We start from the raw sequence: 233,101 nt of genomic DNA on the forward strand, positions 1-233,101 counted from the left end.
AATATTCATGATGTTAATCTACCTAGTCTTAATTATGAACTAGTTCAATATCATCTTCCACCTCGATCTAACCGTGGCCAACCACCAATTAAATATGAACCTCATCCTAAAGTTAAAGTGAAATATCCCATAAGCAATCATGTGTCATCTTCAAGTTGTCCAAGTCATATGCATCTTATGTATTCCAGTTATCATCTGTCTCTATTCCTAGTAAAATGCAAGAAACTTTAGCAAATTCTAGATGGACCAAAGCTATGGCAGAAGAAATAGCATCACTGAAAAAGAATGTCACTTGGGAACTTGTAATCTTACCAAAAGGAAAGAAGACAGTGGGGTGCAGATGAGTATTTACAATCAAGCTCAAAGCAGATGTGGCTATTGAGAGATACAAAGCTCGGCTGGTTGCGAAAGGGTATACACAATCTTATGGTGTAGATTATCAAGAAACTTTTGCACCGGTTGCTAAAGTCAATACTGTGAGAGTACTTTTGTTATTAGCAGCTAATAAAGATTGGCATCTTCTTCAGTTTGATGTAAAAAATGCTTTTTTACATGGAGATCTTACTGAAGAAGTATATATGGATCCTCCCCCAGGTATACCAGAATACTCAGATACAACAATGGTCTGTAAACTAAAGAAGGCATTGTATGGGTTAAAACAGTCCCCAAGAGCTTGGTTTGGCAGGTTCACCAAGTCTATGAAGAAGTTCAGTTACGAACAAAGCAACTTGGATCACACTTTATTTTTAAACCACAGAAGAGGTAAAATCACTACTTTGATTATCTATGTTGATGATATGGTGGTGACAGGTGATGATCATGAGGAGATTTCTAGTTTACAACAGTATCTGGCTTCTGAATTTGAAATGAAACAGCTCGGAGACCTTAAATATTTCCTTGGGATTGAGGTAGCCCAATAAAAAAATGGTATTTTCTTATCCCAGCGAAAATATATTATTGATTTATTATCTGAGATGGGAATGCTCGGATGTAAGCCAGTTGATACTCACATTGAGCAGAACCACAAGTTGTTTCCGTGTTTGAATGCAACTCCAACCGATAAGGGGAGATATTAGAAGCTTATAGAGAAACTGATCTATTTATTGCATACCATGCCAGATATTGCGTATGCAGTTAGTGTCGTGAGTCAATTCATGCATGACCCATGTAAACCTCATATGGATGTTGTAGAGCGCATATTGAGATATTTGAAATCTGCTCCAGGTAAAGGCTTATTGTTCTCGAATCATGATCACCTAAAAGTAGAAGGCTACACTTATGCAGATTGGGCAGGTTCAGCCGACAACAGAAGGTCAACCTCAGGATACTTCACTTTTGTAGGTGGAAACCTTGTGACTTGGAAAAGTAAAAAACAGCCAGTAGTATCGAGATCAAGTGCTGAAGCTGAATATAGAGGTATGACATATGGGGTATATGAGTTGCTGTGGTTGAGAAATTTGTTGGAGGACTTAGGTTTTAAACCAAAAGTGAAATGAATCTGTATTGTGACAAATCGGTCACAACCTATAGAGATAGCTCATAATCCTATTCAACATGATCGGGCGAAGCATGTGGAGATTGATAGACATTTTATCAAAGAGAAACTTGAAGCTGGAATTATTACTTTTCCATTTGTAAAATTTGAAGACCAACTAGGGGATGATGTCTTTACTAAAGCGTGGCTAGCAAAGGTGTTTGTTGACTCTCTTGTCAAGTTGGGCATAATGCGATATCCACGCACCAACTTGAGGGAGGGTGTTGGAATATTTGTTACTTTATTTAGTATTAGTAAGTGTATTTTCCTTTCCTAGATATGTGGATCTAGGAGATCTTCTGTATTCATGGAGCTCCTTCTTGTATATATATCTACTGGTTATATCAATAAAGACTATCATAAATATTCACTAAACATCTTTGACATCAATAACATTACAATATAGCCACTAGCCATAGCCCATAGCATAGGGAAAATGTAAAATGTTGTATTGTTTGAATTGTCACTATACAATTTTCCAGAAGATAATAAAATTAAGGGCTAGTTAGCTTTTGGGCCACTTTTTAATTAGATAATTTGGCAATTGGTCACCAATTGATCGTTTATTTGCATTTAGACCAAAAGTGACGATTACCCATCCATATTTTATATATTGACACATTTACCCTTAAGACCAAACTCTAATTTACAGTTAAAGTTTGGGGCCAAACCTGAGATAAGACTTTGGCATTTAATAAAAGGCCTAAATTTGTTATAATTCCGATTGTATGCTCTAATTATGATGCATCTTTCATGTAATTGATAATTGACCCTAAATACAATAACCAACTCTAAATTTATATAAAATTAGCTGCTAATTGGGGTGTACAATTTTATATTTTTTGTACCATTAAACAATAATTTTAGAGTGTTAATATTCTCTCATTGTTACGTCTATAAATTTACCCTTAAAAAAATTATATTATCTATTATACTCCTCTATTCTTCCACTTCTACTATTAGCATAAGTTCACCACCGCCTCTTTGAAAGTTAAAACTCTCTAATTTGATAAACTGGCCACTCAAATATTCACTCGATCTCTTTTACAAACATTTATTATATTCCACCTAATGATAACAATTGAATCAACAATAGATTGTTCAACCCCATGACTAACACTGGTAATAAATCGTACGAAGTGTTCTACAATCGGTCATTTTTATATAGATGTAAGAATCTTGTTCAAATTTAGGCTTGAGATAGTCCAATTTGAACAATATCTTACAATTATTTTAGTATAAAAGCTAATAAAAAGCAAACACTTTCTAACCTCTAAGTATAGCAATTGAATTATGACAATCCCAAATTTGTTCATAATAATATTCGTGAAGTTTCGTTTTGCTCCTACTACAAAAAAATTTGTGTAATGATCGAGACTATTTAATTCGTACAATTATACAAAAATTAATAATATACATTTTGTTTTGTTTCAACCCATCACTTTTGGGTCGTATTTGCGTGTGTATGTTAATTATTATTATTATTATTATTTTGTAACTTGGCTTAGATGCATGATGTAAGTTGGTTAAGTTGTGGTCACAAAAAGATTCTTATATATATAACCATTGAATCAAATCTTAGATTTTGTGTGTTTGACTATTATTTAGAATTTTTAGTATTTGATCATACTATTAATAGTAATATTTGCGTTTGGTTCACAAGTCAGTCACATGTATGGTATGTGCAGGGCATTTTAGCTATTTTTAGAAAATTATAGATAAAACAAGACGGTCAACTCAAAGTCAACACAAACCGTCAATTTTGGCCCAAACGCAAATAAACGATCAATTGGTGACCAATTGTAAATTATCCAATTAAAAAGTGGCCCAAAAACTAAATAGCCCTAAAATTAATAACTCGAGATACATTATTTTCAACATAATGAGTCTAATTGACCATAAAAGTAGTATGTGGCTATGTGCATCCGTTTACAGCAGTCGAGCCGGATTGCAGGATCATGGACGAGAATTGAGATGTACAAGAAAAGGCATATAGACTTTACGTAGCAAAAAAAAAGCCGACACAATTTGATGACCAATGCTACAAGAGGTATGGGTCAATCACTCAATCCCAGTAAAGCTGCAAACGCAAATTAACCAAGGCCCAAAATATCGATATCGATCAATATATCGGTGTACCCAAAAACCGATATATATCGGATATATCTATTTTTTTGGTAACCAGTCCAAACTATTTAAAATATCGGAAATATCGGATATATCGGAAATATAATATCGGAAATATCGGATATATATCGGAAATATATTGGAAATATCGGATTTATATTTTAAAATGGTCAAAAGTCAACCGATATATATCGATTATATCGAAATATCGATTATATCGGGCGATATAAAGTTTCATATCGGAAATTCGATATATATCGGAAAAAAAAGAGTTCTATATTCGGTGGATATATGTCGGAAATATCGATGTCGGTGTACCAAAATACCGATATATATCGCCGATATATCGGATATATCGGCGATATTTTGGTCCATGAAATTAACTAGTTAATAACTCTTTAGAACTCCGTACAAGGAAAAACCTTCTTTGTAGTTTCTACAAGTACAGTCTACAATTCCACTACTCCAGTTGGGCCCGTGGACACAACTTTGTCAGATTTCAGCATAGAGTTTTCTTCCATTAAACTTAAATTATCTGAGGTTAGAGTTTTGGAATGTTGGATCAGTACTTAATCCCTCCTCTACAAAAAGAGATCATAATATGTAAACAATTCAAATTCAATCATCGATATTAAAAGGGATTAAAAATATATAGTGTTTTCTCATACCTTAGGTTTTAGAACTTTTGGTTTGAGGCCCGTGAATATAGGCAGGCACCACATGGAGGTGGGAATTGGGCTTATCTAACAGGCTTGGACCGGTTGAATGTTTTTAGAACTTTTTGTGTGCCCCATGGCCAAGCTGATCTGATTTGGTGTACAACACAGTCACAAAAAATTTCGATTTTAAAAAAAAAAAACTTAAAAAGTTTTCGAATCCTAGTTACCGAATTTTTAAACGAATAAACAATGAAAATAGTAAAAGTCTCTTAATTCTCAATGGTTACTGACTTTTTAGAGATTTTTTTTCGATATATAATGATGATATATAAATTTCTATACATTTATTTTAATATTTTGATATATATATATATATATATATATATATATATACGGGCCGGCTACGTCGACATACTATTCTAACATACTATCTTGACATATCCAGCCGACTCTCAGATCAAACAAAATCTAATGGCCTAATCTACTTCTAGAAAACCAAGCAAATAAAAGAAAATGGGCCACAAATAATAGGGGCAAAAATATCATTTTCTTTTAGAAAAAAAAAGAAAACCCCTTTCTTCTTCTTCATTCACGTTGCTTTTTCACAAAAAACAATGGGTCTTCTTCTTCAAAACTTACAACGGTTCATTGACACCCTAGTTGACTTAGAAGCATATTTATCATTATCATGATTAGCCTATGGTCTCTATGAGGATCCTTTGATATTTTGTATAAGTGATGGTAGTATGTTGTCCAAAGCATATCACTTTTTTCATTTCTTAGAGTGCCCAAACATTTTGTTGATTCTTTTAGGGCGATATATACGGTTAAAAATGAAACCGGATACTTGGAGCTAATGTGGGGTTGACACCGGACTATATGTTGGTTTTGTAAAGACAGATTTGCCTAATGGCTATTTCAATGTTAGATCTTAATATCTTACTATCGTTTCTAGCTACTTGAATATCCGGTATTGGCTATCTTGCTTTTAGTTGAAAATATCAAAATCACGATATGTATATCGGCATTGTTTAATCACCGCCTTCTTGCCCTCTTGCCTATAGATCCAACTTATGGTTACATTTTGTATTAAAAACAAAACATTCTATTAGAAACAAAGTTTGAAATTGCTAGGCTTAACGAAAGTATCATTGAAGACTTGAAGTGTATTATATGATGGTAGGAACTTCAGAGCTGCTTTCTTATCACGAATTCCATCTTCTGAGCTCCAGTATCAAAGTTTTTACAAAGCAAATATTGTGATATTCAGGGTTGGACTAATTTTGTGTGTTTAAACTTAAGTTTGGAATTACAGATGGGTGCTCGGTCGGGCCACTCACCCAACCCATAACGTGGAATAACAAGACCAAAAGAATTTTCTCTCGGTTGTCATGCACGAGTCCATGACCCATTCACCTGGCTAATAAACTCTGACATCTTTTCCAGTGAATTACCTAAAAGTGGAGGGCAATGGGAAAAAGCAGTGGTTTTGAAGCAGTGGTTATGATAATTATAATATGCTTCTAAGTCAACTAGGGTGTCAATGAACCGTTGTAAGTTTTGAAGAAGAAGACCCATTGGTTTTTGTGAAAAACGCAACGTGAATGAAGAAGAAGAAAGGGTTTTTCTTTTTCTTTTTTCTAAAAGAAAATGACATTTTTGCCCCCATTATTTGTGGCCCATTTTCTTTTATTTGCTTGGTTTTCTAGAAGTAGATCTGGCCATTAGATTTTGTTTGATATGAGGGTCGGCTGAGTATGTCAAGATAGTATGTTAGAATAGTATGTCGACATGATGCACAATCACACACTGCATACTATTTTATGTTTTAATTATTTATGGTTTTTCTGATTTTTTCTGATTTTTTTTACGAATTTGTACGAATTAAAGATTTCATCTTTGTCGAATTCCGAATTCGTGACTATGGTATACAGTCTATAGTTATTATTCATAATAGCATTATTTCATAGTCACTTCATTGTACATACATAGTTACCAATAATTCCAAATAGATATATAAAACGGGACTAGGTGATAAGTGCTCAAAAAGTGCAATTTAACCCTCGATTATGTCTCTTGTTTAGCCACCTTAGTGGACTAATAGTATTTGTAAGTTATGTTTTAAGATTCTACAGGTGAAAGAGAGAGTTTTGTAGAATATTAGAGAAAAAAGGGTAAAACGGAGCAATTCGGAGCATTAAAGATCACATGGGAAGCTCGTGGACAATTATGGAGAAGGCCAAGGAATTGAAGCTATTAAAGATGCGACTTGGACCTATTTTAAAGCCTATTTGGAAGCCCAAGGGGAAAGGATTCGTTGCTTGGACCAAAGCCCGCAAAAGAGGATAAAAGGATAGAGCAGAAGAGACAAAATAGACTTCCGCGTGGGGGACATTATCTGGTCGATGTCGAGACACATGGATCAGGCCCGGATGCATGAAAGCGATTAATCAGAATTCTTTCTCAGTTTTAGAGATGAAGTTGGACTCTGAAAGAAGTCTATTTGTATTAGGAAACAAATGGCGGTTTGGAATGCTTCTAGAACTCATTGTAACCTCTATAAATAGAGGACCTAAGTGCCTTATGTAATTGACCAATTCACTTATATACTCTTGTCTCCAGAACTTGAGGTAGAGAGAGATTAATAATAAAAGATTCGGTTTTAATTAGCCGAGTTTTAATAAGTTAGTCTTTCTAGTCTTATGTTCTTAGACTTTTCTTCTTCTCGTTCTTCGTGTTCTTCCTTCTTTATGGAAGGCTAATCTTCTCCTTCAAGGGAGGAGATGAAGCCGATACTTAAGGTTTAATGATTCTTCTAGTTCATGGTGTTCTTCAATCAGGTTAGTTCTTTATGTTTTTAGTTATTAGTTCCATTGCCCACTTTGAGGGGATGAAAGTATAGAATAGGGTTTATGTTTTGCAATATTAATATCATGCTAGTGTTCTTTACTTTTCTTCTAGTAGTATAGTTCTTTAGAGTTAGGGAAGTATTCTTTGTATTGCCTTAGAAGGGGTAGCTCAGGGAGTGGCTGCCTAGGGGAAGTATTCTTTGTGTTTACCTTAAGTAATGATTCATTGAATGGCCGTCCTATTAGGAAGTACTCCTTGATGTTGCTCTCGGTAATACATTGAATGGTTGCCCGAGCTTATATAAAAGGAAAAAAGATATTAATAGCATAAATATAGGAACAACCTTAAGTAAAGTTAATTGCTAACGATGTTTCGTCCAAGAGGGTATCGGTACTCGCTCGATTGCCTAATTGTAGTATACTTGTAAGAACAACCATGAAGCAGAAGGTCATAGATTAAAAGTATTGGTGGATTCTAATCTCTTGAATTTCCTCTCTTATAAATTCCCAATAGTTTAGTTAATTTAGTTTAGTTTAGCATTAGAATCTAAAATCTCTACAATCATAGTTTTTAATCCCTTAAACCCCCTTTCCAGTCCTGTCATTCACATAACGTACACTTAAAAGTGGAACGATACCCTACTCATCTTTTACTTATTGAGGGATAATTAGGTTTTTATTGAGGGATAATTAGGTTTTTATACGCTTCTATTTTGTTCAACGACCATCATCCATCTACATCATCTATTTATATTATCCATATACCATCTCATCTACACACAAAAAGAGGCAAGGTCAAATGGCACCGCTGCCGTTTTAAGTTGTTTATGTTTAATGTTTTCTTTCAAGATTAGAAGTTTGGATCTTGAGGTAATTTTAGCCGCATCATCCATCCTTTTGAGAAAGAGAGAAGCTTGAAGGACATCTCGAAGACAAGATCTACCATCCAGGTTAGTTGAATCTTCATTCTTTTTATTTCATTCTTAGTATAGTTGTATCATAGTTTAGTTTTATTGCTTTATAGTATAATTGCATTTAAGACCTTTTCAACAATTGAAGTTGTAAGCCAACACAGTGAAACATTAAACTCTAGTGTTTCTTGTCTAAATCTTGACAAACGGACTATCGTCTGTGGGCCGTGGTACTTAAGCAATCCAAGTGATTCACCATAACCCTAGAAGAGACAGCTTTAGACAATGGGCAAGATACTAGCTGCAAAGCCCAACCAGTTGAAGGAAAGTAGTTTTACATTTTAGTATAATTTAGAATAGTCAGATATTATTCAAGCATTGTAGGATAGTTTTCGTCATTTTAAAGATAGCATTTTCTAGTGTATGCCCCGTCGTCCATATCATCGTCCGGTAAGAATACAACAATGGACAAGGTTCAACAACCGACTCACAAGAATACTAGACGAGATTGAAACAATGGCTACACGCAATGATGGAGGTGTTTTGGACACCAATAATCCTGAAGCTATCCCACCCATGCAAGCACAACAGAGGAAGAAGCTAAGTGATTTCTATTCACCAATCATTGGAGACCCACCCAGCAGTATTGTTTTTCCAGAGACAGAAGCTAACCAGTTTGAACTTAGAGCATCAGTAATCTCTATGCTTCTAAAGTTCAATGGTTCAGACAATGTTTAGCCTTATGTTCACATGAACAAATTTCTATCAGTCCTCAGAACTTTCAAGAACCAGAATATTAGGGATGAGAGTATCAAGTTAATTCTTTTTCCACTCTCACTCGAAGGTAAAACATCTGAATGGTTAACTGCACAGCCGATCAATTCAATCAACAACTGGGATAAGTTGAGAACAAAGTTTATGAACAAGTTCTACCCTTTGAAAATAGATGCCATGCAGCAAGCCATCAACAATTTCAAAGGGAAGGTGACTGAAGAATTTCATCAAAGCTGGGAGAAATTCAATAATCTGCTAGTTTCATATCCACATCATGGTTATGATAAGAGCACACTGGCTCATTTTTTCTTTCGAGGACTTTCTACTATGGACAAGCAGATGATACAGTCAATGCATCAAGGTAAGTTTACATCATTGGATGGAGAGGAAGCCTACAAATTTCTCTAGAATTTAGCTGAAGAAACTCAACAATGGACTACTAGCAACGAGGACGTAGTTAGAGTAGAGGGGGTGCCGAAGAAATTTGGCAACCAAATTCAAGAAGACCTAAATCAAGCGATGATATCAATTATGGCAAGCCTATCAACAAGACTTGAAACTCTGAACAAGAAGTTTGATCAATTCTCTATGAATCCTCCAAAAGCAAACAATTTCCAAGCTAAACCTCAGCCAACCAAGCCTTGTTATGCCATTTGTGAGTTATGTTCACGATGCCACACCACCAAGAAGAATGTTCAGACTATATCGGATACTAATGCAAAGGCATGTAGTATCAACTCTTTGGGAAGAAATAACCAGTTCAATCAGGGACAGAATTATTAGAAGCCACAAAATACAAATCAGAGGAATTTTCCTCAAGGATTCCAAAATCAGTCAAATCAGTTCCAGAATAACCAGTATCAGTTCCAAAACCGCCAGCAACCATACAGAAATCAATAGTCATACCAGAACCAACAATACCTAACCAACACAAACAGAGAGTTAGTACCAGATCTTATGAGTGGATATATTGCCCTTACGCCTCAGTCGAGCAATGCAGTTATCCCACATTTGGAAGAAGCTATCATCACCATTGTCAATGAGTTGAAACAGACAAATCAAAGAACCCAGAAGTTGGAGAGTAACTTTAGTGTCATTCAAGGCCAGATAGGGCAAATCGTTGCCGCCTTGACAACAAGATCGAAAGGAGCATTACCAAGCCAGTCGGAGCCAAATCTGAAAGGAAGAGGTGTCCTGCAAGTGGATAACCTGGAGATTACTTAGTCGAATGACCAAGTTAATGCTGTCACCACTCTGAGGTCAGGCAAGAAAGTTGATAAGAAGATTGTCTATGAACCAGGAAAAGATTCATGGAGCCTAAGGTAACTTATGTCCCCACCATCCCACTGAGTTCTAACACTCGGATATATCTGTCAGGCCACCCACCTCAAGAAACCGCTGCAAAAGAAGTTGAAGAAACTACGTGGAAGTAAGTAAGAAGAAGCCATCACGAGTGACTCCACTTGTCATCACTCCACTATTTGTTACCAAGCCAACCGTTTCGAAAGAAGAGAACCGATATTGAAGAATCCGCCAGACCGTTTCCTTGAAACTAGTGAATACCGAAGCGATGACCAAAGACAAAGGAGATTTGCGATGTATTTCAAAATTTGCATATTAATATTCCATTTCTGACCGCCATCAAGCAAGTTCCCTCGTATGCCAAGTTCATGAAAGATCTAGTGAAGAAGAAGACCAACATTCCAAAAGAAGCTTTTATCGCTCAAAGATGTTCATCGTACCTACAGAATCTAGCAGTTGTGAAACTGAAAGATCCTAGAAGTCCAACTGTTACATGCAGAATTGGAGATTCTTTGGAGGAGCAAGTTTTATTAGATTTGGGTGCCAGTGTGAATCTTCTACCATATTTCGTCTACGAGAAGTTAGGCTTGAAGGATCTAAAACCGACTGATGTTACTTTACAGTTGATAGATAGATTAGTGAAGATACCTAGAGGAATCATTGAAGACGTCATACTCAAAATCGAAGATTTCTATTATCCGGTTGATTTCATAGTACTCGACACAAAACCTACATCTGGTAGGCAGATACCAATCATTCTAGGCAGACCATTCTTGGCCACTGCAAATGCACTCATCAACTGTCGAAACAGTAATATGACGTTATCCTTTGGTAATATGAGAGTTGAGACCAATATTTTTCATATGTTACAGCAACCACATGAGGTGTGTGCTGTGAACGAGGTATGCATGATTGAAGCGTTAGCACAGGATTATCTGACTCATTCATTTCCTGCTGACGAGTTCTTGAAAGCTCTGATAGACTTAGATTGTGAGAAACTTAGTGTCGAGGCAATCAATGCGATTTTGGATTCATCACCCGTCATGGATGACAGTAAGTTCAAAGAAAAGTTTGAATCGCCTATGCCTGATGGACCATCTAAAAAGCTTAAGAAGGAGCCGCCTAAGCTTGAATTGAAACCTTTGTCATCTACACTCAAGTATGTTTTCTTGGGAGATTTGGGAACCTACCCAGTAGTCATTGCATCGATTTGGCGAGGAGAAGGAATCAAAAGGTTAGTAGCACTTTTAAAGGAACACAAGTCACTATAGGTTGGACAATTGATGATATCAAGGGGATCAGCCCTATGATAATTCAACATAGGATTCATTTGGAAGAGGATTCCAAGATTTCTAAGCAACCACAGAGGAGGCTTAATCCGAAGATGAAGGAAGTAGTTCGAGAAGAGGTCGTCAAACTCCTTGACGCCGACATTATCTACCCTATTTTTGATAGTCAATAGGTTAGTTCAGTTCAAGTTGTGCCGAAGAAGTCCGGAACCACAGTGATCGAGAATGAGAACAATGAGTCGATTCCAACCAGGATTCAGACTGGATGAAGAGTTTGCATCGATTACAGGAAGCTGAATAGCGTATCAAGGAAAGACCATTTTCCATTGCCATTCATCGATCAGATGTTAGAAAGATTAGCTGGACAAGCTTACTACTGCTTTCTTGATGGTTACTCAAGATATTTTCAAATCCATATTACATTCACATGTCCGTTCGGAACATTCGCCTACCGTCGTATACCTTTTGGTCTATACAATGCACCGACCACTTTTCAACGATGCATGATGAGTATTTTTGACGACATGGTGGAGAAATACATGGAAGTTTTTATGGATGATTTTTCAGTTTTTGGATCATCTTTCGAGGATTGCCTACACCATCTCTCCTTAGTCCTTAAACGTTGTTGTGATACCAACTTAGTTCTGAACTGGGAAAAGTGTCAATTCATGGTAAAGGAAGGGATAGTGCTGGGTCACCAAGTTTTAAAGGAAGGAATTCTAGTGGATCGAGCGAAGATTGATATTATAAAGGATCTACCCAAATCGAGAACTGTAAAAGATATCCGTGCCTTCCTAGGTCACGCAGAATTCTACCGTCGATTTATCAAGGACTTCAGCAGAATTGCAAGACCACTGTCACATATGTTAGGGAAAGATATTGTCTTTGATTTTGATACCTCATGTGTCGAAGCTTTTATGAAGTTAAAGGAAGCACTCACTTTAACACTAATCATTCGCGGTTTCTCGACCATTTGGATCATGTGTGATGCATCCGATTATGCCATTTAGGAGATCATGTGTTGTACACAATCTATTATGCTAGCAAGACTCTAAATGGAGCTCAGATGAATTATTCTACCACTAAGAAGGAACTCTTAGCCAAAATATCTATTCTCTTGACAAATTCTGACAATATCTGATAGGTTCAAAGGTGATTGTCTATACTGACCATGCTGCCTTGCGTCATTTACTCGCTAAGCAGGATGCCAAGCCTAGGTTGATCCGATGGATACTACTTTTACAAGAATTTGATTTGGAGATACGTGTTAAGAAAGGAAGAGAGAATGTCGTTGTTGATCACCTTTCTAGATTACTAGTGGAGAATGCGGAAGACAACTTACAAATCTGTGAGACTTTTTCTGATGAACAATTGTTCAGTATATCAGAAGTACCATGGTATGGCCACATCGCAAATTATCTTGTGACTGACAAGGTACCATCGCATTGGAGCAAGCATGGAAAAGATTTATTCTACTCAAAGGCCAGATATTATTTTTGGGATGATCCATACTTATTCAAGAAGTGTTAAGATCAGATTATTCGAAGATGCATCCCAGAATGGGAACAGGAATCCATTTTATCATTCTGTCACGATCAACCTTGCGGAGGACACTTTAGCCCACAATGTACTGCAGACAAGGTATTACAAGCTGAATTCTATTGGCTTACTCTTTTTAAAGATGCAAATGTTTATTGCAAAGCATGTCCGAGATGCCAATGTTTGGGTAAGACCTCGAAAAGGTTCGAGTAGCCTCAACAACCGATCCTTATCTCAGAAATCTTTGATGTATGGGATATAGATTTTATGGGACCATTTCCGCCTTCTTTTTTGTTACACCTACATTCTATTGGCTGTGGACTATGTTTCAAAGTGGATTGAAGCAGTTCTTACAAATACCGTCGATCATAAAGTTGTCGTGGACTTTCTGAAGAAGAACATTCTACCAAGATTTGGAACACCGAGAGCCATCATCAGTGATAACAGTTCTCACTTCTGTAACTGTGTATTTGAGAATCTTATGGCAAAGTATGGAATAATTCACAAGCTAGCTTTACCATATCATCCTCAGACTAATGGTCAAGCAGAAGTTTCAAATAGGGAAATCAAGAGTATTCTGGAGAAGACAGTTAATCCTTCTAGGAAAGACTGGTCTCTTAGACTCCAAGATGTACTATGGGCATACAGAACATCATTCAAAATACCCATAGGAATGTCGCCCTATAAGCTTGGTATATGGAAAGGTGTGTCATCTACTGTTGAGTTAGAACATAAAGCCTATTGGGCAGTGAAAGAGATGAATTTAAGCCTAGATCAAGCAGGAGAAAGGAGGAAGCTTCAAATCAGTGAATTAGAGGAATTGAGAAGTGATGCTTATGATAAGTTAAGGATTTACAAGGATAAGACTAAAGCATTACATGACAAAAGAATTTTGAAGAGAGAATTTGAACCTGGACAGAAGGTTCTGGTCCACAACTCTCGTATAGAAATTTTCCCTGGAAAGTTGAGATCTAGATGGACAGGACCGTTTGTAGTAAGACATGCCACACCTTTTGGAGCTATTGAAGTAGAAGACATAAAGAAAAGGACTCGTTTCAAAGTCAATGCTCATCAACTGAAGCCTTTTCTAGAGTTACCTACTGGAGACGTGGAGGTCGTTTTTCTCAAGGATCCGGTTTATCAGACCACTGTTGAAGCAGAAAATTGGGGTAAGTTACCTACACACCTTAAAGATTACATTCTATGTCTTGCTGAACCTGTTACTCTGTCTAGTTTAAGTTTTTTGCATGAGGAAGCCAAGCGTCGTAAGCTTGACTCTTTAGGATCTCATTAGTATAAGTCCCACCGATAGTCGGGCCCTCAAATTTTCATAACTTTATCCTTTATTGAGAGAGTTGCAAGCGCCGGAGTCAAAGTCTCATAACTCTAGTAGACCGAGTATAAAATGTCTACAGGAAGTAAGCATGTTGTTGAGAGATCAGTTTTGAGGTGGGAATACTAGTCTTGAGGATCTGACTATAAAAGACTCAAAAGTCTTAAGAATCTGACTTTAAAAGACTTACATTACGTCTTGAGGATCTGACATAAAAAAAAAAAAAAAAAAAAAATGTTTATATGGGTTTGGGCCGAATCAGTTTCACATTTCAGCCCAACTCATTCTCTTCCCCACACCACCTCAAAACCTTAAACTAGAATAGCTACCACCACCACCACCCATTGCCGAAAATCAGTTGAGGAATCATCCCCCAAGAATTCCAAACCCCACCACTCAATTGTGCGTCTGGGACACATCAATTTTACCTACCCCTTGCGTTCAGATGCAACCAAACCAATTTTTTTTTTATTTTTTACATTTTGGCACCACCACTTCATCCCATTTTCATATATATCGTTCACAACACAGCATAAGCTACCCACCATTGCCATTTTCCAAAGATACCATCAAATTTCACACCCCGCCAAAATCAAAATTTTGAACTTGACGTGCGTCACGGGGATAGGATTTGACTTGAGATTTCGTCCAACACATCATTTCGACCAGTGAACAGTAATTACAGTTTTTCCATTTTGGTTATCATTGTTCATTTTCGTTTGTTTGATTATTATGGAAGCCTTAAAAGAGATACATCCGGAGTTGAAGTTTGGGAATTTGTTCGAGAAAGAGGGTCTCTTGACACACTTTGGAAATGCTATCTCAACGCTGAGTTGGGATGTGTTTTTATGACGAGAGCGACTCGTATGATGAAGGTCTGGTTAGACAGTTTTTCGGTGCTATAGACCATTTCATACCAGAGACGAGTGAGTTGTGTTGAAATTTGAGACAGACGAGTTTAAGTTGACGAGGGAGATGCTCCAGGAGTTCACCCAGATTTCGATGTACGAGGGGGATGAGACACCTGTACTAGGAGGATTGAAGGATTGCCATGGACGTCTTGGCCCACATGCAAAGGTTAATCAGGCAGGCCAGACGAAGACCACGTCACTATAGAATAGCCAACAGCTAGCATACAAATGGCTTTGTCACAACGTAGTAGGCACGGTGAGTGAGAACATTTTATACCAGCCGGTCTACACTTTCTTTGGATGTTGATGACTAGGGACGTTAGAATCTGTATGTGTAGATTTATTCTTAGAAAGCTGGGGAATATGAAGACAAAGAAGGTGGAGCATTCTAAGATAGCGCTCCCGGTCATAGCCACAAAGACCGTGGAAGGCTTAGGATTTAGATCAGCTGTTCGGATGAGACTCGAGAGCTATGATCCTAAGAGTATTTTGGCTTCGAGGACCGCAGGAGAATGGAGCTCCGAGTACTTAGATGTGCAGGGATAGCCGACGTACCCTGTAGCTGCACCACACCCTGCTGAGTATGATTTTGGAAGCATAACACCCTATCAAGCTATAGAGGATCATAACATGAGGGCTACTATGATACATATGCAGAGGGGGATGCAGGCGTTGTTTGAACATCAAAGAACTACCAAAGCAAAGACCACCCATACACTTTCGGGACTGACGAGGTTAGTAAATACCTTGGCTGGTAGTGTTGACGAGATTAAAGAGCGGGTAGTTAAATTTTGGAGAGTCGAACCGAGAGGCGGACGGATAGATAGGGCGTCGTAACGTCGAGGAGGCATACAGTAGTTTTGAGCACTGTTTGCTCAGTAGGATTAGTTACTTTAATAATCCTGTATTTGTTTTGTTTCTTGAACTAATTATATTTGATTTTCTCTATTTTGTGAGCTTAACCTTTATATGACAGAGAAAGATCAAAATATTAATATTCGACATCAATGGTAATATCCTACATTTTTCTCATCCATTTTATTTACTTCTTTATACATTGAGGTCAATGCATGCATAAGTAAGGGGAGGGTGTACTTGATAAATGAATTTCGAAAATTAGTTTTCAAAAACAAAAATATTTTTGTTTCTATTAGCATGAGAAAAATGAATTTTAATGATGAGTCTGGGATATATATTCTATACTGCTGAGTATTGAGTTTGATAGATAGTTGATATTATTGATTTCATTACCGCTTAGACTATTTATTATGCTCGGACATAGTTCTTGTTGATAGAATTCTTTATCAAGGCACCACCATAATACTTAGTCAGTTTTGTGTACTTTTACTAGAAGAGAGATTTAAACCCCCTAGTAAACTGGAAGTAGAATTTTTAAACTTAGCCCGTGAGACTTGAGCTTTATACCCATTTTTTGGAGAGTTCTTATGAAAAATCCGAGTCTTAGTGACTCAACATCTTTCAGTTCTTTATGTCGTTGTAATATAGTCTCATTATTTGTTGATTTGGTTAATCACGAAGTGACATCAACTGGGGAGATAGCTATTAGGTCTTGTAGTCTATTCGAAATAGAGTATCATACTGATAAGTCAAGTAGTGAACCCATTCAACCTTTATCCCACCTAGTAGGACCATCATGTTAAATCCTTTTGAGCCTTACAATAAGCCATTTTCTTTCAGAACCTTTCATCTTTTATCCAACTCCAGACAAGGAGTATAACCAAAATCTTTATCAGCCATACCCATATGTTTCTGAGAATACGAGGGGAACAGTAGGAATAAAGAGCACAAAAGGAAGATTACAAGGAAACATCATAAAGATACAATGAAAACCATTATTCTATTCTAAGTGAAATAAGCTAGTAGAAAACAAACATATCCAGTACTAATCAAGGATATACCACTGAGTTAAAAAAAAAAAAAAACAGAATGGATGGAAAAACTAAGACAAAGGAAGAATTTTCTCTGCAATACAGAATTTTTAGAAATCTTCCAAAGAAAGAAGCAAAACCCTTAGTGTTTTCAGAAACAACCTTAGAATCCTTTTTACCTTTCCTTCATAAACCAATACACAAGCCAAGTTACAACCCATGACTTATCACTACAGTATGGTACGAAGTCTAGAATAGGTGAGAGGGTGCTAAAGTAAAGAACTCGACACTTCATATGTGATTAACATTCTTTCCATGAGACTACTGTCATCTAGAAGTCTGTTTTTCAAGGTAGTATGTGGGATGTTCATATTCATTATTCTTTTCCCCACATACATGAGGTAAAATAGTATACCATTTTCTGAGAGATTCTTTTCTGAGAGTATGATCGGTGAGGATTGAAAGTCAAGATTATCTATCTAAAGGTAAACTAGGGATTCTATTTCTTAGATAGAAGAGTATAGGAGATTGACTAAGTACACACATAAGCCTTGATTGAGAATTTTGTCAATTTTTACTATCTTCCATCATAATCTATGAGTCTTTGCAGCAATGTAGTTAGCAATGGAGACCGTCTGTTGGAGTAAGCACTAAGTGGGTAAGGAATTTCTCTCTCTGAAAAATACTATCATTCTTGAACATGCTATTGATTGATTTTGTGGGTATATCACCTGAAAACCCTCACGAGACTATAACTCGTCCTTTTTGGGGAACTTAAAGGTTTAAAGTCTTGTTGCATATGGTAAATGCAATCATGATGCCTGCGAAAATGAGTTATAGGATTTTATTTTTGTTATTAGGATGTGATTTTGATCACTTATCTATTTTTTATCTTATTTGCTAAGAGACTAGCAAAAAGCTAGTTGGGAGTTGTGATAAGTGCTCAAAAAGTGCAATTTAACCCTCAATTATGCCTCTTGTTTAGCCATCTTAGTGGACTAATAGTGTTTGTAAGTTATGTTTTATGATTTCTACGTAAAAAAGAGAGTTTTGTGGAATATTAGAGAAAAAGGGGTAAAAGCGGAGACAATTGGACATTAAGGATCACATGGGAAGCCCGTGGACAATCATGGAAGGCCAAAGGAATTGAAGCTATTAAAGATGCGACTTGGACCTATTTTAAAACCTATTTGGACTTCCATACGCCAAATGAACTTGGACCAAAGCCATAAAAGATGATAGAAAGATAGAGCAGAAGAGACAAAATAGACTTCCGCGTTTGGGACGTATGGATCGCGCGTCTAGACGCATTGCTTGTGTTTGAGATGCATGGATTGTGCGTCTAGACGCATGAAACGACACTGTAGCCAATTCCTTCTCAATTTTGGAGACGAAGTTGGACTATGAAAGAAGTTTATTTGTATTAGGAAACAAATGGCGGTTTGGAATTCTTCTAGAACTCATTGTAACCCCTATAAATAGAGGACCTAAATGCCTCATGTAATTGGCCAATTCACTTATATACTCTTGTCTCCAGAACTTGAGGCAAAGAGAGATTAATAATAAAAGATTCGGTTTTAACTAACCGAGTCTTAATAAGTTAGTCTTTCTAGTGTTATGTTCTTCGACTCTTCTTCTTCTCGTTCTTCGTGTTCTTCCTTCTTTATGGAAGGATAATCTTCTCTTTCAAGGGAGGAGATGAAGCCGATGCTTAAGGTTTAATGATTCTTCTGGTTCATGGTGTTCTTCAATCAGGTTAGTTCTTTATGTTTTTAGTTATTAGTTCCATTGCCCACACCAGAGGATAGAAGTATAGAATAGGGTTTATGTTTTGCAATATTAATATCATGCTAGTGTTCTTTACTTTTCTTCTAGTAGTATAGTTTTTTAGAGTTAGAGAAGTATTCTTTGTGTTGCCTTAGAAGGGGTAGCTTTAGGGGGTGTTAGATTCGGTTAGATCGGTTTTGGGCTAAAACCGACTACCGAACCGACCAATCGGTTTATCACAATTGACCCGACCCTATAGACTCAACCGACCGAGAATATCTGACCGACCCGAAGGTTTGTTTTGCCCGACCAAAACCGACTATTGGTCGGTTTACCCGATTATAACCGACCCGACTCAATAACTTTGAGGGTTCTTATTTGAATTTTTTTATGGGAAATGGTTCTGGGCGATTGATGGTGATTACAAGCCATGAACTGTTCTCGATTCTCACTTGAGAAGGAATCACGAACAAAACTGGAAAGAACATTGATTTAGCCGTTTCTACGAGAAAGTTTTAATTTTATGGGCCTGATTTTTATTGATCATGCGAGAAGACCTTCCGGGGCCGATAGTTTGAGAAGCGATACTTAAATAAAGAACGGTGATTTCCTTTGATGTGAGACTTTGAGTTTGGAGATGCACTTGTCATTCATATTTGCCTCTCCAAATTGCATTTTCCCCTCCAAATTGCATTAGTTTTTCGCACACAAGAAAAACTGTACATAGCCTAACCCATTCAATACAACATTATATAAATAAGAAGTGTTCTTAAGGTACGGAAGACTTAACTATGGCGTAGGGAAGCAAAGGGATTTCCACACTCGTGAGGATTTTGAAGGAAAAAGAAAAAGAAAATTCCTGCAAGACTATTATGGATTAATTGAATTGTTTAACTTGAATCCGAACACAATTTCTCGAAAAGCAAAGGGAAAAAGCAAATAGCGAGAAATTCTTCCATCATATAACCAAAACCAATAGCATCGACAAAGGCCAAAACTATCCACACAAAGCCACGACTATCAAAACAAAAGCTATCCACATGATCTACATCCGCCTATCCACATCATCAAGTTCTAAGCACAACTGCATTTCATAACAAACAAAAATAATCCAACTTAGTCAAGTTCACAAAAGACATAGTGAATGAACTTCACAAAAAATAAACTTAAAACCTGATTACCAATCAATTCTTAACATTAGCGGCATTATCGGAAGAAGGATCCAAAATTCTGCAAAAAAAAAAGAACACAAGCATATTACGTAATCGAACTACATAAGTACATATTTTAACATAAGAAAATAACGATAGACTAAACATTCCAAATTATTACCTCCATCTAGTTTATCATATCATCGATATCATCCATTGATGTCGAAGATTAATTGGAATTGATGGAGAACGGCCAATCTTGTGCACAAATAAGGGCTTCCACCGTGTTTAGGAGCTAACAAATTAAGAAGGGTCAAATGCTTCCATAATTACGGAAGAATTTGCCAAAACATTGCAACAAGAGAAAGGATCGAAACCTAGAAGCATTGATCTTCCACCAACCCAAAATGTCAAACTTATCCCCACCAACTTCATTAGTTTCAGCCAAAACCTCTCAACCCGGACTTATTCGTAAGTTATCTTCCCTCTAGCAAGTGTTGCTGAAATTGGACTAGTATAGTAGGATCTTGCTCATCATCATCAACATCCATTCGACTTTGCTGTTGTTTGGCTCCGCGTTCATATCAATAGGTGGCTGATTTGAAGAAGAATAGTGCCCAACATACCACTCATACAATGCAACCAAAGCATCTTTCACTTTCTTTGCTTCATCATTAGCTTTAGTTTCTTCATACAACTGTTTTGAAGGCGACACATACTTCATCTTGATGGGGATCAAGCACAACACCAACATATAACAAAATGTTAATCTTATCCATATCCCAATACTTATCAAATTTAGTTTGGTGGGGCCATTGATCTCAAGCGTGCATCCTCACTTCCATTTGAATCAATTTCTTCGAACAATTAGAATTTCACTAAAGAAATTATTCGAGGTAACATAACGAGAATGAAAATCGCAATGTTGCCTTATAGAAAACTCTTAGAAATTTCACAAATAATCTGGACTATTCCAATCGGGTTAAGGTTGGAGGCCCCTTGATCTTGTCATCATCAAAGTAAAAGGGTGTATTGTGGGTCTTCAAGCTCAATATCTCAAAGGCACTTTGGAACTTTGACAACTTCTAACATCATGAATGTATTCCATCTAGTTGCCACATCTAAGCATAAAAGTTTGGTGCACTCTATTTGTTCTTCCTTCACACACTCCTTGAATCGGCCAACCTAGATGGAGATGACCTCACATACCTCACTCTTGAAAAATTACTTGGGAAAATAGCATCATTAACATCTTTGGGCCATCACAAACAATAAGATTCAGGATGTGAGCACAACATCTCATATGTAAATACTTATGTTCCATAACGGTGTCTTTCCCAATTTTTTTGCTTTTCTTCAAGTAATCAATGGCAACAGAATTAGAACTTGCATTATCAACAGTTACAGTAAAAAGACTATGGACACCCCAATTAAGAAGACACTTTTCTACCATCTTTCCAATGGTCTCACCTTTGTGATTTGGAACTAGACAAAAATTCAGAATCCTTTTTTGTAAGTTCCAATCACTATCGATGAAATGAGCAGTCAAAACCATGTAATTTAAGTTTTGAATAGATGTCCAAGTGTCAGTTGTTATACATATTCTATTACCATGCAGAAAACTCTTTAACTTTCTTCTCTCCCCCATGTAAAGTTCAATGCAATCCCTACCAACTTGAGTCCGATGAACAAATTTGTGAACTTGGGCTGTATAACCTTCACAAAATGTCGAAACCCTTCACCCTCCACAAAACTAAGCGGCAACTCATCAATAATAATCATTCTAAGAGCATCTCTACAAGCTTTTAAGCTTAAAGAACAAGCTCTTTATCTTTGAAACAATATTTGTTGTGATTTATCACCACCACCTTATTGTTAGGATTCTTCTTACATACTTTCATATGACTCAACATATTAGAAGTTCCACTACTTTTGAAGCACAAGCATAACTAACGGGGCAATAATTACATTTGGCTCTTGGATTTTTGGGATCACAACTCTCTATCTTATGAAAATGATCCCAAAGCAGGGGGAAGATAATGATTTTCTTTTATTACCGCCATAGTAGGATCGACCGTATAGTAGGATTTTCGACGATTGATTTGTAGAGATGGACCATCACTAGGAACCTCGGTAGAAGCCATCTAATAAAAATGACACATATTAGCAATCGAGATAAAACAAAAGCCTGTGATAGATCGATAAATTTAGCAAGTGTGGGAAAGTGCATTCATTTATATTTAATTGTGGAAAGTGGGGAACCATGCGACAAATAAATTGAATCGAGATATGTAGTCAATGAGAAAGTGGTCACCATTTCATGAGCTTGAGAAGCTTTTCGTCAATGTTCTATTTACTATGTGTTGTATAGATTATAGAACACCATTTTGTAATTCATGGAGTGGAAATAGTTTTGTTTCAAACACCTTGAGTATAATTTGCACATCATTACACGGAGTTAAATATCATGTATATGATTATACATTTATCTTTGGATTCTCTCTTTCTTGATAGATCATTGATTTCATAAAAGGTATTTTGGTCTTTTTAGTGTTAGTAAGTAATCAAGCAAAAGAAGTTAGCATGGTAACACATTCATCTTGCATTTTCGAAAGTACATATATATATTGTCTGATTCACATAATTTGCCTATTGAGGTATTGTATACGATGGGAGTGTAGGGATAATCACCAAATTCCTATGCTTGTGGGGCAACAATCTATCGCTATAGCCTATTTATCAAACACTCTTCTTTTCCATTTTTTGTGTCTAATGCCTAGAGCTCTTAGGAACTCTACACTAGCGATCTACCAAGTGGCAAATTACCATGTAAGTCCCCGCCAATATACTTTGCAACCCATACGTCGACAATATCGATTGCTAGAGAATCGGCTACATGTTGTTGAACACCCGGTCGTATCCCCCAATGATCAACCTTTCTCCCCATGTAGAATTCATAGCTGCGGCTAATATTCTTTGTTGCCATTGGAAAATTTATCTCAAACCGGAGTTCCTTGGAACACTATCCTTTCTCTATTGGCCACCATTTCATGATCAAAACCCATGTACATTTGAACTATTTTGTAATAAGTTTTAATTGATGGCTCGTATTAAGATAGCGATGGACGAAGAGATGAATACTACGAGGCAAACAGAAGATCATATTTTGGATCTCAGTTTTGAGAGAAACACGAAACAAAAACAAAAAAAAAAAAAAAGAAAGAAAGAAACCAAATAATTAGTTATTACCTTTGTTGAGGATTGGCGGACCGATGGAAAGTGGTGGAGGAATGGTGGGCATAGTGGTGGGGATGCAGCTCATTACCCTAGTTAATGGGTTTTACTTTTTACTAATTGGTAATTTGGTACGATACATTTCTAATTTTTACTAATCTAGTGAATTAAGATATTTGCGGATCGGATTGGTTATTTTCGGGCATACCAAATCCAAACCGAGCATAGAACCGACTAGCTGTCGGTTTTGCCATTTAACAAACCGACCGAACCGTCTTAAATGGATAACTGACCCGTGTAGCTCGGGTCGGGTCGGATCGGTCGGTTTAGTCGGGTACACCAGTTTTATGCACACCCCTAGGTAGCTTAGGGAGTGGCTGCCTAAGGGAAGTATTTTTTGTGTTTGTTTTAAGTGGTGATTTATTGAATGACCGTCCTATTAGGAAGTACTCCTTGATGTTGCTCTCGGTAATACATTGAATGACTGCCCGAGCTTACATAAAAGGAAAGAAGATATTAATAGCATAAATATAGGAACAACTTTAAGTAGAGTTAATTGTTAACGATGTTTCGTCCAAGAGGGCATCGACACTCGCTCGATTGCCTAATTGTAGTCTACTTGTAAGAACAACCATGAAGCAGAAAGTCATAGATTAAAAGTATTGGTGGATTTTAATCTCTTGAATTCTTTCTCTTATAAATTCTTAATAGTTTAGTTAATTTAGTTTAGTTTAGCATTAGAATCTAAAATCTCTATAATCATAGTTTTTAATCCCTTAAACCCCCTTTCCAGTCTTGTCCTTCACATATCATACACTTAAAAGTGGAACGATACCCTACTCATCATTTACTTATTGAGGGATAATTAGGTTTTGATACGCTTCTATTTTGTGCAACGACCATCATCCATATACATCATCTATCTATATCATCCATATACCATCTCATCTACACACAAAAAAAGGCAAGGTCACTAGGTGCACCAAATGTGAACAAATTATAGTTAATGGTTCCATAATTATAATTTAGATTTGTCAAAAGATCTTGTTAGCTTGTATCTTCACTATAGTTGCTGGTTCCATAATCGAAAACGGTGGAATGGGTCCTCTACTCCTACATATCTTATCTCTTGGTGTATGGCATGATGCCTTGAGCGTTCTTGTTGGGTCATTCCTTCGCCGTTGTTGTACATCTGGTGGGGCACTTTTCTATGGAGGTGCTAATCCGACACATGTTCCAGTAATGAGACTTCTCGGTGCTGGGTTGATATTCGGATTTTTTTCGTTGGAGTTGGATGATTGTATTTCACATATGGAAAGGTTTGTTTCTACAACGAAAGTGAAGAAATGGACTTGTTGGTTGATGGTTGATGGTGGATCTCAGTGGTTATCAATTCAAGATTACATAGTTGTTGTCTTGGTTTTGTTTTTAATTGCTTTAATATTCCATATATATTTTGGTCTTGATAATTGTTTGTACAACTATAATATTCTCTATCAATGAAAAACAAATGTTTATTGAAAAAAATAAAAAACGTGAACAAATTAATTGGATAATGATTTGCAAAGGGTCCTATTATAACATGAGCTAGTATGAACTAATTCTATTGGTCGATTGACTTTGTAACATGAATATGAAACTATGAACAGATAATTTGTCAAGTACGTGCCATCTCAGATTTTACATAGATCTGTACGTTGTGATACTGCGGGCAATTGTAACATGTCTGGTCCATCATTTCCCTATACCGTGGGAGCTCCGAGTCTAAGCTTTCCTCAATCCATGATTTTGTTGTATATATAGTGTGTATATATATAGTGAGGCACTGAGGCCCTTCTGAGATTGGAATTTCTTTAGGATACTACAAGGCAGATTTGTGTATCAGAAACAAAAGAAAATTCGATCAATACCTTCCCATGTAAGTATGCAAGAGGGCAGACTTTCTACTAATATGGCCATTTAATGACCGGTCTCTAAATCACCGACCATGGTGTATATTTCGGCCAAATGGCTTTATTATTGGGGCGCGACTGTCACACATGGCCTACGTAAAAAAAAAAAAACTTCAGAAATCAGTTGTGATTGGCTGGTGAGAGAGAGAAGAGAGAGAATTTAACTCATTATTTTAATACAATACACCAATCAGAATTGACTTAGGAAGTTTTTTCTGTGCTGGTCCATGTGGATTAGTTCTATCCTTATTATTGCTCGTTCTCCCACTTCGCAGCAATTCTGCCCAAGAATGCAAAGGGAAGTTAAATCGTAATAGAGGACATTGCTTATGTCAGCCAGATACTTTGCACGTTTAGCTTCACTGTTCAAAACTTCAAACATGGTAATCATATTTGCGGCTGATCGACCAGAAGAAAGATGGAAAGAATTGAGGATTGTACGTATAATTAAGCTAGACGTCGGAAAATATTATCTATCTCATGTTCTCATCAATTTACCAATGCTTTGAGCTACTCGCGCACGGCTTGGGCTCGATATTTTCGTGCTCATGTTACTATAGAATACAAGCCAAGCATGAACACGTGAATACCACCACCCTAGCTACAATAGCATACCAATGGAGCAACAACTATAACTGCCTAGGACTCAGCTCGGTTAATTTCTAACTAGCTCAAGCCAGCTCGCTCACATCAAGGACTCAATTTAAAAGACAAGCCATGTTTGGACATAATAAAATTCGACTTGAATACTAGCTCTAGTACTATTTTGCAAGTTTTAAATGAAACACATAGTTGAGAAAAGATCAAGGGGTGTTTTACCAATAAACGCACTCTAGTCTTTGTTTTAACTTTTGTAACATATATATCAGAACTGGATTGGAAGGGTGCATTATGAAAGGATTCAAGAATTGAAAGTGGTGATGGCTTCAGACTCTTTAATTATATGCAGTCAAGTGCATTAACAAGATTGAAGCCCCCAAGATTGAAGCCCCCCCTTGGTACTGTAGACTCTTTAATTATATGCAGTCAAGTGCATTAACAAGATTGAAGCCCCCCTTGGTACTGTCTCAACGTAGTTTTGAGCATTCAATGCTTGTGTTCTTGTTTTGAGATTGTCTCTTTTATACATGTTTATAGGGAGACTAATAGACTTGCAGATCATTTAGTTGCATTAGATAAGTGTTTAGATGAGAATGTAGTACGTGTATTTTGTACCTCCTCTTGATCTTGAAAGTGATAGATATTATTGTAAAAGAGGAGGTAGCCAATAAATTGTACATGAGGTTGATATGAAAACTGAGGAGGACAAAGGGACTTAAATGGAAGAAATGAAATGTACGGTGGATCTTGAAGGTGGATAATAATGATCTCCCCTAATGCATAGAGACATAGAGTACAGTTCTCGTAGGGATTTCCACATTTTGTATAAATGAAAATCATGAAAGTGAGATATAAATCTCAGTATTCACCGCATCTCATATTGTATGCAAGCCTTTCCAGATAAAACCTCACCCTTTGGTTACCCGGCTAACAGGGAGTGAACGTCTGAACCGAACATCTCCGTCTACGTGCAAATAGATATCTATGGGAACATAATTGGTACACAAGCCACCATAACTCCTAGTTCTGATTCTTTTATGAGAATGTAAAAAAAATTATATACGAAGATGCAATAGAAAATAAATATGTAAAAATGTAACAAACTGTTTTGATTATTAATTGGTAGGTCTAGGGTTGGAGCATTTGCCCTAAACATTCTTCAAATATTAACCCTAAATTGTCTCTTTAAAAGTTTTTTACCCTAAGTCCTTTTAAAGACTTTGCAGATCTTTAGTTGCATTTACAAGGTTTAAAACTCATTTATATTACAATTTGTATAATGACAAACTCAAAGTCCAACCAATCTATTTAGCCAATAATTATAAATATGAAAAAATTTAAAATCACAAAATAATGAATCAAGTCTACATCGAGAGTTGAATTTGTTCTTTTTACTCATTAAAATTACATTTTAAATTGAAATACAAAAATGAATAATTATATTATCATTTTAAAGGAAGAACAATTGATATAAAGAAGAAATGAAATTATAGTGAGATATAAGTTGTTAAACTATTTGTAATATCATAAATTATTTTTATAATAGATTCAAACAAATATAATATTACATTTCTTTAATTTAAAAACCTGGTACCCGGAATTACAAATGTCATTTTTCCGACAAAAGGTTGTTTTTTGGTTTGAACCGAAAATGTCCGTCTACGTGCATTCGTATTTTGAGCATTCATCAATGCTTGTAGTTCTTCATTCTTTTTTGAGATTGTAAAAATATTTTAATTATTTAACAAAAGATGCAATAGAAAATGTTTATTCTCTAAAACTATAAAAAAAAAAAAAAAAATGCGCAAGTTTTTTGCGTCCTTGAGAAGGGTCTTTCAAATAAAATTCCACACCTTGTTCACGCCAATACAGTGAATACACTATGGTCGTTACTGGTTAAATGGCCCAATATCAGAGATCATGGGCCCTACGTTGAATGTTTACGTCAGAAAGTGTATTCTGGTTCCAAACACAGGCCATGGATTCAACAAGTTTACCACCTCACCTGGGGCCAACAAAATAGGCCACCTCCGATCCCCTCAAGCACACTCCAATCCAAATCAATGAGAAAAGAAATTGAAATCATATATCAATTACTCTTGATTAATTCATCTATAATTATAAAGAAGACGAAAAGTCAGTGGCCAACATTATGAAGATAGGTACATATTAAGTGACCAATTGCTGAAGAGATTGATCATCTTAATCAAATATCTACCCTGTTCAGCATGCATTTTATGGTTGCATTTCTTCAATGCTTTTATCTTGCATTCTCCGTATATTGAAAATGACTGGAGCCAGGCTAGTAAATACTATCATGTCATGTAATGTATGTATGGCTTCAAATGTCCAAAATGAGACTATACTGCATATCTCAATATTTGGGTCATGGTTATAAGCACATAAAGTGGAGAATGTACGTTTTTTTTTGTGGCTTAACAGATTGATTCAAAATTTTCCAGTAGAACATAGATATGTAACCTGAACATTATTTTTTCCTAAGCCTGAACTAACTAATTGAAGGTTGAAATTAAAGTATAATTGTAGAAGAGAAAGAACTCTATTCTTTATGAATGACTCTGTTCCTGGGCGTAGACGACCTCAATTTTTTATGAAGCAGGAGTAACAATTCGTGACATTTAATGTAGTGTGTATAAGGTCGCAAGTGATTGATTGAAGTTTCCGAAAGATCAGAAGAAGGGGTTAATGAAGTGGGAAGAGAGTGGGTTGAAAGCATTTAACCGAAACAGATGGTGGGAATGATGAAGAAACTGTTGAAGAAAGTAAGGAGTGTCAACAATACTCATCCTTCAATTCCGCATTTATTCTTATTCATGTCGAGTTAATGAAGGCAGGTAGACAGTAGACTTGAACCTTAATAAGTTCAATGACAATTCCTTCCCTCAAAGCCTTCAATTGCTTTAGATTTTTCCTTTTCTATTTTTTCGTTTTGTCTTTTTACAATTTTCATTTTTATTTTTAGAATCTCCATATCTAACTATTTTAAAGAGAATTGTTTGGTGAACAGTGATTTCCCCAATCATTGTTAAAATAGAGGGTGTAATAACATACATGAGGGAAAGGTAAAATTGACATTTGACTAATAAAATTCAAGCTCTTGATTTAGCATATTGCCCCTATATTATCAATAAATTACAAAACTGGCATCTAACTATTTTAAATTACGAAACTATCTTTATATTTTTCATAAATTATAAAACAGTCCCTAATTTTTATATTAATTATTGAACAATTCCTATATTTTGTGATAAATTATAGGGTTAATGAGCCAATTAGGATTCCCTTCATAAATGGAAAATTAGGGTCTCTCTCTCTAAAAAAAACACACAAATAAAAAGTTGTGTATTTGGAGGGGGATTCTAATTGGCTCATTAAATTAGAAACTGCCTCCAAATATTTATTTATTTATGATTTATGATTATTATTATTTTATATTGAGAACCAACTAAGAATGTAACATGCGCATCGTGCAATGCTAGAATACTAGTACTCTTAATAACTTTCTTACCAAAGTAAAGAATTAAAGATAGTATAGGAGAATGTTTTGTTTTTTGACGATTAAGTTGGATTACAACATCCTTAGCTTTCATTAATCTTTATATATATATTATAGCTCTACCCTCTTCAATTGAGGAAGCGTTTCAAGGGTGTCCACGTGTCATGACTAATTAAGAAAAAGTAGGAGATAAAATAGGAAACAAATATTTATCTTTATCCTTAGATATATATTATAGTTATATCTTCACTGATCTATTTTTTTGGCAAAGACTCCAGTTTTTTCTAAACTCTATTATTAATTATAAAAAAGTAGGATATAAATAAGGAAACAATCCCAAGAGTTTCACAGAGTCTCTAACTTTTCCTAAACACTATAGCTAATTACGAAAAAACAACCCCATCTAGAGTTTCAAAGAGTCTCTAACTTTTTCTAAACAAGAGTCTCTAACTTTTTCTAAACAATATAGCTAATTAAGGGGGAAAAAATGAGACAAAAAACTAAATTGCTAAAAACAATAGTTTTCACCGAATACGATTTTCCTAAAACCCTTTCGATTTGATGCGCCATCCACTGTGGGATTTAGACATTTATTCATTGTTAAGGATTCCAAAAATCACAATTCTGGGACATATTCCAATTTCTTAGATATATATTATTGTTACACCCTCACCAATCTATTTTTTGGAGCACTCGGAGAGACTCCAATTTTTTCTTAATTTTATTACTAATTATAAAAAAGGTATGATATAAATAAGGAAACAATCCCATTTAGAGTTTCACAGAGTCTCTAACTTTTCCTAAACACTATAGCTAAATCTTAAAAAAAAAAAAAATCTCATCTAGAGTTTCACAAAGTCTCCAAATTTTCCTAAACAATATAGCTAATTACGAAAAAAAAAATGAGACAAACAATTAAATTGTTAAAAACAATAGTTTCCTAAAACGATTTTCCTAAAAGCCTTTTTTGATTTGACATATTAAGTGACTTTGTGGGATTTAGACATTTATTCATAGTTAAGGATTCCAAAATCACAATCTTACAATAATTATGACTTATTCCAATTAAATTTATGAATTTATAATTTTTCAACACTATAATATAATTTTTTCAACTCTATAATTTAGACATTTATTCATAGTTAAGGATTTCAAAATCACAATTCTGGCCACAATAATTATGACATATTCCAATTAAATTTATGAATTTATAATTTTTCAACTCTTAAATGTTATATATTCGGCGGAATAACGAGATTAAGTTAAAGTGGACATTGGATTTAAATAAATTATATACCAAATCAAAACAAATTACATGTGAAAAATTAAATTATACAAAAAATAACATCACAAAATATATAATAGAAAATGAAAAAAAAAATAACGGCAAAACAATAATGACAAATATTTTAAAATATATATAATACTGAATGAAAATAACGTCAAAAAACAATTAATGGGGAACCGAAAACTGGATACAAATACATCGAACTAAACCTCAAATAATATTTAACGTGAAATCGGAAACTGGATGCAAATACAAGTATTAAACTAATCTTAAAAAGTAGTTAATAGAAAATTGGAATATGGATACAACTGCATTAAACTAACCTCAAAGAATAATTATCGGAAAATCAAAACTTGGATGCAAATACATCAAACTAACATAAAAAAATAATTGTCGGAAAATCAGAAATTGTATGTAAATACATTGAATTACCCTCAAAGATTTAATTAATTGGAAATCGGAAATTAGATGCAACTCCATTGAACTAACCTCAAAGAAAAATTAATTGTAAATTGGAAACATGATGCAAATGAGTATAACTAATCTTAAAGAATAATTAAGATTAATCGGAAAATCGGAAACCGGATGCAACTGCACTGAACTAATTTCAAAAAATAAACTGGATGCAAATACATTGAACTAATCTCAAGGAAAAATCGGAAACTGGATGCAAATTCATTGAACTAACTTCAAACAATAGTTAACAGGAAATCGGAAACTAGATGTAAATGCAACCTTATCAAATAATAAACGAGAAATCGAAAATCGGAAACTGGATGCAAATGCATTAAACTAATCTCACATAATAATTAACGGAAAATCAGAAACTGGATGCAAATGCATTGAACTGACTTCAAAGAAAGAATTAACAGGAAATTGGAAACTAGATGTAGCTGTATTGAACTAACCTCAAAAACTAAATAACGAGAATCAGAAATTGGATGCACTTGCATTGAACTAGCCTCAAAATATAAATAATGGAAAATCAGAAACTGGATGCAAATGCATTGAACTAACCTCAAAATATAGTTGGGTTATATGTTGTGGGAATGTCTCGATAAGTACAGTTTTGCATTTAAAATGGTGTTTATCTTATCTCTTTCCATATGATTGAGAACTCCTTGCTATTCAAGTAGCTTCAATATATATGAACATCCTTTATTAGACAATTCCAAAACTTCAATCAAACTTCTATTATTAAACAACAAAATGAAGTTGAATTGAAGGGTTTTATCAAAAGTGAGTTTTTTTTTTTAATGGAGAGTGAGGTTTTCACATTATAAGAAATTTGGATGAGTGATCAATATAATATTAATATATAATACCAGTATATTTGCAAATATTTTTCAGAATAATTAATATAACAACACCCATTAAGTAGATAATCTTTGAAGATTCTACATAGTGAGTCATGCATATAATTTAAAGAATAATTGACGAGAAATCGAATTTGGATAATCTTCGATGATCCCACATAGTAAATCAAGCATAATTTAATTTTTATGTCATGTTTGCAATGACACTACTCATTTGGATTTTAGAAGTTTGGTATTAGACTATATTGGATAATTAAAAGAAAATCGAAACTGGATTCAAATACATAATGCTGAGCTCAAAAAGTGATTAATTAATAGGAAATTAGAAACTTTATGCAAATGCAATAAACTAAACTCGAAAAGTAATTAACTAGAAATCGAAACTGGATGCAATTGCATTAAACTAACGTCAAAAGAATAACTAACGGAAATTAGAAATTGGATACAAATCCTTGAGGGAAATTGGAAATAGTATGCAAATACATCAAACAAACCTCAAATAATAGCTAATGGGAAACTGGATGCAAATGCATTGAACTAAACTCAAAAATAATTAACAAAAATCAAAAACCGAATGTAATCAGATTGAACTAACCCCATAAAATAATTTGTGGGAAATCGAAACTAAATACAAATGCATTGAAATAACTTCAAAGAATCGGATGTAATTGCAAAGTGCACTAACTAACCTCAAAACATAAATAATCATAAACTAGATGCAGATGTATTGAACTAACCTTAAAGAGTTATTAACGGAAATTAAAAATTGGATGCAAATGCAATGAACTAATATCAAAGACTAATAATTTTAAACATTGAAAAATGGATGAAACTCAAGACTTGAACTAACCTAAATAAATAATTAACTAAAAAATTATAAATTTGATGTAATCGCATTGAACTAACCTCAAAAATGAACTAACCTAAAAAAATAATTAAAAAGAAAAATCGAAAACTTGATGCAAAAACATTGAACTAACATCAAATAACAATTAACATAAAAACGGAAATTAGATTTTGTATTGAACTAACCTCAAAGAATAATTAACTGAAAATCAAAAACTGGATGCATGCGCATTAAACTAAAATCGAGATTAACTAACGGAAATCAGAAATTGGATGCAAATGTATTAAAATAACCTTAAAGAAATAGTTAAGTGGAAATCGAAGCCGGATGTAATCAGTATCACATTGACCTCAAAGTATAAATAATTATAAATTGTAAACTATCGAACTAACCTAGAAAAATAATTAACGGAAATCAGAAATTGGTTGTGATGTATTGAACTAACCTCAAAAGAGTAATTAATAGGAGATTAGAACCCGGATGCAAATGCAATGAACTAATCTAAAAGACTAATTAACTAAACATCGAAAAACTGGATGCAATCAGATGAATTAACCTTAATGAATAACAAATGGGAAATCATAAAGGGGATGCAATTGCACTGAACTAACCTCAAATAATAATTAACGGGAAATCGGAAACTTGATGTAATTATTGCATTGAACTAACCTCAAAAAATAATTAATGAGAAATTGAAACTGGATGGAACTACATTGAACTAACCGTAAAGAATAATTAATGGAAAATCAGAAACTTGATGCATATGTATTGAACTAATAACCCTAAAACATGTTTGTATTACATGTAGGGGGAATGTCTCGACAAATATAGTTTTGTATTATAAGTAGTGTTTATCATAATTCTTTTATTATGATTGGAAATGTCTTACTCTTCAAGTAGCTTCAATATTATTTTCGCCACATTTGATATTCTCACAAAACTTCAATGAAACTTCTATTATTAAACCTAACAACAAAAAGAAGTCGATAGGTTTTATCAAGGTATGGTGCTTCCTTTTTATAGAGAGTGGTGCAATAAATTTGAATGCGTGATTAATATAATTTTCATATTTCATAGCTATACATAGCTAACTAACTATGCATATATGCATAGTTGCTAATATTTTTTTAGAATAATTTAATATAAGGGCACCCGTTTGTAGGACGGGTTCGAAAGCTAGTAAATCTCTTATACACAGTACCTAGTACCTAGTCCATTCTCCATTACAATTATGCTAAGTCTTTCATCAAAAGGAGGATAGAACATCAACACATGGCTAGAACTATTACATTCATTCATGTACAAGGAGACTAAGTAATCAACAACCTTATTAGTCTCCCTATAAACATGCTTAAATTCAACATAATCAAAAGCAGGAACCAAATAAAATATGGATTCTAGCACATTCATACAAAACCAGGGAGGTTCTTCCATTCTCTTGTTTGCTTGTACAACATGCAAAAAATCTAATATCACTTCCACTTTGTGCATAATTCATCATCTTGCACGCCTATAAACCCTTCTTAATGGCTAACAGTTCTTGGGAGAATGTTAATAAAGTCTATTATCGAAAAAAAAAATGTTAATAAAGTCAGCCCTATGGGAGGACATGGGATTAGAGGCATTGCCAATTTGAGATTTGAATGATTGATCACTATTTAAGGGGCCCCATCATTTAATTGTGGCAAAACAGTAAGACCATCTCTAGTTAGGTGGTAATATCAAGTGTTGGTTTGCTACCACCATTCAGAATTTCACCAAAATCCAATTCTAAGTGGTAGCAAATCCGGTCACATCAAGTGTTTGGGCGCATCCGTATTCGCAAATTTGCGGTTTCGTTTGAGGATGCAGCGCGACAATGTGAGTGTCGCCGCGACAATCCCAATGTTGCGAGGGGTTTTTTTTTTTTTTTTTTTTTTTTGACATTTTCAACTTGGGTGTGACAATCCTAGTTTCGCAAGGGGTTTTCTATTAACAAACCCTGGCCACTTTTTTAGACAAAATTTTTTAACTAATTAAAAACTTACGTGGGATTCATATTTAACAAAAAAAATATTTAAAATATTATAAAAATAAACGGGTCCCACTTTGAACAACATATACTTGAGTCCACCTAGAATTAATCATTGTTTGTGAATGTTTGTTCTCAAACTTGGCTTCAAACATGACACTTGATGCCTCCACTACCTAGGGATGTTCTAAGACATCATTTTTACAAATACTTTGTTTAAACTTACAATTCTTTATGTAAGATCCAAGGATTCAATGAAGGTAGGATCTGTAATGAAAATGGAGGCAAATTTAAATTGTCTCACAACTGTGCTTGTTTTACTAGTCCCTACTTATTCCGTGAGGTACTCATAATGGTATTGAAATGGAATGTTATTAAGTTACCCGAAAAAAAAAAATGGATTGTTACCAAATTTCCATATAGGCACTAGCATAATAATTTTGTGATTGCTCTTTTTCAATCAACAAGAAATTGAGCCATACTCATTTTTCGGGTTAAAATCACTATCTAGGACTACCCAATTTTGAAATAACCAATTAGAACAAATTCCAAATGAAATTAACCAAAAACCATATTTAATACTAGAATAACCCACTGCACAAAGACAAATAATATTGACTGGGTCATTAATTTTATAATTTTATCCTATTAGGTATGAACACTGATTGTGCTGATAAATCTTGATATGCAAAACCAACAAAATAGAATAAGCATAACAAAACATATGTGAATGTTAGGGGTGTTCATGGGTGAGTTCCGGTTCGGTTCTTACCAATTTAAGTTTTTTTTCTTATATTTAGTTAGTTCCAGTTCCGGTTCTTTATCGGATTATACATTATTATTCAGGTTTTGGGACAAATCACCCTCGGCTTGATTCAGTTACTTAAAACACTCTCGCTTGCGGACTAACCCACAAAACCTCCCTATTTTTTGAAATAAGAAAATAAAACTAATAATGACCTAAATACCCCCATCATTTCCACCAGTCCACCTTATTATGTTCTCTATTTAATTTCAGATCTAGAAATTTCTCATTTTTGAATTAGTGTAGAAACATCTCCTTGTTCAGATGTGAAATATCAATTTCTTTGTCATAAAACACTACCAAAATCAAAACAAACAAGTTTGGTTCTTTAAAAAACATATCTAAACCATAACCCATTGGAAAATCTCTTACTTTTTTGGGAAAACAATAATTTTGTTAACAAAAAAACACTGGCCAAGAGTCGCCTCTTGAAAAAAATGCATAGCTTGCATTTTTAATGCAAAAATAACTTTTCATTTTAGAATATTATGCAAAAGGAAATTTACACAGTAAAATTTGTATGCAAATATAAATTTACATAACATTTGTATGCAAAAATAAATTTACATATTAGAATTATTTCTATGCAAAAATAAATTTACATATTATAAATTCTATGATAAAATAAATTTGTATATTGTGTGAATTGTTATTTTCATATGTGAATTTGTATTTGCATATGCCAAGTTACTATGTAAACATATATTTACATATATTCTATCAAGGCATCGGACAATTTCAACTCCAATTTTGTCATTGCATTTGCTTTGGTTTATCTTTATCCATCACTTCTAAATAGATTAAAGTGATCGTTCTATCCAAGATCTCCAACTTCACTAACCTCTTCACATCAAGTAAACGTCCACTTATTTCCTACAAACATTTCATCAAACAAATTCCACTCAATCTACTTACCTACTAAACCTCAAAACTAAATTTGATTGAATGAGAAACGAAAGAAATCAAAATTGATTGAAGGAGAGAAACTAAGGAATGAAAATAGGTTTTTTTTTCTCTAAAGGGTAAAAGAGGAATAGAAAGAGATTGAGAGATAAGAAAGAGACCGCGATTTTTTTATAATATCAAAAATATGGAGCTTATGTCACGAGGCATCAAAAATAGGAAGGTTTTATGGTATGGGGCGAAGGGGAGGGGTTAACATGAATCGGATCTAAACCAGGGGGCGCGGCTGAGACCCATTTCTTGCATTATTATTGCTAAAATTATTTTTTTAATTATGTAACTGATATAAAAGTTGGTTTTTCATTACACTTGTCACCGACATTTTTATCCTCTCATAAAAAGTAATGGTCCTAAATTCAATAATATTTAGAAGTTATCTAAAAACTTTAAATACATCTCATGAGCATTTTAAATCGAACATGTGTACATTATACTATACACAAATGCATCCTATAAATATATATCATACTAAATTTTAACATGTAGAATAAGTACATGCATGTACCACAATTGTTAACATTGCACGTATTTATTATCATATATATACACGTATAATATATCAAGCATGTGCTCTCTCTCTCTCTCTCTCTCTCTCTCTCTCTCTCTCTCTCTCTCTCTCTATATATATATATATATATATATATATATATATATATATATATATATATATATATATATATATTATCTTGTACACGTGTATCAGTTAATGTATATACATTGTATTAGTTATTAATTCATAATATATGTGTACACGTAGACATTATTATTAACATATATAAAACACATATATATTTACACAGTGTAATATATTATAAAATATAAATTTAACAACATACATTCACTATATATATATATATTTAATAGACTTTTACACCAAAACAAATATTATACTATAATGTTTGAGTTCGTCTTTGTTAGCTGTAACATATTGATAAAATTTATATATCAAAATAATAATAATCGGTTATGGTTTTGGTTCGGGTAACCTCGGGTTTTAGCTACTCGGTTTTAACTGTTCCAATTCTTATCGGTTCGATTATTGAAGACCCACTTTTAATGGGTCTAACATTTCAGGATCCATAACCACTATAAACAATTTCGATTCCGATTCGATTTCGGATAATCAGATACCCATGCACACCCCCTAGTAGATGTTGTGCACACTAAATAAGTGTGCATCCACGCACACTAAACGTGCATACAAAACTAATAGGAAGAATAAACTAACATAACATGCAAGACATGTGCATGTTATGCACACTGACTGTGCATACCTCAAAAAGTAAGCACACCAATTGTGGATACCTATTTTAGGTATGCAAATTGATTGTTGTGCATATTACAATATGTATGCACACTAAATGTGCATTACCCGTTAGGTAATAATGCACATGGATTGTTGTGTATATGCACACACACACTGAATGTGCATACAAAATTAGTTAGATCGTTTTGGTCAAGGCTTCGTCTTGTTTTGTATTTTCCTGTAAACTTGACCTTTTATCTAAAGGGAGGGATTCTAGGGACATATTTTATCTTAACACGTAAACAAACTCAAAATCGTTAAGACATTTATAAGTTTTGGATTAGGTTAATTTTTTATAGATATGATCTCTAACTATTTTAAACATTGTCACAAATAATCAAAAAAATAAAAATAAAAATCCAAACCTGCCAAATGTAGTTAACAATTTATAAAATTTGACTAATTGTAGACCATTCATTTTCACCATTTTTGATACTATATTTGGCAAGTTTAGAAATTTTTAGGTTTTTTTATTATTTGTGACAATGTTTAAAATAGTTATGATATTATATCTACAAAAAATTAGCTTAATCTAAAACTTATAAATATTATAACGATTTTGAGTTTATTTATGTGTCAAGATAAAATATGTCCCTAAACCCCTTCCTTATCTAAAGTCAAATAAGTCGGGTTGTTTTGGTCAGAATCAGGCCGTTTTTTATATTGTATAAGAGGTTAAACTTTACCTTTTACATTACGGTCCTTTTTTAAGAGGTTTTAAAAATACAGTTGGTTTTGCTGATTTGAAGGCGACATTTCAGACTTTTGTTCTCATTTTAATATTAGAGACAGTCAAATAGTGTCAATTTCGAGGGTTGGTATTTTAAACGCCCATACTTGTTATACTAAGGGCATCTCCAATGGAGAGTGTAAAGCGTATAATGTGTGAAATTTACACCCCTACTTTGAAAAAACCCTTTCCAATGGAGGGTGTAAACCGTATATAATAGCTATTAGTTGTTAAAATTTGGTGGAAATTCCCTTCCCAGATTATTAGTTAATAAGAAACACGGACGTAACTTTAAATGTCGTGGGTGGGTTTTAAAATTCAGATGTCACTTCAACAGGCGTGGGTACTTAAAATAGGCGACGCCCATGACATCTCGTTCAGATTTCTAGAATACGGACGTGAGTTAAAGTGACGTGCGTTCTCCTCTTAAAATTTTCTTTTTTGACGGTTAACATCTTTATTTCCACACCACCATTGGAAGAGCCATGAGGTGTATATTTATTACTTTAGAAATAAGAGTGTAAAATCCTAGTGGCGCTTACATAGAGCCTATGTGGAGGTGTAGATTTACACTCCATTGGAGATGCTCTAAAGAGTAAAGACTAACTCTAGTCTCATGCATTTAAATTTGAATTAGGACGTTAAAACTATATATACATATATGAATAATAGTTTGTTCACGTCAATGAATGGGCGTGCAACCTAATGCAGGTGCCAACTAGTAAAGTTTGTAAAATTTTTGGGTAATAGTACCATGTCCATGAGTTACTGATATCATTTAAAAAACAGACTTGCCAATCAGATAATGTGTGTTGTGCATAAGTGTACATGCAAAGAATACGATTTCCAAACCTGAGAAGAGGTTATTGAAAGGCTTAAAATTAAAATGACATAAATGTATCTTACGATTTATGACCCAGTTCCGATCCGTTGGGTCTTTTTGTACATGTCTTAAAGAGATCTCCTATCATTATTTTGTTGCCGCAATCCAAATTTCTAAGCTGATCCTTTGGATCAAAGACCATTGTGACATGAAGTTGTAACTGTTCAGTTCATGGATGTGGTATGTAATTTGAAGGACCATGCTATATTTGGGATTGTCCCCCTGTCCCGCAATCAAATAGCTTATAGGGTCATTCAGAAATTCGAAGGTAACATCATTATTAATTCATTTTAGCAACGTGATTTTAGCTCGGAATACTAAGTGGGGACATGAATACAGAGTGCTAGCTGAAATCAGGCCATAGTCCGGATTCCGGAAGCTAAGCATCCCCCCGTCTAGTGTGTGAGTGTGTCAGCTCCATGGATATTCGATCTTGTAACCTCGGTGTAATCCAAAATTTCGAACTAACCAGTTGTGCTAGTTGTCGGTTAGGGAGGTAGGATGATATAGTAATTAGCAATGGACGTATTTGATTCGCCATGGAGATTATTCACATCAAGGGATATAGTGGTTTTATGTTGATGATATTGTAGTTCGGTAGCAGCTTATAGTTCCGGCTAAAAGGTAAAAGTTATCCACTAGTATATAAATTTGCCTCTGAAATCTGAATCAAATACACCCTTTAATGAACTTGCTATGGTAAAGCAGTATTTATACAAGGCCACAGGCAATTAAAACAGAGGTACATGGTACGGATCCACGGCTTGGTGGTCAAGGAAAATAGTGAAGAGATACATTGATTGATTGGCAATAGCCCATACTTGAGGGTGTGACTGTTGGCTTGTTTATTTATTTATTTTGACTTGTTTTGATATATGATATATTTGGGTACATGGAGTTTTGGTTTAAGAGCTACCAAATTTATAGAGAGGAAGCGCACAAACTCAAAGAAAACAGACACGTAGATGAACTGATGAAGGGTTAAATGGTCCATTAAATGGCGGAGTCTGCATACAGTTGAAGAAAGATTGAATGCACATCGCTCTTCAATAACTACAACTTCCAAATTTGGGTCACCTAAAGAACTTTTAAAGCTCTCAACACCCTTAACTTCAATCCCATTAAATCCCACACCTTCATGATCCCATTGAATTCAATAACCCCCTTTCTCTCTCTCTTTAGATAAACGTCACCGCCTGCATTAACTACTCCCCCCTCCAACGTTGGCTTCCCTAACTATCTTGACCTTATTCGAATTTATTTGTTGATTTTCTATAGTGCTGCTTATATACAGGTGCCACGTATATGCTTAATTGGTAGTATCTGGCCATGTAATTTTGTTTCCTTTGTCATGGTACCCTGATGAATTACGCATTTTGACATAAAACGTGTATCTGACTTAGGGTATTAGGTGATTCGAATCATAATTAGACAAATTACAACATAAACAAGCTGGTCTATCGTCAATTAGAACTTTAGATGGGTCATGGTATAAGACCAGCTTGTTTGTGTATAAAGAAAATATGACATCTTGATTATATGCCCACGTAAAAACACAGAGACAAGGAGGTGCATGGCTAGCCAATATCTTGGGAGTATTGGATTTGAATGAATAATAACTCCACATTGGTTTTAGAGCGGCTCTAGCTGAAGCAATTAAGAACAAGTTAAAGAAAACGTCATGGTGAAGTGGGACCTTTTAATGTGCTTTTAAAGTTCATCCATTAGATTCTTACTTGCCCCGCAAATAGTGTGCAGATATAGCTATATAACCAGCACAAACTCACTATTTGATCAAATAAGAAAGAAAGAGAGAGACTCTTGACGACTTTAAGAGTGACATTCTGATTCGAATCCATGGTTTCAGTTCAAGAATCCATCTCTTCCAATCAAAGGAACATGATCCCAGAGATTGAAAATTCAGGAAATAAGAGAAAGTGGGAAGGAGGAGAGTGCTTCAATTTGCTATCAAAGATTTCCAAGGCTGAAACTACAAAATCCTTGTTTGAAATAGATTTTAATGTCAGATGCCCCGCCCCCCTACCCATGGATTGGAAACAATGTCTGGATGTTGAGGTAAGTTATTCAAAGAAACATTTCAAATTTCTTTTTTCTATAGCTTAAAATCGAACATTACTAGTCAATTAGATTCCAGAACTCCGATCTTATACCATCTTATTTTGGTGCAGTCAGGACAAATACACTTTTACAACACAAAGACCCGAAAGAAAAGTTGTAGAGATCCAAGGGAGAGTCCAGAAAGATTGAGATTGGCTCCTATGTGCTTAGACTTGGAGCTAAATCTTCCATGTGATTCACTTAGGAGACAAGAAGATGACAATTGGACAAAGCAGAATGAGCCTGACAGTCGCCTTACGATGAATTCAAGCACTTCACCAAAGAAATCCGATGCTTTGACGCGTTGTACATCATGGACGACTTTCGAAGAAGATCACAAAGAAATGGTTGCAGCAGTTTGCATGAGGTGTAACATGTTGGTAATGTTGTGCAAGTCTTCCCCTGCATGTCCTAATTGCAAATTCATGCACCCTCCTGAGCAAAGCCCCATAGGTCCTTTTACGCCAAGGTTAAGTCTCTTACCATGCAAGGACTAGTTAGTTAAATAAGGATAGAGATGATAGCAGTACTTGGTGCTATAAGTATTACACTTGAATTTTATAAACGTAGCTCGATCTTGGTATTGTGTTCCAAGTCTCAGTAGCCTCATATATGTCCATCTCTTGCATGTGTAGAAGGAAATAATTCCAGAGACTGAAATCGAGGATATTAATGTATATATACATGTGTGTTGTTCTGTAAAGAAGTAACCATCTCCCCTCTTGTGAAGTTAATGGAAACATGGGGTTTGCATATACATGAATATTTCTATATATACGATAAGAAGATCTAACTTGTCAGGTGATCATCAGTAACCATCATATTGGAATAAATCACCTTGGGCTCAGTGTAAAACTACTAGAACAAACCTCTGCACACATTTCAACAAATAATCTTGCCCAACAGAGGGCCACCTGACTTGGTTTTAGCTCTGGCATGGCTACCACGAGAATATCTTCATAGGGACGAGGGTGTTTAGACGGTTGGATGTGTGATCCAACGGTCCGAAACTCACATTCAACCGTTGGATCACACATCTCAGATCTCATCTCTATGAGAATATCCTCGGGTGATTGATAATTCATAAGTAAAACCTTGTGCATGGTGACTACTGGAATTTGTTCAAAATGTAGGCATGTGGCGCACTAGCAGTTCTTCTGGTGCGCTTTCTTGGGCTGAGAATCCTGAGATCATCAGATCAACGGGTTTAGAGCTTTTTTACGCTGGAAAAAACCAGAATATCTTCTTGCACATGCTACATGAGTACGTGGTGTCTAGGACTCTGAGTCGATCTAGATTCTAGAGTCAAATGTACTGTGTCAATTAGTAATTAATATGTTGAGTTGTAAATGTATTCCAACTACCAAAATATGATTACTTGTACAGTTGTACTTGTCGAAAATGGAATATGGTTTCGACTTTATTCACGATTGAATTATGTCATTTATTTAAGTGTGGGCTTGCAATGTCCTAATCCGTACAAATACATACAAAGGCTGGTCATGCTTGCGTGAAGTCATGCCCGCATTAGGATTTAGGACTAGCATTTAGTGTGTGCGTTCATAATAATTAGAAGATTGTTGTTTACCTATCTGCATAGCTAGTAAATTCGTGGAGGGCAAAAGTTCGATTCGGTAATTATTTGCTTAAGATTCGAAATTTTCAACAATAATACTTTTAAATATTCGGTTAAATAAAACGCTAACGGTAAAAATACGATATACGAGTTTTAAACAAGTATAATACGAATGCATTCTTTTAAAATTCGGCTATATATTTTACATTTAAAATTTTGATATATAAGTATATAACGTTTTTATTTTTATTTTTACAATTTTATTCATGAAAAAATAATACAAATGTCAAATTTTTGGTTCTACTTACTATTACTAACACATTTATTTTTGGTTCCAACTAAGGCCCGGTCCAACCAATTCGCAAATTAAACCGTATCATTAAAAAATTTGTCAAATTATTCATTTTATTCGCCAAACCTTATAATTCGTGAATAATTCAGCAATTATAAGCTTGGCCCAACCAATTCGCGAATAAAACCGTATCATTCAAAAATTCGCCGAATTATTCGTTTTATTTGCCAAACCTTATAATTCGCGAATAATTCGGCGAATTACTAGCTATGCCTATCTGTAGCTATAGGAAATAATTTCCCTTCTCTGTGAATCAATGCAGATGCACACAAACACACTTATGGTTGATCTACGGGTTGGACGTCTACCGTGGGTCTAAGACTTCATTTAGTATATTGATTGTGACTTAATATTTAAGAAAATGTAGCAGAAGCCGTAAACTTAAATCAATATAATCCAAGAGTTGGTGGCACCAACTATTGCTTTATTACCTACACATCGCTTAAATTCATCTGCAATTCTGCATATTGTTGCTTCAGACCAATATAATGAAGCCAGATTACTGCATACAGTACACACATTGTTTAATATCTAAATCAATACTTAAACTGTGTTACAGTTATAAAAACTGCTGTAAAAGGACACCAATGTTGACATTAGTAATTATCACTAAAACGGTTGTACCAAATACATCCACAAAATATCCCCAATCCATACTCATTTCCAAATGCCAATCACAATTTTTTTAACAACAAATAACCAAATCAACTGGAAGCAGAATACAGAGAATTAAAGTTTCTAACAACAGTATTGAAGTGGTATCATGCTCAATAACAAAGAGTACCTAATCAAGCAGATTCCAGTAAAAGAACCAAAATAGCAATTGCAAGAGAAAATATCACCGCAATACTCAAAACAAACTCGATCAGATTCCAACGCTTGAAAATCTTGTAATTGAAACGCTCTATAAGCAACTGTTTCTTCAGATCTGAAATAATCCTCAACCTCGCTTCTTTTTCCTGAAATGAACAAGGTGAAATTAACATTCAGATTCAACGAAATCTCTATTTACAACTTATCGATGTTGTGAAATTTAACATAAATGGAAAACTAACCTCGTCGTCTTCGTCATTTTCCCATTGGATGGGGTGATTTGCTGACGATTTGATAGAAGAAAGAAGGGATAATGAATTCAACAATAAAACCTCTCTTTCAAATTTCAGATCTCTTTGTTTGATTTCAATCTCTTCTTTCTCCATTCTCTCTTTTTCTCTCTCTCTGGTTTCACTCCTTTTCCCGCTCCCTTGTTTTCTTATTAGCGGTTATGAAATTTTGAAAATCAAATGAACTTTGATGCCTTATATGTAGGAACTGCACTGTTCAGACTTCAGACACGGATTGCTAGACAAGTCTAAACTTTAAACTGGACCGGACCTAAGTATTGGATTCTTAGACCAGTGGTTCGCCAAGGACTCCGCCAAGATTCCATGAGATATCACTAAGTTTCTAACTAAACAAGCATGGGATCCCAACAAGCATATAGCCAGATAATTACATTGGCAAAAGAGACACAATGTACTGAACTTTAAATTGACATTGGTTAGTATGATGATGCGAAAATCAGAGTTGTATCATATCATTAATCCTTGGGGTAAATTTTGAGGAAAAATTAACTCAGAAACCAACCATTTCAAAATTAGCAATTCTCAAGGACAAAATAAATTGGCCCCGCTTTTCTATATTTTTTAAAATGTCAATTATCTTCCGTGAAAATAATCCTCAAGAACAAATGATTCAGATTTAAAATAAATATTTTCCGATTTTACCCATTTTTATCATTTTACTATGAACAATGAGTGTTTATACCTTTTGCTGGTGTATGAACAATTATTATTTATATCCAAATAGGTGAATGTACCTTATACAATATATTGATGTATGAACATTGAATGTTCATATCCAATCAATGTTCATACTCAAAGACTATGAACATCGAATGTTCATACTCAGAGGATTATGAACATTGAATGTTTATGTATAGACATTGAATGTTCATACCTAAAGAACTATGAACATTGAATACTCAAGGACTATGAACATTGAATGTTTATACTAAATACACCGGGTCGTTTCGTCTGGGCCAGGACGTTAATTATTTTGCGTCAGGGGTATACTTGATATTTCATTTACCCAATCTATTTTTTATTTCGCATCAAGAATATACTGACCTTTCATCTATCCAGTTCTTGTGAGTTACAAAAATTAAAAAGTGTGTTTGAGAGTTACTTTTTCGGCATTTTTGTCCTTGAGAGCAAGGCCCAAAATATCGATATCGATCAATATATCGGTGTACCCAAAAACCGATATATATCGGATATATCCATTATTTTGGTGACTATTCCAAACTATTTTAAATATCGGATATATCAGACATATAATATAATATCGGAAATATATCATAAATATATTGGAAATATCGGATTTATATTAAAAAATAGTAAAAAATCAACCGATATATATCGTAAATATCGGATATATATCGATTATATCGGCGATATAAAGTTTTATATCGGAAATTCCGATATATATCGAAAAAAAAGAATTCTATATTCGGTGGATATATGTCGGAAATATCGATGTCGGTGTACCAATATACCGATATATATCGGCAATATTTTGGTCCATGCTTGAGAGTCACTCCCTGATTCACTATTCAACATGGGATTCAATAGGAATACTTTTCAAAGGTCAAAATTTTGGATTTAACTCTTCTGAGAAGTAAGGAATTTTTTACATTCTAGACCCAGTATATGAACCAGCGAGTGCAGTATCACTTCAGTATACAGCACGCACGATGATTACTAATCAATCAATCCGTCCAAGAGAAAATGTTTATACAAAACAGACAAATATTTACAAAAAAGGTTCACGTCCATGGAAGCGCCACATTTATTCAGAAAAGCACATCAACAAGACTGCAGCAGGGATCTCTAGTGGTGATATATGGACATGACCGCGGCAGAAATCTCCAGTGAAAACATATGGATGTCTGAACCCTATAACCACATGTGCCAGGCCCAAAATCCTGCATGCCTGCTTCTAAAGTACCTCTGAATGATGATTGCAACATGCCTTCCTTCTCTGAAATGGAACACCTTCAGAGACCAGATAAAAGTTTCAGACATTTCAAGAGAGTAGTTATTTGGCTACTGTGCACGATTAGAGATAAAGATAACTTGTTAATAAAAAGAAGCAGACTGGTAAAAAAACATACGAGTTACTTGACTACATTGAAGATCGATACCATCTTCAACTCCTCAAAAAAAACCTAGTACGAAATTAGCAGTAAGATAATAAAAAAGCATGGCAAGTGGAAGTCAGCTCGAATTAGCTGCATGTTCACATATCACCCTCATACAAACAAGATACCCACTTGGCTTATGGTATACAAATCAGTCTTCTAAGGTCATGCGTCATTTGAAGTTCAGCTTAATAATGACTTGCCAAAAAAGAATTTAAAAGGGAAAAAAAAATTAAGGTCGGGAAATCCCGGCATAAGCTTTGGAAATAGGAGCACCTTAACTGATCAACCTACAGAACAAATTCACGTTATTTGATCTCAGACACTCGTGTCAGTCTTTTTGTTCGCTGACAGGGGGACCTCATGGACTCAAGATCTAGTTTCAATGAACATATACAGATATATGCCTGTTGTAATTTCAATTGTACCAACACTAGTTTGATACCCAATTTAACAACAACAACAAAGACTGCATATAGTAGCAAATGTAACAGTTAGAATACTAGGTAAAGGTTTCAATGCAAATTTTTTTGAGGAGTTGCCTTGAAAGTTGAAACCTTATGTGTTTAAAAGATCTAACTCAAAGTGACCCACTGTAGAAGTATGCACATAAAGTTGAATTCACTGTACAAATTGATGGAATATATCTATCCAGAAGTGACCATTATCTGTCCTGGTTTTATCATCCATAAGATGGAGAGAGTAAGGAGTTGGCCACAATGAGCCTAATATAACATTCAAACCTTATAAAAGGAGCTGAAAAACACTGGATTTTGATGTTAATATTTTTATAGTGAACTGATTTTCTATGGATGATCTCCAAGGTTAAGAGATCATCTTCACAAAATATCAACCCTTCACACATTTGCTAGGTGTAGATGAATGTGAACCATTGTAGCAAACTGCTTGTCCAACATTCAGGTGCTTGTTTGTGCACCCAAGTCGTATGACAGAAAACAAGTATTTACAAATGAACAGTTTATCATGTTCACTTTGTCATGTAATTCTTATGATGCTTATCATGCTTTGAACACCAAGATAATAACAGATATCCAACATATTATGCGAATATAAAGCAATCCTAAAGGATGGCATCGACACAAATAAAGCAGCAAAGACTTCAGGTAAATGTAACAAATGCAGGGAAGTACATTCTACGAGAACTTAGAGAGTTTCAAGTATCATTTGGTATGATATCAGCCAAAAGTAATACAAGCAACAGTATAAATCTAAGAGTAAGAAGAACACAGATGAGTTACATGCTTAAAGAAGAAAAACATGAATGATCAGATTCCTAGGCAAAAAGAATGCTCATGGGAAACATGTAATTACCATTAATCAAATGCATAGGGATCATCTGCATAGGGATTCAATGACCCTTCACTAAACAAATCGCCTATGTTAGAGGGGCGTGAATGACGACCTCCTTTAGTTACCTGCCCAAGAATTAGCACATAATAAACAATAATATCAAAAGTTTTGCCAGAAATTAGCAAGCAGTACATAAGAAGCACATCAGCGTCGATGAGAGAGAGAGAGAGTATGGACCATCAACATTTCATTATAGCACAACCAATTGGTACAAGCAGGGGCCTGTTTTTCTCAAAAAAGTATATTCAAGTTTGTGTACATCCAAGAGCAAATATAACATACAAGAAGCAATTAATATCATCAACCAGGAAGTTGATACCAATGGTTAAGTCCATACTTAATATATCAGCACAGGTTCTTTTGTCAAATTATCACAAGCCATTTTGTCTAGAACATATCTACTGGGTGTACATGGAAAAAATAATAGACTTGCACAATGCGCAAGTATGCTTTCTAACTATCCAAAGAATATGAAAGTTCGTTTTTTTTTAACTGTTTCTTCTGTTCATGATCATGCCTTACAACTTCTCAAGTCTTCTACATAGTGCTCACAAATAAGTCTCGTGCTCATTATGTGCAAGAAAACCACTTTAAACAAAAGTTAGTCAACTAATTAGATGGGGCAATAGATGTTCGAGTTATTCCATAGTCCATACATAATTTCCACATTGTTACAAACAAAGTGTTATTCAATACACTGTCATATAAGAAGGTGACTTTTGATTCTAACATATACGTACCCACAAACAGCCGTGACTTGAACAGAAAATGACTAACCAAAAGTGAGAGTTTCACTTAAAAAGATAAAATAAATAAAGCACGCAGACATCTCAAGATATATAACAAAACTAATTTTCTTTTAATTCCTTGATTATAGAAACTCTTTTGAAGGATGAGAAATTTTGAAAGAGAAATCATTTTAAATCATTTTAAGAGAAACCGGCAAGCTGTGAAGTTTTCCCCTTTCTTACCTCCACAGCATCTTTGCTGGCCCTGGTTCTGGGTGTAGGTCTGGGTGCAGCTCTGGGTGCAGCTCTGGGTGTAGCTCTGGGTGCAGCTCTGGGTGTAGCTCTGGGTGTAGTCATCCTCTTTTGCTTTCTTGGTTCCTGATTACAAGAGACAGTGGCATTTACAAAATTTGTAACTGAATGATTACTGTTATTAAAACTGTTATATTAAGAGGTATGCTTTTGGCTGGTGAATACACACCCCAAACATGACTGTGCTTTTTGTTTTCCTACGCTTTGAAATTATTTCCCCGTTGGCGGTTTCAACTTCATATTCCTGGTGGGTTACCTAATATGAAGAGCAAGAACGAATCAGGAGTTTGACAAGTCTGAACCAAAAAAAATCTTTTTTAAGAAACAAAGAATGCAATTTAGATCACATAGTAATGACCAAAAATCTGGTTTTGATTCCAACTTGTTCAATGTGAACTAGTAGAAAGAACCAAACCTCACTTCAAAACCTGTTATTTAGCGATCCAGATTAAAAACAGGGTGACTACTCACCTTCCTACTATGCTTTATGCCTCCTGTGTCCACCTTCTCCACTTTCTTAAGTAGATTTGAAACTGGTGTTTGTGTTGCTCTTAGCAATGGTGAACTCTAAATGGATAAATAAAGAATCCAAGAAAATATATGAGATGACAATTTAACAATTTATCTATTAACAAGGAAAGGAAAAAAATTGTTGAGATGCAAAACCTCCAGAGTCTTATTTGTCATCTTCCCTTCCTTGTCAGATCTGATCACGGTAGACTGATTTCTGTTTTTACCATCACTGTCCCTCTTCTTGATTGATGAAATGGAGTATGCCTGCAAAAGAATTGAAGTAAAATAGATATGCAACTTTAAAATGCATATCCCACAGTAAAGGGTGATCAAGTTTAAAACACATCAAACTGAAAAACGCATGACTTATACATAGTTTCAGTCACTACATATTTCACCCATTTTAAGAACCCTTCACTAGTAAATATAACAAGAATGACATGTTGACGATTCACTGCATTGCCAGAGTACCAAGTACCCATAAGCATTACAAAAATTTCAATATGACGTCCTTGTACCAAAGTTCTGCAGTTATTTATAGTCATTATTTCGACAGAAAAAGAAAAAAACAAAACAAAAACCAAAATTCCCATGCAAATGAAGAACACTATGTGCTTTTAGTACAAACCTTCATGAAACAGCAACTTAACCATAGAAACAAAGTTTGGGAATCGGTGGTAGTTTAGTGAGTAACAATATGCTTTGGATGAAATAGGAAAAAAGTTATGAGAATTACGTATGAGTTTGGGAGATTCACAATACTTAAAAAAATCGACCAACACAAGTATACATATTGTTAACATGTTAAAAGATAATGATGGTGTTTTCCCCCAATAAAAGTCTGCACACAGCATCAGATGTACTTTCTACAAATAAGTGTCAAAATACTGTGGAACACATTGTTTGCCAATTCATTCTGCACACCTCTAGTTTAGTAAAACTTGGTAGTACTTTTTCATTAAAATAAATAAATAAAATGTAGATTAAACTCCACCACCAAGTTACCTATCACTGCTAGACACCTTATATCTTCAAGGACAGCAATCATCTTATCAAACTGTATTGGAAGGAAAAAAAAACCTTTTTGGAGTTCACTTCTTGATCTTCTGGTGGATTTCCATCCATTACTTTCCACTGCAATTGCAATAAAGCCCTTTGTCTTTCTTCCTGCATTACATTACCTTCAACATTAAATAAGGTGGAATAATCTTTTTTTCTGTAGCATCACATGTAGATATTACACCTTAGACTTCTGGAGTTCCAGTTCCTCTTGAAGTTTCTGACACTCGTCTTCATGTTGGCACCTCAAAGCTCTAATCTGACCTTCATGCTCTTTCCTCAGCAGCATGGATTTCTAGATATGGGATCAATTCACATACAATTAGCAACCGAATCAAGAAAAGGCTCCTTAACAACAAAACCTGGCACTTAATTTAGCATACCTCTCTTAATTCATCTTCAGCTTGAAGCCGAACTTGCCTTAGTTCTTCACTGTGGTCAGCTCTAAGATCCGACACTTTCTTATCATGTTCTTGCTTAATACGGCTGATCTGAAGAGGGTCAAAAGAGGCAAGATATTACTGAACTTATTCACATAAAAGAAAATAAAAGATGAGGAATGCTGAATAGAAATAAAACTCCATAGAGTGCAACTTAATACAAGAAGCTTTTAGGTGGGAAAAAAAAACATCAATCTGATGTCCAATCCAGCGGATTAAGTATATAAACTACCACAGGTAGTGCCAAGTCATGCAGACGTAACTGTATTTGCATTACTGGAAACTAGTTTCCATTAAGAGTTTTTGACGATTACAGTACAAATAATTGCTCGTACATAAATTTAATAGCAAGATACAAAGGCTAGCGTTTAATTTGACAAGAAAAAGACAGCACTCCATTCTACTGGAATTATCAACCCTCCCTATTGGAAATGTCACTCGCAAATCTGCTATATATATACCTAGGTTACATGGACACGCCATATTTTGAAAAGCAATCTGTGTTGGATATGTATCCACGTGTCCGACATGTCCATGTCAGACACATATCAGACACATATTGTACGTGATTTACCTCAAATTTTGATATTTCGCCATGTCAGACACTTCATATCCGTGTCAATGTAACTTAGATATATACATAAGCGCAATCTGAATCTTTAAAGAGACATAACTCAAATTACTTAATCTATATCATTAAACTTCTCACCCTCAAATCTCGTAATCACAGGCATCTTTTTAACAATCTTTCCTTCTTCATCTCTACAAGTGCAGTCTATGTCTTTAAAGACAGATATCTGCAATTGCTTTATTTATATTTATAAATTTTTGCCAATCAAATTTTATAATCAGGGGCATCAGTACCTATTTGACAAGGTTCCTCATGCCCGACAAAAAAAAAAAAATCGCACATTAAGAGTCCAATTTATTAGGTAACTGTAAATTTACAAACATATCTTACTATAAGAAACAGGAGATATACAATATGAACCTTTATCAATAAGAAAAACTAGATAAATGATTTGATGATACGTCCATAACGTAAGAAAATAATTTTTTTGATTTAAAATCTGTTGGGACTATTATATGTATCTAGCATTTGCTTTATCCACGAATATTATAAAAGCCATTATCATGACATTTTAAAGGTAAGTACAAAAGATCCTATAACATACTGTTTATATCAAGTGTCACACACTAAAATGAAGAGAGATGCGAGTTTCTCCCTAACACTTGAAATATCAATACTCATACAGTCATAACATACCAAAGAAGTGTGTTCCTCCTGAACATGGATCAAGTATTGCTTTGATTCTTCTCTGCTATCTACAAGTTTTTGTTCGCATTTTGTTTCCATCTCTTGAACAAGCTTATCTTTCTGAGGACAAAGCAGATAACAAATAAGAGGAAAATGATCAAATGTGTAATTTCATTATTCAACATTTAGAAAAGAACCGTATTGTGTGTACCTTTTCCTTCTCAACATTAACAATCTCCAGCTTCTCCAGCTCAAATTTTCTCCTTATGTCATTGATTGCCTGATTGAGCTCCGCTTAGTTTTACAGAATGGCATAAAGCATGATTAATTCACTAAATGTGAATTTCAAATGCTTATACCTGGTCATTTCTCTGAGATATTTCCTTTAAATGCTTTGTTAGCTCCATTTGTTTACTTTCCAGCATCAGATCATATTGTTTCTTTGCTTCTGTAAGAGTATTCTCAGATGCAGCTAAAGATGCCTGAGCCTGCAACAAGAAATATGGTTGCACTTAGAATACAAAGTAAGTGATCACAACACCATAAACATACTGTTAAGTCTTTGTCAAACCTCTAATTTTTCGTCTTCCAACTGTTTCTCCCGTTCCTTATATTGCAGATGAAGCTGTTCCTTCTCCTCTAGATTTTCCTGAAGCTGATTAACTTGTTTCCCAAGTGAATCTACAAGTTGCTCTTGCCTCAGAATCTCCTTTTGAAGTGCTTCTATCTCTTCGGATTTACCCTGTAGGTTCACCTGGAAGTGATCTTGAACATCCTGATTCTCAGATTCTAACACTGATATCTTCAGCAATAAATCTTGCTGCAAAGTCAAAAGTAAACACTCAGATAGCAGTATAAACATTCTACAATGTATTTGAGTGGAATGGGAGAGGCTGCACAAACCACTTTAGTTTCAGATAGGCTGGAAGTTTCTGATAACTGCTCAATGTTCTTCTCTAACTTGGCAACAACTGATTCTGCTGCTGCTTTCTTCGAGATCAACACTTGTATCTCAGACTCCAAATTCCTAATCCTTTCTTCCGTTAGGCGACATTCTTCGGCGTGTTGGACCATCAAAACTTCCTGACCTTTTTGCAGTTCGACAACTTTCTTCTTTACCTCTTCGTTCTCAGATCTGAATGCCCCATTTTCAGATGTAACTCGAGAAAAGCAGTCATGGAGTTGGTCAAACTGTCGTTGAGCATGCTTCAGAGTTAAGTCCTTCTCTTGTTGGACCAACTTGTACCAAGTCTCAGATGCAGAATTGAACTGAATAACATGGTTAGAGACCACCAAACTGTATTTATCTAGTTCGACTGATTTTTCCATCAAACGACGAACCGAATCTTCAAGACATTTTAAGTCTTGACCTGACTGTTCTAAGCTTGTCGCATAATCACTGTTGCTAGACTGAAGGGAATGTTTTTCTCTCTCCAAATTCTCCTGGGTGACTCTCAATTCTCTGCAGATGTCTTCTTTTAGGTTTAAATCATGTTGCACTTCTTCCAAATGAGAAGTTAAACTCTCCAAGCACAACTTCTTTTCTGCAATAGCTCCTTCTAAGTCTTGGATTAAAGAATCTATGACAGAAAAAGGTATATATCATTACACTGTTTCAATTCATTCTCTATAAGTCTACAATTCAAATAAAGAAGAATGACAGCTATAGTAACAAAGAACTAAATTAAAATGATGCAATTCTTGGAACAGACAAACTATTATTCAAGGCCGCAATCATTTAGATACAAGGGAATTAATAATCACAAAATATGGCATAGCAATCTATCCAAGCTTCTAGTTCCTATTTCAAAAGAAGGACCAATCAAGAAAGGTATTATATGCCGCAATCATATAGCCCAACTTGTAATACTATAATATCATTTTAAGGATTTGAATTTTACCGATCAAGAAGGACCCGTAAAAAAAGCATATCATCAGAACCAACTAACACATTACTAAATGAATGCAAACAAGTTAAAGTACCTCAAAAAATAGATAAAAGTGTTACCTTTCTCTTCTATACGGCTGGTGATCCTGCTGTATTCCTCCATATAAGCTTTTTCCTTTTCTTCTTTCTCCATTCTGAGTTCCACCAGCTGTTCTTCACCTGCCAAAATCAAAATCCAATTAAATAAGTGCTGAAGTTCGTATATTCTCTCTCTCTCTCTCATGGCATATAGTGATTTCCTATATATGACTAAGACATTTTAACGATGCAAGGATAGAGATGATAATAAATGACATTATTAAAAAACAAATTCCACAACAATAGACATATAAAATGCTCTTACTCTTTCTAATATTTTCTTCCCCTGCCTCAAGTTTCACCGATAGACCACTCAACTGAAGCTGCAAACTCTCAAATGCATTCGAGCTAGCAGATAGTTTGTCCTCGAAAACCTTCTTATCTTGCTCAGCTGCCAATACAAGTTTACAAACAATCAAGACCACAAATAGTGTTCAAGTGTAACAATAATAATTTCAGGAACAAGAAAATGGCCTACGAAGGAAGCTTACCATCTCTAACCTGACCAGCTAAGTACTGCAGAGTTTCAGTGAGTTGATCACATAATGCCTTAGTTGAAGAAAACTTCGATTCCAGTCCTTTCCAGAGTTTTGTATCTTCCTTCTGCTTTACTTTAAGCTTTGCATTTTCATTAATAGCATTCTGCAGTTTCTCCTCTAATGCATGAATATGCTCTAATGACTTCTTCACTTTTAAATTCTGCCTCAATCATTTCAAATATTCATTAAACAACAAAACAAATCATAATTTCAAGCAGTTCACTGTAAAATTTCAGAATCTATGAGATGACCTAGCAGATATTTCATACACACACACATAACATTCTCCACAGTGGATGTTGCTATTCAAATTATCCATAAACAACAACAACAACAACAACTAGGTCAAAAACTATCAAATTAAACTTAGAAATCAAGTAATTGAGTGAACATAACCATCCATGTAATCAATCAGATGTTCGATTCAGAAACAATAAAAAAAATCACATAACATGAACCAAAAAGCATCAATCACAAACATAATCATAAATACACACATTACATTATCCACAGTGAATGTTGTAATTCAAACTATCCATAAACAGTAGAAAAAATCCATAAACAATAACTGACAAGTAAAAAAACTATCAAACTTAATCAAAATTTGAAGTAGTTCACCGCAAAATTCTGAAATTACAATTACTTAACTGCAAACAAGAAAAAAACTACCAAATTAAGCATAGAAATCAAGTAATAGAGTGAACATAACCATTGTTGTACTCAATCAAAAGTTCAATTCAGAAAAAATAAAAAAATTACAGAACATAACCCAAAAAGCATCAATCACAAACATAATTCAACCAAAAACAAATAAACAGGACAGGATTTGAGTATTACCGCCATTTCTAGATCAGTTTTAACAGAAGCTTGTTCTTTAACAAGTTTCTCTGCAATAAAACAAACAAAACAACATATATCATTACAAATAATCCAACTTCCAACAAAAACTAACAAAACGAAGTTGAATTCACGATAATTACCAGCAGTTAACTTCAAATTGGCAAAACTTCCCATAGAAAAGGAATCAGATGAAGAAGGAGAAGGACGCGATGAAGTCATTTGATGATGATAATTCTTCGGTGATGATCCAGAAAGAGATCCTGATAATGATCGAAGTTGATGCTCGAATGTTTTCATTCCTGATTGAAACCCCAATTTGTTCATTTTAGAAGCTTTATTTTTTTATTAATTTGAAACCCTAGAAACGAATCGCTCTTTCTCTCAAAAAGAATTGCTCTGCAAACTTGAGGAGCGAAGTGAGAGAATGTGGAGAAAAAAAAATGAGAAAATAGTGACAGGGTCAGGTATTTATAGTGTGCTCAGTTCTCTTAAATCCCGCTCATTTCATTTTTTGAGGCGGTTGATGACGTGTCGCGTTTTAATTGCTTGGCGCAAAATTACCATAATGCCACCGTCGGGCTAGTGGGCCTGGACTCGTTGTTTTTTCTATGGTCTTCACTCTTCAAGAACAAAAAGTCAAGAAAACATATAAGTGGACCTTTCATGCAAGGGGTATAAAAAATGGGAATGAGGGAAGACGCTCTGAATTTAATTTAGAGCAAATGTATTGCATTTATTAGAGCATTGAATTCCCAATGCAAGGTAACTTTGGTCACAATGTTGCTGAAACCAAGGACTTCTCAATGGCAAGGTTAGCCTTTGTCAAAGGTAGCTTTGTAAGTTTTACTAACGTTACCACCACTGCATGGGGATGGTGCACCACGCCCATTAAAACGAAGTGACCCACTTGGTTGTCTTGGTCCCAAACCACACAGCTGGAACCATACTTAATCAAATCCATTCAACTGAAACAACTAGCTGGAAGAGTAGTTCAGCAGTCGCAGAAAGCAACGCCATCACACAATTTAGCAAAACTTCCCTTTCAAATGCATAGAAATTCAACTTTACAATGACACAACGACTTGCTCTTATGTGTCAAGCTCCACAACCCAAGCCATAATCACAAATTCAGAAGTCAAAAAGGAAAGGAGACTTGTACATTTAGGATCACATTGTAAAAGACCATAACTTCTGTACATGAAGATAGTCCAATAACATTACTCAGACATCTCACTAGAATTACAAGAATACATAGAACATGAGAGCTGATAGCAGAAAGAACATCCATAGGCCAGAAGCATTCTCATTCGGCACGACCGAGCTCATCATCCATTTGTTTGACTCGCAGAGTCAAGTATATCAAAACAAGAGTTCCTAAACTTGACCTGAAACATCAGATAAAGTAGAAGTTCAGAAAGACCATCATATCTTTTGGTACAACAGATGATGCTTGAGGCTTTTAAAGAACTAACCAATATATATAGGTATATATACACACACAAACATGCAGTGATGAGTATGAAGATGACAGGTATATAAACAAATACCAACAGTAAATCTCAACTCATATCTAATAAAACTCGTCATTAGTTTTATCCAATCACACCAGTGTGACTGCGAAAGTTGCCTGTAAAGCTCAAATATGTAGCACTAAAGCCTGCATATGAATTACTGAAAATTTCAATCATATACTTTATCTATTTTATTCCTTGTGAATTACACAAGAAGAAAATTCAATCATATACTTGATTGAAGCCTTGTAAGAGAAAATTCTCATGGAAATCTCTTGTACTTTTAACCACTGTATGGAAATTTTCCAGCCAGAAAAAGAAAATTGTTTGTTAGATAGAATTTTAGTTTAACAAGTGTATGCCTCACAGGTTCTAATCACAAAGCAATAATTACTCGATATTATATATAAAACTCATAATTTCCATTTTACTGAAAAAAAAAAAAGGGGCTTTTCAGGCCAATAATTGGTCTTGAGCTTACAAGATAGAGAAGAGGAGAACAACTTTTCTTGAATCCAATGATGCAGCACGTTTATACCTACGCCATCTGCTATTTGGCGTATCAGGAGCCCTCTCAGCAACAGGCTTGTCTGACAAGTATCAAAGAGCAGAAGTAATTAGTATAATAATAAGTGTCAGGCAGAACGAGTTTAATGCTTACGCTTAAGTGATGGATTTAGAACATTTGGCACTATAACAGAATGAAGGTTGTAGGAGTAGCAGCTTAAACCAGAAATGTACCAGTAAATCAGTATCCCACAATTCGTATTTGCTAACACCTTAAAATAAGTTTTTGTTTTATCTATATTTTTTTTTCGATAATGTTGTTTTATCTATATTGACAGCATTGTAAATAAGAATGCATAAAAATGTGATCAAAACAACAAAAGTACAAATTTGAGAAATTGACCATTGGGATTAAACAGTATAATAATAGTAATAATAATAATAATAATAATTTGGATAAAAAGAACTATAAGAAAACCAATAATTAAAAACAAACAAAGCAAAGGAATCTCATAAGTCAGAACAATGTAAATAGAGAGTACGCTAATCTACCTCCAGAAGTGCACTTCAGAAGCATAATGCTGTGATTCATTAATAGTTGCATAATCTTCTCCCCAATTAATAGACTCAACTTCCTATGAAACATCCTCTGCAAATAAGACGACTATTAGATGACATAAATAAGGTAATGGAGTTTCTACATGGAAAGTGTTAATTCATAAAGATGGGCAAATGGGTGGTATCCATATCTCATTTCCAGGCTATATACATGGTAAGTCAGGCTCAATGTCTTAATCCTTCACATCAAAGGTTATCAATAGGTACATTTACCACATTATAAGGACAAATTTTCACTGACATGATTAAGTGTCAGTAGATTTCCTTGCAGTTTACCTGACGTCGCCATTATCATCTCAAATAAAAAAGGTATAAATATTTCATGTGCACAAGAAAAAGTGGGAAGGTGATCGATGTCATACATATAGTGAACCCTCTACTCTTTTTAAGCTCCCAATACCATCATTGTCGGGTTCATCCAATGATTCTTTCTTGCTATCAGTATCCACATTGCATGGAGAATATCTGTCCACAACTCCTATTTGCAAAACAGTGCAGTTCTTGCAATCCCATTGAGGATCCTTGCATGTTGGGTTCTCAACTGGTTTAGGAGTTGCTTGGAAGTTTAAGTAGGCTGGATACAGAGGATCTGCAATCTCATTCTCAGATACAACTGAAATGTTGTAAGAATCTTGGCCTTGCAACTGCAACATTAATTGACAGAAACATGTCATTCCATGCTCAAACAGTAGGTTTAAATTCCAATTACATAATTCAGTTAACCATTTCGTTGACACTTGACACAAATTAGCTATGGTTCATTCAATAAAAAATGTAGAACCAGAGAAACAATAAGTTTCTATTCATCAGCATCACAATTAAATCATAACTTACTATTCACCACCCACAAAGTCAAAAACATGAAGAACTAACTGTAATTTTCCGTCTGCACACATGCTCAACAGATGCAGATTTTGTGCGGTGGTGTAGAACAAGTTGTATTGTTGGTTCACTAATTGTTTGGCTATGAGCATAAAACCATAAAGCAAATAGTATGACTACATGGTTTGGATTACAGGGAGAAAGATGAACGAGGGCTAGGGGAAATAGTTACAGCCTAACACTAACGGAATTGTAGATCAAATATGATCCGACGCACTATATACGCAGTTTAGTAGCATTATAACGATGATCCTCAACATCTGATAATCAAAGACATTGAATATAGGAAAACGATAAATGTTATCTTTGAATAAGTTATGGTGTGTCGCGCTTATGGTAGACTAATAAATAAAGAGCTTGAAACACGCACGCAGCACACTTTCAATGACAGTGTACTAGATACTACACTTGGAGTAAAACACATGTTCTACCAAATCTATTTCTGTACGAAATTTGAAACAAGAAACTTGTGCTCGTAACAGACTAGGATTTCAGCGAATAATCCAAGTCAACTAATACTGGATATCTGGATGTTTATTATTATTATTATTATTATTATTATTATTATTATTATTATTTAAAGAAAAAAAAAACCACCTTATAACTCCAAATTCATGAAATTGACTGAAGTGGAATATGCAAAATCACATGCATGCATGAACTGATAACAGAACAGCCAAGGGGGTGAAGAGGAGCATAGCTAGGTTCGACCAGGATAAAATATAACAGCACAGCCAGCAAAAGCTAGTTGGATAGGGGCGGAACTAGAGGAAGACTAGCTTAGGCTCCAGTCCTGGGTAGGTTCCCAAAAGAATGAAGACAAAGCCCAGCTCTTACAGGCAAGTGGAATATTGACTTAAGCATGGTAGATCATGGGGGTGAAAAACCATGTAAGGCCAAACTAAATTTCACGGGATGAGCCCAGATTTTATATGGCCTTGAAGTTATGGATTGATATTTCCAAAATCGACCTGGATTAAGCCAAATGTTTAACTTGCCTACAAGAGTTGTGATTACGTTCCTACTTTTTTATTTTTTTTTTTTTCAAAACGGCATCCCTATTTAGTTCTGTGGCTATGTAGAAATGTGAATTTAACTTTTTGGTATTGCCACCCAATCAGAAATTCCTGGCTCTGCCCTGCTCACCAATGCATGCGTAGCACCAAATTCACAGTGGATTTGCAACTTGAGGTAGAAAAAAAGGGGGGGGGAAGACGAAAAAAAGAAAGATTGGGGACAAAGAGATGGAAATTCGATTCTAGCCACCCTAAGCAAGGTCTGTCCCCCTTCCAATCCTCTTTTTTTCTTCTTCTTCTTCTTCTTCTCCCCCTCTTCTTCCTCCCTCAAGCTGCAAATCCACTATGAATCTGGTCAATGGAAAGTGAATGCTTTCCACCATTTTTACTAAAATACTAGCATTCCATTTTAAAAAAAAAATCAAAGTTGTTGCTTCTCTTTCCACCCAACCCATGTTACATGAACTTAGCATCAAAGATTATCTCTAAATAACACCTTGACACGATAATTCATAATAAATCTCAACCTCATACTAAACTTTCTATCAAAGATCAAAACAAAGCAGAAACATACATTAAATAAATAATTAAAACAACCCCTTCATACACCTCAAAAAAACCCAAGCTCCAAAAAACAAAAATTGAGCTGCATTCAAAGAAAAAAACTGACCTCGTCGCATGGAGTAGTAGTACTACTAACTGCCATTATGAAGACAATAACAAGAAAGAGAAAGATCTTGTAAAGATTATAATGAAAGGTTTAGACATGTGATGTGAGAAAAAAAAAAAATATATATTATTTAGAGTTTTTTATGTTTTTATAGGAAACAGAAGTTGGAAAGATCGGATCACTGAATTTTCGAACGTTAGTACGTTACGTCTTCTTTTTATTATCTTGGGCACTGGCGCGTGTGCCTATAAATTGTTTCTCGTGACGACATTTGTGGACAACGACTTTTCCATGATTTGACTTATTTGCCCCTCTGCCTAAAATAACATTCTGTAAGTCAACTCTAGCTGTAAAGCCTGTAATTAAATTAGAATTGGTTAGGAATTTTAGACATAATTATTGATGTGATATGAAAATTAAGAATCAGACATAATTGAATTGAATTGATCAATTTAGACGAGGCTTACAAATACATACGAAAATGACTGATTAATATTAGAGGATATAAATACGATATTATGACCATTAATCAATCAGTTTCATTGAACCGATATTAAAGTTGTGATTATGGCAGGGATCGAGTTCGGATATGGCTATATCCGACATATCTGAATTCAAATCCCAATAGTTTTACAATATCTGAGTCTGAAACCGATTATTAAATTCAAAATTTAATATCCGAACCCGACCAACCCGATCGGATAATACTAAAAAAATTAAAAAAAAAACTCAAAAATTATATCCGAATTTGAAATTGAATCCGACCGAATATATAAACGGATATGAAAATCGATTTGAACCCGGTGTATTCAGTAATCAGGTCGGATTAGATTTGAGTCTACCCGACCCGATTCCCTGCCCTAGTTGTTGTATCAGTTTATGTGAAATTGAGAGCAACACATGCAAAAGGATGGAAAATGATGAATGGGTTAGTTTATGTAATTATGTTGTCTGATTTTAATCATGTACATTAGGTCAGCAGAATAAATGAAAGAGGAAGGTTGTTTGGGGCAATAAGACGAATCTTTGGTGGGGGTGTGACATGTAGGAAGATTTGGATGGTTGCTGCAAACTTGCATGTGAAGCTTGAAAATGAAGGGGCCAGTGAATACATCTACCAAACAAAACAAAAGCACTCACGGGACTTTTTTAGAAACTTGAAAGTGAGACCCACTGAAGATCGAGCCTTCTGCTCCTGCTTCAGTGCCTCCTACTTCCTACTTCCTACTCTACTGAAGCACCAGTGATGATTCATGAATCATGTTTTTTATTTAACTAACATGGCCTAGCTAGCTAGATTTCTTTTTGGAAGAGAAAAAAAAATTTACCATGATAGAAATTAGAAATATAGTTTTGAATTTATTAAACAGAGGATGAAATGAGAAAATGAGATGGTACCATAAAGGACCATTTTTTAATGCAATAATAGTGGATATCGATTCCATACCAACTACTTCCTTAAACCTGGGATAAAATATTACGAGTTATTGCTCCACGATCATCCTATCAGAAACCATATACCTACACTATTAAACAAGTACGTGCTCTCCATGACTCCATGTTTGTTTTATTTTTATGCCTACAGTGCGACATATGTACATACGTATGTATATAACTTAAAGATATGATGTAGAAAACAATCGAGATCAATACATGTAGTCAAACCGAATTCTTAGAAGTTCTCTGATTCGATCTTAGCAATTATGTCTGTGTTCTTGTTCCAATTTGTATCCATGCCATTTGCAAAAAGCTAAAACAACATATATAATATTATGTAAATCATAGTGCCGATATGATGATTGTTTTCTTCGTGGAAATTGATATGATGTAAATCATAGTGCCGATATGATGGTTGTGATCAAAATGCACTGTCCGATGACTCAAATAATAAAACTTAATAGCATTTGTATATGGATATCAAGGCTACGTACATCAATATATGAAAATGACATGCCTACCTACACAATGAGCTAAATGTTGATTTTTCGATAGATGTAATCCCATTATCTCTAAAAAAATCAGTTCATTTGAACATATCTATAACTCTATCAAAAATTGAGTTCAAATTCAAAATTTATCTAATGATCTATAAATTTTAACTTTCTTTTAGCAATAATGCTATCCTACCTATATTAATATCCGTTTCTCCCAATATGTTTATAGAGAGCCACATCAGCAATATTTTTAAAAAAGTCCCTACTTTTAAAATAATTAATTGTTTGATTACTAAATTAGCCTTATTATTAGTATGTTTTGTAATTTATAAAAAACTATTTTGGTATTTTCACACGTCTAGAAATTAAAAAAATCAAATACACGCCAATTTGACAAAATTCAAATTATTCGTGAGTGGGTAATTTAGTAATTAAAAACCCCAAAATACAAAACAAAGTCCCAACCCCGTCAAACACCCCACTCTCTCTCTCTCAAAAAAGAAAACAAACTAAATCTAAAACCTTTTCTCAAACTCCAAAGAAAATATATTGCCTTCAAATTTGAATCTTCATAAAAAAAAGACTTTTCAGCAACAATTATATTCTCTCTCTTTTGAATAGGTACTGTCTAATGAAGAAACAAGAGCTCAGGATGATCATGCACTTAAGTTTCATGAAGAATCTAACAGGCCATTGAGGTTTCATGAAGAATCTAGCAAGCCATTGAGGCGAAACTGGACATATGATCCAAAATTAGATGAAGGTGTAAGAATTTACAAATGGGCAGAACTAAAATGGAAGATGCGAGGAGAGAAGTCATCCTCCTTTGTCAGTGAAACAGAGGAAGCTTATGAAGAAGAGATCTTAGACGAAGATAGAGGATCCTTCAGCGAAGTGCTCAAATTCGCTTTCTTCACTTTCTTCTCTATGCAGACCATTGGGATTCAATTTACTCAAACAAGCCTATGTTCTTCACAGGGATTTATTTCTTAAACCTATTCCTGTCTTAACTTTTATATAAGATATAGCCCACTGAGGTCTTGGGGTTGATTGTCACTTTTAACTGGGAATGGATTTAAGGGTGTAGGAGTTAGAATTTATAGAAGTTGTACTGCTAAGAGAGAGAGAGGTTGCTTGTTTATATCAAAAGAAATTGAACACATTAATTCATGATATAAGTGATTCAAGTTTTTTAGTTATAACTAATTTGTATGTGTTCACAGGCCAGGTAAAGGAAGATGTTCTTAGTGGTGTTTCTCTTGAAGATGATAAAAGGGAAAATTTTAACAAAATTCAACCGGTATGCCTCTGATACAAATGCATGGGTTTGTCAGTAGTTATCCTTTATGATTTTTGCACTTTTAGTCATGGATTTTGGGTGGGAGAGGAGGGATTTTACTCACTTTGTGCCTCTCATTTGCAAGTTGGCATCTCTAGACAATTCCGTCTTTTAAGAAGATGCCACGGTTGTTTTCTTCATGATAATAAATTTGGTGATGCTGCGCTTAAGTGGTTTGGAGCTGTTAGGGTTGTTTATATTAGAAGTCATTGTTTGGGTTGTTTTGGAACTGTTATGTTTGTTTTCATTTAAATATTTATGTTTATGTTGGAATTGGAATGGGTCTGATTTCTCGATCTATTCATTTGTTATTTTAGTTTCTCTGTCTCTGCAAAATTGTTTGATCTGTCTTCGATGTGCTATATTCTTTGGGTCTGTATTTCTCATGATTGACACAGGTTGTTGAATACTTGAATACTTGAATGCGTAGAAAAAGATTTATATGGTTTCTTCAGTCTGAACAACTTTCTTTGGCAATTAAGGTGAATTTTTGCTCAATAGGCACTCTACATTTTGCACCTTTATTATTATTTGTTTATGCTTAAAGTTGTACAAGAATGCTTTTTAGGTTGAGATTTTATCTGTAGCAAACAATATGTCAATGGCCTTTCATGTAGTTGTTTTTAGTGCTCCTTTTAGTATTTTGTAATAAAAAACGTAGTTTTATAGATGAACATTGGGGAATCAGGTAAAATCTTAACTCTTCATATTATTTCAGAATTGAGTTTTAAATCTATTCTCCTGTGTAATTTAATTTCTTAGTAATTATACTATCTTGCATAAACAATCTTGTTGAATTGCTCTGCCTTTTTTTCCCCCTTCAAAATTATATTAGTGTTTGGTACTGATTAAGAATGTCTTTGTATTTCAAGATTGGCTTGGTATTGGATCAGTTAAACGGTGATGAGAGGAAAGAGATTCCAAGATTGGATAATGAATTGGTAACTTTTTAAAGCAACATTCTCACAACACTGAATGTTGTGGAATCCATAGGAGTTCATAAAGTGTGAGTTGAGTGCCAGAGATGTGTAGAATTCACTTTGCCTCCATTCTCAATTAGATAGTTGTTGCTCTGTTTAATGTGCTGATTGAATCTTCTTCTTTGCAACTTCATCCGTGGAGATTCCCTCAATCCATCTATTCACTGCCCTCACAACTCGATCTTTCATTGAATTCAGGTATGCCTCATTGGTTGTTTTTTATTTAATTTGTACGTCTATGTCCCCGTCTCCGTCTTTGTAGATTGTACTACACTACTACTATCACAATTTTGTTTACGTGACATGTACAGTTCATTTACACTCCTACTTATTATTTTGTTAGTTACATTACATTCTACACTATTGGTATAAATCAATACTGTGACACATACCTTTTCCCATATGTATCTTCTTTTTTAATAGTGATTCGTTTCAAATATAGATTGAATTGATAGTTCCCTTATGACAGGCATGATTTGTTTTTCTTTATTTGAGTTTTCTACTGAGCATGAGCATGTTGGGGGAATTATTAGGGGCTATGGAGGACAGGTGGTTCTGCCTTTCACCCGAAGAACTAAGACTAAGCGAAGCAGGCTTTGGAGGTTCCTTGAAGTTGAGTTGCACTAACGTTGAGGTTAGTTGACATTTAGAAACTATATATATAGCTTCTAAATGTTTGTTGAATTGATTTGGGTTGAGTTTTATTTTACCAATTTGATATTTCTTTCAAAATTTCTCAAGGTCAAATGCTTAATGAATTGTGACGTGGTTTTTATCCTTGATCGTAAATACGAACAACTTCACCAGATGTCCCAGATGCTGTTAGGCAGGTTCGAGAGTATCCTTCAAGTTAATTTAACTACAGAAAACTGTTTTTGCTTGAAACTTATATTAAACACTTCTTCTGTATATAATAAAAAGTCCCATTTATAGTATGATTACATGATTAGTTATTAATCATGGTCACATAATCACATAATCACATTTTGTAATGAGAAGAGAAAGTGTGTTGGTATTATACGTTTGTGTCTTGAGGGTCATACACTCATACCTGCCATGCCTATACCAGCATCACTCCTTGCTACAAGGGAAAATCGTTATTCAGAGTTATTCTTTTTTGCTATTGTTTAGGTTGTATGACTAGAGTGGAACTCACTATATCTTACATTTATTTGACTTGAAAAGAAAGGATATTATGATGAATACTTCCAAGTGTTTATGGCGTGTGTGGTTTGTGTCATAGTTTGTTTCAGTAGCTCTATATTGGCAATATGATCCTTAACTGCCCTGTAGAATCCTGAGTAGGTACTAGTTGGCCGAATTCAAGGTAATGTTTAGTATGTATTGTTTGACGAAAAGAAAAACTTATTTGAGGATATTGATTTTAGTACTAGAACCTACCTAAGAACAAGTTTCAGCGCTTAACCAATGATTTTGACGATGCCAAGTTGAGAAATATATCATTCTATAAGACTAAGCCCAATACTTTATCATTGAACATAAGCTACCCACTCAATTTCAGTTTAGGATCCTAAGTGTTTTGAACATTAATCTAATAACGACAAATATTATTTTTTATTTCAGGTGTCTTAGGAATCATGTCAATCTAATTACCAACGACTTTTGATATGTGAGCATGGATAGGAGTTTGGTTTGGACAATACAATTCCATTCTCTGTCGACAATTATGAAAGTTTACGATAGGAGCGTCATGACGGTTGTTGTAAGTAATGATTTTGAAGGGGATATGACTGAAATCTTATTTGATAAGGCAAAAAGTTTAGATGAATTGTACTACTAGAGCTTGACTAAGTGGTGGGAAGGATTGATTTGTGGAGTACAAATCATACATGTACGAGGACTTCTCAATCCTGGAGCTAGATGGACATAAACATTCTCTATTAGTAAAGTAAAATAGAAAACAGTATTTACTGTGACTTCATTGAGGGAATCGGATTTGTGCTCGCTTATGGTTAGATCATTTGAACTTTGGAGGTAGTAACTTGAAGATGTGGCGATATATATTGAATTGTACATATCAGTTAGTATTTATAATTTCTCAGAGAATGATTGTTGTCGGTATATATATGTTCAAGTTCAAGAGCTGCATGTTAGCTTTGCGTAACGAATTATTGTCTAACAGGAAAATGCTTGCTCTTTCATTCGATATTAAACATCACAAGTCAAATTACCATGCCTAAAATTAACAGGCCCGGCCATAGGGCGGGCAGCGTGGCTAGTATACATAATAAAAATATAAAAATATGTCTTTAGTGCAATGTGCAGGTCACTTTTAGATTGTGTATGTCAACCTAGCATGTCATCTGTACTAAGAGCCAACCAAAAGGTAGCCTGAGATTAGTCCCACACTAGATTTTAGACCCGGGCATATGCCCCGGGATCTATTAAATATTTTGTGTGCTGAAAAGGCTTTATAAAATGTCTCACACAAATTTTCGAATCATAATATATTTTTATTGAAATTAAACCGAAATACGTTAATGACCAGCGATTATGGTGCATAAGTACTTGGAAACTAAGGGATCAAATTGAGAAGTCTTTTCACTTTGTGGTTTAGGATATTAATCCGTAATTTTCAAATATAATTATCGTAAACTCGGTCTAGTTTGTATAATAGTTTTCTTAGATTTATGGTGATTTAGCCGCAAATTTTCGAATCATAATATATTTTTATTGAAAATAAACCGAAATACATTAATGAGTAGCGATTATGGTGCATAAGTACTTGGAAACTAAGGGATCAAATTGAGATAGTCTATTCACTTTGTGGTTTAGGATATTAATTCATAATTTTCAAATAGAATTATCTTAAACTCGATCTAGCTTGTATAATAGTTTTCTTAGATTTATGGTGATTTAGAGGTAAATTTTCGAATCATAATATATTTTTATTGAAAATAAACCGAAATACATTAATGAGTAGCGATTATGGTGCATAAGTACTTGGAAACTAAGGGATCAAATTGAGATAGTCTATTCACTTTGTGGTTTAGGATATTAATCCATAATTTTCAAATGGAATTATCTTAAACTCAATCTAGCTTGTATAATAGTTTTATTAGATTTATGGTGATTTAACGGTAAATCATCACCGTTCAGCTTACGTACTAATGTGTACAAATCACTAAAACAGATTGATTGTTTCCATATCATCAAAGAATATACTACTCCTATTTGAAAAGATTTATCACATGAACGTGTCTTATGAACGGGTGCCATTATATTAAATTATTCTAAAAAATATTAGCAACTATGCATAGTTATGAAAAAATGAAAATTATATTAATTACTCATTTAAATTTCTAGCACCACTCTTTATAAAAAGGAAGCACCAAACCTTAATAAAACTCATCGACTTCTTTTTATTGTTAGATTTAATAATAGAAGTTTGATTAAAATTTTGTGAGAATGTCCAATGTGGCGAAGATAATATTGAAGCTGCTTGAATAACAAGACATTCTCAATCACAATAAAAGAATTATAATAAACACTATTTAAAATGCAAAACTATATTTGTCAAGACATTTATTCTCCCTACATATAATACAAATATGTTTTAGGGTTATTAGTTCAATACATTTGCATCAAGTTTCAGATTTTTCATTAATTATATATTCTTTGAGGTTAGTTTAATGTAGTACGTTGCATCCAGTTTATAATTTCTCATTAATTATTCTTTGAGGTTAGTTTAATGTAATTGCATCAAGTTTCTAATTTCCTATTAATTATTATTTGAGGTTAGTTCAGTGCAATTGTATCAACTTTATGATTTCCCGTTAGTTATTCATTAAGGTTAATTCAATATAGTTGCATCCATTTTTCAATGTTTTGTTAATTAGTCTTTGAGATTAGTTCATTGTATTTGCATCCATGTTCCAATCTCCTATTAATTACTCTTTGATGTTAGTTCAATATATCTGCATCCAATTTCTGATTTCCCGTTAATTATTTTTCTATGTTAGTTCGATAGTTTACAATTTCTATACAGTTTGCATACATGTAAGAGTCTGTTTTTATAAACTCACTTTCGTTTTGGGTTCCTAATTACTCGTAATTACTCATGTGAGAAGGCTAAAAAAGTTGACATTTATGCTTTGAGGTAAGTGCGATGCAGTTACATCCGACCTCTGATTTCTAGTTAACTATTTTTTTAAGTTATTTCAATGCATTTGCATTCTATTTTCGATTTCCTGTTAGTTAATCTCTTATTTTAGTTTAATGCAGTTGCATCCAGTTTTTGGTTTTTCGTTAATTATTCTTTGAGGTTAGTTCAATGCAGTTGCATCCGATTTTTTATTTTATGTTAATTGTTCTTTGAGGTTAGTTCAATACATTTGCATCAAGTTTCTAATTTCCCGTTAATTATTTTTTGAGGTTAATTCAATGCAATTACATCAAATTTATAATTTCTTGTTACTTATTCATTTAGGTTAGTTCAGTGCAGTTTCATCCATTTTTCAATGTTTCGTTAATTAGTATTTGAGATTACTTCATTGCATTTGGATCCAGTTTCCAATTTCCCGTTAATAAATTTTTAAGGTTAGTTCAATACACATCTGCATCTAGTTTCTGATTATTTATGCTTTGAGGTTAGTTCGATACAATTATATCTGATTTCTTATTTCCTGTTAACTATTCTTTGGAGTTATTTCAATGCATTTGCATTTAGTTTCCGATTTCCCACCAATTATTCTATGAGGTTAGTTCAATGTAGTTGCATTCGGTTTTAATTTTTTGTTTATTATTTTTTGAGTTAAGTTCAATGCATTTGAATTCAGTTTTTGGTTTCCCATTAATTATTATTTGAGGTTTGTTTGATGTATTTACATATTGTTTCCGATTTTCCGTTAAATATTTTTCAAAGATTTGCATCCAATTTCTAATTTCCCGTTAGTTATTCTCTGTCGTTAGTTTAATGCAATTTGCATAAAGTTTCGATTTCCTGTTAATTAGTCTTTGAGCTCAGTTATATATTTGATTCCAGTTTCCGATTTCCTTCTAATTATCAAATGTGGTGTGCAATACCAATTTCTACTGATCTATCTATAGTGTCCTTGCAAACATGACATAATAAGTAAATTATGCTTAATTTACTATGTGGGATCATTGAAGATTATCCAGTTCCCGATTTCCCATTAATTATTATTTAAATTATGCATGACTCGCTATATGGAATCTTCAAAGATTATCTACGAACGGGTGTTGTTATATTAATTATTTTGAAAAATATTTGTAAATATGTAGAACTATTATATATTAATATTATATTGATCACTCAACCAAATTTCTTATAATGTGAAAACCTCACTCTCCATTAAAAAAAAAGAACTCGCCTTTGATAAAACCCTTCAACTTCATTTTGTTATTTAAAAGAAGTTTGATTGAAGTTTTGTAAGATTGCCTAATAAGGCGAAGTTCATATATATTGAAGCTACTTGAATACAGAAATAGATAAGATAAACACCATTTTAAATGCAAAATTATACTTATCGAGACATTCCACAACATATAACTCAACTATGTTTTGAGGTTAGTTCAATGCATTTGCATCCAGTTTCTGATTTTTCGTTATTTATATTTTGAGGTTAGTTCAATACAGTTGCATCCAATTTACAATTCCCGTTATTTATTTTTTGAAATCAGTTCAATGCAGTTGCATCCAGTTTCTGATTTCTCGTTAATTATTCTTTTTGGTTAGTTCAATACATTTGCATCCAATTTCCAATTTTCTGTTAATTGTTTTTCGAGGTCAGTTCAATGCATTTGCATCCAAATTTTGATTTCCCGTTAATTATTCAGTGAGATTAGTTTAATGCATTTGCATCAAGTTTCCAATTTCCTATTTCTCGTTTATTATTTGATAAAGTTGCATTTGCATATAGTTTCCGATTTCCCGTTAATTATTGTTTGAGGTTAGTTCAATGAATTTGCAACCAGTTTCCGATTTCCTGTTAATTATTTCTTGAGGTTTTGTATCCAGTTTATTTTTTGAGATTAGTTCAGTGCAGTTGCATTTGGTTTCCAATTTCTCGTTAATTATTTTTTAAGATTAGTTCTACGCATTTGCATTATGTTTCCAATTTATAATTAATTTTTCTTTGAGGTTAGTTCAATGCAGTTGCATTCAGTTTCCGATTTTCTGTTAATTTAATCTTTGAGGGTTAGCTCAATGTATTTGCATCTAGTTTCCAATTTTCCGACAATTATTTTTTAATGTTAGTTTGATGTATTTGCATCCAAGTTTTGATTTTCCGTTAATTATTCTCCAAGGTTAGTTTAATGTAGTTGTATCCATATTCCGATTTTCTATTAATTACTTTTTAAGATTAGTTTAATGCTTGCATTTGCTTCAAGTTTTCGATTTCCCGTTAAATGTTATTTAAGGTTAGTTCAATACGTTTGCATCCAGTTTTCGATTCCCCATTAATTATTTTTTGACGTTAGTTTTATTCAGTATTATACATATTTTAAAATATTTGTCATTATTGCTTTGCCGTTATTTTTTTTTTAATTTTCTATTATATATTTTGTGATGTTATTTTTTGTATAATTGTTCCGTGTTAAAAATATATTTGAAATAAGTCGGTGTTTTATCATAAACACTAAAATTGTATGATTTGTAATAGAGAATTAGTTTCTACAAATCACCTATTTTTTAGCAATTTTTATTTATTTGATCAATATATAAGAATTGGAAATACACTCAAACTCTCCAAATATAAGAATTATAAATACACTCAAACTCTCCAAAGAAGTTCCATGTACATAAGATTGTAGGCTATTAGTAAATATTATTTTTTATATTAGAGTGTCACATAGGATAGAGAAAATGCTAACTCTTATATTAGAGTGCCACATAGGAGAGAGAAAATCCTCCTTTAAAAATCTCTGCTTTAGTATATAAATAGTAGATTGCAAGTGTCATACTGTAAATATAATATGAGTTAAATTGCAAAACCAACTTATCGAAAATGAGTCCCTTAGCCATGATCCATTTGAAGAATGTTTTCCACTTTCCTTGAACCAACTCTAATACGGATCTTTGTGTCAAAATCAAACTCGAGCATCCGTTTTATTTGTTATAAAATAAATTAAATGAGAATTTTAATCTGTGATAGTTTCCTAATTGAAATGAAACTGGTTTCAATAAAGTTATAGAAGGTAACTGAAAACAGGGGGCAGTCACGGGATTCCCATTTGAATTGAGTCAGAATTATGCTTGAGATACATGTGTACACAGATTTTGGTGTCCAGTCCAATACAAAATTTTACTTTGTCATAGCCCAAGGCACTTGAACATAAAATGGATAACCAAAATCCAACACCAATCAACAGTTGGGCCCAAACTACTTTAGGCTCTATTTGGCCATGTAAATTCGGTAGTACTCGACCATATTTAGGATATGGAAAACAAGTGGTGGATACTCCAAAAGTAATACTTTAGAAATTGTTTGGTCCCTTTTTCTTGATGGATTGTCTCGTATTGTTTTTCATTGTTTTTTTTTTCAACTCTCCCAATGGAATAAAAATCCAAACAAAAAAAACACAAATTAACCAAAGAAAACCCATATCAGTAACTTTAAAAAGAAAAACCAAACTTCAATTCAACATAATTTCATAGAATGATCAAAGTGGTGGTCGGTCGATGGGAATGGAGACGGTGAAGAAAAGAAGTCATAGACCGTTTTTTTTTTTTTTTTTTTTTTTTTTTGCTTGCTCCTCCTGTTTCTGATTTCTAATTTTAATTTGGAAAGATGAAGGGAGGAATTTGTGAGAGAAGAAAATGAGTGGGTGAAGAAGAATGCTCTATCTTTTGAGTGTATAACTCGAATGAATAATCAAAAAATATTTTCTCTCTCCTATATTTCTCTCATGTATTACGTTATCTCACCTAAACCCAAAGATCCACTATACATGTTTTTTCTGATTTCACAATCTACCCGGTTTATACCATACTCATTAGTTGTGGAATGGCCCCAATTCATAAAATGGACCGGACCAAACACTAAGACATGGTATATAAGGTTTTATTCATTCTACAGGTTGGGCAATTCATGCTGCCAAACGGGCCTTATGCTATGTTTGGTAACATGGATTAATAAGCCCATGATAACATGTCTATTTGTTTGGTCCGGTCAATTTTGGGAATAGGGGCCACAACTAATAAGTAACGAGTGAAACTGGTGACTTCCGAAACCACAAAAACGTGTATAACGGTATCGTGGGGTTTAGGAGAGATAACGTTATACAAAAGAAAACACAAAGAAAAAATAAAAATAAAAAGACTTTCTTTCATCGACTACTCCATTTTTAGATCTCCAACTCCCACAAACTTTTCTTCCATATTCTCTATAAATTTTATTTTGAATCCTTCTATCCCACCATATTCTCTTTAAACTCATCTCTCACTATCCATTACCTTATACCATCTTCTCCCAACACCTTTTTATTTAGAAGTTGTGAAGATGAATTATGAAGAGTTTGGGGTTGGTTTTTTGCCATTTTTGAAGGCAAAGAAATTGAGAAGGGGCGAGTTGATATTGGGGTATTATTGTGCTTGATTTTTTTAATTTTTTGTTTGTGGATTTTAATTTGTTGATTTAATTAGGATGAACTAGAGGATGGGTATTGGGTATTAATTTCGAATCTATCCCTTATGAAAATACAATAATAAATTTGGGTTTTTATTTATTTATTATTATTATTATTTATTTATTTTAATTGGCATGGGGCTTTGATCAGCTCCCAAATCCGTTTTATTACCCATATATTGCTGCATTACAGTCCCTCTTATGTTTAATGAAAAGACAACTCATAGCTTTTACTGTCTTTTTCAAGTTAAGGAGTCTTTCAGACCACTTATCATAAAAGTTGTGTCTTATCACCAAAAGGAGCATTAATCACGCTTATTATGAAGACCAGTAACTGCTATGGAAAAATGCTGAAAAAGTCAAAGTCAACAGTCAAAGTCCTCAAATCAGAAGACCAAAGATGGAGGCCCTTATTTCAAATTATGAAGACTTTCTCCCTAACCTACCTTGGTCAAGAAGGCACCAAAAAGTAAAAGCAAAAGTGAAAGAATGAGGTGTATAGTTTATAATGGATGAGGACAAATATGTAAAAGGCAAAAGTAGGGGTATATAATAAAAAAGCAGAGAAAAGATAACTCATCCATTGCCTTAGGATCCAAACCATTTGATTTGTTTATTTTTCTTGTCTTGTTTTTCAATTCATGTTTTTAATTTCTTGTCGTTTTATTTTATTTCAATCAACTTGTTATTTTTTTTTTTATTTAAATCAAACTTGTTATTTGTTATTTGTTTTAATATTTAATCTTATTTGTTGCTTTCATTTAAATGTTTTAATCAATCTTCCTTTAATGTTTTCAAGTCATTTCAATCAAATAATCAAAGCTTTCAAGTTCATTAGCTTAGAACCATTGTAATCCTACAAGAGTCTACCTTTCATCTTCATATCTCCCTCACTCAAACTCTAAACAATTTAGGATGAACCTCAACTCTTAATCTAAACTCTTTTGAAGTATACTCACTACAATATTAAAGCTTCAAATGGCGCCGCCATCATGGATTGAGGGAGTGAGAATGATTGGTTGAGAATCTAAGAAGGGAGCATCATTCTCATCTCTCCATTTCTATTTTATTTTTATTGTTTCTTAATACTGTCTACTTTTTTTTACAAATCAGGTTGTGGGACAACAAAGTTGGAGAGGAGATAAAGAAATAGACAAAAACGACGGCCGTTCACCGAAAACCGGCGGAAGACCGTGTGTGTGGTGAGGGCAACCGCCCAGCCACCTTAATAGAAATGTGTGCGATTTTTTTGTAATCCAGTTCATTTGTGACAATAAGTTGTACTCCGAGCCCGGATTTTGTAATAAAGTAGGAGAAAATAGTGGAACTTATTTGTAATAGTTAGTGATAAAATGAAAAATGAAAAAAAAAAAAATAAAAGAAAACTTAGTTTTTGATTGATTTCTTATGACGAACAGGAGTTAAACTTGGTTTAAGTTTAATACTTACCAAGGGATTAAAGTTTTAATTGCCTTGGGAAGTTCATATGTGTGAGGCAAGTTGTGGATCATAGTTCACACACTATGGATCAACTTGGTAATCAACACTCTAAGTCCATTTGACTCTAGTTAATCTAGGTGATTAATCTAAAACTAGTTAATTAGATTAGTATAATCTTAGTTTACTATTAAGTTTGAGTCCTTGAAGGCAAAGTTGTATAAATTGTCAAAAACCCAACTTGTGGCTTTTTAAGTGGGCCTTTATTTGTAATTTAAAACAGGGTAAAACTCGAAAGGTTGGGCCTGATTCTCAGATCAAGCACCAACCGACGTCGTCTTCTCCTCAAGCAATGTGTGGGTATAATGCTCACTCGAGCTCAGGGCTACTTAGCCTTAACACTTCTCGCTAGTTGAAGACCTATACTTCTAGGATCAACTAAGTGTAGAACGCTCTTTAAGAGCAAAACATTCATACGAACTCAAACGTTCTTCAAAGCTCAAACATTCTGAATGACTAAACGCTCACTTGAGCTCAGGGCTACATAGCCCACAGGTTACTTAGCCTTAACACTTCTCGCTAGTTGGAGATCTATACTTCTAGGATCAACTAAGTGCAGAACGCTCTCTAAGAGCAAAATATTCATACGAACTCAAACACTCTTTAAAGCTCAAACGTTCTAAATGACTAAAGGCTCACTCGAGCTCAAAGACTACATAGCCCATCAATTCTCGCTAATTGAGGACCTACACTTCTAGGATTAATTTAGTGCAGAACGCTTCCATAAGCACTAAAAGGTCTTTTGACCTACTGGAGCAGAACACTTACATAAGTGCTACAACAAGTCCCTCGACCTACGCTCACTCGAGCAAAACGTTTCCATAAGCACTAAAAGGTCCATTGACCTACTGGAACAGAACGCTTACATAAGCGTTAACAGGTCTCTCGACCTACGCTCACTCGAGCAGAATGCTTCTATAAGCACTAAAAGGTCCCTTGACTTACTGGAGCATAACGCTTACATAAGTGATAACAAGTCCCTCGACCTACGCTCACTCGAGCAGAACGCTTCCATAAGCACTAAAAGGTCCCTTGACCTACTGAAGCAGAACACTTAAATAAGTGCTAAAAGGTCCCTTGACCTGCGCTCACTCGAGCAGAACACTTACTTAAGCACTAAAGGTCCTAGACCTACGCTCACTAGAGCAGAACGCTCACACACCCTCCAACGTACACACTCACTGTTCCACTTGGACACGTGTCAAATTATTTCTCTCGTCAGATCGTTCTTAAGAAAACACAACCTAACGAGAGGGGGCTGTGTGGGGGACATATATTGTCATCAATATATTCGCAACACGTGTCATTGTCATTGATCATATCTTGAGACCAACTTATTAGATGATTACAATTAGTCATCTCAAGAGTCATGAGTTACCAAAAATGGTTACAAAATGAACATGAATACATGCATTAAAGATCATCAATGAATGGAGCACCAAAGGTGGATCTCATTCAATTCATGGAGCACCAAAAGGGGAGGGAATTCTATATATTTCCTCTCCACTCTCTAAATAGGGAGGAAGATCCCAAGCTTCTTCTCTGCTCTCCATCTTCTCCATTCACCATAGATTACCCTATCACTCTATCACTTGAATCTAAATAATGAACTACGTTCGACTTGATTTCAGTTCGTCAGCAAACTGGATACGTAGGCAGTTCGATCCGTCGAACTCAGTCACAATATCATTCTACCCAAATCAGCAACACCTGTAAGGTTAGACGAAATATAACCTTTACACATATAATATATGTCCCAATAGCCAGAGGCGCTGAAAAGGATCAAAAGTAAAAATGCAATAAATGTGTGTTTAGAGAATTTGAACACATGGATTCAAATCCTTTAACGTCATGTTTCCATGTCCCAAATTTTTCTGTGGAGAAATGATTGTTTTGTTTTGACCAAACACTATTAGAAGTCCTAACTATCATCTAGCACTAAAAAAAAATGGAAAATGGATCACCTGAGAATTAGAAGAAGAAGAAGAAGAAATCTTCACCTTCTGTAAGCAAGAAGTGTTTAGCGAACATAATCAGTATCGATTAGTTTAGAAGAATGTTTTTTTTCCTGCCTATTAGAGCATCTCTAGGTGGTAGCATCACCTCTCAAATTCTTCATACTTGCTTCCAAAACTCGAAAGAATTCAAACTTTAGGTGGAAGCAAATTCGATCACATCACCTGTCTAGCCGCATTCTTGTTCACAAATTTGGCAATTTGGATGAGGATGCAGATGCGGAGCGACATTGGTAATGTCGCGCGCCATTGTAAATGTTGTCGAAATATATTTTTTTTACTTTAACCAGCACCACGTGCCAATTGTACTGTCGCGTGCTTCAACGGGAAAAAAACGGGCAAAAAATAGTCAGAATTCTACATCCATATATCTACACTCATCTCCTTCTTCATTTTACATACACTCAACTCAAACATTCTTGTCGAACAACTCAACCATTTCACACACAACACTCTCAATTTCACAACCAAAACAATGCAGGGGTCTAAGTTGAACAAATGAAGAAAATATTGCTCTTATATTACTAGAGCGTGGATTGAGATTGGAGAAGATCTTATAGTAGGGAATGATCAATCGGGACAAGTTTATTGGGAACGAATTATGGCTAGGATGAATAAAATTCAAGGTTTTGACCGCAACCGTAAGTGGAAGGGAGTCTCACAATGTTGGGCGATTCTTTTACCGTTCTTCAACAAATATCATGCTATACTAAGAAAGCTTGAAGAACAACCTAGCTCCAAGCAGGTGGGGACGTGAAGATATTGTAAGATTCATTTATACTTCGTTTATATACTACTTGATATTTTTTTTTTTTTTTTTAATAAACGTAGATTAGGGGTGGGCAATGGGCCGAGTCGGGCTAGCCCGACCCAAAACATTTAAAGCCCTCCAGATATTAAGGTCGGGTCGGGTCAGGCTGGGTCACAAGTCTAAATCTCAAGCCCTTACCTACCCTAAGTCCTCTTTAAAGGCTTTAGGGCGGGGCCTATATATTTATTCTTTTTACTACATCAGTTTTAAAACTCATTTATATTACAAAAATGTACAAAGATCTACAAACTCAAAATCCCACCAATCTTGTAATAATCCTGGATAAGTCCAACAATTTAAAATGCACATCCACAATCTAATGAACTGAAGTACATCGAGAGTTCGGAATTTGTTCTTTCTTGTACTCAAACCTCACTAAAATTACATTTAACATTGAAAAGTACATAGACAAATAATTATATTATCATTTTAAAGGAAGAAGTTATAGATATAAAGAATAAACATAATAACTTTAGTTAAGGGTTAGGGAAGTTGTTAAACTGTTTCCAATATCATAAACTGTTTCCATAATAGATTCAAACGAATATAATATTACCTTTCTTCTAATTTAAAAGTGATTCAAGCTTTGTATGTGGAAATGAAAAGATTGGCTTTTGAACAAGTGATGGAGAAAGGTTTGAGATTACAAATGCCATTTTTCTGGCAAAGGTTGTTTTTTGGTTTCCGTGTTACAAATGTCTTTGCTCTGTATTTCGCTTTAATGGTGTGGAAGGAAACATTTAGTTCTAGACTTGGCTTGGATGTGTATAAAAATATAATTTATAAGAAGTAAGTGAGAAATTGAGAATAATAAGTTCTAGACTTTGATCTAATGATCAAAGGAATAAAGTCTTGTTTTTTATTAGGCTAGTGCTCATTGTTCTTCATAGTTGCTAAGTTGACAAATTTTTGTTATATAAGACAACTTATTGGAAGTACCCTTAGGTGTAAGTGATAAATTACAAAAGACAATGTTATTTTAATTGAAAATATTTAACAAAGAGTTGGACAAGGTATATGTATTTATAGTGAAAGTGTGAAACTATAACTAGGGCTTGGTTAGGGTTGGGCTAATGAGGGCTGAATTAGGGTCGGGCCTATGTTTTAGAACCTTAGCCCTAGCCCTGTCCTAAACTTTGTGAGGGCTTTAGTTGTGAGGGCTTTATAGGGCTTAGGGTCAGGTCGGGTTAGGGTCGTTAGGGCCAAATTCCCACCCCTAACGTAGCTTACAGACGCGACAACAACTTATGTGGCTACTACTGGAAAACCATGGATATGGCAAGATTGTTATAATCTAGTAAAAAATACGCCAAAGTGGCAAAGAACTCAATTATGCAACGAAACACTTGCTCCAAGACCAAAGAAGAAAGCAAGATCTGAAGATCTTGAAGGCTTTGATTCTTCACCCTCAACCCCAACCCATTCAACGTTTCACTCTAACCCTTCACCTTCACTGTACTCAAAATACGATCCTAGCAGTACCAAAGGTTTTTTGGAGAGGTCGATTGGTAGGAAGCAGAGCAAAGAAATTGCTTCTACTATTAAGGGTAATGTTGGATGATCCACTGCTAAAAATATTGATGAATTTCTTCAAGTTTTTAAAGAAAGCCGAAGAAATAAAGAAGAGATTCTAAATGGGCAATTTCAAACTATAATGAAATTGAAGCAAGAGAAGACAAAAAAAAATTTTGAAGCAAGAAAAACTCCGTGTTAGAGAGGAAGAAAATGAGACTAAGTTGTTGGCAATGTCACTCGACAAAGTCAATCCTCGTTTGCGAAGGGTTTTAGAGCTAAAAAGAATAAAACAAAAATAAATTAAATAGTTAAATAAAAAAAAAAAAAAAAAAAAAAAAAAACTGGATCAAGAAGTACAAATGAAGCTTCCGATGACGAAGGAGCTAATGATGAAGAAAATGATGACTGACTTAATAACTAGAGTAACTCTAGTAGTATGTAATAAGGGTGATATGTAATAGTTGTCTTTTATTTATTTATTTTTATTTTATGTTTTTACAATCATGTATTAGTTGTCGTTCTATTAATAAAAATTGCAATTAATTTGCTAAATCAAATTGATCAAATGAAGTAAATTATAACTTATCAAAATGGTCAAATGAACAATTCTAAATCACACAACATAATAATGATCGTTATACAACAAACTTAATATTATAAATCATCAAGTTCTCACTTCCTACATACGCCTCCTCTGCCGTGAACTCCTCCTTGACTGTCCTTGTGCTAAACTCTCCGTCTGTCCATATGATGAACTCACCCTTGTGCGATCAATTTGAGCATGTAACTCATCAACTTGGCGTTGCAAATCATCATAATTCACATGAGCCTGGGAAAGAAGTTTCTCTCTCAACACTGTAAGCGAATACCGATGAGCGCATGCCATCATTTACACGAATGCTTGTTTCATATCTCATGCGTAGCTCATCCTGAAATAATTATTCATTAATAATTTATGACATTTTCATAATAAATAAAAATAATAAACCAAAACCAATAAAAATAATTACCAAAGGTAGATGTCCAAGGTTAGACTCTAACTGTATGACAGAGTGTCATCAATAGAAGAAATGGGATGGTAAATCGTCTGGCCACTCGGATCACTCAAACTGAAAACCCAAGGCCACTCTGACTGAGGGGGATCTGGCGCTAGAATAAATGTGTGTACAAGTCCATGCTGAAACGTTGGCTGTGACGACTGGCCAATCTGAAATTCACGTCAGACACCCATTATGTTAACCGTATAAATGTTGCATGTACGACCCACAGCTGGGAGCAAATGACCAATAGATACATTAAACCAATAACGGTAATACTGCTCATAAGTCTGCAATGTGACTAGGTCATAAGCTACTAGCCAACTCCAAGCCACGTTTCTTTCGATGACTTGCTGTAAGGTCATGTCCTTAGCCTCTTATACATGGGTAGGTGGATCAGGGGGGATACCAAAGCATGGTGTGAGCTATCTGTAACATCTATCCCTTAAATACCACTCCATATCACTCCCACAAGTGAATACCATCCTCCTATGAGAAATGAACAATACGTATCTACAGTCATTCGCGCCGATGTGCACAGATGTCCGCCAAGGCCTCTAAACAATAGAAACTTGTGTGCTAAGCTCGATCTGGGTTCGGATAGAAGTTATGTTATGACTGATCTCACTGGTCAGACAAGCTCGACGAGGTCCGTGCCAAGCCCTAAGCATAGGCCTCTCATCGGTGTACTCTGTGATGATAGGATTTGTAGCACGAAAATACTCATAAAACCATACCTCTAAGAGAATGACAAACCCTCCCATCTGGGGACTACTGACAACACCAGTCTGCTGAAAAGCCCTATCTAAACAATGCAACAAATTAAATTACAGTATATGGCTCCACCAAAATCAATACCGCCCAACTCATGCAAGTACTCAAAGTTGGCTAGATACCCCAAGTTAATCGTGGAATGCCTAGAAGGAAGAAACAAGACATCCATCAAATATATACAGAAAGCTCTTACATACTCATCAACATGTGCTTGACCATCATCAGAATCAAGTGACAAATAATTTATTAAAAACTGCAATCCATCATCATTAGTCAACGGTGTAATGTATGCAGTCTTGATACCATAAATTCTAATACCAGCACTGTCATATGACTCTTCAGTCAGATAAGGGAAGAAAGTCATCATTTGGGCACAACTCTGGAATTCAATGCTACATCTCAACGGCTGACCTAATCTTATAGTAAAACCAGATATCATACAAAAATCTAGTGGAGTGAAGCCCAACTCTCCTTGAGGGAAGTGAAAAGTATGTGTACTATCCCACCATCTCTCAACTAAACCATTGATAACTCCCTGAATGTCAGTCTTATTATAAGGTATGTCAACTAGATGACCGAAGGGAGTCACTAGAATTGCATCTGTAACATGGTCAAGTGCACCGACTTTTTTAATATCATCCCACCACGTCTTAAGTGCACGTGGAGTGCACCGAACCCGATACATAACACATATCTGATGTACACAAAATGAAACTAAAATTAAAAAAATAAAAATAAAAATGTACGTATTTAACTACTACTACTGCTAATATATGAAATTAAAATACATACCTGTTGTTCAAGAACAACTCTTGAGACATGCTTATCATGAAACCTCCTAGACACCTGTCTAAGATGGCTGAAATTCATGGCCCCAGTAGGAAATTCAAAATCGACTTACTGATACTGAAGTAGCAATGGAGTGTCCGACTCAGCTCCCTGATTTCCATCTCCATAAGTGATTGGTTCATCATCTAGATCACCCATGGGATTGCTCTAAACCAGTGCACTATTACCACTGTTTTCATCTTCCTCACCGTCATCACTCCATCTTGTTTGGTTATTATAGACGTATTCGTCGTCGGAATCCATTTTTTTCGTTAGAACTAGAGAAACTAGGTTGAAAACAAATGTGTGAAATGACAAAAGTCCGACTGTCGCGCGACATTTAAACAGACATAGCACACGACATTAGTAATAGCGTGCGACAATACCAATGGTGCACAACAGTGGTACTGGCACGCGACATTGCAAATGGCGCGCATGGTGGGTCTACAATCAATTTTGCGGTCGATATTTGCGACCACTTAGAGTTGGTCAAAATTTACGTCTGAATTCTCCAAATTTAGTCTTCAAATTTGAAGAGTATACTACCACCACCTAGAGATGCTCTTAATTTATTGTGTTGGCTTTCTTTGTTTGTTCGAGCAAAATGAAAATAATGTGTGAAGTTTCACTTCAGTTTAATTATTGTTGCATTTGTATTTTGTTTGGGATTACAGATGCTAATAACTACAAAGGTAGCATCTACATGGTATTTAAATATATGGATCATGATTTTAAAGGTCTTTTTTTGCTAAACATTTTAAAGGTTTTTTGGATGTCCTGATATAAGGTTTACAATTAGGGTTGGAAATGGTACGGGATTCAACCCGAATCCGACCAAATCCGAATCCATTTTAACAGATATGGTTTCTATGTTTGTGACCAGAATCTGACCCGAATATCTGAAAACCCGAATCATTTTAACAAGATTTATATTTTTGATGTCTAAAAATTAATTTATATCTTACATTTATATATGAAAATCATTAAAATAGTGTATTTTTTGTGTTTTTTAATGGATATAGATATCAGAAATTCGACCCGAATCCGGATGGATCATAATATGGTAAAGAGTTTCGAGTGAAAATCCGACCCGAACCCGCTCCATTTCGAGCCCTATTTACAGTTCCCCGAATAAAGCTAGAACGACTATGTGAAGTGGAATATGGAGAAGTTTTGACCATTTGATGCGTGACTTTTTAGTTTTTATAAATTCTTTCATTTTCCAGTGCTATATGATGCAGCTGTTAATGGGAAAAAGAAGAGGCTTCGCAGCAGCTCGCACCAGGATTTGACCACACATCTCACAACCTGCAGCACCTGTTGGAATCTCTTGTGTATTTCTAAATACTAGTGTGTGTGTGCAAAGTGGAGGAGATGAACAAATGGTGTTCTCTCCACTTTAGTGTATAGTAGATAGTCCCACATTGGTTATCCACCACATCGGGTAGGGTTCGGGCCTGGGCCTGGGCTTGGGCTTACTGTTGTGGGTAATGGTTTGACCAATAGCCTAAACTTGTTTTTTTTTTTCTTGAAAGCGGCAAGTTTCAAAGTGTTCTATTAGGAGTTGGTCTCTCTTCCTCCTAACCTCTATAAATAGGACCGTGAGTCCATAGAGAGAATAGACTTGATCAGAAACTCAACTCAGAGAAACAGAAAACTCAACCAGTCTTTTTCTTCTTCTCTTCTTCCGCCACCGTAGAGAGTTATATTGTCGTTATAGAGGGTAGTCCGTTTCTAGTGCAAAGTCAGGCTGCTGTTAACCATTGAATCCTGTGGAGAAAGACGCCATGTTGTTGCCTTTCGCACCATTGGAAGGGCGAAATCTTTCCTTAAGGACGACTTTAATCCAGCGCCTTGGTTATTCCCGCCATCACGTCCTTGTTTCTTCATTGCTATTGTTCCTTCGTTTCTACTTTAGTTGTTGTGTTCATACAACTATTCTAACAATCTTAAGGAAAGAGTTTTGTAGTAGAACAAAGGAGAGTGCTTTAATACGACAATCAAAAGATAAGTCTTTTACTTTGAGTTATTGTTTGTGTTATTGGGTTATGACTTTAGAAATTTTCTAATAATTTTGTTTTTGGTAGAGAAACCAATTAAAGATTGAATATTTATTGATCTTTTGTGGTTTATCAAACCCTATATGGTTGTAGACCTTTCTCCTACATTTGTGGGAGTCAAATATGAGATTTCTATCAAGAAAAACGTCAAAGTTCGTCTTTTTGACAACTGCGTCACTCATTATGGAAACTGCTATAACTTTCAGCTCAGAGCTCGGTTTTGCAATCCAATTCTTGTGTTGGATAGCTGATTCAAAAAGCTTTCCAGTGGTATAAGGCTTGATACCCAATTCGTCCTGAGCTGGTTTAGAATTACAGTTCTTTTGAACTGTTTTTCTAGAAAGAGGAAAATATGGTAATCCGGTTTTTCAATCGGTTAGGTATCATATTCATTCACTCTTTGCAATTCTTTTGGTTTAATTATATGGTGATATTTTTGCCTTGAGTTGCATGCTAGTTTTCTTAGGAGGGAAATCCCTAAGCTTAAACTTCTTTAATAACCTAGTCAACAAATTATACGTGTTTATCACTAAGATATTAATTGGTTTGACTAGAAGTAGTTTGATATTATTTTCTTTGTACATATGTAGATGTATGTAGATGGTCTAAAAGAGACATTAAGATATTTAATATCAATCACACTCAAATTATGGATAGTAATTATAATATATTCAATACATAATTGCTTACCTCTATTGAGTGTATGTGTTGTTAAACGATGATTATAATTGTAATATTGTGAAAATACATGTTAGATGAAGTAACTTGTAGCTTATATCCAATATATCATATGTTAAAGTTGTATAGCATGCTAGTTTTGGACATTAATCATCGTGGATTTACTTTGAACTTGATGATAGATTATTGGTAAATTTTTCTAGTTGAAGACATTAATGGGTTGAGCCATTAGATGTTGTGGTAGTACTTGAGGTCTTGTTGATAGGGTATCATATCTTGCTTGAGCTCATGTAAAAAGAGGAGGTGAAGTCCTCAGTTGTTTTGCATATTCAGTGGCTAGATTTGCTTAAATATCGTATACTTTTTGTTGTGAGGGTACAGTTAAAGTTTACTTTTCCTTAACCTATGATATGATATTAACCATATTTGGCATGAATGCATTATTTAACATAGGCATGAAGTTTAACCATGTCATATATTATTAAGTAATGAGCATCGTTGTCTATGAGAAGAAACAATATGGAAAACAATCATATCCTCCTAAACCTAATTTAGTCAAGGAGATGTAAGGTTATGGATTGTCTTCTTAGACAATATCCTCCAGTGACTATTTTAGACAAGGAGATGTAACGCTTGTGGATTGTCTTATTAGGCATCATCCTCCTATGACTATGAATAAATAGCCAAGGCGATGTACAAGTGCGTTGATTGTCTCTCTATGTAAGTTGGAATGTTGAATGATGAAAAGAAGAATGATAATGATTTTATCTTGGGTAAAACCTTTTTCATCTAATTCTTCTATTCTTTAAAATTCATTTGAATCACTTGTGGATTTCCTTTCATATAGATAGCATGAATATAATATGACTATGTTTAATATGATCCATAATCATAGACTTGAGTAAAGTATATTCTTGTCATAAGAGTGCATATTATTGTTGGTGTTTCTTTTAATGTTTGTAGCGGTATAATGTGTTTTGCATATAAGTTTGATTAGGTTGAGTAACCATTGAACTGTGGGGGTTGGTGACCCATTTGCATAACACTGTTTTACCATAGTTCATTTCACAAGATAATTGGAAAGACACTGAACTACAAAGTATGGAAAGGTCTTGGGCCTATCCAAAAATGCTTCAAAATGTGGGGGGTGTCTTGCCAAGGCTATTGTGAATAAATCTAAAAGAAGTCTTTTTGAGACCTAGAATTATCTAGTAGATGTTCATTGGTGAAACTCATAATAGTGATGTTTGTTTTCAGTTGTCATGAGTGATAACAATTTTGTAGGTACCACACTATTATTAAATGTCTTATATGCTAATTTTATTTGAGGTTGTGCTTTCTGAGAAATTAGCATAGAGTGGTTGAATGTTCATAATGAACTACATAAGATAATCCCATTATTTCTACACAAGAAATTTGGAAGACTATCAATGAGTATTTCCATCATTCACGGTGATGATGTTTATATGTTTCTTGAGGAAGATTCATTAACCTATAAGGAAGTTGTCTGTCTATGAGAAGTGTCCTTTTTTTAAGGATCCAACTCCTTTAAACTGGACTCTTGATTTATTGGGGGATCTATAGGTTGAATTGGATCTTCAAGAGAAAACTAAAACGTGATAGTTGTATTGCAAAATACAATGCTAATAATAATAGCCAAGGGGTTTCAATCAGAGACAAGATTTATACTATTTTGAAACCTTGCTCATATAACTAGAATTTCTTCTACAGAATTCTAAAGACTCTAGTTGAGTAGTTGTGCGGAACTACAATACCAAGTAGTACCAGGTGATGAGCTGAAGGTATACAATTTAGTTAAATATTTGTATGAGTTGATTCAAGCGCCTATAAATGGCATGAACAATTCAACAACATATTAGTGTCATATGGATGTCAAAGTACCGTTGTTGATAAAAAAATATGTACTTTCTTTAGAGCAAAGCAAGACATATGTGTTAATCTCTTTTTGTTTAGATGATTTAATATCATGAGTGCTAGCATTGAGAATGTGTATGAGACAGAAAAATTCCTATTTGAAACACATCATAAACCGTCATTGAAAATGATAGTTTATTATGTTGTTAAACTCATTTCTCAGAATCGCTATATTCAGGTTGTCAAGATGTTGACGTTTGAATATGGTTGAAGGCCACAACGCATCTTTAAACCGGACCGGCGGATGGTATAGGGAATTTCGGGCACTACGAATTGAATGACCGGTGAATATAGGAATTAAAACTCATGTTGGTCTCATTATATTGTTATAGCACTTAGTAGAAATATTTTTCATTGAAAAGTATGGGTATTATGATAGTAAGCATGTGTTAACACCTTTTGTGGCAAATATCCATCTTATGAAAAATAATCTCCTTGTGTTTTCTCATACTAAATATGTCAATATCAATGGTAGCCAATTGTACTTGATGGATAATGTATGTGAGACAGGATATTGCCTACATTAATGGCATACTGAGCTGATAACCCATTGTGTCCTTATAAGGAACTTTGATGTATATTGTCAGATTATCCAAGTACTATAGCGAGCCATTGATTATGGATGATATTTAGTAGATTTACATCATTGTTAGAAGGGTAATATGTTGTAAACTGGATCCAGTAATGTTTATGTGTTTACCTTTGGTGAAAATTGAGTGTCTTGGATATCATCCAAGCTAATCGCCTTAGAAAAGGCATGTGATGATGCTGAGTGGCAAATCTTCCCATTGGCTCTAAACAGCCTCATGATGTGTATATGCTTTGCAATTGTCTCATTGCAATAGCTAAGACATGTTATCTTATGTGCAATGGGAAAAGAATACATGTAAGTTGAGATATAACTTAATCAAGCAGCTGCTAAAGATTATGTTAGGTTGGACTTAGTTTGGCCACATGTCTAACCGCACCACTTCTTTGGAGGCAAGTGGTTATACGTCGAGGGGGATGAGACTTTTGCCTTAGATAGAGGGCGACACTGACGGCAACCCCACCTATGTGATTGGAGATCCCATGAATTAGGTTCAAAGGGAAAACAAGTCACCTCGCCGCCTGGTATGCTATTGTCTTTCTTTGAGACGTCCCACCCTATGACTAGATAGCATTTTTTGTATACTTTGTATAACTTGAATTGCAATGAGAAAGGATGAGTTATTTTACTCTTATTGGAATCCATAGTCCATTTTTTTATAATGAGATAGTGTATTTTAACTGCAATGTACACTTGATGGATATCCACCTACGTGAATATAAAACTGGGTCGGTTCTTATGAGTATTCAAGCAAGTACTCTAAAGCATTCATGGAACACAGGCAGTGCAAGGGCCAAAAAGCACAACACCGCAGAACAGGCATACAATGAAAGAGGAATGTGGGTGCATGTCCTCTATTTTACTACAAGGGAATGTTGGTTCAAAGATTTTTTAATCCACCACTTTCACGTATTATAAGATATGTTACCCTATGACTGGTTCAAGCCCGTAAAGCACCAGTATCTTATGCATTATTTTTTCGATTCTCTCTGGCATTTCGTTAACCCATTTCTTTTGTAATATCCTATTCCAAAATAGTGGAGGACTATTAGTATTTTGAAATAGTGGGGGATTGTTGGAATCTCTTGTGTATTTCTAAATACTAGTGTGTGTGTGCAAAGTGGGAGGAGATGAACAAATGGTGTTCTCTCCACTTTAGTGCATAGTAGATAGTCCCACATTGGTTATCCACCACATCGGGTAGGGTTCGGGCCCGGGCTTGGGCTTCTTGTTGTGGGTAGTGGTTTGACCAATAGCCTAAACTTGTTTTGCCTTTTTTCTTGAAGCAAACAAGTTTCAAGGTGTTCTATTAGGAGTTGGTCTCTCTTCCTCTTAACCTCTATAAATAGGGACCGTGAGTCCATAGAGAGAATAGACTTGATCGAAACTCAACTTAGAGAAACGTAAAAACTCAACCCGGTCCTTTTCTTCTTCTCTTCTTCCGTCACCGCCGAGAAAATTATATTCCGCTTTTAGAGGGGTAGTCCGTTCTAGTGTAAAGTCAGTCTGCTGTTAACCATTGAATCACGTGGAGAAAGACGCCTTTGTTGCCTTTCTCGCACCATTGGAAGGGGCTTAAATCTTTCCTTAAGGACTGACCTAATCCGCCTTGGTTATTCCCGCCATCTTTGCCCTTGTTTCTTCATTGCTATTGTTCCTTCTGTTCTACTTTAGTTGCTGTGTTCATACAACTATTCTAACAGCACCTACCCACCATTGTGGGACGCAATTGGGACCTTCTGGAGTACAAAGCAGATATCCAGAGGGTCTGAGATTTTGGTGCGTGATACAACCCAACCTGGTGGAGTGGAAAGCGGATGTAATAGTAGCCAGTCGTACACCCCTACTGGGGGATTAACTCCATATGCTCCAAGTGGTATGCCTGCTCCAGGTCTCAGAGGTGATGGCCATGGTAATGGATTCGCGCAATACAGATTTTACTTCAAATAGGTGGCAGGCTGGACATGGATTCCATTTCATTTTGTGCTCTTCTAAAAATATAAAGAACAAGTCGTAGGTAAATTTTCTGGTTGATCAAGGTGTCTCACTTTGCTGTTCTATAGTAAACTTTCACACTAACTACCAACTCCTCTCAAATCCTCTCTATTCAGGCCAAATCTAAACTCATGCGATTCGATTATTGGAAAAAAGAGAAAAAGCACTCATGTGAATGAGTTCATTTGTTTTATTGCATATGAAAAACAATACTTGTCTACCACGCATGTACTACGCTAGTAAAATAATTTGCAAGCAACTGTCGTCCAAGCATAACATTCATACAAAGTACTTATCCATGGGATGTCGATGTTTCATTAGATTAAGATGAGATCAAGCTACAAGCAAAGAAAATTGCAAGTAGTGTTGTACGCTCTAAAACACGGTAGTTTTATCTCACATCACACAGTAAACAACCAAGTTGGTTTGTGACTAGTGACTACAAGCTCTTGGTTACAATAAGATGTGCAAAATAACATTGAAATCCTATGCCAATTATAACTTTTAAACAGAAAAGAACCTCCCGAAATGGTTCTATTAAACTAGAAGCAAATGATTACCAACCCTAATAACAATGGGACGATTAGGGGTGCCAGAATGGTATATGGGTTGACGTGATGCAACCTGCATCAGCTTGTTACAAAAAAAACAATTCATCTCTTTCTTCCACCACGTTCTCTCAGAGCAAGTGTGAGTGTTTCTTCATCTCCAATGTTGTAATATGCAAGTGACATATTGTCCTTGAGAAAACCAGCCCGTCCGCTGAGTTTCTGTTTGTTGGCAGGAAGCTGAACCTCTCCAGCAATCTTTTCCTTTAGGCTGCTAACTGTCTCAGACAAGTCATCTACAACAATCTCCAGATGTTGCCCTTTCAAGTTTCCTTCGTCTATGTTGGGAACATTTATAGTAATCCTAATACGTCCCTGATTCTGAGCCAAGAACTGTTCTTCTGACATAAGGGAAAAATCAATCCTCTGCCGCTTTGACTCTGGTTCATCTGGCAGTGGAGGAGGAGCTTCCTTGGGAGGCGGTGGAGGCATTCCTTGAGGCAAGGGAGGCGGTGGAATCACGTAGACATGTGGAGGGATAAGGAGAGGGGTGAAAGATCGAGAACCTCCAAGACGTGTGAAGTGGGATCCAGGTGAGGTTGGTAGAGGCCTATCTGGAAGATTCATAAAAGCTAATGGAGGGAGTGGTGGAGGCAGAGGGTGTACGGAAGCCAGATCAGGTCTTGGAGGGGCAGAAACCCAAGGTATAGTCCTCGTCTTACTATTAGCAGCATCAGTGTGCTCCTCCTCAGAAACATTCCGAAACATTGCCTGGTTTGCAGTTATGCGAGTGCTTCCTGTAGGACCGTCCCATATAACCTGCGTTGGGTGCTCATCTTTCTTCTTTTCAATCACTTCCTTGACAGCATTGGAAACTTCTTCTTCTGTAGTACCAAATATATCTGGACGTGTTCGAGCAAGCCCCACAATGTTACTAACCATCTCGTCATCATGGGCAAGTGTTGTTTCCCTAATCTCAGCCATCTTTCTGTCTTTTTGCTCTTTGAACTTAGGATCAATGAGAGAAATCCTCATGTGCTCTGCCATCTCGTTGATAGGAATCAGCTCCCCTGTAATTGGGGAGGCAACAAATTTTGTTGGATTTCTTTGTGCAGAGATCCTGTCTTCTGGCCTTTTCCAGCTCTTAACTATTCTCATTGGGGGTTCTGGCTGCCCGGGTGCTGCAGCCTTTCTCTCACTCATATTCCAAACGGTCTCTTCAAGACAGGCAGCTTTCATTCCCTCCTCAACAAGATGCACCTCTTCCTCATCTATCTCCATACCTGCTTCGTTTCCACGCTCAACAACCTCTGGCTGATCTTCCATAGCGGAGATGTTACTCCAACTCATAACCTCTGCCAACGTCATCGACGGTGGAAGCTCCGCGTCCTCATCATCTGTAAACTCTATTGTCTCCACCACATAAAAGTCATGCCAATCAATCAAAGCCATCTGCACTCGTTCCTGCTGAATTTCAACTTCAGCTTTCTGTTTATCCTGTTCTTGACATCGTTCCCAATCAAGACGGTGCAAGCAATGTTCAAGAACAGTTGCCAAATCAGCCACACTTCTCAACTTATCAATCAACCCCATGGGAGGCATCAAAACTTTCGAATACACATCAGAATATTTAGTAAAGGGCAAATACTTGCTATTGGTTGGCTTCAGAAATTGGAAGTGGGGTTTGTTAATCTCTCTAATTGCCAATCCTGTCAAGAAAGACTTCCCGTTTCGAGCTACAAATTGTGCAGTAAGCTTTATAATATCCAATTCTTCACCAGTGATACCTTCTGGATGCCGAACGGTATACTGTTCACACTCTGGAGGTTCAAGCGCTCTACGAACAAGTCCAAAACGTGCAGACGGGCCCGCCAAGGTTGCATCAACGTCTGCAACAGTTTCGTTGCCGTCGGTAGTGCATGAAGCAGCGGCACTGACTACTGACTCTTCCGGGTGCGAAGGAGAGGGATGCACAACCTCGAAACGCAGTTCAGTAAGGCGATGTTGGTAGTAGGCATGATATGGGTCCGACCATTTTAAGAAACTAAACTTGGGCTTCCCTTCATTATTAACCATAACTCTTTTCTCAAAGTCAGGGCCATGCGTCGCAACGAAGTGTGCTGTCTTGTCAACAATTGATCTCATGTCAAGAGGAGGGTGTATCATACCGATACTTCTCGTGTGTGTAGCAACGGTTGGAATAGGACCCTTTCCATGTGGTTTAGAGTTCCCGGTGACTCCGTGGGAGACAGCAAAAATTCCATCTAGTGGAGGTGCTGGAAGGGGAAATAGTTGCATTGTGGTTAACATTACTGCTGCTTCTACTGGACTAGCCTCAACAACAAATTGTTTGAGGTAAGTGAAGAAACGTAACCTTTTTCCTTCGTCGCCTCCCTTAGCTAATTGATTTGCGCGTAGAAATTGTTGTCCATGAGACCATGATATATATATAAACCTGATGCGCGAGAGAGTAATTTCCTTTTTCAGTAGAACTTGGGTACCAATTTAGAAACAGAACCGAATTAGAATGAGTTTCGGAAAAGGAAAGTGTGACAATCAGAATCTAGATACTAGGGTTAACAGGCCGGACTTGAACAAGACTCACTTATGTCCAACAGTCTAAGTCCCGGTGTAAGGTCCCGTTGGACATGATCGGATTCGGGTTCAATAAACCTAGTGTAAATGTGTGTGCTCCGTGCGCAATTTTCGGTCATTTATTTTCTATTTCTAAATGTTTAAGTAAAATACGCCATTGTGTAACTGTAATTCTGTTAGTTCTGTACTTATTCTTTATCCCACCTAATTATCAGTTCATTAGAGCACCATGCCAACTCTTATTACACATTTACACTAAATATAAAAGTAAAACTGTGAAAGAAGAAAATAAATAGCACTGCCAAGCCTACGTCTATCTTTAGTCACCAAATCGTTGAGTGGGAGCGAAAGCGCAGATCGTTGAGTGGGAGCGAAAGCGAGAGAGCTGAAAGCGTAAAACTCGAAAAGCTCCCACTTTGAGAATGTGTCTAGAGCGCCTCATATAATTAATTATTAAATAATTTAATATAATCATTAAATATATTACCTTATTAAATATTTGCATTAACGTATTGTTTCACAAATAAAACAAGGGAGAGGTTCTAGAGACATATTTTATCTTGACACGTAAACAAACTCAAAATCGTTAGGGCATTTATAAGTTTTGGATTAGGATAATTTTTTGAAGATATGATCTCATAACTATTCTAAACATTCACAAATAATAAAAAAATCAAAAAAAATCAAACTTGTCAAATGTAGTTAACAATTTACAAAATTTGGCTAATTGTAGACCGTTCATTTTCACCATTTTTGATATACTATATTTGGCAAGTTTATAAATTTTTTGATTTTTTTTATTATTTATGACAATGTTTAGAATAGTTAGGAGATCATATTTACAAAATATTAGCTTAATCCGAAACTTATAAATGCCCTAACGATTTTGAGTTTGTTTATGTGTCAAGATAAAATATGTCCCTAGAACCCCTCACATACAACAAATACTATTTTTGAGGTTACTGCAAAATTAGGAGTACTTGGTACTTGTCAGAAAATGAGATTGAGAGGAGGGGGCTATTTGTTTTTGCCTCTTATAAGACCTTGAGGTCTTATAACCTCTTATAAGATGTGGCCTAGTGATTTTAGACATTTTTTTGGTTTGTTTTTTGCCTCTTATAAGAGGCATTCTACTAGAAATGTCTTATAAGAGGCTCTAATTATATAAGTACCAAAATTGGATCTACTTAAATTATATAAGTCTTATAACTTGAAAAATGACTCAAACACCCCCATCCATATACCCCTAGCCTCATTTATCTCTTCTCCCTTTTCATTATCTTATTCTCCAAATAACTTAATTGCCCTAGCCACCACGAGCTACCACCACCACCACCAAACTATTAAAACCACTACCACCACCACTGCCGCCACTACCACCACCACCATCACCACCACCACTACCACCACCATCATCACCTCCACCACCACTACTATCGTACTATTAAGACTATCACCACCACCACCACCGTGCTATTAAAATCACCACCACTTCCACTACCACCACCACCACCACCACCACCATCACTACGACCGTGTTATTAAGACCAATATTATCACCTCCACTACCACTACCACCACCACCACCGTGCTATTAAGACATCCACCACTTCTACTACTACCACCACCGCGCTATTAAAACCAATATCATCACCTCCACTACTACCACCACCACCGCCAATTAAGATAGTTTTTTAAAATCGATATTCTAATTATCAAAATTGATTTGAAACCGAAAATCAAACTATACGTTTGTTTCAAATTAATCTATTCAAGTTAAATGTGATGTAAAGTAGGGTTATATTTGTCAAATAAACATCTATAAGATGTCATGTATTTGTTTTTTCTATTTTTACAAGTGCTTATAGGAAGAACTTAAAATGAAAAACAAATCACTTTATAAGACCATCTTATAAGACCCTCTTATAACACATGGTCTTATAAGACCCTATTATAACTTAACCCAAAAAAACAAATAGCCCCAAATGTGAGAGTTGCTTATAAAAGATGAGATGAGGAGTAGGTTATACAAGCTCAACTCAAAGTGATCTTCTTCTCCCTCTTTCTGTTACTTTGGAATCCACAGTAGCATCTCACCAATGGGAGATTGAAAAAAAAATCCGAGAAACTGATTTTTGGCGTCAATCTAATAATTATATCTTCTTTTTATATCTTCCAATTGAGGTATCCTTTCCTCAATTCATTTATTTGTGGGTTCAAAATTTGTGATTTTTTTTTTTAAAAAAAAAACAACTAAGATTGGATTTTATATCAGTAGCAATTTGATCTGGATGGTTAAGTTAGATATATCTTTGATCACTTGTTTTAGTTTAGCGAGCGTGGTTTGAAAAATCAAAAGCGTGGTTTTGGAAATTTGAAAGTACAGATTATAATAGCATAATGTAAGCACCAACTTGTTAGCTCTATATAGACACCACATAGGACTCTTTCCTCTCATAGGAAAGGCCAAATATTTTGATACAGGGCGATATATCGAACCCCCAAAACCGATATATATCATTTTGTTGATTGATTAAAATTTTGTTTTGTATGTTGATATATTGAAAAATATCAAAAATATCACCAATTATACTAGAAATATAGTTTATATATTAATAAAAATCGGTCAAAGATTGGTCAGAGTCAATAATAGTTGATATATATCGATATATCATATACAAAATGTGTCAATATATCCATCCAATGTATCACAATATATCCATATCGGGTATCTCAAAAATTGAGATATATCGGCGATATTTTGGTGGTTGTCAATGGATCGGTTTGATTATGAAAAATTATAATCCAAACCGATAAGAAAATTGGAAACCCAAAACCGAACCAATAATATTATATTTCATACAAAACTGAACCGAACCAAACCGATAAGATATATTGCAAACCGAAACCGTACTAACCTGAAAACTATAAAAATTAAAAAAAAAAAATGGGTGATGATATTTGGAGGTTTGGGGCTCGAACCCCGCCAAAGATGGGTTTATTTTTAATAAAAAAGAGAAAATTTTGCTAAATCTCATTTAAAACAAGCTTACCAAACCAAAAAAAAAAACTATAAAAATCATTTAAATCATTAATTAAATTGATTAATTTCAACCACACAATTGATAAACACATACAAAACTAATCATAAATATTACTAAAATCTCATCTTATCGGTTCGGTGGAGGGCAAACTAAATTACCAAAACCCAAACCGTTTCTTAACGGTTTGGTTCGGGTCAGTTATCGAAAACGTTTCGGACTTGCGGTAAAATTAAAAATTAAGGTGGACTTACGGTGAAATTATTATTGGGCCGCAATCACTGTTCAAATAAAGTATGTTGGATTGTAAGCCCAAATGAAATTCCCGCAATCCAATTTGACACCAACCAAAAAACAAAACGTGTCCATAGCACGCGCCATTTCTACAACTATCAAACAGAATTTGGTGACTCACTTACATATATTCGAAAATAAAGAAGAAAGTGGAGAAGTTAGGTTGATGGATACAAAGCAGAACATATTCATATTCCATTATTCTATTCCGATAAATCTTGTTATTATTCCGATATTCTCTCGTATTCTTCAATCTTCATTATTCCGATAAACTTCATTCTCATTCCCATTTTAAAACCCTAGAAATCCAATTTTTCAAATTTCACATTCATTCAAATTCTACAATGCCAGGTTTAGATGTATGGTTTAAAGACTCATCAATTGTTAATGAAACACATGAGAATCCTATTTTCAATACTGGTGGATTATTTTTAGAATCAAACTCTCCTTGTTCATTTCCTTCTCTAATTTTGCGTAGAAATAGTGAATTTTCATCTTGTTCTATTGACTTAAAGAAACTAGTTGTTTTTAGAGGGTTTAAGTATAAAGAAAAGGGTTTAAGAGTAATTAGTCATGGGTTTTTGTCGGTTAGTTTATCGATAAAGCGGGGTGAAGAACTAGTTCAGGAATCAAATGGAGAGAAGGGGTCGGAGGAGGAAGTGGTGGTGGGATTTGAAGAGAGGAAAGTGGAAAAGAAAGTTGGTTCTAGAAGACAAGGTGCAATGAACACTACTAAACATCTCTGGTCCGGCGCAGTTGCTGCTATGATTTCCAGGTTCATTTTTATGCCAACTATAGTTTATTTTTGTTCATGAATGTTTCCGTAGGTGTGCATTGTATGTATAATTTATGTGTTTTAGGAAGTGGAGATAAAATGCACTATGTGTAAACAAGTGTCAAAGTCCTTGGGGTATGTTTACAAGTGTTCATGTAATATTCACAATAGGCTTAGAAAGTTAGGATTGATAATCTTTGAGGTTGAAGGGGAAAAGAATGGATAATGATGATCCACGAAACTTTCACTATTAGGATGAAGACTTCTTAGCATTAAGAGCCGTTAAGTAGGCCAATTAAGATTCAGGGTGTTTTTTTTCTCCCTAGTACTTTGAATCCCCAAAAATAGTTTCTTCTTTTAACAAATGAGAAACTGAGAACTAGTGCAATTGATAAAATAGAGGAAAACTATACTGTTGGGATAAAATAGTGACCTTTTTTTTTTTGGTGTAGATGGTGTTCAGGTTTAGTCATTCTTGTAGTTTTCGGGAATAACTCCCTCTCAATCATCTTGTGCCATTATTATAGCATGTGACTTGTATTTTATTTTTCAAATTTCGTTCAGCCTTTAATACTTAAATTTGGATCTCTGCCTTACATCTTGTGTTAAAAATATATAATCAGAACTTGCGTTGCTCCACTTGAGAGACTAAAGCTGGAATATATAGTTCGTGGTGAACAGAGGAATTTGTTTGAGCTCGTGCAAAGTATCGCAACCACTCAAGGTTTGAAAGGTTTCTGGAAGGGAAATTTTTTGAACATTCTTCGTACAGCACCATTTAAGGCTGTGAATTTCTGTGCTTATGATACATATAGAAAACAGTTGCTCAAAATGTCAAGAGGTGAAGAAACAACAAATTTTGAGAGGTTTCTTGCCGGTGCTGCTGCTGGCATTACTGCTACTATACTATGCTTGCCAATGGATACGGTATGCAACCTCTTTCTCTCTCTGTGTATGTGTGTGTGCGTGTGTGTTTTCTGACTTAAGAGAATGGGATGAAAATGCGTTGGTGTATTGTGTTTAACAAGTTTGAAGCGTGATTGACCATTACCATTGTCAATATTTAGAACATTCTCTTCTTGTGTGTGTGTGTAGGTAGAAAGTTGTGCTACTAGGTTTTCATATTTTTATATGACCTATCTCCTTTTTAATTTTTTTTCTCTTCTTTGTGTTGCATGTAGACCTCCTTGCATAAAATGTTTTCTTGATTTTTTTAATTTCAGATATATGAGATTCTTGTTATTGACTGCCTGTATATGTGTGTGTCTTTGAGTTTGACTTTGGTGCTTATTAAGCTGAACATCTTTGTGTTACTGCTGAATATTCAGATCCGAACAAAGATTGTGGCACCTGGTGGGGAATCCCTAGGTGGTGTTATTGGTGCTTTTCGTCATATGATTCAAACTGAAGGATTCTTTTCACTTTACAAGGGTTTAGTACCCTCTATTATAAGCATGGCACCCTCAGGTGCAGTTTTTTATGGAGTGTATGATATACTGAAGTCAGCATATCTCCATTCACCAGAAGGGAAGAAAAGGATTAAGCACATGAGCCAACATGGAAAAGAACTGAATGCTCTGGACCAACTGGAACTGGGGCCCGTTAAAACCTTATTGTATGGGGCTATTGCTGGCGCCTGTGCAGAAGCTACCACCTACCCATTCGAGGTTGTGAGGAGAAGGCTTCAACTGCAAGACCCAGCCACAAAGTTGAGCGCCCTAGCGACTTTTGTCAAGATTGTAGAACAAGGGGGTGTGCCTGCGCTGTATGCAGGCCTCATTCCCAGTTTATTACAGGTATGTAAACATGATCTCAGGATTATTTATTATCTAATTGTTTTGTTGAAGGCTTCTTTAGAAAGTACGAACACATCTGAATTGACTGGTGATGGTGGTGTTCACTTTTCCTCTTAAGTTGGGTAGGAATACTTTCTAACGCTAATTTGATCAATTGCTAAGAGCCTAAGAGCCTAAGATATGATTTGTTGTGTTAGATAAAAGGAAAATCCTGTCTTTCGATGGTCTTGAACGTTTTACAAGGACACATTTTTATTTGATGCAAGATTCTTCTACATGTAGAGTGTAGACTGTTGAGTAACTAGTTAGAGTCCTTCAAGTGGTGTTAGAGCATTCTCTTCAATTGGTTAGATTCCTTCATGCCTCTTTATGGCAGTCCTTTTACGATTAAAATAAAGTAAACTTAATGCTGCAGAGAGGAATTCTCTGATAGAGGTTATGGATATGTTGGCCTTTGTGTAGTATTGTTTACACCATATGAAATTTAGGGGAATCTGGTCTAATGATTTTGTATATTATGAGAAGACTTATCTTATCTGTATTAGAGGTTTGTGGTGCCTGATAAATGCATGCCACAAAAGACAAGGAACTACCATTTATCACATCAACCAGGTTCCTAGTTTCAAGAACTCAATAAGATGTTCCTTTTTATGGTACTGCAGTGGCAAAGTTCCTGGGTTGACAGCATGTTCTTAAACTGTTTGGTATACAAATTTCATGCCCATGGGGTACTCATTGAGTTTGCGAGCAATACTTCCTTGCTATATCATTTTTTATTTGATTGGGAAATCTTCATCTGCTGTATAGTATTGCGAAATTTCGTGCCTTATGCAATCTGAGTTTGATGAGGTGAATTTTGGTCGTGTTTTAATCTTGTTTTCTTTCTCTTGGCTTTAACAGGTTCTGCCTTCTGCTGGTATAAGTTACTTTGTGTACGAGTTCATGAAGATAGTTTTTAAAGTCGAGTGAAAACATGATTAGGATCTTACTGACAAAGGAGCCTCTTTGAGATAAATTTTGGAGGATTTTGACTGTATTTTTGAGATTCGGTTTGAGTGTCTGTTACTTGGCTGTAAGTTGTCGCCCAGCCTTTTGTAAGGTATTTTACCAATGTATTCGGGATGCATAAAATTGATTCACTTGGATATCTTCCATATAGATCCATTAGTTCTGAACCGTGTCATACAGATGTCAGAAAAAAGAAAATGTCAGCAGTGAATGCTGAAGTTTGAGATTCAGCGATTTCTTTGAAGCAAAACAGTCGGGATGAGAAACAACCTGTGTTCATAGTGTTTTATATCAAATTGGTTATAATTCAGGCTAATTAATAATTCTAAACATTTGTCGGAGCTGATTCAACGCTGTATAGATGAATTCACGCTTTATTTGGCCTACTACTTCAAAAACACAAAAAAATATCGAAAATGATTTTTTTGACTTCAAAATTCCCTTTCTCGTCAGTTGAAGAGCATGTTAAATTCGGTTCGCAATTTGCAAATCCCTCTTTTGAAAATTATTTCATACTGATCGTATGATGTGGAAGGAAAGCTTAACTTCGAGATGTATACTACCAACAATAATCCTGCACAACTTTCAGTCCTTAAACATAATAACCTTTCGAAATCAAGCCAAAATGGACTTATATAGATTGACCAAAACAAATTCTTCTTCAAAATACATTACGAAGTGTATATCAGAATAAACGCGCATCTCCATTTTGGTACAAAAAGGACTAGTACAGTGTACATTGCGTAATAATAGAGACATTTACATACATAAATATTTATATCAGAATAAACGCGCATCTCCATTTCCGTAAAAAAAAGGACTAGTACACTGTACATTGCGTAATAATAGAGGCATTTACATACATAAATATTACTTTACACGGACACACCTTAATTACTTAAAATACAGTAGTTACAATGTAAACATAAAGCTCAAATCACAACCACGGAATTTGATCCATATTCTCAAGGATTTCTTACTATGAAGTTGGGTAGGATGCCATCATGGCAATACCGCAGATACCCTCTGCAGCGCCAATATCACGTTGCATTCTTATGTATCCATTCTCACCCCATGTAGTTCCCCAAGAGTTCTTCACCAACCAATATTTAGTACCATCGCTAGTGGTACCATAACCAACTGCGGTCACACCATGGTCCAGTTGGGTGCCACAATCTCCAGTGAATACACCACTTGAATAGAACTGGAAGGCTGAACCACTAGCATCAATAGCCACGGCAATAGGTTGGTTCGCAACTGCCTTTAACAGAGCTTTCTCGTCGTTGGCTGGCACATCTTCATGACCAGTGATATTGGCTGCATGGGAGGCTTCCTTCTTCTTATCGCAAGTTCCATCAATAGCTTTGTATGGGTAGGTACCTTCAGTAGCCAAACCATGATTTTTTACAATGAAATCAAAGGCGTCATCCATGAGACCACCTTCACAGCCTTGATCCTCACCGTTTACGTCGCAATCAACTAACTCTTGCTCAGACAGAGATATCAATTTACCTGTTGAGAGTTGGGTTATACCTTCCATAGAAGCTACAGTAGAGAATGCCCAACAACTTCCTGTATTTTGACAACCAAAAAAAACAATTAGCAAACAACAAATTGTGGGTGTCTTTTTAATAACCCAAGTATGCTAAAAATCAAGAGCAACTAAAATTAGACTATAGCTTCTTATCGGAATATGTTTCACTTACCGCATTGGCCTTGGTCCTTGATAGGTGTAACAGCGCCTTTCTTTCTCCAATCCATGCTAGATGGAACTGCTGTAACATTTTCGTACCTGAACGATGTCCCAAACTTTCGTTCAGGGGACTTCTTGTATCCATTTCGAGATGCTATAAATTCTTCATTGGTTTGGTCGGCGAAACCATTAACACTTAACACGTAAGGACGATTTCCAACCTTGTTGAAAGTATCAATGTACTCGACATTGGTTTTGAATATCTGGAAGCGCATCTCTTTCTCGACAGAGTCCTTGTACACTCTTCTGTAATTGGTCATCCATTGCTCATGCCTATCTTCCATAGATAGTTCTTGGAGGTTACGCGACATAGCTTGAGGTGTATAGAGAGCCAAAATGACCAGCACCAAACTCATGCATTGCCATTTGAGTGAAGATGCCATGACTAACTATTGGAAGATCTGGACTTATAGTTTTGAGAGTTATAAAATTCTAGGATTGAAGTAATTGAATGAGTATGCACATTCTTAGTCCTTGTTTATATAGACAAATTTCAAGTATGTGTTGTTAACTGAAATACAAAAATGAGACTTCCACACTTGAGTGTTGAGTGCCGGGGGAACCACATATGATTTGAATTGATAATAGACAATTTAGTACTTAAATTTTAGTATTGTATTATACAAAATTCATTAGTTTGTACTAAAATATTCTTGTTAGTTTTGTCTTATTTCGTGAAAATGAATTTATTGGGTAGATATATCAGTAAGGTCTCCTTATACACCTAATTTGTTTTCACTGTACATGGAATGGAATTTATACTGGGGACAGATTAGCTTTCTTCTGCCTCTGTCAACGTTTACTTCAAGGAAACGTTCTTTCTTATTAATTGGCATTGGTAAATGTACGTAGTCTACTGTTGCAGACTTGCAGGTTGTTACTCAATTTCTTTGCGTAAGCACGGAGCAGATTACAAAACGAACTGGTACATTGCAACAAAACAATAACAACTGATAGCCGATAGGTAAAACAACTATTAACGAATCTACAGTTCAGCCAATCCCAAAACAACTCGAGACAGTGTTCAGGAAAGAGTAAAAGTGTAAAACTAAACTTTCGGGTATATTTTAGAGCTTTGCATATTTGTTTGTTGCAGCCACAAGAATTAGAAACGCCGTCTGTGGGAATCGAACCCACGACCACATGGTTAAAAGCCATGCGCTCTGCCAGCTGAGCTAAGACGGCTGCTTTACCTGTAGAAACAGAAAGATTTTAGAAAATCAACAGAATCCAACGAGAGAATTCTTACAAAGAACTCAAAAGCACATGGTCAGTGAATCTTGATCACAATTTTCGTTTAAGTGCACAAAACGGTATTTACACAAACTCTCACACCACACCATTATTTCGGGCAAGAATATTCCATGTCTACTCATAGCAACAATAATCTGAGTCAAAAATTTATCCTTAAGGTAATAAATACCTCCCTAGCAAAGCCTTCTTTTTGAGAAACCACTTCCTCGTTACTTTAACACCAAAATTCACAAAGCCGTCATTCAAAATAATCAAAGTTTCAAACTGCTGGGACAATAAAAGCAGTAGACGACCAGAGAATCATTGTCTTACTTCTTGAATTATTCTCGTGAATGTCAAATAAAAAACCACTATAAAGCTAAAAAAACACTCTTCAATGAATACAAATACTAGTAAATACAAGTTGGCCAATGTGCATAAGTTATCAGTTACCACAGATGGATTTGCAGAATCAAAAACCAACTCAAAGCCATGGATTGATCAGGCTAACACGGCCTTAATCTATTGTTTGCATCTCAGAAGAGCATATCATCCAAAGCCATCCATGTTCACCCTGCCACACATTAACTTATCCATATAAAAGGGGATAGTTCCCCTTCCCCCAAAGTGTTTAACCTAAACTAACTTCCACACAAGCTTTGGCAAAATTTATGATTTTGTCAAGCTATAACACTTCCTTCTCAGCACATCAAGTAAGAGACGGCTGTTCTTTGAGTCTAGAAATTTTGTTTGTTGCAGTAGTTGTTCGTCTGAACCTATCTCTCAACCATTATTGTTGCCAGCTACTGTACTGCTGATTTCGATTACCACTTATCATGTTTGGACCTCGACCGCCATCTGAACCTCTGTATGGACCACCTTGAGGATAATTTGGACCACCGACTCCATAACCACTGCCACCACCTCTGGGACCTGGACCAGGCATACCACTTGCAGCATAAGGAGGTCCTCGCCCTGGGTATGGCCCGCTGCCGTAACCTCCGCCTTGACCTCCACGATTTGGGTTGTACCCTCCACCAGGATTCCCCCCCTGTGGGTATCTACTTGGCCCTCCAGATGGTCGAGGCTTTCCGTAGTGGTGGCTAGGTCCTGCAACCACTGGAGGCTGTGAGTGCATTGACTGGTTAGGTCCAGGTCGGAGCTGTGCGTGCGCTTGTCCAGCCTGTTGAATGGGAGGCAGGCGCGCATGTTGCTGTGGATGCTGTAGCTTCTGTCGCTTTGCAGCTTCTTCATGTTGACGCTGCTGTTGACGCTTCTTCTTTGTCTGGAACTCGTGAGACGATTCATACTTTGGTAAACTGCTCATATTGAATTGGTGATTGTCAATATATAAGAAGGGGTGGGGTTTGAGAGTACAAGGTCCTATTTTCCTAGCCTTCCATACAGGACCTTGAAGAAGCATAAATTGAAAACTCGTGAATATCAAACCTCTTGGGGTCGCAAGGCAAAGGGTCAGTCCAGAAATACTCCGCGTCAAGTGCATCCTTAGCAGATATCCTCTATAAAGCAAAGGTTAAAATTAATTAATATAACATCCATGACATAAAGAATAAATCTCCTGTGTAATCTTGTAAGTGTGGGATTGAGAAATCGAAATCGCAATAAACGATCCATAATAGTGGAGAAATCAATGAGTTATGGACTTGAAGAGACAGTTGAGTATCTAGGTATAACGATACAAAAGCTCACCTTAAACGAAAAGAATATTTGAAATGGCCTTCAGCATGACTACTGAAACCTTACATTAACTAATTAAATGCACCATTACTCAAAGTAAATGACAATTAAGTTACCAAGCAAGTAAGATGAACTCACAGATTTTGAATCAACTGTATGTCTAATTCCATGGTGTTTTTACACACTAACTACTCTTGACAGAAGCCTAACAGATGTAATCCGATAGTTTTAGTCACGCGGCAGCAGCACGTATGAGTATGGAACCAACTTTCTAAATTCATTATCCTCATTTCCCAAACCTTTAAAGCACATAATCAAGTGTGACGCCCTATTATTTATTTATTTTTTGCTCGGTAAAGTTGAAATCTCATTAAAAGTGAAAAGAAAATAAAGTAGGCAGAGAGAGCCTACTATTACAAAGAAACAAAATAAAACTAAAAACATAGCCACAGGAGGCTAACCCAAGAACTACAAATTATTCTACTTCTAAATACAAAAGCCTATCCCACCTCACCACAAAATACTCAAAAGGGATACTCCTAAACTCTTTAAAAATCTTAGACCACCGAAATAATAAAGCCTTAATAGATATGGTAAACTCTTGCTTAGATGCAGAAACACATTCAAAGTGTGACGCCCTATTATTAGTTTATTACATAATAGCCCACATAATAGCAAGTGTGACGCCCTATTATTAGTTTATTACATTACCTCTTTTTTTATTACTATTAGTTGTTCATGTACCATAACATAAATTCATAGTAGCATCTCATTAGTTTTCACTCGACATTTTGAATAACATAGCTTCGTACCCAAACAATAATAGGATCCACGCCTCACCGCCTCGCAATACTAAGTTAAAATACAAAAACGGTTGCACTATATTTCTCATGGTGTAATCGTACTTAAGCATTTACATTAAATCCAGCTTATTAACCAACACGATGTCTACAACAGAGCCATGCAGCATTTAATCTTGCAGTTAGTAAACAAAAGATGCACAAAACATTCGTCAATTCAAGGTGTTCACATTTGTAGTTCAATGTTTAAACGATGATGTGGGGAGATAAGGTCTGCATCTCTTTTATTTTATTCCATATTTCCTGATTACTGAGGTCTACACTTTTGATTTCAAGAAGGCGAAGAAAAATAGTAGCCAATTCAGAAGTTTTGGTTCATTGGCTTCATCTACCACGAAAGAAAATTTTGTAATACATAGCATATAAAATGATAGTCAAAACAGCTTGAAAAGGTTATCTTAAAGTTTTAATAAATAATGTTTGTTAAGTAGATCAGAATGTGCCAACAGTCTGCAGTAAGGGTCAATCGATGTGAACTGTTGGAAAAACAGGCTCTTAATACAATGAGGATCAATCTATGGATCAGGTATCTACTTAAGAATAAAGTACATTTGTAGTCAACCAAGTTAGCCGCATGGACAAAATAGCTAGTTTAAAAATGTGATACCTGTGATGGATCAAGAGTCAGCATTCTCTCCAGTAACTCCAAGGCATGGCGGTCAAAACTGCAAATGCATCGCAAGTGTGAGTAACTAACCCAGAGTCATATTCTTATCAGATATTCCGGATCATGCCTTATCCACAACCAATCCATTAGCTAACCTAGAGTAACTATGTATGAACTTGCACTAAAAAAGATTTTCCTATATATGATAGATGAAAATTGACTTTAATTCCTAAAAGTTACACCCCATGCCAAATTACACTTACTGTTTGTAGGTTTCCCTGACACGTCTCTTCATTGGTCTCGATGGCTTGAAATTGTTGTACCAAGGAATCTTTGAAACCCCAGGCCAATTAACCTCATCTGGGGCGCCACACAACTCAAAAATCTTGTTTAATTGCTCTGGCTGCAATAATCACAAGAATTATACATTTCATCCATGAGACTGTATATGCCACTGTTATAGTATTATACTATTATGTAATTACATATGAGCTGAAAAATGACTCCAACAATAACTAAAAATAAGAACAAATCCAGAGAAGAGATGGCATTGGCCCACCTAAAGGAAGAGAAATATAACAGAAAGAGAAGCTTACCTCATTTTTCCCAGGCAGGATTGGCTTTCCATGAAGAAGCTCCGCAAATATACAACCGACTGACCACATGTCAACTGCCGGACCATACTTTGTGGTTCCAAGCAACAGCTCCGGAGGCCTGTCAAAATCATAAAGAACCAAATCAACAAATAGTAAACGTAATTTTGAACTTAATTGATGATAGTTAACTTAAAATATTCATAATGCACCTGTCACGATAATATAAGTATGAGAATTACCTGTACCACAGGGTAATAACACGATTTGTTAGATTGCCATTGTGATCGTTGGAGAATGACCTAGCAAGGCCAAAATCAGCAAGTTTCAGGTTGCCCTCGTTATCTATGAGAAGATTAGAGCCTGCGAGTTCAAATGTAACATGTTTGTTACTCCAACTACAAAGACTAAAGGACAGAATAAGTAGAATATCTGGTACATTTGATAACGACCTTTGATGTCACGATGAAGAACTTGATTCACATGACAATAATGCAGCCCCGTCAGTAGTTGCCTCATATAGCACTGATTAGGGAAATGTTCCACAAAATGTCATGCAACAAATGGTTATAAAGCATGTGAATTTTATATTTTAATTTATATGTAGTGATACCTTGATTTGAGGAACCGTAAATCGCATCCCAGGACGATCAGAAAGGCCCGTCAGATCATGATCCATGTATTCAAATACCATGTAGATGCTACCCTTGTACTTATTGCCATCTGTAGTCCCATGGAAATATGGTTTCATCATTCATCAGACTTCTAACTTGATAAGTAAAACAGCATTCAACATTCAACTTTACAGAAAGAACAACCAACAAAGAAATGAGAGAACGAAGATTAGAAGGATCATGCACCCCTCAACTACTCACCTATCTTCCCATGGTCATCTCTTTCGGGACCTACAAGACAATCCCAAAATTTCATTAGGCATTTGAGTGTTTTCTTTAGCAAAAAGAAAAGGAAATGATAATCAAAACTAGAGATGTTTAAAAGAATATACCTGGAGATGTTACAATTTCTTTCAACTTTATCACATTGTCATGATGCAACTTTTTGAGAATTTTAATCTCACGTATAGCTGTTATGGGGAACTGCAGTGCAACAGAGCATCTATCACATAATTTCAAGAGAACGCACAGCTTATATGTCATCTAAATTTTAAGGGAATGCACAACTACTTACCCTTTTCATTGTTTTGGTGAATCGCAACTACTGCTACTACATATGTACTAAGACGATCAATAATTCCTAACTAGAATACAGTTGTCACACCTGAACAACTATTTCATTTTGTCAGCAGAAGTTGTAGTGATCATTTTCTTTGTATAAATACTATTTTACAGACCTACGAAAAGTTCCGTCCAATCTTATATTTCAGATGTTCTGATAGGGGAAGCTTCTCCCCAATACACACACACACCCCACCTGGCTTCACGACTGAGTGCGGTGTATTCCTCCACTGCTTGGGTTCAAATAAATAAATAAATAATTATACGGAAAAAATCCTTAGTTGCGAGTTAGAATGGCAATCATCTTGGGTGACTTGAATTCTGATAGTAGTAAAAAAATTATTATGAAAATGGTAGGAAATTACAGTGATGAAATACTGGTGTGGCACATATGAAGCTAGAGAATAAAGTGCATTTTGACACCTATAACAGTGTTCCAAACACACACACACACACACACACACACGCACAAAAAAAAATACATGTAGATCTTTTGCTTAATAGTCCAACCTTGCCAAGATACATAAGAAAAAGGCATTAGGAGCAGTAATAAGTTCTTAAACCATATTATCAGTATCCTGCATCAGATTTTTACTGTACATCTTCGGATAAAAGTCCAAGCTTGCACATGTAGTTAGAGAGTGATAATAAATGCTTAGGGCATACAAGAAGTATGCACATTTTCCAGCAGATTGTTTGTCTACCACAACATTAAAACAAATTCCTAGTAAAAGTACTATACTAATCACTACTTTTTTTTTAGTAGAATCAAAAGTCAATGTTCTTAGACTGTAAACTGCAGAAATCAATACATGGTGCAATGGTAGCATACCCCTTCTCTTTCGTTATCCATACGTATCTTCTTCAAAGCAACAATTTCTCCAGTTCTAATTTCTCTGGCCATGAACACTTGGCTGCAAAAACAAAGACACGAGAAAGTAAATATACATGTAGGTATGATGTAATTCTAGACTATCTGAATAACCTAAAACCTTGCACAAGCAAACGGCTTATGTACTAAATGTCTAAACCTCAGTGACTCGCCAAGGGCATAAATGCTTCTTATTACATCTTTGTCAAATCAATAGAATCTTGGTTAACATATATGTAATTCTGGTAGTGTGAATCTCTCACACTACATTTTCATTATTATTATTATAAAATATTGTTTTGCTGATAAAAAGAAAATAGAATCTTGGTCAACAGCAACATATTAGAAAAAGTAGAAAACGAAAAGAGGAAGGTGAGTGAAGAGCAAATAGGGAAGTATCATAAACTTCGTTCCCCCTGTTTTTCCAAATTACAGTATTATTTGACTGTCGAGAGAGAGAGTTCCTCCTACGTCTTTAGAATGTCATCAACAACTTAACTGTTTGGTGATACAGAGCCTAGATTTCAGTCTCTCCAGATTCTATAATTTCAATGATTCTTCTCACAGTGAAAGCTCAACAAATTAAACTCTCCCCACGTGTTTTCCTTCAATGTTACAAGTTTTCCACGTAAAAATCCATCAGTTTTGTGATCACTCTCTTTCCCTCTACATTCCTCTATCGTAAATGATCCAATCAACTACTAAAAAAACGGCAACGAATGCATCTATGTTGTTGAAAGCTCAATAAATTACAATCAATGTTGGAATTGTTTCTTTCTCTTTGTCAACTATTCTAACAAGAAACAATAATTATGATTAAAGATACAATATTTATACATACCCATAAGTCCCTTCACCAATCTGCTCCAATTTCTCGAAACAATCCACACTTCGAGATCCCCAAGCCGGTGATTCATCGAGATTGAGCTGCCCCGGAGCGGCAACAGCCATTATTATTGGTACTAATAGACTGGGCCTTATTTGTCTCTTGTCTAATAATTCGAATAATTCGAATAACAAAACAGATTAGTAATTAACTGACTAGATAAGTAGATTTAGAATTCGAAGAATTATGTGTAGACCTAAAATATCTAAAAAGATAATAAAATTTACGAGGAAAAACATGTTTTTTTTATTTCTAATGTGAATACAAGTGAGTTTTGACAGCTTACCTATTGGGAAGTCCGGAAGTGAAAGTTTTTTTTATTTTTCTTTTACTTTATTTCTTTTTAAAGGTTTTGATATTTATTTTCTGAGGAAAAGCTATTCCCAGAAAATGATTTCTAATGTTTTCCAGATGGGAATGATTTTCCAAGAAAGTTATTAATTAATTAGTTGAAGGCATGAGAATGTTTTTTTCTGTCTTCAATCTTAATGACTACAAATCACCAATTACTTTGATTTTCATATTACTTTAACAATTAAGTAAGGACGGGAGATTGTTGTTAGACATTTCAATAGTTCAATACAGACCAAGCCTTCAATATATTGTAGTTAGGCTAATTCCAATAGTACGCAAAACACCAAATATCATGTAAATTGTGATCTAATAGTGCGTGAAATCGCTAACCCGCTAACGCTATCGGTATAAGTTTCGCTATGTATACAGCCAAATTTAACGATATAGTGTATGCTTTGCATGCCAGAACAATGAATGGCAGTCATAGAAAAAATTCAAAATAAATCTACACACCTCCGCGGGTAGCGCTAGAATTCGATTTAATTTTGAAATAAATCTACACTCCTATCACCGTGGCGGTTAGAAGAGAGAGAGAGAGATGGGAGAAAGGGTAAAATGGGGAAGGCGTGAAAAAACAAATAGCCACACGCCAATGTGAATGGCGGTTACAAAAGAAATTTTTTCTCTCCTACACACCAGTGTAAGTGGCGGCTAGATGGGGTGACTGTGTTTGGTCTTTTGCTACACGCCTATGCCAATGGCGGGTAAAAGAAAAATCATTAGGTCGAACAACACTATCCCGCTAACCGCATATACTGTGCTATTGTGGTTTGCTATTTTAGCAGTCCAAACCATTGGACTCAGCCTTAGACATGTCAATGGTTCTTTTCATCACTGGTGTGTCTGAAATTCTGAAATCATTGCTTTAGCACATTTTATGCACATTTGCTTTAGGTCGTGTTGCTTGTATTGGACATAGAGGAATTTGGAAATCTAGATTTTGTACCGGCAAAATGCAGTATACACGTATTGCTGGCCCGAGGAAACCACCAAACCTGATAGCTTTACTCTTGGTAGGATTTTAATTTTGAAGTATAGGGCATGAACAAAGATTTTTGAAACGCAGTCGGAGCATATTCAAATTCAATGCAAGTATGCAGAGGCGAGTCATGACGAGTCCTAGAACAGGCCGGTCTGCCCTATCGGTAGTTTCCTACCCATTTATGGAATCACTCTGCCCCTTTTCTTGTCTTCATTAACATGGCAATCTTAAATTCCCATCTAATTAACCACACGGGATGGTCATAAAAATGCTATCTCAGGGATTAGAATGGATTTTGCATTGCAGCTGCTACCAAATATAATTGAGTTATGTCAAGAACTTAAACACATCTCTTAGCAGTTTAGTTTATTCTTTTAACTGAGCTGCTATATTAAAGTTAGAAAAGATGGCTCGAAGAAGAATTGGCGGGAAAAATAGGACTTCCGCCGTCCCAATTATCCGGACACCACAACTTCTCCGTCCCCAAGTAAGTTTTTACCAAAATATACATATATAACAACAACGCCAACAAAAAACCTTAAAATCGAGAACCCCTATGTAAGATTTGTAATAATGTTTAAAAGAAGTGAATTATTTGTTATAGTGAGCCTATTTGATTTTGTAGGTCAATTTAAATTGTTTCAAATTTTGATCGAGAAATATGAGTAAAATTTGGGAGCATTTTTATGTATGAGATTTTTCATAATTACAAAATCAATAATTTGTCGACTGTTTTCTTAATCCATAGTTTATTCAATAAGGAACCACTATAGGCCTCATTTGGAGAAGTGACATGTCACCAATCCATGACTAGAAATAAACATATAAACACTGTGCATGTTCCCCCAAAACACAACAAACTCAACTAGAACATGAAAAATTCCACACACTCCCTCCCTCTTTTGAAGAAATAAGTTGCGAAGGAAAGGATACTTTCAACCCTCCGTCAAAACCCTTAATTTTTATTGAGGTAAAAAAAATGACACATGAAAAAACTTGAATTTGTTTCAATTTTTGAATATTTTTTTATTGTTGTTTCCATTTCAGAGTAAATAAAGCTACGGATCTTGATTAGTCAAGGAGTCTCTTTAGTTTCCTCAAGGGTAAAGACGACCCCCCCCCCTACAAATTTCCGAATTACTGTATTTCTTAGCGTTAGGGGGTGTTTGGATCCTATTTATTTATTGCCAAAAAGTGTTTATTAGTGAAAAAATATTTTTTGAAAAAATAAATGTGTTTGGTTTCTATTTAAAAAAAAAATAGTTTTTCATCCAAAAAACACTTTTTGATCCCAAAAAGTTGTTTTATGATAATTAGGTCAAACTTGTTTTTCAAGTTAAAAAACTATTTTTCTTTGAAGGAAACACTTTGAGTGCTAAAGGCAAATGAGCTCCCCGGATGTTTTAGACTTTAGTGATTTATGCCACGATATGCCAAAATATATCGAGAAACATAGTGTGAAATCTATTTTCATAAAATAGCTTTTAAGAAAAATCACAACCAAACATGTTTATTGAAAAACTGTTTTTAAAATAAATACTTTTTCATAAAAATGTTTTTTAAGAAAAAATGATTTTTTGAAAAAATGAGAACCAAACACCCACTTAAGTTTTTTGTTTAAAATTGTTCAATAGTCACATGTTTGATCCAAGATTTGTTAATTAACAACTAATGTCTCAATGTTTAGTAGTGTTTGGAACTTGAAAAAAATTAAAAAATCTATGACTTGAAGAAATAAGTTGCGAAGGAAAGGAGAATTTCAACCCACCATCAAAACCCTAAATCTCATCGAGGTAAAAAAAAATGACACATGAAAAAACTTGAATATTTTGCGATTGTTGTTTCCATTTCAAAGTAAATAAAGTTACAGATCTTGATTAGTCAAGGAGTCTCCTTAGTTTCCTCAAGGAAAATACGACCCCTCCCCCCGCCCCATTTCTCGAATTATTGTATTTCTTAGCGTAAGTTTTTTGTTGAAATTGTTCAATAGCCACATGTTTGATCTAAGATTTGTTAATTAAAAATATCTCCTTGTTTTGTAGTGTTTGGAACCTGAAAAAGATTAAAAAATCCATGACTTGAAGAAATAAGTTGCAAAGGAAAAGAGAATTTCAACCCACCTCATCGAGGTAAAAAAAATGACACATGAAAAAATTTGAATTTGCTTCAATTCTTGAATAGTTTGTGATTGTTGTTTCCATTTCATAGTAAATAAACCTACGGATCTTGATTAGTCAAGGAGTCTCTCTAGTTTCCTCGAGGAAAATATGCCCCCATTTCTCGAATTATTGTATTTCTTAGCGTTAAGTTTTTTGTTGAAAATTGTTCAATAGTCATATGTTTGATCTAAGACATAACTAATAATCCGCCATTTAATTTGCGAATTATTCACGTATTATAAGGTTTTGTGAATAAAACGAATAAGTCGACGAAGTTTTGAAATATGCGGTTTAATTCGCAAATTTCTTGGGCTGGGCTTATTATTGCCGAATTATAATGTCTGGATTATTGAAATTCCAAAAAACGACCCTTTATATTAGAAGTTGGATTTTGAAAACTTGGAATTTGGAATTGGAAGGTCAGATTATTTAATACCTTAAAAAACTCAATCAACCTAAAGAACTTCTAAAGGGATAGACTTGATAATAAGAACAAAATACTTCTTGAAGCCATAGGTAGAAAACATATTCCACCATTTTTTAACTTTTTGAAAGTGCTCAAAATTAATGGTTAGAGGAAAAGATCCTCTTTGGCAATTAATATGGGGAGTATTTAAATAGTAAGTGGAACCAAAAATTTCAACTTAGTAATATTTTGTTCATGAATAAATTTTTTAAAAAGGACAAAAGAAAAAGAAAACCCACTATATATCAAATTTTAAATGAAAATATATATAGCCGAATTTCAAAGTAATGCATTCGTATTATACCCGTTTAAAACACACATATATCATATTTTTGATGTTAGCATTTTATTGGACCGAATATTTAAAAGTATTATTGTTAAACATTTTGAATCTTAGGTGAATAATTCCCATATTGAACTTTTGCCGTCTACGAATTTACTAGCTATGATCTAAGATTTGTTAATTAACAATGTCTCCGTGTTTAGTAGTGTTTGAAACCTGAAAAAGATTTAAAAAAAATCTATGACTTGAAGAAATAAGTTGTGAAGGAAAAGAGAATTTCAACCCACAGTCAAAACCCTAAATCTCATCGAGGTAAAAAAAAAATGACACATGAAAAAACTTGAATTTGCTTCAATTCTTGAATATTTTGTGATTGTTGTTTTTCCATTTCAAAGTAAATAAACCTACGGATCTTGATTAGTTAAGGAGTCTCTCTAGTTTCCTCAAGGAAAATACCCCCCTGACTCACATTTATCAAATTATTGTATTTCTCAACGTTTTTTGTGAAATTCAAATGTAGAAATTACTCCTTAATCAAAGAATAATGTAGAACTTCGATTAAGAATTGAATCTGCAATTTGATTAACCATGCACAAATTCCCTTTTCAGTAAAGAACTGGCCTGGTAAGTATACTGAATTGAATCAAGATTGCAAAACTTAATAACTATCAAACTTACTTCTTCTTCTTCTTTCTCTGCACTGAAACTAAAACTTGCACAAAGAACCTGCAAAATAGATTTCCAAGGACAACTAGTTAACTGACAACAACTTAAAAAGGGATATTGAATCTCTCTAACCTAAATGCATGTGGGAGGGCAGTATATTTATCATGTGCTCGGCCACACATAGAACAACAGCTTGATACAATTTCTAGGTCGATCAACAAGACCTCATTCAGTTCGTGGCCAAGACCTAAATCAGTTCGATATTAAAACTTGTGAAAGTATTACAATCTTCATTTTGTGACGTCTTCCTTGGAAAAAAAAGCTGAGGCTGCAATAAAGTTTCAATTGGAACACGACTCAACTTGTGTGCCCATATCCTCCTCCTGGATGGAACCCAATTTAGAGAATTCCAAGCCTAAGATTCTCATTCGACCATCAGTAGCATATGATATTGCTTCAATAGCTGCATTGTATCTCCATTCTCGTGCAAAGGATCTTCTTGCATTAGGTAACAAGGACGACCCTGAAGTAGACTCCCAAGCGGAACCACCACAGGAAAATAACATTGGAGAGAACATTGTGAAAAAGGATAGCAGCTCTATGAACAGGAGGCACTATGCGTATCCTTCTCGGATGTACAATTCTGAGGTAGCATCTTATGTTGCAGCCTCAGCAATGACAGCTGTTGTTGCTGCGGAGGAGGCTGTGAAACAAGAAGTTGCAAAAGAGCTTCGATCCCTTCACTCATCACCATGTGACTGGTTCATATGTGATGATCCAAGCACGTATACTCGTTGCTTTGTTATTCAGGTACATAGTCTACTTCCATGATTATTACACTGTGCACTAATGGAAAATTAGGCTTCACCAACAAACTAACTTGAATTGACTGTCCACTTTGATGGCAGGGCTCAGATACCTCATCATCTTGGCAGGCAAACCTCTTCTTTGAACCTGCCAAATTTGAGGTACTAATTAGCGTAATCTTTCATCATGTAGCCTAGATTTGGTCGTGGGACTGTAGAAAGGAACATGCTCTTCCTCCAAAACACACATGAAAATGGCCAAACCAAATGTCTTTTTAGCTGGTGTGGTATGTGTTTTGAAGGTGGTGTATATAATATTAATTTCTGGGTGATATGAGTCCTTGGATCAATTATGTTGTCTTGTTATTTTAGGTTGCATTCATGTGGTTTTAGTAGAGGCCTGCTCATATAGATGATATAGTCTTTTCAACTTATTTAATTTGTAGGATCTTTTTTAGATCATATTCTACCAGTGGACACCAACAATTTAAGGAGCAGTGTTGTAGAAACCGGTAAAAACCGCGAGTTGACTCGCGAGTTAACCCAAACCTCATATAAATCGAGTTCTTATTGGCAAAACTGAAAATTGTCAAACCCACATTAAATCGCATGTGATTTGTCTAAAAATAGCAAATCGCGAGTTAAATCTTAAATATTTCAGTTTATATACAAGAAATTTATTTGAAACTTCAACAAAAAAATAAATAAAGAGAATAAAATCCAAGCAGAGAATAAGATGCAAGAGATCTAATTTGTCGTTATTGGTTATGTAAATTTGTAAACCTTATGCAATGATTGATGGAGTCATGCAGTCTAGTATGTTCTTGTATTTAAATTTGGATTTGGAATCATTTTGTGTTATTTACTTAAGTAAATTTGGAAATCATTGAAAAATTCACATAAACTTCATGCATGTATAGGTTTATAATCATACATATATTGTTTGAAGTCTAAAATACTTGGGGAACAAAATCTTACGATTTACGATACGGTTTAAGATTTAATCTGACTCTTAACCTCTACGGTTTAAGATACGAGTTACAATTTTACAACATTATTAAGGAGTTTGTTGATTATGTTGCAAGGAACAGATGTTTTGGTTCACAGAGGTATCTACGAAGCTGCTAAGGGGATATATGAGCAATTTCTGCCAAAAATTCTAAATCATTTGAAAAAATATGGAGAGCGAGCAAAACTTCGTTTTATCGGGCATTCTTTAGGTAGGAGTCTCTCTCTTTTAGTCAACTTGATGCTCTTGTTGAGGGGGATTGTGAAACTCTCTACTCTACTACCAGTGGTAACATTTGGATCACCTTTTGTATTCTACGAAGGGCGTCATATTCTTGATATGTTGGGATTGGATGAAAGTCACATCCAATGCGTAATGATGCACAGAGATATTGTCCCGAGAGGCTTCGCCTACAACTATCCCAATCATATAGCATGAATACTCAAGGGTCTAAATGGTTAATTTCGATCCCATCCTTGCCTTAATAGAAATGTAAGTCTGTTCTTGACCATTTACAGATTTACTACAAGGATTGCAGCTGTTAGTTAAGTATTTAATCATGATTGAATTTATGGTTTCCTTCCATTCATTTTTATTAAGTGGGGAAAACGATGGAGTGTTTCTTTTGCTCACTTTGTAAATCATGTTAATTTGTGCATAAAATGTTGTATACGCCACTAGGATAGTTGTTCATTCTACATCCAGATGAGAAGTCATCTCCACATCACCCTTTACTCCCTATTGGAAGTGCCCTTTATGAGCTGGACAAGTCCCAATCTAGTTGTTACACAGGGGTAGCAAGTGCTCTTAGGGCCTTTTTCAATTCACCTCACCCACTAGAGACTCTAAGTGATCGAACCGCTTATGGTTCAGATTGAACAATCCTAAGAGACCATGATTCAAGCAACTACTTGAATGCTGTGAACGGCGTCTTAAGAGAACACACGAAATCTGTAGTACGAAGAACGAGGAGCTAAATAAAACATTTACAATACCATTGTTAAGCTTTAGTACCTTGGGCTAGAGCTGAAACCCTCTCGTTTCTCCATTTCTTAAAGAACAACAAAACAACGCTCCAAGTGTTTTTCTTGCTGTAGGCCCTTTTTTATACTCTCCAGTGTAATGCAAGAAGCGGAAGTTTTTTTTTTTTTGGTAATCAACGATATATATATATATATATACACGGTTTGTCTAGAGTGCCACTCTTATAGTGACACCCTTATCTTGGTCCGTCAGATCTGTTCTTTAGATTATCAGATCTAATTCACTAAAAAATCGCGAAATTTCAAAATTTCACACTATTTCAAAAACAAAAAAATGAAAAAACGCGAAATTCGTTTGCTTCTTCATCTCGGTCTTCTTCTTCTCCAAAACCAAAACCCTTCAAACAAATTTCATAAATTATTCAAACAAATCGGTTAAAAGAGGAAACCCAAAATTTCTTGATACAGTTGTTAAAAGAGGAAATGGATTTCTTAAGAAATCCAGGTTGTTTAGAGGAACGAATTGTCAGCGTGGGTGAAAAAGAGGTAAATCTTGGTCATCACTTCTCTTGAAATTATTTGTTCTCTCTTGAAATTATTTGTTCAAACTTGATTAAAGTGCAACTTTTGGTTGGGTCTTGAATTTAGAAATCCTTCCGGACAAGTGAAATTGTCCATTGTTTTCGTGTTACCCGTTAATACACCAAGTTCCCCATTCACACCAACTATCGCGATGTATTTCATTGAAGGATGAGGGCTTTCCAACCTTCCCTCCCGCGGAGGATTTGGATTCATTTATGTGAATCACTAAAAATTATTTTTTCTTTGAATTATTTGGCATATATGAAATGATTTGTGTCAAAATGCATCTAGAACCCTTCTTGTAGAATACTTAACTTGTAAACTTCAAATTTCATCCATATCAGAATCTCTATTTTGCCCAGCTAATCATGTATTATATGAAATGACTAAGTGAATAACACACTCTCTCCATATACTGGTCAAGACGTCAAGTAATGCTATGTCCTTAATCTCGTATAGTTCTCTTAATGGAATACTATATGTATAAGAAGGCTCACTATACTTTGAAATAGCAATTTCTTATGGATATTTCTCATTTATGTTGTGGTAATTTTGGCAAGCATTACTGCATTAGTTAAAAAGTTTATTTTACTGTCATCTTGCTCTGTTGTGAAAGCATATCCAATTTAACATGAGTAATAATTTCACTAATTTGATGAACTTGTGTAAATGAGGTTTTCATTTGGGTCGACATCACTAAGACATTTTACTCAAATTTCTGATTCAGTACGCAGGTGGGTTCGCAGCCAATCACATCCATTGCTTGGATTCCATACAAATCGAAACATTGCATACGAATTGATATCTAATGTCTAATGCTTAAAACTGAAATTTAAGGTGCATGGAGGGTGTGATATCGGTGTTTAGGAGCAGGACATTGCATTGCATACAACTTCGAGTTTGGGATTTTTAGGTCTTATATTGGAACATGGCAAAGTGACTTCAGTAGCCATGAAGACAAACAAAGCGTCTCCAATGCAGCTAGCTGAATTGCTGCAGGCCTTGTGAACTGCTGCAAGCCTTATTTGACACATGTCTTTCAGGTGATGAAATCAGTGTGGCTTGTTGAATTGCTGCAGTGCCTTGTGGATTTGAGTTACCGGGTGCTTGGACCACTTCGAGATTGGCTAGTAGCAACTGGCCTTGTACAAGTTGCAAAAACTCATTTGGCCTTGAGAAATGAATTCCTTTTCAATTGTAAATGAAATCCGCAATAGTATTGATAGAAGGACATCTGTGTCTGAGAATTTACTTGTAAAGAATTTGGGTGGTATAAGTTTCTCAATAACTTCCTCGGCGTTTTCGAAACAATGTCTATAATATTGACAATTCGCTAGTGATTTGATTTTGTGGAATTAGTAGGGATTTTATGAGTCCGCAGATACAAATAAAGGAAGAGGATGCCCGAAACTTCAAAACTTAGTAACAATAATTCATTAGAGTTTTCAAACTTATTACCGATGGAAAACTAATATTACGATGCCATTGATGGTGTGTTCAATCGTAATCAATGGAATGACCTTTAAACTTGTCGAGAGCTACTTATCGAGAAAGTTAGTATCCCGATGTAACAGCTTAGCCAATGCATATGAAATCAACAATCAACCTGTCATATTGATGACAAATGATGCAATTCAACAATACAATAGTAGTGTCTCTCAAGTTATCTGTCAACCCTCATAAAGTTATAGTTCTCATAATATAACATCAAGACAACAGTAAAAAAATATAACATCAAGACAACATAAATGGCCATGCCGTTTGGACTTTGAACTTGCAAAAAATGGCGCGGTCTGTTTGGACTTTGTCCCAACCGCATGGCCACACCGCTTGGCCTTAGTCCCAAACGGGCTAAACGGGGCGTGGCCATGCCGTTTGGGACTAAGTCCAAACAGACACACCATTTTTTGCAAGTTCAAAGTCCAAACGCATGGCCACACCGTTTGGCCTTTAGTTTCAAACTGCATGGCCACACCGCTTGAGACTAAGGCCAAACGGTGTGGCCATGCCGTTTGGGATTAAGGCCAAACGGTGTGGCCACACACCATTTTTGGGACTAAGCCCAAACGCATGGCCACACCGTTTGGGACTAAGGCCAAACGGTGTGGCCATGCCGTTTGGACTTTGAACTTGCAAAAAATGGTGTGTCTGCTTTGACTTAGTCCCAAACGGCATACACCGCTTAACCTTTAGTACCAAACGGTGGCCATGCCGTTTGGGACTAAGTCCAAACGTGTGGCCATGCCGTTTGGGACAAAGTCCAAACAGACACACCATTTTTTTATACGCAGCTAAAAGAATGGATAATTTGAATCTGTTTATCTCCTCATGGTCTTCTTGTCTGTGATCTTGTTGAGTGTACAGGTTTGGTTGAGCATATTAAGTTCTGAGTATCAATTAAATTTTTTGCTGTTGGTTAAACCATTTTCAGCGATGGCTTTGGTGGTATGGTTTCATAATGTGCTTTTCGAAGCGGCCTGAGATTTAGCTCGGCTTGATCCTTTGCATTTCCGAAGTTCTTAAATCATTGAATAATGCAGTACGTTATTGACAATTTGACGTGAGTAGGATTAAGCGTGTAGTGGGAAAAAAACAACTTCTCCTACTGTTGGAGAAATAGTTTGACTGCAAAATTACACAAAATTTGAAACAGAATAAGTTTGTGGAAATTCGGACTCAATTTCAAATACTCCAGTGAATGCAAATTTTGAATTTGTTTTAGTGGAAGGCAGCCTATTGAGTACTAATGGACAACTCCAGTGTAAGTTCAGACTACTATTTCCTAAGACTGCAAAGTTCGTCCTTTAGTGTCATCGCTTGCACTAAGCAAAGCACTCATTGCCTAGTTGCCACCCCCTCGAGATGTCTAATGAACACAATGGAAGAAGTTCGCTATGCAACTTTTCTAATATTACAAAAAAAAAACAAAAATATATCGTGAAAGTCTGATTTCCGATTGAGCCAAAGACAACAGAAGAGCTCATATCTTTACAAAGAAAAAATAGCAATACATACAGTTTGAAATGAACAGGTCGCGACAATTGCAGAAAAATGATATCCTTCAATTTCTTTGTGAGGTCGGACGAGTGGACGACAAACAGAGACTCGATATATAAGGGATGATTGTGATGGATTAGACTCCTCAAACACCAAAGCTCAGAGGGATGTGTGGCTCGTCTTCTCAGTGAGAACCAAGCTCGACCGATGGTTGTTGCTCAATTAACAAGATCAACCATCTAGGAGCTTCGTTTCACAAGACTCGACACCTCAATGTGTCAAACCATCAGGTCCGAGTAAATGGGACAAAGGCTCAAATCTGTAGGGAAAATAAACACCAAATCACATGATTCCATTCAAGCACCCCAAGACTTCCGGAAACTCGATCACTGGAAGTGAAAATGGTCCGCTTATTCCATAACCATCTAACATTCGATTTTGGCTTATGGACTAATCCTAACCGTAAACTTCCACTTCCTTCCCATGATCTTCTTCATGGAATCTTCTTCTCATTCTTTTCAACCATATCTCATAATCCATAGGATATGGTGTACCACGAGACTGCCAACCCCCTAATCAAAGCTTTAAGCTAATGTGGATTTCATTTACAATTGAAAAGGAATTCATTTCTCAAGGCCAAATGAGTTTTTGCAACTTGTACAAGGCCGGTTTGCTACTAGCCAATCTCCGGAAGTGGTCCAAGCACCAAGAACTCAAATCACAAGGCCTCGCAGCAATTCAACAAGCCACACCGATTTCATCACCGAAAGACTGCGTGTCAAATAAGGCTTGCGGTTAGGTTCATTTAGTCGCATTGGAGACGCTTTGTTTGTCTTCATGGCTACTTGAAGTCACTTTGCCCTGCTCCAATATAAGACCTAAAAATCCCAACTACGAAGTTGTATGCAATCGCAATGTCCCTGCTCCTAAACACCGATATCACACCCTCCATGCCTACCAAATTTCAGTTTTAACTCGTTAGACATTAGATATCAATTGTATGCAATGTTTCGATTTGTATGGAATCCAAGCAATGGATGTGATTGGTCTGCGAACCCACTGCGCATCTTGAATCAGAAATTTGAGTAAAATGTCTTAGTGATGTCGACCCAAATGAAAACCCTCATTTACACAAGTTCATCAAATTAGTGAAATTATTACTCATGTTAAATTGGATATGCTTTCACAACAGAGCAAGATGACAGTAAAATAAACTTTTTAACTAATGCAGTAATGCTTGCCAAAATTACCACAACATAAATGAGAAATATCCATAAGAAATTGCTATTTCAAAGTATAGTGAGCCTTCTTATACATATAGTATTCCATTAAGAGAACTATACGAGATTAAGGACATAGCATTACTTGACGCCTTGACCAAAGATATGGAGAGAGTGTGTTATTCACTTAGTCATTTCATATAATACATGATTAACTGGGCAAAATAGAGATTCTGATATGGATGAAATTTGAAGTTTACAAGTTAAGTATTCTACAAGAAGGGTTCTAGATGCATTTTGACACAAATCATTTCATATATGCCAAATAATTCAAAGAAGAAAATAATTTTTAGTGATTCACATAAATGAATCCAAATCCTCCGCGTGGAGGGAAGGTTGGAAAGCCCTCATCCTTCAATGAAATACATGCGATAGTTGGTGTGAATGGGGAACTTGGTGTATTAACAGGTAACACGAAGTAACAATGGACAATTTCACTTGTCCGTATGATTTCTAAATTCAAGACCCAACCAAAAGTTGCACTTTAATCAAGTTTGAACAAATAATTTCAAGAGAGAACAAATAATTTCAAGAGAGAAGTGATGACACAGTATTTACCTCTTTTTCACCCACGCTGACAATTCGTTCCTCTAAACAACCTGGATTTCTTAAGAAATCCATTTCCTCTTTTAACAACTGTATCAAGAAATTTTGGGTTTCCTCTTTTAACCGATTTGTTTGAATAATTTATGAAATTTGTTTGAAGGGTTTTGGTTTTGGAGAAGAAGAAGACCGAGATGAAGAAGCAAACAAATTTCGCGTTTTTTCATTTTTTTGTTTTTGAAATAGTGTGAAATTTTGAAATTTCGCGATTTTTAGTGAATTAGATCTCGATAATCTAAAGAACAGATCGACGGACCAAGAGAAGTGTGATAAGGGTGTCATTATAAGAGGGCACTTCTAGAGACAAACCATATATATATATATATATCGGTTTGTCTAGAGTGCCACTCATATAGTGACACTCTAATCTCACACTTTTCCTAGTCCCTCCGATTTCATCCTGATCTAACAGCTAAAATGATTTTGCCCAAATAAAAAACAAGTGGGGGTATAATCGTCATTTCTTACACAAATTAGATTTTGGAAGCAAAACCCACGCCTCTTTCTTCTTCCTCACTACCTCATTCTCTACTGACCTAACCCCCCTCTTCTTGCTATTCTCCTCAACAATGAACACGATCTGATGAAAAGAAATAGTCTTGTTGATGTTAAACCCACTACTATACTCACCTCTAAAATCTTATCCCCATTTTCCTACTACTTGGCCACAAAGATTATCGGTTTCTAATGGTGGAAGCCAAGCAGAGACATCCTCACATGTACGTAAGCTCAACTGAAATTTATGTAAAGCTCAATTCATGTCCACGAGACTTTTAAGCCTAAGTAAAACACTTTCTAAGCCTAAGTTCGAGACTTTTTTTAGCCTAGGTTCGATTTCTTTTTGACATCATTTTGAGTGAATTAGTTTGTACTATTTTTTTTTTTTTATGATTCTAGTTTGAATTGGGTGGTTAATCAGATCAACAGAATTGTGTCCGAACCACTAGGAGTCAGTATTGGTCATCTCGACATGGAACTATCCTATCTCAGATGTAGCAATCATTGAAATCTTACTTACGTGTGCTTCTATATGTATGACTGTATCCGACTTAAGTGCCTATCAATATTTAGCAATCCTTGAATGTATACAAATAATTATGTGCTAACGATTCAAGTTATTCGTGGTTTTATCTTTTAGTTCCTAATGATATTGTTCCAGATTTTTGTCACTTCATCGCTCATAAAAAACAGGGATTCATTTCCTTTATATGTTTATGAATAATCAATAAGTTCAAATAGAATGTATATGGTTAACTTTTTATCATTCCCTTTGCTTACCCTACAACGTGTTCTTTGAACTATCTAGGAATATCAGCAGCTCATTTGCCTCATCTTTCAACCAAAAGTTCCTTCATCTCCCTTTCTTTTGATTTTGTTCTTTACCCTGTTGGGAAAAATTATTTAACTCGTGGCTAAACCATTATATCCTAATTCTGATCAACTCTTCTTCATTTTTTCCCCTTATATTTGCCCGAATTTGAGTTTGTAGTTTTTTGCTAGATATTAAGGGTTCTTGCTCATTGCCGAACGTCTTTTCTAATTTGGAACTCATTCATTTCATTTTTTTCAGTTAGACATGAAAGTGTTTGGACGCTCGAAGTGGTCTACTAGCTTGTGCTCTTCCTGTCAAGTTGCAAACGGCGTGGGTAGCATTCGAACTGTTGCTTCCTTATTGGTCATAGGCTATTGATACTTCAGTTTTTTTGTTTGTTCTTGGTGAGGTGTTTAATAGCATTTTCTGATTTTACAACTTCCAGCAGGATCAAGGGCACCACCTCAGTTGAAATTGCGTCTGGTCTCAATTGGTATTTGAAGTATTGGTGCGGTGCTCATATTTCGTGGGACAAAACTGGTGGTGTTTAGTTGTCGTCCATTAATTCCAAGCCCTGGAGCACTACCAGTTGTAAAAGTTGATGTATCTAATGTTATTACTCATTAGCGAGTGCGTGTTTCTTATAATATTGTAGTGAATATGAAGTCCTTTTTTTGGTAAGCCATTTAAGCAGGCATGGATGTGCTTGAATTGAAGAATGTAGGATCTGTTCATGTAAAAGTAATTGATTATACTTTTATCAAATTTGTCTCTTTTATTTGCCTAGTATTTTTGTCTTTCATATTTCTAGTACAAGGAAACAATGTGAATTGAGAAACAAAGTTCATTGTACCGCTTTTTTACAGAGGCCAAAGATGCCAAAAAGAAGCCTATGCCCTAACAAGGCATCTTGTGATGTTCCTTAGCTTCCAAACAATATGACTATGTTAGAAGAATCTAGCTTTGTGGAATTTTTAAATTTGATGAGAAGTAGGCTTTTGGGATCGGGACGTGTGTACTAAAGAGGGGCAAGTAAATTAGGCTTTTGTGCTAGTGGGAAGTGTTGGAATAGCAAGCAAACGCTTTTTTTCTAACTTTTGAGAAGCCGTACATTGCAGCTATACATTGCTTAGTAATAGAAGTTTATGCAGTTCCTTAAAGCTCAGGGAATTGCACATCAAAATTCTAGAATGAGCAGGATAGACAAATTTAACTTGCTGGGTTCTCTGGCAAGTTCATCTAGCTAGAGCATCCCATCTTATAATTCGACTCGACAAAACACACTCCTGACATAACAAAACTCTGACATGCATACCAAACTTACACTAACACTATAACAAACTCTGACATGCAGGCCTAATGTATAAACTATAACTCCTGACATAGTTTATGACTATAACGTTGACTATTTCTTGCTAAATTTTGTTGTTATATCGAACCTTATGAACTTGCAAAAATGGCGCGGTCTGTTTGGACTTTGTCCCAAAACGCGGCATGGCCCGCTTGGACTTAGTCCCAAACGGCATGGCCACACCGTTTGTACTAAGGCCAAACGGTGTGGCCATGCCGTTTGGGGACAAAGTCCATATGGAACGCGCCATTTTTTTTTATCCAGTTCAAATCCAAACGATATGGCCACACCGTTTGGACTTAGTCCCAAACGGCATGGCCACACCGTTTGGGACTAAGTCCAAACGGTGTGGCCATATCGCTTGGATTTGAACTTGCAAAAAATGGCGCGGTTCTGTTTGGACTTTGTCCCAAACGGCATGGCCACACCGTTGGACTTAGTCCCAAACTGCATGGCCACACCGTTTGGTACTAAGGCCAAACGGCATGGCCATACCGCGTTGGACTTAGTCCCAAACTGCATGGCCACACCGTTTGGTACTAAGGCCAAATCTGATGGCCACACCGTTTGGTACTAAGGCCAAACGGCATGGCCACACCGTTTGGGGACAAAGTCCAAACAGTACACATTTGATTGTTGAAGGTGTTTGATAGTTTTGTAACATACATTGAGCAATCAAATTATTGGAATCCATTCCAAGGGGAAAATAAGTTATCCCCAAGGTCCATTAGTTTTTCGGTTTCTTCCATTTTGCAAAATATTTGACTTAGCTGTGATTGTTATTTGCATTTTGTTAGTTAAAATAGTTAAGAGAACTTTGTTTTTCTGATCATGTTGAACGATTTATTCCTGGGGGATGCCAAGTCTTGTGGAAGGGAGTGTAATTAATAGCGAGGGTAGGATTCAAGGTGCGATAGCAATAGCTAGAACCAATTTATACACTCTTTGATTCCTTTTGCCTCACAACTTTGCCTTAAAATTGAGTTGCCTCACAAATACCTGAAGACAAGCCAAAAGAGTGAAAATAACTAAATAAGCCACTTATAGTTCGGCACCGCTTATAGTTTTATAATGAAAGGCACGCAGTTGATGCATGAAATTCATAATATATGAAATTTCTATTTCTCTCCCTCGAAAGTATAAATAAGTACAGCCACAAGACAAATACATGAAAAACTTCAGCTCATCAACCTTATTTATAATCAAGCACAATTGGAATTGTACTTCAATGATCCCAAGTGACTATCCTTGTAGCAAAGAAGGTAGCTACTAGTTGTATCTACGAGGGGATCGACGTCATGCATGTTCTCGGTTTTCTTCTGTCTGTTGATTTGCTGAGGGCCACATCGAGTAGGACTTGCAATACCTCGTCATTGAAGGTCGCTTTGAAGGTAAAGCACAGGTACATATGATCCCTAGTCTGAAGACCAAACTCATTTCATGCAAATAACATGGATCCCTGATCTCCTCGTCCAGGGCATTAGTTATAGATTTTTCCTCATTAAAGTGACGCCATGCCCATTCGGCAAGACTTATGTGCTCATCTCCATCATTAGGTTCCTTTCACGTAGTCAATTCTAGGAGTACTACCCCAAAACTGTATACATCGATCTTTTCATTCACCTTGGTTGTGTAAGTGTACTCTGAAATTCAATCAACCAACTGCAGTTTAGCCGATTTTCCAACTTTAAGTATGTTATAAAATATAGAAATGTACTCAAATAAGACTCACCTCGGGCGAATGTGTATCCAGGAAGAGTCGCTACCGCAGACATTGTATCCGACTCCCCATGCTTAACCAACATCTTTGCCAATCCAAAGTCTGCAATCGTAGCATTAAAGTTGGCATCCAACAAGATATTGCTCGACTTCACATCACAATGAATGATGGACTGAGAGCATCCATGATGCATGTAGCAAAGACCTTGAGCAACCTTAACTGCGATATGCAACCTTGTAGGCCAATCCAAGAGAACATGGTTAATGAATCTGAAAATATTGATTCTCTCTTTCTTTTGTGTAACCATCGGTCTAAGCCGCTATTCACCATGTATTCATAAACAAGAAGTACCGAGCTCTCACAAGAAATACAAAGAAAACAGTTTTACTATGTTTGAGTGAAGAATTGTTCCCAATATCCGGACCCTCGCTTGAAATTCTTTTCGCCAAGATGTTGTCCAACTTCCCATTGTTCCATATCCTTTTACTGCAATGAATTCAGAATTAAGTAGATCTGGTTTTTTTTTTTCTTTTGTTTTTGAGAAGATGAAAAGAAAAAGACGTTTTACTTCCACTTTGTTGTTTGAAATTAGGAGTGTTAGATCTTTTGAGACTTAGATTAGATCCGACGGTTTGAGAGGAGTGTGTGAGATAAGAGTGTCACTATAAGAGTGGCACTCTAGACAAACCATATATATATATATATATATATATATATATATATATATATATATATATATATATATATATAAGCCTTTGTACATATGGGTATGGATGTCATATCTTTTTCCACGACATCCATTAGCCATTGAGGGAGGGGATCTTCCCGAAGGAATGATTCTCCTAAAGCTACTGCTTTCTTAGAAATTAAGTCTGCTATGCCATTTATGTTACGGCTACAAAAGATAATATCAAAATATACAAAATTAGATGCAAGAGATCTGATATCCCTGATGATGTCTTTAGATCGCCAAGACAGATTAGATGATCGGGTGGCCCATTCCACTGTAATTGCTTGAGCATCAATCTCCAACTCTAGGTGTGTGAGTTGTCGTTCTAAGGCCCATTGGGTGACCAAAAGAACCCCTCGGAATTCAGCCTCCTCTGCGGTGGTGGCATGTCCTGTCCAAGTACCTGCTGCTAAGACGTTTATGTTAGAGTTGCGCAAGATAAAGCCAATACCGAATGCAAGTGTTTGGAGAATGAAAGAAGTATCTATATTTATTTTAAGGATGGGTGGTTTCGGTGGTTGCCATAAAGGGATGGTAGTTTGCTGTTTAAGTGGTTGTGATTGAACAGGAAGGTTAATGGTATGATGGGTAGTTAGATTCTTTGAATTTTGACTTGATTTAGTTATCTGCATTATGTAGGCGATGTTTGGAATCTTTTTTTCAAATGCTGCTTTGCATCTTTCTTTCCATATAAGCCAGGTGATATCGACACAGAAGGTACTCCACGCATCAAGGTAAAAGCCCCAATTTTTTTTTTGGAGGGGGGGGGGGGGGAGCCACATCTTTATCCAAGTTTGAGGACTCAGATGTCGCACTCGATCAAGTTAGAAGCTCCACTTGGAGGCATACCAACATGCCCTTGTGAAGGGGCATTCAAGAAGCATATGATGAAGAGTCTCATTGTGGTAGTTACAGATGGGACAAGTTGTGGTCGGGATTGTTATGTGAGTTGCAATTTTTGCTCTTGTTGGTGCGAAATCGTGATAGCATTTCCATGTGAAGTTGAGAGCTCGTGGTGAGCTTTTCACGTGCCAAATCTTAGGCCCAATGGGTCGTGAACATGGATGGGAGGATCATAATTAGAGAGTTTTTTTTTATAAATAGAGTGAGTTGTAAAGACCCCCTTTTTGGTGAGAGACCATTATAGCTGATCAGTTAAGTCATTGTGACTTAGGTGAATTGTAGTGATTTGGCGAGTAGTGCGCGCATCGAAGAGAGTGTGAATGAGGGGGACATTCCAAGTTGTGGTGGATGGATGAATGAGGTCTTGAACGCAGGCGGTTAGGAGGTGGATGTTAGTAGCATCTGCCCTTCTGGTGGGAGGCAGACCTGGTATCCAGTTATCGTCCCAGATGGAGATATTGGAGCCATTACCAACTCTCCAGATGGAGTTTTTTTGAACAAGATTTAGACCAGTAGTGACACTTTTCCATAGCCAGGAAGATCCTTGTTTTGAATTAGAGTGCAATGCATCTATATTAGGGAAATACTTTGCTTTCAGAACCTTAGCCCAGAGGGAGTTGGGTTCTTTTATTAGACGCCAAGCTAACTTTGAGATCATCGCCAAGTTTGCATTTTCGAATTTTATAATGCCTAATCCCCCGTTACATTTAGATTTGCAAATAAATTTCCAGCTTTTAAGATATAGGCCATGGTTTTGATTGCTTGTATCCTCATTTTTCCCTTTCCCCCACCAAAAGTCTCTTTGTAGAGAATCACATTTTTTTGTAATGGTTTTTGGGATTAAGAAGCATGCCATTTGGTACGTAGGAATGGCTAAAGTGACAGAGTTAATTAAAACAGTTTTGCCTGCTTGAGAAAGAAGTTTACTTTTCCATCCATCAATCCTTGATTCAACCTTTGGAATAAGGGAATCAAACATTTGCACTTTGGTCTTACCCAAGAAAAGAGGGCAACCAAGATACTTATCAGAAGAGGATATGATGTTCATACCAAGGATACGTCGAATCAAATCTTTGTGGGCATGGTTGAGATTGGCACTAAAGTGGACACCCGATTTTTCATAATTTATTGTTTGCCCTGTGATTTTAGAAAACTCCTAAGGGGTGTCAATTAACTCAGTTGCCTCTTGATCTGTAGCCCGACAGAACAAGAAATTGTTATCTGCAAACAGAAGGTGAGATATTTCAGGGCTATGACGAGCTGCATGGATGCCATGCAACTTACCTTGTTCTTGTTTGACATTTAAGAGGCGCGTCAGAACCTCCATGCAGAGAATAAAGAATAGGGGTGACAAGGGGTCACCCTGTCTTAGTCCTCTGGAGGGTTTGAAAAAGCCGAATGGAGAGCCATTAAGAAGGATAGAATAATTTGTGGTTTTGATGCAATTAGAAATCAGAGATATCCATTTGCTATTAAACCCCAAGTTATTCATAATCTTAAGTAATGGATCCCATTCGATTCGATCAAAGGCTTTGGACATGTCCAATTTAATGGTCATGAGACCACTACGACCCTGTTTATGCTTCATGGTATGCCAGAGCTCGTGAGCAATGATGATATTATTAGTAATTTGACGTTGAGGGAGGAAAGCGCTCTGTAGAGGGGAGATGATGTTTTGAAGAATGGGTTTTAGTATGGCAGCCAAGATCTTGGTTATTATCTTGTAGGAAACATTACAGAGACTTATGGGATGGAAGTGAGAGGGGGTTGTTGGGTGCTGAATTTTGGGAATGAGGACAATGTTGGTGGAGTTAATGGATGCAAGAGAGATATTGTTGATGAAAAAATTCCTAACTAATTTACAAATGTCAGACTCTACGATGTCCCAAGAGTGTTGGTAGAAAAGGCTTGGGAAGCTGTCAGGACCAGGTGCTTTCATCGCCCCAATGTTGAAAACTGCCGCCCGTATCTCAGTGTCATCAGGGCAGTCGGTCAAAGACAAGTTGTCTTCATCAGTAACCGACTGATGGAACAAGTATGAGAGGTCAAGCTGTTCAGGGTGGACGGTTTCAAGAATATTTGAGAAGTGTTTCTCAAGAAGGTGTCCTAAATCAGTTCTACCCGACACCCAGGTGCCTGTTTCATCTTTTAGCCAGTCAATCCTATTACGTTTCCGCCTATAAACAATTTTCATATGAAAGTAACGAGTGTTACGGTCACCTTCTTTAACAAGTTGGTCACTAGATTTTTGTTTCCAATGAATTTCTTCCCGTTTATAGTTTTCATCTAGTTGTGAGTGGAGGCTTTTGAGATTAAGGATCGAAACAGAGTAGGGTCCAAGTTTTATGCATTCTGAATATCTTTTTTGAGAGTTTCTTTTATTGTGAAAATTACCAAAATGATTTTTATTCCATATTTTTAGAGCTTTTTTTGTTTTGTTGAGGTTGAACCCTAAGTGAGAGGCAGTGTTGGTGAAGTGGGATTGGCGCCACGTAGAAGTGATCACCTCAGGGTAGGTGTCATCATGAATCCACATTGCCTGAAAATGGAAGGGACGAGAAAGAGTATGAGTTTTGGGTAGTGTCTAGAAGGATGGTTGTATGATCAGATGAGATGGTAGGGATGTGGATGAGATTAGCTTCAGGGAAAATGAGTAGCCATTCAGCATTAGCAAGACTGTGATCCAAACGTTTTTTTACGGAACCTAGTCCTGCTTGTTTATTCCACCAAGTGAAAGGGTTACCAGAGAATCCTATGTCAATGAGACCAGCTTATTGGATGAGATTGTTAGCTATGACACTCTCATTTCGGGTGTAAGGATCACTCCCTTGTTTTTCAGATTTATCCAGAATCATGTTTAGATCTCTTATGATGACCCAAGGGAGGGTGTAGTCGTTTGAAAGAGTGTGAAGGAATTCCCAACTATGACGTTTAAGGTTTGGGTATGGACTTCCATAGAAACAAGAGAGAATCCAAGGGTGTCCATATGGATCAGAAGTGACCATCATAGCAATCATGTATTTACCTTTAAAAATGGGTCCGAGATGTATATTATCTTTCCAAAAAATGCATAAGCCTCCTGCTGTACCTATTGGGTCTACTATGTTTGAGTTAGGGTAGTTTAATTTGGATTTGAGTAAAAGTATGTGTGCCTGGGGGCATTTCATTTTTGATAGAAAAATAATGTCTGGGTTGTGGGTTGATACAAGGTCCAGTAGTAGTTTGTTAATTGTAGAGGTACCCCCGCTGCCTCTACAATTCCAGGAGATATTTTCATAATGATCTTGGGGGCTGTTTTGGTATAGCCGCCAAACCGCGAAAGTTGTGTAAATGCAAATAACGAGAATATGTACGAAATCTGGAAAAAGTTGGTTGTGAATGTACCTCAGCATTTCCTTGTCGAATAGCAGTGTTCATCCGCACAAGAAATTCTGAAGAAAGAGTCGTACTAACTTCTTCTAGACCAGTAAGAACATTGCTGATATCACTCTGGTTAAAGTGATCGTGCCTAAGAACCCGAGAGCCATGTTGGTAGTAGTTATTTGTTGCATGAGAATGTGTTGTAGTCTGTATACCTTGTGCCTCTTGTGCATTGACCTCATGAGCATTTCGGCCAGCAGTTTGCTGATAGTAGGGATTGCCAATTATATTTGGAGTTGTTCCCATAGTGTAGTTGTTTGGAATGATTGATGTATCTGCCCCCAAAAGCCCACAGTCCAGTGCTACTGTACTAGTGGTCATTCCAAGTAACCCATAATTGATATTGATGTTGGGTGATCCAGTAGGAGCAGAGCGGTCATGTTGCTGGATACTTGGTGTGGCAATGCTCATGTTAGTGGTTTGCAACATATTTTGTGCTGAGACATAATTGGCAACAAAAGGTGAATTGAGAAATTGGTTTAAACTTGCATTTGTGAAATTGTGCTCTTGCATGAAGGTATGAGGATTGGTATTGTTACTATTCAGTGGTTGCTCTGGTGGAGGTGGTTGATTGATGGAGGTGTGGCTGGATGATGATTCGATGAATCTTGCCTTTTTCCCCATTATGGCTCGGTCATGTGGTAACATTCGTTTCCCTGGTCGTTCATGAATGGTGATTAGATTAACGTGAAGCGGTGGTTGCGGCCTATTGTGAATTGGACAATGGATTGGGGTGTGTATTGCTTCTTGGGTAAGAGGACCATTAGTTTGGCTGTTTTTGGGGTGGACTAGGTTAGGTCCCAGTATAGATGATGATAGTGGAATAGTGGTTGGTGGATTGATGATGGCCAGTGGGTTTAGTGGAAAAGGATTGTTAATGTTTTCAATATTTGGAACGATTTGCGCTGGTGAGCTGAGGATAGCTATAAATGAAAAGGAGTTTGCATGGTTTGGTGTTTCAGCAGATTGAAGAGTGTCTTGAAGAGCTTCTGTGTTTGGTGAAGATTGGCCGGGGAGAGTGTAGGAACCGTTATGGTTTCGCCGAATGATTTACTACGAACCGCGAAACACCCACGCGCAGCGGAATAAGGGGTGTCACGGTTTGGTTAGAAATTTACCTTTTAGATCAGCTGTGATAACTCTGAGAATCCAATAGATATGAATCCGAATCAACCTCTTGATCTTCTGTTGTATTCTTATATTTAGATTGGACGTTGTGTGGTCAATGATCTACCAACCCCCTTCTTTCTCACAAAGCTAGAACCGATTTTGGATCTATCTTTCCTTGCCTTTCTTTTCAATCCAGAATGAATAGTTAAAAATGGCTAAGAGAGAAAAGTTTCTATTTATAAGCTACAACAGGGACCATGAGGAGAAATTAGGGTTGGGCCTCCTGACGGGCTTGGACTTCCCATGTTCACCCAGAACACACGACCCAAATCCGTCAACAAATGGCTTATTCCATTAAAGGCTATTGTTGCACTACCGCCCTAATCCCAAATTATGTGTTAGCGTTTATGGGATCCATATTATATGCTTGTTGATCTCCCCATGTTTAAGATATCGAATGCCCTTTGATTAAATCAAGTTATTGACAACTACATTAATCAACTTTTTATGTCCTTAAGTAGTACCACTCAACTTCAATGTCATGTCGGATCAAATCCACCTGCATGACAATCCTCATTAGCTCCTCAAGGGGACATCATCAGCTGACTTCTTGCGGGACACGGATTCCTTCTATAATCAACAACACACCTTACATACAATGTCATTACCCAATCCATCGAGTTTGTTGATTCACAAATGAATCTCACTCATTGATGATTTAAAGCAATGTACAATGCACGTAAGTGCCCGTTATTATATCCGGATTAAGAGGACAAACATCCATAATAACAGAGGTATTTGTTCTCTTATATAGTCAGTATAAAGAGAAACAATCTCACTTGGTCTTGTTCAATACACACAAAGTGTACTAGTGTAATCCTATAGTCAAGATAGACTAATACCAGATTATACTACAACCGTACCAATGGTTTGTCCAAATCCATTTAGGTTGTGAACGTTTACTTATACTTTATAAGGTACTGATGATATGATCTTCTGTGTGTCAACACACATCATATCATCTATAACATAAAGTATTAGACACATGCATATAAGTAATAACATATATAATATGCATAACATTTGCCCATATGATTCTCATTCAAAATATAAATAATTAGAGTTAATACAAAAATAATGCTTTTAGTATATAACCCTATCAGAGAGATGGGGATGAGTTGGAGTTATGTGGGTTAGGATTTGGGGAGTTAGTGTGTGGGATTTGAATTGGGCTTGGATTGGTTTGGGTTTGGAGTTGATGTGCAAGTGTATCTTGGGCTATAGGTGGTGTGTCCACCTCCATATTAGTAGCCAATAACCCAACCAGATTTGGGAGAGTGCTGCTGGATTCTTGTACACCAAGTGTTGCAGATATTTGTGATTTGGGGTTGGGAGTACTTGTTGCATGTATGGTGCTAAGTTGGTCCACGTTCACCTCATGTTCCTCAAGAGAATCTGGGGCACTCGTATTTTATGGGGTGTTGTGTTTGACCACGTCTACATCATCTTCCCTAATTTCTGTAAGGGTTGCAGTCGAAGCAGCTACTTGACGGTGGTTACCGGAAACAACAACCCTAATCATTTCAAAATCCCTGAAGTCCCCTTGATGAGTGGGGGTATTTACTGGTATTGGATTGGTGTTATGGTTGGATGTGGGTGGTGTGCTGGGGTTTGATATTACTGCTAGTGATGTGTTGGGTATTTGGAAAGGTTGGTTTTTGCAATTAATAACCCTATGCCCTATCCTTCTACACTTTGAACAAAAAGGATATGGCAAGTTTTCAGGAACCAATGTCACATAAACATATTCATCATGCAAGGTTGCAGCTTCTGTACCTGGTATGATGGGTTCATTAACATCAATTTCGATTTGCACTCTGTAACCTACTGTTTTGTAGGGGAAGCTGTCTTTGGGATCGATTTCGATAACAGTACCAGCATTTGATGCTATATCAGCCACCACTTGTTGGTCGTAATGATCGAAGTGCAGATTTTTGAAATGAAACCATAGTGGAACATTATTAAGAGCAACTTCCCTTGGAATTAGCTGAGCATGGAATTCTTTGATCAGGAATAGGTGACCAAGAACATGGATTGGTTGTGAGACCAAAATTCTTTGCCTCTCTGTATAGCTAGGAAAGCTTAAGACAAAGAGATTGTCTTCTATGACTAGGATATTCATGCCTCGGTGGCGTTTTAGTTGAGATCGGATCTTCATTAAAATCACTTACGTGTCTTGGGGAATTCAGTATTAATGCCTTGACAACAAGGTGAAGTTCCATTGTTGGTGGTTCTTTTTGTAATGTTTCTTTTCGGATCATGGTTTCTTTTTTTTTTTTTTTTTTATGCTAAAATCTTGTGCAAAAGAGTATGAAAGCTCTTCTATATTGTGATCCATCTTCGAGGTGACAACAATTAGGTATATGCAACTCTGAATTATCGGATAGGTCTATGCGGTAGAAGCTAGTATGCAGCTGATTTCTTGAGATCTTGTGTGGATGAACCTGCACAATAAACAAGTAAATAGAGGGTTAGATAAGAGAAATAGAAGTTATTGTAAGGTTTGTAGGGGACAACTTCCGATCCAAAGTCGATGGGGATATCGTTGCTCGACTAGTGAGTGGTGGTGAGTAGTGTAGGCTAGGTTGGATTTCGAGCTTGACCACCGAGGGCTGTAGTTGTCTCTTGAGAGGCGGAAACCCTTAATCCGAAAGTAGTAATCTCTTTGTTGGCCCTAGAGGCGGAAGTTAGTTAGTTAGTTTGTTAGAAAGAAGTGGCGATCGAATACAAACAAGAGGTAAAGCGAAATATCGTGACCGGGTCTCAAATCAAACTAAAGGCGCGAATTTGGTCTTTATATTGTTGAATTTATAATCTCCCCATTGTAAAGATCATCCGACCCTCGATTTTGAATTTTTGCCTTTTAGGGGCAAAACCGTAATTTTGCAATTTCAAAATTTGTTTTATATCAAAACGCGTCGCACGTGGTGGGCTCCAGTGTTAGGAAAAGTGGTTGCACATGGGGTAAAATAGTAAATTCACTTCTATTGTAAATTTAAAATAATAAAAGAAAAATAGTGGTGGGGCTCAACCACATTGAGATTGTTCTACATGCCTAGGCATGAGACTAATATCCTACATGGAAAAACTAGCATTCTGGCACACTCGATGAGCGTAAAATCCATTCTGGCACGCGCGAATGCGCGATGCGCATGTTGTCTTTCACACTTATTTTATGCTACTTATCCGAAATCGAAATCAATCGGGTTAATAAAAAAATCTGATTCCAAAATTCAAATTTGAATCGATCATTAAAAATTTAAATTCCCGACCCGATTTGTTGCTCTAGATGTAAAGAGGTCCCACTAACCATAATTAGCAATTCGGCGAATTATTCATGAATTATTCGTTTAATTCAAAAAATACTTAAAAATGTTGTATTTTTCAATTATACGGAATAATTCATTAATTCGTGAATTATTCGTATTGTTACTATATGCTTGTTGAGTATGTTGTCAAATTTTATTGTATTTTTTTATTTTTAGCTTCGTATTATACTCGAATTACTTACGAACCCGAACTTTTGCCATTTCTGTTTTTTTTAATCTGAATTGAAAAACAAATTCTTATTGAAGCTCGAATTTTATTCGAATATTTTTCATATCGAATTTTTACCGTATTATGAATTGCTAACTATGCCACTAACCCACTAATTTAGACTAAATATGTTAAATTTGTCGGGATTAAAATAATAATAAAAAAGGGTTTATTCGTGAAAATCCCCTATTTTATGGCATGCTTTTGTGTTTACCCCCCAAATTTTGAATCATCACAAAAGTCTTCCCACTCTGTCCTGGCCCCGTTCAGAAATCATCCATATTTACTCTATTGCCTAAAATACTCCTAAAAAAGAGCCGTTAGGTTAAGTTGACTCTAACAAGTTTAAATATATACGAAATACCAAATTTACCCTTTGTGATGTAACCACTATAAATTGGGTTCATTAGTCTCCAATTTTCTTGTTTTCACCTCCAATCTCGTTTCTTTTATGTTTTCAGAGAAGATGGGTGGTGGTGGTTATGGAAGTGCCTCATCAAGTTAGGTTAGTAATTTTTGAACTGGTTTTGCATCTGTTATAAGTTATAACAGACTTCCTCATCTCCTTTTGTGGATGAAGTTTGCCTCTGCTAAATTAGGAGTCAAAACAAATGAAAGTAAAAAACATGGGGGTTTATACAAATTAAAAGGGGTTTATACAAATTAAGTTTTTGTTTGTTTTTCTGCGTTAATATTAGGGAGGAATAGCAACAGGTGATGACAATAATGAATGTTTTGGAGGTTGTTTTAACTGTTGAGAATCGGATCATTGGAAGTACCAGTGCAAATGGCTAGATTATCCATGTGTCTACCCTGGTTGCAAGGAAGAGTGGCCAGGAACACAGCATGGGAAAAAGGTTTCTTAGGTGTAAGGGATCACCAATATGCAGTGGCTTTAAGTGGTTTGATAAACTGGAGAAGGAACTGGAGAAGCAAAAAGAAGAAAATGGTAAACTGAATAAGCCAATAGAAGAAGAGGGCAAATTGAAGAAGCCAACAGAAGAAGAGGGTAAATTGAAGAAGCCAACTGAAGAAGAGGGTAAATTGAAGATATGTATTGATGGTCTTGTTAAGATGCAAATAGAGGGCAATGTAACTGATGTAGCAGAACTTGTCAAGAAGCTGTCAGTTCCAAAATAATGTATCTGAATGTTCCCTAAATTAATGGATGACATTTCATATTTGGAGACATGTCTGCAACATTTTTAACCAAATTCAAAATCTAAGAAACACACAACACATTCATTACTGACAACATACATAAGTACATAAGTCTCCAAAATAACCATAGTACTGCAGACATAGCACTGCAACCATAACACTACAACGTAATTACTGACAACACTGCAACTATAGCACTACAACACATAGCACTACAACCATAACCAAACACCAATACGACAGCAATACACCAAACACCAATACATAGCACTGCAATCATAACACTACAACACAATTACTGACAGCATAACCAAACACCAATACCCTAACCAATATGACAATAACCAACTGTCTAACAAACAAAATAACATGTTTCCAAAATATTTTCAAAATACCAAGCATAATATTAGGTCATCCTTGTTGTGAAGCTGGCTGTGAAACACCTCCAGTGCAAGATGCTTGACTTGATATATCATTCAAGGAAGCTTCTTTCCTTATTCTTTTTGGTGGAGGCATGGGTGTTGTCACAGTTGTAGTTTGTGACTGAGTTGGTGGCTGAGTTTGTCCATCACCATAAGATGCTTCAGTTTGGTTTTCTGCATTTGCTCTACCCCTTCCTCTTCCCCTGCCACCCCTATTGCCCCTTCCTCTACCCCTCACAGGTACATCACCCTCATTGTCTGTGTTAAATTCAATCACTTGACCACTGACTTTTCTTTTTCCCTTCCCCTAGTGCCCCTTCCTTTTCCCTTTACTTTCATAGCCACAGCACCTTCAACACTTTCATTGACTTGATTAGTTTCATTGCCTCTCACATCTTGAGTAGCCTCCTCAGTACCTCCAGGAACTTGATTAGTTTGACTGCCTTGTGCTCCTATTCCTCTGCCCCTAGTGCCACTTCCTTTGCCTCTTACAGGTTCAGTACCTTCAGGAACTTGTAACCTAGTTGTAGGGTCAAGTGGTCTAGTCAAGTATGGGTTTGGAAGTGATCTAGTTCTAGGCCTCCCACCTCTTCCCCTTGGTTTTGAAGGTGGATTTGAACCCACCTCACCACCTTGTCACCCCCTTACATTATGCCCAATCACTCCACACCTTGAACACCTAGTTGAGTTCATATTTTCATCATCAGCTCTCCTTCTGTTGACTCTAGGCCTCCCTGGTTGTCTTTGTCTCAGTGGGGGTAAGTGTACTCAGCTGGTTGAGGCTATAAGTAAGTAACCAATAACAAGTAAGTATAAAACCAGCAACAAGTAAGTATAACAAATAAGCATATATAACCAACAACAAGTAAGTATAAAACAATTAGCCATAAACTAACCAACTCCCATTCATTTTCATGTAAGTAAGGTGTGATATGACCACTACATGCAGCTTTGTAAACTTTGGCAGTTAAGTAAGGGCTACAGTACCTTCAAAACCCCCAATAACAAATAAAACAATATGTAAATTAGTAAAAATGAGAAAAACACATTTAATAATTTTAAAAACAAAACAAAACTACTTACTCAACATATTGAAACCTCCTTGGTTTTAACACAACCACATCATGAATGCAAGGGGTCCCTGTAACTTGCCATTTATTGCACTCACATGTCATGTTCACCAAACTAATAACCCACAACTTTCCATAAGTATTTCTCACAAGAAAATTGTTGTCATCTGCTGGAGCAAAACTGAATTCCCCAATTGAATTTTCCTTTTTGCAGATTATCTCCTTAACCCTAGGCACCAACTCATCATCGGTCCAATCTTTACTTTTCTCCTTCCTATCATACAACAACTTCATCTGTAAAATCATGATACAGGACACCATCTGTAACGCCCGTATTTAAAATACGTATTTATCTATTTATTAATTAATTAATTAAATTATTTATTTAAAAATCGGATGGATTGGATTTGGGATAAGCGGGCCTGATTTTTGGGCCCGAGTCTGTGTTGGGCTTGGGTTTCAAACCCAAGTATATAATCACATTGTTATAGAGAATAGGGTTCCTGGAGAATAAAAAAATAATAAAATGGAGGCGAGAGATAAAAGCCGGATTCTTTGGAGGTGGAGCCTTGACGACTTCGGACTCGGAGGAATTCATCGAGCTGTTAATAAAGGTGAGTAGCTATTTTTGCTATTTCACCGAAGTTATAGTTTTCGTGTATCGGTGTATAGGTTTCTGTTTTTTTTATACTGCTCATTATCTTGTTTTTCGGCGTCGTGTTCGTCGGGTTGTTAAAACTCTAATGGAAATCAGATATTGAAATGGAACTGTCGATCGGTATACTGTGGTGGGGGCTATTTTATTTTGAACTGTGGAAGCTATGAACAGGCGTTCATGGAGGCGCTAGCCCATGAATCATACTCCCCTTAGATTATGTTGATCTGTTTTGATGTGGGTTTAGAATCGCCTGTTAAAGATCTGTTCAAGCTTTGAACAGGCGCTAATGGCGTCGCCCAGAACAGTTGAACGAAATCATATTGGCTTGTGTGAACTTTCTTTTTTGTTGTGGTATGGTTGGTTGTTGAGGTATGATGGAAATCTTTGGTGGTTGTGAAGAATTCGGAAGGGGCCGCCAAAGCTTGGAGGCGTTAATGGCTGCCCGGTGGTTGGGTTGTTTTGGGTTTAATTGGAGATTGGGGATGATGTTTGGTGGTTGAGGTTTGATGGAGGGATGAGGGTTGTCGGATGAGGGTAAGGGGAGCTTCAACAGCCCGGCAATGGCGGTCGAGATCTGTTGGAGAGTGATCTCGACCATTGCCAAAATCGGTGTTGGTAGGAGTTAAAGTCGTGGGGGTTTTCCAAGGATCAAAATCGATGGGGAATGAGTGGAGGAGGAGGAGAACCCGGTGGTGGTGGGGCGGGTGTCTTTGGAAGGCGGTGAAGAAGATGACTGACTTGGGCTTGGCTCGGCCGGGACCAAGTGGGTCGATTTTGTTTAGGCCCGATTCTATTTTAGTTGTTGGGCCCGATTTTATTTGGTTTAGTTTGGGCCAGTTTAGTTTAAGTTGGTTGGGCCGGTTTCAGTTCAAATTTTTGTGCCGAATCCAATTATGTTTTGGGCCAATTCAGTTTAAGTGTTTGGGGCCAAATTTCTAATATTGTTTTGGGGCGATCCTTAGGACTTAAAATAGATCCAAATGGGTCTTTCAACATTTAGACTTTTGGGTTCTAAGGTTTGGGGTTTGGGCTCGGCTAGTTGGGTCTTTAAATGTTTAAACTTTTGGGGCTGCGTTTTTAGGTTTGGGCTTGGCCAGTTGGGTCCGAACCATTACCTTGGTCATGAGCCCATGAGCCATTTATCTTTGACCTTAGCCATGAACCATGGTTATGACCATGAACCTGTTGAACATAGAAACGACAGTTTGACTTTGATAATTGACTTTGACTTTGACCATTGACCGTTGACTTTGACCATTGACTTTGACCGTTGACTTTGACCTTTGACCGTTGACTGTGGAATGTTGACTTTTTCCAGTTTTTCACATATTTAAGAATATGAACAAATGTAGAAATAAAATATTGTCGAACATTATATAACGTTGTTTGTCATTATCTAATTAAGATTTGACGTGAGTAGTGTGTAAAACATATATATATTGGGCTTTGATTGTGGATTTGGTGGATTTGAATTTTTTTAATTGTGCTTTACATTTTATGTTGTAAATTGTATGGACAAATCAAATGCTAAAATCTTTGTGGAAGCTTGTATAAATTTGGTGGTCATTATCTAATTAAGATTTGACGTTGATATTGTGACATTATATAATATGTTGGGATATATATATTAAATGCAATAGTTTTGGAGAAATAAATGTATAAACACTCTATTATTTTATATGTGAGATGCTACTATGAGGTAGTATAGTATGTGTGGATATTTTCCCACGGGATTATGGCTTAGTGCAATAATATATTGGCACGTGACAGAATGAAAGTAGTTATGAGATATAATTGAGATATTTTCTAAATATTGTGACATAGTGCAATAAGGTATTTGACCTGCACGTGATATAGTGGAATTATTATGAGTCATAGATGTATGACACCTGAATAAATTACGTAACGAAAATCCTAGAACCTAGCTACCACAACTTATGTGATTTGCCCTGTGTGGGCGTGTGTATTTGATTGGCCCTTCTGGCGTTTCAGTGAATCTAAATGGCCTTCGGGCGTAAGTAATGTGATTGGCCCTTCTGGCGTTTTAGTAAAGTTGAATGGCCCTTCTAGCGTAGCCGAATAGTGGCTTGATTATTCCGTTCATAAAATAGAACGAGACGCGCGATATTTTATGCCGGAATAGTGATGATACTTGCATAATGACTTCCGTGTGAGGTTACGGTGTCGCGGCATCCCGCTTCGGGAAGTTACGACACTACCAAAAAGTGACTTTTAGCCTCCGGACATATTGTCGCGGCTAGGGGGTTTGGTGGCTATATCTTACTTGTTGCCACGACAAACTAAATATGTGGCAAGAAGTACCTTTTTGCCTCGTGATTATCCTTTTGTTGCAAAAGGTGCATTTTTTGCAACCGTTTCAATGTGGTCGTGGCTTTAAGTCAGACCTTTTGTAGCGAACAAATTTTGCGCGTGGCTTTAATTAAGTGTTTGGTGTCGATGGCTGCAAAAAGGCTATTTAAAACATTAAATAATTATTTTCATTAAAAAAAATCAGAAAATAGAAAATAGATGTTAGCGTTCCCGCGGTTCTTTCGCTCGTTTATTTTGGTGAAAGTTGAATCTCAAATAACAAAAAGAAAAAGAAGAAACCGAAAACCCAAATATTTTTCACGGCTCGTTGCACCAGTGCCTTCTTCTTCACCGCCATTCTTTGCCTTCTTCTTCACGCCGATTCTTTGCCTTCTTCTTCACGGTTGCCTTCTTCTTCTTCACTACTTCTGCCTCCTTCTCCATTTCTTACTTTACCTTCAGGTAATCCATCATCTTCTTCCCCTACGTTTTATTTTAGAGATTTGTTTAAGAAATCGTATATTTTTTTGTGATTTGAAGCAGTTCATTATTTTATTTAAATCTATGTATCGTAAGAATATTTGATCAATTGATTCGACTTTTCTATTGTTAGAATATTGTATATATATATGAGGTTTTAATCCAATTTACGTTATTTTTGGATAAAAAGTTCGACTTTTCAAATTTAAAGCTTTAGCTTTCCTCGTATTGAGGTCTAGTTATGTTTTCATGGCTATTGCTTTCTTCCAATATGTGAGACCAATATTTGGTGGTAAATCCCACATTTGGACAGTTAATATGGCCTTGTCACAGTCTTTTTTTTATTGGTTCTCCTATGTTATGTTAGAATATGTTAGTGAATATATTAATTTTTGAACTTGATGTAGGATATGATATTCTTGTTGAACAAGATTGTCTTATTTTTTTTTATGTAGTTCTAGTTCAGTTTTTAAATGGATAAAAGTTGGATGGATCCGACTCTAGGAAGATGCAGTCGTAAGTATATACTTGGTTGTGAGAAATTTATCGAGTTTGCTTGGAATAATCGAATTAAGGAACTTGGTGGTGAGATTTACTGCCCATGTGTAGGATGCCTTAATCTAATGTTATTGCCTAAACATATAGTGGAACATCATATAAAGAATCATGGTATACTACGAAGTTATGTCCGTTGGACAAAGCATGGGGAGAGTGTGGAGGTAAATACCGAGTCTAATCGGGGTGATGATATGCATACAATGTTGCAAGATGCATTAGGATTTCAAAACATGGTTGGTATAGACAATGACATACCACCTAGTTGAATACAAATGAGTCTAGTCCCAGTGACACTTTCGAACGGATGAGCCAAATGAAGAAGCACATAAGTTTTACAAGTTGTTGAAGGAAGCGCAGACACACCCTTGTACCCCGGGCTGTACTAAGAGTTCAAAATTGTCTTTTCTAGTACGATTGCTTCATGTAAAGTGTCTTAACGGCTGGAGTAATCATTCGTTTGACATGTTGCTTGAGGTGTTAAATGATTCACTTCCAAATGACATCAATATGCCCAAGAATCATTATGAATCAAAAAAACAACTTCAGGATCTTAGGATGGAGTGCATTAAGATAGACGCATGTCCTAATGATTGTATGTTGTATTGGAAGGATAATAAACCAGTCATGGACAAGAATAACTGTGATGTATGTGGTGAGTCAAGATGGATAACGACTTCGGATTGTATAGAAAATAGATTTAGTTCATTTGCAAAACCTAAGAAAAAGGCTGCTAAGGTTTTGCGATACTTTCCTATAAAGCCAAGATTCCAAAGATTATTTATGTGCTCAAAAACTTCTAAAGATATGAGATGGCATGCTGATGATCGTACGAAAGATAGTGCTTTGAGGCATCCAGCTGACTCCAAGGAATGGAAAAGCTTAGACCAAAGATATCCTTCATTTGGTTTAGAATCTCGCAATGTCAGACTCGGAATGGCTAGTGATGGCTTCAATCCTTTTGGTAGTCTTAGTTCTATTCATAGCACTTGGCCCGTTATTCTAGTTCGTATAATTTGCTGCCTTGGATGTGTATGAAACAACCTTTTTCATCATGTCATTGCTAATTCCACGGCCCTAGCAAATCCCTGGAAATAACATTGACGTGTACTTTCGACCATTGATTGATGAGTTAAAGGAGTTGTGGGAGAAGGGAGTTGAAACGTATGATGCCTCTTCAAAACAGAATTTTAAAATGCATGCAGCTGTTTTGTGGACTATTAATGACTTCCCAGCATTTGCTAATTTGCCCGGATGGGGCACTAAAGGACAACTTGCCTGTCCCTCTTGCCATGAGAAGACTTGCTGAAAATGGTTGCAAAATGGGAAAAAGTTCTGTTATATGGGAAGTCGTAAATTCCTGCCACTTGATCATAGATATCGAAGGAATAAGAGTTCTTTTGATAACAAGACAGAAATGGGAGTTGCCCCAAGCCCCTTTACTGGAAGTGATGTACTTGCTCAATTAGATGGATTCGACCAAATCACATTTGGTAAGGTGAATAGTGATAAAGTTATTGGATAAAAGAGAAGTCGAGAGGATAATTCTTTGCCACACAATTGGAAGAAGATTAGTGTATTTTTTGAGCTCCCATATTGGAAATACCTTTGTTTACTCCATAATCTAGATGTCATGCACTCATGCACATTGAAAAGAACAACGGTGAAAGTTGGCTTGGGACACTGCTGAATTTAGAGAAGAAATCAAATGATAACCTGAAGTCAAGACAAGATTTGGTGTTAATGGGTATGCAAAAGTCACTTCATCCGATAGCTAAAGAGGGTAACAAATACTATATCCCCCCTGCTCCCTTTACCTTGTCCTTGACTGAGAAGAGGAAGCTTTGTCAATTCTTCAAATGTATGAAAGTTCCGGATAATTTTTCATCAAATATATCGCGTCATGTTCAGGTGAAAGAATGTAAAATACCTGGCCTAAAAAGCCATGATTGGCATGTTCTAGTGCAAAGAACCGCTTCCGGTTTGCAACACGTGGAATCTTACTTAAGGAAGTTACATTAGTTCTTGTTGACTCTCTAATTTCTACAAGCGGTTGTGTTCAAAAGTATTATGGGTTGCAGAGTTGGAACGTCTTGAGTACCAGATTGCTGTCACACTTATGCAAAATGGAAATGATATTTCCTCCATCATTTTTTGATGTTATGGTGCACTTGCCTATTCATTTAGCTGGTCAAGCTAAGCTCGGCTGGACCAGATTGTACTATCGATGGATGTACCCAATCGAAAAGGTCAAGTAAGTAAAGATAATAGTAATGGTTACTTTTGTTTGTATTTTGTTAAAATTTGAACTTAAATTTTGTCATCTTTTTATATTTATTCAGTACTTGTACACTTTGAAGAAGTATGTTCATAATAAGAGTAGAATAGAGGGATCCATTGCGAAGGGTATCTTGTCGATGAATGCTTGACTTTCGCTCAAGATACTTAGATGATGGGATGGAGACTAAGTTCAACCGACGGGGAGGAATGAAGAGTTCGAAGTTATCTTGTTGGATTGATGGACAGATTTTCTATTTTTTCGGGATCTGATCGTGCTTTAGGAAAGGAACGTTTAGGACTTTAACAGACGATGAGTGGGAACAAGCTCGTTTGTATGTGCTAATCAATTGTGAGGAAGTGGTACCATTTATTGAGTAAGTCCACTTTATTGAAATTGTGCCTTAGTTAAAAGAAATATTATTTATAAACCTATGTCAGAAATGCAATAATGTTTTGTACAGAAACACAAACAAGTGATTAGGGATGAGCTCGGGCGGGCAAGCAAAGTGCTAGGAATATGGACCGTATTCATAATGAACGGTTTGGTAAATGGTTTGAAAACCAAGTAAGTGTTAATTTTATGCAGTTAGATTATGTATATCAGTTTATGTACTCTATTTACTTTTTTCCAAAGTAGTTTTGTAGATAGCAATATGATTTCACAGTTTAGTAACATGCCTCAAGAAGGATTCTATTTGTTTTATTTATATTTATGTTTAGCTGATTTAGGGATATTTAGAGGATGTTTAGTACAGTTTAAATTTAGTTTCTTATTTAGGGATGTTTGTTCTACTTGGAATTTAGCTGCAGGTTCCTAGAGTATTGGTAATTAGTTTGTCCAACACAAAGAACAAGGAAAAAATAGGAAGATGTTAGTAAATCTCTCCCCCCCCTCCCTCCTGCATTAGTTGTTTCCTTTTCTTTTGGGTCCTGGAGAGTGGAAGACAAAGAATGTCTCTCTGCATTACCGAGTAATTAGTTGTAATAGCTCTTTTTCTTTGCTTCAAAATATATCTTGATCTAATGTCGACCTACTATAATGACTTTACTTTATCTAGTTGTGTTATCAATAGTGGTAAAGTTATTAGGGCTATTCATCAAACCTTATAATAATTACTCATGTACAACAATTTATATTCTGCTTCAGATAGAGTGTTCTGAGGTCTGAGCCTCAAACCTTGTAATAAAAGTCCAATATTCTGCCATGTTGTTTGTTGCAAAGAAGCCATTTTTTGTCTTCTTTCTTTTTGATTGGAGCTACTTGCACGATTACTTATGTTTCTTGAAGTTCAACATTATTTTTTCTCCTTATCCTGAATAGGTCCAAAGAAATGAAAAAGGATGGGGAGTTGGTCAATGAGCAACTTCGTGAGTTTAGCATATGGTCCTAGTCGATTTGCTTCTTGTTTCAAGGGCTGTATTGCAAATGGATACTGATTTCACACAAAAAGCTCGTGGAGTCCGCGAAGGAAAACTCAGAATAGTGGAGTTTTGTATCGGCCAGAAACGTCAAGCTTTATGAAAGCACGAAAAGACATGAACCCGGTGACGGTAGTGTGGGTTATTATGGTGTGTTGAATGACATAGTTGAGTTGCGTTATTGCAAGGAGAATAGAGTGTTTCTGTTCAAGTGTGATTGGTGGGATGTTATGACTCAGCACAGGAATGAAAATAGATGAATATGGGTTCACCATCGCGGAACTTTACACGAACCTCGCCACGAAAGTGAACCGTTTATTTTAGCATCTCAAGCTGAACAAGTTTTTATCTCCAAGATAATTTGGATGATAATTGGCGAGTTGTGTTAAAGACGCTTCCAAGGGACTTGTATGATATGGGTTGATAGTTGAGTCGACCGAAGATAACTACGCCTTGCATGCAGCAAGATGTGGATAACATAGTTAATGACACACCACGACATTAACGGTTGGACTAGGGTGAGATTGATGGAGTAGAAGTTGTTGCGGATACTATTGATGAAGATATCATTGACGATGTCGAATGTGATGAAGACTTCATCAATGATAGTGATTGTGATGAAGACATTGATAGTGATTGTGATGAAGACAATGACGGTGGACGATGATTATATGTAGTTTTTGTGCTATTTTTTTTTGGGAACAAACTCATTTTTGTCTGCTTTTTTTTTTTGTGGAACAAACTCGTTTTTTGTGCTATTTTTTTTTTTTATGTTTTGGGAGTGGTTATTATCTAGTGTCTTCCTTGATGGATTTACTTGATGAATTGCTTTATGTGACGATTTAGACAGTGCAATGGTCAAACGATTTCGAGAGGATCCTAATGGTGACGAGTGGTAAGTTTAACTAAACATTCTAGTTCATTATTGTCTTATGTTTAATTAATGAAGCTTTGGGCTTGTGTACAATTTGGAAAGTGGGTAAGGGGCACTTCTACCCTTCCTAAGGTATTTGACCAACCAAATGGCTCAAAGTTGGAATTGGTATGGAAAGGCGGACAACCCGGTGGGACCTCGGAAACATCCAAGCTTGTTCTCTGAATCTCTTGGAGTATTAATGGCAACGTCCACGTCGATTTGATTGGACAAAAATTGGGAGCTCCAAGATGTAGGCGACAAAGAGTGGTTATGGGATAACATTAAGGTATGGACATTTGATGGATCGCACACACTTGCACTAATTTAAAAACTGTCTATTTCATTTCTTAGTAGATCTTTTTTGTCTCGTTTTAGGATAAATGGGAACTTGATGAGACCGGAAGGAGCCCACTTTGGCTCGATTTCGGGGACGAATTCAGAAACAAAAAGAGTAAATGGAAAAGGAACTTTTATACCCGCTATGCCACATATGAAGAACGTATAAGCCATAGGCCAGAGCAACTATCGCAACAGGAGTGGGTTCAACTTATGGAGTTTTGGGATATGATACTCTGGAGCATCAAGTAGGAAAAAGTGTAATGTTTAGCTTAAGTATTTTTATAGGGTACAATACTAACTAGGAGATCTTTTTGTATAGGCAATTTCTAAACGTAATAGGGCTAACCGTGCTAAGCAAATAGCTTAAGCATCTTTGTTGGAAGAATAAGTTTTCCCCAATTTGAAGAGATAATGGTACATATGCTTATTATTTTTATTTTCCCATCTAGGCATTGAATTTGACTAGTGATTTACAATTAATAAATTTCTTTATATTTGGTTAGAGTCGGAGAGGTCGAGCACCCCTTCCCTAGGAGATCTTTTTGTGAGGACTCACACAAGTTCACAAGCATGACGGCTCTTGATGATCAATCAAGAGAATACATTGTATGTAACAATTTCATCTTAGTAATAGCTTCAGGTTTAAATATCATACTTTCTACTGTATTTAATATCCGTGTATAATTTTTTTTTGGAATACTGAAGCACAAAATGAAAGACCTAGCGGTATAGATGAACATGGGACACAACTACCCTCTCGGATGAGATCTATAGGGAAGTGATGCCTCCAGGCATGGGACATGGACGTGAGGTTGAAGGGACGAGGTGTAACCCCAATCAGCTACTTTGGCTCCCGACTATCTTCAGACAATCGTGTGAATGACCTGGAAAGCCAGTTGGCTGAAATGCAAATAGTAGCACAAGAGAAGGAGGAGGAAAGATGACTTAAGATTGAAGAGATTAAGAGGCAAGCACAAGAGAAAGCTGAGCAAAGGCGACATGAAATAGATGAGATGAAGAGGCAGTTGGATGCACGAGATGCGGACATGGAAACACGACTTATGCAAAAGGTGGCTAATTTTGCCCAAATGGTATCACATATATGCGTAAACATGCTTAGTTTCTTGTCTATGAATGTTCTTTTTCTTTATAACTGAAATGGGTCTCTTAGAGTCAGTAGTTATCTTCACCCGTTAAAAACCTTCCCGGATGCATATTGTTAAGCCATTGAGTCCAAATATTTGTTTAAGTAGTTAGCTTAGATTTCATGGCAACTTGGTTAGTTCTGGAAGTGGTTTTGAGCTTAATATCAAGTACTTCCAACTTTGAGTCCAAATAGTATTTAAGTAGTTGCTTAGAGTTCAAGTCAGGAACCCGATATACACTGGTTTCAATAAACTTCCCTTTTTGTACCCTAAAAATGTAATTCAGTAGATTGATCAAACTGTTTATATCAAATAGAAGTCAGAGTGGTAGACCACTTGACAATTGTGATGCCAACTAGATAAAATTTCCGATGTGAATACTAATAAAACCACATACTAAAACTTTTTTTTTCTAAAGGGTAATTTGTATAAATAGCAAACAAATGGGTTACAAGTTGTTACAGTACTAGTGAAGTAGCTCATGAGAATGGAGGCACCATCGCTAATATCCTCGGTATATTTCGTCATTGAATCTATAGTAGTTAAGATGCAATACTCGCTTGCCACATGTTCGATTTCCTTTGTTAAGAAAAATATCATGGTCCTAGAATCAATTTGCACCCCGATCTTTTGATGCCGCGCCCTTAGTGCCTTAGTGCCCATCGAGTCCCTCGCTCCAACTGCTTGCATCTCAATCAGCTCTATGGATTTCTTGTTGGCCTTTCCATGACTTGACTTGCTGCAGCCACTTCTTCTTCCTCATTCTTGAATGATCACGCCCATCCACCCAACATCCCTTGAAGAGGACCATCTGTGGTTGAGATTATTTTGACCACTTATGCTTTGTTCCAACTGCATAATTTCTGTTGCTTCCTCTCGATTTGATCATCAACATTCCAAGTATCCATGAACTGTTATGTTTCTGGTCCTCTCTCCATCTTGATGTCAAATGCCATCAGCTTAATCCTCGTATCCTCTATCACTGATTTCACCAATTTTGGAATATAAGTTACCTTATATTACTTATGCAAAAAGGAAAGTTGCATCACACGATATTAGTGTGGTTAAAAATCAAGTACAATAATGATAAGTATGTACGATGATCTAGACTAGTAAAGACTATGTATACCTATTCACATAAATAACTTATATCAGTTTTTATTATTAACCATGTGCCAGGTGGTGTCCAAGTCTAGAGCAAGCTAGAGTTCCTATTTGATCGTTACAAAGGTTGGTTATATTAGTGCTACTACTTAAACAACTGTTGTAAAAATTTCTACTGAATCTAACAGTTTCTTGTAGGAAACAAACCTATTATTGTTGGCTGTTGTTGTTTGTTTTTTCTTTCTACATACATTGTGGTTATTATGTTATAATAGTGTAACTACTTAAACATTCTATAATAGCTTGAGCTCAGGTTCTTACCATCCCACTAGAGTGTTGCACAAACTTGAACTATCGGAGTTGTTGAATATATATTAGGATTAAAAGAAAGTTACCCAAATCATTTTAAATGCTGATTGACCTTTTTTCTGTTCATTTTGATAGATTATTATGAGACAAGAAGGGAACTATGGAAGTGTTGTTCTGAATAATAGACCTTTAATTTCCTAAGCTTGATTGTATTCAACTGCGTGCTTCTTGTTTTGACTCTTGGTGCCTTTTTTGAGTGTTGTCCTATGTTTTGACTTTTGAGATATTGTCTACTCTGGTGTCTTTGTTGAAATGTGAAAATGAGGTTGTCACGCGTTTTAGTAGTAGGATGATCGATCCTCGCATTAAGCGTTAGATTCTAACCGTGATCCATGTAAGAAACCATTTAAGTAGGATATTTCACTTAAACTTGAGTTTAATCTTGGATGGCTAGTGAGATCTTCACGAGCCTCCCGATAAGCCCATTTTTGGATTGAAGTTTCGTTACTCCTACTCAATTGGGAAGAGGTGCTAGAGCAGGGTTATGCTTGAACTGCTATCGCTAGATCTCGTTTAAGCTTACTTGGTCGGCTTTCTTCATGAAGAAAAATGATGACCCAATTTCAATAACATCGGGGACCGGCGAGGATATGAACCGGGCATATCCGGGAACAAAAATTGGTCTTGTAAAACTCTCGTCGAGAGTCTTTGACTTCTAGATATTCTGTATACACATATCAGTCCGTTACCATGGTTCTGCTTTTTATTACGATGCCTATAAGAAATTGGGGACGGGTGTTCCTACACTCAACTTGTATTGATTTTCTCTCACTCTCATTCTCTTCTGGTAGTAGAAGAAAGAGCATATCGAAAACCCAACCATGGTGTTCATCAAACCCACAAAGTCGAGGGCTTACTTTAAAAGCGTTATCAAGTCAAGTTCGTGAGAAGGAGAGCTGGAAAGGCGGACATGTGGCTCGTGATCCGCCTTATCAACAGGACAAGAACAAGTCACGGGACACCCAAATATCGTTTTGTTATGCGGTTTACCAACAAAGATATAATTACTCAGATTGTATCTACTAGTATTGCTGGTGATATGATACTTACATCGGCTTATGCCCATGAACTGCCCGATATGGGCTTTGATGTTGGTCTCACCAATTACTCTGCAGCTTAATCGGCTTTTCTTGGCTCGCCGTGGTGTCCCAAAACTTTTCGAGACGGATGAGGAGTAGGAGGGAAATGTTGAGGCAACTGGGAAGATTTTTCTATTGAGCTCACTGATTCCGGAGGCCTTCCGTGCATTGCTTGATGTAGGCCTTATTAGAACAACAACCTGGTGCACTTAAGGGTGCATTGGATGGTGGGCTTGACATTCCTCACCTGACAAGAGATTTTGCTGGATTTAATAAAGAGAATAAGCGGTTGGATGCGGGGGGTTCACCAAAGTATGTCTATGGTGGCCATGTCGCTTTATATGATGACGCTTAATAGAGGATGAGCCGGAGAAGTACCGGACCCATTTCTCTGAGTACATTAAGAAAGGCATTGAAAGCCGATAGGGAGAAGAACCGCATGCGAGAAAGGTACATGCTGGTATTTCGTGGCCGATCCAACAAAGATAGAAATCAGAAGAAAGAGGCTCAAGGCACACAAGAGGTTCAACTTGAAGAAGTCGACATATGATGAGAGGAGACCTTCTGGATCGGGCCGCGGACCGATTGTCAAGCCCGGCTCTTCAAGAAGGAAGTGTTTTAATAATTTCTTTGCATTGCCTTCTTGTGAGATCGTAGGATCGAAGAAGCAAGAAGTTTATTCAACCCGAGACATCTACTTTCTTTGCTGAATGGACCGCTGTTTGAAAGCACCTATGTTTATCAAACCCATTTCATCATGCTATTATTATACCGCCGAGAGCACCCCCATTGGTGCAACATCGATCAATTTCATCACCGCCCTCCATTTCGAGCTACAAACAAAGATAACATAAAATTCAAATTTCAAATGCAAAATCATGATTTCTAAGATTTTCATATATATGCCATTGTCCAAAAATATCAAACTCATAGTTTGGGGAAATTACTGCCATGAGAAGTGGCGCTTCACATTGAGTAGACTAACTACACTCTAGACCCCCGTAAAATACATTAAGTAATTGTTTGCATCATGAGAAACACCAACTGCTACATGACCTAATCAAGACTTAACACTATCATATTTAAGGATTTGCAATGACAATTTGCCAAACTAGCTATGTTTTCTAAGACCCTAGCAAGTCCTCAAACTTTGTCGATATATGTCTACTAAGAAAAGATCCAACTAATGTGCGAAAGGTGCTGAAGTTCCTCCTTTTAAGCATAAAACACTATTGTTGATGCCATTGAACAGCCGGGTGTCTATTTCAAACTCAAAAGTGGTGGTGGACACACCAAAACAAGATATATGGCCACAAGCCGCAATCCTATGCTCAACACACCAAAACAAGATATATGGCCACTAAACCCTAAACCCTAAACTAACCAAACTCAACATACCTAAATCCTATGCTCCTTCACGATATCGTCCAAATGAACTTGCACCGGTCAAATTGTATGCCTCCATGAACTCGCTTTTGTGCATCCCTCCTCGAATCGCAGATCCCACCCAATTGCGGCCTTGATTGAGCAAGCGAAAATTTCATCGACGACGGGGTGCTGTCAAAATTAAAACACAAAACTACATTAGTATATACATTTACATTTATAAAATACCAAAACAAAACAAAACAAAACAAAAATTAACGTTGTAAGATATTAACTCACCAGATTATGATATGGAAGACTCATAGGAGTAAAGACTAAGATGATCGTGGTTTATCATTCTCATATGACTATTGTTTTCGCATTCAACTCATGTATCTACTAACACACTCCCATGGATAAGACGGAATGGGTCCGCGTTGTTCAAGTTGAATCAAGTGATTCTGCCAATTACTCCAGTAGGAAGACGCAATATTAAATTTTACATCATACCCGCGTCCGGAAGTAGTTCGCGTCGAGCTCTTTGGTTTTGGGGGATCTGAGGGTACAAACTGCATATGACCCAACTGACGCACAACCCTCGCAACATTGTACTGCTCGACATTATCAAGAAAGCATATAAATCCCTCGAAAAATGCTATTTCATCCACCGGCCGTGTAGCTCGGACTTCAACATAGGGATACCATTCAACCTGTCAAATAGCATATGATCGAGGAAATTAATCATTAATCACATACTAATAATATTAATTAATAAATAAAACTATTTACATACAAAAATACTTACATCGGGTACAAGTCATATTATCAATGGTGGCTCGGGTATACTTCAATGCAAATGTCTTAGCATAAAAAGATCGAGTAACCGAAAGTACTATTAGCACGGGACATGCTCAAATGATAGTCCCTCATTTGGGTATGGCCTGGCTAACACCGGAAGTACTCATAAATCCATGCCTACATTAATATAGACACCGAAGTTAATATTGTAATAGATAGATAAAATTGACATTGAAAAGAAAAACAAAAAACTAATACCGTGGGAGAGTGAAATAGCCCTGAACACCCTTCACCTTGGCACTTGTGGCAGTCCCAAGACTTCCCACATAAGTAAGCCGCAAGGTACGCACTTACCACGCCAGTAGTCTCTCGATCTCGCAAATTTCGAAAGCCTCAGATAACAAACGGAACTGCAGTTCCAGACGGTCGGTAAAGGCGTACATCCAAAGAAAAATAACAGATAAGCTCTCACAAAGAAATCGCACCTCTTTTGGGTTGACGCTTTCTTCACAACAACCCCATTTTCATCACGAATCTTCATCTCTTTACCTTCCCAAAAAACCGCTTCATCAAGAAATCCATCCTAACTTTGAAGTGAACTTATTGGATTTCATCTCCATATCTATCTTATCCATGGGTATGCCAAGATTTTTGTGGAGAAGTCTTTTTGTTCTGTTCCAAGGTCAAATCGTTGTCCCTACCACCGCTTTGCCTCTCCGATCGAACTCCTAAGAGTTGGGAAACATCGCCCAACGTGGATTGTCATCTCGCCCCACCCACGGCATATGAAACGGTTTGGTCTCCGATGCCACCTTCCACAAACGCAGAGACCAACACAGATCCCGATGCCTCAGATACACCTAAGACCGAAAGCACATAAGCCGGTCCTTTGAAGCTCCACGAAAAGTAGAACAGTCCAACACTCTCCTCCTCGATATCCCATTGTACTAACTTGTTGAGGTGCCCATGGCACTTCAACACCCCTCGCCCGGCCTAAAACAACAAAACTTAGTATTAATGTATGCACAAGTTTCAGAATACAAAATTTAAATACTAATAGACACTATATGATAATATTACCCCCCCCTCCCAAACATCGCGAGCTACGCAGTAATCGCGATAGTCATACAATAGATGTGACACACCCAGGCCACCTCCATAAACACCTCTCTCGAACTCCAAGTCATTGTTGACTTTCTCACAATATTCACCGGAGGTACAGTGCATGTGGACTTCAGTGGACTTCCTCGCCATCATCCTCCTCCTCCTCCCTCATCCTCCTCATCCTCCCTCATCCTCCGCATCCATCAACACCCTCTTCACACATCTTCTTCATCATCACCTACAGACTACACTCTTCCCACGATCCATATTTACATCATCTACATCTACATCTTCATCTTCATCTAAATCTAAATCTAAATCTACATCTACATCTACATCTAAATCTACATCACTCATAATTGTTTGCTTTCTTCTCTTTTTGATTTCCTAACTCTACACCACTTACTACATTACCGATCATCCGCTTTCCGATCCCCTCTACGGACCGATGCCGAGGTAGTTGTTGCCTCTCTCTTTTTTTCGTGCTCCTCATGACCCTAACTACTACTCCCCACCTAACAACTTCTTAGCACCCGTGAAAACACTTTTTGCTGCATTCTTCACATTCATTCTTTGTTCGAGGCATTGCTACAAAATAAATAGGAGTTAAAAATAAGACATTCAACTAATTCAAATTGTTGCAATACCAACGGAAAAAACAAATAACGAAATAAAGCGCGGTGTGCATGCCAATCTATATCTAAGGTGTGCATGTATTTCTAGGCCATTTACCCGAGCTTGCTTTTGCTTTCAAAATGGATTGAAGGGATAGACCTTCTTCCTCGTTAATCTTAGGTGTTTTTGTTTAGTCGAGGAGGACTATAATGCAAAAATGATCGTAAATGACTGGCCGGAAAGGGAGGAGAAAACAATTCAAATGGATAGCATGCCGAAAATGATCTACTATTATTATAAGAGGGGCCCCTCTTTCTTAAGTTATAGCATCGCTTCGAATGGACGTAACGACAAGAGCTTGATTCCGACTCACTTACGCTTCTGATATGTCGGCAAGTCCAATACGCACAAAAAGAAAGAAGTTGACCCCAAGACCACCACCGCTTGCATTTCATCTCAAGAAAGATGAAATAAGCATTTACCTTTTTGCTTTGGCAAAGACTACTCGCCAGCGTAGACTTTTCTAGCTTTATTGTCGGGCTCTAAGCCTACCACTTTGAAAACCTAACCTTCGCTCGACAGAGCTAACCCTTTGATATGAAAGTTTTCCAACCCACCCGAGAGGAGAGCTAGGAACCTAAGGAAATAAATTCAATTGGGCTCTACATCATCCGAACTAAATAAGCTTCGGTCTTAATTTCAATTCTAATCCGCATATAGAATTAGAACCGGCTATCCCATGATCGCGGATTTGATCATCATTATAGGGCGAGAAACCACGCTTATGACGAAAAAGGGGAGCATTATGTCCGATCAATACACCACCTGGCGCTCTAATTCTAATAAAGGGTGCTATGGAAGAAATTAGGCACTAAACCGAGGTTTAGCGGTGCTTATCACTCAAGACGCGCCGCATCGCCCGCCGGTTTATCGAAGATATTCTGAAAAGCTTAGTGCAAGTGTCGACTACACGAGCATTCCCTTTACTCGGCAGAGCTTTCAAGAAAAAGGAAATAACTACTGACGGATAATCTTCGCTCGACTACACGCCAGCCTTTTCACCAAGAGCTTGTTCCACACTTGGCGATAAGGGAAGTACTTTGGAATGATTTGATTGGGACGCTAGTGAAGTTAATGAAAGCACCGCTTGCATGGTTCCATCAACGCTTTTGTGTGTTCCTCAATCGAATTCATAATCTATAAAGCTATAAAGAAGAGATGCCCCGTAGAAGACTCCAGCCACCGGCTAACAAAAGGCTAAGGATACCCATTTAGTTGTTTGTTCTTATGCCGACTAAAGCTAGTCATTGCCACGCCTTGAATCTCCTAGAAATCCCCACTCGTAGCCCTCGACTCAGGTGTTAAGCATATTATCGGGTTTCTTACCAAAGCCTTGGTTGGCTCAACTTTTTCTATCTCTAATTGCTAGACCAAAATCCCCACTTTAAGCCCGCCTAGAATCTTGCTTCCGGCTCCCTCTGAGAAGTCGCTTTAAACCCCATCCCCCTATAAGAGGTCGAATTGCTTATACAAATAACCCGCTACCTCTCAAAGAAATCTGAGTACTTAACATTTTCGATCCCATATCGAGGAAGCGAGCCAAAATGAGCCATCAATACAAGATAGAATATATAGGACTCCCTTCTTTTTCAAATTTTAGCCACGCCGACCGGATCAATCCACTTTAGCTCAAAACTCTAATAGAGTTCAAAACTCTGACAGAGTTCACCGAATATGTTAATTCACCGAACTCTGACAGAGTTCAAAACTCTGACAGAATTCACCGAACTCTGACAGAATTTAAAACTCGACAGTTCAAAACTCGGCTGCATTTCACCGAACTCTAACAGAATTTAGAACTCTGACAGAGTTCAAAACTCTGACAGAGTTCAAAACTCTGACAGAATTCAAAACTCTGACAGAATTAAACTCTGACAGAATTTAGAACTCTGACAAAGTTCAAAACTCTGACAGAATTTAAAACTCTGACAGAGTTCACCAACTCGACAGCAATTTAGAACTCGGCCGTATTCAAAACTCGATGCAATTCACCGAACTCTGTATCTACTTGCATAAAGTGCTTAGTAGAGTCCTTGCCTTGCTTGCTTCGGGTATCCCTAAGAAAGACGATATCAACAAAGGTGAGACTGATTGATTGAATTAATCAAATAATTCAATTAATTAGGGCTTGCTTCTGAATGAGCTTATCGGGCCTTTATCGCTTGCTTGGTCCCCACGCCCGGTGGGAGGTAATGTCGAGCTCTGCTCCTAATCAAGGAGAAGCAGCCAGCGTCTATTTGCCGCGGTTTTACGATTGTAGGCCGGGTTGGGTTTTAGAATGAATAGCAAAGGGAATGAATCAAACAAATTTCCGCCGGCGAAGGCCTCGATCCGAGGTTGAGTTTGAAGTTCTGATTGATAAAACATACGGGCATAGGATGGATAGGCCTCAACCGAAGACAAAATGCAAAAGCCCAATTCTCAGACGTCAAGGTAGGGGTTCGATCTCATCATGCCTTGTTGCTTACTTTAACCGACCCCACTCACCGTTTCTGGCTTGTTGCTTGCCCACCACTTCTCTACCAGCGATTAGAAGCTATTCAAACTATTGAACTAGCTCCTCGCTTTAAGATCTCAAAGTAGCCTCACACATAGTAAGTCCTTTTGCCTATCCGGCTAAGCTAAAGGTCACCATCGCTTTCTTGCTAGCTAGACCTATCCTATAGCGAAAGCTTCAAATGTAGGTCCTTCCTTTTAGTACTCCAAAGCTTTGCAATTGAATTAGACACTTTGACTTGCGATTTGGGGAGTCGACTTGGCACTTTCAGATTCGGGTTGGGAACTAGACCCGCCTAAGGAAATGAAGTCCAAATTCAGTGATCGGCACTACATGGCGGAAGACTCGAAAGTGAGTACAATCGGATGCGGAAGCCCGCCCATGAGCTTCACAAGTCCTATGCTTCAGGTGCCAAGGTATCTCAAAACTAGAAGTAAAACTACTCCTCAAAACTAACGGATTGTGAGCAAGCCTAAGCCGATAGCTCTGTGGCTCATGCTTCTTTTCACCAAGTATCATTCCGCTTAAAAGATCCGTAGTTTCCTCCTCAGACTAAAGCTGTAGGGCCACTTCAAGCCTTCGAAATGGAAAGTGCACTACGAAGAAGCAATGGAAGGGACCCCGCCTTCCACTTCAAGCTCACACCAAGCTCACACCACTAGGCCCCTTCTCTAAAGTCGGGCTCAACGGAATCGATAGTCTAGTCCTCTACGGAATGAAATGCATATTCAACTAGAAAACATCCCGCATCAAAACACGATATCCTTCCTACCCCCTGACCCCTAAAGGTTCATTCCCTCTCAGACATGTGGATCGGTCAAGACTCAAAGCACCGCTTCCTTTAGCCCCCCTCTAGCCAGCTTTGTCGGGTGGCTCTTGGCCAACTATGGCTTTGAAGCCTACTTATTTATCTCCCTCGAACCTAGTAAACTCAAGACGCCATTAGCTTCTTAATAGGTTCCACACCGACTCGCTTTTTTGTAATGGCCCCTTACTCACCCCTATTGTTTTCTAAGCCTCGCTTTGTTTGGCTAGTGTAGTTTCTTTTCTCGAATCTATATTAGGTTGGTTTGCGAGACAATCCCATCCCATCCGTAGTTTTCTAGGTGTAGGATCGGCTTCAAAGCCTCCGCTTTGCTCCCTCTTATGCCTTTGCCTATTGCCGGCATCGAGTCCCTTCCCTCTTCCCAAGCTTTTTTATGCCACAAAGACTCCTAAAGTAGAAACAGATTCTTGTATAGCGATTGCTATTTTACTTGAGTCAATTCAAGTTTTTTAAACCCGGGGTGAGATACGCAAGATCATTATATCATAAGAGAAGAAAGAAAGGAGTAGGTTCTACCACCCTTAGTCTTCCCCGTTGCTATATTTACATACTATTTCCTCATCCCGCTATTCCCGACTTTAGGAAGGAATGGGCATCAAGGGGAAGGGTAAAGATCCTCCCTCCATTTGCATATATAGATAAATGACCCCAATTTACCACCGATCGAACCCGCGATGGTGGCAGATCTGAACACCTTTACCTTGGTGGATAAGATCTAGGAACCTTAGAAAGGTCTCCGCTTACATGATCGCAATATAATGAATGAATCATAGAAAAGATTAAAGAATGAATTATACTCTTCTCATTCAACAAAATAACCGGACGCTTAAAGGAAAGGCATTGAACTCGACTTAGAATTTAGAACTCGACAGAATTTAAAACTCGACAGAAGTTCAAAACTCGACAGAGTTCACCTAACTCCCATTTAAACCTCAACAAAGTCCTAAGAATTGTATTATTATTAATTGTATGGGCTTAAACATGCAGTTAAACTTATCCATCTACTTCTTTACCAAAAAAATATCAATCATCTTAATACCTTGATTTTAACTAATCATTGTTTCCTGCCGACTCCTTCCACCACGTAGGATTGTGTAGTTTGTTGAGTAGTACCAACTACTAACTGTAGGTCCTATGTATGGAATTCGATTGGAGGATGTATTCTTAATATTGAAACAGAAATGTCTGTTGGATGGCAGAGTTAAGGCTTAGCCATAATTATCAATTTATAATAGATAATGTGAAGATGAGTATAGCATTAGTGACGAGTGATGAAACGTATAAACCTTAACATTTTTTCTTTCTTTTCACCAACAAAACAAAAATCCAAAAGCAAAGGAAGAAAATAAAAATGCAAAAAATTGGTTAGCATTCATAATATACTTTCATTTTAAAATTTGTCTTAGTAGCCGAGGAGTTTACAATGCAAAATCCTCTCGCGATAACTTCTTCCGTTAAGCTTAAATTATTAATTCAAAATCAATAATGAAAATAACCATGATTTATTCTCTAATAGTAACTTAACTCAACATCTATTTTTAGCTAAACTGTGTTTTACTCTTTTGTATCTTGTCATGTAATTCATCAACAGGGAAAGTACAAAATGGGTGTCTAGAATTCAAAAGAATTGAATCAAACATAACATTATATATATATAAAAAAAGATAGAAAGATAGAACAGCTACCCTAAACAGAGCTATATATTTATTTTGAATCAATCAAGATCTAATGATATGGCCTCAAATAAAAATCTAGTGATATCAACAGAGAGACAATAAGTTCATAACTTCATTGTTTGATTTAATGATTTATTTATTTTGAACTTGGATAAACATAACATTGATGTCTATGTCTCCATTTCTATAAATCGAAAAATTAAAAAATATAAATAACTTAAACAAATCAAAATCCCAATGTACATAAACAGTGTAAATAACTTAAACATCGAAACTCTGACAGAGTTAACCAAATATGCTACTTCACCGAACTCTGTCAGAGTTCAAAACTCTGACAGAATTCAAAACTCTGACAGAATTCAGAACTCTGATAGAGTTCAAAACTCTGACATAATTCAAAACTCTGACAGAATTCACCGAACTCTGACAGAATTTAGAACTCTGACAGAATTCACCGAACTCTGACAGAGTTCAAAACTCTGACAGAATTCACTGAACTCTGACAGAATTTAGAACTCTGACAGAGTTCAAAACTCGACAGAGTTCAAAACTCTGACAGAGTTCACCTAACTCGACAGATTTAGAACTCGACAGAAGTTCAAAACTCGACAGAATTCAAAACTCTCGGCCGAATTCACGAACTCGACGACATTTAGAACTCGACAGATTCACCGAACTCGACAGAGTTCAAAACTCGACATTCACCACTCGAACTCGACGAATTTAGAACTCGACAGAGTTCAAAACTCGACAGAATTCAAAACTCGACAGAGTTCAAAACTCGACAAATTCACCGAACTCTGACAGAGTTCAAAACTCTGACAGAGTTCACCGAACTCTGACAGAATTTAGAACTCTGACAGAGTTCAAAACTCTGACAGAGTTCACCTAACTCGACAGTATTTAGAACTCGACAGAGTTCAAAACTCGACAATTCAAAACTCGACAGAATTCACCTAACTCGACGTAATTTAGAACTCGACAGAATTCACCTAACTCCTCGACGAGTTCATCAAATATGCTAACACCTAATTAAACACATTTAGCTCCTTGAACCGCTAAGATGAGAGTAGCTGCACAATGATTCTGTGCTTAAAACGACTCTAAAGCTAATACAAATAGGGGGTGGTGTCGAGTATTCAAGGATATTGATAGGTTAGTTGTTGCTTCTAGTCATATTGCATTTGGATCTTCCAAATAATACAAAGAAGCAAAATGCTCGAATCCAATATTTCTATCAGTTATTAGTTGTTGCTTCTAGTCATGTGACATAGATGCAAGTTAAATCACATCCACTTCATAAGTAAATTTACATTCTTAAAACAAAAAGAATATTACCGGGTTTAATTTTATTACTTAATAAGGTTCAGTTTAATATAAGTTAAAGATATATGAAATGCTATCGTAAAAAGGAAGTATCATGCCGCTTCTAACCTTTTTGATTTCAACGGCGAAAGCATCGAGCCACCAAATATACCGCTGCAACAAAAAATAACCTTTTTAGAACCTAACAACATAAACGGAAAACAGATCTAAATTAGATGTGGTGAATTAGACCAGTAAGTTCACATACCGCAGCAAAAGAAGAGATGGAAATCAAATCTGACAAAGCAATATATGGTTGTTTTGTAGATCGCCGATTAGTCGATCCCTCTCTTTTTTTGGTTAGATCGGTCTCTTGGTCTTAATTTTTGGTTAGATCGGTTTGAACTCTTTGGTAAAGATCGGTTTTTTTTTTTTTTTAGAGAAGAGGATGAAATATCGAAATATCGGTAAATATCGGTAAATTTGGTGAATTAGATCTTGAGATCTAGAGGGCTCGATCGGACGGCTCTAATGAAGAGTGAGATAAGGGTGGCACTCTAAGAGTGGCACCCTAGACAAACCGATATATATATATATATATATATATATATATATATATATATATTCATTCCCAATTATCCTGGACACCACAACTTCTCCGTCCCAAGTAAGTTTTACCAAAAAAAAAAAAAAAAAAAAAATATATATATATATATATATATATATATATATATATATATATATATATATATATATATATATATATATATATATATATATATAACAACAGCACCAACAAAAAACCTTAAAATCGAGAACCCCTATGTAAGATTTGTAATAATGTTTAAAATAAGTGAATTATTTGTTTTAGTGAGCCTATTTGATTTTGTAGGTCAATTTAAATTGTTTCAAATTTTGATCGAGAAATATGAGTAAAATTTGGGAGCATTTTTATGTATGAGATTTTTCGTAATTACAAAATCAATAATTTGTCAATTGTTTTCTCAATCCATAGTTTATTCAATAAGGAACCACTATAGGCCTCATTTGGAGAAGTGACGTGTCACCAATCCATGACTAGAAATAAACATATAAATACTGTGCATGTTCCCCCAAAACACAACAAACTCAACTAGAACATTAAAAATTCCACACACTCCCTCCCTCTTTTGAAGAAATAAGTTGCGAAGGAAAGGATACTTTCAACCCGCCGTCAAAACCCTCAACTTTTATCGAGGTAAAAAAAATGACACATGAAAAAACTTGAATTTGCTTCAATTTTTGAATATTTTGTGATTGTTGTTTCCATTTCAGAGTAAATAAAGCTACGGATCTTGATTAGTCAAGGAGTCTCTTTAGTTTCCTCAAGGGTAAAGACGACCCCCCCAAATTTCTCGAATTATTGTATTTCTTAGCGTTAAGTTTTTTGTTTAAAATTGTTCAATAGTCACATGTTTGATCTAAGATTTGTTAATTAACAATTAATGTCTCAATGTTTAGTAGTGTTTGGAACTTGAAAAAAATTAAAAAATCCATGACTTGAAGAAATAAGTTGCGAAGGAAAGGAGAATTTCAACCCACCATCAAAACCCTAAATCTCATCGAGGTAAAAAAAAATTACACATGAAAAAACTTGAATATTTTGCGATTGTTGTTTCCATTTCAGAGTAAATAAAGTTACAGATCTTGATTAGTCAAGGAGTCTCTTTAGTTTCCTCACGGAAAATACGACCCCCCCCCCTCCCCATTTCTCTAATTATTGTATTTCTTAGCGTTAAGTTTTTTGTTGAAAATAGTTCAATAGCCATATGTTTGATCTAAGATTTGTTAATTAAAAATATCTCCTTGTTTTGTAGTGTTTGGAACCTAAAAAAGATTAAAAAATCCATGACTTGAAGAAATAAGTTGCAAAGGAAAAGAGAATTTCAACCCACCTCATCGAGGTAAAAAAAATGACACATGAAAAAATTTGAATTTGCTTCAATTCTTGAATAGTTTGTGATTGTTGTTTCCATTTCATAGTAAATAAACCTACGGATCTTGATTAGTCAAGGAGTCTCTCTAGTTTCCTCGAGGAAAATACGACACCCCCCCCCCCGGTTTCTCGAATTATTGTATTTCTTAGCGTTAAGTTTTTTGTTGAAAATTGTTCAATAGTCATATGTTTGATCTAAGACATAACTAATAATTCACCATTTAATTTGTGAATTATTCACGTATTATAAGGTTTTGCGAATAAAACGAACAAAGTCGACGAAGTTTTGAAATATGCGGTTTAATTCGCAAATTTCTTGGGCTGGGCTTATTATTGCCGAATTATAATGTCTGGATTATTGAAATTCCAAAAAACGACCCTTTATATTAGAAGTTGGATTTTGAAAACTTGGAATTTGGAATTGGAAAGTCAGATTATTTAATACCTTAAAAAACTCAATCAACCTAAAGAACTTCTAAAGGAATAGACTTGATAATAAGAACAAAATACTTCTTGAAGCCATAGGTAGAAAACATATTCCACCATTTTTTAACTTTTTGAAAGTGCTCAAAATTAATGGTTAGAGGAAAAGATCCTCTTTGGCAATTAATATGGGGAGTATTTAAATAGTAAGTGGAACAAAAAATTTCAACTTAGTATTATTTTGTACATGAATAAATTTTTTAAAAAGGACAAAAGAAAAAGAAAACCCACTATATAACAAATTTTAAATGAAAATATATATAGCCGAATTTCAAAGTAATGCATTCGTATTATACCCGTTTAAAACACATATATCATATTTTTGATGTTAGCGTTTTATTGGACCTAATATTTAAAAGTATTATTGTTAAACATTTTGAATCTTAGGTGAATAATTCTCATATCGAACTTTTGCCGTCTACGAATTTACTAGCTATGATCTAAGATTTGTTAATTAACAATGTCTCCATGTTTAGTAGTGTTTGAAACGTGAAAAAGATTTAAAAAAAATCTATGACTTGAAGAAATAAGTTGTGAAGAAAAAGAGAATTTCAACCCACAGTCAAAACCCTAAATCTCATCGAGGTAAAAAAAAATGACACATGAAATTTTTTTAATTTGCTTCAATTCTTGAATATTTTGTGATGGTTGTTTTTCCATTTCAGAGTAAATAAACCTACGGATCTTGATTAGTCAAGGAGTCTCTCTAGTTTCCTCAAGGAAAATACCCCCCTAACCCACATTTATCGAATTATTGTATTTCTCAACGTTTTTTGTGAATTCAAATGTAGAAATTACTCCTTAATCAAAGAATAATGTAGAACTTCGATTAAGAATTGAATCTGCACTTTGATTAACCACGCACAAATTCCCTTTTCAGTAAAAAAACTGGCCTGGTAAGTATACTGAATTGAATCAAGATTGCAAAACTTAATAACTATCAAACTTACTTCTTCTTCTTCTTTTTCTGCACTGAAACTAAAACTTGCACAAAGAACCTGCAAAATAGATTTCCAAGGACAACTAGCTAGTTAACTGACAACAACTCAAAAGGGATATTGAATCTCTCTAACCTAAATGCATGTGGGAGGGCAGTATATTTATCATGTGCTCGGCCACACATAGAACAACAACTTGATACAATTTCTAGGTCGATCAACAAGACCTCATTCAGTTCGTGGCCAAGACCTAAATCAGTTCGATATTAAGACTTGTGAAAGTATTATGATCTTCATTTTGTGACGTCTTCCTTGGAAAAAAAAGCTGAGGCTGCAATAAAGTTTCAATTGGAACACGACTCAACTTGTGTGCCCATATCCTCCTCCTGGATGGAACCCAATTTAGAGAATTCCAAGCCTAAGATTATCATTCGACCATCAGTAGCATATGATATTGCTTCAATAGCTGCATTGTATCTCCATTCTCGTGCAAAGGATCTTCTCGCATTGGGTAACAAGGACGACCCTTAAGCAGACTCCCAAGCGGAACCACCACAGGAAAATAACATTGGAGAGAACACTGTGAAAAAGGATAGCAGCTCTGTGAACAGGAGGCACTATGCGTATCCTTCTCGGATGTACAATTCTGAGGTAGCAGCTTATGTTGCAGCCTCATCAATGACAGTTGTTGTTGCTGTGGAGGAGGCTGTGAAACAAGAAGCTGCAAAAGAGCTTCGATCCCTTCACTCATAACCATGTGACTGGTTCATATGTGATGATCCAAGCACGTATACTCGTTGCTTTGTTATTCAGGTACATAGTCTACTTCCATGATTATTACACTGTGCACTAATGGAAAATTGGGCTTCACCAACAAACTAACTTGAATTGACTGCCCACTTTGATGGCAGGGCTCAGATTCCTCATCATCTTGGCAGGCAAACCTCTTCTTTGAACCTGCCAAATTTGAGGTACTAATTAGCGTAATCTTTCATCCTGTAGCCTAGATTTGGTCGTGGGACTGTAGAAAGGAACATGCTCTTCCTCCAAAACACAAATGAAAATGGCCAAACCAAATGTCTTTTTAGCTGGTGTGGTCTGTGTTTTGAAGGTGGTGTATATAATATTAATTTCTGGGTGATATGAGTCCTGGGATCAATTATGTTGTCTTGTTATTTTAGGTTGCATTCATGTGGTTTTAGTAGAGGCCTGCTCATATAGATGATATAGTCTTTTCAACTTATTTAATTTGTAGGATCTTTTTTAGATCATATTCTACCAGTGGACACCAACAATTTAAGGAGCAGTGTTGTAGAAATCGGTAAAAACTGCGAGTTGACTTGCGAGTTAACCCAAACCTCATATAAATCAAGTTGACTTATTGGCAAAACCGGAAATTGTCAAACCCACATTAAATCGCATGTGATTTGTCTAAAAATAGCAAATTGCGAGTTAAATCTTAAATATTTTAGTTTATATACAAGAAATTTATTTGAAACTTCAACAAAAAAAAAATAAAGAGAATAAAATCCAAGCAGAGAATAAGATGCAAGAGATCTAATTTGTCGTTATTGGATATGTAAATTTGTAAACCTTATGCAATGATTGATGGAGTCATGCAGTCTAGTATGTCCTTGTATTTAAATTTGGATTTGGAATCATTTTGTGTTATTTACTTAAGTAAATTTGGAAATCATTGAAAAATTCACATAAACTTCATGCATGTATAGGTTTATAATCATACATATATTGTTTGAAGTCTAAAATACTTGGGGAACAAAATCTTACGATTTACGATACGGTTTAAGATTTAATCCGACTCTTAACCTCTACTTCGTTTAAGATACGAAGCCACGATTTTACAACATTATTAAGGAGTTTGTTGATTATGTTGCAAGGAACAGATGTTTTGGTTCACAGAGGTATCTACGGTAAGCGCTAAGGGATATATGAGCAATTTCGCCAAAAATTCTAAATCATTTGAAAAAATATGGAGAGCGAAAGCAAAACTTTGTTTTATCGGGCATTCTTTAGGCAGAGTCTCTCTCTTTTTAGTCAACTTGATGCTCTTGTTGAGGGGATTGTGAAACTCTCTACTCTACTACCAAAGGTAACATTTGGATCACCTTTTGTATTCTGCAGAGGGCGTCATATTCTTGATATGTTGGGATTGGATGAAAGTGACATCCAATGCGTAATGATGCACATAGATATTGTCCCGAGAGGCTTCGCCTGCAACTATCCCAATCATATAGCATGAATACTCAAGGGTCTAAATGGTTCATTTCTATCCCATCCTTGCCTTAATAGAAATGTAAGTCTGTTATTGACCATTTACAGATTTACTACAAGGATTGCAGCTATTAGTTAAGTATTTAATCATTATTGAATTTATGGTTTCCTTCCATTCCTTTTTATTAAGTGGGGAAAACGATGGAGTGTTTCTTTTGCTCACTTTGTAAATCATGTTAATTTGTGCATAAAATGTTGTATACGCCACTAGGATAGTTGTTCATTCTACATCCAGATGAGAAGTCATCTCCACATCACCCTTTACTCCCTATTGGAAGTGCCCTTTATGAGCTGGACAAGTCCCAATCTAGTTGTTACGCAGGGGTAGCAAGTGCTCTTAGGGCCTTTTTCAATTCACCTCACCCACTAGAGACTCTAAGTGATCGAACCGCTTATGGTTCAGAAGGAACAATCCTAAGAGACCATGATTCAAGCAACTACTTGAAGGTTGTGAATGGCGTCTTAAGAGAACACACGAAATCTGTAGTACGAAGAACGAGGAGCTAAATAAAACATTTACAGTGCCATTGTTAAGCTTTAGTACCTTGGGCTAGAGCTGAAACCCTCTCGTTTCTCCATTTCTTAAAGAACAACAAAACAACGCCCAAGTGTTTTTTCTTTGTCAGGCCCTTTTTATACTCTCCAGTGTAATGCAAGAAGCGGAAGTTTTTTTTTTTTTTGGTAATCAACGATATATATATATATATATATAAATATAAAGTCAGATGACTGAGCCTGTAGATATGGGTATGGATGTCATATTTTTTTCCACGACATCCATTAGCCATTGAGGGAGGGGATCTTCCCAAAGGAATGATTCTCCTAAAGCTACTGCTTTCTTAGAAATTAAGTCTGCTATGCCATTTATGTTACGACTACAAAAGATAATATCAAAATATACAAAATTTGATGTAAGAGATCTGATATCCCTGATGATGTCTTTAGATCGCCAAGACAGATTAGATGATCGGGTGGCCCATTCAACTATAATTGCTTGAGCATTGATCTCCAACTCTAGGTGTGTGAGTTGTCGTTCTAAGGCCCATTGGGTGCCAAGAACCCCCTCGATTCGATTCCTCTCATGTGGTGGCATGTCCTGTCCAAGTACCTGCTGCTAAGACGTTTATGTTAGAGTTGCGCAGGATAAAGCCAATACCGAATGCGAGTGTTTGGAGAATGAAATAAGCATCTATATTTATTTTAAGGATGGGTGGTTTCAGTGGTTGCCATAAATGGATGGTAGTTTGCTGTTTAAGTGGTTGTGATTGAACAGGAAGGTTAGTGGTATGATGGGTAGTTAGATTCTTTGAAGTTTGACTTGATTTACTTGTCTGCATTATGTAGGCGATGTTTGGAATCTTTTTTTCAAATGCTGCTTTGCATCTCTTTTTCCATATAAGCCAGGTGATATCGACACAGAAGGTATTCCACGCATCAAGGCAGAAGCCCCAATTTTTATTTTATTTTTTTTTTGGGGGTGGGTGGGAAGCCACATCTTTATCCAAGTTTGAGGACTCAGATGTCGCAATCGATCAAGTTGGAAGCTCCACTTGGAGGCATACCAACATGCCCTTGTGAAAGGGCATCAAGAAGCATATGATGAAGAGTCTCGTTGTGGTAGTTACAGATGGGACAAGTTGTGGTCGGGATTGTTATGCGAGTTGCAATTTTTGCTCTTGTTGGTGCGAAATCGTGATAGCATTTCCATGTGAAGTTGAAAGCTCATGGTGAGCTTTTCACGTGCCAAATCTTAGGCCCAATGGGGTCGTGAGAGAGTTTTTTTAATAAATAGAACGAGTTGTAAAGACCCCCTTTTTGGTGAGAGACCATTGTAGCTGATCAGTTAAGTCATTGTGACTTAGGTGAATTGTAGTGATTTGGCGAGTAGTGCACACATCGAAGAGAGTGTGAATGAGGGGGACATTGCAAGTTGTGGTGGATGGATGAATGAGGTCTTGAACGCAGGCGGTTGGGAGGTGGATGTTAGTAGCATCTGCCTTTCTGGTAGGAGGCAGACCTGGTATCCAGTTATCATCCTAGATGGAGATATTGGAGCCAGTACCAACTCTCCAGATGGAGTTTTTTTTAACAAGATTTAGACCAGTAGTGACACTTTTCCATAGCCAGGAAGATCCTTGTTTTGAATTAGAGTGCAATGCATCTATATTAGGGAAATACTTTGCTTTCAGAACCTTAGCCCAGAGGTAGTTGGGCTCTTTTATTAGATGCCAAGCTAACTTTGAGATCATGCCAAGTTTGCATTTTCGAATTTTCTAATGCCTAATCCCCCGTTACATTTAGATTTGCAAATAAATTTCCAGCTTTTAAGATATAGGCCATGGTTTTGATTGCTTGTATCCTCATTCTTCCCTTTCCCCTACCAAAAGTCTCTTTGTAGAGAATCACATTTTTTTGTAATGGTTTTTGGGATTAAGAAGCATGCCATTTGGTACGTAGGAATGGCTAAAGTGACAGATTTAATTAAAACAATTTTGCCTGCTTGAGAAAGAAGTTTACTTTTCCATCCATCAATCCTTGATTCAACCTTTGGAATAAGGGAATCAAACATTTGCACTTTGGTCTTACCCAAGAAAAGAGGGCAACCAAGATACTTATCAGAAGAGGATATGATGTTCATACCAAGGATACGTCGAATCAAATCTTTGTGGGCATGGTTGAGATTGGCACTAAAGTGGACACCCGATTTTTCATAATTTATTATTTGCCCTGTGATTTTAGAAAACTCCTCAGGGGTGTCAATTAACTCAGTTGCCTCTTGATCCGTGAGTCCTACGTAATCGAAATTGTTATCTGCAAACAAAAGGTGAGATATTTCAGGGCTATGACGAGCTGCATGGATGCCATGCAACTTACCTTGTTCTTGTTTGACATTTAAGAAGCGTCCGTAACCTCCATGCAGAGAATAAAGAATATGGGTGACAAGGGGTCACCCCTGCTTTAGTCCTCCTCGAGGGTTTGAAAAAAAGCGAATGGAGAGCCATTAAGAAGGATAAAATAATTTGTGGTTTTGATGCAATTAGAAATCGAGATATCCATTTGCTATTAAACCCCAAGTTATTCATAATCTTAAGTAATGGATCCCATTCGATTCGATCAAAGGCTTTGGACATGTCCAATTTAATGGTCATGAGACCACTACGACCCTGTTTATGCTTCATGGGTATGCAAGAGCTCGTGAGCAATGATGATATTATTAGTAATTTGACGCCGAGGGAGGAAAGCCCTGGTAGGGGGAGATGATGTTTTGAAGAATGGGTTTTAGTATGGCGCCAAGATCTTGGTTATTATCTTGTAGGAAACATTACAGAGACTTATGGGACGGAAGTGAGAGGGGGTTGTTGGGTGCTGAATTTTGGGAATGAGGACAATGTTGGTGGAGTTAATGGATGCAAGAGAGATATTGTTGATGAAAAAATTCCTAACTAATTTACAAATGTCAGACTCTACGATGTCCCAAGAGTGTTGGTAGAAAAGGCTTGGGAAGCCATCAAGACCAGGTGCTTTCATCGCCCCAATGTTGAAAACAGCAACCCGTATCTCAGTGTCATCAGGGCAGTCGGTCAAAGACAAGTTGTCTTCATCAGTAACCGACTGATGGAACAAGTATGAGAGGTCAAGTTGTTCAGGGTGGACGGTTTCAAGAATATTTGAGAAGTGTTTCTCAAGAAGGTGTCCTAAATCAGTTCTACCCGACACCCAGGTGCCTGTTTCATCTTTTAGCCAGTCAATCCTATTACGTTTCCGCCTATAAACAATTTTCATATGAAAGTAACGAGTGTTATGGTCACCTTCTTTAACAAGTTGGTCACTAGATTTTTGTTTCCAATGAATTTATTCTCGTTTATAGTTTTCATCTAGTTGTGAGTGGAGGCTTTTGAGATTAAGGATCGAAAACGTATAGGGTCCAAGTTTTGTGCATTCAATATCTTTTTTGAGTTTATTTTATTGTGAAAATTACCAAAATGATTTTTATTCCATATTTTTAGAGAGCTTTTTGTTTTGTTGAGGTTGAACCCTAAGTGAGAGGCGCGCTTGGTGAAGTGGGATTGGCCATGTAGAAGTGATCACCTCGTGGTAGGTGTCATCACGAATCCACATTGCCCGAAAATGGAAGCGGACGAAAAAGAGTATGAGTTTTGGGTAGAAAGTGTCTAGAAGGATGGTTGTATGATTAGATGAGATGGTAGGGATGTGGATGAGATTAGCTTCGTGGAAAATGAGTAGCCATTCAAAGATTAACAAGATCAGCGATCCAAACGCTTTTGATTTAACTTAGTCCCCGCTTTGTTTATTCCACCAAGTGAAAGGGTTACCAGAGAATCCTATGTCAATGAGACCAAACTTCTTGATGAGATTGTTAGCTATGACACTCTCATTTGGGTGTAAGGATCACTCCCTTGTTTTTCGATTTATCCGAATCATGTTTAGATCTCCTATGATGACCCGAGGGAGGGTGTAGTCGCTTAAAGAGTGTGAAGGAATTCCCACTATGATGTTTAAGGTTTGGGTATGGACTTCCATAGAAACAAGAGAGAATCCAGGGTGTCCATACGGGTCGGCGACCATCATAGCAATCATGTATTTACCTTTAAAATGGGTCTGAGATGTATATTATCTTTCCAAAAATGCATAAGCCTCCTCACATTACCTATCGGGTCTACTATGTTTGAAAGTTAGGGTAGTTTAATTTGGATTTGAGTAAGAGTATGTGTGTGCAGGGGCATTTCATTTTGATAGAAAAATGATGTCCGGGTTGTGGGTTGATACAAGGTCCAAGAGTTCGTTAATCGTAGAGGTACCCCCACGCCTCTACAATTCCGAGAGATAATTTTCATAATGATCTTGGGGTCGTTTTGGGGTACGTACCAAACCGCCAAAGTTGTAAATGCAAATAAAGAGAATATGTACGAAATCCGGAAAAGTTGGTTGTGAATGTACCTCAAGATTTCCTTGTCGAATAGCGGTGTTCATCCGCGACAAGAAATTCAAGAAAGAGTCATACTAACTTCTTCTGACCAAGAAGAACATTAATGATATCGCCTCGTTAAAGTGATCGTGCCTAAGAACTCGGTGAGCCATGTTGGTAGTAGTTATTTGTCGCATGAGAATGTGTCAGAGTCAGATACCTTGTGCCTCTTCAGGCATTAACCTCATGAGCATTTCGGCTAGCAGTTTGCTTATAGTAAGGATTACTAATTATATTTGGAGTTGTTCCCATAGTGTAGTTGTTTGGAATGATTGATGTATATTCCCCCAAAAGCCCACAATCCAGTGTTATTGTACCAGTGGTCATTCCAAGTAACCCAGAATTGATATTGATGTTGGGTGATCCAGTAGGAGCAGAGCGGTCATGCTGCTGGATACTTGGTGTGGCAATGATCATGTTAGTGGTTTGCAATATATTTTGTGCTGAGACATAATTGGTAACAAAAGGTGAATTGAGAAATTGGTTTATACTTACATTTGTGAAATTGTGCTCTTGCATGAAGGTATGAGGATTGGTATTGTTACTGTTCAGTGGTTGCTCTGGTGGAGGTGGTTGATTGATGGAGGTGTGGGTCGGATGATGATTCGATGAATCTTGCCTTTTTCCCCATTATGGCTCTACATGTGGTAACATTCGCTTCCCCGGTCGCTCATGAATGGTGATTAGATTAACGTGAAGCGGTGGTCAAGCGCCTATCGCGAATCGACAATGGATTGGGGCCGATTGCTTCGGGTAAGAGGACCATTAGTTTGGTTGTTTTTTTTGGGTGTACTAGGTTAGGTCCCAAAGATATAGATGATGATAGTGGAATAGTGGTTGGTGGATTGGTGATGGCCAAAAATTAGTGGAAAAGGATTGTTAATGTTTTCAATATTTGGAACAATTTACCGCGAAATGGGATAGCTATAAATGAAAAGGAGTTTGCATGGTTTGGTGTTTCAGCAGATTGAAGAGTGTCTTGAAGAGCTTTTGTGTTTGGTGAAGATTGGTCTGGAGAGAGTAGGAATCGTTATGGTTTCACTAATGATTTATTACTTAACCGCCGAAACACCCACGCCGCCGAATGAATAAGGGGTGTCACGGTTTGGTTAGAAATTTACCTTTTAGATCAGCTGTGATAACTCTGAGAATCCAATAGCTATGAATCCGAATCAACCTCTTGATCTTCTGTTGTATTCTTATCTTTAGATTGGACGTTGTGTGGGCAACGATCTACCAACCCCCTTCTTTCTCACAAAGCTAGAACTGATTTTGGATCTATCTTTCCTTGCCTCTCTTTTCAATCCAGAATGAATAGTTAAAAACGGCTAGGAGAGAAGGGTTTCTATTTATAGGCTATAACAGGGACCATGAGGAGAAATTAGGGTTGGGTCTCCTGACGGGCTTAGGCTTTCCATGTTCACCCAGAACACACAACCCAAATCCGTCAACAAATGGTTTATTCCACTAAAGGCTATTGTTGCAAGACTAATGCCTCTAATCCCAAATTATCGTCGCCACATGGGATCTATATTATATGCTTGTTGATCTCCCGTGTTTAAGATATCGAATGCCCGTTGATTAAATCAAGTTATTGACAACTACATTAATCAACTTCTTATGTCCTTAAGTAGTACCACTCAACTTCATTGTCATGTCGGATCAAATCCACCTGCAGGGTTTACATGACAATCCTTATGAGCTCTTCAAGGGGACATCATCAGCCGACTTCTTGCGGGACACAGATTCCTTCTATAATCAACAACACACCTTACATACAATGTCATTACCCAATTCATCGAGTTTGTTGATTCACAAATGAATCTCACTTAGTGATGATTTAAAGCAATGTACAATGCACGTAAGTGCCCGTTATTATATCCGGATTAAGAGGACAAACATCCATAATAACAGAGGTATTTGTTCTATTATATAGTCAGTATAAAGAGAAACAACCTCACTTGGTCCTGTTCAATACACACAAAGTGTACTAGTGTAATCCTATAGTCAAGATAGACTAATACCAGATTATACTACAACCGCACTCAATGGTTTGTCCAAATCCATTTAGGTTGTGAACGTTTACTTATACTTTATAAGGTACTGATGATATGATCTTCTGTGTGTCAACACACACCATATCATCTATAACATAAAGTATTAGACACATGCATATAACTAATAACATATATAATATGCATAACATTTGCCCATATGATTCTCATTCAAAATATAAAGAATTAGAGTTAATACAAAAATAATGCTTTTAGTATATAACCCTATCAAAGAGATGGGGATGAGTTGGAGTTATGTGGGTTAGGATTTGGGGAGTTAGTGTGTGGGATTTGAATTGGGCTTGGATTGGTTTGGGTTTGGAGTTGATGTGCAAGTGTATCTTAGGCTATAGGTGGTGTGTCCACCTCCATATTAGTAGCCAATAGCCCAACCGGATTTGGGAGAGTTTTGTTGGATTCTTATACACCAAGTGTTGCAGATATTTGTGATTTGGGGTTGGGAGTACATGTTGCATGTATGGTGCTAAGTTGGTCCACGTTCACCTCATGTTCCTCAGGAGAATCTGGGGCACTCGTATTTTATGGGGTGTTGTGTTTGACCACGTCTACATCATCTTCCCCAATTTTTGTAAGGGTTGCAGTCGGAGCAGCTACTTGATGGTGGTTACTGGAAACAACAACCCTAATCATTTCAAAATCCCTGAAGTTCCCTTGATGAGTGGGGGTATTTACTGGTATTGGATTGGTGTTATGGTTGGATGTGGGTGGTGTGCTGGGGTTTGATATTACTGTTAGTGATGTGTTGGGTATTTGGAAAGGTTGGTTTTTGTAATTAATAACCCTATGCCCTATCCTTCTACACTTTGAACAAAAAGGATATGGCAAGTTTTCAAGAACCAATGTGACATAAACATATTCATCATGCAAGGTTGCAACTTCTGTACCTGGTATGATGGGTTCATTAACATCAATTTCGATTTGCACTCTGTAACCTACTGTTTTGTAGGGGAAGCCGTCTTTGGGATCGATTTCGATAACAGTACCAGCATTCGATGTTATATCAGCCACCGCTTGTTGGTCGTAATGATCGAAGTGCAAATTTTTGAAATGAAACCATAGTGGAACAGTATTAAGAGCAACTTCCCTTGGAATTAGCTGAGCATGGAATTCTTTGATCAGGAATAGGTGACCAAGAACATGGATTGGTTGTGAGACCAGAATTCTTTGCCTCTTTGTATAGCTAGGAAAGCTTAAGACAGAGATTGTCTTCTATGACTAGGATATTCATGCCTCGGTGGCGTTTTAGTTGAGATCAGATTGCTGTTAAAATTACTTCTGTGTCTTGGGGAGTGTCTGTATTAATTCTGCCAACAAGGCTGAAGTTCCATTGTTGGTGGTTCTTTTGTAATGTTTCTTTCCGGATCGTGGTTTCTTTTTGGGGGGTTTTTTTTTTTTATGCTAAAATCTTGTGCAAAAGAGTCTAAAAGCTCTTCTATATTGTGATCCATCTTCAATGACAACAATTAGGTCTATGCAACTACGAATTATCAGATAGGTCTATGCAGTAGAAGCTAGTACAGCTAATTTCTTGAGATCTTGTGTGGATGAACCTGCACAATAAACAAGTAAATAGAGGGTTAGATAAGAGAAATATAAGTTATTGTAAGGTTTGTAGGGGACAACTTTTGATCCGAAGTCAGTAGGGGATATACGTTGCTCAGCTAGTGAGTGGTGGTGAGTAGTGTAGGCTAGGTTGGATTTCCCAGAGCTTGACCCCCGAGGCTGTAGCTGTCTCTTGAGAGACAGAAACCCTTAATCCGAGTAGTAATCTCTTTGTTGGCCCTAGGAAGCGGAAGTTAGTTAGTTTGTTAGAAAGAAGTAGCGATCGAATACAACAGAGGTAAACGAAATATCGTGACCCGGGTCTCAAATCAAACTAAAGGCACGAAATTTGGTCTTTATATTGTTCGGAATATATAATCTCCCACTGTAAAGATCATCAGACCTCGTTTTCGAATTTTTGTCTTTTTAGGGGCAAAACCGTAATTTTGCAATTTCAAAATTTGTTTTATATCAAAACGCGTCGCACGTGGTGGGCTCCAGTGTTAGGAAAAGTGGTTGCACATGGGGTAAAATAGTAAATTCACTTCTATTGTAAATTTAAAATAATAAAAGAAAAATAGTGGTGGGGCTCAACCACATTGAGATTGTTCTACATGCCTAAGCATGAGACTAATATCCTATATGGAAAAACTAGCATTCTGGGCACGCTCGATGAGCGTAAAATCTATTCTAGCACGCGCGAATGCGCGATGCGCATGTTGTTTTTCACACTTATTTTATGCTACCTATCCGAAATCGAAATCAATCGGGTTAATAAAAAAATCTGATTCCAAAATTCAAATTTGAATCGATCATTAAAAATTTAAATTCCCGACCCGATTTGTTGCTCTAGATGTAAGGAGGTCCCACTAAGCATAATTAGCAATTCGACGAATTATTCGTGAATTATTCGTTTAATTCGAAAAATACTTAAAAATGTCGTATTTTTCAATTATACGGAATAATTCATTAATTCGGCAAGAAATCATTAATTCGTGAATTATTCGTATTGTTACTATATGCTTGTTGAGTATGATGTCAAATTTTATCGTATTTTTTTATTTTTAGATTCGTATTATATTCGAATTACTTACGAACCCGAACTTTTGCCATTTCCGTTTTTTTTAATTTGAATTGAAAAAATGAATTCTTATTGAAGCTCGAATTTTATTCGAATATTTTTCGTATCGAATTTTTACCGTATTATGAATTGCTAACTATGCCACTAACCCATTAATTTAGACTAAATATGTTAAATTTGTCGGGATTAAAAAAAAAAAAAAAAAAAAAAAAAAAAAAAAGGGTTTATTCGTGAAAACCCCCCATTTTATGGTATGCTTTTGTGTTTACCCCCTAAATTTTGAATAATCACAAAAGTCTTCCCACTCTGTCCTGACCCCGTTCAGAAATCATCCATATTTGCTCTATTGCCTAAAATACTCCTAAAAAAAAGCCGTTAGGTTAAGTTGACTCTAACAAGTTTAACTATATACAAAATACCAATTTTACCCTTTGTGATGTAACCACTATAAATTGGGTTCATTAGTCTCCAATTTTCTTGTTTTCACCTCCAATCTCGTTTCTTTTATGTTTTCAGAGAAGATGGGTGGTGGTGGTTATGGAAGTGCCTCATCAAGTCAGGTTAGTAATTTTTGAACTGGTTTTGCATCCGTTATAAGTTATAAATGACTTCCTCATCTCCTTTTGGGATGAAGTTTGCCTCGCTAAATTAGGAGTCAAAAAATGAAAGTAAAAACATGGGGGTTTATACAAATTAAAAGGGGTTATACAAATTAAGTTTTTGTTTGTTTTTTTGCGTTAATATTTGGGAGGAATAGCAACAGGTGACAATCATGAATGTTTTGGAGGTTGTTTTAACTGTCGAGAATCGGATCATTGGAAGTACCAGTGCAAATGGCTAGATTATCCATGTGTCTACCCTGGTTGCAAGGAAGAGTGGCCAGGAACACAGCATGGGAAAAAGGTTTCTTAGGTGTAAGGGATCACCAATATGCAGTGGCTTTAAGTGGTTTGATGAACTGGAGAAGGAACAGGAGAAGCAAAAAGAAGAAAATGGTAAACTGAAAAGCCAACAGAAGAATAGGGCAAATTGAAGAAGCCAACAGAAGAAGAGGGTAAATTGAAGAAGCCAACTGAAGAAGAGGGTAAATTGAAGATATGTATTGATGGTCTTGTTAAGATGCAAATAGAGGGCAATGTAACTGATGTAGCAGAACTTGTCAAGAAGCTGTCAGTTCCAAAATAATGTATCTGAATGTTCCTTAAATTAATGGATGACATTTCATATTTGGAGACATGTCTGCAACATTTTTAACCAAATTCAAAATCTAAGAAACACACAACACATTCATTACTAACAACATACATAAGTACATAAGTCCCCAAAATAACCATAGTACTGCAGACATAGCACTGCAACCATAACACTACAACGTAATTACTGACAACACTGCAACCATAGCATTACAACACATAGCACTACAACCATAACCAAACACCAATTCGACAGCAATACACCAAACACCAATACATAGCACTGCAACCATAACACTACAACACAATTACTGACAGCATAACCAAACACCAATACCCTAACCAATATTACAATAACTAACTGTCTAACAAACAAAATAACATGTTTCCAAAATGTTTTCAAAATACCAAGCATAATATTAGGTCATCCTTGTTGTGAAGCTGGCTATGAAACACCTCCAGTGCAAGATGCTTGACTTGATATATCATTCAAGGAAGCTTCTTTCCTTATTCTTTTTGGTGGAGGCATGGGTGTTGTGGCGTTGTAGTTTGTGGACTCGAAGTTGGTGGTCGAGTTTGTCCATCACCATAAGATGCTTCAGTTTGGTTTTCTGCATTTGCCCTACCCCTTCCTCTTCCCCTGCCACCCCTATTGCCCCTTCCTCTACCCTTCACAGGTACATCACCCTCATTGCTTGTGTTAGATTCAATCACTTGACCACTGACTCTTCCGTTTCCCTTCCCCTAGTGCCCCTTCCTTTTCCCCTTACTCTCATAGCCACAACACCTTCAACACTTTCATTGACTTGATTAGTTTCATTGCCTCTCACATCTTGAGTGCCCTCCTCAGTACCTCCAGGAACTTGATTAGTTTGACTGCCTTGTGCTCCTCTTCCTCTACCCCTAGTGCCCCTTCCTCTGCCTCTTACAGGTTCAGTACCTTCAGGAACTTGTAACCTAGTTGTAGGGTCAAGTGGTCTAGTCAGGTATGGGTTTGGAAGTGATCTAGTTCTAGGCCTCCCACCTCTTCCCCTTGGTTTTGAAGGTGGATTTGAACCCACCTCACCACCTTGTCACCCCCTTACATTATGCCCAATCACTCCACACCTTGAGCACCTAGTTGAGTTCACATTTTCATCTTCAGCTCTCCTTCTGTTGACTCTAGGCTTCCCTGGTTGTCTTTGTCTTAGTGGGGGTAAGTGTACTCAGCTGGTTGAGGCTATAAGTAAGTAACCAACAACAAGTAAGTATAAAACCAGCAACAAGTAAGTATAACAAATAAGCATCTATAACCAACAACAAGTAAGTATAAAACAATTAGCCATAAACTAACCAACTCCCACTCATCTTCATGCAAGTAAGGTGTGATATGACTACTACATGCAGCTTTGTAAACTTTGGCAGTTAAGTAAGGGCTACAGTGCCTTCAAAACCCCCAATAACAAATAAAACAATATGTAAATCAGTAAAAATGAGAAAAACACTTTTAATAATTTTAAAAACAAAACAAAACTACTTACTCAACATATTAAAACCTCCTTGGTTTTAACACAGCCACATCATGAATGTAAGAGGTCCCTGTAACTTGTCATTTATTGCACTCACATGTCCTGTTCACCAAACTAATAACCCACCACTTTCCATAAGTATTTCTCACAAGAAAATTGTTGTCATTTGCTGGAGCAAAACTGAATTCCCCAATTTAATTTTCCTTTTTGCGGATTATCTCCTTAACCCTAGGCACCAACTCATCATCGGTCCAATCTTTACTTTTCTCCTTCCTATCATACAACTTCATCTGTAAAATCATGATACATGACATCATCTTCACAATTGGTTTGTTCCTAGCTTCCAATATGAAACTATTCCATGCTTCAGTAAAATTGTTAGAAAGATGGTCTAATTTGGTTATGTGATCAAAATGTGATCTTGCCTAAAGAGTAATGTCTTCAGTCAACAAATACTGATTTGCATTATCCTCTTTCTTCCCAAGCACATCCATGAGTCTGTTGGGGAGAAAGTCTTTGCAGCATTCCAAGCTTCAAACTCCAAGACCCTCCATCTGGTCTTCATGTTCTTCACTATGTGCTTGAAGCAAAATCTGTGATTGCAGTTGGGGAAATAGTTTCCAACAACATTCACTAAACATTTATGCCTATCATATATAATGGTTAGCTTCTCAGGGTGATTAAGGAGATGTGGTGCCATAATATCTAAAAAAGTGTTACAGGTCTCAGTGTGTTCTCTACAACACAGACATAAAATGTAAGGGGAAATAGCCCATTATTACCATCTAAAGAAATGATTGAGAGGCAAACTCCCCTATACTTCCCTTTCAGAAAACATCCATCAAGTCCAAGAAGAGCTCTGCACCCTTTGATGAAACCATCTATGCTAGCTTTGAAAGATACACAACAACCTGTGAAACTCATATAACTTACATCCTTACTACATCTAGCAATACTACCAGGATTAGAAATCAACAGTTGCCTACATATCTCATCCACTTTAGCATATGACAAATCATAGTTTCCATGTATTCTCTCCATGACTAGGTTCCTAGCATTCCAAGCTTGCCAGTACTTAATTCTAACTTGGAACCTATGCATGACTATTTTTTTTTTTATGTCAATAGGCTTAAAAGTTTTGAAATGTAACCTCATGTCCTTTTCAACTTGTTCTGCAATCTATGTAGCATTAGCCATTGAATTTCTATCTTCAGCATCAGCCTCACATGTATGCACGCTCATTGTTAAGCTTTATAAGCTTCATGGTATGTTTATTTGTCATTACCCTGATGAACATTTCCAATGACAAGGCTTCTTGCCCTTGTTCTTATAAATACCTTCTATCTTCTCACTATCATTCCTTTTAAACCATATTACAAACTTATTCTTAATAGCATACAATCTTACATACTTTCTACATTCATATCTATCACTCCACCTCTGCCCAACATAAAGCTTTAAACCTGTTTCCTCACCAGTCACACCTTCATCAGTTGATATCTGAAATGTGTTATGTATCACACTGTCTACAAGATCATCATCTACATCAACTGGTTATGAGCATTCCTAGTTTGATGTACCTCAGTCTCATCTACAAAACCCCTAACAGTTTCATCACTATCAGACTCACCCTTAATAGGCACATAATCCTCATCTGATGAAGTATCACTATGATATATCTCTTATGCATCAATTTGATCAAAATTGATTTCTACCCTCACAGGGCCATCTATAAATGAATATAAACAAATCAACAAATTAAAAAAAAAAATGGAAACACAAATACATGTTTCAACCCCATATATAAATCAGTAAACATTTCAAACCTTTTGAAGCACTGACATTAGCTGCAACATCCTCTGCAATATTGTAATCATTGGAGACAAAATTTAGAAATCAAATGTAACAAAAATGACTTATGAAAATAGTAGTGTGAGAAGAAAAATACCTTCAGTCTGGATAGTCTTTCCCTTTTGGTTGGTTGAACTAGCAGATCCCATTTTACTCTTATTTATTGATGGTCTTTCAACAGAGTGGTCCCCTTAGTCCCCTCCACTTGGTTCATGCCCCCAACCCCACTACCATTATCAATATTATATTCCAACAATTTGTGTTTCATTTGGAACCTGTCTTTTGTCAAGTTGTCCAGCTTGTCATATACTTCAATATCAGGCCACTCAGCTAAGTCAAACACCTTCCCCACCTTATATTTTCTTCTACCAGTATATCCTCCAAACTCATGCACACTGTCATCATCACTGTAAGGGCAACCATCACCTGAATCTCTACCCTCACTGTCATAACCTCGATTATAGTACCTACCACCACCACCACCACTAAAATATCCACCTTCACTGTCAATGTCCTCATTACCATCATCCTCATCACTACTCATCACAACTGTTTTAATAATCTTCAAATACAAGTGAGTGTATCCTTCGTTATCATTCACAACATGAGACCACATATACAACAAGTCTGCATTTGAAGTAATAACTATAACATCATGACCTTTAATCCAACTGACTTCAATCACAGGAATAGGAGGGCACGGAATTTTCTTTGTCACCCAAGAAACCAATCCCAACAAGGTTGTTTCTTCAAATTTCTCCAAACACTCAAGATCCACAATATCCCTCCCTCGTAATGTAACACTTCAACATTGTGCCTCCTCCTTTAGTTACTTTAAAACTCCCACCATAATTAAATCTAAAAGTTCTATCATCGTACACAACTATTTTTCTCCTGCAAACAAACAAGGAAACAATATGCACAAAAAAGTAACATTTTTTAGTGGAATGAAGTACAAATGGTGACATCGAGGTGATAATACAAATATTATTAACAAATACAGCAATGTCAAGAACTAGGTTACAAACAAAACTTCAAATGCTTAACTAAAAGTTCAACAACGTACCTCAAGTGTTGCACAAACAGCTAGATCGGGTACCAATTACTAGAGTTTCTTAATTAGGGTTGCAATTATGAGAATAAGTGTTGCACAAACAGCTAGATCCGTGTCCATGATAGTAGCAGTTATGAGAACTAGAGTTTCTTAATTAGGGTTGTAATAATTTGGGGGGTTTTATACTTTAAGAGATTGGGGAGAAATATAATGATTTTCCGTTGTTACAAAGGTTAAATATGGTTTTTCACGATAAAGTCAACAATTGTCAAAGTCAAATGGGCTAAAATAGGTATTTTAATCGATTGCCAACGTTAGACAGATGTTAACGATTCTTTTCCAATAATTTATGTTTACCCCCCAAGGGTATTTTAGGCAATAGAGCAAATATGGATGATTTTTTAACAGGGCCAGGACGGAGTGGAGGGACTTTTGTGATGATTCAAAATTTGGGGGGTAAACACAAAAGCATGCCATAAAACCGGGGGTTTTCACGAATAAACCCTACTATATATATATAGTAATACTATAATACCCACCTTGAACCAAAAAACAAGTAATTTCTGAAAATTTGTCTGGAATTTCTGATAAAATTGTTGAAATTTCGGATGGAATTGTCAAAAGTTCGGATGACATAAGTTGTGGCATGGGTTGTAATAATAGTGTGAAAATTTGTCCAAAATTTCTAATGAAATTGTCGAAATTTCAAATGGCATGGGCTATGACATGAATTGTAATAATAGTGTTTGGTGAGGGCAAAATTGGAAAAACAATGTATGAAAAAACCTATAGGGGGCTCTTTAAAGTAGTTAGATATGGGGTAAAGTGAATAGTAATTGTGGGTGGACGTATGGGAAAATTTTGTCATTTTACATTTTTTTTTTTTTTTTAGATTTTAGGTCCTCATGCTTTTTGTAAACTACATAACAATTCCTACTCTTTCTGAGAATTACGGGACAGTCCATATACTTTATGATAACTACTAGTACTCTCGCGCGTGCCAAGGCATGTTGTTTTGAAACAAAACCAAAAAGCTTTAAAAGAAGTGTCAAAAAGCTTGAAAAGAAGTGTGGTTCGAAGAGTGTTGGGACTTTAACAAAACATAAAGATGTGGGGAGCCCACAATAGATAAAATAATATAAAATAAAACTGTTGGTTTGTGCGAACGGTGTTTGCCATGGCTAATGCTTATCTAAAAATTAGCATTCTAGGCACGCTCGATGAGTGTGAAACCTATTCTGGCACGCGCGATGCGCCTGTTGTTTTTCACACTTATTTTATGCTACATATCCGAAACCGAAATTAATCGGGTTAATAAAAAACTCCGATTCTAAAATTCAAATTTGAATCGATCATTAAAAAATTTAATTCCCGACCTGATTTGTTGCTCTAGATGTAAGGAGGTCCCACTAACCATAGTTAGCAATTTGGCGAATTATTCATGAAATAATTGTTTAATTTGGAAAACGTTTAAAAGTGTCGATTTTTTTTCAATAATACGGAATAATTCATTAATTCGGCAAGAAATAATTAATTCGCGAATTATTCGTATTGTCACTATAAGTTTGCTGAGTATGTTGTCAAATTTTATCGTATTTTTTTTATTTTTTGCTTCGTATTATATTCGAATTAATTACGAACACGAACTTTTGCAGTTTCTGCTTTTTTTTAATCCAAATTGAAAAAACAAATTCTTATCGAAACTCGAATTTTATTCGAATATTTTTCGTATCGAATTTTTGCCGTATTACGAATTGATAACTATGCCACTAACCCCACTAATTTAGACTAAATATATTAAATTTGTTGGGAAAAACAAAATAATAATTTCTGAAAATTTGTTCGGAATTTCTAATGAAATTGTCGAAAATTTGGATGGCATAGGTTATAATAATAGTGTGAAAATTTGTTTGGAATTTCGATGAAATTGTTTAAATTTTAGATGGCATGGGCTGTGATATGGGTTGTAATAATAGTGTTTGGCGAGGGCAAAATCGGAAAAACGAAAAAACCACATATGAATTCTACTATAACTGGGGGTGTTTTTTAACGGAGAGAGACAGAACCGTCCTTACAATTTGTTTAAATTATATATTAGTCTCTATATTTTATCTAAATTACTAAAAAGTCATGTACTTAAAACTACAAAATTGCCCCTACATTTTTTTTTTGGGTGCAATATTGCCCTTGGGCTTTATAAGTATTATGTATCCCATTTTGCTCTCTCATAATCTAAGCAAATAACTACTGATCTAAGATAAAAACGAAATAACATCGAAATCGAAATGATCAAAATGTAATCTATCGTAATTACATTAAAATATAATGTTTATAAAGATTAACCCATATCTAATTATCTAAACCTAGTTCCAAATTCCCTGATCTTGGAGGATATATAATTGAAGAACAAATAGATGCTATATTATGAAATTGATGAATAATTTAGAAAAAAAATAATGAAATTGAAAGAGGTCAAGGGAAAATGGAGATTATCATTCATCATAAACTTCGGTTTTTCGTCATCACCACCGATCAATTTCACCATAACAACTACCATTATTATTGCTCCACCTTAACAACAACCACTGTTTATGTTAATAAACCTTAAATATAAACTCTTAAACTTAAGTAGATGGACAATGATAAAATCTAAAATTTGATGATTAGGACGTGTTCAAATTGTTTTTATTATCTTGCAAATTTCGATACTGTTGTTGGAATTCCGAACGGAATTTAGATTTTTAAACATTTTAGAATTCCACTAATTTTGAAATTTGTAACTATATACATAAATTATTGGTGATGAAATTGAATAACAAATATATGATATATTATGAAATTGAATAATAATTTAAAAAAAAAATGATGAAATTGAAAGAGGTAGAGGCAAAATATAAATTATCATTTATCATAAACTTCGTCTTTGTCTTCTCCATCGCCATCGATCAATTTCATCTTCACAGCCACTATTATTTCCACCTCAGACCCATTGTTATGTTAAAAAACTCTAACTATAAACTCTTAAACTTTAAGTGGATGGACAATAATAAAGGTTTAAAATCAGGAGTCCGAACGTGTTCCAATTATTTTTAATACCTTGCAAATTAATTTCGATATTGCTGAATTCCAAACGGAATTTATATTTTTCTGCTGGTATATCATAAATCGCGCGCACGAAAGTTTTGATAAAATGAGGCAGGACCAGGAGGGTCCAATTACTGCCATTTAGTCCTTCACCAAATACGTAAATAAAGACGTTGGCACACCAATAAAAAGAAACCGATTAATTATTTTATATTTTATAACTGAAACGATAAAACGTTAGTCAAACTCTTTCACTGCCAAAAAGTAATAAAAAATTCGTCACTTTCCTGGAAAATTCCATTTACGAGCCAACCCTCTTTCTCTCTCTCTACTGAAAAACAAAGATATTTTGACAGGAACGCGGTTTCCATAAGAAGAACTTTATACCCGGTCTCGATCCGATCAAAATCCAGTATAGCTATAAACAAATTTGGTTAGGGTTTTTTTTTTTTAAAATATGGCGGAGACTAGACGGTATACTTTGGATAATCAATTAGGTAAAAATAACTAACTTATATTCTCATTCAATTCTGTTTTTTTTTTGTTGCATTAAATTAATAAAGTTGCTTTACTAGATAAATACCCGTGACTGACTAATAGTGCTCCGCTGTGCTTTTATTTTGTGGATATTGTAGAATTACTTATTTATTTATTTTTTTTTTTTTTTATCTTTGTTGAGTGCAGATATTGAACAGATACTTAAGGAAGCACAAACAAGATGGTTGCGCCCAGTTGAAATCTGTGAAATTCTTCAAAATTATCGAAGGTTTCGTATTTCTCCAGAGCCTCCAAATAAGCCACCAAGTATGCCTCTCTACTTATTAGTCTTTTTCCCGGTTGGTGTCTCAAAACATTTAGAGTCTGATTACAAATATTGCTTTAAAGATCTCAATACCACGTCCAATAATGCCAAATGTTACAAGAAATTGATCTGTGTAGAAAGCTAATTCAGTTTAAAGTTGTAGAAATTAAGAGGCACAGAACAGCACTTTGCACAAATGCCTGACTACTGTTTGTAATATTATATGGAGGGGAAGGGTTATATGCACACACTAGATGATTTGAACTAAAAGAGTTTTGGCATCTGTTAACAGCCACCATTTTTTATCGTACCTTTTGCTGCTCTAACAGTTTCGCCTATTACAAAATATGAATACCTGCTCACCACATCTTATATTCATGCCTTTTCTTCATCAGGTGGTTCATTGTTTCTTTTTGATCGGAAGGTGTTGAGATATTTCAGAAAGGATGGTCATAATTGGCGGAAGAAAAAAGATGGAAAGACTGTGAATGAAGCTCATGAGAGGCTAAAGGTAAGTGAACTTATTTACTTTCCTTAGTATGTATTTTTACTAGCCTTTTTGTGCTTACAGTTATAGGATATGCTTTTAAAACTAAAACTGTTGTAAGTTTTTGCTGATGTAATTTAGTCTCCCTTTTCTAGTGAACTAATTATGTATGTTGAACAAAGTTTAAATTTTATGCAACATAGAGTTAATATAATTGCACTATTGTAGGCTGGAAGTGTTGACGTGTTGCATTGCTATTACGCCCATGGAGAAGAGAAGGGAACTTTTCAGAGGCGAGTTTATTGGTTGCTAGAAGAGTGAGTATCAAATCCGATTTTATGCCTTAATTGCTCTAAATGCTGTAGTCTGTTGGTTTTTCACTTTTTATTGGTTTGTATTATCTTATCGTGAATAAAATGTTTACTTATATACTTATAGTCATATACTGTTATATGTAAGTAAATAAAAACTATGGATGTGTTCTAAGTTTTACGAGTAACGTTGACTCTAAATTACCAACATATGCATGTAAAATTGCTCTTCAGTTAAGCTTCATAACATGATTTGTTGGCAAACACTTTGAGAAAGTTATATAATAGCTAGTCATATCATCTACTATTATTTGTGTTACATGGACATGCCATATTTTAGAAATAATCCGTGTCGGATGCATATCCACGGTCAGTGTCGGACACATATAAGACACATATTGTGTGATATACCCAAACTTTTTATATTTTGAGTGTCAAACACTTCGTATCCATGTCAGTGTGACTTAGACTATTATGTATGTATTTTTAGTAAGCAGTGGGGTGTAACTAAGATAATTCTGTTAATAACATAATGGGAGGTGTTCTGCTTAGGGTAAACAATTGCACTCTGCTTTCTCAATCTTCTCGTTTTATTGATGTTCACATTCATGTGTTCACTATGTTATCTTTTGTTTTATTTGTTTACTATATTTCCTTTTTACTGCTATTAATTTTCTTCTTGTGTGTGTGTTTCCTGTTTTATATATTTTCTTGTTGTTTGATGTTGCAGGGCATACATGCACATTGTTCTTGTCCATTATAGGGAAGTGAAGGTTGAATTTCAAACTCTTGCAGTTTGGCTGTTGTCTTTACTTCTTAATGTGATAAACTGTTGGGTTTACTGGAAGTTGGGAGCTTGTATTAACTTCATTCTACGTCTCATTTTAGTCGGTCCATAGGTTTCACAAGTATTTATATGGTTGCATGCTTGAAGTTGGTTACTTGGCCAAGTCAGAATTGCATGCTTGCACGGTCTAACCCAGTAACCTGTCGCTCAAGTAGTTTTCTTTACATGTTAGAGGAATATTTATATGCTTTGACCAGGACTTGTCTTGTTTCATGTGCTACTCACATTTGTAAGTGTCATAGAATAATATATAGCTGTAGCACTTTTGATTATTCGCAAATCAAAAGTGGTTAAAGAAACCCACGAGTTCAGTCTCTTAGTTTTATAAATAATTAAATATGAATCATTTTGTGCAACAGATGGTACATTGGCTGCATTATGTGTTGATCTACTGGGGTTTGGTGACTTTATTAGGTCTTAAAGTGTTGATAATGAGATGGGAAACAAGATTATAGAACACTTTATACCCCACATGAATTTTGAATTTTGTAGTCAATGGACGTCAGGACTTCAATATTATATCTAATAATCCCCCCCTCTTTATCTAGTTTTGGCTTCTTAAAAACTGATGGTTGCCTGTACCCACCATTCTGAAGCCTTTAAAAGATTATATTTTACCATTTAAACATCTATACTCAAAAGTATTTTGCGTACGATAGTTTCATGATTTTCGTTCAGCATTGGCACACTGTAATGTAGGAACTTTCTATTTTCAGGGCAGCAAAACAAGTTTTAACCGCCTAAAAGACACTGAAGCTGTTTCCAATTCTGAGGCGAGTAGTCCTTTATCATCAAGTGTTCCCACAAATTCTAATCATGTATTTTCACCTATGGATTCCCCAAGTCTTAGCAGTGGTCAGATATCAGAATATGAAGATATTGAATCTGGTAAATCAGTTGGCTTCCTACTTTATTTTCTTTATTCTTTAGCTAAAGGATCTGGATTAGTTTAGGTCGAGATATGATAGCAATTGAACATGTTTTATTTCTGTTGAATGCAATTAAACTCTTGTTGCAACTGACACAAATTTATTGCGGCAGATTTTCATCCGGCAAGTTCCCTATCTGACTCTCATCTTGTGTTACGACAAATAAAGGACGAGTTTGGGACAGTCCAAGCAGATCCTCGACTCTCGGACTCATGTGTATCAGTTTCTTTTCCTACTAACGATTGTAAGCCCATTTAGCTTTATCTTCTTCTTCTTCTTCTTCATCAGTTTCTTGTTTAGTTATAAATATTTGGTTGTTTTTCGTACTCATCTGGTATGAGTATAACATATGATATATTCTCACCATTATTTTGTCCCTCGTTTTGAATTTATTTCCAGATGATATATATGGAAATGGAAACCCATCAGCTAGTACTAGACTAAATAACGCCTCGCTCGGTCAAGAAAATAGATATAGATACAGTAATGATACTGCGTTTGGACTAAATTTTGATCCCCCAAAACAGCTCGACTCGGCGTCCTGGGAACAAGTCCTAGAACGTTGTAATTCAGGATTTAGAAATTCTGATTCATCTACCCAATATACCAGTATTGGAAACTTGCCTGAACAAGAGAATATGATACGTGGGAAACTTTTTTCGGATGAGCTTAATTTCCAGCAAGAAGTTGTGGGCAGACCAGAAGGCCAAATGAAATGGCAGGTAATATAACCGTCCTGTTTCATCCAAGTATTTTGGTAGTAGTGCTTAACATGCTTGTGAGCTCCATATGCAAGTTAGAGGTGCTATATTAAAAAACGTCTACATGCTTGAGTGGTTATTAGTCTGGATAGGTGTTTAGACGCCTGCTATTATTTGCCACTTCCTTAACACATTTAATTAGATTGGGGTTGGTAGTATTCACTGCAAGTTTTAGGAATGGAAATCGTCTATTTTAGCTATTGACTCTTTCCTTGAGTCTAGTACTGTATTTAGATTCATTTTTCTCTTCATGTTTCTGAGCTTTAACCTAATTGCTTAATTTATTTATTCAGATTGCTTTAGAAGACACTTCTTCACATATATTTAAATGGCCCATGGAACCGAATTTACATCTGGAGCTGGAGAATGATCTAAATTGCAACTATCATGAACAAACGTCTTTCTCCCAACCCTTTTGTATGGACCCTGAACAACAAAATGGGAACTTTGTGCAAAATAACCTCCAGAAGCTCACAAATGCAGAACTTGGAACTCTTCTGGAATCAAATCTTGAAAATTATCTGACTGAAGATAATTTTTCAACTATTAAGCAGCCAGTTCTAAACTCTGTCAGAACAGTTGAAGCTTTGAAGAAAGTTGACAGCTTCACCCGTTGGATGAGTAAAGAATTGGAAGGGGAGGTAGATAATTCGAACAGGCAAACCAGTTTTGGGGTTGACTGGGATATTGTTCGAAGTGAGAGAGTTGCTGACGATGCAAACATCTCTTCTCAAGTATATTTGGATTCTTACTCATTGAGCCCTTCACTCTCTAAGGAGCAACTATTCAGTATTACAGACTTCTCACCAAACTGGGCCTATGAAGGCTCAGAAACTAAGGTAGGTGAAGTTCTTTCCGTTGGTCTGTTTTTGGCTAAAGCATTTTGCCTAAGCTTTATATGGCACACTTTACTTTACAGGTCTTGAACAAAATTATTAAATACGAGTTTTACTGTTTTTCTAATAAATTATTAAACAGGTACTAATTTCCGGAATATTCCTAAAGAGTCCAGAAGATTTAGCAAAATATAAATGGTCGTGCATGTTTGGGGAAGTGGAAGTTCCAGCTGAGGTTTTAGCAAATAATGTTATTCAATGCCATGCTCCACATCACAAAGTGGGAAGGATCCCTTTTTACGTAACATGCTCCAACAGGGTGGCTTGTAGTGAAGTGAGAGAATTTGAATTCCGAGTCAGCCGTACTCAAGATTTCATGATGACTGATCCTAATAGTGTTGGCACAAGTGATATGCTCCTTCATATACGATTTCAAAACTTATTATCCTTGGGTTCTGTCCGTCATACTGGTTCCGTTGAAATTGATGGTGAAAATTCTCATAGAAGTGGTAGTATCAGATTGATGATGAAAGAAGATGATGAAGGGTTCCTGATGGTAAATACTACTATGGGTGGCTTTTACCCAGAGAAAGAAAAAGAGCAACTTCTAAAAGAGAAGTTGAATTCATGGCTTATTCAGAAAGTAACTGAAGACGGTAAAGGCCCCAATTTGTTAGATAAAGAAGGTCAAGGCGTGATACATTTAGCAGGTGCTCTTGGCTATGACTGGGCTATAGCACCAACAGTAGCCGCTGGTGTTAATATCAATTTCCGTGATGTGAATGGATGGACTGCACTTCACTGGGCTGCATTTTGTGGCAGGTATGTTTTTATTTTGGTGCACCAAAAAAGTCCTATATACGCTAAAGTACATAGTGCAATAGGTTTCAGTAGATGCAAGAATTGTTATGGAAATAAGACCATTTAAGACACTCTTTTTGCTACTGTAATAATATAGTTCTCTCTTTAACTCCTTTTCAGGGAGCGGACAGTTGGTCTTCTCGTTTCTCTCGATGCAGCTCCTGGAGCATTAACAGATCCAACTCCCAAATTTCCTTCGGGCAGGACACCTGCAGACCTTGCTTACATGAATGGACACAAAGGGATTGCAGGTTACCTTGCAGAATCTTCTTTGACCATTCATCTTTCATCTCTTACTATGAAAGACACCAAGGATGATACTCCAGCAGATATTACAGAGGCAGAAGCTTCACAGAAAGTTCCTGATCAAAATGCTTCACAATTCTTTGATGTTGGTGTGCCAGATGCCTCTTTGAAAGACTCACTTACTGCTGTTCGTAATGCTACTCAAGCTGCTGCTCGTATACATCAAGTGTATAGGATACAATCATTCCAAAGAAAGCAGTTAGTTGAGTATGATGACAAAAAATTTGGAATGTCAGATGAGCGTGCTCTTTCACTCATTTCTGTTAAGAAACATAGACTGGGATCGCATGGTGAACCCGTACATGTTGCAGCCATGCGAATACAGAACAAATTTCGTGGTTGGAAAGGAAGAAAGGAATTTTTGGTAATTCGACAACGGATTATCAAGATTCAGGTGTGTGCTTTTCTTTCCACGTGTTTCTTTCTAAAATTCTTTGTGATGAATAAAGATTTTATTCATACTCACAGTCGAAGAAAAAAATGTAGAAGTGGTAGGAAACGACATCTGCATGTATTAATATGTTCCAAATTCCCAACTGAGGTGACACTAATTGACCAGTTCTTACTGACCAGCCCAACAACTATAACCGTATCAGGTGTGACTGTGAGAGGGATTTACTCAAGAGACCAAAAGAAAAAACCAGACTAGATTACAGTAACCACCATCTAATCAAGTATTCAATTTTCATTTATGTCAAATGGAAGACAAGGTTTTCAAACTGGACAAATCACAGACTTGGGGCAAACTCCTTATCCTGAAAATTATTGCCATTCTGAGTTTCCAAATGATCCACGAAATGGTATAAGGACCCAATCTCCACACAAAGCAGCTATATCTGCTGCAAAAAAATCAGGCTGTAGAGTTTAGAGTGAGCCAATCCAACACCGAATCTGGCTTATATACGTTGTAGCTGCATAGACTAGCAGCTTCATTGCCAAACTGTATATGGAGAATGTTCTTCATTTCATACACATCTAGTCATCTACATGTTAAGTTCTCTGTCATTCATGGCCACTACAAATTTTAACTTGTGCCACTGTTAGTTCCAGTAGAAAGACGTTTAAAACCACTCTTCTAGTTCTTTATGATGATTATTGTTCTTAAACTCTTATCCCACATTTCTCGATTTGTTATTAAAACTACTCTTCTAGTTCTTTGTAATGATTATTGTTCTTAAACTCACATCCCACATATCTTCTGACATTCAATCTTTTGGTCAAAAGGCCCTTGTGAGGGGGCACCATGTCAGGAAACATTACAGATCGATCATATGGTCAGTAGGAATTGTGGAGAAAGTAATTTTACGCTGGAGACGGAAAGGAAGTGGCTTGCGTGGGTTCCAGTCGGATGCAATTACCGGGGGCCCAAGTGCGCAAAGTGGGCCCTCAAAAGAAGATGATTACGATTTTCTGAAAGAAGGAAGAAAACAGACGGAGGAAAGATTGCAGAAGGCACTTGCCAGGGTGAAGTCCATGGTTCAGTACCCAGAAGCTAGAGACCAATATCGTAGGCTACTGACTGTTGTCACGGACTTCCAGGAAACAAAGGTACATAAACTCTGTAGCAACTACTTAAAGATTAAACTGTTCAGCATATTCTTGCCATTCTTTAATAAAAAACTTAAAAAAGGGACTAAGATGGGTATTGCTCTATGAAATATGTTGATCACAGGAATTGTTCCTTGAGCTAAAATGCATGTAAAGATATGGTTTACTGTTTACATGAACATTTTTGATGTGGAAATAATAAGACCTATAAATGAAATTGGGGAAAAAGCTGGAACCCAAAAATAAGGGCACTATTTACTTGAGGTCTTATGTACCAGTCAGCATTGTGCGTCCCATGTATCAGATGCATGGAGACACTCTTTGATATCATTTTCTATATCAAGTTTACTGGAGTTTTCATGTATTATGATGTATGGTTGTTGGGCAACTGCATAATAACGCAAATCCCTTGTTGAACTCCTGATTTCATTATATTCACGTTCCAATTGGCTAAATGTTTTTTCCTCAACCTAATTTCGACACTGTTTGGCATAAAATAAGGGTAGGACTATTTACTTGTTTCATTTTATTCTGTAGCGTGGATATAGTTTTACTTGTTTCGACACTCTCACATAAAGCACTGGTTGACATAGAATTAGGATAAGACTATTTCAATTTAGTTTCTCATTTCCTTCGTATCTTCCTGCAGCTTGTACACAATAGTCTTTTAAGCAGTTCAGAAGATGCAATTGATAATTTTGATGACATGATTGACCTCGAAAATTTGTTGAACGATGACACCTTTATGTGTATGTGAAGCTTTGGTGAGTTTCTGCCAATGTAATTGCTCTTGTATATTCTCACTCCAATTTCTATATTTTATTGAGCTAATTCCTGTATCTGGTAGGTATTTAATGACATCATCTAATATGTATCCTATTAGCCAATCTAATCCTTTTTAAGATCCAAAAGGAACAGAGTACTTTGTTTGATTGTTGTACTGGTTTCTGCCAATGCATTGCACATATTTATGTCACATGGATTAGCTGACATAGCAGTACGTTGGAGCTAATCCTTTTTGAAGATTGCCGTTGGAAAAAGTTGACCATTCTTTCTAATGTAAGATTCCTCAATTGTGCATCTTTTGTTTTGATTGTAAATTTGTAATGGTGGTCTATGATGCTATTTTGTTTTTGTAGATTCAATCATCATCTGAATAATAAAATGAAGCATTTCCCATTATCCCCTGCTCTACTACACACCTCTTCCAGTCGTTGTATGGATCTAAATATCTGATACAGAATTTTCACACCACAAAATGTGTGGAGTATTGCTTGGATACCTCTGGGTTTGCTGCACCATCCCTCATAAGATGCAGTCATTGGTTGAAGAGTAACTGAGTAGGTGATAAAATTAAAATATGATGAAAATTATCCGGTTCCAATGACCTTGTCGAGATGTGTCTCAACTCCTAATCATCATGGTACTTTTACAAATAACATATGGGAGAGGTTTTAGGGACATATTTTATCTGGACACTTAAACAAACTCAAAATTTTGGATTTGGGATTAGGCTAATGTTTTGTAGATGTAATCTCACAACTATTCAAAACATTGTCACAAATAATAAAAAAATAAAAAATTTCTAAACTTGCTAAATATAGTATCAAAAATAGTGAAAATGAATGGTTTACAATTAGCTAAATTTTGTAAATTGGTAATTATAATTGGCAAGTTTAGAATTTTTAAATTTTTTTGATTATTTCTGATAATGTTTAGAATAGTTAGGAGATCATATTTACCAAAAATTAGTCTAATCCAAAACTTATAAATATTCTAACAATTTTGAATTTGTTTACGTGTCAAATGTTTAATTTGTCTAACCCTCCCACTTTTGACACTATTTTATAACTCTCTACATTTGTAACCTCTTACGCGGTCTGACTTCCATTTCAGTTTTGTTTAGTTGGCCTTTTAAAAAGAACTATTATTAAATTTTGTCTTTTTTCTATTTACATTTGAAATTCAGGAATAATTTTGGTATTAGATGGAATATCAACGGAACTGGAATAAAAGTCAGACGGTGTTGGGGTAAATCGGGGGGATGGTTATATGAACTCCACCTTATAGCGACTCCAAAGTTACTCCACTCATAAAAATGAATTGAGGACTAATTTTTTGTGGATGTGTACATCTCATGATGGAGAACATCCCCACCAAAAATCAGCTCAATTGAATATGTCTAACCTTGTCAAAAATTGTATCGAAATTAAAAAAATCTGGACCGTTGGATAATTTCATAACTTTCTAAATGATTTTTGATGAGGTTGTACATCTTCAAATGAACTGATTTTTTGTGAGGATGATCTCTATTGTGTCGAAAATATCTCCACCAAAAATCAGCTTCTAGTTCATTGAGTTAAGTGGTGGAGTTCATTTGGAGTTCGTTTTAGTGGAGTTCATATAACCATCCCCATCATGGGGTTTATTATAAACTGATAACTTTACAAAAAAAAAAAAAAAAAAAAAAAATTATAAATTGATAACAAATGTAGGGGGTTTAAACAAATGAAACTACCGCTAAATGATTCAAAGATGTAGTGACCTGATTCAGTTGCACTGTCGGTAGAAGCAAATAGAAACTCCATATTAAATTCCATGGCCAAAAATTCCATGGCCAAAACAAATAGAAACTCCATATTAAATTCCATGGCCAAGTTTGCTGGATTTTACTATCCGTAGAAGCAAATAGAAACTCCTTATTAAACAGGTCTGCACTTCTTCCATGGCCAAGTTAGCTGGATTTTATTTGGCGTGTACATTACCGTAACCATTGTTCCAGAGCATGTTCTATTGAAAACCTCACAAACTCATCTTTTCATTAAATTATATATATAATGTGTTTTTCTAAAAAAAAAAATACAATGTTTTTCAATTCTACCCAAACATTTTTTTTCCTTAAAAACCCCACAAATTCTTTTCATTCAATACTAATTGTGTTCTCCAAAAAAACAAAAACAAAGTTTTTCAATTCTACCCAAACAAATTTTTTTTTTTACTTTGAAAACCCCACGAACTCTTGTATTCTTCTAAAAACAAAAACAAATTGTTTCAATTCTACCCAAATATGTTTTTTTTTTTTTCCTTTAAAACCACGTTAATTCTTTATTTTCATTCAATCCTAATGTGTTCTTCTAAAAAAATTAATACAAAAAATCTTTCAATTCTACCCAAATATGTTATTATTATTTTTTGGGTATGACTAAAGACAGGTGCAACACGAGGACTTCCTAAGAGCAAGTCCAATGGGGAGCAGTTTATAATGGGTCTTTCTAAAAGGTGCTTTATATAGCCTTTTAGCAGCCCCAAACCAAATTTGCGTTCAAATTCAAAAACCAGTTCAATGGGGACTTTTAGCAAATTGTTAAGTTCGGGATCTGGACGGCGAGAGTTTTTGTTTGCTCAGATGTTAAATTGCAACAGATGGCATAAACTCTGCTGTCTGTACACTCCAGACACTATAACACACGAATCTCTTCTCAATTCACTCATTCAATTCCTCAATTCCTCTATCCTCTTCTCTCCTCACTCCTAAAAACCAAAAACAAAAACAATTCACTCATTTATTCCTCAATTCACTCCTTTTTGTGCTCAATACTCGTAAGTTTCACTCTCTCCTATTGAAATTATATTCGATTTTAGAAATGTTAATTGTGATTGAATTGAATTGTGATTGAATCGATTTTAGAATTGAATTGTGATTGAATTGAATTGAATTGAATTGTGATTGAATTGATTTTAAAATTGAATTGAAAGTTGATTTTAGAATTGAATTGAATTGAATTGATTGAATTAGAATGTTGGAATTGATGATTGTTAGTATGAAATTGTGCGTTTTGTTTAAATTGAAGTTATAAATAGGATATTGTTAATTGAATTGCAGGTGCCACGCAAAATGAGTAACAAGGGTAAACGATTTTTCAATAAAAATCAGTTAGTAGATTGATACAAGAGTCGACGTCATCACTAAACGTCGATGAGGATGAAAACGTCGATGAAGTCTATAATTTGCAAAACCCTCCAGTAATTCAATTTCCGAACCCAGTCGATCCACTAACACATGCTACATTGGCTAGAAATCTGGAAACTTGCATCTATCATCGTGTAAATATGGTAATCATTTGATCGTTAAATTTGATTTCTTTAACATCATAATTTGTATTTTCTTTAATTTTAATGAATAAATGTTTAGGAGGGAACGGGGAGATGAAATTGCGGTGTTGTTGGGCATCCATGAACAATTGGTGGAAGATAATGGTTGCCAAAAGAGATTGTTTTGAAGGCATAAGAAATGAAATTTTACAATCTCCGTTTGGGTAATTGTTTCGATGTGGTTATCAAAATGCTGACCGTGGTTTGATATACGCTTTGATCAAGCGGTGGTGGGACACAACTCACACTTTTCACTTTCCACAAGGCAAGATAGGGATCACTCCAATGGATGTTACTATGCTCACGAGAATTAGCGTAGGAAGGGAAAATATCGTTACGATTGGAGAAGGTCGGTTCGCAACTTTTGATTATGCATAACAAAGTTGGCCAAATATAAAGCCGGAGCATTGGGCTAAAGGAGGGGGGGGGGATCAAACCCTCCTTTTTTGTGAATGAGTTCATAGAGAAGACGAAAGAGAGTGACGAAGGTTGGTGCCCGACGGGTACAGATTAGGAGAGATATTTGAGAGCATTCTATTTTTACTTAATCACACAGTGTTTCTTACCCACGGGTGATAGTTCATTGAGGTTAGGTTGGATAGAGTGTTTGGTTTGGTTAGATTACATGCATCAGTATGATTGGGGTGATGCTATGTTTGGAGCTTTGATTTACGCGTTGGATCCAGCATGCCGAGTCACAACTAATGTTGCGGATGGTCAATGTGGTGGCTTCACCCATCTTTTACAAGTAAATTTTAAATTTTTAGTATTATAACTTTATGATAGTATTATAATTTTTAAATTACGTACAAGTTTGATTTTGATATTTGTTTTTATGATAATATTGGTGGCATGAGTACCTACCATGACTCCTCTTCTGAGACCGAACATGGACCGTGATATTATCCCACAGATTAGAGCATGGATGAATGACTTTAAAGATTGCCGAACTGGTCAAGGACACCACAACATTCACTTAGATCGTAACCAACTCGATACTAGGTCGACATTGGTGATACAGGGACACCATGGTTTCATACTCGATATATGGACTTAAATGTTGATGATATGAGGGAGATACCATGAATGATGTTCGGTTACGTGAGATGATTCACCGTGTACGTCGTTCGTATAATCTTACAATACACCGAATCGTCTTTGAGTTTGGAGGTATCATCATGTGGTACCTGGGCGATAAGTGTTGGCACCAAATCGTTGGTACACCTTTCATCCCACACCCTCCTCCGGATAATATATATGTGCCCATTGGGAAGAGTCAGTCAGTGGAGGTCCTATCTTAGAATGCATGAAGACTTGTGGCCACAAGCTTCTCTATGTTTAGATGTGAATGGTGACTACGATAGTTACTGAGATCATGTCTCAAGGGGCCTATATTTGCCTGCTAACATGTACAGAGCTGCTAACATGGACTTTGTGGACATAAGGCTATTAGAAGTGATTTGCGTATCCCACACCCTGCTGAGCCTTACTATTTATCTCAAGGTCCTTATGAGTCTTTTGTTCAAGCTCCTTCCGATCCGGATAACCCATGGAGCTATGGCATAGTTACATCTCAGAGAATGCATGTTAACATTGCCATACCTATACCTCATGTTGATCAAAGTTATCTTCCGAACTTCGTCCCAGATTTTGACACTCTAGATGAGGTTAGTATTTGGTTTATATTTTGAAACTTGAATTATATTTGGTTTATAGTGATGATTTTTCTTAAAGTTATTGATTTTTTTGTACAACCAAACGTGAATACTATCATTATTTGGGATGCGCCAAGATTCGTTTAGGACACAACCAACCAAATAATCATTATTTGACACATGATAGAAGAAAAAGACACATGATAGAGTAGCAGAGTTAGAAGCGTAGGTGCTAGAACTGACATTGCGAGAATCACAACGAGTGAGTAAATCAAAGAAGAGGCAAGCTTGCGAGGGTTCGAGCGGAAATTAGTTTAAAATTTGTTTTTATGTGTGTTTTGATTTACTTCTATGGATTTTGTTTAGTTGAATGAATTGAATCATATTTGTTTAATGAATGAATTTTGTTTAGTTGAATGGATGTGTGGATTGTTGTCTCTATTACATGAACGAAATGTATTGGAATGGAATGAATTGGAGTGAGTTTGTATATTAAAAGAAGAATGAAATTTGTCAGTTTTTGCGTCTGGTAGGTACAGATGGCAGAGTTTCTGCCATCCGTCAATTTAATTAAAACGGGATACAGAAATTTAGCTCTTATATTAGAATAGTTTTTATAAATTTAGGTTAATATGTAGGTAATAATCATTGCATATTTCCATAAATATATTGCATGAGCATCTATGTTTGTATTGGTAGTAAGTTTCTGAAATATAGGCTAGAGTACTTATTCTACAAATCCTGTGAGAATATAGCTGAAAAGTCTTATATGAGTGAAATATTTGAGTAATGACACAAGGGAGAAGTAAATTCCGAATAGAGAAATCACACGTCCACTTGCTTGATCACTATATCATATCTTAAGTGAGAATTTAGGTCATTTTTAGATCGATATAGCAAGAAATTCAAACTTATATGAAATTATTTTCCGCTAGTTGACCTTTTGAGCCTTTTCTTTAGCCTTTCATAAACCACAATTCCTTATCCTTTTACAAAAAAAAAAAAAAAAAAAAATCAGCCTATCCATTTTTGAATGAGTCTGAGAATAGAGATGAAATGAAAAAGAGAAAAGAGAAAGATCTGTGAAACTAAGAATTTGTTAATTGCTTCAAATAAGAAAAAAAAGTTTTCATCCAAAGAAAAAAAATAAAAAATAAAAAGTTATAACTCCAAAAACAGAATAAAAAAAGTCAAAAGCCAAAAGAAAAAGAAAAAAAAATGGCTAAGGATGGAAACAAAGTGTAGAAGCAAAGTAATGACACAATATTTTCTCTAATTACATAATATGAAGAATCTATTATCTCAGACTTGTCATTTTGAATATTTATTTTCTTCTTTCTTAAACTATCTCCTAATCCCCACAACACCTAATAAAGACCTTTAACTCAATTAGGAATAGATTAGTATGATAGTAAGTGATAGCTGTGTTTGATCCACTTCGGCTTCCTTGTGTGTCATTGAGATTGTAAGGTAAAGTGTGCCAACTACGCACTAGAGTGAGCGAAACTTGAGTGGAAAAATCATAGTATTTTTGTCTTGACATATATGTGAGGACCTACTTAAGGACGCTATTCCAAAGTTTCAGAAATGGACCTGTTATTGCATTTCATAGCATAGTTCATTATATATATGTTTATCTGTAGATGATTGATTATTATGCATATATTAGCTTAGGTTTCGAATTGATTATTATGTATTCATTGCTAGTGAGATGTATAGATATCTGAGAATAAATAAGGAAACAATAAATTTTATTTCTTAGTCGTTGTAGTATAGATGAAGTTTGTGAGTACATTCTCTGGAAAACTCTCACGAGGCTATAACTCGTCCACTAGGGAATTCCTAGTGGTTTAAGACCTTATTGCATATGGCCAATGCAATCGCACTCAGCGAAACGAGATTAGTTAGAACTCCATTTTTGGTCACTTATTTTAATTTCTCATATTTGCTTGTATAAAGAAAAATACTATTTGTGGGTGGTTTGATAAGAGCCCAAAATTGTAGTTTTAACCCTTAATAATATTACATTTATATCAATTATGTGTATAATAAATAAGAGTTAGTACTATTTACGTGCTTTTATGTATTTCAGGTATTGGAGTCAAATATGTAAAGAAATACGTCATTTTTGCGAGATAAATGATCAAGGGTTGGTTGTTTAGAAGTTCTATGATTAAAGGTCAAGATTCAAAGAGAAAAAGCCTTTTTAAGCCCAGTTAAAGCTGAAAAGTCAAAGTCAACGCGGGTAAAATAGAAGCCGAGAAAAGTCAATGAAACTTCCGCAGTCCGATCTTTGGACCACGCACCACCGAAATTGGGCTTACTATATGTCAAAACGATTGGTTAGGAAAGAGTTTTCTAATGGTCAAGGCCTTTACCCAATCAGAGGAGCAGAAGTGGATAAAAAGGCTGTTGCAGTAATTTTCAACAAAGAATCCCTTTTTGGACATATGTAATTAGGTTTTGGGTTTGATTTCATGGCCCAAAACATGGCTCCAATGCCCATGCACGAAATTGTAGACCTAGCCCTCTCCTATATAAAGAGGAATAAGACATAACTCTTAAACTCTCTTAGATTTTACTTAGATTTTAATACTTAGACTTAGATATAGATCCTAGATGTAACTTAATTATTTATTCAGTACTTAGTTTTTAATACAATTTTCAATTCTTAGACTCTATTCCATTAGATTAATAAATCCAAGTTTTTGTTTTCATTATGTAATATTTTTATTTCTCTATTAATGATAGTCTGATGAATCTGAGATAAACCTCCATTATAGGGGTTTGATAAAGCTTTGATGAAGACTTGATGTGTTAGTTAGAATTATTACATATTCAAGAGTTTCACTCTAGAGGTTAGTTTATTCACCATAAGAATGAGTTAAACTTCTTCACATGCTAATTATTAGTTAGTAGAGATTGCCATGAATAATTAGAGATCAAATACTTAATCTTTATTGGTTAAGATTGCAATAATCTATACTAGCATATTATGAATAAATCAAGGTGGAATCAAATTTCCCTAATTCTTTCTCCATATTCACATCTTAGTATGAAATTGTTTTAGTATAAATTTAAACATCTTAATTAGTTCAATCACCATATTAGTATAATTACAATCCATTACTCTCATTGATTTGGTTAGAATTGTTAGAACTAGTGAAACTTAAGTCTAAACAACTAAGAGTGGAACGGATTCTCTACTCTACATATTGCATGATAAATGAGAGTAGAATTTTGATCATAGAGTAAATTCAAGCGTTTTACTTATTCATAACATAATTAGTATAAAATTAGGTAAAACAATAGTTTTTATATTTATCACTCTACTTTTTTGCTGTAAATTTTAGAGAGTGAAATAAGTAAATGATTGACCATGAATTTAAGAAGAGGTGAAAGGAGTGAAGATTTGGGCGCGCAATCTAATTGAGAAGAATAAAAATTGGGGACGAAGGAAAATACGAGAAAATGGGGACGAAGGAAAATATATGAAATGCCAACGCTACCGCTAGGTGGCCACTTCGGCTACCGGTTACGGATTGGAAAATATGTGGTCAGGAATCGTGCGTAGCCACACATCATGCACACTGAAAAAACCCTCTTACAAGTTTGTCAATGCCTTAAAAAACATATTTTGTGTTGGGCACCTTTGTACATTGGACTCTATGTTGTGCCCACATAATTATAGATCCCAAGTTGGGTCGGGTCTGCCCAACAGAATCTGGGGACTCGAATTTTGTTCGGTTTTGGGCTTCCACTTTTATTGATAAAAAGAGAGTGAAAATTAAGTTGGGTTTCATTTGTTCTGGTCGACACTCAAAATGGCGAGGTTAAGGAGGGTTTCTTCTTCTGGTACTCTCTCTCCATTCTTTTTCCTTCTTTCGTTCCAAAACTACTACTACATATCAACCACGTCAATCATCAACCACTTCTACCGATAAAGACTACCTTCATTTTGATTTATTAGTAAATTTAGTAAGAGATCGTTGTAAATCTGGAACCCTTGAGCTTGACGAGGCATTGGGTTTCTTTAATGAGTTGATTCGGTATCGACCCTTGCCTTCCATTCACCCTTTTACTCAATTGCTAGGAGCCCTTGTCAAGGCCAAACACTATTCTACTGTTTTATCCATGTACAAAACAATGGCTTCTGCTGGAGTCCAACCGAATATCGTGACACTTACTGTCATGATCAATTGCTACAGTTATATGGGTCGGGTGGATTTCGGGTTTTCTCTACTGGGGAATATTCTGAAACGTGGGTTTGAGCCGAATGTGGTTACTTTCACTACTCTGCTCAAGGGTTTGTTTACGGAGGGAAAATCAGCACCAGCTTTGGAATTGTTCGTCAAAATAGCCCGAGATGAAGTCACTTATGGGGTTGTCATCAATTGGTTCTGCAAATCATTAAATTCAGATACTGCCCTTCAATTGATGAGCTCAATGGAAAAGGAAAAGCTGAAGCCGGACATCCACATATACAGTATGATCATTGACTGTCTTTGCAAGGAAAACCGGGTGTATGATGCCGTCAATCTCTTTCAGGAAATGATTGGTCGAGGAGTTGTCCCAAATGTTGTAAGTTACAGCTCTTTAATTCATGGACTATGCAGCATTCGTCAACTGAAAGGAGTCATCAGCTTGTTTGAAGATATGTCCAAAAGGAGCATCTCACCTGATGTAGTAACCTTCAATATTATTGTCGATGCCCTTGGCAATGAGGGTAGGACCAGTGAAGCACTTCAGGTGTTAGAATTGATGCTTCAAAGAGGTATAACGCCTAATATCATCACATATAGTTCTTTGATTCGTGGCCTATGCATCTCCAGTAATTGGAACAAGGCAACTGAATTGTTACACGATATGATCAGTCGAGGAATCTGGCCAAATGTGACAACATACAATATTTTGGTCGATTCGTATTGCAAAGAAGGGAAGCTTAGTGAGGCACATCAACTATTAGAGGAGATGATTCAAAGAAATGTGGCACCTAACACTATCACATACAACTCTTTGATGGATGGGTATTGTTTGCAGGGTCGAATGGAAGAGGCTGCAAATGTTTTTGATTTAATGGTGGATGCTGGTTTGGAACCCGATATTGTTAGCCATAACACATTGATTAATGGTTATTGCAAGGCTAAGAGAGTTCATGAGGCTATACTAGTCTTTAACGATATGACCTGCAAGGAAGTGAATCCTAACGTTGTTACATATAACACACTTATTGGTGGCCTTTGTAATGTTGGGAGAGATGTGGATGCGAAGAAGATTTTTGAGGACATGCAAACTCATGGACAAAGTCCAGATATTCTCACATATGGTACTTTAATAGAAGGTTTGGGTGCTAACGGTGGTCTTTCTGAAGCAATGGAATTGATTCATGCGATGGAAAGAAATGGGTTAAGAGCCAATGTTGTGATTTATAACAGCATTATTCACCACACGTGCAAGGGAAGGAAATTTGTTTGAAGCAAAGGAACTATTTTACAGCCTTTCTTCAAAAGAGGTGCTGCCCAACACCATAACATATAACACAATGATCAATGGCTTTTGTAAGGAGGGGATGCTCAATGATGCTCAAAGTTTGTTCATTGAGATGGAAATGAGGGGTGTATCTCCAGATCAATATACATTCAATATCATGGTTCAAGGATTTCTCAAGGAAAAAGATACTCAAATGGCACTCAACTTTCATGAAAAAATGATTGATAGGGGTTTCTCGACGACTGCAGAAACTATGTCTATGATATTGAATTTGCTTGTGACAGATGAACCGAATGATGAAGGTACATATATTCTTCGCAAGTTCTTGTTGAGAGACAAATAAAGGCGTTATATTTTTGTGTTGATTGATGGGTCACGCATAGAAACTTCTTAAGGAAATTTCGTTTTAAAGATACATTATACATACCATGTTGATGAGTTTGAAATCCATGTTAACCCACTAGACTTTGAGGATCATTCCGTTCCTTTGCTTTTGATCATGCCTCCAAGGACAGTGGATATCCACAAGTTATGAACTATACTGTCGCCCTGTTATCTTCTTATAGCATCCACCAAAGACTTGAAGTTCTCCTCAGATCTATTCAATATCCATCTTTGAAGGTTCTTGCTATGGTGTATTCACAAAAAGTATATACGCACAGCCGGCACAGGCGCAGGGGACTAGACTCCTCAGAGCTTACAAAAAAGCATGGGCCGTGGCCTACAGGCTTTTCTTGTACAAGTACTGTCCAGCCACGTCTTGAATTTCGTAAGTTTTAAATTCTTCCAATCGATAGGTTCTTTTATTTTGTAATATCCATTATATCGTTCCTTCACCAATTGCTTGGATGCATTTGAAAGCCTCGAGGTGAATTTACTCTTGCAGAAAAAATTATTTCCAAGTTAATTCTTATTTATATTAAATTGGTTCCCTAGTGTACTTGTAATTCCAAAACTAATTAATTCGGATCTAGTGTACAATACCTAATTTTCCTAAGTTACATTGACACGGTGTGTCCATATCCGATACGGATAAGAATTGTCCGATACGGTGAAATATAAAAAAATGAGGTATAACACATACAATATGTGTTTGTGTCGTGTCCGACACGGACACATGGGTACGTATCCAACCTAGATTTTTATTATTATACTGCGTGTCCGTGTAACATAGTACTCTTCTGCATAGGTGTTAAAGAAAGAATTGACAAATCTTATCTTTGTTTGTAGGATACAATTAGCTCGTACACAAAGTGAGTTCTTTGCTAAACTATGGTGTTGCTCAAATGACCGCACTTTCTCTACAATGATTCATACTATGGTGATGATTTTTGAAGTCCATGTTTAAAGAGTTGTGACCACTTTGTTGATCATGCCTCCAAGGACAGCTGATTTTCTCAGGTTTTGAACTCTATATGACTGTCGCCCTGTTTCCTTCTTAAAAGCATCCACCAAAGACCTGGATCTCCTTGAATTTCTCCACTCTCCTGTGAAGTTTCATGTCTGTGGTGTACGCATAAAAAGTCCGAATGGATGGATTTATCTTCCCTAGGACACATTTGTGGAGAACTGGAATTGTTGAACTGGAAACTTATGCTTCTCAGAGGTATAATACTAACTGCTCCTTGTATGATCTAGATATCTGCTCCTTAAACATTCAATATTATAGTTAAGGGATTTTTCATGGAAAAGGATATTCATAAGGCAGTGCAATTTGTTACTGAAATGAGTAAGAAGTGTCAATGAGTGCAGGGATTACATCTATGGTTCTAAATTATGTTTTGGGCTTTTGGCAGATGAACAAAATGATGCAAGAGCAAGTGTACTTCGGAAGTTCTTGTTGATTGACGAATAAAGGTTTTGTTATGCGTGTTGAGTGATGGCTCATTAGTTAGAAACTTTTTAACGAATTTTCTTTTTGAAGATTCCTACCATGATCATGAGTTTGAAATCCAGGCTAGCCTACTAGACTTCGTGGATCACTCTGCCCTTTAGCTTCCATAAATTGAACATGCCTCGAGGGACAGCTGATATAGTTGGTATTTTCGTTAAGTTTGTGATTACTTTGTTTTTTTTTAATCTTTTCAATGAAACTGATTATAAAGACTTTTGATGTGTGTTTCTTGAATAGGTCAGTTCCTTGAGGCATGCCCAACTCACCTTATTAGATTAAGTAATTCTGGTAATGGTGAGTTTTTTTCATGTTGATATGTTAGACTTGGGATTTCTGTTACATATGCAGTATGCAATAACACTGCTGAACCTCTTATTTTTCAGATCTTCTTTTCGTATTACTTAGCTTCAATCAGCAGTTATCTTTTGATCATTGGATTTGTTATGTTTTATTTTTAGATTATGTAATTTTTAGAATTAAGCTTGCTTTAATACCGTACTTTACAAAATTTTGCAATTGCATGAATCCTTTTGTATACTGCTCTTGTTTATTTTTTATTTTTTTCCCAGAAATATATATACTGTTGCATCTGCACGGTTGCCTATTTCTCGAATCAGCCTATACCTTTGATTAGCCCAGTTAAAGATATAGGTCATGAATGTGATTACTCCTTGAAGTGGAAGTAGATGTCCACAAGGATGAATACAGGGTCGGAGGGGGCAGTCACCCCCCAAACTTTCAAAACCTGTTTCATCTGCTAGTGATCCTATTACCTCGACAGAACATCCGCAGCTGGTTTCTGGAGCATTTACACGTGTTGCAATATGTGCATCATCCCCCCCAAGAGTGTCTCCAAGTGCATCGCCTCCTTTAATCTCTTCACTAAAAATAAGTGAGCTTCACAAAGCTTCCTAGGCCTCCAGTCGGTTCAGCATCAACCAGACCTTTAGGTTTAATTGGTCACTCTGCCCCATTAGGACCCAGAAGTCAGGAGTTTACTGTTAAATTGCCTTCCACAACATCAAATAGAGCATCTCCGTTCCCCATACCTACGTTGACTGTTCTATGTAGTTTTTCCATACCTTCAAGTAGTCAGAGAGCAAAAGGGTTACATGTTGCTTTTCCCATCATATCCCCTCTGCATCAGCATCAGTGCGTGGGGAGGTATAAATCCGAATGTATCAAAAAAATGAAAAATTAGATCCCGCTGTAAGAAAACTTGGAAAGATTATATAAGCGGTAGTCAATATTTGGGGACCTAGTCATAAGTTCAAAATCCTGAAAGAATCACAAACAGATTATTTGCGAGTTATTATTCCAATCAGATCCAAATGAAAAACTCGGTCAAGTAAAGTTTCTCGACTTACTATTTGGATTGATCATGTAACAATGTCAGCATAACAGGTTACCATGTCGAAGCACATGATCAGACCAAAACTCGAAAGAAAACCCTTTGTTTGAATTCTCTAACAATATTCCTATTACACACAAAAGGAAACAAAGAAATGGCGAAGCAAGTCTTTTCAGGCTGTTCTTCCCCTCATTGCTGCACTCTTTGTCTCCTTCCTTGGGTTTGCCTATGGTGAAGAAACTTTGTATGTACAAGGAAAGTTGTATAGTGATACATGCCGTGCCTCCTTCGTGACCAATGTATCTGAGCCAGTTTCCGGTACTAATAATTCAATCAATTAGGTTGTGTTTTTCAGTTCAAAATAGAGAAATGTGTTATGGGAGCAAGCTTTAGAAAGTTGCATTGTGATGTTCACCTAGATGACAAGGCCTTTGCTTTGAGAATTCAAAAGGCAACGTGTTTTAGGAGAGGCCTTACAATGCAATATTTAAAAGATATGCCTAATTCTGTTATTTAATTAAGCTACTCTAAAGTCAACAGGACCGCATTGAAATCATACTTTTCCTAGAGGTGTACTAGCTTCAACGCCAATCGATTTGCTTTTGATATAGTATTGAACAAGTATGCAAACCTTGCTACGCATCAGTTTTTTTAAGTCTTGAAACCCGTCCCTCGAGATCGATAGTTAGTATGGTTTTTTGGATTCTAATTGTAAATGGTAATTGTAATTATATAGGAGAGACTCATCTATTTATTTTTTTAAAATAAAATGGGAGATAATTATGTTATTTAAGTGATATTAGGGAGGTTATTTTAAATTATTAATAATAAAATAGGGATTGTTTTAATTTTAATATGGGAAATGGAGTTAATTATTTAATTTAAGTGACATTATAGAGGTGTTTCTAAATTATTAATAAAAAAGGTACCTTGTTCAAATTATATTAATAAAAGTGGGGCTTATTCTAAATTTAGTGAGGGAGGTGTTTCTAAATTAAGTAAATAAGGAGATCTTAAATTGCCTACTGGGAAGGGTATTCCGGAAGACCCGGCTATCTTATAGTGTAGCCCGATAAGGGTAATCTTAAATACACTCTCCATTTCTAAGAGGGCACTCTCCGACCCGGAATTTGTTATTACATTTATGTCCCAACTTAAAACCCAAGTTTTCTAAGAGGGCACTCCCCATAAAAAATAGTGGTAACCTCCTATTGCCCTTAACTAACTAGTTTGCACTATGCAACTCTATACACTATCAAAATACACTCTCCTTCCCAATTATCTACATCCAATTCAATTTTCCTTGACTCAACTCAACTCAATTTTTCTCTACTTCTCAACTCTCAATACCTCTATATTTTAACTCTCAAATGGAGTGTGTATCATTATCCAACTCTCAAATGAACGATTTATCTCAATACAAATACCCACATCTCAATGTCGAATAAATTGAAGATTATATGATGTTAGAAGAATCAATTGAACATGAAAATAAATAAATTAGAGATTAATGTAATTGAAATTGCCTAATGGAATTGAAACTAAATGAATTACGATAATTTGAATCTTAGATTTCAAAATAAATTTTGTGTAATCTTGATGTATGTGCTATTTTGATGAACGGTAACACATTGTCGTAAAATACCATAAACCACGGTAACGGGTTGCTGAAACATAACCATAAATTACAGTGTCAGGTTACCATTTACCAAGTAAAGATACAACAAATAGACACCGAAAATTCTTAAACCATTCGGTATCTTGTTGTTGTGTTGTCAAATTCTAATATTTAAATATTTCATCATCTATTTGATAATAATTTGATTAATAATTAGCATATTTTAACTTATTTGTAGTTGTTTTAGGTGATAACTTAGTAGAAAACATTTAGGTTATAATTTTTTATTTTCGAATTGGTAGCAATTGTACATGTCTCTAGGGTGTGAATAAATATAGTTCTGACTAGACTTTGAATCTAACATCTAAATTTTTATCAACAAATTAAAATTGAATTATATAATATAATTTAAACCCATTCTCCAATCTATAATAAAACGTTTAGATTATAATTTTTTATTTTGGAAAAGGTTTGAATTAGTACAGTTCTAACTGCACTTTAAAACTTTACCTACATATTAAAATTGGATTAGACGATATAATTATTTAAATTAACCCGTTATCCAATCTATAATAAAACGTTTGGGTTGTAATTTTTTATTTCAGAATTAGTAGCAACTTTACTTATGTTTAGGATTTAAGGTTTGAAACAGTACAGTTCTAACTACGGGTGGCAATGGGTCGTACGTGTTGGGTCGGGTTCGTGTTGTGTCATATCTGGGTCACGTGTTAGGAGAGCAAACCCAAATCACCCAATTATTAATCGTGTCGAGTTTGTTAAATCCAAACCCAACCCGCCTATATAATGGGTTACCCAACAGGACCCGTTAAATAACGGGTCAATTTCAAATCATTTTCGGATCGGATTCACAGACAACCTATATGCAAAATATTTAGTATTTCACGATTTTATTTATCAAAAAAATATATATTAATTCTCAAGAATCATTCATAATTCAATTACATATCAATGAAAATTGAATAACGAAACATGTATTTATCGAATGAATCAATATGACAGCTAATCCTTCTCATTTTAGTCGTTTATTTTAAGTTGTTGGGATAGTGAGATTTTAAAAAATAATTCACTTATCTTAAAACAGGTTATACATATCACGGGTTGATGACCCGACCCATTAGACCCGAGAACTAATTGGGTCTACTAACGGGTAACTCGGGTTAACATATGTGATCCCCCCAACCCATTTATTTGACGGGTTAGGTGGGTCAACCCTTAAATGACCCAAAAGCCTTTTTTCCTAATCCAAACCCGCTAATTTAGGTATTCGAATTAGGTAATGGTCGGGTTAGCGGTGTCGTCACAAAAAGCTACCCCTAGTTCTAACTAGACTTTATTTGAATCAATTTAACATCTAAATTTTTACCAACAAATTAAAGTTTGATTAAATGATATAATTTAAACCTATTTTCTATTCCATAATAAAACATTTTGGTTATTATTTATGATTTCAGAATTGATATGTAGCAACTGTACATATGTTTGTGGTTTAGCCAATACAGTTCTAACAATAACAGAACTATATTTTGAAAAAAAAAATCAATATAGTTCTAACTATATTTTGAATCTAGTATCTAACATCTAATACATTTGGAAGTTAATATTCATTATCTAATCTAACACCTATTTTATTATTATTTTTTCAATTTGTAATGGTATCAAAATTTGAGATTCCTCGATATTCCCAATTTAGAGTTTAAGGTTTAGGGTTTAAGGTTAGACATCTCGATATTTTAATATTTCAATTATTTCGATATCTCAACATCTGAAATTGAGTTTTCATTTCGACCAATTATTTAAATATTTCAAAACAATTTTGATATTTGGACCAATTATTCAATAATTCAATACTATTTCAATATTTTGCCCAATTGTTTTTATGAAATTTCGAAATCAATTTATTCTCTTTTTAGGTTGATTTGAATTTCCCTCTCAAAATCAAACTCAAAACTCATTTTCAACTTTTTTGCTTCCCCCTCAAATTCAAACCCAAATTTTAGCCTTTTTTCTACTCTCTTTCTTTCCCCACCCTCAAATCTACTTCTCTTTAAACACTTCTTCTCCATTCCTAATATAGAAACTTACAAAAATTCAAAACTATAGGAGAAAACTCACCCAATCCACACACTTACAAGGACTTCTCTTCTCCACTTCAATTATTTTCTTTAAGTTGGGTATATATCTAACTATTTCCTTTTTGTTGAATTTAAGTCTAATTTAAGCACATTGAAAGCTTACATTGGAATTGGAAGTGGAAGTGGAAATTTACAACATATGTCATGGGTTTGGGACAAAAGTTATTGTGAAAGGGAAGGGAAAAAAAAGGAATTGTAGAATGTAGAATGTTGTAATCTTCCCAATCTTATGTTAATTTCGGTAACTGGTTACTACTTTATAAATACAATTTTCAGCAACTGAACACCAAAAGTTTGAGTAATTTTCAACAACTAGATACCATCTATCAAATTAGTAATTGGATACCGAAATTGAGTTTTCATTTCGGTAACTGGTTACCACTTTACAAATACAATTTTCAGCAATTGAACACCAACATTTTGAGCAAGTTTCAGCAACTATATACCATTTATCAAATTAGGATACCGAAATTAAGTTTTACAAATACAATTTTCAGCCACTAAACACCAAAATTTTGAGCAATTTTCAGCAACTATATACCATTTATCAATATTTCAATTTAGGGTTTAAGGTTTAGGGTTTAGGGTTAGACATCTCGATATTTCAATATTTCACCCAATTATTTTAACATAAATTCAATATTTCACCCAATTATTTCAATAAAAATTCAATATTTTGCCATATTGTTCTTAACTAATATACACTTTCAAAATACACAACCTTAAAATACAACTACACACCATCAAAATACAAACCCTAAATACAACTACACTTTTCTCTTTCTCCAATCATCTACATCCATACTCTTAACTCAACTCAACTTTCCTCTACTTCTCAACTCTTAATATCTTCACCTCTTACCTCATTTCAAATGGAAGAGCCATCATTATCCAACTCTCATATGGGTGATTCATCACAATATAACAACCCATATCTCAATGTTGAAGAAGGACATAACAACAATGTAATTTTTTAAAATTTGTTTTTTGTTTTTGTCATGGTATCTTAGTACCGAAGTTTATAATTTGAATGTTGGCGGGAAATTTGTATGCAATTAAAAAAAAGGTAGGTGGGGCATTGAAGAAAGGCATTCAACAAACTCACGGTAACGAGATACCGTTTGTCAAAACCATTTTCGGTATCGCGTTGCTATATATTGTAGTATTATTCAGTATCGCGTTGCTATATATTGTAGCATTATTCGGTATTGCATTGCTATGTTACCGATTGTTTCCTGATATTCCTGATAATAAACAAGTTTATTTAATATTAACATTTTCTTTTCATTATAGGATGCTTCACAGCTTGTGGTGGATGTGACATGCAAATTTACTACAGAAGAGGTATGAGTTTACGGTTGGCTTAAACTTTGAATTTTGACAAAGAAGTATCGATTGGATTTAATGACCTATTTACATGTGTCACAGATCTTCAGTAGTCGAAAAGAAATGATAAGTTGGGCACAAGGTAGAGGAAAAGAAATAGGAAATGTTGTGATTATTAAAAGTTCACATCAAGCAACCGGAAATAGAGTACCAAGGGTGATCTTAGTTTGCGAGTGTGGTGGAAGCTATCGGTCCCATAAGAAGGTAGAAGAAGCAAATAAGACTCTAAGAAAGACTGGAACAAAAAAAAAATGGATGCCTTTTTGTATTAAAAGGAGAATTTCAACGAAGAACTTCCGATAGTTGGAAAATCATTGTTGTTTGTGGTATTCACAATCATACCTTGTCAAAGACTCTAGTGGGCCATTCTTATGCTAGTCGACTTACCAAGGAAGAATTCAATTATTTGTGTGAGCTTAGTAAAATGGTGTAAAGCCTAAGGAGGTAATGACTTCCATCCAAAGATAAGTTTCCAAACAACTACTCACATGTGCAACAAATCTACAATGCAAGATACAAGGCAAGATTGATTGATATGAGGGGCAGAACACAAAAATTCAAAAATTGTTTGAGGTACTACAAGAAGAAAAAAATACTTGAGAGGTAAGGTAAGGTATGAAAAACACTAACGAGATAAAGGAATTGTTCGGACTCATCCGACACAACTCGATTAGCTATGTTGTTTCCAAGAGTGTTTATGATGGATGCTACATATAAAACCAACAAGTATCGTTGGCCATTTCTACAAATTGTGGGAGTGACTTCTACATGGAAGTCATTTACGGTGTGTCAAGTGTTGATGCAAGCCGAGAAGGAGGTAGATTTTACATGGGCATTGAAGAAGTTTCGCGACTTACTTGGTGGCGAGACCCGTCGATGATAGTGATTTTATAGAGATTTAGCAATGATGAAAGCAGCTGACATAGTGTTTCCAAACTCATATAAGCATTTGTGTAGATGGCACATTTCCACCTGTGTGCTTGCAAAATGCAACAATTTGATTCCAGATCAGAAGACGATAAATCAGGTCGAAATCAAGTAGGCTTGGGTGGTAGCATCACACACGAAGGAAGATTTTGTCAATAGATATGCCTCATTAGAGAAATATTTGATGGCTTGGTCGTTCCACTCTCTAGTTTCTTATCTCCGTGACACTTGGTTGCAGTATAAAGAACGATTTGTAGGCTATTGTATAGACCAACACCTGCATTTTGGTAGTATTAGGCTACCCGGTAGAGTCGGCTCTCTCATGCTCAAATTTAAAGAGGTCTCTAGGAAAGTCATGCACCCATGATTTTCTAGGTATGTGGTCCTTAATCCACCCACAACTAAATATCCAAATGACAGAAATCAGAGCTTCATTTGAGAGAAGTTTGATACAAACTAAGCACGAGCACCGGATTCCATTGTTTAGTGAGCTTAGAAACCTAGTTTCAATGTAGGCATTAGATTTGATTTTTAAAGAGATGGAGAACCACATGGAAGATGTTCGAAAGGATGAGAGTAAGTGCCTACATCTATTACGTACCACCCACGGATTGACATGTGCACACGAACTCGTTGCACTTGATAGAGAACAACGAAGTATTCCTTTGAGAGCAATTGATGGCTTCTGAAAAATTTTATCCGATTCTCCTGATACATCATTTGGTGTTGGTCCTGATTATAGACCTGCCATGAATCTTTTTTTAAAAAGGTTTAGAAAATCTTCGGAAGACCAGCAGAGGATTTTGGTTAGGAGTGTTATGGAGCTTGCAGTTCCCGAATCTACATGGATAGAGCCGCCAAATGAGGAAGCCATAACCAAAGGGGGTCCGAAGGGTAGTAAGAATGTTAAAAGAAAGCTTAGCACCGATGATGAAAATTCCTCTAAACGTGATCCATCCAGTTTTGAGCATTCCCAACATGAACATGAAGAGTTTGTCGAGTGTTTCTCTCCTAAAAAATCTAAAGCTCCAAAACCATCTACACCAATCGAAAAGCCTTCTCCAAAATCATCTACACCAATCAAAAAGCCTCCTCCAAGACCATCTACACCAATCGAAAAGCCTTCACCAAAACCATCTACACCAATCGAAAAGCCTTCACCAAAACCATTTACATCGCTAAGGAAGACTAAGCCACCCACACGGCCATCTACACCAGCTTATACCGTACATGATCCTAAATATTATAATTTAGATATTCCGGAACAAATGCACAAGTACATTAAAACGGTGAAAGATGTTCAGGGTGATGGAAACTGTGGGTACAAAGCTTTATGTGTTGTGTTGGGACGACCACAAAGTGAATGGCCATGGATGAGAAGTCAGTTGCTAGATGAGCTTCATAACCACCTTGCATTTTATACCTCTGTCTTCGGTTCATTTGTCGGAATCATGTTAGAAGAAATGTATCATGAAAGCGGTCCCGCCCCTCCAAATAAATGGATGAGTATGCCTTTTGTTGGATACATGTTCTCGTCAAGATTTGATGAGGTACTTGTTCATTTAGGGAATCCCCAGTGCTATTGTATCCTCCCGCTACGATCCCCAGCAGATCCGGAGAAAATGAGGAGAGTTTTGGGCACAGCTCATGTGCATGGATGTCATTATGTAAATATTGAACTTGTAGAAGCATGTCCCGTTCCTCCACCAATGAAGCAATGGTGGCAACATCGTGAACCGTTAGCGACAAGTTGGGCTTTAAGGCTAATGCCAAGGGCAGCGGCATTTGGGTCATTAGGCATCTCCCAAGTTGTAACAGAAGATACCTACGATGGAACACCGATAAATATTGATTAATGAAGGGGCTTAGTAATCGGTTACCGTTTTACAAATATAATTTTTAGGAACCGAACACCAAAAGTTTGAGCAATTTTCAACAACTAGATACTATTTATCAAATTAGCAACTCGATACCAAAATTGAGTTTTAATTTCGGTAATTGGTTACCATTTTACTATTACAATTTTCAGCAATTGAACACCAAACTTTTGAGCAATTTTCTCAAATTAGGGAGACCGAAATTGAGTTTTAGTAACTGGTTACCGTTTTACAAATACAATTTTCAGCAACTGAACACCAAAATTTTGAGAAATTTTGAGCAACTAGATACCATTTATCAAATTAGCAACTGGATACCGAAATTGAGTTTTAATTTCGGTAACTGGTTACCATTTTACTATTACAATTTTCAGCAATTGAACACCAAACTTTTGAGCAATTTTCTCAAATTAGGGAGACCGAAATTTGAGTTTTAGTAACTGGTTACCATTTTACAAATATAATTTTCAGCAACTAAACACCAAACACCAAAATTTTGAGAAATTTTTAGCAACTAGATACCATTTATCAAATTAGCAACTCGATACCGAAATTGAGTTTTAATTTCGGTAACTGGTTACCATTTTACTATTACAATTTTCAGCAATTGAACACCAAACTTTTGAGCAATTTTATCAAATTAGGGAGACCGAAATTGAGTTTTAGTAACTGGTTAATTACCGTTTTACAAATACAATTTTCAGCAACTGAACACCAAAATTTTGAGAAATTTTTAGCAACTAGATACCATTTATCAAATTAGCAACTAGATACCGAAATTGAGTTTTAATTTCGGTAACTAGTTACCACTTTACTTACAAGTTTCAGCAACTAGATACCAACATTTTTCAGCAACTAAATACCAACATTTTGAGTAATTGTCAGCAACTAAATACCACTTTACTAAGCTTTGAACAGTAAATACAATGTCTTCAATTTAGAATCCCATATGGTGCGGTGGTGCCTTTGTAAGTCATAGTTGCAATCTTACAGATAGTGCAAAACTCAGAGTAGCATTTTGGCGCATAAATAAACAGAGTTATATACATAGATCTCAAGCTTAAAACCTCCAAACACAACAATATAAAATTAAATTACCTACTGCCCCACCATCCAAAAACCCAAAACTAGATCCATATTCCATACTCAAGAATCTTTGTTTTTTTTTCTACCATTTAAAATTATCATAATCAACAACTTCTGAATACGTAACAGATCTAGAATGCTGAACAATTGATCTACCAATAGAATTAATCCATTCTTCTTTCTCCTTCTCAGAATCAGCAATAAAATGCATAGTCTCAGCATTAGTATGACAACTCAAAAGCAATAAGAGATTCTCTGGTGATTACCTGGAAAAAAAAAAAACATAGGTACAAGTAAGTTGCCATACAAAAAAACAGCACCGGGTAGTTTGCTTTTGAGTCTAAAACACAAAATCATATAATATTTAATAATAAATCATATAATTGAATCTGATCACAGATAAATGAACTAATAGTTGCAAATAGACTTGCATACTCTTCCATTACCGATCACAAAATCCCATACCTCTTCACCCTCAATCCGTCATTCCGCAGCAAAGTATTGATCGCAAACACAAGGTATTCATTGTGTAAACTATAAATGTTCATCGAGATTTGAGCAACCAATTTCGAACATTCCTTATAAAAAAAAAGCAATTCTATCTCTATTCACAAAACTCCTAGCTGGATCCGGATTTTTCTGAAACGAAGACAAGTTAAGTTTCAAACCTTCCCCAGGCTTACTACCACTCAGAGTAGCCGGTTGTGGCCACTCACCAACATCATCTGACCCTGCTTTCGGCCACTCATCTAAAATCAACATAGCTTCTCAAAAGGAAGCATCTAGTTTTATTATCAAGTAAGGTTTTAAACTGAACAAGAAACTTATTGCTACTATTTTTTATTAAAGTAGCTTCAAACCATGAGTCTTCGTATCCGACTTCATTACTTGATACTTCAACTTCTTCACCTTCCTTAAGCTCTAAAATGTAGAACCAGAGAAGCAACATCGATACAAATATAGTAGCAAAACTGAAAATGTAGAACCAGAGAAGCAGATAGCACTTAGGAGCAACAAATATTTTTTATGAATAGGCTAAATGTAAAATCAACTTGCCACCTCAAAATTGGGTAAGTTCAAGTTTAAGTACTTACCATCATCAATATTTTGATTGCGTCAGTGCTAAAGCCCTCTGAAAGTACTCCCGCTTCTCCGAAGGAATTTCACCTCCTCCAGAAGACATACCGACTTCTAATAGACGACCAATTTCATTGACAATAGCATTCTGCAAAACATAAATCAAAGTCACTTCTAACCTTAAAATAATCTCAAACAAAAAATAAAATCAAAATTAGTTCAACTACATTTGAACTTACCCAATCACAAGGAGGTGGTCTATATAGGGTAATGTAAGGAGGAGGATCACGAGGGTTAAAGTTCACAAGGTAAGGATGACTGATCGTGTTATACCACTCCAAGTACGTATCCACACAATCCCATGGAGTTTGAGAAAGAGGTACTTTATTCTGCACTGGTATAATATAATGATCCCGACACTCCCAGTACTGGGTCACAATTCCCGTACTAATTTTTCCAGTTTTGTTTTTTGATGACAGAGATGGAGACGGTGCTAACGGTATACATTGTTGGATTCCAAACTGACGCAACACCCTTTCTCCAAAATATACCTCATCTATGTCAAAAAAGCATATACCCCCATTGTAAAATGTAATATCCTCCAAGGGGCAGACGTCTCGAACGTTTCCGTATGGATTCCAAATTACCGTACCTATCAAGTTCAAAATTAAAATTAACAAACAAGATTTCAAAAACTATGTGTATATAAATAAACTAACAAACTATGCTTACATCATGACGTGTCATCTTATCCATCATCAACCTAAAATGCTTCAATGCCCCCAACGGATCGAGATAGGTTGACATGCCATTTGCCCATCGCATAACACGCGACAATGTATTCACATAATTCATGTTCGGGGGAGGGCTAAACATTGGGAAATGCTCATATATCCATGCCTATAGTTATTGCAAAAAAATTATAATTTTAGTACACATTTGTGAATGCAAAAGCAAATTAACAAAGTAAAAATAAAATAAATATTAATTACCTGCAAAAGAGTCATAAACACTGTACTCTGTCTTTTCTTAGCTTTTGTCGCGACCCCAAGGTTCTTGTATATATATGCCAACACTGCTGCGCCCCAAGCAAAATCTTTGATATCCTTGAACTTCATAAGTGCTTTAAGATACACAACTGGAACGGCAACTCCGGACTAGTCACAGAACACAGTACAACCGAAGAAGTACAAAAGGTATCCTCTAACGGCACATTCAATCTCTTCCTCACTTGATCCTTCATCTGTCATCTGTCTTCTTCTTCTTCTTCTTCTTCTTCTTCCCTTTTCCATTTCCTTTCTCATTGTCTTCTTTTCCATCGTCTTCTTCTTCTTTTGGGTCTTTCACCTTCTCTGCCAAATGTTTCTTAAGCACTTCTAGCTTTATTTGTGTGGCTCTTCTTGGCATTACTTTATCGATCAATGTTTTTTCTAACCCAAGACCTTCAAGGAGCAAGATTTTCGCCTCAACATTCGATATTTTCAACTCACCAGACACTGGTTTTCCATTGATAGGAAGGTTACAAATTTGTTTGACATCATCCAGGGTGATGGTCATCTCCCCAAACGGAAGATGAAAAGAGTTGGTCTCCGAATGCCATCTTTCAAAAAAGGCACAAGCCAACACCGGATTCACATGCCTATATACACCAGACACCAAACCATGTAACCCGGTTTCTCTCAGCTTCTTGTGGAAACCTTTACATTCATTTTCCAATTTCCATTGATCCAATTTGGCCAAGTGTTGAATGCACCTTATAACACCACGCTCCTGAAATAAAGACAACGTGAATTACGAACTCATGAAAATGAAACGACGAACAATATGAATTACAACTATTAGTTAGTGGTTTATAAATACCAAAAGACTTAATTATCAATGCATTTAAATTACCTTTCCAATCCATACATCGCGAGCCACGTGACATTTATAACCATACAAAATGGAGGAGTCCGTAGGACCACCACAAAACTTGCCTTCGTTAGCCTCCAAGTCTTTAGTTTGAGCTTTACCTTTTCTTTTTTTATTCACTTCGACCTCCTCCATTTCCTTAGACTGATCACCATCACTTTCATTTTCACCATCATTGTCGACATCTTCTTCTATACCCTCACCATCGACAGCTTCTTCCATACCCTCACCATCATTATTGTCACCACTACCATCCCTAGCCACAAGATGAGAACTATTACCACCATCTACATTTTCAGTCTCATTGACATCCATACGAATTTCACTATTTTCCACTTCGACCTCATCACAATGGGTTTTTTCAAAATCCATTGCTACTTTTTTGTTCTTCCTTCGGTTTGAAGCATTCGGAGGCTTTCTTTTATTTTTTAAAAGCTCATCATTACTAACCAATTTTAATTTCATCTTATCATTATCCTGTCTGCTGGTTATCTTTGTCCTTGCCATTGCTACCAATTCTATAAAATAGCACTAAAAATTAGCAGCATGGTAAAAAAACTATTCATATGACTTCAAAAGTCAGAACCACATTTCCACACATTGAGATTAACATAAGCGCTCTTATGCAAAATCGTAATTTAGCAGGACCAAATACAAAATTTAGCTCACACTATTAGTGGACTAAGAAGAAATGTACATACCTTGACAGAGTTCCCTTTTCCTCGACAAATAACTTCCCTTTGAAACAAGTGAGTGATCAAACACCCAAAAAAAAAAGAATTGCAAAAAAAAACAAAGTACTCTTGTTTCAGTACTTCTTACAACAAGTTAAAATAGTGAGCACCAACTCAAATTTTGAAATGTACGAGACTAACATATAGAAATGTATCCATCCCTCATTTTCTTTTGTCTATAATTAGCCAAGTCAAAATGTATCCAGCATATAGAAATGAAAAACATATGAGAATACACAAGCAATTAATTGTGCAAAGTTAGGATTCACGCAGAAACAAGTTAAACAACTGAAACCCTAAATTCCAAACCATTAATCAAGTTAATTAATTGGTTTTTTTTTTTTTTTTATATCAAGTTCGAAATTTTAATGGGAATGAAGTTCGAACCATTAGCAAACAAATTACTTGAGAAGACGGGTTTGGTGATTGGTGATGTGAAAGAGAAGAAAATAGCGCTTTTTTTTTAGAGAGAGAGGTTACCTGTTTGCGAGTTACGACTTTTTTTTTTCCTCGGTTCCTGTTTTTTTTTTGCTCTAGATGAGTTAGAACTATTGGTAACCGAGGAAAGAAGTCGCCCAGTTACAAAGAGCGTGCCCCTCTAATTTTTTAGTGAACCGGATATATTTTCTGGTAACAGGAACCGGTTCCGAGTTGGAGAGTGCCCTCTTAGGAACCGGGGCGTGTATTTAACAGGATCCGATTGAAATCGTTGTAAGTGGCAAGTCTAGAAAAATCTAATTGAATCATATGAAAGTAGTTGCATTTATATATATATGTAGACGATTAATGATTCTACTACTTATTCCATTATACATACCTTACACATTGTTTCTTCTTTATGTAAGAATACATAAGTAGGTGCTAAATTACGACTAGAATGTAGAGACCGCGCAGCATCATCCTATTCTAATTTTCCTGAACCTAGGTTACTCGGTCACTGAAATATTTTCTCTCTCCGAGAATTTTGTTCGGGTTTTGGGCTTTCACTTTTATTGAGAAAACTGAAAAGTTGGGTTTAATTTGTTCTGGTCTACACTCAACTGTTGCAGCTGTTAGCTGATGTTAACGAGGGTTTCTTCTGGTACTCTCTCTCCTACATTCTCTTTCCTTCTTTCGTTCCAAACTAGTACGAGGCATTGCGTTTCTTTAATGAGTTGATAGACCAAACACTATTCTACTGTTCATGTACAATGCAATGGGTTCCGCTGGAGTCCAACCCAATATTGTGACGCTTAACACCTTGATCAATTGCTACTGTTCTATGGGTCGGCTGCATTGGAGAATATTCTTAAACGTGGCTTTCAACTCGATGCTTTTACTTTCAATACTCTTCTCAAGGGTTTGTTTACGGAGGGCAAGTCAGCACCAGCTTTGGAATTGTTCAACAAAATGGTGGCAAATCGATATCCATGCGATGTAGTCATCAATTGGTTTTGCAAATCATTAAATTCAGATGCTGCCCTTCAATTGATGAGCTCAACGGAAAAGGAAAAACTTAAGCCGAACATCCACATATACAATATGATCATTGATTGTCTTTGCAAGCAATATCGAGTGAATGACGCCGTCAATCTCTTTCAGGAAATGGTTGACAAGGGAGTTGTCCCAAATACCATTACTTTCAGCTCTTTAATTCATGGACTATGCAGCATTCACCAACTGAAGGGAGCCATCAACTTGTTTGAAGATATGTTGAAAAGGAGCATCTCACCTGATGTAGTAACCTTCAACATTCTTGTCGATGCCCTTGGCAATGAGGGTGGGACTAGTGAAGCACTTCAGGTGTTTCAACTAATGCTTCAAAGAGGTATAACGCCTGATGTCGTCACATATAGTTCTTTAATTCGTGGCCTATGCATCTCCAGTAATTGGAACAAGGTAGCTGAATTGTTACATGATATGATTAGTCGAGGAGTCTGGCCAAATGTGCAAACATATAATGTTTTGGTTGATATTTATTGCAAAGAAGGGAAGGTTAGTGAGGCACATCAACTATTAGAGGAGATGATTCAAAGAAATGTGGCACCTGACACTATCACATACAACTCTTTGATGGATGGGTATTGTTTGCAGAATGGAAGAGGCTACAAATGTTTTTGATTTAATGGTGGATGCAAGTCTAGAACCTGATATTGTTAGCTATAATACAATGATTAATGGTTATTGCAAGGCTAAGAGATTAGATGAGGCTATGCAACTTTATGAGAATTTGAAGTGCAAGTACTTGAATCCTGATGTTGTTACATATAGCACCCTTATTGGTGGGCTATGTAAGGTCGGGAGAGTTGTGGACGCAAAGAATTTTTTTGAAGACATGCAAACTCATGGACAAAGTCCAGATATTCTCACATATGGTATTTTAATAGAAGGTTTGGGTGCTAACGGTGGTCTTTCTGAAGCAATGGAATTGATTCATGCGATGGAAAGAAATGGGTTAAGAGCTAATGTTGTGATTTATAACAGTATTATTCACTACATGTGCAAAGAAGGAAAGTTGTTGGAAGCCAAGGAACTATTTTACAGCCTTTCTTCAAAAGAGGTGCTGCCCAACACCATAACATATAACACGATGATCAATGGCTTTTGTAAGGAGGGGATGCTCAATGATGCTCAAAGTTTGTTCATTGAGATGGAAATGAGGGGTGTATCTCCAGATCACTATACATTCAATATCATGGTTCAAGGATTTCTCAAGGAAAAAGATACTCAAATGGCACTCAACTTTCATGAAAAAATGATTGATAGGGGTTTCTAGATGGCTGCAGAAACTATGTCTATGATATTGAATTTGCTTGTGACAGATGAACCGAATGATGAAGGTACATATATTCTTCGCAAGTTCTTGTTGAGTGACAAATAAAGGAGTTAGTATGCATGTTGATTGATGGCTCAGTCTCCAAGGACTTATTCTTAATAACATATCCTTGTGAAGATTCCAAACAATCCCACGAGGATGATGAAATCTGTAAGTTGCTTTCTTCATCCATTCTTTTGCTAATTTATGTGTCAACAGAAAGTGTATACTTCTCTCCTGTCTCCATCCTATATTGTGTTTACTTTTTCATTTAGATTGAATTTATACCTTGGTGTACTTGTAATACCGAGGCTATTCAACTTGGATCGTTTCTAAGATTCTGTGTTGGTATTAATGAAAGAATGTATAAATCTTGTTTCTGTTTATTGGATACTATTAGCTCATATGCTAAGCGAGTTCTATGCTATACTAATATGCATATTATCATTTTTTCTTGAGATATTGTTTGAGTGCATAACAAGTCAACATAATATCTATAGTAGTACAATTTATCACTTAGCTTGTCATGTGACGGGTTTGATGTTCTATTAGGAGTTGTCGAGAATATGTTTTGTATCTGTTTCGAGATTGATTATTTAGAAAATTGTGATATACTTTTCTTTTGGATGATTTCTTATGTTTAAAAGGATGTTGTTTGAATTTATTTATTGGAGTTATTTTGATGTCCCTTTTTTGGAGTTATTTTCATGTCCCTTCATGTTATTCTCTTAAAGAATTTATTTATTCTGGTGTACATGCAGCGGCAATAAAACAAATGACTTGGATGAGTTGATGTGAGTTGATATTTTATAGATAAGCATTGTTCCTTCATGCCATTTGTTAGCTTCATTCTATTGTATTACTTCTTTTTCAACAGGTTCTTCTGGCTTATAGAATTGTGTTATTTCTCTTTCCGTTGCATTTCTCATCTCACTGTTTTTAGGCGATGTAGGGCCGGTCCTCACTGTATTACAGTTTACCCTATTTCTGTGTATCCAACCTTAGTTACTATATCGTTGAGCAAAAGCGAGAGCGCAAACGCGTCTAACTTGAGAAGCTCTGGAATCTAGAGCGCCTATAGAGTGTCTATGCACTATATGTAAATGCATATGGGTTAAGGAGAAGGGAAAGAGAAGCGGTAGAGAATCTTGGTGGAAGGAGGACACCTAGCTGTGAAAGGAGGAGGAGAGGCAAAGGCTTTTTGTTTTTATTTTTATTTTCTATTTTTTCAGATGGACAATTTGTTTTTTTTTTTTTTTTTTTCACAGCCTAAGTTGTTTTTCATCTCCCTAGTCCCAAGAGGCCTCCTACCGTCTGGTCAATTATCTGTGGGCTATATGCACATTTGGCTTGACAATAACTTCAGTGCTCTGTGATGTGCAGGCCCACTGTATTCGTCGTCCCCCTTGAGTAAATACACAGCAGGAACATCTTGCATTTGTAGAAGTGGATGAGAATGCATTAGAGTCAATCACAGGGAATGTCAGATTCCTTTGTTCTGCTAAGTGTGAAGTAGTATCTATGTAACAAATTATATCAGTGTGGGGCCCGCAGGGCCTCCATCTATAGGCCAATAACCAATTTTCTCATCTTGTGACATGGCGAAATCAAGTGATTTTAATATGTATGCTGCTTTCTCTAAATGGGAGATGAGAGATGACCCCTAAGGATCTCCTCTTTTCTTCAAAACCTAACTTCATCTTATCAAGTTGCTTTATATAGTCTTCTTTGGGGATGGTTATTGTGTTTAGGGTTCCCGATTTGATGCATTTGGTTTCTGATTTTGAATTCAACCATTTGGTTTCCGCAGATTTTCTTACCATAGTTTCACGTTTGAAGTCGTACTTTTGTTTTGATGTCATTAATTTTGTGGTCAATAGTTCTTAGTTGGTTAATTTGCTTCATTAAATTTGTGTAGGTTTAGCGAGTTGGAGTGTATTTCCATTTTGTCAGTATTGCAGTGAAGAACTGTTTATACACCTTGGTTAGCGGTTTTTTTCTAATTTGTTTTATATCTTACAGCAGCGGAATTTATTGTTTTGTAGAATTATAATGTCCTATCCTCCTTAATGGTGATGTCTGTATTACAATATTGATGTTGTATCCTTTCGTAATTTTTATCTTAGTGTATTAGACAATGTAAAAAGATCAATATTAAAAAATCGAAATTGTCTGACAATGTCTGCAGTGCAGAACTCCAGCTTTCTTAGCCTTAGTACATGTGCTTGGCTTTTGTATTGTCCCTTAATAGTTGCTGAAACATGAGTGACTGGTGGACAGTGGTGTCTTATATGACCTTTCTTAAACACTGAAATGCATAGATGTCATTGTTCACAGTACAACATTTAATTAAATGCATCTATAATTCTATATATTCTTCCATTTCTTTCTTTCACTATATGTATGCATGAAAGCTTTGTGACTTTTGTGAGATAAGTCAGAACATGGACAGACTATACAAGCAATTACCTATCCTTCATATTCTTATCTTCTTGTGCCTATCATATGTGCTGGTGGGCTTCTAGCTATAACAAGTTGGTGTTGGTTTGAGTTATGCACTGTTGAATCGAAATAGCAGAATAATAAGGCTACACGTACAATTTTCTGTGATATGCTGAAACCAAAGTCTCTTAAAACACTCGGTCATCCTATATTTTCTAGACCTGCTCGGCACCAACTCACATTAGCAGATAAAAAGATTGAACTGGGTGACGAAACATGCAAATCAACTAAAGTAACAACTTGAACACTCCTTTCCATACCATAAGCAACCCACACCTATCAATTCTATCAAAATCACCAAAATGAGCAGAGCTGAAAAATAGATTGAAAGTGTCTATATCAGAACCGTCACGGAGAAGTAAAACTGTGTCGACAAAAAACTTGAATTTGCCTTTGTTAAGTTTGTTGTCGTTACGTGAACTTCTCCAAGACTATTCGTCGAAGTTTAGAATACGGAGTGAGTGCCATACATTTCTCCATCTTTTGGAAAGTAGACTTGTTTGTACAACTTGTTTCATGTCCATGAATGATAGAATGTGGTGGAGAAGTGATTGTTCTAAACTACTTATTCTGTTTTCGGCTGGTCGTCAACTTCTTCTTCATCATAGGGCGTGGAAAGAACAAATTGATGAGTTTCGACTTTCGAGTATCAGACTCTTCTGGGTGGGCCTTTTAATAAATACTGTACAGCGGATTGTCCGCTAGTCCACGTGGACCCTTGAAGGGCCGAACTAAATCCTTGTGCTTATCTTGGATCGGATAGACCAAAAACCAGTGGAATGAAAATGCATCGTATCTAATAGTATTTTTTTTTTTTAAGAAATGGGTGTCAGCCCCTCAATCCAATCCGGTTATGTGTAAATTCCTTAGTCACGAACATATCCATAGAACCCAGTGTTCTAAAAAACGCTAGGCGGTAGTCAAACGGTAGGAGAGCGCTTCAAGGCCTTCTAGCAAGTTGCCAGAGGCGGGTTAGGCTTAGCTATTTTTTTTTTTTCTAATATATATATATAGTAATACATACATATACTATAAGAAATGAAGAAAATTATTTACCATAACTCAAAAAATAAACACAAACAAAGATATTTATTACAAAAATACGTAATAGTTGAGGAATATTGACTTCATATAAAAACATACACTTTGTTATAGTGACATATAATTTACATTAGACTTAAGTCTTTTAAACTCATTCAAATCTTAAGCCTACACAGGCTTTTATTTTTCGACATTTAATTATTCAAAAAAAAAAAAAAAAATGGACTGGACCGCCTAGAGGCCGCCTAGTCGGTCCACCGATTTTTTAAACGACTAGGGCCTAGGTGAGTCGGTTGGACACCGCCTATCGCCTAGAGATCGCCTAGGCGGTAGCCTAGACCGATTTTTAGAATAGTGGTAGAACCTCTCTATTATTTAGGCCTTGCCAAATAAACTCCTCGCTTTCAAAATTGTGAGCAATTTGTAGTCTAATTTTTATCCCCTGAAATTTTTGGTTTCCTATTTGACTCTTTTCATTAAATCAAGATCATTCGAAGAAGACATACCTTTTCCAATAAAGCAACAAAAATTCTTTGTTACACTAAAAAAAGAACACCGATTTCTTGTAATAGAAAATGGGTTCATGGATAACCATATTTTATAGGTACAAATTTGAGTGGTATATATTCAAGGTGGGGGAGAAGTTGAATATGCTCATTGCGTATTTTGTGGAAATGCCCAAGAGGAAAATAATTGCATGAACCACAATCAAGAAGCCAATAAAAATATGAAACAAGAAAATGAATAAAAGCAGTGGTGTTGCAAGAGGAAAATAAAAAGCGCAAGCCGCAATTGAACTAGCAATTGGCAATATACCAAAATTTTAAATCTGAACAAGCATGACTTCTGATTTTTCATGTGAAAATTTATATTTACATAGTTGGTTAACATGATTTTTTTTTTTTTACATATGAAAACTGTCATTTGTATAGTAGTTTTTGAAACTGAGCATGTCTGTAAATTTGAGATAACGTATGAAAGTTTATATTTTCATAGTAGTTAACCTATGCAATTTTATATTTACATATGAAAACATATATTTTCATACTAGTTAAACTATGTAAAGTTATATTTACATATGAACATTTATATTTTCATACTAGTTTAAACTATGCAAATTTGTATGTACATGTGAATATTTTGTTCTAGAAAACGGCTACTGAAAAGATGAGAAGATTAACAATAACACTTTCTTCCTTTTTTCTAATTTTTTTTTGACATTTGACTGCATTTATTTTCACTATTATATTTAGAGTGAAGCAAAGTAACACAAGTTCACTATTATATTTAGGAATTGTGGTGCAAATAACCAAGGAACACAAATTGTAGAATTTATACAATTATTGACCATAAGCAATCTGGCTTCCTGATTATTTCACCAAATTTAGGACAACCTTTAACCTTTATGCAAAGGTTACCGGGATTTGATTCATTAAATGTGTCAACTATGTCGAGCTCCAATTTTAAAGCACTCATTGCAAAAAAAAAGCATTCAAGGAAACTAAAACTTCATATTAACCACTTGTATAGATACAACTTGGTACTACTTGTAGATCAATAATAAACAAGCAAATGTACCATCATATATGTCTACGTAAATAAAGTTCCTAGTCTAATAAAACTAAACCAAGCTCAGAGACGACGATTGCTTCCCAAGGCATGGAATTCACTGAGGATTAGGTGGGCTGCTGTTAGCAGCGAAGACCATGGAACCCCATTCAAGCAACCTTGTGATAGATAATCTCAATGAAGCACAAACAATCCTTCTTTGCTCCTGTTGCTGTCTCAATTGCTCCTCATATTGAGGATCTAGATGTCTTGTACAACTTCTTGTTTACATTATGTTATAATGACAAAAAACCAATTAATAACAAAGATGATCTATGCAAAATTTAAAATGCAGAATTGTATATATTACTATGCAAATTTAAGAATGCAGAGTACAAATACTATGCAAATCTAAGAATGCAAAGTAAAAGTACATACTATGCAAAGTTAAAAATGTAGAGTAAAAATACTATGCAAAGTTAAGAATGTAGAGTAAAATTACCACAACACATTACACAAACATGAAAAAGCAAATAAAAAATATTGTGCAAATTTAAGAATGCAGAGTACAAATACTATGCAAATCTAAGAATGCAGAGTAAAAGTATTATGCAAAGTTAAAAATGCAAAATACAAATACTATGCAAAGTTAAGAATGCAAAGTAAAATTACCACAACATATTACACAAACATGAAAAATCAAATAAAAAATACTATGCAAATTTAAGAATGCAAAGTAAAAACAACTACAAAAATATAAAAATGCATAGTAAAACTACTACATACACAAACATAAAAAATCTAAACTTGAAATTGCAAAACTATGAAAACTTGAATTGATTTTAACAAGATTTGGTTTGTTCATAGTTTTTGGAGCAGCCATCTTCTCAATTTCATCTCCATCTCTTCTAGAACTTGAAGGTTTGATTTTTTTTATTGGATTTTCAACTTTTTTCAAAATTGTAGAGTTTTATTTTTCTCTTTTTTTGCTTTCACTTTTTTTGTTGATGAGAAAATAGAGAATTTACTCGTGTACTATGAGAATTTGCAGCAGAAGATTCTTCAGATCTAAAAAGCTAGCTAGAGAGATGGAAGCGATAAGGAAATGTGGTGAGAAAATAGAAAGTTCACGAGTCTATTTACGTGGGGGGTATTTTGGGCAATTTCTTATTTTCTTAAAAGCATGGAGGTTTTGAGGTGAGAAATCTGTTTTGTCCCAAAGCTAAGATGAGCGGTGAAGTCAGTTTTACCATGCTTAGCTTGAAGGGGAGACTTTTGAATGGGACATCAGTGGTGCAATTTTCGTTTGCATTTTTTTTTTTTGTTTGCATTGAATGCAAGTACGTACTTATTTTTTTGTAAAGATTTTAGTCTAAACTAAATTTGTGTGGCACTCGACTGCATCACACATTTGCCAGTTGAGAAGTAAATTGAGAGTCTGAATTTGTTTCACACAGTGTATTGACGAGTGTCAACAAACACACTTATAAGCCGTGTGCAACAACTTCAGACTCGTAAATTGATACCATAGCTAGATATGTAGTATGATCATTTATTTTTGCTGGAATATATAGCCCGATCATTGTGAGCTATATATATTAACTTTGCCAATTACTATTACCTTTAGCCAAAATAAAGAAAGTGGAAAGGAAATAAATAAATAAATAAATCATGACACTAGCTACTGTGGATGGTGTGAGGGACTAATATACACAACTAATATATATTATACACGTGTCAAGCACAACTTATCAGAGAACACTTCTCCCGACGACCTCATTACGAACTCATAGCGAACTGACAGTCTCTCCATAAGATCACCGAGCAGGTCGCCCGAATACGTATCAGGTTCTCCCTGAGAAACCTGAATCAAGTCAGACATAGTTCATGATTTGGTGTGATTAGATCTGGTGTGGTAGATAGAGAGGTCTCTTCTGGAGAGCCTAGGGGGAAGATGGAGTAGATCTAGTGATCTCTCGGAGGGAGTCAATCCAGCCCCAACGGATGAAGTCGATTTAGGGTGAGCAGACGAAATGTATCCAGCCTCCATGGATGGAGTTCCTCCAACCCCTTTGGAAGGAGAATGGAGTCTGCTTTTATAATCTTCTTGGTGATCCTTTGTCTTTTCTTCCGTCAGGTCAGGTCGTATTGATGTGATACTTTATGGAGCATTGATGGCAAAGCATTGATAAGTGTGGTTGAAGTTCTGGATTTGATGGTGAAAGCTGGCTCGTCCATTACTGACTGTTACGATGGCGCATTGTGATGGCAGTTCGTGAATGAGTATTCGGGCGATCTGCTCGGTGATCTCATGGAGAGACTTTCAGTTCGCTATGAGTTCGTAATGAGGTCATTGGGAGAAGTGTTCTCTGATAAGTTGTATTGGACACGTGTATAATATACATTGGTTGTGTATATTAGTCCCTCACACAGTCCCTTCTAATTAAGTTGTCCTGTTCAGAGGGGCAACTTGATGAGAGAGTAGTTCCACACATGGGAAGCACAACGGGGGGAGCCAGAATCAAGTTAGACGTAGTTCATGTTTCAGCGCTTCAATAGACTGAGTGGTCGTTCGACTGTTGAGTCGCTTTTGGACGAGGTCGTCTACTTGACTTGAGTCACTTTGGAGTGAGTTTGTAGGGCGAGTACATGTTAAGTTTCTCCTAGCTTTAGATTGTCATGCATATGAATGACCGATCTGTAGGTTGGGTGGCGCTTTAGTAGACTGAGTGGCCATTCCAACGTCGAGTTTCTCCTAGACGAGGTCATCCACCCGGCTTGAGTCACTTTGGAGTGAGCTCGTGAGGTGAGTACGTGTGGAGTTAATCTTGAACGAGGTTGTCTACTCGGCTTGAGTCGCTTTGGAGTGAGCTCATGAGGGGAGTTCATGTGGAGTTGATCCTGGACAAGGTCGTTCACTCGGCTTGAGTCACTTTGGAGTGAGCTCATGAGGTGAGTACATGTTTAGTTGCTCCTAGACGAGGTCGTCCATTGGTATGATACCATAATAGCTCAATCTTGAACTGGTCCTAGAAGTATAGGTCCCCAGTTGGCGAGACTATTTACCTAGAGGGAGTCACTTTGGAGTGAGCTCGTGAGGCGAGTACATGTTTAGATGCTCCTGGACGAGGTCGTCCATTGGCATGATACCATGATAGCTAAATCCTGAACTGGTCCTAGAAGTATAGGTCCCCAGTTGGCAAGACTATTTACCCAGCTAGAGTCACTTTGGAGTGAGCTCGTGAGGCTAGTACATGATGAGTAGGTCCTGGACGAGGTCGTCCACTCAACTTGAGTCACTTTGGAGTGAACTTGTGAGGCGAGTACATGATGAATTGCTCCTGGACATGATCGTCCATTGGTATGATACCATGATAGCTCGATCCTAAATTGGTCCTAAAAGTATAGGTCTTTTGTTGGCTAGACTCTTGTGAACGATCAGTGAGTTGGGTGGTATTTCAATAGACTGAGTGGCCATTCCATAGTTGATGTGACAACTGTTGAATTAGATTAGATCTTTTGTATGTCGTCAGCATGGCGTTTTAGTTTACCTACAAAAATGTGAACTAACACGTAGTTGTTAATACAGGCTAATGGTGGTAGATACCTCTGGATTAGTGAGGTGCTCATGTCGGAGCAACTGTTCTTTGGCGAAGCCCCTAGTGTATGATCCGCATTGAGTGTCCTTGATTTTAAGTTAATCTCGTTCGCATTCTTTGAAGCTAGCCCCTAGTTCGTGTTGTAGACGGTTTGACAAGGAGCGAGAAGGGATGCTCGATACGTCTTCAACATCTTCTGTACAATCTGTGTAGTGTCGCACTTGGTGGTGCTC

General features: G+C 36.1%; 11 protein-coding genes, 3 long non-coding RNA genes, 1 other non-coding gene and 5 pseudogenes across 28 annotated transcripts; 11 read left to right on the top strand and 9 right to left on the bottom strand.

Annotated features, from left to right (window-relative positions):
* Window positions 1-41,233: 41,233 nt before the first annotated feature.
* On the top strand, window positions 41,234-42,302 carry LOC147501751 (uncharacterized). Its single transcript, XM_086603827.1, has 2 exons — window positions 41,234-41,563; window positions 41,677-42,302. Exons 1-2 carry the CDS (start codon window positions 41,345-41,347, stop codon window positions 42,100-42,102), a joined length of 645 nt encoding a protein of 214 aa, XP_086459953.1. The 5' UTR covers window positions 41,234-41,344; the 3' UTR covers window positions 42,103-42,302.
* Window positions 42,303-44,047: 1,745 nt separating this feature from the next.
* LOC147501752 (uncharacterized) lies at window positions 44,048-44,790 on the bottom strand. Its single transcript, XR_015219863.1, has 2 exons — window positions 44,589-44,790; window positions 44,048-44,492 (listed from the first exon to the last, which is right to left on the bottom strand). It is a non-coding gene; the product is annotated as an uncharacterized LOC147501752 (long non-coding RNA).
* Window positions 44,791-46,208: 1,418 nt separating this feature from the next.
* LOC147501753 (synaptonemal complex protein ZEP1-like) lies at window positions 46,209-56,322 on the bottom strand. 3 transcript variants are annotated; one of them, XM_086606755.1, is made up of 19 exons: window positions 56,001-56,322; window positions 55,858-55,907; window positions 54,973-55,180; window positions 54,747-54,872; window positions 54,464-54,562; window positions 53,359-54,035; window positions 53,027-53,275; window positions 52,815-52,943; window positions 52,667-52,735; window positions 52,465-52,575; window positions 51,141-51,248; window positions 50,942-51,052; window positions 50,779-50,865; window positions 49,852-49,962; window positions 49,657-49,752; window positions 49,355-49,441; window positions 49,117-49,251; window positions 48,107-48,210; window positions 46,209-46,614 (listed from the first exon to the last, which is right to left on the bottom strand). In XM_086606755.1, the coding sequence occupies exons 1-18, from the start codon at window positions 56,182-56,184 to the stop codon at window positions 48,109-48,111; spliced, it is 2,739 nt and encodes a 912-aa protein (XP_086462881.1). In that variant the 5' UTR covers window positions 56,185-56,322; the 3' UTR covers window positions 46,209-46,614; window positions 48,107-48,108. The 3 variants fall into 3 exon arrangements, with proteins under 3 accessions (XP_086462881.1, XP_086462880.1, XP_086462882.1); XM_086606754.1 differs by having other exon boundaries at window positions 46,209-46,628; XM_086606756.1 differs by lacking the exons at window positions 46,209-46,614; window positions 48,107-48,210; window positions 49,117-49,251; window positions 49,355-49,441; window positions 49,657-49,752 and having other exon boundaries at window positions 49,883-49,962; window positions 50,704-50,865.
* Window positions 56,323-56,884: 562 nt separating this feature from the next.
* Window positions 56,885-61,278, bottom strand: LOC147501754 (adenine deaminase). The gene is made up of 5 exons (XM_086606757.1): window positions 61,065-61,278; window positions 58,859-59,140; window positions 58,431-58,527; window positions 57,853-57,961; window positions 56,885-57,245 (listed from the first exon to the last, which is right to left on the bottom strand). Exons 1-5 carry the CDS (start codon window positions 61,098-61,100, stop codon window positions 57,164-57,166), a joined length of 606 nt encoding a protein of 201 aa, XP_086462883.1. The 5' UTR covers window positions 61,101-61,278; the 3' UTR covers window positions 56,885-57,163.
* A 2,316-nt stretch (window positions 61,279-63,594) lies between these two features.
* On the top strand, window positions 63,595-64,435 carry LOC147501755 (uncharacterized). Its single transcript, XM_086604389.1, has 3 exons — window positions 63,595-63,965; window positions 64,222-64,298; window positions 64,364-64,435. Exons 1-3 carry the CDS (start codon window positions 63,800-63,802, stop codon window positions 64,433-64,435), a joined length of 315 nt encoding a protein of 104 aa, XP_086460515.1. The 5' UTR covers window positions 63,595-63,799.
* Window positions 64,436-65,204: 769 nt separating this feature from the next.
* Window positions 65,205-67,365, top strand: LOC147501756 (uncharacterized). 2 transcript variants are annotated; one of them, XR_015219865.1, is made up of 3 exons: window positions 65,205-65,343; window positions 65,851-65,951; window positions 66,902-67,365. It is a non-coding gene; the product is annotated as an uncharacterized LOC147501756 (long non-coding RNA). The 2 variants fall into 2 exon arrangements; XR_015219864.1 differs by lacking the exon at window positions 65,205-65,343 and adding an exon at window positions 65,397-65,515.
* A 22,951-nt stretch (window positions 67,366-90,316) lies between these two features.
* On the bottom strand, window positions 90,317-92,356 carry LOC147501757 (putative splicing factor 3A subunit 1 pseudogene; annotated as a pseudogene).
* LOC147501758 (putative mitochondrial adenine nucleotide transporter BTL3) lies at window positions 92,213-99,986 on the top strand. Of its 2 annotated transcripts, XM_086606759.1 has the most exons (5): window positions 92,213-92,566; window positions 96,734-96,916; window positions 97,540-97,843; window positions 98,245-98,712; window positions 99,613-99,986. In XM_086606759.1, exons 1-5 carry the CDS (start codon window positions 92,355-92,357, stop codon window positions 99,679-99,681), a joined length of 1,236 nt encoding a protein of 411 aa, XP_086462885.1. In that variant the 5' UTR covers window positions 92,213-92,354; the 3' UTR covers window positions 99,682-99,986. The 2 variants fall into 2 exon arrangements, with proteins under 2 accessions (XP_086462885.1, XP_086462884.1); XM_086606758.1 differs by lacking the exon at window positions 92,213-92,566 and having other exon boundaries at window positions 96,218-96,916.
* Window positions 99,987-100,494: 508 nt separating this feature from the next.
* On the bottom strand, window positions 100,495-101,921 carry LOC147501759 (senescence-specific cysteine protease SAG39-like). The gene is made up of 2 exons (XM_086606760.1): window positions 101,427-101,921; window positions 100,495-101,292 (listed from the first exon to the last, which is right to left on the bottom strand). The coding sequence occupies exons 1-2, from the start codon at window positions 101,854-101,856 to the stop codon at window positions 100,700-100,702; spliced, it is 1,023 nt and encodes a 340-aa protein (XP_086462886.1). The 5' UTR covers window positions 101,857-101,921; the 3' UTR covers window positions 100,495-100,699.
* Window positions 101,922-102,585: 664 nt separating this feature from the next.
* Window positions 102,586-102,658, bottom strand: TRNAK-UUU (transfer RNA lysine (anticodon UUU)). The gene has a single exon. It is a non-coding gene; the product is annotated as a tRNA-Lys (tRNA).
* Window positions 102,659-103,018: 360 nt separating this feature from the next.
* Window positions 103,019-109,745, bottom strand: LOC147501761 (cyclin-dependent kinase C-2-like). Its single transcript, XM_086606762.1, has 12 exons — window positions 109,412-109,745; window positions 108,532-108,613; window positions 107,471-107,561; window positions 107,340-107,369; window positions 107,078-107,187; window positions 106,917-106,989; window positions 106,707-106,827; window positions 106,468-106,585; window positions 106,135-106,274; window positions 105,872-105,929; window positions 104,156-104,226; window positions 103,019-104,025 (listed from the first exon to the last, which is right to left on the bottom strand). The coding sequence occupies exons 1-12, from the start codon at window positions 109,519-109,521 to the stop codon at window positions 103,497-103,499; spliced, it is 1,533 nt and encodes a 510-aa protein (XP_086462888.1). The 5' UTR covers window positions 109,522-109,745; the 3' UTR covers window positions 103,019-103,496.
* A 1,864-nt stretch (window positions 109,746-111,609) lies between these two features.
* On the top strand, window positions 111,610-178,513 carry LOC147501762 (phospholipase A1 PLIP2, chloroplastic-like). Of its 8 annotated transcripts, none has more exons than XR_015221457.1 (8): window positions 111,617-111,762; window positions 111,840-111,895; window positions 112,835-115,176; window positions 115,275-115,334; window positions 116,264-116,392; window positions 116,468-116,673; window positions 124,197-124,272; window positions 124,384-124,446. XR_015221457.1 is itself a non-coding variant. In XM_086606764.1 (6 exons), exons 3-6 carry the CDS (start codon window positions 114,754-114,756, stop codon window positions 124,437-124,439), a joined length of 612 nt encoding a protein of 203 aa, XP_086462890.1. In that variant the 5' UTR covers window positions 111,628-111,762; window positions 111,840-111,895; window positions 112,835-114,753; the 3' UTR covers window positions 124,440-124,703. The 8 variants fall into 8 exon arrangements, 3 of the variants coding, with proteins under 3 accessions (XP_086462890.1, XP_086462891.1, XP_086462889.1); XR_015221458.1 differs by having other exon boundaries at window positions 116,504-116,673; XR_015221456.1 differs by having other exon boundaries at window positions 111,620-111,762; window positions 116,264-116,673; window positions 124,197-124,268; window positions 124,384-124,449.
* Window positions 143,891-144,950, top strand: LOC147501763 (uncharacterized; annotated as a pseudogene).
* LOC147501764 (large ribosomal subunit protein uL18z-like) lies at window positions 151,819-158,157 on the top strand (annotated as a pseudogene).
* On the top strand, window positions 165,862-178,586 carry LOC147501765 (phospholipase A1 PLIP1, chloroplastic-like; annotated as a pseudogene). The gene is made up of 5 exons (XR_015220881.1): window positions 165,862-165,874; window positions 165,990-166,531; window positions 166,630-166,689; window positions 178,212-178,255; window positions 178,453-178,586. The product of XR_015220881.1 is annotated as a phospholipase A1 PLIP1, chloroplastic-like (transcript).
* An 8,016-nt stretch (window positions 178,587-186,602) lies between these two features.
* LOC147501766 (calmodulin-binding transcription activator 3-like) lies at window positions 186,603-194,984 on the top strand. The gene is made up of 13 exons (XM_086606768.1): window positions 186,603-186,882; window positions 187,070-187,189; window positions 187,583-187,698; window positions 187,903-187,991; window positions 188,716-188,758; window positions 189,549-189,720; window positions 189,874-190,005; window positions 190,161-190,483; window positions 190,816-191,361; window positions 191,501-192,180; window positions 192,340-192,919; window positions 193,750-194,073; window positions 194,723-194,984. The coding sequence occupies exons 1-13, from the start codon at window positions 186,843-186,845 to the stop codon at window positions 194,828-194,830; spliced, it is 3,273 nt and encodes a 1,090-aa protein (XP_086462894.1). The 5' UTR covers window positions 186,603-186,842; the 3' UTR covers window positions 194,831-194,984.
* Window positions 194,985-203,866: 8,882 nt separating this feature from the next.
* On the top strand, window positions 203,867-207,696 carry LOC147501767 (uncharacterized). The gene is given in 4 exon segments (XM_086606766.1): window positions 203,867-205,352; window positions 205,354-206,139; window positions 206,601-206,976; window positions 207,167-207,696. Coding segments are annotated over 2 exon segments (1,698 nt in total). The 5' UTR covers window positions 203,867-204,014; the 3' UTR covers window positions 205,714-206,139; window positions 206,601-206,976; window positions 207,167-207,696.
* A 9,989-nt stretch (window positions 207,697-217,685) lies between these two features.
* Window positions 217,686-219,921, bottom strand: LOC147501768 (uncharacterized). Its single transcript, XR_015221460.1, has 5 exons — window positions 219,732-219,921; window positions 219,472-219,639; window positions 218,979-219,391; window positions 218,757-218,887; window positions 217,686-217,928 (listed from the first exon to the last, which is right to left on the bottom strand). It is a non-coding gene; the product is annotated as an uncharacterized LOC147501768 (long non-coding RNA).
* Window positions 219,922-219,978: 57 nt separating this feature from the next.
* On the bottom strand, window positions 219,979-221,161 carry LOC147501769 (uncharacterized). The gene is made up of 2 exons (XM_086604390.1): window positions 220,633-221,161; window positions 219,979-220,509 (listed from the first exon to the last, which is right to left on the bottom strand). The coding sequence occupies exons 1-2, from the start codon at window positions 221,155-221,157 to the stop codon at window positions 219,979-219,981; spliced, it is 1,056 nt and encodes a 351-aa protein (XP_086460516.1). The 5' UTR covers window positions 221,158-221,161.
* Window positions 221,162-222,636: 1,475 nt separating this feature from the next.
* LOC147501770 (uncharacterized) lies at window positions 222,637-225,913 on the top strand (annotated as a pseudogene). The gene is made up of 2 exons (XR_015221459.1): window positions 222,637-224,349; window positions 225,562-225,913. The product of XR_015221459.1 is annotated as an uncharacterized LOC147501770 (transcript).
* The last annotated feature ends 7,188 nt before the right edge of the window (window positions 225,914-233,101 follow it).

Source organism: Coptis chinensis, chromosome 4 (assembly GCF_015680905.1).
Source record: "Coptis chinensis isolate HL-2020 chromosome 4, ASM1568090v1, whole genome shotgun sequence".
NCBI lineage: Eukaryota > Viridiplantae > Streptophyta > Magnoliopsida > Ranunculales > Ranunculaceae > Coptis > Coptis chinensis.

Excerpts from the sequence above, each read along its gene's own strand:
- LOC147501751 (XM_086603827.1), top strand. The coding sequence starts at position 41,345 with ATGGTTTCAGTTCAAGAATCCATCTCTTCCAATCAAAGGAACATGATC. Across the intron at positions 41,564-41,676 it reads AACAATGTCTGGATGTTGAG|TCAGGACAAATACACTTTTA; the intron begins GTAAGTTATTCA and ends ATTTTGGTGCAG.
- LOC147501753 (XM_086606755.1), bottom strand. The coding sequence starts at position 56,184 with ATGAACAAATTGGGGTTTCAATCAGGAATGAAAACATTCGAGCATCAA. Across the intron at positions 51,053-51,140 it reads CTGAAGATGAATTAAGAGAG|AAATCCATGCTGCTGAGGAA; the intron begins GTATGCTAAATT and ends TCCCATATCTAG. Across the intron at positions 50,866-50,941 it reads TGGAACTCCAGAAGTCTAAG|GAAGAAAGACAAAGGGCTTT; the intron begins GTGTAATATCTA and ends AATGTAATGCAG.
- LOC147501754 (XM_086606757.1), bottom strand. The coding sequence starts at position 61,100 with ATGGCAGTTAGTAGTACTACTACTCCATGCGACGAG. Across the intron at positions 59,141-61,064 it reads CTACTACTCCATGCGACGAG|TTGCAAGGCCAAGATTCTTA; the intron begins GTCAGTTTTTTT and ends TTAATGTTGCAG. Across the intron at positions 57,962-58,430 it reads TCTGAAGTGCACTTCTGGAG|ACAAGCCTGTTGCTGAGAGG; the intron begins GTAGATTAGCGT and ends GATACTTGTCAG.
- LOC147501755 (XM_086604389.1), top strand. The coding sequence starts at position 63,800 with ATGCGAGGAGAGAAGTCATCCTCCTTTGTCAGTGAAACAGAGGAAGCT. Across the intron at positions 63,966-64,221 it reads ATTTACTCAAACAAGCCTAT|GCCAGGTAAAGGAAGATGTT; the intron begins GTTCTTCACAGG and ends ATGTGTTCACAG. Across the intron at positions 64,299-64,363 it reads ATTTTAACAAAATTCAACCG|TCATGGATTTTGGGTGGGAG; the intron begins GTATGCCTCTGA and ends TTGCACTTTTAG.
- LOC147501758 (XM_086606758.1), top strand. The coding sequence starts at position 96,486 with ATGCCAGGTTTAGATGTATGGTTTAAAGACTCATCAATTGTTAATGAA. Across the intron at positions 97,844-98,244 it reads TATGCTTGCCAATGGATACG|ATCCGAACAAAGATTGTGGC; the intron begins GTATGCAACCTC and ends CTGAATATTCAG. Across the intron at positions 98,713-99,612 it reads TCATTCCCAGTTTATTACAG|GTTCTGCCTTCTGCTGGTAT; the intron begins GTATGTAAACAT and ends TGGCTTTAACAG.
- LOC147501759 (XM_086606760.1), bottom strand. The coding sequence starts at position 101,856 with ATGGCATCTTCACTCAAATGGCAATGCATGAGTTTGGTGCTGGTCATT. Across the intron at positions 101,293-101,426 it reads CAAGGACCAAGGCCAATGCG|GAAGTTGTTGGGCATTCTCT; the intron begins GTAAGTGAAACA and ends GTCAAAATACAG.
- LOC147501761 (XM_086606762.1), bottom strand. The coding sequence starts at position 109,521 with ATGGCTGTTGCCGCTCCGGGGCAGCTCAATCTCGATGAATCACCGGCT. Across the intron at positions 107,562-108,531 it reads TGGATAACGAAAGAGAAGGG|TTCCCCATAACAGCTATACG; the intron begins GTATGCTACCAT and ends GTTGCACTGCAG. Across the intron at positions 107,370-107,470 it reads AGAAATTGTAACATCTCCAG|GTCCCGAAAGAGATGACCAT; the intron begins GTATATTCTTTT and ends ATTGTCTTGTAG.
- LOC147501762 (XM_086606763.1), top strand. The coding sequence starts at position 114,754 with ATGGAACCCAATTTAGAGAATTCCAAGCCTAAGATTCTCATTCGACCA. Across the intron at positions 115,335-124,196 it reads TTGAACCTGCCAAATTTGAG|TTAGACATGAAAGTGTTTGG; the intron begins GTACTAATTAGC and ends CATTTTTTTCAG. Across the intron at positions 124,273-124,383 it reads TCAAGTTGCAAACGGCGTGG|CAGGATCAAGGGCACCACCT; the intron begins GTAGCATTCGAA and ends TACAACTTCCAG.
- LOC147501766 (XM_086606768.1), top strand. The coding sequence starts at position 186,843 with ATGGCGGAGACTAGACGGTATACTTTGGATAATCAATTAG. Across the intron at positions 186,883-187,069 it reads TACTTTGGATAATCAATTAG|ATATTGAACAGATACTTAAG; the intron begins GTAAAAATAACT and ends TGTTGAGTGCAG. Across the intron at positions 190,484-190,815 it reads AAGGCCAAATGAAATGGCAG|ATTGCTTTAGAAGACACTTC; the intron begins GTAATATAACCG and ends TTATTTATTCAG.
- LOC147501769 (XM_086604390.1), bottom strand. The coding sequence starts at position 221,157 with ATGGCAAGGACAAAGATAACCAGCAGACAGGATAATGATAAGATGAAA. Across the intron at positions 220,510-220,632 it reads GCGATGTATGGATTGGAAAG|GAGCGTGGTGTTATAAGGTG; the intron begins GTAATTTAAATG and ends TCTTTATTTCAG.